This window comes from Macrotis lagotis, chromosome 4 (assembly GCF_037893015.1).
Source record: "Macrotis lagotis isolate mMagLag1 chromosome 4, bilby.v1.9.chrom.fasta, whole genome shotgun sequence".
Classification (NCBI taxonomy): domain Eukaryota; kingdom Metazoa; phylum Chordata; class Mammalia; order Peramelemorphia; family Peramelidae; genus Macrotis; species Macrotis lagotis.
The window spans coordinates 79210080-79474559 of NC_133661.1; the positions used below are offsets into that span (position 1 = coordinate 79210080).

Below are 264480 nucleotides of genomic sequence, written 5' to 3' on the forward strand. Positions count from 1 at the left end.
AGATTTACACCCCGTCTCAGTCTTGTCTAGGCAATATAGCCATCCCTACGGAGAACAAGACACACCGCTAATGTATTGCGTAGGCAAGAAGGCCGTCTGTATTTTGTCTGCAACATATATCACCTATTTATAGCTATCTTGTCTATGTAAGCTATCTATATATACATATATATCTATATACCTATATATTTATGTTACATATGTAATATAAATGAAATCTCTAGGTATTATAGAGCTGATTAGAAATTAGGTCTAATGATCTAATGTATATATGTATATATGTATATATACACACCTGTATACTATTTTTATGTTCTTCCCCCTCAACCCCCACCATCCTTGCTCTCCCTAAGGAAATCGAGATCTTTCTATCCACATTCAGGATCAAGTCTGACCTCTTGCAAAGGAGAGACTAGAAAAGGTCTGGACTCATGAGTTAGGGAATGAGTGGCTGTAGAAACGCAATGGTGCCAATGAAGGATAAATGATGCAAGCAGTAAGGCATTATAAATAGTCCAGCAAGCTTGGACCCCGAGAGCTAATTCCGACCCTTACTAGACCTGGGTCCTTAGCCAAGGTTAACTTCAGCTCTCCAAAATTTCCTTGGATCGCTTGTGGGATGAGGAGAGTATTTGCCAGGTTTACTCATAAAGTTGTTGTGAGGAAAGCATGATATAAATAATAAACTATAATTATGTTTTTTTTAATATTACCTAATCTTTTTCTTTCCTACATTATATCAGATGTGAAAAATAGTTGACCTCATTTTATCCATTACAAGTATTACTGAAAAAAATGTATGTAACAGATTTGATGTCTAATTAGTTTTCCTTGTCATTTCAAATATATGGACCAAGAAAGAGAGGAGGGAGGAAAGGAATTCTATGCTTATCCTAAAAAACAATTAACTAGGAATCTTAACTAATAACCTTCAAAAGTGTAGTTTTTTTCTGTTTAAATACCCCACACTAAAATGATTGCAAGAAATATTGAGCATATAAGCAAAAAAAATTGTGCTTAGTTATATACAAATACACTACTATATATTAAAAAATGATCAAAAAATAAAAAAGATATTGATCCATATTAAAAATATGCTGCCTTATTACATTCTTCCCACTAATTATAGGATCCTTGAATATTAAAGCAGTCAAACTTGCTCGACTATTGCTCCAGGTATTCTTCTGCAAAATTTACTATCTGGAAGAGTCACATAAAGATATGTTCTCAGATGTTGTCATTAGTTTAGAGACAGTGAATGAATTATTTTCTTTTGAAGTATATGGAAAGCCTGGGATTTCTATTATCAGTTTTACTGAGATGATTGTTGCCAGACTGACCAGTTGATAACAGAAAGGTACGGGATCTCTAGTAAATGGTTAGAAGACCATCTGTTAAACTAATCAATCCAACAAGAGTCTTTGAAGATTATTCTCCCCATCCCCCACCTACCCATCCACCCTACCTTAGGGCTATAACTATTTCTGTGGTTTAACCTGCAACTGATTCTTAGCCAAAAAGCTCTGAAATGTTGCTGTATATACTAATTAGATGGGAACAATAGATTGCTCTAATGAATTAGTTGAATAAAATCTAAATGACATTAAATCAATGTTATCCATTGCAATATTATCAACCCAATGTGTCTTACAACCCAAAGCATCTCACAGATTGGGTTAATGAATAATGCTGGATACAAAAAAGCAAAAATGTATCCAAATGCTGCTTCTCATCACTATTAATTAGTGTGACCTTAGCCAAGTCCCTTTATCCTGGGGCTTCCATTTTCTCATATGTTAAAAGGGGTTGATTGGACTAAATGACTTCCATAATCATTCCCAGTTCTAAAATCTATAACCTATAATATGAATGTTTTTCAGTCAATGTCTTATTTTACTTGAAGATGAAATAGTCATGATTAACTGTTGGGTACATTTAAATTTAAATATACCCTCTTTCTCAAAACATATTCATGAAAACAAAGGAATAGAGAATTGTTAGCTAAATATAAACAAAAAGATGTCCAGATATAAAAACAGTATACAATGCTTTAAATTTATAAAGTACTTTCTATAAGTTATTTCATTTGATATAAGCATTTATAAAAATGGATATATAAGTTAGAAGACCCTGAAAAATTAGAAAAACATCTATAGCAAAAAATCCTGAAAATGTGATTCATTTCTAAATCTAACTTGAATTGATTTGAGACCCATGAATGAAATGGGAGAAAAGAGGTTCTATCATGAGAGTGTGCTATAAAAGAGAATTATTATTCTGCTATCTGGAACTAAAACAAATTAGTGAGTCCCATGCAATTCAAACTACCATTTTTTAAAAAGTACACAGGATAGTGACAAATAGGTGGTGCAATGCATAGAACCCTGGAGTCAGGAGGACTAAGAGTTCAAATCTGTCCTGATACTTAATACTTAGCTGTGTGATCTTAGGCAAGTCACTCAACCCTATCACCTTACAAAAAATTTTTAAAAATCTAAGAAAGTATATAGTGTGTTCCAAGTAGTGCAAAGCAAACCATATTTGTAAGACAATACATAAAAAGGTGATTTAGGGTATAGAGTTGGCCTTCAGTTTTTCCTGAGATGAAATCTGGTCTCAGACACTTATTTGTATGACCCTAGACAAATCACTTAACCTTGTTTGCTTCAGTTCCTCAGTTCCTGGACAAGGAAATGGTAAAAATTGCCAAGAAAATTCCAAATGGGGTCAAAAAGACTCAGACATGACTGAAACAACTGAAAGACAAAAAATAAAAGGGAGGGGGGGAGGGGGAATATGAAAGGAAAGGACGGACCAAGAGCATGATGTGCCGTCCAAAAAATGAGGGTAAGTGGTCTAGACCTTTCCTCAAAATGTAGACTTTGGGAACGACTCACAATAGAAGTGAAGGACCAAGGACAGAGGGGAAGAAGTAAATAAGTCATGGTGGCAACAATAATAACAAAAATGAATAGATTTTAGTCTTGGCTATTATGCCAACCCTATATAACTTTGAACAAATCACTTAGAATTGTAGAATTTTTTTTTTAGCCAAAATGGATTAAATGGGTAATCTTTAGAGATTATCTTGTCTAACCACCTTATTTTACAAATGAAGAAAAGGAAACCTCAGAAGATGAAATGACTCACCCAAGGTTACACAATTAGTGGATGAAACAGAACTATTTATCTCGTGTTCTTTCTACTATACAACATCACTCACCTCTCAGGACCTCAATTTCCTCATCTATAAAATAGGAAGGTCTCTTCTAGATTTGAAATAGAAATAGATGCAATAGAAAAGACTGTTATAGAAAAGAAACTAGATGCAATAGAAAAGAATGTTATAGAAAAGAAACTATGGGCTAGTACCCTGAAATTAAATCAAATTTTTGCTATAGTATTTTGGAAGAATTCCTATTCAAATCTTTCTCTGGTGCTCACTTCAGCGGCACATATACTAAAATTGGAATGATACAGAGAAGATTAGCACGGCCCCTGCAAGGAGGACATGCAAATTCATGAAACATTCCATATTTTTTTAATACTTAACTATGTGATCTTGGGCAGGTCACTTAACCCCACTGCCTTGCAAAAACCAAAAAGAAAAAAGAAAAAGGAATATTAAAAATTGTTTTTAGATGTAAAGTTGGAAAAAAATAAACTGAAAAAGAAAAAAAATCTTTCTTTGATTCCCTGTCACTTTGCTAATCTTGGAGTTAACCTTGAGTCCTTGGATACTAACTTGGATAGTAACTCTGGTGAATTCTACTAAGTTAAAAAATGCTTCAAATGTAGATTCAATAACTTATTCTATGTCTATTATTAGAGGACCAGCCTAACTAAGATTAAAAGGCATCATCACAAAATGTTGACCAGCAAATAGTGAACTGTTTTTGCTTACAACAACTCATGGAAATATTTACTAAGGTACAGAAGGGATGCAACCAGGGTTCACTAAAGACACATGCATATATATCAGTCAGTCCCAGATCTTAAGTTATTAAATAATAACAAAAAAAACTAACTCTACCATGGTTCTATATGTCAGAAAAGAAAGATAATTTATTCCAAAACCATTTCCACTAGCACTTATATGGAAAAAATAAAAATAGTTCAAGCTTTTTAATAATATTTTGAAAACTATAAAGGACTTGTCTTATTTTATCAACAAAAAAGGTGGCATGGAAAGATGAGATTTGCAGGGTTTGGTAAGCATTATCCCATTTGATCCTGACTGCAAAGTATGATTATCCTTCCTTTACAGAAGAGTCTACTGAGGCCCAGAGAGATTTAATGATTTACCCAAACCAAAATAGAAAGTTAATGACAGAGTAAAGCCCAAAGAAAGTAGGTGTCTCTTTGTCCCTTGCTCTTTATTTTTTTTCTTAGTTGCCCTATATCCCTAATCATTACTACTTCAAGAGAGAGGAAAAAAAATTTTTTTCTTGTCTTGACAAACAAATACAATCAGGTCCTATGGCAATTCAAGGAGTAAGATTGAAAATAAGTCATTAGAATAGCAAAAGAACCAGAGTTTGTTTTTTTGTAAACGTTTCATTTTAAAATTCCTGTAATGGAAATGTATATTGCTATGTGACCCTTTGATTTTTCTTAGACTTCAATTTATATTCTGGGGTCCCTCTTGTAATTTTGACTCATGACAGTTTTAATTTTCTGTGGAAACGTAATAGCTGGCTTGATAAAACTCCTATACCTTGGTCTCCTCAACTGTGTGTACTGATAAGCAACCCTTTCCTACCTGGAATAAGATCATCACCCACAATGGGTCAATGTTGAGTTTTTTCACTAACCCTGCATCTGAAAATAAGATGGATTGTTGGGGGGAGGGGGGGAAGGACATCCTTGAAGGATCCTATAAAAGTCCCTCTCAGATCCCCAGTCCATGGAGAATCTAGAGGGATTAGAATTGGGACACTCAGCAGCTGTACCCTCCTAAGCAGGACTTCCTGCCTTCACAAAGAGAGCAAGGACTTGGGGACTGAACTCCAAGTCTCAGGGACAAGGTAATTCCTCTCCTCCTGCCTCTCCTAGATCCACGACTTCTAAAGATTCTTGGGTCTTGAATCCCATTAGAAGGGAGTTACTCTGCTCTGTGCTCAAGGTAAGGATTATACCTTTTCCAATACAATTCCCCTTAATTTGTAAATCATTAAGAAGCAATAACCATTGTTGACATTTTGTAGTATGCTTTATTGCAAAGTGTTTGTCTGCAAAGTCCTGATAATAGTCCTATTAAGGAATTATTACAGGTATTATTAATCACTCTTTTTACAAATAAACTCTGGCTTGGAAGGGTTCAATGACTTTTCTACCCACTAGTAATTCTTAGAGACAGGATCTGAATCAGAGTTTTGGCCATGCAAAGCCTACACTCTTCTACTCCACCTTGTTGCCCATCTCCCTCAGGTAAATTCTTCTGAGATTTGTTAACAATGACTGCATCTTCTGATAGAAGACCAAAAGAAGGGAGTTCTTTGTATTCTACCACCTCCAGCAGTCTTTTAAGGAAAGAAGAGTGGGGGAAAGGACCAGATTCAAACACTAGGAGACTCCGTGCAAAATAGAAAATTGATGCATTTTATGAGTCAGCTCAAATCCCAGGCTTTTCTCTATCATATCAGCCTCGACTCTGTCTCCCATTTATACAATATACAACTTGTAATTATTTAGTTGGTTCCCTTATTGTCTCTCCCACTCCATTCCATTTATCATTTCTTTGGTGTGTGGATAATAAGTCATCATCTGAACCATACTAATCTAGGAAAACATTTTCCCACTCCCCACATTAACCTAAGTTTTAAACAATTCATCTAAAAGGCACCAGGACACGGGTAAGAATTGACAAGGGGCAAAAAGACAGAATCCTCCCTCAAACTCCCATATTACCCTAACTGCTCACTCTACCACTATCACTCAGTTTCAGAGAAAAATGCAAAGACATATGCAGAAGGAAGGAAATAAACCTGGGATACAATCAATACAACAACTTTACAAAGAAACAACTTTGAAAGACTTAAAAACTGCAATCCACACAATGCACAACCATGATGCCAGAGTATCTATGATGAAACATGGTAACCACCAGATAGACAACTCATAGACTCCAATTGCTGATTGAGATTTACATTTTTGGACTCTTATCAGAGTGAGAATTTGGTTTGCTTAATCAGGCATATTGGCTACAAAGGGTTTAGTTTTCTTTTTTTTCCTTTTCTAATGGGTGAGGAAGTGAGGAGAAAAAAAATAGATTTTTTTTATTCATTCCAATTCTTTTTTTTTTCAGGTTTTTGCAAGGCAAATGGGGTTAAGTGGCTTGCCCAAGGCCATACAGCTAGGTAATTATTAAGTGCCTGAGACCAGATTTGAACTCAGGTACTCCTAACTCTTTTTCCATTATGCCACCTAGCCGCCCCTTTTTTTAACTTATTAAAAAATAAAATTAATTTTTTTAAAATGGGATCCTAAATTCCACATATTCTTATAAGGGATTCTCAATGATCAAAATCCTGTAAAGACTAAAAGGAATAAAATTTGAATGATGTGATTTCAGCACCAGGAAAGGAAACCTAGCTCAATCCATCTTCAAATTATATCATGAAAGTGGCTAGATAAAGTAGTAGGCAGGAGGCCTTGAAAAAGCTACTTAAGATTTATATCAGGTCATTAAGAGTCTAACTCTAGCCTTAAGGTAGGAATTAAAGGACAAAATTGGAGAATGAGAGTATGTAAGAAAGAGATTGATAGAGATATGCTGATAAAAAATTTAGTAACCAATTCTCTGAAGGAAAAAAATGCATTTGACAAACTTAATTTGCATTAAGATTTTCTCCTTCATTTTCTTAAGTCTGGATTATAAAACAGGAACAAAACAACAAATCAAGCATTTATTTGTAGCATTTGTCTTTTTCAAGATGTAAATGCCCACACTAAATATTTAATAATTGACTTCTTGGAGTCAGTAAGAGGTGACTCCAACACATACCTCTATAGATTCATTTTAGCATAAAAAGAATAAGAATGAATAGAACCACCAAAAAAATCCAAATATAATGTAGGAAAAACAATAAAGAAAAAGTCTCCAACCTGAAAAATTCATATCAAAGTAAACAGAAGGAAGACACCAGAAGTAGGGGGAAAATAATGAAATATCTTGGGATGGCTATAGGTCAAACTGATATTTCATCATCTGTATATATATATATATATATATATATATATAGACCTATACCCATCCCAAGATATTTCTTAGTGAATAGTCAAATCATTAAGAGAAATGACTGATCAAAATGAAACAACTTTAGTAAAGAAGAAACTGAAAAAAATTTGTATATATAGTCAGTTGGTATTTACATTAATCTTAACAAAATGGTAGATTCATGGAGCAATAGGACTTCCCTAATGTAGAACAAAGAATCAGGATAAATATTCCAATGCCCCAAAGATTCCATGACCTCATTTATATGGATATTCTCTCCTAGGATACAGGTAAGAAATTATCCATGCTTCTTCATCCTAAGGATTACTTATCTTTGGTTTTTTTCCATCCATAAATTCATTATAGGTAGGTCCACAGTTTGGAGTTTTCCTTAAGTTTGGACATCATGAGGATACCCAGAAAACACATAAAAGATACAGCTATTTTTTTTTTTGCTTCTTTTATTTCTTACCTGCTTTAATCACTGAGAAAACTGGAGGATTTTATCCTCCCAACTTCATTTTTTTAGTTCTCATTCTTGGTCTTTCTTTCCTCATCTCTCTCTTACCTAACCTTAATCACCTGATAGGCACTGTCTCAATCAATGATCTGGGAAAGACCTAGTTTCAAAAAGCCAAGGTCTCCCACTGCTTCCAGGGCCATCTCCAGTTGTCCTGATCCATATCTGGCCCCTGGACCTAAATGAATCTGGAGAAAGTCAGGGTAGAGACTTTTGCACAGCCCCCCCTCACTTAAATCCAACTCACTTGCATATCATGGCATCAGCCTCCCTGAAGTCATGGTCTTCTTTGAGAAGGACAAACATCATCAGTTCCCTCTCATCAAGTAACTAGTCCTATCTTCTTTTTCATTCATATATTTTATGATTGACATTATTTCCATGGTCTCATGTTCATAATTCTTAGTTTTAAAAAGAACATGCTGCAACCTGCTCACCCCCAAGATGGACAACAATTTTATCTTATGTCATTTATTGACAATTTTGATATATACATGGGACATATTGAAAAGACAGTAAAGTGATGTTTTACTCTACCAAATTCAATTCCTCTGCTCTCTAAATGAGTGTCTATATAATTGCCAAATAGTTCTTACTATCTCCCTCGTTTGCTCCAGAAACTTTAGTTGTTCCTTTATGTCTCTAAGATTAAACTCTGGACTAATCTTTTTAGACCAATATATACTCCATTACAACATATACCATTTTCTATATTTCTGTGCCTTTTCTTATTGCCCATTTCTCTTCACCTCTACCTTTTGAGATCCCTATTTCCTTTCTTTTTTTTTTTTTTGCAAGGCAAATAGGGTTAAGTGGCTTGCCCACGGCCACACAGCTAGGTAATTATTAAGTGTCTGAGACCGGATTTGAACCTAGGTACTACTGACTCCAGGGCCGATCCTTTATCCACTGAGCCACCTAGCTGCCCCTATCCCTATTTCCTTTCAAGACTGAGATAATATGTTTTTGTCCTCCAGTATATAAGACTTTTTCTGATTTCCCTTATTAGTCACTATGCTTGTCCTCTGACTTTTTATACATATTGCATTCATTTACCTGTGGATATATAGAGTATAAACTCCTCGAAGGATAAAAACTGTTTTAATTTTTGCCTTCATATCCTCAGCACCTAATACAATATCTGACACATTGTTGGTGCTTAATAAATGCTTATTAAATTAAATAGAATGCCTTTTTTGTAGTCAACAAACTATAAGCCTAGTGTTATTGCATTCTCAATAAATTTCAGTCAATTATATGGTGGTAAATGATGGGGTCTATTATGGACTTGTGATATTATCTTCATGTTCCCTTCTAATATTGTCAGTGCTCTCAATATTTATGAACATTTTAAAAAATATCATAGAGATGAGAAAATGAATATATAGATTAATATTTGTTATACTTTCAAAGATCCTTTTATGTAGTCATAAGGTCCAACATTGTTTTTTTCATGACTATCATCTTTTGCACTTAAAGAATCAATCCCTCAATACTTTTACAGTTAGGTTATCTCTAGCACAGTAACCTTCTTTATACTCTTGGTCTAGTTTAACTGTTTTTGGTTTTTGTTTTGTAAGAACCATTATCACTTCCTCTATTAGCATTCATGGGATAACAATATTAGGGTCTAACAAGGAAGGAAGGAAGGAAGGAAGGAAGGAAGGAAGGAAGGAAGGAAGGAAGGAAGGAAGGAAGAAAGGAAGTGGGGTGGCTAGACATAAAGGTTAGATAAGTTTGCACTCACCAATTTAGACAACAGCCCCAGGGCAGAGTTCCAAAACTCTGGAAAGACTTGATCTTTGGAGGTCTGGTCTGGAGGGTGCTGCTCTAAATGGGGGAAAGGGACACAACATTTAGACAGATGGCAAGAAAGTGAAAAGATTTTTTTATAACAATTATTGCAGACGTTTTCCATCTTTCATCTGTTGTCCTCTTTCCAGTTCTATCCTTAAATACCCTCAGCATGACTATGTATATAGTCAGACCTTTTACTAAGCTTTCTTTAAACTCGTTTTATCCTCCAGTGTTTTATGATGCATTACTGCTCATTATTTTTTCACCATCCTTCTGTATAAGACTTTATTATTAATATATATATATATGTATATATATTTTCTAAATTGGTGTTGCCCTTCACAGCTTGGAAAATAGGTCAGACATTTGAGGGGGTGGCTTTAAAGGTTTTTTGGTTTCCTCACTTTAGCAATTGATTTGTATCAATTAAATATTTGCAATTGTTAATGATCTTTTCCCTATTTCCCATTTTAAGTCATTAACAACTGGTTTCTGTCAATCATATCTGAGTTGTTTTAATTACATACAAAATAATTTCCCCTTTTTTATTGTTTCTTCTAGTTTTCTATTCATTTTAATCTTAGCTCTAACAAGTTGGTGGCCTGAATAGACAAACAGGTGATTTAAAAATGACTCCCATATCAGTCATTTTCTATTGGTTAAAATATAATGAAATTTTTTATGCTGTAACTTGGAGATTTTCACATACAACATTCTCATATTCTTTTCTGGAAGAAATTATTTATGATGTAAAAGCATGTGGTTTACATGTGTTTACACGTGGTCTATATGTATTTAAACTACATCCATCTAGTGTACAATTTACATTCCTTTGGCCTCTTTCATTGCCTTCACTCCAGTCATATTTTTCAAGGTGATGACTTATGTTCACCTTTACATGGAAGTCAATGAGTATTAGAGAACATTAGAGGACTGGTAAAGAGGAGTAGAATAAAGAAGTACAACCCAGTTCACTCCTCAACCACTCCAAAAAAAGATCTAAAAAGAGAATTAGACAAAGTGATGATTGGGAAATCTAAGGAGGAAAAAAAACCACACTGAGTAGGGATTTTTTCACCCCAGCTTAAGATCCTGAAGTCAGCCCAAGGGCAAGAGACTGGGGCAGAAACTTTGGAATTCAATGGGCCAATCACTTATTTATTCTGAATCTAAACAAGATCTCAGATTCAGCCCCTGGGCAGAGATTAGGTTAGCATACAGTGGTAGTGCTGATATCCCAATAAAATGGCAGATTGAACCATGGGTTCAGATCTGGGGAAGACCGCAACTCTAGCTGTTCTGCCCTAGAGCAGAATTGCTCTAATTGGTCTAATGTTTGTCCTTCATTTCCAAAGAAGATCAGGAAGGTGATATCATGGCAAGCTCCTGAATTGGATTTGTGTGAGGGGTAGATGTGCTGTCATCAGCCTCACTTTCTCCTTTGGGCCATATGTGGGTCTAGTGGCCAGATATGAATCAGGATGATTGGAAATAGCCTTGGACTCAAGGCAATTAGGGTTAAGTGACTTACCCAAGATCAAAGGACTAGTAAGTGTTTGAGGCTGGATTTGAACTCAGGTCCTCTTGACTTCAGGGCTGGTGCTCTTCCCACTGAGTTCATCCATCAGGATGTTAAGTCCAGTAGGACAGCAATCAGACCATGTCCTAGATCAGGGCACTTAGGAACTGCTAACAATTTTCATCTCTCTTGGCCAAGATGACCCTATGATCTTTGACATTAGATATTCAAGGAAGACAGCAGCAGAAAATAAAAATAAGTAAGAACTAAGGTCTGACATTTTCTCCAAAAGTGCCTGGGACTTGACCAAAACATAAAGTCTTAATCCAGGCAGAATAAACAAACAAAAAGATCTCCCATGATTAAAAAGCTTAGATGGTGACAGATTCCCAAAACACAAATCCAGAAGAGGAGAATAAGTCCAGAATACCTATAAGCAAAGCCCTCAAAAAGAAAAAAATAGAATTCCTAGAAGAAGTAAAGAATATTAAACAAAAAGATTTTAAAATGCCAACGTAAATTAAATGGAAATACTAAAGAAAAGGACTAGAAAAGAAATGAAATCTATGGAAGAAATAGAAGGAAAATGCTAATAATTTGATAACTAAAGTAATTTTAGGATGGAAAGAATGGGAATAATAGGAAGAAAATTTAAAATAACTGATCTAGAAAAAATAGATAAAAGAAAGGTAATTTAAAAACTACGGGACTGTCTGAAAGTCGTAACCAAAAAAAAAAAAGAGCCTATATATCTTATTTCAAGAAATTGTAAAAGAAAACTGCCCAGACCTGTTAGAACTAAAGGGCAAATTGAAAGTTGAAAGAAGTCAATGATCACCTTCTGAAAAGAACCCCAAAATAAAAACTTCTAGAAACAGGAGAGCCAAAATTCAGAGTTTTCAAGTGAAATGAAAAATATACCACAAGCAGCCAAAGAGAATTAAGGAACCATAGCTAGTTTCTTACAACCATAATTAGATAGCAACTACCTCTATAAAATAGAGGGCAGCTGAAGTGGTTTAGTGGAAAGAGCATTGGATCTGGAGTCAGGAAGACCTAAATTCAAATCCAGCCTCAGATACTTACTAGCTGTGTGATCCTGGGCAAGTTACTTGACTTCTGTGTGACTTAATTCACTGAAGAAGGAAATGGCAAGCCACTGAAGTATCTTTGCCAAGAAATCCCCATGAACAGTATGGTCCATGGGGTCATGAAGAGTCAGACATGATTGAACAATAACAAAACAAAATAAAAGAGCAGAAAATATGGAAAAAATACTCCAAAGGGCAAATAATATTGAGTTATACCCAAGAATAATCCCGCAAAAACCAAGGAGAATGAACCTCTAATGAGAAAGAGGACTTTTAAGCATTTCTGAGGAAAAGATAAGAATTGAACAGAAATGTAAAAATGTAAACCTAGGTGAAAAGAGAAACATAAAAAAGATAAGCAAAAGATAGGGACTATCCAAGGATATGGTGTTTATATTCTAATATGGAGAGATGATAGAAGTGTCCCTTAAAAATCACCAAATCATTAGGAGTCATGGAGTTCAATAAGAGGGTCTAGGAATAGTTTTGATAAACTTAAAAGGGAAGTCAAGAAAAAATACAATAAGAGATGGGTGGGGAAAGAGAGAGAGAGAGAGAGAGAGAGAGAGAGAGAGAGAGAGAGAGAGAAAGAGAGAGGGAAGAAGTTACTATCTCACCCAATGGTAGTATTCAAGTAGAAGCCTATAAAATCAGGGATAGAGGTGTCACTTTAATTTTAATTTCACTTTCATCTGAACTGGTCAAAGAAGGTGTAACACACACACACACACATATACAAACATGCATGAAAAAGTTTGGTATAGAAATATATTCTACTCAGACAGGGATAAAAACACAACAGTAAGAGGAAAAAAGAGTGGAATAGGAGAAAGGATTGATTCAGGGAAGGATCATAATCAAAAGAAAGTAACTTTGAAGCACAGAGATCATGTAGGAAGGATTAAAAGAATGGAGAAAAAAAGCTAAGAATATGTGATGGGTTCTGACCAAGAAAAAGAAAAGGGCAAGGGAGCAGAAACTGATTGCAACAATCATAGAGGACTGGGTGAAAAATATATTCTCACTAACTCCCCTTTTCTTTGTAATGAAGGGATGAAGAGGAAAGAAATGAAAAAGTATAAGATAATAGGATGGAGAGAAATACACAAATTATTCACTAGAAGTGTGATTATAAAAGCATCAAACTCAATTACAAAACAGAAGACAATAGTAGAAAGTATTAGCAACCAGAGTTTCAACAATATGTTGTCTATAAGAAATATACTGGAAACAAAATAAAAACATAGATTTAAAATGTGACCTGGAGCAAAATTTATTTATTATGCTACAGCTGAAGTAATAAAGACAAGAGTAGCAATCATGATCTCCAACAAGGCAATAGCAAAAATTAACTAATAAAGGAGATAAACAGGGAAACTATCTTGCTGAAAAGGACAAGATGATGATAGAAGTATTTAACTTATTTGCACCAAATAACATATCTAAACAGTTAAAAGAAAAGATAAATATATTACAAAGAGACATAGTAAAAAGTAAAATAGTGGAGGACCTTAATGCTTTCAGAACTAGACAAATCCAGCAGCAATAACAAACACAGAGAAAGAAGTTGAAAAGATGAATAGAATTTTTAAAAAGTTAAATATGATAACTCTCTGGCAATTATTATATATATTTTTATATATTATATATATATATTTCTCAGTTGTGCATGTCAAATTGCCTATGTATTAGGAAAGAAAAGCCTCACAAGCAAGTTCAGAAAAGCAGAAATATTAAACACATCCTCTACTGACCACAATGAAATAAAAATTATTTTCAATAAGGAGTCATGTAAGCAAGGATTAAAAATTAATGAGACTAAATAATTCAATCCTAATGACTAGTGGATCAGGGAAACTAATCATAGAAATAAAAGATAATTTCAGTAAAGTTATTAATATGATTTTTCATTTTCTTCAATAAAATAACATATCAAAATTTTTGAAATTCAGCCAAGACTGTTCTGAAGTGAAGATTTGTAACTCAAAAACTTTCATTAACAAAAGAGAGAAAATACAGATCTATAAAATGACTGTGCAATTAAAACAAACTAGAAAACCATGATCTTTTACTCTAAATATCAAAAGAGAAATTCTGGAAATGAATGATGGGGTTAACTTGAATGACTAATACATCAAATAATAAACTAGAAACTTTTTTTTCCAAATTGGAAAAAAAAATTAATCACAAATAAAATTTACATAATGTCTCATGTCAATAAAATCACAGAAAAGTTTCACAAAGTAAACTCCTGACCGCCAGGGACATCCAAGCAATCCACAAGAAATCCCACAGAACTGTTCTCAGATACTCCCCTCATCATGGACCATAGGGTGAGGACGTTCAGATACATTGGAGGGGAACATCATTGAACACTAGAAGCTTCTTTTAAAAAATAGCTAATGTGGTATGAAAAAGAAGGATGAAAACCATCAAAAATGAAAAAAAAAGAATTCATAAGTCAAGAAGTAAAAGCAATTACTACAAACTATTTTGTTCAACTATAGGCCAATAAAATCAACAACTTAAATGAAATGGATTATTTTTTACAAAAAAGATGAAAGGCCCAGGTTAAAAACATAAAAGATAGAGAATTCCAATAACTAATTCACAGATAAAGAAATTGAACAAGCCATAAATGAACTTCCCAAAGTAAAAACTCTGAAGCCAGTAGGTTTACGAAAGAATTCCATCAAATATTCAAAGAACAATTAATTCTACTTATGCACAAATTGTTTGCAATATAGGAAAAGATCATACTAAATTCCATCTATGACATAAATATCATCTTAATATTTGAAGAAGAATCAAAACAGAAAAGAAAAACTATTGATCAACATTCCTAATGAAAACATGCAAAATTTTTCAATCTAGTATTAGGAATGAAGCTATAGTAATATATTAAAAGGCTATTACTACCATGAGGTTGCAGGGTTGATTCACTATTATAAAAACTTAATAAAAACAATAGATCCATATTAATAAGAAATATAATCACATGTGATTTTAACAACAGATTCTGAAACTGCTTTTGAAAAAATACATGTATTTCTGTTAAAATCACTAGAAATTGGGGTAGCTAGGTGGCTCAGTGGATGGAGAACTGGCCCTGGAGTCAGGAGGACCTGAGTTCAAATATGTCGTCAACCACTTAATAATTGCCTGGCTGTGTGACCTTGCACAAGTCACTTAACTCCACTGCCTTAATAAAATAATTTAAAAAACATAAAATAAAATCACTAGGAATCATAGAAATAAGTGTACCTTACCATAAAGTACTATTGATTAAACTTTAAATTCATTATTATATGTAATGATAAAATAGAGGAATTTTTAACATAGCAAGAATAAATATTATTGACACTAATATTTGAAATAGTGTTATCAATGCTAGTCCTAGCAATAAGATAAAAAAATAATAATAGAGGGAATTTCCATAGGCAAAGAGGCAACAAAATTATTATTTTTGCAATTGATTTGGTTTATTTAAAGAACCTAAAGTATCTAATATACAGAAGCAAACAAACCTCATAACAATAGAAAGGAAATTAAGATAAGAATTTCAGTGAAGTTACAGGACACAAAATAAATCCAAAAAACCCCATAATTTATATTATCAACAAAATCCAGCAGGAAGTAATAGAAAAAAATTTCATTTAAAATAACTACAGACAGAGTCTGTAAAATACTTGAGAGCTCTGTGGTGGGTAAGAGTGCTAGACTTGGAATCAAGCTTAGTCTTTGAAGTCAACTTTCTGTGTGACCCTAGGCAAATCACTTAATCTCTTCAAGTACAATTTCTCATCTGGAAAATGGTGATGATGATGGCAATGTACCTCACAGAGTTATTTTGATGATCAAATGAATGAATATATGTCAAACATTTTGCAAATCTTAAAGCACTATAAAAATGTTAACTATAATTATCATATCTACTATTGCCTAAATTAATTTATGTATTTAGGACCATACCTGTCAACCTACAGGGTATTATTTTATGAAGCTGGGGGAAAAAAAGAATAAAATTCATCTGGAGGAACAAAAAAGTTGAGAATATCTAGAGATATAATTGGGAGTGAGGGAAGTGGAAAGGAAAGGGCATAGCAGTACCAAGCTATATTAAAAAGCTATAATCATCAAGACAAATTAGTGTGACTTAAAAGGACAGGTTTGAAGGTGGAACATGTCAGGTATCCAATATACATAAGCAAACAAATCTCATAACAATAGAAAGAAAACCCAAAGATTCTAGCTACTGTGGGAAAGACTCACTGTGTGACAAAAGTTTCTGGGAAAACAAGAAGGCAGTGGGGTAGAAATTACATTTAGACCAACATTCATACCATATACCAAGATCATCTCCAAATAACTTAGATATAGGGTCACATAAATTAATTAGAAGAGAAAGAAAGAAATTATCTTTTAGTTCTATGAATAGGGGAAAAATTCATGACTAATCAAAAGATAAAGAGAATCATTATAGATAAATTGGTCAATTTCCATCACATAAAATTAAAAAGTTTTTGCACAAAACAAAACTAATGCAGTAAAGATAAGAAAGGAAGTAGCTAACAAGGGACAAATTCTTTTCAGCAATTTGTTTTTTGCCAATTTTTTTTTCTTTGACCAAGTCACATTTTCAAGATACATAAAGAATTGATTAAAATTTATAAGAACAAAAGCCAGTATCTAAAAAATATATATTCATAGACATTTTTCAAGAAACATAATCTGAACAATTAGTAACCACATTTTAAAAGTTTAAATAATTAATAATTGAACAAATGCAAATTAAAACAAACTTTTTATTCCTTGAATGACAAAAAAAGGAAAATAACAAACACTGATGGAGCTGAGGGAAAATGGATACTTTAACACACTTTTGTGAAGTTTTTCATTGATCCAGACATTCTGAAAAATATTGTGAAACTATGTTCCAAAATTTAATAAAATGTACATGCTGTACCATAAATCCCACTACTTGGCTTATATTTCAAAGAAATCGAAGGAAGAAGTAAAGGAGATATGTATAAAAGTATTTAAAAACAACTTTCTTTTTTGTGACCAACTAGAAATTAGAAAAGCTCATTACAAATTAGGTAATGGCAACAGAATGTGGTATATAGATTAATGAATATGATTGTACCATAAGAAATGACAAAAGGGACAGTTAAAAAGAAATATGAGAAAACGTAAATTAACTGATGTATAATAAAGTGATTAGAATCTAAAAACCAATTACTATTGTCATACAATAGCACCATTGCAAAAATATGGTAACTTTGAAAGACTTAAGAACTCTGATTAACACTATAACCAGTCGTGATTACAGAAGACCAGTGTTCAAGAATGTTGGCCACCTCCTGACAAAGAGATGATGAGCAAAATATGCAGAAGGAGACATACATCTTTGGACATAACCAATGCAGTAATTTGTTTTATTTGACCACCAATATTTAATAGATTGGTTGTGTTTTACTTTTTCCCATTCCTAGTTGGTGAGAATAGTTTGAGGTGAGCAGGAGAGAAAATGTTTAAGTGAAAAGAATACAATAAATTTTTTATAAGTACATGTTTTTTTTGAGACTCCTAATTAAAATTTTAATAAGGATTCTCTACTTCTTCATCCTTTAAAAGAGAATTTAAGGTGTATGCTGCAATAACTTTCCTGATAGTTGCTTTGTAATTTCTTATCATAAGCCCTTTAATGTGAGATTAACACATATCCTAGAAATGATATTTCTTACTGTGTTTGAAGACTAGATAAAACCAACTGTGCTAACTTCTCCATGTGTCTTACCATGGAGAACCTAGGGTATTCTTCTTCCATGAAACTGTTATTTCTATTATCTTCTGATTACATTTTTAATTAATATCCAAATTGATATGACTGTTCTTCCATTCTTCACTCATTGGTTTTTGGATAAACACCTCACATTTCTAATACCAGCAGCTAAATTAAAAATAATAAATTGCATTAAATTATTGTTAATGTTAATATTTTTTCTGCCTCCCTATCATTGTTGATGCAAAAACAGAAGAAACAAAGAAGTATTTTGTATTTTTGTTTGGGTTTTCTTTATTTTCATCTTCAGTTGCCAAGGCCAAAGAAATAACATCATTGGACAGTCTATTTGCTGATGAGCACAGGTTATTTCTAGGACCATTCTTTTTTCTCCCCCCCCCTTTCCTTTTTTAAAGTATATTTACCAAACAACCATTTTTCAACATATTTAAACTCTTATGATATACCAGATATTAGGTCAACAAAGTCAAAAATGAAACAATCTCTGGCTTTAAGAAACTTTCATTCTACTTAACTTTGAATTATTGTTAGTGTTCTCTTCTGGGGCTTATCTAACTTTCTTTTATTTTGAATAACAGAAATCTATTTTCTTCCTCTCCCTCTTTTCTCCTTTCACTATTGAAGGGGGTGATCCTCTGCAACAGATGTGCATATAATATAAATATGTCCAATTACACACAGAATTTATACACATCAATATTCTATTTCACCAGTATAGGAATTTACATAAACACACACATATATATGTACTTACACATCTCTCATGAAGTATATAGCATTATTCAACAGTGCTTTGAAATTATGGTTAGTAATTACATTGATGTGAGTTCTTAAACTTTTTAAAGTCGTTTTATGAATTGTTCTCCCATTCTTTACATATTTGTTATAATGTTATCAATTATCACGTAAATTGTTCCCCTAGTTCTGGTTCTACTCACTTTACTATGCATCAGTTCTTACATTTCTTCCCATGTTTCTCTATCTTCTTTAACTGTTTTTATAGCACGAGTGTTCCATTATATTCATATATTTAATTTACTCAGTCATTACCCAGCTGATGTATGATCATTTAGTTTTTAATTCTTTGCAAGCACTAAAAGAACTGTTAAAAATAAATAGTTTTTTAAATATAAGACATGGATCTTTCTTTTATCTGGGGGGTGGGGTATAGGTTACTAGAGTGTTGGGTGTGGATCCATTCTTAAAACCTTTCCTGCACTATAAAACACACCAGTTTGTTCTGTTAACCTAAACTTTCAGCAGCTGAGTTGCTTAGTGGCTAGAACACTGGACTTGAAGTCATAAACTCATCTTCCTGAGTTCAGATCTGACCTCAGACACTTAACTATCCTGGGTAAATCACTTTAACTCTGCTTGCCTCAGTTTCTTCCTCTGTAAAATGAACTGGAGAAGGAAACAGGAAATCATCTTAGTATCTCTGCCAAGAAAACCCTAATTGTAGTCACAAAGAGTTGGACATAACTGAATAAGAACAGTAAACATATAATCTTAAAGCCCCCAAATCAAAATTTTTAGGCAATGTGTCAATTACCAAATTAATAAAAAATCAAAATGAACAACGAGGAATTTGAAAATTATTGGTATTCCAAGAAAAAAATGTGAGGGATAGTATAAGCATATTATATTTCGGTTAAGCTAATGAATAGATTTATCAGATATATAGGAGGAAGAGGGGAAGAGTGCAGATCAACAGTGTCTATAGCAGGAATTCTTAATCCAGGGTCTGTGAACTTAAAAAAATTGTTATACTGTAACCCAAGACAACACTGAAGGATTTATGAAGAAGAACACTAGCCATCCCCAGAGAAAGAGATGATGGTATCTGAATACAGATTGAGCATACTTTTTTTTTCTTTATTTTTCCTGAGGTTTCTTTTTTTGTGGGGGGAAACTATGTTTTCTTTCATGACATGACTATTATGGAAATATTTTGCATGACTACATATTTATAACCTATTTATAACTATATCTTTATTTTACATATTTATATTTATTTACAAGACTACATATAAAATTGCTTACTTTCTCAATGAGAGGGGGTAGGGCAATAGGAAGGGAGAGAATTTGAAACTCAAAAGCTTTAAAAATGAATGTTAAAAATTATTTTTAGATGTAACTGGGGAAAAGTGAAATTCTAAATAAATACAGTTTAAATATTTGTTTTTTGAGGTTTTATGTATATATGTATATGTGTGTATATATATATATATATTCATATTTCAGTATAATTGGTTTCCTTTCAAATCTTATGTATTTTATTACAAGCATTTAAAAACATTATGCTGGGTAGAGAGCAAAGGCTTCATCATACACTGCCAAAGGGGTACAAGGCACAAAGAAGGTTAAGAAATTCTGATCAATAGAATGCCAGTCAAATGAATCCCAAGTTCAATTCACTCAAAAATATTTACATCAGAGAGAAGAACTTTCAAGTAGACAGAAAGAAACCATCATATATTTAAAAACACCAATCATTATGATGTTCAATTTCTTCCCTGGGAAGAAAAGTGAAAAGGAAAGGTATTTTGTATACTGGAAATGAAATTAAATTGAATTTCATCTCAGATTTAGCCATTTTAATATTTCTTTTCCAGAGAAAAGAGAGACAGTTTTGGTTTGTTTTTTGTTTTGTTTTATTTTTCTAATTCAACAGGAAAAAAAAACCAGGCATTCCTAGAGTTGAAGTCAAACCTTTTAAGGGTCTTTGACCTGCATAAGGTAAAGCAATTTTAAAATGAATGCATAAGTGTTTTACTGTTGACTTAACTATATGCTGCTCAGAAAAAAAAAAATTGTTACTTCTTTGCTAAACTATTTTGCAAGAACATCAAGGAAACAGTAGTTGTGATCTAATTGGTAAATGCTGGCCTGTCTCAGACTGAAAAACAGGAAGAAGCAATCTTTCTGTTTCTCAGGAAAGACCTAGCCTTAATCACTGAATGGGCGTTACTTCAATCAAACTGTGGCCTAAGGGGACACCTTAGCTTAAGAAGGCCACGGGCTCCCACTGCATCTGGGGCTAACTCCAATGGTCCTGGATCTATATATCTTGTATCTGAACCCAGTTGGCTCCAAGGAGAGAATGAGGTTGGTGACTTTGCACAGCCCTGCCTCTCTTAACTTCAATTCATTTGCTAGTCAAGACATCACCTTCCTGAGTCTTCCTCCTCTTAGAGAAGGTACTAGCTGCCCCTGTGGGGCCCAACTGGCCTCTTCTAGTGCAGCATCTTCCTTCTTTCTTCCCTTCCTTTCCCTCTTCCCTTTACTTCTGTCCATTTAGGGAATCATACCCGTACCTGCAGGGAATCATACCCGTACCTGCGGGGACTCTGCTCAAAGGGATATAAATTTTGATCACTGAAACCTTGCCATATATCTTGAGGTTTACAGGCTAGATTTTTTTTTTGTAGTTTTAAATATTTTTTTTTTCCAACAGCACGTAAACGGTAGTTTTCACCAATCATTTTTTGGCAAAGTTTTGTAGATTATTTTTTATGGACTGTGCCTTAAGCCCAAATCACTCCAGCTCTAGTGAATTTGCTAACAATGGTGATGTTTGTTCTGACTGCTCAAAGAAGACTATGACTTCAGGGAGGAGATGCCATGACAAGCACATGGATTGGATTTGAGTGAGGGGGCTGTGCTTAATCCCCATCCTCACTTTCTCCTCCAGAACCAACTGGTCCAAGAGCTAGCCCTGGATGGGAGGCAATCAGAATAAAGTGATTTGCTCAAGGTCACACAGCTAGTAAGTATTAAGCGTCTGAGGTCACATTTGAACTGGGGTCCTTGTGACTCTAGAGCCCATGTACTATCCATTGCACCACCTAGTTATAATAAATAGACCAAGCCTAATTTGGTCATTGTTTGGGTTCTCCTTGACTCAAAGTCAATCCTGTTTTGTCAGGAAAGTCTGAGGGTCTTCTCCTCCCAGATCGATTTCCCCCCCTACTAGGGAACTTCAGTCTATCAGAGACGTGGGGAGGCCAAGATCTCCCACTGCATCAAGGGTCTTCTCCAGTTTCCCCCCCCTGGAACAAATGGCTAGAGACTGAGGCTAGTGACTTTGCACAGCCTTCCCTCAAGTCATTTGCAAGTCACTTCTACAAGGAACTAAAGAAGGAACATAAACACTTGAGGGGGAGTGTCACTAAAGAAGAAAGGAAGTGAGAGAGAAAGGGTGGGGCAGAGACTCCGGAAAAAAAAAGGCTCTGATTTGAGATAGCTAAGTGTAGGGAAGTAAAAATAAAAATGGTTCATTCAATATGTTTTGTAGGTAATAGCAGAAACTGCAATTAGTTTTTTGGGGGGAGAGAGAGAGAGTCAGACAGCCAGACACAGATACAAAGACAAAGGATTGTAAAAATAGAATAGCTCTTACCCCATACTGAAAAAACAATGAATATAACAAAGATTAAGGGGAAAAAAACAATTATAATTCAGAATATAAATAGATCAAATTCCTCTATATTACCTGTAGTGACATCTATTTTAGGTAGGCTAAATTATTCTGGTATTCATCACCGACCATCATTCGTCATTGACCATGGCATAAAAGGTCCATCCTAAATGGAGACTGTGTTGAAAGCCTTAGCACCATTAATTCTCTCTTGTGAAGATTATCTTATTTAGTATTGCTAACTGCTATGATAAATGTAAAAGTAAAGGGGGAGCAGTGTTTGTATTTTTTTTAAAAGCTTCAGGAATTAGATCCTTTTTAATTATTCTTAGAAAATTTGTTTTATGTATTTTATGGTATATGAGTACTTCTTTGCAGTCTAATCTTGAACCTGAATCACAAGGCCAACTTGAGCTAGGCGTGACCAGTATGGTAGAAAGTATAGCAGAAGGGAAGAGTCACGGAAGAAGAAATCAAGTCATGAGAGAGTGGATGACCCTGAGACCACAGTGTCCTTAGGAGTATATGAAGGTGGCCCTGATTCACCCTGCAACACAGTTGCTAGAGGACAGGGTCTCAAATTAGAAAGATCTACAGGGGCGGCTAGGTGGCCCAGTGGATAAAGCACCGGCCCTGGAGTCAGGAGTATTGGGTTCAAATCCGGCCTCAGACACTTAATAATTACCTAGCTGTGTGGCCTTGGGCAAGCCACTTAACTCCATTTACCTTACAAAAAAAAAACCTAAAAAAAAAAAAGAAAGAAAGATCCACACACAGCTCTTGGCTCAGACAATAACTTTGTGAAGCTGGGCAAGTCTTGTAATCATTTGCCCCTGTTTTCTCAATTATAAAAATTGGTGATATTAATATTTCCCAGTTTGTATAAAGTGTGGCACATAGTAGGACATATATGTCCTTGCTCTGTGGAATTAATTCAATGAATGTTTAAGTCCTTTGACAGGGAAAGTAGAAACCAGCAAAAATCAAATATTTCCTTTTGTGTTTGTGATTTTTAAGGATTATTCATCTACATCTTCCCAATAAGATGAGTTGTAAGGCACACAGTTGACAGGCAAGAGAGTCCTGAAGGAAGGTACAGACATGATTTCTATTTTTGGTCATAAGTTTGACTGTATGATCAGTTAAGAAAATTAAAGCCTTTTATTTCCTTTAAAGACAGGACCAATGGAAAAATTTTGCTCATGTCTCTCACCACCTACAGTTTTTTTGGTAGGATATATCCATTGATTACTCTGTTGAATTGAATAATCAGGTTAAAAGAACAGCAAATATTGAGAGACTGGTTTCATCATCAGTCCAGATAGGGGCTTGGAACCATTTAATCCCTTTAAATAAGGATGCTGTTCCACTGTGTTCTTCATGACAAGTGGAGCATTCATCTTTGAAATATGAGTAATATCATGAGGTTCTTAATCTGCCCATGATTGTCAAATTGTTTATATTGACTTTCCCTTCTATCCCAGATGAAGATTTGCTCTCAGAGCAGGTGATACTTATTCAGGATACAGAAATGAGAGTCAGTCCCTGGAGATAACATAAAAGCTCTTATGATCAAGACCCCTACTTTTCTTTAATAAATGCCCAAGATTGGACCTATTGCCATCACATTTGTTGTGTTTCCTATTCTCCACATCATTCACAAAAGGCCAGCATCATTGAATGCTGGAATGCATTTTTAAAACATAGTTTAATTATCTCATCACTGATGGTTGAGATTTGAGTATTCTGTGGGCTGGAATCAATTCAAACTGAGAGATGCTTGTTAAATTTTCAGTGTGGATTTACTGGGAAATCAGACAATTCTGCAGATCAGGGGAGAATTTTACTATATTGGTGATTGTCTGAACTTTGGAAATCAATGGAGAAATCATTAGTAATACAAATACAATTTAAAAGTGCATCATGCATTGATGTGGAGTGAGATGAACAGAACCAGAAGAAAACAGCAATAACCATGATGGACTTGTTAATTTCAACAGGACAATAATCAAAGACAATTTTAAGACTTATAATGTAAAATACCATCTGTATCAAGAGAAGGAACTGTGGAATTTAAATGAAGACCAAAGTTTATTACTTTCAAATTTTAAAAGTCATCTTATGCATATGTCATTTTTTCTCTGTTTTCTTTCTTCATTTGGATCTGAGCCTTCTCTCACAACATGTATGATTATAAATGTAGAGCCTATATCAGATTACTTTCTATGAGGGGGAAGAGGGACGGAAGGGAGGGTGAGAGAAAAATTTTAAACTCAAAACTTTGCAAAAAAAAAAATTGATAAAAATTACCATTGCCTATAGTTGAACAAACAATGTATACAATTTTTTTAAAAGTCCATAAAAAAGTCATGCATAGTCCCCCCCCCCCAAAAAAGAGCCAATTGTTAAATATTTACCAGCACATCCTGATGTCCTATCCAGAAGAGTTCACAAATCCATCTATTTTTTGGATATGGCTTCAGGAAGACTCACCTCATAAGGGTACACTATATTTGGACAAAATCCTAATTAGTTTACTTCACCCCTTCCTTATTCTATCCTCTTTGTAGAGTCACCTGGGGTTTGATGTTTTTATTCCTTTAGAAAATTTTATACCAACTTGGAGAAAATGTTCAATTCCTCCTTAATTTCCAGGTTTTCTTTTCTCAGAATGACTTGAACAATTCTTTCCTAGAAAGATTTTTTCTTTTTTTTAGTTTTTGCAAGGCAATGGGGTTAAGTGGCTTGCCCAAGGCCACACAGCTAAGTAATTATTAAGAATCTGAGGCTGAATTTGAACTCAGGTACTCCTGACTCCAGGGCCAGTGCTCTATCCACTGCCACCTAGCCAACCCTCCTAGAAAGATTATGAGAAGAGAGAAAAAGGTGACTTTTCTTTTTTACTTTTTAATAGTATAAGAAAATGAAGCTTATTTTTGCAATTATGATGAACAGAAATTCATCAGTGTCCTTTAACTGACTTGATGACTGTCTTTAGTTACAAGATGAAGGTATCCAATCTCAACAGAAGAAGATGACAGTGCTTCACAAGAGATATCTAAAGGGCTTCAAATTTAGCATTATTCCTTTGATGGGACTCCTAAGGGAGAAGGACATTTTAGCAGATAGACTGGAGAATATTGAATGAGTCACAGATTTCAAGCAAAAGTCACCTTAGTTACCATGCTACAGATGACCTAAATCTAACTACACTATGAATCTGAAGTTCCTGATGTTCCTCTGGTCATTGTTTTTACACCAGAAGACTTTCTCTCACCTGCTTCAAAACATGACTTCCTCTAGCATGAATTTAGAAGAAATTTATAATGTATTATAGTTTTATTTGAAAATTAATTTAGAAATGGAAATTCCCTTAGAAAATATTTAGAACTGGCTACCAAGAGGTGAGAAATGAAAGAAATGATACCTATTTAGCTGGGTTGATTTTCCTTGAAGAGGTTGGGAAACTATACTAAGGATTATCATTGGTTTTGCTCTCTTGTTGCCTGAGGCTTAAAAGATCCAGGTTATGAGGAGATGAATTTTAGCAAAATTCTTATTGGACTGAAGAAGCACTTTTTGTTGTTGTTGTTTTTAGTTTTTACAAGGCAGTGGGGTTAAGTGACTTGCCCAAGGTCACACAACTAGGCAATTATGATGTGTCTGAGACAGAATTTGAACTTAGGTCCTCCTGACTCCAGAGCCAGTGCTCTATCCACTGTGCCACCTCACTGCCCCAAAGAAGCACTTTTTAATCTAGCATGGCTGATCACTATGGAAAATGCATAAGTGGAAAGGAGTGCTATTTTATCTGGGTTGATATTTTTTTCAATTTTCTGATGTTTGTAATGCTAAGTAATGCTGAGTAAAAGTGTTTTTAATTGCATTTTATGGTGCATGATTTCCTCAATTTATATTAAATTTGAGCTAAAATAAATGGATTGGCCTACTGGGGTTTGGTAGAGAATCCATCAATAAATAAACATTTATTAAGCACCAACTATGTGCCATCATTGTGCTAAATTTTGGAATACTAAAAGAGGTCAGAGATAATCCCTGCCCTCAGTCAAAGAGCAAACAATTTAATGGAGGAGATAACATGAAAAAATACAGACAGAGCAAGCTAGATACAGGATGACTGGGGGAAAAATTAATAGAAAGAATTAAAAAAGAGTCTGGAAAGTTTTCTTGTAAAATAAAGAATTTTAGTTAGGAAGCCAGATAAGTCATATAGGCAAAGTTGAGAAAGTAGATCATTCCAGCAGAGAGAAGAGCCAGAGAAAATGCCTGGAGCTAAGAGATAATGGTGTTTTGTTTGTAATGTTACTGGATTGGCAGTCCCAGCTTCAGGAATTCTCAGACCTCAGTTCCTCAGGGTAGAGGTAGGTCTGATTGGAAGGAGATTGTAAAATACCCTTTGCTGGTTAGGTCCTGTTGTATTGCTCATATCCAGTTCCAGGGCCAAAAGGAGTGATAACACTTGGGGTCACAGGGAGAAGGGGCCCTGGTTGAGGAGTGCTTGTGGTCATTCAAGGGAGAGTAGGGACCCTGGTCTCAATTTCAAGACAGAGGGTAGTGCTAGCAATGGTGGCTGCAGGAGACTGGGGAACTCAGGGCCAGGAAGAATGCTAGGTCTGATGGGTACAAAAGGGAACAAGGTTCCCTCTTGGGGAGGGAGGAGCACAGGCAAGAGAGCCCCCCTCAGGGAAGAGAAGCCATGCTTCTTCTTAGATCATATCACTTTGAAAGTATGGAAACTTAGAAACTTCAAGAACTAACTCTGAAAACAACGGTATGAAAGACTGAAGCTTGAGAAAGTGACTCCTCCATCCTGGAAGCAGAACTCAATTTTAACGTAAAATTAAAAATCAAGAAATAGACTGGAAAAATGAGTGAAAAACAAACAAAATCCTGATAGAGTTATTGTGGAAAGATCAAGATACAAACTCAGAAGATAACAAACTCAAAGTAGCTATGGTACAACCCTAAATAAAAATGTGAATTAGTTACAAACCTAAAAAAATTACTAGAAGGGCTCAAAAGAGAATTTAAAAATTAAATAAGAGAGGTAGAACAAAAATTGGGAAAATAAATGAGAGTGATGCAAGAAAATTATATAAAGAGAGTAAAGAGTTTGATAAAGCACAGAAATTCCTGAAAAAAAAATAACACCTTAAAAAACAGAATTGGTTAAATAGTAATAAATGCACAAAAATTCATTGAAGAAAAGAATGCCTTAAGAAGCAGAATTGATCAAATGGAAAAGAGAAACAAAAGTTTATTGAAGAAAAGAATTTCTCAAGAAGTAGAATTAGCTAAATGGAAAAAGGAATATGCTCAGGAAAGACAATGATTTCTTACAAATTGAAATTGAGCAAGTGGAAGCTAATGACTCCATGAGATATCCAGAAACAATCAAACAGTCAAAATAATGAAAAAAATAGAAGAAAAAGTGAACTATATCCCTGGAAAAACAACTGACCTGGAAAGTAGATTAAGGAAAGATAATTTAAGAATCATTATCTAAAAGACATGATTTAAAAAAAGGCTAGACATCATATTTCAAATATTACCAAGGAAAACTGTCCAGCTATACTAGAACCAGAAGGTAAAAGAGAAACTGAAAAAATCCACCAATCACTTCCTCAAAGAGATCCCAAAATGAAAACTTCCAGGAATATTATAGCCAAATTTCAGAGCTCTCAGATCAAAGAGAAAATATTGCAGGCAATCAGAAAGAAACAACTTAGATATTGTACAGTCAGGGTCATACAAGATTTAGCAGCTTCCATAATAAAGACTCAGAAGGTTTGGAGCATGATATTTGTAGAAATCAGAGGAGCTGGCATCACAAGAATTACCTATCCAGCAAAACTTAGTGTAATCCTTCAAGGGGGGGAAAAAGTAGATATTTAATGAAATATAGGACTTTTAAGCATTCCTAATGAAAATATTAGAACTGAATTAAAAAAAAATCTGACTTTCATATACAAGACTCAACAGAAGCATACAAAGATAAACATAAAAGATAAATCATAAGAGATTCAACAAGGTTAAACTGTTTATGCTCCAATATGGGAAGATGATATTTGTTACCCCTAAGAACTTTAGCCTTATTAGGGTAGTTAGAAGGAATATACTTAGAAAGAGAATATAGGTGTAAGTTTTCTATATTGCGATGTTGTCAAAAAAAATAAAATTAAGGGGTGAGAAAAAATGTACTAGGAGAAATGAGAAAAGAGTTAACAATAGGAAAAATTACTTCACATAAATGAGGAACACAAGGAAGAATTTTTAGAATTGAGGGGAAGATTGACAAGGGTGGGGTGGGTGGGGAGAGAGTGACAGACAATTACTTAAACTTTATTCTCATTGGAATTCCCTCAAAGAGGAAACAACGTACATATTCAGATGGATATAGAAATCTATCCTACTCTTCAGGGAAGTAGGAAAGGAAGGGGATAAAAGCAGAGGAAGGAGGCTGATAGAAGGAAATAGATGCTTGAGGAGGGACAGGATAGAGAGAGAGAGAGAGAGAGAGAGAGAGAGAGAGAGAGAGAGAGAGAGAGAGAAATGCAAAGTTAGTAATTATAACTGTGAATGTGAATGGGATAAACACTCATAAAATGGGACAAGTGGATATCAGAATGGATTAGAAACCATAAATCAACAATGTATTTACAAGAAATACACTTGAAACAAAAAAAAAAAACATCAATAAGGTGAGGAAATCTATCTTGCCTTAGAGAAAAAACGAGAAGAAAGGGATAGGAAAAGGGGGAATGGGGGGGGAGGGAAGGGGGGGAATAGGTGCTGAGGGAGAGGGTACTCAGATACAACACACTTTTGGACAGGGCCAGGATGAAAGGAGAGAGAATAGAATAAATGAGAGTGGGGAGGAATAGAGTAGAGGGAAATACAGCTAGTAATAACAACTGTGGGAAAACTATTGAAGCAACTTCGCTGGTGAACTTAGGATAAAGAAAGCAACTCACCCCAGAGACAGAACCACTGGAATCTGAAAACAGACTGAAGTACATTTTTTCCCTCTTTTTCTGTTCAAGAGGTTTCTCATCTTGGGGGGGGGGGTATGTTTACTCTTATAACACATTCAATTTTTTTTTAGTTTTTTTTTTTGCAAGGCAATGGGGTTAAGTGGCTTGCCCAAGGGCTAACACATTCAATTTCAATCAATGCATAGCATGGTAACTATCAGACAGCCTGGGGGTGGGGGGGAGGGGGGAGGAGGGGAAATTGTAAAATCCAAAACCTTACAAAAAATGATAGGTAGATACTACTATTGTATATAATTGGAAAACAAATAAAACATTAAAAAAAAGAAACAAAAAAAACAGAGTAAATTAAGGGGCTGAAGCAGAATCTTTTATACTTCAACTTAAGCCAAAAAGACAGAAGTAGCAATCTGGATTCCAAACAAAGAAGAACTAAAGTAGACGTAATTAAAAGAGATGATCAGGGAAAACTACATTTTGCTAAAAGGTACTATTAGACAATGAAGCAATATTAATGTTAAATATAGATGCACAAAATGACACAGCATCTAAATTCTTAAAGTTAAATGAGTAGCAGGAAATAGTAAAGCTATATTAGTGGGGGATCTTAACTTTTTTCATTCAAAACAAGATAAATCTAATTGTAAAATAAATTTAAAAAGCAGTTAAGGAGATGAATAAAATTTTAGAAAAATTAGATATGATAGACCTTTAGAGAAAACTAAATGGGGGGGGGGGCAGCTAGGTGGCACAGTTGATAGAACACTGGCCCTGGAGTCAGGAGTACCTGAATTCAAATCCAGCCTCAGACACTTAATAATTACCTTGCCGTGTGGCCTTGGGCAAGCCACTTAACTCCATTTGCCTTGCAAAAACCTAAAAAAAAAAACAAATTAAAAAAAAGAGAAAATTAAATGGGAATAGAAAAGAATATAATGTTTTCTTAGCTTACCTGACATCCTTACAAAAACTGATTAGGGCATAAAAACCTCATAAACAAATGCAGAAAAGCAGAAGTATTGAATATACTCTTTTTAAACCATAATGAAATAAAAGTTACATTAAATAAGATCTATGGAAATAAATTAAAAATTAATTAGAAACTAAAGAATCTAACACTAAAGAATCAGTTGGTCAAACAACAAATCACAGCAATAATCAAAATTTCATTAAGAAGATTGACAGTAATGAGAAAACATTTCAAAATTTGTGGAATGCAGGCAAAGGATTGTATAATTCTAAATGTTTACATTAACAAAATAGAGGAAGAGCAGATCAACGAATTGGAAATGTAATATTAAAAAATAGAAAAAGGGCAAATTAAAAATTCTCAAGTAATCATCAAATTGAATAATAAAATTGAAAGTAAGAAAACCATTAACCTACTAAAACTAGGAAAAGGTTTTATTTGATTTTTTAAGAGAAGAAAACTAAATCATTAGTATCAAAAATGGAAGGGTGGATGTACTACTAGTGAAGATAAAATAAAAAATTATTAGGAACTATTTTGCCCAATTATAAGCCAATAAATCTGACAAAAATGTAAATTGCCCAGATTGACAGAAGAGAAAGTAGAATACTTAAATAATTCTATCTTAGAAAAAGAAATTGAACAAGTTATTAATGAACTTCCTAAATAAAAACCCCCAGGACCAGATAATTTTACAAGTGAATTCTACCAAACATTTCAGGAAAAATTCAAATACAATACAGTTCTAATACTATATAAAATATTTGGGAAATAGGCAAAGAAGAAATCCTACATTATTTATTTTTAAAAGAAATATATACATATATTATATTAATATATTAAAAAGAAAACCTACATTATGTATTTAAAAAAGAACTTCAAATCATTAATAATTGAATTAACTAACTCAATTATTAATAATTCTTTAATGTGAATTTTCTTTTGTAGCATAGCTAATATGAAAATGTTTTGCAATGTACAAGTATGATTGCCCTCTCAAGGAGAAGCATGGTGAGGAAGGGAGGGAATGAATATGGAAAACAGAAAGAAATTTAAGTGTTAAAATTTTTTGTTAACATGTAATTAAGGGGAAAAAATGATTAAATGGACATTAAGCTCACCAGAAAATGAAGCAACATTGCTATATTTGCACTAAGAAACATAGCAACAAAATGCTTAAGATAAAATAAACAAAGATGCAAAAATATTTAGACTAGTCAATAATAGGAGATTTAAATATTTCTCAAGTGATTTAGGAAGTCAAACAAAATTTACAAGGAGTTACAGAAGTGAACACAAAATTGAAGAAGTGGAACTCAGCTTTGTAGGAAAGAACTAACCAGAGGAATGCGTTATTGCTTACAATACATTTTTTTTTAAAAATTGTAATGACCACTTAGAGTAAAAAGAATGAATAAAGGAAAAAAGATATAATCATATATTTCCTTCTTAGATAATGCAAAAAATATACATTTGTTTAAAAGATAAAATAAATGTAGAACTAATTTTTTATACCAAATACTGAATGATTGGGCTAGATAGCAAATTTTAACAACAAAAATTATGTCAAGGATAATAACAATAAAGCTTTCAGAGTCAAATTTGTAGCAATTGTTAACAAAAGACAAAAACAGATAAGATTGATAAGCTGATCAGGGATTTAAGAAAATAATTTATTAATTAGCAAATCTCAAATAAGAAAGTAGGGATATTTTCTAATAGTAAATTTTGTTTGACTATTGTTTAGAACCCCTAATAAATTAAAAATTAAATGACCCAATCACTGAGTTTCCTGAAAACAGTTAAACAAAAAGTATAAAATAGTAGTACATGTATAGCAGTATAAATTGTCATTTGTTTAAAAAATTAAAGTTGTGTACTTTAACTTTTTTAAGTTAGCATAGGTATTATCTATTGAATTTGATCTGAGTTTTGTTATAATTTAAAGTTTTCTTTATTTATATGGTTGTAGTTATTATAGACTTTTATAGGAAGTTGAAACAAAGCCCTAAAATTGAGATTTATTCTCAAATAGGTAAGTAGTCAAATGATGGTTTTCAAAAAAAACAAGGAACTAAACTATTGAGAACCACCGACAAAAATGTTCATTGCTATCCATTCCCAAGATAAAGAGGTTTTAGTGTTTGAATACAGATTGAAGTATACTTTTTTAAAATTTTATTTTTCTTAAGCTTTCTTTGGGGGGGTATCTATGTTTTTGCTCATAACATGATTATATGGAAATGTTTTCCATAACATTCATAACAAGCATAACATTTCCATAACATCCCTATACACATTTATAATCTATATCAGATTGCTTGCTTTCTCAATGAGGTGGGTGGGACCGAAGGAATAGAGAGAATTTGGAACCTCTTCATCCTGTATCACCACCTACAAGTCTTCCCACTTTGATTTAAATTCTTCACATTCACCATTCATTCACTACAGTAAAATGAGAATCCATTACATTTATATACTTCACTTTGTTTATAAATACCACAATTGTTAAGACACTCACTTTGTTTCTGACTTTCTAATATCATATGAAGAATACTGCCTTTCTGTGTTATCAATAATCCTTTCAGATATAAACCCAGCAGAGTAATTGCTGAGTTAAATGTTATAATAATTTTATTAATGTTTTGCATAATTTCAAATTATTTTCCAACATGTTTAGACTACCTATCAACTCTACCAGGAATGAAACCCACTTTTTTGCTTTTCCTACAATCTGCCAACTTTTTATTTCCCACTATTTTACCATATTTATTAATTTGATGCATCTGAAGAAACACCTCAGAGTTTTTTTTATTTACATTTTAACTGGTTAATGATTTTGAACATTTTTCTCCCTTTTAAAAAAATTATTTATTTAGTATTCTATTTTTTCCCGGGTTATATATATAAAAAACAATTTTTACCATTCGTTTTTAAAACTTTGAGTCCCAAATTCTCTCCTTTCCTTCATTCCCACCCACCTCATTGAGAAAGCAAGCAGTTTGATATAGATTATAAATATGTAGTCATGGAAAACATTTCCATATAATCATGTTATGAACAAAAACATAGATGACCCCTCTGAAAAAAAAATCCTCAAGAAAAATAAAATTAAAAAAAGTATTCTTCAATCTGTATTCAGACACTATCAACTCTTTTTCCAGGGATGGATAGCAATTAACACTTTTTTCAATGGTTCTCAATAGTTTATGTCCTTTTTTTGGAAACTGTATCATTTGGCTACTTAGCTTTTTTTGAGAATAAATCTCAATCTTAGGGCTCTATTTCAACTTCCCATAATGTTAGATATAACAATGTTGTCATAGAGGTTCACTACAAAGATTTTTTCCACAGTTCATATATTTATTTGTATTTTACCAATATCAATTGTATTTTTGCTAAATATTTTTGTTTATATAATAAAAATGGCTATTTTTGTTTTCTATACTATTTCCTATGGCAAAGTCATAAGATAGTTTTCAACTAATCACCTCTCCACAGTTATGAAACCTCTGTAACCTTTTCCATCAGCTTCTATGCTCTAATAGGGAGTAAAACCAACCCACTGGCTTGTGCTACTAGACCCACTGGGGTCAGGCAGGACAGATTTCTACTAAAATCTCTGATGCCCTTGCCTTCCTGAAGTATTCTACTGCAGTGGACTTCAAGTCTACCCAACCAATGTATAAGAGGTAAAGATCATGCTTTCTTTCCCTTAGAGAATCCCCTAAATTGACAAAATCCAAGGAGGCTGGAATTCTGTTCATAATATCCATTCCACTCTCCCTCAAGTCTGAAAAAAGCTACAGAAACTGCATTAGGCGAGTCAAAGAAGTAAAGAATGGAGGAACCTATATTAGGGGGGTTTACCCTGAAGATTGAAATACAGTCAGGACCAGTCAAGACCCTCCAGAAGCTACTTGGTAGGGTAAAAACTGAGTCCAATGAAAAGTGAACTTCCTGACACAGAAATAGTTCTCACTGAGGCAGTTTTAAAGTCCAGCCTCAGGGATAAAGAAACCATCAAAAGGGAAAGGGTGAAGAGAGTGAGTAAAAATACCAAAATCACCAAAAATCTCAGGGGAAAGAAAATTCAGTTAAAATTCTAGAGCTTATGCAAATAAAATAATAGAGAAGATGTTAAAAGTAAAAAGGGGATGTGGAAGGGTGGAAGTAGGAAACTCTGGCCCAAAGGCCAAATCCAACCCACCACCTGTTTTTGTTATTTTGGAGGCAATAGGTTTAAGTGACTAGGGTCACAAAACTAGTAAGGGTCTGAGGCTAGATTTGTACTCAGTTCCTCCAGACTCTAGGAGGTCAATACTCTATTCACTGTCACCTAAGCTATCTCCCACCTATTTTCATGTTATAAATATGTAGTCATGGAAGCAAAGTAATGAGCAAAGAATGTTTTTGACATGTTTAAATACTATATTAAAACAGGTAGGCAGTGGGCCAGATTTGACCCATAGTTTGCCAACCTCTGAATTAGAAGGAAAGATATTCCATAGAACACTGTGGATCAAGAGAGCATAGAAACAATAAGATATTACAGGATGGTTCAAGATAGGAATCAGAATGTCAAGAAAAGATAGAAGGAGGAAATGGTCATTTTATGGTCTATATAGCAGAAATATTTAGCAGAATATATTGAAGTGAATGATAAGCTGAAGGAGGAAAAGAGAAAAACAACATTAAAATATATAGGAGTTCTATCAAATATAGAATGTGGAGACAAAATTAAGGAGTGAATACCTCCAAGAAGATTATGACAAGTCAAAAAATTTGAAAAACATTAGAAAATGGCTCAGAACTTTTGAATATGGAAAACAAAGCACTAAGTCAAAAAGAAATTCACAGATCACCTTTCAGGACAAAGGGAAGAGGGAGAAATCTATGCTTTACCTTTCAAGACAAAATCATAAAATTTAATAATTTCAATCATAAACAACAAAAAGAAAAATTTTCAAGTATAAAGGAAAGGAAAATTGAATATCAGAAGATTATTCTACATACAACAGGAACCATAGAAAGTTATGAAATAATGCATTAAAAAGAAAAAAGTAAAGAAGACTAAGATGAAGCCCCAAAATGACATACTTTGTAAACTTGAACATGGTCACTAGTGAAAATAACATTTGAAGCCCTTCTGCAACAACAACAAACAAGAAGAAGCCAGATATGAACGGATTATTCAACTTGAAAACATCTCCAAAACAGAAACACATGAAAAAGTAAATAAATATAACTACCAAGGAAAACACAAGTCAAAAATAACCTATCCCATATTTAGACTCTTATTAAAAAACAAACTACAAATAGAACGATTCTTGAGTTTTAAAAAAATAAGAGAAAACATTTCTTTTTTAAATGTTTTTGTTGATATCATTTGAGTTTTATATCTTTATGGTTATCCTCAGTATCCTTTCCCCTTCCTCTTCTATGGAGTCATCCCATATATATAGAGAGAGGAATAATATCAGTAAATTGATTGATACATTGGAAAAAGGTCTGAAAAAATATGAAAAGCATAAAACTTAAGAATTTCCAACCTCCATGAAAGAGCAGATTGGAAGGTATCTTCTTATATCTCTTCGTTTGAATCCTGCTTAATCTTTATAATTTTTATATTCACTTTTGATTTTTGGTGTATAATTGTTCTTTACAATTACAATATTGTAATTACTGTAAATATTGGGTTTTGGGGGATCTGCTTACTTCACTGAAATCAGTCTATATAGATATTTCTTTGCTTTATATTTGTCACATACTTCAATTCTTACATGGCAGTAACATTCTATTACATTCATGTACCAAAATTTCTTTAGCTATTCCCCAATTGATGGGCATCTACTTAGTTTCTAGTTCCTAACTATTACAAAAATGATGCTATAAATATTTTGGTATAGATGGAGACTTTCTTCTTATTGATATATGTTTTTATATATAAATGTGAGTGCTATATACAAATATACATGTATGCATGTGTGTTTATATCAAACCAACTCCATGTTGTGAAAAGTATCCATTGATTTAAAGTTTTGTATTTCTGTAAAAATTCTATTCATCATTTCCAATAAAATCAGGGGAGAAATAATGATGCTCATTATCACCAATATTATTTAAAATAGTATTAGAAATGCTAGCTAAAGCAATAAGAGAAGAAAATAAAATTGAAGGAATCAGAATTATCAATGAGGAGGTGAAGCTTTCAATCTTTGTAGATGATATGATGGTATACTTAGAGAACCAGAGAAAATCAACTAAAAAACTCCTTGTAACAATGAACAAATTCAGCAAAGTAGCAGGATATAAAAATAAATTCACATAAATCATCAGCATTTCCATATATGAACAACAAAGCCTAAGAGCATGAGATAGAAAGAAAAATTCCATTTAAATTAACTTTAGACAATATTAAATACTTGGGAATCTACCTCCCAAGACAAACCCAGAAACTGTATGAAGACAATTATAAAGCACTTCTCACCCAAATAAAGCCAGATCTAAATAATCGGAAACATGTCAATTGTTTATGGTTAGGCTGAGCTTATATATCAAAATGACAATTCTATCCAAATTAAATTACTTATTCAGTGCGATACCAATCAATCAAATAATTATTTTACCAAGCTAGGAAAAATAGTAACAAAATTCATTTGGAGCAACAAAAGGTCAAGAGTAGCAAGGGAACTGATGAAAAAAAAATATAAAGGAAGGTGGCCTAGCTCTACCAGATCTAAAACTATACTATAAAGCAGCAGTTATCAAAATTGCCTGGTACTAGTTAAGAGTAGAGTAATGGATCAGTGGATTAGGAGAGGTTCAAAAGTAAACACAGTAAATGACTACAGGAATCTACTGTTTAACAAACCCAAAGATATCAGCTTCTGAGATAAAAACTCACCATTTGACAAAAATTGTTGGAAAAACTGGAAAATAGTATGGGAAAAACTAGGCATAGACCCACATCACACATCCTACACCACCAAAATAAGGTCAAAATGGGTACCGGATTTATAGATAAAGGATGATACCATAGGTAAATGAATAGATCATGAAATAATCTATCAGATCTATGGAAAGGGAATAAATTTATGACCAAACAAGAATTAAAGTACATTATAAACTGATTTTGACTCTATTAAATTAAAAAAGTTTTGTATTAATGTTGTCAAAATTAGAAGAAAACAGAAAGCTGGGAAACAATCTTCACAACAAGGAGTTCTGATAAAGGTTGCATTTCTAAAAATATATAGAGAATTGCATCAAATTTATAAGGTTACAAGTCATTCCCCAATTGATAAATGGTCAAAGGATTTGAATAAGCAGTTTACAAATGAAGAAATAAAAGCTATATATAATCAAATGAAAGATATATATATATATATGTATATATATATATATATAATCATTATTGATTAGAGAAATGCAAATTAAAACAACTATGAGGTATCACCTCACACCTATCAGATTGGCCAAGATGAGAAAAAGAGAAAATGACCAATGTTGGAGAGGTTTTGAGAGGATTGGGACATGATGCATTGCTGGTGGAATTGTGTATGGATCCAATCATTCTGGAAGGCAATATGGAACTATGCCCAAAGAGCAATAAAATGTTCATTCCCTTTTACCCAGCAATTCCAATTCTAGGCCTATATCCAGAAGAAAGCATAAAAAAAAATGGGAAAGTCCTACATGTTCTAAAATATTCATAGCAGCTCTTTTTGTAGTGGCAAAGAATTAGAAATTGAGAGGTTGCCCATCAATTGAAGAATAGCTAAACAAGTTATAATATATGAATACTATGGAATATTATTGTTCTATAAGAAACCATAAATGGTTGGACTCTAGAGAAGTATGGAATGAGGTACAGGATCTGAAGCTGAACGAAAGGAGTAGAGCCAAGAGAGCAAGGCACACATTTAACAACCTTGGGAGATGATCAACCTTGATTGAAGCAACTCCCCTCAGCAGTTCAGAGAGCTAGAATAATTGTATTAGACTAACTATGGACAATGTTATCCCCATTCAGAGGAAGAAAAACAAAACAAAAAACCCTTCAAAATTTGATGAACACTTATTAAAAATTATCTCTTATTTTCTCTTTCTCTTAATCCCAATTCCTCATAACAAAAATGAAGTCTGTAAACATATTTATCAAAAATATGCATATACAATGTTAAGCTGATTGTTTGCTGCTGAGGAGGGTAGGGTGGAGGGACATTTTGTAACTTAAAAATATACATGTGCAAGCAGATAAAAAAAAGATGCTTCTCAAAAAAAAAAACCCAACTCCATTCAATCTCAATGAAATACCATAAAATGTTCTGGGACAACTTATGGTTAGTATCCTCTGTCTGGTTTTGTCAAGTTCTGGTCAATCAGAAGAAATTTCCTCATTATTCAAGATTATGTAATTTCATTTAGTTCTGATTATTGAGAATAAGAAAGCTTTGTTACCTATCATTTGGTGTTCTTGTGCTTCATGAGAAGCCTGGATCAATTTGTTGTTCAACTGCATATCTTGTTTATAAACCAATTTGCTCAGATAATATTTCTTCTTGCAAGTTTTTGTTTGTCTAGTCATTTCAGTCATGTCCAAATTCCCCTGATGCCTTTTGGGATTTTCTTGACAAATATTCTGGCATGGTTTGCAGTTTCCTTCTTCAGCTCATTTTACATATGATGAAATTAAGGCAAACAGGGTTAAGTGACTTGCCCAGGGTCACCTAGCTAGTGTCAGGTTAGATTTGAACTTAAGAAGATTAAGGCTTCTTGACTCCAGTTAAGCCCTCTATCCACTGTACTACATAGGTAAGACAGAAAAGGAACTAACAGGACAGAAAAGGAAAATGGCAAGTATTATAGAAGATGTGAAAAAATTGGTATGGGGGGGCAGCTAGGTGGCACAGTGGATAGAGCACCAGCCCTGGAGTCAGGAGAACCTGAGTTCAAATCCAGCCTCAGACATTTCATAATTGCCTAGCTGTGTGACCTTGGGCAAGTCACTCTTAACCCCAGTGCCTTAAATAAATCAAAAAATTTTTAAAGAAAAGAAAAAGTTGGATACTACTGCATTGTTGGTGGAGTTGTGGATTAGTTCAAACATTCTGAAGAGTAATTTGGAACTATGCCCCAAGGGTTATAAAACCGCACGCTCTTTGACCTAGCAACACCAATACTAGATCTATACAACATGGAGATCAAAGAAAAGGGAAAAGGATCTCTTTGTATAAGAAGATCCACAGCAGCACTTTTTGTGGTGGTGAAGAATTGGAAATGAAGGGGATGTCCAGCAATGGGAGAAACACTATTTGGTGTAGTATATGATTGCCCTGGAATACCATCATGATACAGGAAATAATGAAAACTATCATTTCAAAAAAACCAGTTCTGTGAAGACCAATATGAACTCATGTAAAATGAAGTGAACAGAACCAGGACATTGAAGTTTAGTAATAGCAATATTATAACAATGTTCAACTAGAAAATTGATCTACTTTGATCAAGACAAAGATCTAAGACAATTCCAAACTACCTAGATTGAAAAGTGTTAACCCGACTTCCGGCCAAGATGGCGGAGAGAAGACAGGCCTAGTTCTAAAGTCACCTTATCTTCCCCCATAAATAATATGAAACAAACCTCTTAACAGAAATCTGATGGAGAAAAAGCCAGGAGAAGAACATCCACCTCAGGATCTGTCTCCGGAGATCGTGTTGAGTCCAGGTGTAGAGGGCAGACTCTGCTGGGAGCCCGGGCCCAGGACAGCCCGGGCCCGGGAGAGCCTGGGAGCCAGGATCAGCCCTGGATTAGCCTGATTAGGAGGCAGGGCTGGAGCCTGGGAGCCGGAGGGCCTGAGAATCTGCCTGTCGGGCTTCAGGAGCAGGGCTGGAGGGAGAGTTCCTGAGCTGGAGAGTTGGTCAGGAGGAACTCGAGTCCACGCCTCCCATGCAGCTGAAGCCTCTTCCCAGAACAAACACAATTACAGACCTTAGGCCCCAGGCTAAGGCCTAGGAGCAGAACCAGCTCAACTGACAAGCAGAGAGTGATCACCTCACCCCAGGGTAGAGCCCATTATTGATCAAAGACAAAAGTATTTAACAGCTTCAATCATTCCCTGCAGGCCAAGGAGAGGACCTCAATCAAGGTCACAGACACTCCCCAGAAAGCAACCAGCACCCCTACTGGCCGGCTGGAGGTATTACACTCAGTGTGCAAAGCCTCTAGGGATCCTGACACTAAACCCCTGTGAACCAGCCCCTCCCCAACACAAGGTCTTAGGATAATGAAAAAAGGCCAGCGCAAAGGAGGGTCTATAGAAAAATTCTTGGAAGGAAAAGACACTAACTCAAGAGAGACCTAGAACCTCTGAGGAGAATATGACCTGCTCTCCAGCACAGACTTTCTTGAAGAAATAAAGGAAGGAGTTTAAAAATCAATTGGAAAATTTGGAAGAGAAAATTAACACCTTGCAACAATAAAACAATTCTCTCAAAACCTCAATTGGTCAAATGGAAAACTCTTACAAAAATAGAATTGATCAATTTGAAAAGGAGTTGCAAAAGGTAAATGAAGAAAATTCTTCTCAAAAAAAAGAATGGAGTCTGTGGAAACTAATGACTTCATGAGACAGTAAGAATCTGTTAAACAAAACCAAAAAATTGAAAAAATAGAAGAAAATGTAAACTATCTCATCAACAAAACCACTGACCTTGAGAATAATTCGAGAAGGGACAACCTGAGAATTATTAAATTTTATGTTAATTTTATTAGTCTTTTCAAGGATAAATTTTAGTTTCATTTGTCATTTTATTATGTTTTATGTTATCATTTATTTATTATACTATGATATATTATATTATAAATTTTATATTTATATTTTATATTATATCATTACTTTTTTCCTATTTATTTCCCTTTCTAATTATTAAAAAATGCCTATTCAGTTCATTAATCCTCCATTTTTAAATTTATGATTTTTGATCCTGCTTTAGTTGCATCCCAGAAATTTTAGCATGTTGTTTTATGATTATCATTTTCTTTTACAAATTTATTGCTTCTATTTTTCTTTGGTCCATTCATTATTTCGAATGTCATTACTAAATTTTCATTTAAGTCTTTATCTTTTGTTTATGATCCCTGAACAATTATTTTTATTTCATTATAGTTTATAAAGTATGTAGTCACTATTTCTACATTTTTACTTTTCCTTGAAATAACTTTGTGCTTAGTAAGTAGTCACCTTTTGTAAAAGTTCTATATGGTACTAAGAAATACATATATTCTTTTGTAGTTCCATTTAGAAGACATGTCTTTTAACTCTAATTTTTCCAGTAATCTATTCATTTTCCATACTTTTGTTCAGTTCTGTTTTTATTTATATTTCTATTAGACTTTTGCAAAACTGTGAGAGGGATATTGAAGTCTTCAACACTATCATGTTATTGTCTATGTTTTCTTAAAGTTCAGGTTATACTTCCTTTATGAATCTGAATGCTAACTCATTTGGAGCATATAAGGTAATATAAATTGATTGCCTATGGTTTCTTTCTACATAATGTAGTTTCCTTCTTTATACCTTATGATTTTTTCAGTGTTTGCTTTTGCCTTGTTAGACATCACAACTGCAATTTCTGCTCTCCTAGATTCACTTAATGAATAATTCCTTCCCCCCCATCTTTTCAGCTTTATTTCATTCATGTCTTTGTTTTTTAAATATATTTGCTATAAGCAATAGATTGGCTTTCTTATCCAGTCTGTTACTCTCTTTTTCGTTTGTTTTATTGAATTAATTAATACATTCATATTTTTTCTTTCATCTAGCTGATGTTGTCTGCTTTCAAGTCTACTGTAACAGAGACATATGTTTATATAATTGTATAATTAATCTGTTCCCTCTGATCATGTAACTTACATTTAACCTTGACCCAAGTTACTGAGATGAGATCAAGGAACTTTTTTTTGATCAATGAACTTTTAGTAAAGTACATTGCTCCTCCCTAGAAAGGACAAACACCTATCAACAAAAAAATGAACCCTGCCCTACCCTGAAAGGATTAAGTCTTTGGGCTACTGTCCCTCATCTACAAGTCCCTCATTACCTCCCATCTGTCTCTATCCCTGCTTTAAAAACTCTACCTCTACACAGTTAAGTGGCATGTCTTCCTTTGAGAATCTAGAAGTCTCATGGTAAGTAAGATCCCTCAGATAACCTTTCATGCTTCTTTACCTTTCCTTACTGCTTATTCTCCAATGGCAGCTGATATTGGGGCATTAGTGGCTTCCAACTGCCTTTACTCTTTCCCTCCCTTAGCTTCTGCTAATCCTAGCAATATTTAAATAAATGTTTTTTGTCCCTAAATACATGTAGGTCAGAGCTGGTACTTTTGTGACTTTTGTTATATTTGAACCCAAAACTAGATCACCCTAAAACATTTTTTAAATCTTATTTTTAAATTTCATTTGGTTGCCTCTTTATCTTAGTATATTTCTTCAGTTACTTTATCTTGATCTTTTATAAGGTAGCCCTTTTCCTAGTGACTCTATTTCCCTTATTCCTTAATCTCCTCTTTTATCCCTTTTCCTTTGGGATTTTAATTTCTAGTTCTCCCCCACCATCTAAATAAAATAACCCTCCTCTTTTTTTTACACTCAATTAGTCAAATTGATTCCTTTTTCCTCTTCTCTTCAATTAATTCTTTCATTCATTCATTCATTGTGTTTTTTGGGTTTTTTTTATTTTTTTTGCAAGGCAGTGGGGTTAAAGTGACTTGCCTAAGGTCACACAGCTAGGTAATTGTTAAGTGTCTGAGGTTGAATTTGAACTTAGGTTCTCCTGACTCCAGGGCCGGTGCTCTATCCACTTCACCACCCAGCTGCCTCTCATTCATTGTTTTTAAGTTTAATTTTTCAACCCTTTCCAAACACTATCTCACTTTTTGTTATCTGTCCTCTTTATCTCCTCTAGACCCTCACTCTCTCATTTATGACCTCAATAATTATTTGATCTCTCTCTTCTCTGTATTCATCATGCAAACAAAACTTCCAAGATATTCCTTCTAGGCTCTCCCTTGTAAGCAGTTTCTGCCACTGCTTTGCAGAGCTTACTGTAGGTTTCCTTTTTCCATTGCTTCAGAACAATGCTTATTATTTCAGATGTCAAAGAGGTCACTGCTTCATGGGTCTCTTCTATACCACATCCCTTATTAAGAAACCCATCCCTGTTCTATGATTTCACTTTTGTTAGCTTTTTCTTCAAACAATCCAACAAAACCAAACTTAGAATCTTTTCTTTGAGTCCCTGTTCTTCCATTTCCTCAATTGCTAGTTGCCCCAGGAATTCCAATCCCTCCTCCTCTTCTACGATGAAAAGAGTGGATTTTGCAAATACCAAATCTCCCAGATCACATCCAGCATCAGATTCTTTACTCATAGCAACATTCATCAGAGGAACTCTCTCTCTTACCACTAAAGCAAGGCCTCCTTTTCTCTCCTCTTTTTAACCCTTTCTTTCTCTTCCTCACCCACGTGCATGTAGATTCTTCTCTTTCTTCTTCTCTCATTGCTATTCCTAGATTTGACCCCACCACATCACACATTCCTCTCTATGCCCTTGCTCCCCTTCCTCTTTCAAACACCCTTCCATGTTGTAATGTAATCCAACAAAACAAGTTGTGATTCACTCTTAGGCAGAGAGTTGTTCCAGGTCTGCTTCCTCACTATTACTGGCATTAGATAGCCACTTATACCCCATCTCCTTATATACATTTAGAGAAAGATCTCTTAAAGTTGCATTTCCATTGCTTGGTGTGTTGGAGAAAGAAGTGATCTCTTTAGATCTTATTTTCTTTCTATACATTTCAAATGCCTTTTTATCACTGAACATCTATCTATTTTCATGTATGTTGGGCTGCATCCTGAGTTGCTTTGCTCTTCAGAACGTATTCCATTCCTTCCAACATTTTCTGCTGTGTATAGAATATATTTTCATTCTTCAAATTTCCTTTTCTTTGTAGTTGAAGGTGCTTTTCCTGGTGACTTACAGAACTTGTTTCTAAATTGAATTGTTTTTGTTTCCCACCCTCCCCCCACAAAGGTCAAAAGGTGGAGTCAGAAAAGTCAAGGTTTAAGGAGGAGAATGATAGAGGCAAATGGAATGTAAATCTACTTATTGAAGGAAGGAATGGCAGTCTAGGGCAGAACATACTCCAGTAGTGGATAGAGGAGATAGCATGCCTTTTATAAGGTATGGGATATAGGAAGCAGAGTGGTATGGTTTTCAACAGGATTGAAAGTCCTTTAGGGTCTCCACGGAGGATGTGTAATGTTTGAGGTCACCAAGATGAAAATGGGAATTGTTTGGAGTTTCTATGGAGGTTAAGATTCATTTTCTCAGGAAATGCTATTCAACCCAGCTTACCTGGGCAAGAATGAAATCCAGGTTTGTATCTAACATCTTTGGAGGTAATTTATAAATTCTTTCAATTGGTCTTTTATTTTCTGTGTTCGAAGTTCTGGGTAGTTCTCTTCTATTATTTCTTGCATTATAGTGGTAAGGTGTTCTAACCTGCTGTGTTATTTGGGAAGACCTATAACTCTTGCCTCTATTTTATCTTCTAGATCAGTATCATAGTAAGCATATTTTTTAAAGTATTGTTTTTTGCTTCTCTTCTACAGATTATCCTTCACTTCTGCATATTTGTATACCCAATACCCATATTTGTTCCCCTCTTTAGTGAGATTTTTCTTCAGGCATCTTAGAACACAAAATTTGAACTGTCTGTTCTTTCCCGAATTTCACTTCCTTGTGCTTGCTCAGTATTGGAAATTATAACATGTTCTTCTCAATTTTACCTAAGTATTTATTGTATCCTGATTTTGTACTGAAAATAAAAAGTCAAGGGTTGCTAAAAATACAGAAAATTTACATTAGAGTCTGAAAGGTCAAAAGATGAACCTGTTGTAAAAATGAAGGTAATGCTATAAATGGAAGTGAATGCAAAGCTGTTTATTGAAGGAAGTAATGGCAGGTTGAATCCAAACAGACAGTGGATGGTGGGGAGAGCAAGTCTTTATAGGGTATAGGATATAGGAGGCAGAGTCTTTCTATAAGCACTGGAGCCATTGGGGTCTCCATGGAGGATGCATTTTGTTTGGGGGTTCACTATGTGAGATTGGGCATTGTGTGGAGTTTCTATGGAGGTTAGGATTTGTGTCCTTAGGAAGGGATAATCAATGGGTCTCTACTGGGCAAGGATGAAACTCAGACCTGGATCCATTAGAGTAAGAACCAAATTTCTACCTGAAAGTCAGGAATTTTCCAAACTATAGACTCTGAAGTATTGTGATTGTAGTAATCATTTTTCTTCTGATATTAACTTCATAAAATAGCAGAAAAAGTGACCTCATGGACCTGAGGGCCATTATATTGCTCCTGGGCTAAAAATGAGTTTATGATTGAAACAAGGTGTGGCTGTTTAAATTTTCAAACTCCAAAGTGAGAAAGAAGGAATGGGGAGGGTAGCAATCAGTGAGGTGTAGTTGAGATTCAGCTCCACCTCTTTCAGGAAGAAAAGACCTTTCCTTGTACCACCAACCAGATATTTTATCAAGATTTCTAGTTTAACATCCACATGGGAAATGTTACACTCCTGGATGGAAATGTTATCTCAAGAAAGCAAACTCAAAAACCTCTTTTGTAATATTAAAAGGCAAAACATAGCATATGTTCTAGGACCTTCAGATTTGAATTTAAAATATTACAGATTTCTAAATAAATGATTTTATTTTATTCCTACTATCACAGGCCCACAGATGACAAGATGAAAACTGAATTAACCAATATCCTATTTTACTTCTGTTTCCAAGGAGAGTCATCTTCCAAATCTTTAATTAAGAAACTGAAGCTCAGGATAGGAGAGTTGAGAAAAGTAGAACACTTTTATGAGTTTCAGTTTCTTGGTCCAGATAAATTCTACCTAAGATAGTAAAAGAATTTAAAAAAGTAATCTCAGAATTGTTTTGACTTGAAAAGTCAAAGAATGAGAAAGGTACTATAAGGAAAAAAAAACAGGCAAAAACTCTTGATTAGAAAAGGTATGTTCAAGTAATGAATTCTCTTCCATTTTGTTAATGTGTTTTAGGAATTTATTTTTTCCCTAAGGACTTCTTTGATTGCATCCCAGAAATTTTGGTAGGTTGTTTCACTATAACTCAATTTCACATAATTATTGTTTCAACAATGTGTTCTTCATTCCACTTGTTCTTTATTCTGGTTTCCAAAAATCTGTCCCCTAATATATGATCATTTTTTAAAATAAAAGTCCCTGTGATATCAAGAAATACATATTTTCTTTAGCAGTCCCTGTTTAGAAGACATTATGAGTCTTTTGGCTTAATATCACTAGCTATTTGTTCAATTGTATATTTTCACCTAAAAACCCCCCCAACAACTTCCTGTTAGAATGTTCTGGGGTAGCTAGGTAGCGCAGGAGCAGGAGATAGAGCACTGGAGTCAGGAGAACCTGAGTTCAAATTTGACCTCATACACTTAATAATTCTATCTAGCTGTGTGACCTTAGGCAAGTCACTTAACCTCATTGCCTTGCAAAAAAAAAAAAGTAGATTGTTCCAAAAGTGAAAGAGAGATAGATTTCCACTATTGTATTATTGTCTGTATCTTCTTATAATTCAGTAAAATTTTCATTTATGAATTTTGATGCTGAGACCTTTGGAGCACCTAAGTTTAACATTACTATTTTTGTTGTCTATAGTTCTCTTTTTTTAAAATTTTGTCTTACAGGGGCGGCTAGGTGGCACACTGGATAAAGCACCGGCCTTGGAGTCAGGAGTACCTGGGTTCAAATTCGGTCTCAGACATTTAATAATTACCTAGCTGTGTGGCCTTGGGCAAGCCACTTAACCCTGTTTGCCTTGCAAAAAAAATCTAAAAAAAAATTTTGTCTTACAGCATGATTGTTTTTTAGGATTCACTTGAGAAATAATAAATTTTGTTCCAGCTCCTCATTTTTTTTTTTTAGGTTTTTGCAAGGCAAACGGGGTTAAGTAGCTTGCCCAAGCCCACACAGCTAGGTAATTATTAAATGTCTGAGACCGAATTTGAACCCAGGTACTCCTGACTCCAGGGCCGGTGTTTTATCCACTGTGCCACCTAGCCCCACTGGCTCCTCATTTTTAATCAGTGGATGTCTTCAGTTTTAAAATGCTTCTTGTAAGCAACATTCTTTTTCACTTTATTGGATTATTTAATCTATTTCTTTTAAAGTTTTGAGTTAGGTTTATATTGCTCCATTTTTCTGTAAATTTTTTTCTGCATTAAGATCTTTTTTGTTCCTCTTCCTCTGTAAAGGCAAATTTTGTTTCAGTTACTTTTGCTTAATCTAATTAGGTAACCTTATTCTCATGGGTTATTTTTTCCTTTATCACACTCATTTATTCCTCCCTCCCAATAAAATTTGTTATTCTTTTCCCTAATTTTGGTGCTTAACTTCTTAATTTCTTTTTCTTTCTGATCTAGTTAGCTATTTTTTCCTCTTATTTTTCTCTGGTAAGCAGCTTGTTTTGTTTTTTGGCTTTCTTCTTTCATCTTCTAAGTTACCTATTTTGGGTTCCTTCATGTTATGGCTCTGTAAATTTTGTTCTCTGACATCTTTTTTTTCCATTATGTTTCACCCATAGAAATATCAATTCCTGCCAGAGATAGAGGGGAATAAAGGCAGCAATTTTTCTGCATCCCTAGTTGTGTTTGTTATTGATTTTTACCCTTTCCATGATCATTTTTTCCTATTTGCCATGAAATCTCCATCCTCAGTCCATATGTTACCACTTTGGGTATCAGTTGCTTTAATTTCCTTTTTTCTTGAGAAAGAACGCTGTTCGTGGAGGCACAACCCTCTATCAGAGGTATTTATCTCTATGGACTGAATTCCTGCAATTTATATTTATAAAATCCTCATCTCTCATTTGAGATAGCTCTGCTCTCCAGGGGAACATTATTCAGTGAGACTCCTTTCTGTTGCACAATAGAGATTTCCCCTTCTTACCTCCTGTTTCAATTTACTTGTAAGTGGGTTGTTATGGGGCTTTTTGAATTTCTTTCTCCACCATCAGTTATTCCATTTAACTTCAACTTTTCTTCTTGTCCCCTTGTATACTTTTAGGAAGATATCTCTTTGTGGTCCTTCTGCTGTTACTTCATTGCCATGGGGTGGGTTTATTGTTGTTGGAAAGTGATGAAATGTAGATCCTGAATTAAAAAATAGGAAGGGTTTGATAATAAGGATGGAAAAGTAATGAGAAGAAGGCAGTGAATGGAATTGAGTCTCAAAATTTTGGTTACAAAACAATTCCTTCTGTATTGTTTCTGTAGTACCTCCTTCCTCTAATTCTAGGCTACCTTCCAGATATATATATATTCATAGGGTAAAGTCCCAGGAGATTGATACTCCCTGTTCAAAGTTTTCTGTAGTTATGTACTCTGTCCCCACCAGTGTATTCATCCTTAGTAATCAGCAAGTTGATATAATCAGTTCAAATCAAAGTCATTTGTTAAAATGGCTTAGCCTGAAAAAAAATTAATCAAATATTCCCCCCCCTTTCTAATAACTGGGGCACATTCTCACACAAATACACACAATATCAGCAGAAAGAGTACATATACAATTGTAGGTGGGCACACCCATTGTTAATCAGTTTTCAAGTATTTATTCTCTATCAGGCAATTAAACTGGTGGTATGAATAGAAGTCAAATGAGAGTCCTTCCTCTTTAGGGTTATGTTTTATTGGGAGAAAACAACATATATTCAAGAGTGGAGCATATCTACCAGGCATGCCATCCCACTAAAATCTCAAGATTTGTTCCCTTAATTGATCCAATTGCCTCTGCAGTTGGGCAACATCTCAATTGTTAGAACTCCTCATCCAACTGACTTAGAGAATGAGTGGTCCATCTGTAGAGTTTGCTTCTGCCTCAGTTGCCCAAAGGTTAGAAATTCCATCCTATGTTCCATCAAACTGATGAAAGAACTGAAATATTTCCTAAGGGAGCAACAATTCTGATCTAAAAAAACAACCAAAAAAACAAATAGTAGAAACTAATATCATTCTTACCTCACAAAATGTACAAAAGCAAGGAGCAGTTTGGATTTGACTTGCAAGGCAGTTTGCCAATCTTTAGTCTGGACTTAAGAAAATGATGCAGATTAAACTTTAAAATGTCTTGCATACTATTTCTTTGAAGAACAGATTTTTAACATTTACTAACACTCTATTGAGTATGGCAGACACTAGGGAAATGAGTCACTCAAGGTCTGAAATGGAAAAAGCAAAAAATGAGCTTTATGCTACATATTTCTATTTGATATATTATCCAATTAGACAATAATAATGTTTGTCCTTCATTTTTGAAGAAGACTATGATATCAGGGATGTGATGCCATGACAAACAAATGAAAAGGATTTGAGTAAGGGGAGGGTCTGTACTAAGTCAGCAATTTCACTTTCTCCTCTAGAGCTAACTGGGTCCAGTGGCCAGATATGATTCAGGATGACTGGAGATGGCCCTGGATACAAGGCAATCAGTGTGAAGTGACTTTCCCAAGGTCACACAGCTAGTAAGAATCAAGTGTCTAAGACCAGATTTGAACTCTTGTCCTCCTGACTTCAAGGCCATTGCTTTGTCCTCTGAGTCATCTAGTTGCCCTCAATTAGATAATGTGTAAAGTGCTTTTCAAAGCTTAAAATGCTATATAAATTCTAGACAGTTATTAGTGTTACTGTAACTTTTTATTTGATCTCAGAGTCATGTTTGTTATATGATCTATATATTTTGCTAGCCTGATTCCTAATTATATTAGTAGTATGATCTATAAAGGATATACTATTTTACTTAAGATTTCTTTGTCCTATTACATGTTTTTTTCCACAAGAACTACTGATAACTGCAAAATATTTCTTTAGTATTATAAATCAGTAATGTCATAGGTCTCAAATTTAATTTTTCCAATAGTCCTTTCAATTTTTTAGTTTTCTTTTTGTTATCTTCCTATAAAAGCTCTATACAAATTTTTCAATTTGGTTATCTTTAAATAATTTACACACACACACACACACATACACACATCTAAGAATACCATTTCTCTGGTGCCTGTAAACATGATGTCATAGTTTTACTGTTTATCTCTCTTGACATTGCATATTTTTACTGTTTATTTTTCTCAAATACTGAATACAACTCTTGGGTGGTTTTTAGAATCACATAAAATCACAATTTTCCATCTTCTTATCTTAACTTTATATGTATCTCTAGTTTTAAACGTGGTTTCCTGTATACACACAAGGTTGGGTCTTGTTTCCTTTTGCATTCTGCTATTCTTATTTATTTTTTGGGGGGGGATGTAATCCAGCTAAAGCTGTAACTGTTAAGTTTTATATTTTCCTTTATTTAATTATTTAGTATTTCTTTCCCCATTTCATCATTTAAGTCACTACTTGATTCCCATAATCAGTTTTCCTTATTTCTTTCCCCTTCTATTCTGGAACCTAGTTTTCAAATCATGGCCTCTAGATTTACATATTTTTTTATCCTATGTATCTCAAGGTAGGATGTCTGGGAGACATCTCTCCTCCTCTATCCCATTTATCTGTTTACAGATTTAAAACTGGAAGAGACTAGAGAAAACAGGTGGAGAGAGATTAAGTGACTTTTGCAAGATTATACAACTATTATATATATATATATATCAGAGTAAAGATTTGAACATAGGTTTTCCTGATTCCAAGTCCAATTCTACCTACCATGACAAGATGCTTCCATTATTCCTGTGATCACAGATAATGGTCACTTCTCCCTTCATCAGATATTGATACTGAGATAGATGAATGTATATAAATATATACATGTATACATTTTTAATGAACTTTTTCTGATGGACTTAATTTCTTGAGGTTATAGTTTTTATATGAAACAATGTATTGGGTGAAAGTCAATATTTCTCACAAGTGCTAAGTTTTATTTAACAGCCTCATATTTTTCAATTGCTTATTTTGAATTCAGAATTTCCTACATCAGGGCTAATGTCCCTCTGCCTAGTGTGCATTCTAGTTACTCCCTGTAGGCTCATATACCTCTTCTTGTGTGGGGGTATGCATACTGGGAAGCAATTTCCCAAAATGAAAGTCATATCCCTATGCCACTACTTTGTATGAATGGATTTTTACATACTCCTGTCATATCCCCATCTGGAGTGAGATTTTGGGGGCGGCTAGGTGGCACAGTGGATAGAGCATCGGCCCTGGAGTCAGGAGTGAGTACCTGAGTTCAAATCCGGCCTCAGATGCTTAATAATTACCTAGCTGTGTGACCTTGAGCAAGCCACTTAACCCCACTGCCTTGCAAAGATCTAAAAAAAAAAAAACCCAAAAAACTAGAGTGAGAGTTCTTTTCTAGATTCCTAGATCTTTTCCATGCACTGCTCTAGCTCAATTCTCCCTCCCTGCCCCCCCCATCCCAGTCCGAATAATGCTAGAGGTCAAATAAATTACTTTCCTCTCCCATCCAAGGTAAACAGGAATGCATTTCTGATTTTTCCCTATAAGCTGATTCTCTTCTTGTCTAAACAACTTCTATATTACCATAAGAATACCAGTATAAACAGAATATGAACATATTCACACATGTAGTTTGTTACATTTGTTTATCAGAGTAAATAGGTTTTACTCCAAAAATTGTTCATTCTATTCTTTCTTTTTCCTTTCACCTGGATTTTTAATTGTCAAACCCCAGCAATCCTTTCTCAATCCTCATCCTCTATCGCTCCGCTGATGACCTGCTTCTCCTTAATACTCTCCTCTCTTGGTTCTCAGGATAGCCCTGTCTCCTAGTTTTCCTCCTGCCTTATCTGACTGCTCTTCTGCTCTTTCTACTTTGCTGAGTCCTCCTCTAACTGTAGGTGTCCCTCAGAATTCTGTCCTATGGCTTTCTCTTCTTCTCTTTCTACACTATTTCACTTAGTGATGATTCTCAAATCTACCTTTCCTGACCCAATATTTCTACTGCTCTCTAATCTTGCATCTCCAACTGCCTTTCAGACATCTTGAACTGGATGTCTAGTAGACATTTTAAACCAATATGTCCAAAATAGAACTCTTTATCTTTCCCCTTCCCTCTTCCTACTCTCCTTATATTACACAGGACAACACAAATCCTCCCTGGCCCTCAGGTTAACCACCTAGGAGTTATCCTTTACTTTTTACCATCTCCAACCTTGCCACAGCACCATCAAAGACGTGATAATTTTGCCTTCGCAACATTTCTCAAACACAAGCTCCTTCTCTCTAACATTGTCACTATTCTAATGCAGAGGCCCTCAGCCCTTCATACCTGCTGCAATAGGCTGCTGATGGGTCCACCAGCCCCCAACACATCCTCCATTCAGCCACCAAAATGATTTTCTTGAAAAACAAGTTCAATCATGTCAACTTGCCCTCCCCAGCCCCCCCTTTCCCTCACTACCTCTCAAGAAACTCCAATGGCTCCTTCTTACTTCCAAAAGCAAATTCAAAATGTTCCGTTTCAAAGTCTTTCCCTTTCTGGTCTTCTTATACCTGAGATTCCAGCATATGATCCAGTGGCATTGGCCTCCTGGCTGGTTCACAAACAAAATACAAAACAACCATCTTTTGGCTTCAGGCATTCTCTTTGGTTATCTACCATATCTGGAATGGTCTCCCTTTTTCATTCCAACTATTGAGTTTCATGGCTTCCTTTAAGTTCCAACTAAATTTCCACTTTCTGCAGAAAATCTTCCCTCTTAATTCCAGTGCTTTCCCTCTAATTCTTTCTTTCTTTTTTCTTTTTTCTTTTTTAGATTTTTCAAGGCAATGGGGTTAAGTGGCTTGCCCAAGGCCACACGGCTAAGTGTCTGAGGTCAGATTTGAACCCAGGTACTCCTGACTCCAAGGCCAGTGTTCTATTCACTGCGCCACCTAGCTCCCCCCCTCTAATTATTTCTTATTTATTATACACACACACATATATTTATATATAAAAATATCTTTTTTTCTTGATTGATATATAGATTTGACCATTTGTATTATTCTGAGAGTGCATTCTGCTATCCTTTCGGGGTTTTTTTTTTATCATTTTAATTTCTTCTTTGATTTGGTTGCCTTGTTTGTAATATCTGTTGCTTAACATAGAAATTCCAGTGTTACCATCATGTTGGTGACTTAAATTTGGCATTTTTTCTGTTGCTAATCTGAGTTCTACCAAGCAATATACTTGATTCTTTTTCTTTAGCACCACTGAGAAATGTTTCTCTGACATTCAGATTTTTCAATTGCCATTTTTTTTTAGGTTTTTTCAAGGCAAATGGGGTTAAGTGGTTTGCCCAAGGCCACACAGCTAAGTAATTATTAAGTGTCTGAGGCCAGATTTGAACTCAGATACTTCTGACTCTAGGGCCGGTGCTCCATCTACTGCGCCACCTAGCCACCCCCAATTGACCATATTTTTCTGAAAGATTTATAATCCTCACATGACTTCTTCCCATCCAATCCTCAAGTTTTAAATTGTATGGAACTGATGTGTCCTTTCAGTGCTGCTGTCCTTTGACAGTTTTTTTTAAACCAAAGTTTCTTCCATAGGTATATTTTTGAGTTTTAAATCATAAATTCTCTTTTCCAGAACTAACTTGTCCTGTCTTGAAGAGATTGTTTTCACCATAGAATCACAACTTCTGTTCGCCTCCATTTTCTCAATTATGAAATAGGGATAACAACAGTACCCACATCACAAAGTTGAGAGGATGAGATTGATATACAAATGCTTATTCTTTTCTCTATCATACTATCTAAAGTGACTCTTTTCTCTTGAAAGGGACAGATTGCCTTTTGACTGACCAGAATGAGAATCATTCTTTTGTGATAGTATGTTAAAATTATCTAGGAATTGATAATTTTCAGTCCTAACTGTATATGGAATCAAAACAGTACAGAAAAAAGCCTAAGCTGTGTTAAACTATGTAAACTTATTCTGTAATTCTGACTGTGACCTGGTAGGATATAATTAGTGTCACCAAAGGAGTATACTTTTCATTTCTCCTTGCAGGCAGCAGTGGATAATAATTTCCTGATGAAGGATAGAAAGGTGGCTATATATCTTCCTGACACAGGTAATTGGGACTTTTGCTATGTCCATGAAGACTGCTTCTGGCATGTGAAAGGGATATTCTTGAAATTTATGATCACTTGATGATCATTACTCAGCCCTGGTGATGAAAGTGGAATGAATACTACTTGAAGAAACCAGAAAAGAACCTCTAGAAACTGCTAAGTCCTGAGTGGAAAATTAAATGACTTGAGGGCACAGAATTTAATGAAAAATTAATTGCTGGTTGAGAAGATATTATCAGAGAATGAGATTTTGATTTATGGAGCATAGCTAAAGTTAGAAGAGTTATGATAAGTTCTTGGCTAAGGTTGAAGAGCTTCTAATGAGGTCCATGAAGAATCACTGAGACCTAAAGATCATATCAAGAGGCTATTAAACTCAAAATGCACTTCAGGAGACAGGAAAAATAAAAACTTCTTTCATATAACTGGTAAGCTGAACACTATAAATATAACACAGAAAATTAGAAGAATTGACAAATACTTCATAGCCAAAATGATGAAAAGAAACAGAAACATTGATATTTTACCTCAGATATTTATATGCCAATGCAAATTAAAAATTATAACCAAAGTGTAGTTGAGACCTTAAGGCAAAGTGCTAAATGTTATGTTTGGGTTTTGCAAAATATCCTTAAGTATTAGGGGCGGCTCTGGACTGGGGCCCCCTGAGAGGAACGTTGAGAAGCCCAGAGGTCAGAACCTGCCTTTGGGTACTGGGATGGCCTCCGTATGGGCTGGCTCCACCCTCAGGGGGAACTCAGGAGGAGCAAGACCACCTACTAGGAGGAGTTAGGTCTGGGGATAAAAGGGATAGTTCAGAAAGGCTCGGGGGGGATTCTTAGTAACATCAATAAAGAAGTGAACCTCTCCTCGGGTGCTCTGCCTGGTTTGTTCTCCCCTCCCCCACCCCGGGTGGGGAGCCAGAGATGTCTGAAGACCTTGGGTTAAGGTAAGTAGAGGGCGGTGGCTGGAGGGTCAGACAGACCCCTCCCGCTACACTTAAGTAATTACACCATTGTCTCAGAGCAATGATTATATCAGAAATATGTTTGACCTATATCTGAATAACTTTATCATGAACAAATTAGACTAACTCTTTTGACACAGAGAAGGTACCAAATACAATCATAATAGACAAGTTACCTAGGGGAGGAAAACGTGAATCCAACATATTTGCTCTCCAGGCTGGTTTTCTTTTAGTTTTTATACCAGAGAAACATATAGTAAAGATAATGTAAGGGAAACTCTCCCACAATACTAGATTATCTCAAGTCTTTTCTTTTAATTATTTATTTTTACTATTCCTTTTTTTTAAACATTTCTAGTTCTAGTAATACTCTTTCTCCTTATCCCCAACCATGTCCATTAGGCCATGCTAGCTGAGAAATAGGTATACTCTTTTCTATTGCCATTGAGTATTCTTCAGAAGTCTATCAAATCTAATTTTTCTAAATTCTGTTCATTTCCCAAGCTACTTTTTTGTTTCATGGTTGTTTATCTAGTTCTGAAAGGGGTAAATTGAGATCTTTCATTAGTTTATTTTCCTCCTAGAATTCATTTAACTTTTTCTTTAAGAATTTGAATCCTACAATACATTTTCTTTGTTGTTTTTTTTTTTTTTTTTACAAGGTGGTGGGATTGGGTTGCCTGCAGCTGGGTGGTTGTTTGGTATCTTGGGTAGGATTATGTTTGGGTCCTCCTGGCCCAGGGCTTGTGTTCTATATGCTGCACTATTCTGCTTCCCCATAGCACATCTTTGAGGAGGGACAAAGTAAAAGGAGAAAGAAAATAGAATAAATGGGAATGAGGAGGAATGAATGGAGGGAAATACAATCAACAATAGCAACTTTGGGAAAAAATATGGAACTAACTTCTTGATGGACTTGTGATAAAGAATCAGCTCCACCCCAGAGACGGCAATGATGGTATCTGAACCCAGACTGAAGTACAATTTTTTTCCCCTCTTTCACTTTACTTGTTGTGAAGTTTTTCTATTTTTGTGGGGGAAAGGGGGGGGATTATATTTACTCTTACAACAAGACTATTTTTGTAATGTGTAAGTAAATAAAAAAATGTAAAAAAAAAAGAATTTGGATCCTATGCCAATTGGTACATATATGATTAGCATTGATAGTGCTTCATTGTGTATGGTACCTAGCAAAATGTAGTTTCTTTAATTATATATCTTAGGGCAATTTTGCTTTTGCTTTGTCTAAGATTATGATTGAGATTATGATTGCTACCCTGATTACTTCAGCTAAAGTAAAATAAATTTTGCTCCAGTCCCTTATTTTAATTCTGTTGTTTCAAGGTGTTTCTTAAAACTTTTTGTTGAATCCTGGATTCTTGTCTATTCTGCGATTCACTTTCATTTTTATGGGTGAATTCATCCCATTCACACTAACTATGAATTTTTCCTCCAATTTATTTTCTTGTTTATACTTTCTTTTTATTCTGCCCTTCCTCAAGTCTTGTATTTCTAAGCACTGTCTTCCTTTAATTCTCCCTCCCCTCCCCTTCTTTTAATCCCCTTTCTTGTAGGGTAAGAGAGATTCTAGATTAAGTGAAATATATATATATAATATATATATATATATATATATATATATATATATATATATATATATATATGTACACACACTTCTCTCTATGAACCAGTTCAGTTGAGAGTAAGTTTTAAGTATTATCTACTCCCCCCCACCTCCCTTTTTCTCTCTCTACTGTAAAAGGTCTTCCTTTTATGTGAGATAATTTTCTTCATTTGTTCCTCTCCATTCCTCCATCTCTCTGCACATCCTTTTTCTCACATTTCCATTTTTGGAGATCATCCCAACATAATTTACCCATGTTCTTTGGCTATATAGACTCCTAAATTCCCCCCAAATTTAATGTTTTTAGAAAATATATGTATCATCTTCCCCATAGGAAGTAAACAGTTTAACCTTGAGCCCTTTATGATTTCTTTCATTTTGTCTTTTTCTGCTTCTCTTGAGTCTTGTATTTAAGTCAAATTTTCTATTGTTTTTTTTGTTTTTTGCAAGGCAAATGGGGTTAAAGTGACTTGCCCAAGGCCACACAGCTAAGTAATTATTAAGTGTCTGAGGTGGGATTTGAACTCAGGTCCTCCTGACTCCAGGGCTGGTGCTTTATCCACTGTGCCACCTAGCCACCCTAGTTTTGGTTTTTTCCATCAGGAATGCTTGAAAATATTCTATTTCACTGTATGTTCATCTTTCCATCCCCCACCAAGAGATTATATTCAATTTTGTTGGGTAGATTATTCTTGGTTGTAATTCTACCTGCCTTGACTTTCAGAATATCATATTCCAAGTCCTCTGCTCCCTTAACATGGTAACTGCTAAATCTTGTGTGATCCTGACTCTTGGCCCTATGGTATTTAAATAGTTTATTTCTATCTGCTTAGAGTATTTTCTGTTTGACCTGGGTGCTCTGGAATTTGACTTTTATATTTAATTTGAGAATATCTTTCAATTTCTAATTTACCACCTGGTTCTAAGATATTAGGGAAATTTTACTTTGTAAATTATTGAAACATGACACATTCTTTTTTGATCATGACTTTTAGGAATACTTAAATAATTCTTAAATTATTTCTCCTCAATTTATTTTCCAGGTCAGTTGTTTTCCAAGAGAATTTCACATTTTTAACTATTTTTTTCCATTCTTCTGATGTTTAAAAAATTTCTTGGTGTCTCATGGAGTTATTAGCTTCTACTTGCCCAACTCGAATTTTTAATTCTAATTTTCTTCAGTGAGCTTTTGTACCTCCATTTCTATTTGATCAGTTCTGCTTTTTAAGTAGTTCTTTACAATAGTTTTCTACCTCTTTTACCATTTGCCCAATTCTAAAGAGCTTTTAATTTTTTTGTGCCTTTCTTATCAAGCTGTTGTCCTTTCACAATTGTCTTGCTTTTTGCTCTTCTTTCTTTTCCCAATTTTCCTCTACCACACCTATTGTTTTTTAAAATAGTTAGCTCTTCTAAAAAGTCTTGTTGGACTTTACACCTTTTCTCTGAAGCTTTGCTTGTAGATATTTTGACAATGTCTTCTGAGTTTGTGTCTTGATCATCCCTGTCACCATGCTAGCTTTTTTTTGGTCATGTAATCATTATCATTAATTTGTCATTTGCTCATTTTTCTAACCTATTTCTTGACTGAACTTTATGTTAAAGGGCTCAGATCATTGCAGGTGGGGAGGCATTGCCTCAAGCTTTGGGCTTTTTTATATGGCTGTTTTCTGGACTAATTCTGGGAATTTAGAAGTTTTTGGTGTTTCAAATTCCAGGGGGAATTGTGGCTGATCACTGCTCTTGAGTCTGTGCTTTAGTCCTTATCCAGGAAGGTCCCTGATCCATTGCACTACTGTTATTCAAAGCCTTGCTCTCTTGTGACCAAAAGTCGTCCTTTGTACTATCGAACTGCAACCTGGAATTGGTCCAGGGCAATGGAATTGCCAAACATGACCTTTGCTGGCATAAAGGGCCCCTGTATTTTCTTTCTGACCAATTATCCAATCCCCTTACCTGCTCCTGAAGCTGTTTCTGCTGCCACCACCTCTGCCATCAAATCCCACTACTGTCGATTGCTGCCATGAGGGCTAGAGGCAAGCTCTCATTCCAGTATTGCAGACCTCTTCTTGCAATCTAAATTGTCTGGGAAAATGTCTCACCCCACTTTTGTTGGCTTTACCACTCCAGGATTCAATGAGATGTTATTTAGGAGGAGTTCGGTTCCCTCTACTCCTGTAGGGATTCTTTCTGATTAGATGGTCCCTCCCAGACTCTTCATTTTAATAAGGGCACTCAAATCAACTACATCTCATTCCTTCCAGGATACACTATGCTCCAATCTTGCTCTACCAAGCTTCCATGCTATCCCTGTCTTACTTTCAAATTCCTTTTATGTATTATCTTCTTTCATTAGAATGTAAGCTCCTTTATTTCCTTCCTTTCCCTCTTCCCCTTTTGCCCTCAAAGGGAATCATACCCTTAACCAGTACGTGTTCTGCCCAAAGGAAAGTGAATTCTGGTGCTGAATACTCATTATCTATCTTAGGGTTTACAGTCTAGATTTCTTTTTAATAGACCACACCTCAAATCCAAATCACACTTGCTCTCATTGATGGCCAGCAATGGGTCCTAGCCCACTGATTATGGTTTGGATTCCAATGGCTGAGTGAGTATAAATAGTAACTGGTTCTGTTTTGAGCAGAAACCTGAGAGTGTTCCCCTCTCTGATTGATTTTATTTTTGACTAGTAAAAGACCATTCTTTGCCTCAGTTCTTACCTAGGCTTAATCACTGAAGGCCATTGCCTTAGTCAGAGACTCAGGAAGGACTTTAGCTTACTGCATCTGGGACCATCTCTGGTCAACATAATCTGTATCTTGCCACTGAACCCAGATGGCTCCAGAGGAGAGTGAGGTTGGTGACTTTGCACAGCTCTGCCTCACTTAAATTCAATTCACTTGCAAGTCATGACATCATTGTCCTGATGTCACAGTCCTCTTTGAGAGGATCTTTTCAAAGGAAAAATAACAAGAAGGGCAGCTAGGTGGCACAGTGGATAGAGCACCAGCCCTGGAGTCAGGAGTACCTGGGTTCAAATCTGGCCTCAGACAATTAATAATTACCTAGCTGTGTGGCCTTGGGCAAGCCACTTAACCCCACTACCTTGCAAAAAACCTAAAAAAATATAAAGCTCCTTGAGAGCAGGTACTGCCTTTTCTGCTTGTGCTTATATTTCCAGTAAAGTGCCTGACACATTGTTAGAATTTAATAAATGCTAGTTGATTATTTTTGGGAGATTGTTAGCATATTCTCTGTCATGTTTCTCATAGACCTGGACAATTTTATGATTTTTTGAAAATAGTATGTAGTAAATCCAATGATTTTTAAATTTTTTTCCTCCTTATTTTCCAGATTAACTTCTTTTTGATATCAGATTTCTTTAGATTTCCGTTTTCCAATTGTCATTTTTTTTGTTTGGTCTATTCTAGTATTTAGGGAGACCACTTCTTTAAAAAGGTTTACTATTTTCTCTTCTAAGCTATTCTATCCTTCCCTCCAAAGCTTTTATTTCATTTTCTCTAGGTATTAATGGAGTTCTGCATGGAGTTGCTCTGAAGTAAGATCTACTATTTTTTACACTCATCAATGATTTGCCAGAATGGCCCTCTTTCCTATAGTCAATGGGCTGACTTGTGAAGAGTTGGGGTGGATGAAGTCCATTTGGATAGAAGTCTCCTGGGAATTGGCATTCTAATTAGGAGAAGACAACACAAAAGGCGGGGCTGTAAAAAGGGTGGTATATGTACTCAGTGGCATATTGTGGAGGCTTGGACCTCTAGAAAGATAAGGCAATATCTCTCTTACAAAAGCCAAGGAAAGTAGAATTGAAATCTATGTTACTGGTGGGGGGAAGTAGAGATAATGGTATAAATAGAGAAGGCATGGAGCTGCAACTGTCACAGAAAGTAATTTATTCTTGAGATTGGGTTGGATCAGGGACTAGGGATCAAGCTCCTGATGTCTTCAGGCACCAAAGGCAAAAAAAGGGTAAGCCACAAGGAGTGAATACTTCCCAAACTTGCTGGGTTTCCCACTGCTATGCTAGTCACCACATCCATCTAATCTAATATAACCCTGTTGATAAGTGATCTAGTCAAATGACCATTTTCCTATGAGTATGGACATTTATTTTTCTCATTTTCATCCTTGGCCTAAAAATTTAGTTTGTGCTTGAGAAATAGCTGCTGAATGATCCATCATTCAGCTCAAACCTTTGATTAAGATGGACTGCCAATGTGGAATCAGGTAAGCTTTATTTTTCCCCTCTCCATTGCTTCTATGTTTTAGAGGTTGAAATGTTAGGGACATAAGACCCCACCAGAGCCATCACAGCTCTCAGATTTTTTGTTCAGGGTACAGTATTACTCTCCCATAAAGAATTGCAGCATATCACACAGGAAAATTAAAGAAATTCACTCATTCATTTTACAACTTCCATTCAATTCACAGGAAGCGTGCAGATGTAGCCGACCTAGGCAAGCTTCTTGGCTGCCTACTGTCCTGCTACATTATACAATACATTTAATAAATGCTTACTTGCTGATTTTCTAAAAATACTGCCCTTAAAATGGCCACACAATGCTATTAACATCCTTGAATATTAATATTTTGGAAGTGGAGTCGCTCTTGAGAAGACTAACATGTAAGACAAACCAAATTTCCTTTTGGGGGAGAAAACAAGCCATAAGATTTCCTTTGCCTAGTTAGTAAATTCTTCCATTAAAAATCCTCCTGGGGGTGGCTAGGTGGCACAGTGGATAGAGCACTGGCCCTGGAGTCAGGAGTACCTGAGTTCAAATCTGGCCTCAAACACTTAATAATTATCTAGCTGAGTGGCCTTGGGCAAGTCACTTAACCCTATTGCCTTGCCAAAAAAAAAACACCTAAAAAAATCCTCTTAAACTAGCTATATGATTTTGGGCAAATCACTTAAACCCACTGACTTGCAACCCCGCCGACCCCCCCCCCCCCAAATCCTCCTGTTTTATCATATCATAGTGTAGAGATGAACCCTGGGTTCTTGTTTGTTTTGTTTTTGTTTTTTTTGCAAGGCAATGGGGTTAAATGGCTTGCCCAAGGCCACACTGCTAGGTAATTATTAAGTGTCTGAGGCCGGATTTGAACCCTGGGTTCTTAAAGGCTAATAAATCCATGGAATACATATTGGGCAGATCTTACTAAACTGGGAAAGGACAAGAATGGACCCATGGATAAGACCAGTCTAACTAAATTCAGAGACCTATCACCAGGATTGGTCACAAAGGGATTCAGTCTCAACAGCTCCTGAAAACCATCTAAGACATAATAGGGTCAAGATCTCCACAAGTGAAGGGAATACCAAAATGTAGGAAGCCAGATCCTTAATTCTATCTTGTAAATAAGTATGAGGAAAAGTGAAATTAAGACACCAAAGGAAACTGAGAAATATAAAATACCAGTGACAAAGTCTTATGTTAACTTGTTAACTGCTTTTCTTCCTACTCCCTGTCTTATTCCTACTCTATTCAAACATACCCTCCCTCTTTACTTTCCTCTCCAGTCCTAAATCTTTTGGTTTTTCGATTTCCTACTTGCTTTCTCTTCACTTTTGGAAAGCAAAGATTTCACAATCATACTACTATTAAACATAAATTCACTGTCCTCTAAGCACTGAATATAGAATTACACCATAACAAACTTAATGAGGTGAAATGACTAAGACAAATGTGCACAATTACTGCAACATAATACACTTCTGGGCTGATTTCTTTTTATTATTTGTGAATATAACTAAATAAACAAGTCTGACTTATAGTTGAACAAGGTTAAATGAAATCACAAATATACATCAAGAGCTCATTTAAACGAATACCAAAGCCATTGTACTCAAAACTAGTTTTATTTTAAAATTCCAAGTGCATAGCACTCATCTAGATTCCATTGTTGTGGATTTTTGCATTATAAGCACTATTTGAAATTAATGCCATAATACATACATTTTGGTTTGCTGTCTGATCTTTAGTAGTGTATTCACTGGACTTTGGTAAAGCCCTTATATATAAAATTAATCTGTTCACAGTACATGTTTTTGATGGTCTTGTACTCAGAAACTCAGACTAAGCAATAAGTTAAACAAAACGACAAAACCACAAACAGCAATAATAAATTGCTTTTAAACTGAAACCTGAAGCTTTAAAATAGCCAAATAAAAAGGGGTATGCAGCAATAACCAATTATTTAATCACTTTGTAAAATCAATCCATTATTAATTGGCTGTATGAACAAAGACTGGAAATTATTCAATTTTTTTTAAAAAAAGTACTCTTCTGCAACAAGAATGACATTCAGACCAATAAAAGCATTTGACAAGACATTAAGTTACCATAGGCACCATCTGTTGTTTCACGTTGGGATCTCAATCCCAATACTTTACATTCATCACATATCGAGGTAGTTAAAATACTGAAAACTTGACTCAAGGTTGCAGTACGGTGAAATGTGAATATGATAGAAAGTTTCCTTTTCCATCAACTTTCTCCAAGTAATTCAAGTTTTCTCAAGACAAGAAACTTACAAAAAAGCAAATACAAATAAACAATGTCTTGGGAAAGAATTCTTAAAATGGCACTTTAAGAAAACAAGACTTTCATATTGAGTGTTTTTTAAAAGTCTTCCCTGGGTGTCAATTGCTATCAAATTTAAGTACTATTGGATGACCAAAGCATATTAAGCACAATTTTATTAAAGGAAAAAAAAGGAAATTATCTCATAAACACTATAATTCACTTTTGTAAAACTTCCACCTGAGTCAAGTACTGAAGTTTTCCTGGGAGAGTTTCCCTTCCTATGCTGAGTCCTTTTTCTATCAAGATAATACACACTTAGTTTGACTCCTGCTGCATACCCATATCTTGGCAATAATACTGATACCTGACTTTAGCATATAAGATGGCAGTCAAATATCAGCCAAGTGAATTCCTTTCTACTGAAGTGCTACTTAAAAAATTTCTCATTTTTAAGCCAGGAAGACTCCCTTCACCACACCCTCCCCCTCTTCCCACAAAAAACATAATATATAGCTAACCACATAGTTATTGTAATATATTTATCTTCCCCCTTTTCACTTTCTACACCCCCACCCCCAACACTCCTCACCCCCCAAATTGCTCTTGTGGTCATGATTACTGCTTCATTCACTGACTCACAATGCAGTGGAATTTCAGAGAATAAGCCAGTCCTGATACTGTACAAACCAGCTGCCATTAAAGCAATTTTGTATAAGCACCCTTAAATAATATGCATTAGTTGGAACCAAAAGTTAGTTATAAATCTGTCTCTTGAGAAATAAAGTGCCATCTTGGCACAACCTGAGAACCTTTCCTCACAAATACAATTTTTTTTAGGCTCTGCTACCCTTAAGGGAAAAAAAAAAGGAAATTGAAGTATCAAACTGGGGATGAATCACAAATTGCAATACCTACATAAAGACATATAAAAAAATGAACCACAGGTACAACCACTTTATAGGTCCTGTGCTAGAATCCTCTACTCTCATTTGAAAGCACATGGAAGTATTTTGGCCTAATTACAATTTATAAATATTTATAAATTCCCCTAGCTGTCAATACAATGTCTCCAAAGCATGATGCATTACAGTCAAGCATTAGTGCAAATTCCCTGAGTTTGTATGTGTTTTCATCTAAACTTCAGGCAAATACGTATGCAGATTAAAAACTATGATTTTTGTAAACTGAGAAATTTTGCCTTTCATCTCAATCTGTATATTCAAATACACATACTATTTGTAAGAGGAAGTAGGTAGGATAATTTCTACTAATGATTTTAGTATTGCTCTATAGCACAGACTAATACTGTAACACAGCACTGGATGAATTTGACTGTAGTCAAAGTTAAGCTGTAAGTCAAGTATATTATTCAAAAACATCAGAATATACAAAATGACCTCTTCAAAAAGTAATACTGCAAATTTCCTTCATACAAAAACTGTTCGGCAAGTCCACAGAAAAGTGGTTTTCCTTGAGATAAATGTCAGCAGGAAGCTTATCATAGGACAAAACCCCACTCCTAGGAACTGTCCAAATTATTTTTCTTTCTTTTTGGTACTGAATAACCTTGAAATAATTGGACCTTCACCTGGGGTTTGGAAATTTTTGCTATAAAAAATCTTTTTGTGGAAGTAACATGTAAAAGATCTGACATAGTCATAATTACTAGTTCAATTTTCCCATGTGTACATGATGCAATGAAAGGGATATTTTAAATTCAATTTTAGTAGGTTCAGTGTTTGAAATTTTGTTAGCAGTCAGCTCTGCTTTCCTTCTGAATGGAGCTTTTTCTCTTTATATTCATAGAAGTCATATGAGAAGAAAGTATAGATCAATGCTCACTTGGACAAATCATCACCTCTCAAAACATGGAGTGATGCAAGGATAGTGTTCATTTATTTGATAACTCCTGTTGTAAGAAACATTAAGACATGGCTTAACTTCTACTGGTATTGCCAAGGACATGCCAACACCAGTCTGCAGGTGCCCAAGGCCCTGAACGCTGGTTTGTAAGCCAGCGGGACAAGTCTGTAATGTGTAGGTTGAGGTGTGAGTGCTAGTTGATACTATCTGTGGACAGTTTTGTTGCTCTGACACTGGATGACGATACTGCAGTGAGGTCTGATGTGCTTGATGGAGATACTGAGGCTGCTGAATGTGGACTGGTCGTGTAGTTTGGGATGTAGGATGAAACCCACTCAGCTGACCTTGTTGGGGACCAGGTTGTCCTTTCTGTTTGTTTGCTTCTTTTACATCATTATCATGGGCACTAAAATACAAAGAAACAGCAAATTAGATCTTTTATATAATTATTCATTTCTGGGTACTATCTTACTATAATTCTCAAAAACTTTAAAAAAGATAAAAGTTGATAAAAGACTTATAGCATTAGCTGACCTCAAATAACTGATACTACAGTGTTCTCTTAGAGAACACACAGCATCTTAGAGTTTGTGACAGCCAAGAGAGGACAATGCAGCTTGTGGTCTAACACAGATTTAGATTTTTCCTAGATTTGGGAAAACAAATTTTTAAAAAGTCAAAGGAAAAAGATCACTGATCTTACAGCTTGAGACTACAAAATGAAGTCAGCTTAAGAGAAACTAAGAATTCTAAGGAATGAGTTACTAATGAAAATGAAAAGGAAGAGACCCTTACAGAGAACACAGCTGTACTACAGAAGCTCTTTGATGAATTCAGATTTTTATAAATGTACAAAAAAAAAAGGCACAGTACCAATCATAAATATGAAAAGTGGCAAATGACTAAACACAACAGGGAAATAAAGTATTCCTTTACATTCATGTAACATTTGTTCAGATACTCTCCAATCAATGAGCATTTATTTTGAGGCCTTTTGCTGCCACAAAAAGTGCTGATATAATGTAAATATTCTGGCATATATGGAGCTTTTCTGTCACTGATGGCACTTTCAGTCACTTTACTGACAAAATTCCAAATTGTTTTCCAGAATGGGCATGTTACTCTGTACTTCTCTTAACAACACATGGAAAAAAAGAGAAACATGGAAAGACTTCTATGAACCAATGTGGAGTTAGGGGTCAGGAAACCAATAATACAATGCCTACAATAATGCAAATGGAAAGGACAACAAAGTAAAATTGATTGTTGTAAAATGACCACAAAAGATTTTTGAAAGGAAAAATAACTGGAAGCCAGTGTGTTACAATAGAAATAATTGGGAAATTTGGGTCCAAATGCCACATACTATGTGGTCACATTCATGTAATTTATTGTATAATTTGGTTTTCTTGTCTATAAAAGGAGAGAAAGTAAATAAGGACTGGACTCTGTAATTTCACTGGTATAATGAATTTCTAAATTAGGAAGCTGCTTCCAAAAATGCAGAGCTATAAGCTAACATTTATATGAAGTATACTACGTGATGTTAGATGTTTAGATTTACCATTTATAATTTAATCTGCACAACTACCTTGGGAATTGCCAATATTAACCTCATTTTATAGTTGAGGAAACAGAAGTGACAGGTAAAGTGACTCACCTAAGGCAACACAGCTAATAAGTCTCTGAAATTGGATATGAACTCAAGACATATTAGATTTGCCTGGGACCATTAGAGTTCAAGTGACTTGTTCAGCATAATAGAAACAGTATGTATCTGAGGTGGGATTTGAATTCAGGCTTTTCTGATTCTGAGACCAGCTGTCTATTTGTTCAGTGACACTGACTTTCTGTTCTGTAAAATGAGGATAATATTAATATTATCCAACTCAAAGATCTGTTGTAAGGAAAGTTATTTAAAAATCTAAATGTAAGAAACCTAAATGGTTTTTCTGAGTTAGCATTTTGATTTTTAAAAATGTCATAAAGGTCAAAGACCAGAATATCCAGATTATATTCAATCCAAGCTTTTTCTTACTTTCTTATCTTCTAAAAGGCTTAAGAAAAAAATCTACATTGGGTTAATCACTTCATGTAGCTGAAAGCTTGATCAGTGACACAAAAGAAGCAGAATGACTAAACTACTTTCCTTCACTTTTTCTATCAAGGGGAACAATCTTCAGATTGAAATGGATAGAACAGCAATGGTCAAGATAAATAAGCTGATATTAAGAGAGTACCTGCTCTTAAGCTGTTCAAATGACCTGACTTGATTGTAGAGCACAACCTACAGTCCTGAAAATACTTGTAGATGTGATTGCTAAATGGCTAAGATATTAAATATACATTTGAAAGAGCTATACTGAAGATCAATGGTTCAAAATACTATGAAGGCTGATTCTGAAGACTACAGACTTTGATATCTCCTCTAGTAAATTTCATAAGCAGATTGCCTTCTGCATATTTAGAAAAGGAAGCAGTGATCAGTACAATCTGGCCTAAGGTCATTAGACTTGTAGAGTGGGAGAATTCTGTGAATCAAATATATACATGTGAATTTCAAAAAGGTATTAGACAAAGTCTTTATGTGGCCAAGATGAAGAAATGTAGGTTGGGTCACAGTACAGTTAAATAAAAAGATACAGGAAAAGAACACTGGCTGAAGATTCAGATTGAGTTTTTTTTTAGTTGGTATGTGGTCTATTAGATTGTCAATTTCGAGTTGTGGTCCAGAAATTCTGGAAGGAAATTTGGAAATCACAGCATGCAAAGATAGTGACTAAATATCCATATGCCTTGACACAGAGACTCCATTTCTCACATACTTTAATACCCCAAACAGCTCAGTGAGAAAAAGAAAGGCCCCCACAGACACCAAAATATTTGATTAAACTTTTTGTAGAACCAAAGAACAAGAAACCAAATATATACCTGTCAACTGGAGAAAGGCCAAACAAGTGGTAGGGCATGGAGGAAAAGAAATACTACTATGGATAAGAAACAAAAACTATGATGAATTCTGAGAAGCCTGGAAAGACATTGATGAACTGATATAAAGTGAAGTAGAAAATGACAAAAACAATGATTACTACAATGTTAAATGTAAAAAAGAACAACAAAGTAAATGTAGCTGAACACTGAGTAAATTTACTGACCAATCCTAGGTTCAAGCAAGTAATATGAGAAAACGTCTTCTACCCCTTCTTTGATGAGGTGGGAAACTATGGCTGTATTCCATTTTAATAGCTTTAAGAAAGGAGAACATGGGAAAGTTGTGAAAGGATCATATTGAGAATGAAAAGGCACAGAATTTATGATTTCTCACAACTGAGGTAAATAGAAAATAGTCATGGACTAAAAATTCAACTATTAAGAAATGTAACACATCACATTTTCTTCGACTGGAATAGAGTAATACTGAAAACACAGTGTGATGAGTGATACGTTAAACTCAACAAGCTAACAGAGAGGGCAGAATTGGGAAGAAATCATCACAACTCAAATTTCAACTTTTTTTTTTTTTTTAGATTTTTGCAAGGCAAATGGGGTTAAGTGGCTTGCCCAAGGCCACACAGCTAGGTAATTAGTGTCTGAGACTGGATTTGAACCCAGGTACTCCTGACTCCAAGGCCGGTGCTTTATCTACTATGCCACTTAGCCACCCAGATTTCAACTTCTAAGGGAATGTTATAAAGGGGGTGTAAAATCAATGTCAAAGTTTGGTCTAGAGGATAAAAGGAGGAACAACAGAATGGAAGCAGACTGATTCTATTATATATCACTAATATTAATCATTCTTTTTATCATCTTGGTTAAAGAGAATGGGATCGGGCAAAGAGAACAAAATACAGCAGGACATAATGAGGAAAATAATCACAGCTGTAAACATAAATAGGATGAACTGACCTAAAAGAGGACAGAATTAGATCAGAAAGAAAAACAACATACTATTTACAAGAAAGATTTACTGTTTACTTGAAAGATTCAAGTAAAATGAAGTACTAGAAGGGTATTATGCTTGAAGTGAACTAAGAAAGCAAGAGTAACAAATGGTCTTAGACAAGGCAACAGTAAAAGGAAAACTGCATTATCCTTAAAGGCAGCACAGACAATGAAACCAATAGTTAACATATTTAGCTTTACACACACACACACACACACACACACACACATTATATATATCAGATTATATAGCAGAATACTTATTGTCAAGGGGAGGAAATGGAGAGAAAATTATGCAGCTCAAAATCTCACTAAAATATGAATGTTGAAAATTGTCTTTGCATGTAGTTTGAAAGCTAAATTTATATTTTAATAATTGTTAACATAAAGTCACTAAATGGCATAGCATCAAAATAAAGGGAAAATTAATTCATTTCAAGGAGAAATAGTTAAGTAATAATAGCTAAAGATTTCAACATTACACCTCTTAGACCCAGACAAATCTAACAAAAAGATGAACAAGAAAGTAGTTAAGGATTTGAATGAAATTTTCAAAAAATCTGATGTAACAGATATCTGATGAGAGATCTATATTTACACATGCATACATAGCCACATACACACAGACATACCTCCCCCCCCCAAAGTTGTACACAGCACCTTCACAAAAAAGTGACCATATTCCAGGGCATAAAAACTTCATTAGTAAATGTAAAAAAAGCAAAAATACTAAACACACCCTTTATTGGCTACACAGCAAAGTAAACAGTTTAAACTTTAAGAATTGATGAGTCAAAGAATAAATCATAGAAACAACTTCATTAAAGAAAATTACAGTAATGATAAACAAGTCAAAATTTTGAGATGTAAAATGGACAGGGCAAATTTATATATATAAACACTTTCATCAACAAAAGAAGTAAAGAACAGATGATTTAGTATTGTAACTTAAAAACCCCCCAACAAATCCCAATAGGTCAACTAAATAGAAGAGATCAACAAAATGGAAAGAAAAAATGAAAATAATTCACAGCAAAAGAGGGAACAAAAGAAATGATCAGAAACTTTTGCCCAATATGACAATAAAACTAATAACTTAGATGAAAAGAGTATTTATAAAGCTGTAAAATCCTCAGAGTAAGAGGAGAAACAGAAAATTTGAACAAAACAATTTCCCTAAAAAACAAACAACAATCTAAAAGTTTAGTATTGGGACAGAGGAGTGGTAGTGAAGAGAGACAGGACCAAATGGATTTAAAAGTTACTTCTATCAAATACTATAAGAAAAATTAACTACAACTTAATATAAGCTATTGGAAAAAAAACAGGAAAAGAAGGGATCCTACCAAATTCCTTTTGATACAAATATGGTCTTGATACCTAAACCAGGGAGAGACAAAGAGGAGAAAAAAAACTAGATTCCAAAATCCCTAGTGAATATTGACACAAAAATATTAAATGAAATATTAGCCAAGTGACTACAGCAATATATTAAAAAAAGATTCTATAATATGACCAGGTTGGATTTATACTAGGAATATAGAGTTGCTTTAATATGTATGAAAACTATTAACATAATAGACCATATTAATGACTAAATTTTAAAAATCACAGAATTATAATCAATAGCTATAAAAAAAATCCTTTGAACAGAAACATCCTTTAATGTAAACAAAAGACTTCACTAGAAAACATAGGAATAAATGAATATTTCTTTGGCTGGTCATCAGTATTTCTAAAACCAAGATCTTAAGATATATAATGGAAAAATTCTGTAAGACTTTCAATTAAAATCAGGGGTCAAATCGTGGGTAACCATGGTCAATGCTATTATTTGGCATTGTCTAGAAATGCTAAGTATAGCAATAAGAAAAAGAAATTGAGGTAAAAGGAATAAAGATTTTTATCATTTTTTACAGATTATATGGTTTATATAGAGAATCCCAGAGATTCAACTAAAAATTGATATATAGAAAAGGTGATTTTTATGACTTTTATACCCTGCCACTTTACTGAAATTATTGTTTCAATTAATTTTCATGACATGGAACTAAATACTAAATTTAAAAATGTAAACAAAGCTCAACAGGAAGAAATAAAGAAATTCTATTCAAAATAATTACAGAATTTACAAAATAATTACAAGTCTACCATGTAAGACCAATTATGACTGGAGAAATATTCATTATTCATGGATGGACTGCAATATAATAAAAATGACAAGTCTACCTATATTAATTTATATTTCTCATCTATTAAAATAAGGACTTGTGGAGGTGGCTAGGTGGCGCAGTGGATAGAGCACCAGCCCTGGAGTCAGGAATACCTGAGTTCAAATCTAACCTCAGTCATATAATAATTACCTAGTTGTGTGGCCTTGGGCAAGCCACTTAACCCCTGCTGCCTTGCAAAAAAAAAAAAACCTTAAAAAAATAATAATGATAAAAAATACAATAAAATAAGGACTTGCTATTCAATGAAAACTGCTTGGAAAACTGAAAAGCAGTTGGCAAAAAATTAAATTTAGACCAACATTTCATATCATATATCAAAATAAGTTCCAAATGGATATATAACCCAGTTATATTTTATATGGACGACAAGTAATCCTTTAGGCTTTTTATTGCTTTTTCTTGGTATTAAGGTAAGCTTTCTTCATCTCTGTTGTCTTTAATACCATTACCACTTCCTCTAGAAAAAGGCTAAAATCTAAACTGTTAAAAATCTGAGTTCCATCATTCTTCTTTGTTAGAATTTACTAACAAGTTTATTTTTTTTATTTTTAGGTTTTTTGCAAGGCAAATGGGGTTAAGTGGCTTGTCCAAGGCCACACAGCTAGGTAATTAGTAAGTGTCTGAGACCAGATTTGAATCCAGGTACTTCTGACTCCAGGGCCGGTGCTTTATCCACTTTGCCACCTAGCCACCCCTAACAAGTTTATTTTAAATCAGTATTATGTTCATTTATAATTGCTCATCTTGGCAAATTAATGAAAGAACTTATTTAAATAGGTCAATATTGAGTCCTTTTAATTGTATAGCATATCTTTCTCACTTTCATTTTAAACCTAGCTTTTTATTATCTTTTACCTTTTTAACAAAAAAATAATTTATTTGGATTAAAGAGTACATCAATTGTACAAGCACAATGGATATACTTAAATAACAATTCATATTCAAAGACATGGTAATGTTAATGAGCTGCAAACAGCTGGCATTGACTTGACAGCCAAATCTAGATAAAATATAATACTCCTAACAAGATAGATGGAATTTCTACTGTACTCTTCCCCATTCAGACCACTGCTGGTATATGTTTAATCCTGGTTGTCACATTCAAAAATAAAATTTGAGCCTCAGACACTTAATAATTACCTAGCTGTGTGGCCTTGGGCAAGCCACTTAACACCCACTGTCTTGCAAAAAAAAAAAAAAAGGAAAGAAAATTTGACAAATTAGAACATGTCCATAAGGGCAACAGAATGGTATGAAGACCCAAATAACATGGCATATGAAGACTAGCTTAAAAACCTGTATATACTTAGGCTGCAGGGAATTTAAGAGGGAATCTGAAAGAAGTCTTATAAAATTTGCAGAGATATCATCAAAAAGGATTGGGACATAGTCTGCTTGTTTCCTGAGTACAGAACTATGACAAAAGTTTTAAAATTACAGGGAGACGAACAGTGTATTAAAGCAAAAATTTCCTTACAATTACATTAGCCCAGAATGGAATAGACTAGATTTCATTATCATACATGTTCAAATAGATGTCTGTTTGTAAATAAAGCTGTTATAAAGGAGATTCATCCAATTCAACAGGATGCCGGACTACATTATCTCTAAAGTCACTTTTAATTTCAGTATCTTACTACTAATTGCTCCTCAGAACAAAGTCACTATACTATTATATATAAGTGCTGATGTTTAGAGCAATTTCCTAACTGACCTGATCTCCCAGTTCTGATCCAAAAAGAATTCCTCTCCTTGTTGCCTTTCATAGGAATTCTCTATGTCAACTCTGAGGACTGTCAGATTGCAATTACACACAGGCATATAACTGCTGAAACTATATGAAAATTTCCGTAAAGTCCCTAAAATTTTCCAGAAGGTATTGTATGGCAGCCCCCCCCCAAAATCTCTCAATGAAGATTAGAGATATGGAGGAAAAACAAGAATGCAAAACTTGCTCTCTGACTCTATCATCTACTATTTAAATCAGTCTTTGGCTGATGTTAGGCCTGGATCCCGGCTTATAATTTTATAATCTTAACATCTTAACATTATGTTCTTGGAACCTGCCTGGCTGCTAGAAGCAAGGTTTTTCCTAAAGCCCTTCATGAAAATCCATATACTTAAACTGGTTGTTTAATAAAGCAACTTTACATTCAGAAAAATATTAGAAAATGTTGAGATTAAAATACTAATACAAGGAATTAAAATTAAAGCTGTAAATACAAATGAGAGGCTTACATCAATAATCGTTCAATGCACTGTACCAGGAAATCCCAAGAGTAGGCAGTCAGGCGGTGCAGTCTAGTAGGCCATGTTGGGGAAAGACGAAGAATAATTCTTGAAGAAGCCACACAAGCAGCAGCTACTAGAGAAGGTGCATAATTTAGAAAGGCATAATCTGTAAAGAGATCAAGAATGAATTTAAGTAGCAGAACACACACACAAACACACACACACACACACACAATCACCAACTCACAAATCTTTCTTTAGTAGAAACAGAAGCATACCCTGCAATGACACTTCCAAAAAATAATCAGCATATTTTGCCATGTACAATTTGGTTTTTTCAAGACAAACCATTGGCCAGCCATCATGTAGATCCGTTTCATGGACTGCTTCAGAAAGATAATACTCAATAAAATGGGCAGCTGTTGGAAGGCAGAGGTTCCACTGAAATGTTTCCAACAGCAATAGCTCCATGTGTAGTAAATTTTGTTTTGTTAATACTAGATTCATGTTAGTCATACAGCCAAGGCTGTTCAGCTGCTCTAGTTTGGGCACACTATCTTCCTTTTCTTCAAATTTACCTTGGAGAAGAAAAACACAAAGGAGATGATTAGGCAATAGAAAATTTTAAGCCAGTCAATTAAACACCTGATTCAAAGAAAATGGCCCTTCCTCCTAAAGCTTATAAAACAGGAACTATCCTATTTTTGTTGTCCCCCTTTTGGTTCTACAGATTAACTTAGGTAATTGAGCATTTTCCCTTCAGAATTCAGAACTGTGGAATATAGTAAACATTTGATTATATATTCTAATGCATAATCTTACCAGTTAAATCTCAGTTTGATTTAAAATTTCAAAATAATTGATTGATAAGACTTTTAAAGCCTTTTTTTTAAGAACAAAAAAGTCCCTTTTTACTCCCCACCCCCCACCCCAGGCAGGATGTCATTCTGTGCTTTTATCTAACTTTTTAAAAAACTTTATTTAAAAAAAAACTTTATCATTGGAAACAGTTCAAAAATCTTATACATCACAACTATTCTAATACCTAAAGAAACTGGATTCTGCTTCCTTTTCCCATTCTGAAAAATACAGAAATAAAAAAAGTTTGAAGTGGAAGGTAATTCAGGTACTATTCTGTCTAACCTCTTCAGAGATTACAAAACAGATTGAGAGATGTCAAGTGATTTGTCTGAAATAAGGGTTCTTAACTTTTGGGGGATCATGGAATTCTGACAATCCAGTGAAACTTCAGGACCCCTTATCAGGGTTCTGTTTTAACTGTAAAAATAAGCATAGGATTAAGAAAGAAACCTATTACAGTTACCAAATTAATAAGAGATCTTCTGAAACCTATCCACAAATCCTTAGATTAAGACACCCAAATTTTAAAGTTCTCTATATCTCATTAAAAGTAGAACCAGGACTCCCTACTCTTCTTACTATACCAGCCATCACTCCCTTGCTCCTTTAGTTAGGTAAATTAAAACAAGTTTTAAAGATTTCACAATTTCACAGAACCAACAAAATCCCAAAGGGGTCTCACTTCCTCTTAAGAAAAAATGGTTCAAATATCTGTAATGCAAAAATTAACATTAACTTGATTTTTTTTGTTGTGAATTTCTCATCATCATTCATTAATTATTCCTCTCTAGGAGACAGTTAAACTTACTTCAGTTTTCTTTTTTAAAAAATGTTATTTATTTAAGGCAATGGGGTTAAGTGACTTGCCCAAGGTCACACAGCTAGGCAATTATTAAATGTCTGAGGTCGAATTTGAACTCAGGTTCTCCTGACTTCAGGACCAGTGCTCTAACCACTGAGTCCCTAGCTGCCCCTCTACTTCAGTTTTCAATCATCCAAGGCATTATCTTTATGTAACCATAAAATCTGAGAAATAACCTCAAGAACTCATCTGATCCAATGCTATAACTATATTCAACTAAGATCATCATCCCGACTTTAGGGAAGTAACTAAGTCTGATTTGCTACCACTAGTAAGTGAGAGAAAAGCAACCAGTCTTGTTTCACTGAAGCAGGTCTTATCTCCTGATAAAGTGCCTTCACTGCCACAAAATGTGACTTTATGTTCAGGGGGAAAAAAGAAGAGTGTAACAACACCTGCATCAATAGTCTCTCCATGGCTTTTACTGTGCACATTTACTAAAATTTCTCCCTCTGTCAGCTCACTTCCATGCTTATAAGATAGTTGGTGAAACCCAATTGCATCAACAAGTCATGAACTCACTTTAGATAAAATTCATATATTATTGTTGGTAGGAAATTTGAGACCAAATAATCCAGAATTTTTAGATATAGTTTATAAATAATTAGTCCAAATTATCATGCTTAAATTTTCTAAGCTTTGAACTATCAACTCTTATTTCTATACAGGGAGCTGCTGCTCTAAAATAGCCTTAACCTATAAGATAATTATTCCAAATTATTATAATGTAAAGATTTAGAAGATTCTTTTATTGGTCTGACACTAACAAAATGAAATTCTTCAGAATGAGTAAGGAATTAGAAATGCAAACCAAAACTTTGCCCTGCCAATTACAAAGTGGCAATAATACTTACCATGCACTTCAAAGGATAGCTGTACACACTAATTAATGAGAGGTTTGTGTTTGAAGTTACTTAGAAGAAAGACACTCATTATTACCAGACAGTGTTAAACTGAAATTCTGGTACTCTTCTGCATAATTCAAAGAGTCAGAATGTTTTATATTACCTCATTCATACTTGGACCACCTAAACAAATGACAAGGTTATTAATTTTACAGATGAAGCAGAGAAGGTAGGTGCTTCGGTGCTTCGCCCAAGGTCACAAAAGCTAGGCATCCTTGAGAACAGAAGCTGGAAAAGCTGATCTTCCCAACCCCACATCTGGACTTGTAGATCAAAGCATAACAACTTAATACTTTGCATGCGATAGTATTACTGAGTAGGCAGGGATTTGTTATGAAATCTTTATTAATAGCATTTATAGGAATTTTTTATTTACCAAATAGCTATTAAATAAATTAATATTTCATAACTCATTGACTTTAGAAATGCAATGTATCTTTAAGGGAACACATTTGGGATTTTTTCTTTGCTACAGATGAAAATTCAGGGAAATTCCCCCCCCCATTCAGAGTTGGTCAGGAATCTAATTAGCTAAAAAAAAATACATGTGCAAAATAAAAAAAAAATTCTGGGCCAAAAGTTAGCATTGTGTTTTCTTGAGGTTCTACATCAAGGTACAAGGTCATTGAGTAACAATAACTGCAAATTAATGAGTTTTGAAAAAGATTTACTTCTCTGATCATAAATCCTCTTAACAGAACCATACAGTTAAGGGCACTTACATACTAATATCTTTTGAAAGGCCTCTCTTGACTTTTGGCTTCATCTAAACTCTGAGGAACACTAAAATAGTATATAAATATGAACTGAAGCTAACTCTTGAAGCAAATGAGAGAAAAGAAAGACAAGAGCCAATCTTTAAATGTTCTGGACAAAAAAAAAAAAACAACCCATTTTTTTCGGCCCAACTCAAATGCCTGCCATGATAAGAGAAAGCTAAATATGGGAAATAATTTTATCTACACTGGGGTCTACTTGTCATCCCAGGAGACCAGGTCCACACAAAGACTAAAAAAGGATTTGGCTACTTTCTATTATAAGTCAAGAGGGATATTACTGAATCTGGAATTAACTAAAAATTATAGAATAGATCAGAATTCATGAGGATTAAATGATAGGCAAATGGTATATGGCTGTCCAGCCAGAAAGACAGAAATCAGATATAATAAGCATTTATTAAGCACCTACATACAATCCAAATACAGAGAACACAAAGATAAAACAAAAAAATTCCCTCAAAGATGTCATCAACAGATAAGTAATGATGTCCTGATTTGAGGAGGAAGCAAACACTAACAATAAGAAGATCAGAAAAGGCTTACAAAATTGAAGCACAAATGAAGGTACCCTCTTCCAGATGGCAGAGTTATTGTCTACAATTCCAGGGTCTTTCTATCAATTCTACACAGCCAGTCTACTACTCCAACTGATGCTATACTTCAACAATTCACAGTGTTATGTCTTGGATTGCCTTCTGCAGACTCAGGAGAGCTTAAGGTGGAAAACCAAGGTCTCAAACATCATCTTCTAGGGTAATGGTTCTTAAAATGGGGTCCACTCATATTGAAGATCCATGAAGAAATATCTTTGAAATTGGCTGGGGAAAATAGGACTGGTTTCTAATTCTCTAGGGTTTTTTGTATTTATTTAAAAAATGATTATGGATCCATGGACTTCAGCCTACTATAGAAATCAATGACACAAAAAAATCTCTGCTCTAGGGCTACATCTCAAGAATGGTAGTTTCTACTTCAAACATTCCTTCTAAAAGCTTGAGGGGGATAATTCTTTATCAACTAACAGGTCAAAATTTATGATTTTACATGCAGAATGGTTGGTGCCTGTCATTTATTACTCTAAGATACCCACAAGGGACTCCTGTCCTATCCCCAATGAACAGATGGCTGTTGAATTATTTGAGGGAGGGGAAGTGGCCTTGGCACTTGAGTAGCTTCAATCCTGTTTCAATCTGGTATTAACAATTCACATTTCTGTAGTACTTACTTTACAGTTCAGAAAAGTTATCTTTTGACTTAAGTGACTAACAACTGCAACAAAAACAATACTATTTTGTGTGTGTCCTGATAAGTTCAACTTTGATGATCTGTAAAATATTAACCCATAAAGAGCTACCAATGCACAAAACTACCAGTCTAGCTGAAGTCCCTAGAAAAGCAAGCTGTAGTCTGAACAATGACAGCAACAACCAAAAGAGATGGAGGGGTTTACCTTAAAGAAAGGAAGAATGGTCTAACACTCATTTAATTCTGCCTAGGTTGCCAGGAAACCTAGGGCCAACCCCGGGGCTTGTGAAAAATTGCTTTCTCCTCCTACAAATGCTTATCTCTGAGATGATCTCTTGTCTAAGTTAAGTAATTATAACTTATTTGAAGATTGTTAGTAGATTAAAACAAGAACTTTTTCTTTGGCTCCTCTGGAGACATAAAGGCTCTGGGAACCACAAATTAAAGGTGTCTGGGTGAGTGACAGAAAGCACTTTGTATATGGAATGGGGAAATGGGGGAAGAGTTTGATTCCACAGAAGATAGACCCGGAAGAAATCTATTGATTTCATGGGTATTAAGTGTCTGAAATTGCAGAGCTCTGAGGTGACTAATATAGAGGAATTTAGTAACAGGACCAGAAATATAAATATGGAATATTAAAGACTAAAGGGGCTAAGCAGAGGATCTGGGTGCCAGACAGAAGTGCTTAGGAAGATTTTAGCTCATAATTTAGGAGATAACAGCAAGGTAACAGAGACTCTATTAGAAGTGGGAGTTCAATCACAGTGACTGGGAAGGAAAGGCCCAAGTCCTAACTTTGGACTTTATGCAGAAAAAGAACTACAATGTTGCTATGAAGCTCACATCCCTACTTATAATCATCACCCATATTTAAGCAGTTTTGGTAGTTCTAAAAATGCTGGGCCTGAGATTAATTATATTGTTGTCATCACACTTACCAAGAGGGGAACCAGTGAGGCCAAACAGGATGGCTCCCAGATCTTGAGCCCCAAAAGAAGCTAAGCCTTCTCTCTGGTGGTGGTGTGATGAAAGGCAACACCAACTATACTCTGTCTCCATAACAATGAGAAACGGATTGTAGGAATCCAGGCTGCTTAAAAGCTTTAATTTATTCTTCCAACCTAATCTTCTAAAACAGATAAGTGGCAGAATTAAGTAAAATTTCCTTTTCCTGACAAGTCTTTTGGTATGAGAGCCAACACAAGCACTGAAATAGCTCAAGGATAGGCATTTGGACAGAGATGTAAACAGGCATCCAACAGTATGGATTATCTATTGTTAACACAAAACTGAGGAGGCCATCTGTCATTCACCTATCACACAGCTAGGCAAAGCTAAGCAGATGAGCATCTCTACAGAGATGTAACTGTCGGCACGTGAAAGTCCTGATCATAGTGGTCCATGATAAGGTTCTCCAATACTTATCCAAATAAATATTCTTACAGAACAAATCTGAAGGAATGTTTCCCAGAACCTCTTGGTCTTTATACCAATACAAAACTGTTTCCAATCTTGTCATAGAGTACAAACTTACTTGCTAGAAGCAAACAGGAAAGTGCAACTAAATGCAGCTGTTGGATAGAGATGTCATATCGATCCATAAAGAGATCGAGCAAGTAGACAGCCAGATGTCGTGCTGCTGGGCAAAGAGTGAATCGATTGCTCACAATAGCAATCAGGTCTGCAAAATACCGCCTGAGATTTAGCTGAGGAGACTGGCCTTTATAGGTGGGCAACTTCAGCTCCTAAAATAAAAGCAAGAACATCTACTATTAAACAAATCCCAGATAATTTGCCCATGTGATTGTTTTATTCCAATTTGGTTTTAAAAGATTAAATGTTATTTCTAATGAAAGAAACATTTTGAATAAAATAGGAAATAAATTGAGAACATATTTAACTAATGGTCAAAGGAAAAAGATTAATTTTAAAAATTATATTTTTAATTCTTTAGTGTCCCTTTGCTACCTCTTCTGCGATCTAGAAGTGCCTTGGTGGCACAGTCAATTCAAATTCAAAGTGATTAGAAGGGTGCTCTAGAAATTTGTTCTTATGTAATTTTATCCAAATAAAGATTTCTTATGCTTTATGAAAAGGTTGTATTCCAGAGTAAGGGTTTTTTTCTTTGAAAATGATTCTTATTTTCTTCTTGATTTCCATAAATCAGTGACATTCCCAGAAGAAAAAAAAATTTCAGAAGAGTCAAAACACTTTCAGATTGGAAGAAATTGCAAACATATCCATCTGAAGTCACTGTTATGTAAAAATACAATTTATAAAACAATGTGTAAGGGACAATTATTTCCTTAGGAACTCCATTATAAGCATGCAACCAGTCAAAAAATGTTACATCAGATTAAACTATATTAAAACCACTGGTTATGACAATATTAGGTTGAGTACATGTCTGTTGATGTCAGCCAGTTTCATCCTAAATTGGTCACTACAATATTCCAATAACAATGTCTTCTAGAAGTCCATCTTAGTAGTCTTTGTCCTCTTTTTATCTCTCCCTTGTTATTAGATGAATAGGAAAAAAGTTTGCTTAACTCGTATTGAAAACATCCAGCTCCTTGGCAGCATTTATAACATGTGCCAATGCTATATTGTAATATATGATGCAGTGGATTGGCTTTGGAGTCAGGAGGGTGGGAGTTCAAATCTAGCCTTAGACACTTGCCATTTACTAGCTTTGTAACCTTGGGCAAGTCACTTCACCCTGATTGCCTTGCATCCAGGACCATCTCCAGTCATCCTGAGTCATAGCTGGTCCCTGGATCCAGATGGCTCTGGAGGAGAAAGTGAGGCTGTTCACAGAACCCCCTCACTCAAATCCAATTCAAGTGCTTGTCATGGCATCACTTCCCTGATGTCATGGTCTTCTTCGAGAACAAAGCACAAAACAAAAATTACATCTACCAGGTAAGACATGCTTGCCAGAAAGCATGCTAAGTATATATATATTCAGGTTCTGCAAAGTAAACAAGTTTCTTCTTTGACCAATTCTCTATAATCTAGAGGTTATATTTCCTTAAGACAAAGAAGACTTGTTTTAATCACCTAATACCCAAGTATTATGGTTAGAGAAACAAAAAAACAAAAGATTTTAACACTTTATCAGATACATTACCTAAAGAAAAAGTAAATGTAGAGTAGCACAAGCTACATCAGACAGCCTGACATAGCAAAGGAATATAGCAAACTATATTTCTTCAAGTTTGCAGGCTTCTCCTCTACTATTCAATAATAAACTTCCTTCTCAAATCCCTGAAGAATCCAAATTCCAAGCAAAACTTGATCATGCCAGCACCCTTCATCCCATTTATCAATTCCCTATCAGATAATTCCAAACTCCATTCTCCTCAAGTGATTTAATTATTTGAATAGGATTAAAGTGCAAGCAGGTGACAGCTTTAAAGCATGGGAACAGCTGATAAATCTTGCAAACTAAGAATTTTCTTAAACTTATCACCCAAATGATGGAATGTTCCTTTTTCATCTTCTTAAAAGATTACTATATATATATATATACACACACACACACACATATATATATATATATATATATATGTATATATATATATATATTTAGATTTCACTAAAAAGTCTTCAAAATCCTTCTAGGACCTTAGGATGAGGGCTCATGAAAGAAGAGGAAAGGACAGAAAAGAACCCTACTGTCACAGTTTTGATCTTAAAGAAATATATGTTCACAAACCCCACTGGGAAAGCAAAAAAAGTAAATCAATTTCCTGAAACTCTCAGAAGACTTTAACTTTGGTGAAAAAAAAGTATTTAAGTGCCTGTTATATGCAAGATGTTCAGGATACAAAAATAAAAATAAAACCAACAAATTGCAGATCTATTCAAATAAAATTGGAAAGTTACAAAAATAGTATGATTTATTTATACTCTAAAAAAATCTATCAAAGTTAATATGAAATAAACTTGTATTCATTCTCACTCTTCACCATTTTGTACATAGTGGAAGCACTATTCAGAAGAGAAGAAAGAATTCAAACTGAAAATGAAATCTGCATAAAAAAGAAATATTTCATAAAAATCTTATCAATTTTCAAAGTTGGAAAAGTCAGCAGCATCATTCACAACTTTTCCTGAGGCACAGAATAGGTATTATTACAACCAAGCTCTTATAGAATCGATAGAGCTAAAATATTAATTTAAACAGACCTCTATCTCCTGATGGATAAAGACTTTAACAAGTAATCCTTCAGAAATTTAAGATCTGCTGATAGACTACTCGGTTGAGATAAATGAATAAATACAGAAACTTGATACCAAGGACAGCTGCTCATATATTCTAAATCAAAATTAAGCTTCACCGTTCAATCAGTTCACTCTTCTGAGAAATTACCATCTTCCTAAATCCAAGATTCTTTCTAAAGAGGATTCAAACTACAGTGTTTTCCCTTGTTCTTCCATTTAAGTGATATCCCTAAAACTGAATGGGATTTAAAAGCAAATAGATAAGAAAAAATATCTTTTTAATTGTTATGGAGAAAATGGAGTAAGAGATGGTTAACTGGTAGGCATAAGGATCTAAAGACACCCTTCCCCCAAATCCTATTTCCAACTACATCAGTAAATACATATTTTTGAAAAGATGACAACAATAACTCCATCAGGTCTAATTTTACACTTCCTGCAATACATCTATGGATTTAGAATTCAATGGTTAGCATAATTCTCAGGATCTGCATGAAGTGTCTGCTCTTTCCACCCTTTAAGGCTGCCTTTATAATAGAATTTGGTCTCCAAGGAGCAAAGCAAGAACAATGAGAGTCGCTAAGGAATTCTTGCAGGTACTAAAGCCTCCAAAATTGTATGTACCTAAAAGAAGCGAAAGGCGCTGAACTAGTTAATTCTCCGAGAAATTAAGATCTGTTCCCTGTCCCTACTCACAAGGGTTGCTCGCATCCTAGGAACAGAGTGAGAAGGATTTTTTTTTTAGGTTTTTTGCCAGCAACGGGGTCGGAGCGGCTGGCCCAGGGTCACTACTAAGTGTCCGGGGTCCTCCTGACTCCGAGGCTGGACCCGCCGCCCCCAAGAAGAAGGGTCTTGCCGTGGTGTTTGGTGCGTGGCTTTGAAGTTTTGGGTCTTGCCGTGGTGTTTGGTGCGCGGCTTTGAAGTTTTGGGTCTTGCCGTGGTGTTTGGTGCGTGGCTCTGAAGTTTTGGGCCCCTGGGCGGGGCGCTCGGCCGGGCACGGGCTCCGGCCTGGGCCGCGGGCTCACCTTGTACCTCAGCGCCTGATGGATGTCGGCAGCCAGCTGTCCTTTCCACCACTGCCCCTCCAGCTCCATGGGACGGCACGGGAAGCCTGGCCCCGGCGGCAGCTTCAGTCTGGGGGCACAGAAACACAGCGCGCCGCCGGCGTTTACGGGAGGAAGGCGCCGGGTTAGTCCGCGGGGGCTCGGCAGGTCAAGGCGGAGCGGCCCCCGCCAGGGGCGCCCGGCCCCGGCCCGCGCCCGCCCTCAGCCGCCTCCGGCCCGCGGGGCGCCGCCGGACAAAGGGCCCGGCCCGGGCGGGGGCCCCCGGCGCCGCCCGCCCCCTTCCCCGGGCACTCACCCAGAATCCCCGCGCGCGGTGCCGCGGCCGGCGCCCGGCTCATCCTGCGCGGCGCCCCCGGGCCCCAGGCTCGGCCTCAGCCCCGGCACCCGCCCCTCGGGCCGCTCATTGTTAAAGGGCCGAGAGAGCGGCCGTGTGTACAAAGCCAGCGCCGGGGCACATGCCGGGCCCGCCTCCGCCAATCGCGTGTCGCCTTACAGCGGGGTCGCCGCGGCTCGTCCAATCCAGAGGCGCGGCCTGGAGGTCCCGGCGCTGGCTGCCCGCGTCCGCTTGGTAACTGGCAGAGCGCTTTCAGCCCCGCGCATGCTCAGTGGAGCCGGCGGGGGGGCTCCGCCGCCGCCGCCGCCCAGGCTGACTTCGTGCCGGGGTCCAGGAGGGCAGGGCGGGGCGGGCCGGGGAGCAACACTTGCTGCCAACCTGGAGGGACGTTCTGCCTCGGTTTTCACGCGCACGCACGCACCATCTCGTTCCCCGCCTCGCACCCGAATGAAAGCCCCTTCTAATAGTACGAACCTCCCAAACGGGAATCAAATGCGGAGCGGGAAGCAAGCACAGCGCCTGTCACACGGGGCAGGAAAAGACGGAGAACTGGCGCTGCGGGGCAGGACGACGCTGATTTTTTTTTTTTTTAAAACTGAACGATCAGGGAAAGATTCTCCGGGGAGCTTTATCATGGACATTTATATAGTTTTTTGGTTTTCTATTTTCAAAAAGATATTTTGAATTCCAAATTCTCTGCCCCCCCCCCACTCACACATTGGGGCAAGCCATTCCGTATCGATTAGACAGACGTGTGAAGTCATTCCAAACGTGGTTTTATAGTGTTCAAAGGGCCCTACGTTTGCTAGTCGAGGCGGCTTCTCCTGCTAAGTACTACCATTCATCAGAAACCCATTTTACAGATGAGGAATTCTATCTGTGATCAGATTTAGGGTCAGAGAGATGGGATTCCCCCCGAAGTATCTTCTAGCCACAGGGGGGTGCATGCTACAGTCTGAAGCAAAGGCCGAGGCAGCAGAGAGCCGCTTGAGTTATTTGGATGACACTTTAAGGATCGTAATGGGAAATCAAGCTGGAAAGGTAGATTGGAGCCAGATTAGAGAAGACCGTAAATGCCTCTCTGACTTTATGTCATCTCGGACGTATTTTGATTAGGGGAAAGACTTGGTCAGTCTTAGGAAAATAATTTTTAGTAGGCTGGGGAGGAAAGAGATTGAAAACAGGAACATCAGTCAAGAGACTATTGCCATGCCCAAGCCAAGTGGTGATGAGAGCCTGACTCACAATGAGACAGGAAGAAGTTGGGAGGAGACGGTGAAGGTAGAACCGACAGAACTTGTAGGGAGGTGTCAGGGCATGAGGGAAGACAATAAAAAATAACTCAGTTTTGTGTTTCAGATATGATTTGGGAAGATGGTAGTGCCATAAACAGAAATAAGGTAGTTTGAGGTAGTATTGAGGACGACCAAGGTCTTCTTATTCTAATGATTCTTCCATTGCTCAAAGGAGTGAAGGACCAAAAGAATTCTCTGGGAATCGCCTTCAGAACCTATGACACATTCTTAGAATCAAGGATTTAGGAGGAGACCTTAAAGGTTATGGGTGCAACCTCCTTTTACAGATTGAACAAACCAAGAGTTGAAATTATTTTCTCAAGCTCAAAAAGTGGTAAATAGAAAACCTAAGGATTGAATCCAGGTCCTGTAACTGTAAATGATACTGCACTCTTCTGGATCTGTTTGGTGGCAAAGTGTCATCCTTTGCTGATAGTTCCAAGTTCTGAAAATATCCAAGAGTTATTTGGGACCGACTGTGATAAGTAAACTGAGTGATCAAGTTGAGTAATATTACTTTTGGTCCCACAGCTAAGGTGTAACTCTAAGGTGGCAAGCTGTACTTTAAAACAAATTCTAGAAATGTTTTTATTAGTGATGATATCATTGGGATGAGGGTTTAATCTCCCAAGATAACAATTTTGAAGGATAACACTTGACTATATAGGTTGAATGTGAGAAACAATACATTTTTACATGATGCAAATATTTCAATATAGATACATTTGTGGGTAGATTTCTATGGTACACTGGGAAATAAGTCTGTACATTTCCCTTAATTTAACCTCTGGCAAAACACTAAACATACATAGGAAAATTCTTTTTTGGCAATAGTAAATGTTTGTACTGCGTTTTTTTACCCTGGTAATATGAGAAGTTTGAGAATTTTGTATCAACTTACCCAAATATAGTAACCATAATTATAACTTTGTAATTAAGGAATTGTTTTTAAAATTTAGTATTTTATAAGTTACATGTAAAATTTTTAATATTTGTTTTTATAACTGAGTTCCAAATACTCTCCCTGTTTCATCTCTCCTCCACTGAAAAAGCATGCAATTTGATGTGTAGTTATACAAAAATATTAACAAAATAGCCATGTTTTAAGCAAAAACAGCTTCCTGACAAAAAAGAAACCTCAAGAAAAATAAAGTACAAAAAAAAAAAGGTTGCTTCAATCTGTATTGAGCCATCAGCTTTTCCTCTGGGGATGGATAGCATTCTTTATCATTAAGTCCTTCAGAGTTGTACTGAATCATTGTATTGCTCAGAAAAGCTAAGTCATTAACAGTTTATCATGCTACAATATTGCTGATACTTTGTACACTGTAGATTTTACTTTGTGACAGCTCATGTCTTTCTAGATGGATAAGATGGAATGTTATTACATATCACAATTTTAATTATTTCCTGATGGGCGTCCCCTCAGTTTGATTCTGTGCCACCAGAAAAAAAGTTAGAAATTTCCTTATATGTGGTCTTTTTCCTTCTCATTTTTCATCTTTTGGAATATAGACCTAGTAGTGGCATTGCTAGGTTAAAGAGTAGTTTTTTAGCCCCTAAGGCATAGTTCCAAATTGCTCTAACAGAATGATTGAATCAGGTCATAACTTTACCAGTGCATTGATGTCTCATTTTCCCTGCATCTCAACATTGGTCATTTTCCTTTTCTATGCTACTATTAGCCATCTACTAAGTGTAAGGCAGTACATCAGAATTGAATTTTCCAAGTTATGACTTTTTAAACATTTTTTAAAATATGGCTATAGATAGCATTGATAACCATGTTAGAGAATTTCAATTCAACACTTTAGTCCCTAGTTCAACAATCTTCAATTGGAAAGTAAATTACATTCTACCATGGGAAACAAGATGCAAAACTACAAGGCTATCATCAGTAGGAGAGGATATTAACAATTGCTGGAATCAGGAAAGGCTTTACAAAATTTTGGGGGTGTTTTGTGGAGTATGGGTGAGGTGTGTGTAATACTTTAGTTTTTACATTCTTAAGGGCATACCAATAGTCAATGAATTAACAATTCTGAGAGAATTATCAGGTCTTACCTTATATTCCATTTCCCATTTTCCTACCCATCCTTACCTTCAGACATGGGAGAGAAAAGAGATGTGCTGAAATTGTATTTTCATAATAGCAGATGGGCAACCTTAGTGTTAATGCTAGCAACTTTGAAAAAGTGAAAGAAAAAAACTTTGGGCAAAATATGATTTAAAAAACAAAACTAGTATCAAGTGTGAGAGTGGATCAGAATTATAACAATTTTGATACCCAAGTTGTCACCCGAGTTATCTTCCCTCCTTTAAATTTGTATTCTATCCTACCCCAACAACTCACACTCTCATCCCCAGTAGAAGTTTCCTGAGGTTTTTCCCTGTGTCTTGGCATCCCTATTATCGAATACATTCCCTTATACATGGGTGCTTAATGCTTATTGAATGTATAAAAGGTCTTTCATAGGGTCCAAACTGTCCTTGGTTATACTTGTTCAGATTAGCAAGGTTGAGGTTTTTTCCCTAACCAAGGACCATCTTTTTTATCTTCTTTGGGGGCAAGAGTGGCAAAATCCTATTTAAAAAAGTCACTATACTCTGTATAATTTCACCCCCCCCCCCCAACAGGGTTTTGCTTCTAAGTTTAATCTATTTTACTGACAGTTGCTCTATTTCTTGTATGGAAAGCAACAGCAAGTCAGAATTTTTTAGCATTTGAAAATTTAATGGCTTTCCAGCACCTTTCAATCTAGCTCCTAACCGCACAACTCACCTGAAACTATTCTCTTCAAGATTACCAATAGTCTGGTTACAAATGAAAAGACTAGATCAGATTGCTTTCTGTCAGGGGCTGGGAGGAGTGAAGAGTAAAAGTTGAGGCAAGGGAGGAAGAAAAATTATTGGTAAAAATTATTGCATGGGGGCAGCTAAGTGGCGCAGTAGATAGTGCACCAGCCCTGGAGTCAGGAGAGACACTTAATTACTTAGCTGTGTGGCCTTAGGCAAGCCACCTGACCCCATCGCCTTGCAAAAAAAAAAATAACTATTATGTAGTTGAAAATATAAAATTAAAAAATTCTCAACAGCTAAACTCACTTCACTCTACAGCTTTTGGCACTGTTGACCACTTCTTGGGCATGCCTTGAGTCTCAAGGCTTCCACTGATTCTTTTCCTGTTTTGACTTATCTCCTTCACTGTGTCAGGCTCCATTTGTCATCCTCTTATACTTTTTCCTGGGCCCCCTCCTTTATTTTCATTGATTTCATATGCTCCATGGATTCAAATATCTTCTGTATACTCTCCATTGGTGATCTCTATATCCACTAGATCCATGTGTCATCTCTAACCTATGTAGCTCCCAAATTTAAATATCCAGTCTGAATCATCCTTTTGAATTCTAGGCTCATCTCACCATCTGTTGTGTTAACCCATTGCTATCTCAAATTCAGCATATTCAAAACAGTTCTGGGTCTGAAATCAACAAGATGGGATTTCAAATCTATCCTTTGTAATCCTGGGCAAATTGCTTCATTTCTGTTTGCCTCAGTTATAAAGTGGCAATCCTAAGAGCTAGAACCTACATTCCAAGGTTGCTATAATAGTGATAGAAATATTTGTAAAGATACTTAGTACAGTATCTGGAATATAGGCATTTAATGATTACTTTGCTTTCCCCCTTCCCCCTTCTCATCCCTCTGGAACTTTTGTTCTAATCACCTACATTTTCCTCTATATCCTTCCCCCATTACAAACATCCCATCCCATATTTACAAATAACCATTAAAACACATCAAATCCAACATTCAATGAAGTGTTCTGATATCCTCTAAGATGTATCCTCTACAAAGGGAATATTCATTTGCCTTTCTCTTCTAAGGTCAAGTTGGGCCATTTAAAGGACAAACCCTTTCCTCTGCTCTGGGGGTCTTATTGGTCTGATATGTGCCTCTCAGAGCCTATTTTAGATGGGCTCTTGGAATACTTTACTATATCCTCCAGATATCTTGAGAATTGCTTAACTTGCCCTCTTCCCACCTATCTTTTCAGTTTCAATCAAATAAGGTTACTAGAGTATCAGTCTATTTTCCTATTGCTCCACTCAACCTAGAAACCATGAAACCAACACCCAAGAACAGCATATTACTTGCCATTTTTCATTCATTTATTTTTTTCTGTTCTTATTCTTCATTTATAGTGTTTTCCTGGTTTACTTTTACTTTGCATCGTTCATATAAATCTCCCCATTTGACCAAATTTGTCATTTGTGGTTTCCCTATTCCTCAGTGGATGGACATTTGGTTTCCAGTTTTTTCTAATACTAAGTCTTATGGGTTGCCTTGAATATACTTTTATAATACCATCTCTGGTCAGTGGGTATGGTTTTTTCTTCAGAAACTAATTTCAAATACCTTTCCAGAATGAGTGGACCAATTCATATCTCCAGCAATTTGCTGGGTGTGAGGTTTGGTCATTAAAATTTTCTATCTTCATTGACCATCTTTTCTCCAGCAGCTTTGTCACCAGGACAAGAATTATTTTGATTTGCATTTCTCTTAATTTGGAGTAATCTTTCACAAGTTATTTTCTTTTTAAAGTGTTTTTTTCCAATTAAATTCAGAGTTTTCAACATCTTTAAGCTTTTGAGTTTGAGTTTTCTACAATGGTTCTTTTGAGATCTGCTTTTTCACAACTTTTGATGTTGAGAAAAATGCTCAGAAAGTGACTTGACCAATTTACTAAATTGCTCTTTGTTACTTGCCCCTGTATCTTAGATAACCAGCCTTGACCTTAAACTGGTCTTTTTATCTGAGTTGTATATTAGTTTTTCAATTTCATGTAGCAAAAATCTGTCCTATCTTTTGGTTAAGAATTTTCTCCCTATCCATAGATGTTCCCTATTTCCATGGAGGTCAGCAGTATACTTCCAAGTTATCCTGGTTTACAGTCATTTTTGTCCCTCTCTCTCATCCACATCTTGCTTCTTCATGTCAGTCACCCTTGTTCCTTGGGCATATACTATTTTATTTAGTTTCACAATACCTCGTATTTCATAATTCATGTTTAAATTTTCTTTTCCATGTACTAGACAGATCCTGATGTATTCCAATGCCTTCCTGTAAATCTTCAATAGCTTTTTGAAGTAATTTCTGCCATGATGGTGTTGAATCCTTCTCCTTAAGGGTATTTAGATAATATCAAATCTTTCTAGTGGAAGTAGCTGCTTCATATACTACTGTGTGCAGATTCTGAAATATTCTTATAATTTGTCAAATACTATTAGGGAATGTGTTAATTCATGAATTTTAAGCCTTTTACTATGTCTGATTTGGTATTTGTATCTACTTGGATTCACACTGCGAAATTTTAGGTCAACTATCCTTTATTAGATATTAGTGCTGTTTTGCTATTCATTTATTTTATGTAATTTCTGGAGTTTGAAAATCTGGAGGTTTTCAATGAGCTCAGGATTCACAGCTTTCCTCTTAGTAGCACTGTTAGCAGAACCTTGAGTTCATCTGTTATTTTGCCTAATCTAGATTTAGAAATAGTTATTTGTGTGTAAATGACTGCTCTCTATAATTGGCAATATTTTCTTGTATAACATGGGAATTTTTAGAGTACTATTTTTTTTTGCAAGGCAAATGGAGTTAAGTGGCTTGCCCAAGGCCACACAGCTAGGTAATTATTAAGTATCTGAGGTCGGATTTGAACTCAGGTACTCCTGACTCCAAGGCCAGTGCTCTATCCACTGTGCCACCTAGGTGTCCCCCTAGAGTACTATTTCAAAAATGTTTCCTGTAACTAGTGAGAACTGTTTTCCATTTTGTTAGGTTATACTGCTGCATAACGGGAAAGTATTCATGTCCATTTAGTTTGCCTGCTTTAGTGGTCTGTACTGAAACATTTCTAGCAGGTGTGGTATTGATATTTTTTGTTTTAATTCATTTTGGCTTCCTATGGCACCAGAACAAACATTCTGCTCCCTTTATCACATTGATTTTTCAGGAGGATAATCCTACAATCCTTTGTTACCAATATTTCTTAGATTTATGAGAGCAGTTTCACCACTCTTAAATTCTTCCAATGCCCACTTGGCTAGCATTTCAGGTTATCAGGCCTTCATAGCTAGTTGATTGTTCTCAGAGCAGACTCCTTGCTATGCGGCACCCTTGTCTGTTTTCTTTTGTTTCCTTCTATGTAAATGAAAGGATTAGATTAGATTGTCTCTAAAAAAAAAAAAAGTTCCGTGATTCCTTACTCATTAGAAGGAAGAGATTAAGAAGAATTGATGAGACACACATTTAAATGTTTTTAATGAAAACTCAATGCTTCTGATTTACTCATTTTGATATTTTTCAAATATTTTATGACTTACATTTTAAATTATGTATATATTGTCTTTTGTGAAGACATAATTTTAACATTCAAAAATAAAATTAAAATAAATTTCACCACTGAATATTGCAATTTACTTTAAGGAGAAAGTAAGAACCTAAGAAAATCTAAACCAAGAATCTTTTAAACACTTTTACTTTTTAAGAGCTTTTAATAATTTAATTTAGTTTCAAACATGCAATAAATTGCATTAATGGAGTCACCAACTCTCTTCATCAGTCTAATCTTGCTGTGGGCATCATTTTGTATTATCTCTATCAAAGTGGAAAAATTACTTCATTAAGAAATTATATGGAGATGTTAATGTAAACATAGTGGGTTCTAGATGTATTAAAAATTCTAACCAGTTCTCTGTGGCACAGCAAATACAATTTCCAAGTTCAAAGTAGGGAATAAAACACTTTAAAACACTTTTCCCACCTCTCCACTCCTAGAATGTGCTCAAGTCTAGATCAAGACTGAATTCCAAGAATCTTGAGATAGGGCCCCATGTCTATTATCTTTCTAAGCAGCACATATTCACAATATTTACACATATTCATAATTTTCTTCCAGAAGACCCCAGGGGAACATTTGGAGTGCCTTCCCTCTCTGAGTTTGTTTGAGAGATTTTTCCCATAAAATTGATCAGAGTTCCTTCCATTGCACATCAACAAAATCTTATTCTACTAAGCAAACAACATTTCAGCAAATGGTGGTATTTTCTTCTGTGGCATGTGAAATTCAAGACGTTATATATCTATATCTATATTTGTATAGATATAGATAAAAATGATTTACTTCATAAACCTCTTTGCACCAGACATGCCTTCAGTGTGAAGGGTAGAATTTTGATGGGATAAAAAATGAGTGGAACCCTTCCACTGAAGAAAGTAGACTTGAGATTTAAAGATTACATCTTCATCTCCACTGAATCTTAAGAACAGGTCCAGATTCATGAGACTTCTTCCTGAATTTTGAAACTTCCTGCTCTAATCACCAAAATGTTCTGCCACAGTCTGAACAAGTATTTGAACATTTACAGTGGAAAGATAAATTGTGAGTATTTAGTCCTGCTAAAGAAATATATTTCTAAGGCAAGTTATCCTTGTCCCCTTGGGTCCTTATCCCATCTTTCAGCATCTTTCAGCTGACAGGGCAGTTAAGCCAGTGGCCCCAATCTCAGCAAAGTGAAGGCTTCCCTATCCAGAGTTGTTCAAAGTTACCTCTTTACTGGAGAGTTTTTCCTGCCTTAGGGACCTCCCCCTCCCAAGGGACTTTTCAACAACTCCTAAGGGTACTTCAGGATGTTCCCTATAGTCTTCCTCAAAGAACACAGTGTGAATTACTTCTGGAGGAAGTCACCGACTGGGCTATAAATACATTTGCTGATTTGAATTTCAGCACCACTCCTAGAACATTAAAGCTCAGAAGAGGGAAGCTTCTTTTTCTTCCCTTGGGGAATCCAGGATGTTGCCTTTGCAACTTCTTGCAAAGAATTTAATTAATTTAATTTAATTTAATCTTGCACCATGCAAGAATTTAACATTTTAGATATTGGTTTCATTTGCTGCTTTTCATTGATGACGAACCAAGGAAGCCAAATAGATCCAAATAGATAATATATTATTTGGATATGTATGAATGTAAACTGCTAGGGCAAATTCTGTTTGGGGAAATTCAGAAGAATGAATACCAGTTTGATACACAGCATTGGTTATTGACTGTAAATCAGTGTATGGCAGCTGGATAGGAAATCCTGAAACCTGGAAAAAATAATAACCATGAAGACAATTTGGAAATATGTAAAAGATCAGGTGCTACATTTCACAGAATTATAGAACCTCAGAGTTGAGTTGAAAGGTACCTTAATGATCATTCAGTCTAACCCATACATCAGTAATGTATCTTGATCTGTTATTTTCCAACCTTTTCTTGGAGGTGGAACTTGTTATATTCCCAAAGCAGGCCAATTTTACTAAATTGTTACAAAGTTTTCTTTTTTGAGTTCCCTCTTTACCACATTTACTTATGGCTCTTATTTCTTTCTCTGGCACCAAACAACAATTCTCTCTTCCCAATGACAGCCTTTCAAATATGTGAACACATCTATCTTTCAAACCTATTCTAGAAGAGTACCTAAATCTCTCTTTCTTCAACCAATCCTTACCTGGCGTAAATCATTCTAGAAGCCCTCCTCAGGATGCTCCCTAACTCATTCAATTCCTTCCTAAAATGCAGCTCCAAAATTACACATTCCTGATGTGATCTGACCAGGCCTCTAAAACTGCCAAATCTTTTTCTCAGCCAAATTGCTATCTAGCATATCTTTCTCCATTTATCTTTGGGAAGTTGGCTTTTTGAACTCAAATGGAAGACTTTACAATAGATTCTATTAAATGATATTAGATTCGACCCAATGGTTCCTGGGAATTAAAAAAAATATATTCTTGGATAACTGTATTTCAGCATAATTGGTTCCTTTTGTAATCTAATCTATTTTATTTTTGCCCTTAAATACATTATTCTAAGAACAGGGTCCACAGGTTTCACCAGATTACCAAAGGAATCTACAGCATAGAAAAAATTAAGCACTCTAGCTTGGACCTATCAAGATCTAGAGCTGAAAGGGAGCTCATGAGTTATCTAATTCACTTTGGATCCTATGTTACCAAGTTTTATGCCATCTGAAAATTTGACAACAATTCTGTTTTTATACAAATCACTGATAAATATAAAGTTAAAACAACACAGAGCCAAGTCCAGATTTTTTGGGGAACTCCACTGGAGACTTTCTACCAAGACAAGCTGGAATCAATAACTATTCATTAGGCCCAGCCATTTAATCAATTCCAAATGCATGGCCCTATACTGTTATTTAACCTAAATCTCTCCATCTTTCTTATAAAAAAAATGAGAAACTTTGCCAAATGTTTGCTAAAATGTATGTATGTAAACTCTACAGCATTCCAGTAATCCTGTGAAAAAAGGGAAATGAAGTTCTGGCATGACCTATTCTTCTTGAGGACATACTGCCTCTTTGTGATCACTGATACAGTTTCTAGATAGTCATTAATCACTCCAAATAATTTTCTATCTAATCAATTCCCTGGTCATTTTTATTGACTCAAAAGAAATAAAATTATGGGGGCAGCTAGGTGGCCTAGTGGATAAAGCACTGGCCCTGGAGTCAGGAGTACCTGGGTTCAAATCTGGTCTCAGACACTTAATAATTACCTAGCTGTGTGGCCTTGGACAAGCCACTTAACCCCATTTGCTTTGCAAAAACCTAAAAAAAAATTAAAAAAAATAAAATTATGCACATCTGAAATACTTGGTGCTTTGAGAAGCATTTAGGATGAGGCTGGTTTGCCAACACTATATGTAATGCCATATGCTACTTCAGGAATAATAATTACAATAGACCTATTAGAATTTCATCTGACAGACATCAAATACAATTATATTTGTTATAGTTACATTCGGTTATTATATATATATATATTTAATATACATATATGTTATATATGTTTATTATATATATATATATATACATATATGTATAATGACAGACAGACAACACCAGGCAACTGAGTTAAATCCTCAGTTAACAAATACAAAAAAGGCAGTTCCTGCTCTCAAGGAATGAGGAATGAAGAAAACAGAAGGACAGGAATATGAGGGGTGGAAGTGTTGTGGGGGCCCAGGACTAAGCAAAACAAGGTAAAAGCTTCCCTATGTCAAGGCATCCAGGGAAGTAAATTTCTGAAAGGAAGACTATGTCGGGAGAAAACGACCATGTTGAGTAGAGTTTGACATTGACATGGTGCTTTATGTTGTATAATGAATTTTATAGATGTAAAATCACCTATGGATTGGATGATATAGGTATTATAGTATTTTACAGATAAAGAAACCATGGTCCAGAGCAGTTACATGACTTGTTCACAGAGCTGTCAAACTCAAGATATGAACCCAGAGCTCTCCAGACTACAAATCCAGCACAATTTCCACTACCAAATGTGATATAGTGAATAGAGCTGGCTTCACAATCAAGAAGACCCAAGTCAAATACTGTCTCTGAAAGCTCAAACTAACTCTCTCAGACCATAAAATTGCAGAGGAGATATCCACCGAGTGTCCAATAGGGGAAGCTTGATAGAAGGCTAAACCTGAAGTCAAGACCTGAGTTTAAATCTGGCCTGACACTTGCTGGTTGTATGACTACAAACAAGTCATTTCACCCTATTTGCCTCAATTTCCTTATCTATAAACAAGCTGCAGAAGGAAATGGCAAACCACTCCATTATCTTTGTCAGTAAAACCCAAAAATAGAGCCAGGAAAAGTCAGACACAATTGAAATGACTAAGTATCAAATGGGAAAGTTCCTTGGGGATGGAACATCTTCCCTACATTGATAAAATGGCAAGCCTGGTTAAAAACAAATAAGCAAATAAATAATGACAATAGAAGACAGTAAAAATTACTCATGAAATATGGAAAATGTTTTGAAGGGGAAAAATAAAACTTAAAATAGGATAAAGTCAAGGCAAAGAAGACACAACCGACCAGTTGCTTCCTTTTTTCTTTTCCCATAGCAGCAAATGCTACCCAAGGAGTCTTTAAATTTTATTTTGAAGTTCAGAGATCTCTTTATTTTTCAGTTAACAAAAGTTAAACATGCCTTTTTCTGATATTTCTCTCCCTGTAGACATGTGGACTTTTTTTCCTCATAGAAAATCCTCTCCCATTCACTGGGCACACCTTTTGTAGTTCCTGTGAATACTATACTATTCTGTGCAGACTCCTCTTCAACAGGATTGACAAGGATTGACAAGGACTGAGTATTTGGGGGCAGCTAGGTAGCTGGACTTGGAATCAGCTGTGTAACCCTGGGCAAGTCACTTAATCCTGTTTGCCTCAGTTTCCTCATCTGTAAAATGAACTGGAGAAGGAAATGGCAAACTACTCCAGTATTGTTGCTAAGAAAATTCCATAACATGGAAAGTTGTAGTACATGATTTTTGATGCACTGGGACACCCAGCTTCGTAAGTTATATTAACAGATATTTAAGGATTATTTAGAATTTCTTTTAGTAACAAAGTAAATAAAATTAGTTTTTATAAATTAAACCTATACTTACCCAATAAAATTGTAGTAGTCTTTCAAATTCACTTTCTTCTTCGGTTGAAACAAGGCTCCCAGTTCCAAATTCTAACTTTGGAAGAATTTGCCTCAAAATAGCAGTGCATTGTCGATTCCAACGAGTAGGCTGCATGGGTCTCCATTCCATCATTTTACGCTTTAAGGTTCTTTCAATTCTGAATCAACAGTAGAAGGATTGGTTATTATGAGAAATCTACACTGGATTTAAAGGACCTCAGTTTGAATTCTGGATCACCGTAATAATTTTGAAAGCATTTAGTTATTTTATTTAGACTAGATAATCTCTGATTTAAAGTTCTACAAAACTATAATTGATACATATTAAAATTTTTATAATGAAATAATGATAAGAAGGTACAAGAATCTTCATTATTATTTCCTGAGTCACCCTCACCCTTCACTGCCCCGCCCCCCCATATTAGCTGTAGTGGGGATAATCAGGTTCATTTCTGAAAGTGTTATTCTGAATTAGGTAAAAATAACAAAATGTATATAAATATTCTCAATTCAGGCCTGTCTTCTGTGACCATTGACCAGCAGCCATTTATCCTAGAACAGTTGCTGAAGCATTCTCTCTCTCTCTCTCTCTTGCCAGATGCACTTAATCTCACTGGGATCAGCCATTTAGCCCAAGGGTCACTTGAGTCCAACACAACAGCTGTTAGGTTTTTTCCTATGTGTCTATGGATGTCCAGGGTGTGGGTAGAAAAACTTTTTATTTAGCTGGTCATCAAACTCACAAGACTTTTAAAAATATAAGTTAAAGAAATTAACTTCAGTTTTCTTAAGAGCAGTAAGAAATACTTATTTTACTCATATTATTAAAACCCTAATCATGATAATAAAATATTTCAGTTTTATTATGATTATTGTATTATAATAATAAAGTCCTGTATTATGATGAGTTAAAGGAATCAAATGGAAGAGAAAGATAAAGATTAGAGGCAGAGAGATAGAATGGAAGAAATCATCAACACATCTTCATGACCTCATTTGGAGATTTCTTGGCAAGAACACTGCAGTGGTTTGCCATTTTCTTCTCCAGTTCATTTTACAGATGAGAAAACCGAGGCAAACAAGGCTAAATGATTTGCCCAGGATCACATAGCTAGTCAGTGTCTGAGGCTGACCTCTATTCACAGCACCATCTAGATCTCACATTTACAAAGAGATAAAACTGCTTTTCCTCCTTTATTCATCTGAATTGAATTCAGTAACTATTACTAAAGACCTACCTTGTGTAAGGAACTATATTAGGATTGAGATTAAAAATTAAATGTCAGAATTATAGAATCACAGAATTTCTTATTTAGAATTAGAAGACAACCAATCCTTATTTCCATGTTTATGGTAAGAGGGAACCTTAATGATTATTAATAAGGAATAAACATGTTAAAGTAAGTCAGAATATGATAAAGGTAAAACAATTAGTCTGAAAGAAAATGTGAGGAGGAAGAACTTTTTTTTTTACAGGTCTTTGCAAGGCAAATGGGGTTAAGTGGCTTGACCAAGACCACACAGCTAGGTAATTATTAAGTGAGAGCGGATTTGAACCCAGGTACTCCTGACTCCAAGGCCGGTGCTTTATCCACTATGCCACCTAGCCACCCCGGAGGAAGAACTTTTAACTGAGATAGTAAAGAAAATCTTCATAGAGAGGTTGGCACCTGAGTAGCAAAGTGAAAGGAGAGGAGTGGAGATAGAGAAGAAGGGCATCTCTTGCAATTTACCTCTGTGTATTCAGGAAGGTGGGAGAAGGCAGGTCCAGATTGAGAATTTATTGGGCAGTTGTGTTGGATATAATACAGCGTACACAAAGGGGAATAGAGTAAAGCAAGGCTGTATAGGAAGCTATAGCCAGACAATAGAAGCTGATATGACAACTGGCAATGGAAAAACCAAAGGTTTTTGAGAAGGGCAGTGACAGGTCAAATCTTTGCAATAGGAAATATGACCACTGGTGGAAGCCAAGACTGGAAAGAGGAGAGCCTGGAGGCAGACAAATCACAGAATTACAGAATTCAGAGTTAAAAGACCATCTAGTTTCAAATCACACCAGAAATTAATGTGATAAGTATTTATCCAACTGAAACTAAAACAATGAAAACAAATCCACTAAAAACAGATCCCTCAAAAGTGAATTTTGTGAAGTATAAAGAGATATGAGAAGACATTCTCACCCTACCCTTTTGCAGAGTATTGCACATAGTACATATTTTCAGTCTTTGTTGATGTTTTGAGTAGTCATACTGCTTTGTCCCTCTTTTTTGTCTTTAAAAAATATTTGGGATGGCTCAGGGGAAGAGAGAAGAGGGAGGAGGAAAATGGAGGAAACTGGTGATGTAAAATAAATTACCATAAAACCAAAATTTATCAATAAAACTTATTTTAAAAATATTTTTGTGTTAATCATAAATAAATTGCTTACATCATATCCTATTTACTTGCAATCAGTCACCCCCATAGTAGTTCATATTATTAGAATTAGTTTTTGGCAAAGAAAAGGATCCCTGCATGTTGCCTGATTATGAAAAGGCATTACCATATTTGTAAAAACCTGATAAAGTAATAATAGCAAGAACAGGAAATAGCCTCTGAATAATTTAAGAACATGACTCAGTGCTTTCAAAATTTTTACATGAAAAATTAAAAAAGTCACATTTGAGTTTTCAGTCATTTATCCTTAGTTAATTTAGTATTTGTTAAGGCCCAAGAGGAACCAATAGCAAACTGTGATAGTAGAAAGACAAATACCAAATAATCCCTATCTCTAAGGAACATGTACATAGATAAGATGCTCCTAACTCTATTATCTATGTGTATATATGTGTTTATATATGTGTGTGTTTGTATAATGTAGCATTTTGAAAATACTTTGCTCTAAAAACACTAGCAAGCAGAGAGGCCCAGAATAGGCTTTGTTCAGGAAGGAAGCTTAGTGGCCAACATTATAGGCTTGGAGAAGAGCCTATAGCAAGCTATGAAGGTGGGTGATGGAATGCCAGCAGAAAGAGAACATTCTATATTTGGTTTCCAGCGGGAGGCAAAAGTCTGAAATGGGACCCCCTAAGCAGCATATCCTAGAAAACATGTTTAGAGAAAGAACTAATTGATAGTGGAACTAATCAGAATTGTAAGATTTCCTCTATCATTGTTTAGCAGCCCAAGGACAAGAATGGAAAAAAATGGGAATAATCCAGGGTTGGAGTTTGGAAAGAGTTTAGCTCTTTAGTTTTTTAGGACAAGGGGGCCAAGGATTCATGGGTAGAAGACAGTGTAAAACAAATTTAAAAGACTCTGAAAAGAGAAAAAAGAAGTCAAAGAAGACATGATAGTATGAGAAAACAGAGACCAATGATGTTATACCTATTTAACCACATTCTGAGAATTTCATAGCCATAGTTTAATCCTAGATTCTCCCTCATACAGGCTAACCCAACCCATTCCTCAATCCTAATTCTACCCTATTCTACCCTTGTATCCTCAGTTACATTGCTAATAAAATGCCTTTCCCGATAGAATTCTTCCTTTTATATCTTGTATTCATATTTCTTGTCTTTCATACTTTCTTAAATAAAGTCATGGAAATCTTGCTTCCCTTAAAATACATTGCTTCCCTGACATAGTCTACTCTTATCTCCTCTTCTCCTTCCTTACTACTTCTTGCTCCTCATTGGCATTTCTAGATTAATTCTTTATTACCAGCACTAGCAACCTCACCTGTTTTGGGAAACATCCTTTCTTATATTATACTCAGATATATGACCTTATCTAGATCTGGTAGATGTTATATAACTATGCTCCCACTTCCCACCTTCCCATCCCATCAAAGCATTTCCTTCTATTTCAATGATTTCAGTATTTGGCTTACAGTCTCCTTTTCCATCCCAATCCTCTGCCCTTAAACTTGGGTACTTATATTTATAAATTGTCTCCTTAAATTTCAGTTTCTCAAATTCTTCATCTTCCATTATCTGCACCTTGATTCTACTCAGTCACACCCAGGGATGGTCATACTCTTGATCTCATCATAAACCACTCAACTTTATTTCCACAACCCCTAACTGGAATTCCTCTAATTCATCATTATTGTTCATCTCTGAATTTATCACAATCCTCTTCTCTCCCTGATTTCTCAAGCCATTATTCCTGTTTCTTTCAAAGTTTATTGTTAATCCTGTGCAGTTCTAACAAAGTCCAAGGACTATTACCTTTAATTTAGGGAAAAAACTGATAACTTATTGTTTGATCTTGCTATCTCTTATACTTTATGTTTCTTCCTTAAGGATATGATTTCTCTCTCATCACATTCAATTTGGATCAATGTACAAACAATGTACATACTGGCAAATTGCCTTTTGTGGGGTGGGGTGGGGGGAAAAAAGTAAAATTAGGGGAAAAATTGTAAAACTCAAAATAAATAACATCTTAAAAAAAGTTTGTTAATCATTTCAATTTTATACTGCTCTCATCAGTCCTTTGACACATTATTCTATTATTGCTAGCTCCCTTCTAATCTTAACTTTAAGAGTATTCCTACTACCTTATTCCTATTGTGCTGCTGAATAGTGGCTAATGGTTACATTAACATTTTTAGGTCCCAATTTCAAATGGTCACTACTACTATATGCCAAATCCCTTATTTTTCCCTGACTCTCCATCCCACTCCCCCACAAAATCAGCTTTAAAACTTCAAAGCATCTATATCCTCTCATCTGAGTCTTATCTCCAATTTTACATTTCAAATCACTGAACAACATCACCCTTTTTCTCCTTCCTTGCTCCAGTATCAGAGTATATTATGGCCTTTCTTGCCAAAATCATCTCAACTTATTCATTTTTATCCCATTTCCCATCTTCTTCAGGATTTTTAATCATACCTTCCTTCTTTAATTTTCATTCTCTCATCCACTGATTCCTTCTCTGCTCCTTGCAAATATACCTAAATCTTCCTTCCTTGTAATAAAAAAAAATCCTTCACTTTATCTTCATTCCCTTAAGCTAACAGCCTAAATCTTTCTTCCCTTCCACAAATTCCTAGAAAAAGTTTATATTCATTGCCTCTTTTTCACTTTCTACTCATTTCTCAACTTTTTGCAACTAAGCTTCTGTCCCTAGTACTCAAGTCTTTTTATTTCTAAATTCAATTCCATTTTCTCAGTTTTCATCCTTAAACTTTGCAGTGCTGATCACTGCTGACCAACTCCTGTTTTCCTGATGTGACTCTGTAATAGTTCTAATTGTCTGATGACCTTTTACAATCTTTTTTGCAACATCATCTTCCATGTGCATACTTCCTTTCCTTTTCTATTCTTTTCCTTTCTCCTTTCCTTTCCTTTTTTCATATCTTATCTTCACTTTTCTCATATTTTTTTTTTCTTAGTCCAAGGGCAGGGAAGCTCTCTCAGGGAAGCCAGAGTGTAAAAAGAAAAGAATGTTGCTAAATCTAGTAGTTTAGGGGTGAATTAAAACATTTAACCAAATATAGCTTGCAAATGATGTTATAAATATCCAAATAGCCCTTGGCAGAAAAAAAAGGTTCTCTACCCACGTTCTAGCCCTAGTAATCTTATCAGTATCCAAGAATTTAACATCGATATTGGTGGCATCCATCCTTCCGATCTCTCTGAAGTTCCTACTATATATATATACACATATATATGTTATATATAATATATAATATATTATATATTATATATTGTTACATATTATATATTATATTATATATTCCATATTATATATACTACTATATATATCTCTCAAGTTCCTGCTATACAAATTGAACTCAAATTCTCCTTAAATCTACCCCATTCTATTTTTCTATTTCTAATTAGATTTTCATTCTCCTACTTCGCACTCTATAAGTCATCCTTAGTTCTTCAAATTTTGTTAATATTGATTCTATTGCTAAAGAATTTGTATTTATCTCCTCTCTAATACCATAACTTCCTTAGTTCAGGCCCTCATCATTTCATGACTATACAATTGCATTAGCCTCTTAAGTGTTCTTGTTTCCATTCTCTCCTCTCTGCTCTATTTTCCACATGGCTGACATATAAATTTTCCTAAATGACAGTTCTGATCATGTCATTCTTCAGCTCTCAAAACTTCAGTAGATTTCTATTGCCTCTAAGTTAAAAATGAAAACTCTTCTATTTTACATGTAAAGTCCTTCATGGTATGGTTCCAGCCATTCTTTCCAGAATAATTTACCCATCATTCCAAGTCATGACTCTTTGTTCCAATTAAACTCATTTGCTGATTCCCCAAATTTTCATTCCAGGTCATATTCTGCTGTCTACATTTATATTTAAAAATAAATAATCATTACTATCTGTAATCTTTATCATCTTATTTTACAAATCTAAGATGTGTAGGCATACCTATTTTTTGTTTGTTTTTCTGGGGCATGGAGTTGATACTTACTAGCTGTGTGATCTTGGGCATGATACTTATCAAATGTTTGGGGGTGGATTTGAATTCAGGTCCTCCTGACTGCAGGGCCAGTGCTCTGTTCACTGGGCCACCTAGCTGCCACTTGCATATCTATTTTTTGTTCAAATTATGTTTATACCCCTTTTAATGATCTCTTCAGAGTATAGACCCAGTAGTGGTATTGCTATATCAAAGGGTATGCACATTTTGTTGCCCTTTGGGCATAATTCTAAATTGCTCTCCAGAAGGGTTGGATGAGTTCACAGCTCCACTAACAATGTATTAGTGTCCCAGATTTCCCACATCCCTTCCAACATTGATCATTGTCCTTTCTGGTCAAATTGCCCAGTCTGAGAGGTGTGAGATTACCTCAGAGATTACATATCTATTTTTAAAAAGATTTATGACCTTCTTAAAAAATATCAATATTTAGAATGACTCATCATCTTCATGAGAAATTGTCAGGTGTTGTCATTAGGAGTATTTTCATTCAAATTGGCCTTTATATATAAATTGCATTAATAGGTAGATATTATATTAATACATACATGTTATTATATATGTAATACTTGTACATACATGAATATAGCTTTATTTCATACTTCTTCCATTCATAACCTCTATATGCCAACAACTACTGTGCAATGATGACTGATCTATTCCTGTCCTTTTCCATCTAAAATGTTATGTAGGTAATTTTCTATACCTGGAATCATAAGCGGTAAGTGCCTTATATATAATAGATACTTAACAAGAATTTGATGATTTTAATTTAATTGATTATGTACATGTACATGGAGGAATACATGGTTGGACAGAACATAGATCATCCCAGGTTTGTCAAAATGCCATTACTTAAAAGTGAGTGATAAAGTCATCTAATCAATAACTTTAGAAAATAACAAATGGCAGTTTGTAACATTCTAAAAGGCACTTACCTGTTTTTTAAATCTTCCACCATACTTTTGTTAGTATCAAAATACAGTATCTCTTCCTTAGGCTAAAACAGAGAAAACTGAAGAGATTAGATGACTACAGGACAACTTTTATATCACAAACATTTTAAGTGTATTCCACCCCACAAAGTGATTGTACATATGGCAAAAAATGCAGAGGTCAAAATAGTTAGTCATATATAGAATTTAGATGAAAAAATTATCTTTAACTTCCATATTGTTTATCTCCCTTAATCGGAAATGGAATAACTTGAGTGATCTGGTTTTTGACATACTTCATGACTTTCACCAAAGGACTTAAAACTGACCTCAAGTTTTAGTCTGTGTTATATGTGCATTTATATTCTATACTTATGAAGTCATATTGTTCTGTACTACAGGCCACCTGGAGAAGGAACCACAAATTCAGCAAACCTATTAAAACCTGGCAGGGGAAACATGATATAATACTAATGCGAGGCTTTGATCATCTGGATACCAATTAAAAGTTCCTTCTCTGTTAATTTTATTCATTTAAAAGAAGGGAACAGTGGTGGCTAGGTGGCGCAGTGGATAAAGCACCAGCCCTGGAGTCAGGAGTACCTGGGTTCAAATCCGGTCTCAGACACTTAATAATTACCTAGCTGTGTGGCCTTGGGCAAGCCACACCATTTGCCTTGCAAAAACATCAAAAAAAAAAAAAAAAGGGAACAGCAGTTGGAGACTTGCTTCTTCTCAAAAGAGAATTGTTTGCTAAAGGAAACTATGTATAATTTGAAGTAATTCTTTCAACTTGGAATTCTTGATGGCAGAGAGGAAAGCTTGATGTTGATATACATCATACACCCTAGAATTGGAGTGAGCTGATGTTTTAATAATGATATTTGAAAGATCATGGGGAACAAGAGAGGAATTACAGGACCAGGGAAAAGTACATGTCTGGATTTTCAAAAAAAAGAAAAAGATTATATCAAGATGTTGTAAACATAACTTCAATTCCTTGCAAAAATCTACCAATTAGGGGCAGCTAGGTGGTGTAGTGGATAAAGCACCAGCCTTGGAGTCAGGAGTACCTGGGTTCAAATCTGGTCTCAGACACTTAATAATTACCTAGCTGTGTGGCCTTGGGCAAGCCACTTAACCCAATTTGCCTTGCAAAAAAACCTACCAATTATTATTAAATAAATGCTAAGAGAACATTATTTTTTTTAAAAAAAGGAAGCACTGATCACAAATTGCCAGCATGAATTTATGAAAAACAGATCATTCCACACAAACATCATGATCCTTTTTTTTCATGGAGTTGTTTGATTGATAGATGATAAAATTATAAATATATATATATATATATATATATATATATATATATATATATATATAGTTAACCTAGAGTTCAGCATTTTGTTATTGTTCAGTTGTTTCAATTGTGTGTCCTATTTGGGGTTTTCTTGGCAAAGATACTAGCATGGCTTGCCATTTCTTTCTCCAGCTCATTTTATAGATGAGGAGATCACCCAGCTGGAAGAGTGAATGGGGAAGGCTGGATTTGAACTAAAGGATTTGAAACTAAAGATGACTTGCTAATTGTACCACCTAAGTTTCCCATGCTATTTTTGTTAGATGGAGGCAGAACTTGTTAATGTCTTAAGTGACCACATGGAAGTTTCAATTGTAGTGCTATAAGGATCTGTCCTTAGACTGTGCAGGTGAACATTTTTATCACTGATATGGTTTTATCTCTGATATGGCTAACAAGAGTGTAAAAATTATGGAGGACACAAAGGTAGGAACAATGGCTAGTATATTAGATGACAGACTGGCTAGAATTTTAAAATGATGGAATTGAGTAGGCATAATGTCAAATAAAAAATCTGACCTACAAATTAAAATAATTAATTAATAATTAATAAATCACTAAATAATTAATGAATTAATAAATTCAGTATGGGGGAAATGTTGCAGTTCTTGAGGTACTTTATTTTATTTTATCTGGTATTTTAGTGGTCAAAAAGTTCTCAGAGTAAAATATCAATTGCTACTTTCAATTACAATACAATGTCCAGAATGAGAGAAATTCCCTTTTAGAGAAAACTACATCTAGAATACTAAGGTCAGCTTTGAGAATCATGTTGAGAAAGGAAATTAGCAAGCTAATGACCAGAAGAGGATGATTAGTATTATTATGCCATATGAAGATCAGTTGAAGGAAAAGGGGATATTTTTGTTTGAAAAGAGAAAACTCAGTAGGGACATGAGAGTGTTTTTCAAGTACATGTTGGGGAGAGATTTGACTCCTGCTTGGCCCCAGAGATCAGAACCAGGTGGCAAGTATTTTTCTCCAGGGGGCCTGTAGTATAGAACAATATGACTTCATAAGTATAGAATATAAATGCACATATAACACAGCCTAAAACTTGAGGTCAGTTTTAAGTCCTTTGGTGAAAGTCATGAAGTATGTCAAAAAGAAGTTGGGAAGAAGTGCACTTCATCACCATGTAAGGGAAAAAAACCTCCTCCTAGAATAAGCAATTAAATTAAATTTGAATGCTGGGCAATGTGTTCCCCTTTGTCTTTAACAACTACTTGTCAGGCATTTTTTTAGTGCAGATTCTTTTTGTATAGGGATTGGTTGGCTGGCTTCTATTGCAACTCTTGATACTTTCTGAATGTTTATTTTATATACTTCATGAATTACATTTATTATGTGAATAATAAATTTTAATAACTCAATATGCCTAAGAGTAGAGGAGAAGGAAGAGTGAAAGGTAATGCCAATGTGGGACACCTAGTGAATGGTGATGCCAAAAAATAGAAATAGTGAAAGAAAGTTATGTAGAGGTTTAAGGGGTAAGATGGTAAGAATTCAAGATAGGTATGTTGACTTTGAGGATAGCAGGATAATCAGCATTATATTGCAAAGGATTGTAGACAAAAGTGGGTATTGAGGAAATAGAATAATCAGGAATAGACAACTTTTTCAAGGAATGAAGAGGAGCAAGATGGACTGGAGATTGGATAGATCAGAAGGATCAATAATTGGGGAGACTTTAAGAATTCATTCAAATGCATTCTAATGATTCTGCCTGATATTTTTTTGAAAATGTCCCACTGTGTATACTTTCTTTTGGAAGATTTGTTATGATCTTTGGATCACATGATAAAGTATACAAATTCTATTATCATACTGTGGTAAAAGTTATTGTAATTAGAGGAACCAAATTTCCTTGGGGAATGAATTATTAGTAAAACATTCCTACTTCTACAACATCTGTAAAATGCAGTTTGATTTAAAGTCCTAGCATAATTTCCTTATGGGTCAATACTCCATACTTCCCTTATTTCCCCTAATCTCCCCAATCTTATCTTTCCTATTCAAATCATAAACATGCCTATTCAAAAATCTTTTCTATTTCCTTTTTATTCTTAACTTTTAGCAGCCTTTTACACCACTAATATTTTCCTTCACAAAGTATTTTTTCTCACAATTAGGATAACTCCTCAAAGTCAGTCATTCTCTTCCTCTCTCCCATGAAGTTTATCAATTTTATGAACCCTGATTGTTTTTCTCACCTTACTTAAGTCCATCTCTTGACCTAGAGTATACTCTTATCTATTTATGACAAAAATACTTTGTTATGCATTTATATTTTTTCAATGTTTTTATTCCATTTTTCTATTTATGTGAGTGCATGTTAATGTGTAATTTCTTGAAAAAAGTATTAAGTCATATATAATTTTATTCTACAGAAATACAAATTACATCAATCATTTTTTTGAGACAAGTGAAAAATGCTTCTGAGTTAGTTTTTCAGTTTTCTGTTAAAAGGTTATAATTTGGGGCGGCTAGGTGGCGCAGTGGATAGAGTACCGGCCCTGGAGTCAAGAATACCTGAGTTCAAGTCTGACCTCAGACACTTAAGAATTACCTAGCTGTGTGGCCTTGGGCAAGCCACTTAACCCCATTTGCCTTGCAAGAACCTTAAAAAAAAAGATGGTATAATTTAAATTATTAATCTAAATTAAATTATTCATTAAATGATTTTTATACCAATAGATAAGAATGACAAGTTATAATAATATACTATTTTAAGCTTTACAAAGCATTTTTGCCACAACAATTCTGTAGTGGATTATAAAGGGGGTAGGATTGTAAATAGATTTGCTGTACTAATTATTTTTATTTTAGCTATTAGGTTGAAGACATTTTAGCTGTGCTGAAATGTTTCCTCCTATCTTTCCCCTTTTGTGGAAGAGGTAGGTGATAAAGGAGGCCAACAGTATGTTTAATGGCAGAAGAAAAGAACTATTGAGTATAATTTATCACATGCAGCAGATCATGTAAATTATTCACAATAACAAATATTAGTATTTTAACAATTCTCATATAGGTATATTTTGGCTTTTTAGGTTTTTGCAAGGCAAATGGGGTTAAGTGGCTTGCCCAAGGCCACACAGCTAGGTAATTCTTAAGTGTCTGAGGCCAGACTTGAACTCAGGTATTCTTGACTCCAGGGCCGGTACTCTATCCACTGTGCCACCTAGCCGTCCCTCATAGGTATAATTTGGAAAATGTGTCTTACCTGTGTAGTTTCTGCTTTCATCCATTGCATTTGAATATTTTTGGGAAGCAGTTGTTTCCAGGAGCTTTCTCTTGAAATGTCAAACTGTACAGACATTGGTGTAGTATTATGTTGAATGTTAAACCAGACCTATTAAAATATTAATATAAAAGTCAAAATAGGCCCCCATAAGAGCAGTCAGGTGCTGGTAGCAATGGAGGAAACAATATAAGGGAATTCTCAAGATAAGGTTTTTACAAATCTAAGGTTTTGCCTTTATCTTATTATGTAATTTTGCTATCATATTTTTCTTCCTTAAGGATATGATTTCTCTCTCATCACATTCAACTGAGATCAACGTATACCATGGAAATAATGTAAAGACTAACAGAATGCCTTTTGTGGGGAGTGGGGGGAGGGAAGCAAGAATCTGGGAAAAACTGTGAAACTCAAATTAAATCTTTCTTAAAAAAACTGAGGTTTTGGAGATTGTTAAGGCAAAGCATCAAGTGGGTCCTCTTGTGTTTACATTTGAACATTTTAAACAGACTTACATTTTCATTATCAAACAAACAGTCAGCACTTTGCAAGGGACAAAATGGATCAAACTGCTTATGGGATTGTCCAGTCAGTGGATTCCAAAGTAAATATTCATCTTTTTCTCGAGTTAGCACATAAGCCACTTGTCCCTATGTAATAAAAAAAGGGAAATCCCACCCCCAACAATATACTTTATTAGTGATTATTTGAGTTCATTGTAGATACTAGATTTATAAACATCACATGATATCTTTTTGTGTTAAAGACTTAAGGATATGTTATTTTTTTAAAGAGGGGAAGAAAAAACTACATTATTGATAGGGGAGCAGTCAAATTAGAAAAACTTTGGTCAAAATAGGGTTATGAGACTCAGAGAAAATCAAGTTTGGTATATATTATAAAAGAGGAGAAAAGGCCAGGCTATCAGTTCTAAGGAAAAGAAATGAGGTTTCCTCTGTATTCTGTCTTGATCAAACTATTTACAGCAATGGGATGATGATGATGATGATGATGTTTGTCTTTTGTTCTTGAAGATGACCACAATATCAGGAGGTGATGTCATGAGAAGCACATGAATTGGATTTGAGTGAGAATGGCTGTACTAAGTTGCCAACCTCACTTTCTCCTCCAGAGCCATCTGGGTTTAGTGGCCAGATATGAATCAGGATCACTGGGAATGGCCCTGGATGTGAGGCAATCAAGTAGTAAGTGTCAGTTGTCTGAAGCCGGATTCAAATTCCTATCCTCCTAACTCCAACTATCCAGGATAGTAAAGGGTTGTGAGTATATACATGCCAGATGAGGGCTGGTTCAAAGAACTTTGGAGAACAGAATTTGAAGCTTGTTACCTGACCCCAGAAGGAAGAACCAAGAACAGAAATTAGAAAGAGGTAATTTTAGCTTTATGTCATAAAAACTTTATAATTAGAGTTATCAAAAAGTAACTTGGGTTTCCTAGGGAGTTTATTCTTATTAGAGGCCTTCAAGAAGAGGATGGATTTATTTATATCAGAAATATAATAGTGAGGATTCTTTTCCAGGTATAAATTAGTTGAGATGGGCCTTAATGTCCCTTCCAATGCTAAAATATTGTAACTGAATAAGTAATCAATCAATAAACATTTGTTGAGTTCTTACTATATGTTATACACTGTTCCAGATGCTACGGATACAAAGTAAGGAGAAACTATGGAATAGAATTTTATTTTATTTTTTACACTGAAGAAATTTTATTATAGTGATAAGTAATACATATATATATACATATATGTACATATATATATATACATATAAAATAATCAAGTTCCATAGAATTTATGGTTAAGAAAAGGATTGGGGGCATGATGCTAATTTTTTTCTCTCAAAACATTATCTGGGGACCGCTAGGTGGCGCAGTGGCTATAGCACGGGCCCTGGAGTCAGGAGGACCTGCCTCAGACACTTATATGTATGATCTTGGGAAAATCACTAAATCCCATTGCCTTAAATAAATAAAACTTAAAAAGGTAATCAAAAAAAAAAAAACCCATGATCTTCTGGAGTGGAGCCAAGATGGTGGAGGGAAAGCCAGGAACTTTCTCAAAGCTCTTCCCGGTTTCCCTCAGACACAACATTAATTAAGCCTCTAAATGGAATTTTGGAGTGACAATATCCAAAAAAGAACAGAGTAGAGCATCTTCCAGCAAGGTCTGTCTCCGGTGAGTGTATTCAGGGCAGAGAATGGAAAGCCAGGCCCAGGGGCCAGGCTCAGCAACTCAAGGGCCCAACATATCTGCCTTCTTGTATCTGCTGCCATCTGGTGGCAGCTAAAATATAGGCAGGAAAATAAAATTAGAAAACTGATCTTGGGTAATAGCTCATTCATTTTTACTATCAGGACCACCAGACGACAAACTGTGACACCCTGAATTAATAAGATGTAGAAAAATATAATAATGATGTCCCGTGTGCTGATGCCATTGTGTTGATTTCCTTAAGTTTCAAAGTTTTCTAAATGAAATCCATAATCAATTGGGTTCAGCACAATTGTCTACAGAGGAAAACAGAAGAGAATGAAGAATGCCTATTGGCAAGTAGAGCTTGTCCATGATCTGTGGAGGGGCAGAACTAAAATAGAAAGTGGCCTTGACTGTCATTTTATTTTTAGTGCTGTGTTTTAATGAACGCCACAGTCTCAACATTAGTATTCCTCAGATGATGAATTCTCCTAGTCATGGAATACTACAGATTTTACAATTAGTTGAGGATCAGCCAAGGATGCATGATGAGCAAGAACAAGCTGTAGTATTAGTTAAAAAGAAAGAAGTCTCAAAGAATATTTTCAGAGAGAAATGGTCAGAAAAGGGAGTGAGCCAATCACATAGTAAGAATAAGTGCCAATGGATGAATAGCACAGTTGTTACTGAGCCAAAGAAAAGAGATTTCCAGCATATCATTTATAAGAGATGAAAGATTTACAAAGGGTGTTGGACAAGATTTATATACAACACACATAGATGTGTTGTGATCTAGCTGGTTGAAGGGAATACTTATATCAATAAGATCACAAATACATTGAAGTATGGAAGGAGGCAATGAATTATGATGTAGAATTTTTAAATAGAATTTTTAAAAAGGCTAAGTCAACAATTGACAACTTGACTTCAGAAGAAGCATAAGAGATAGCAAGTAGTAAAGCCAGAATTTGAACCCAGATTATGAGTTCAATACTTTTTCTACTATAACATGTTACCTCAGAGGATGATAACTAAAACTAACTTTGGTCTTGGAAAGATGAAAGCTGGATATGACTGAAATTATGGCATACATAGCTAGACATAGTATCACCCTCATGTTTTATAATACTGGAACTAGGCAGTGCTTGAAAGTAGTAGTACATATAAATAAATAACAACATTAAATTTAAGAAGCGCTAGTGAATCAAAAATAGGTACCAAACAGCCATGGAGACAATGAAGTATGGCTGATACAGAGCTGGCCTTGGATCAGGGATACCTCTGAGACCTCCTAATTCCCCAATGTCCTGGTTAATTCTCTGAGTCTTAATCATAGAATAGTTTCCAGTCTTCATTGATAGAGAGATTTTCTCTCCAGGACTTCCTCATATAATGAAATCCTGACTTTGGACAAAAAAAAAATAACCAAGAACTGTTTGCCCATGAAATTAGTTAAAATGAAATGGGGGGTTGGGGAGAAAGAAGAGATATGTCTACACCAAAAATTGGAAATAGACTTGATAAGGTTTTGGTACTATCTGTAATCTATACTACTAATAATCTATACTATTTAAAAATTAATAGTTAAAACTTACTTCTAATGTAGATGTTCCCAACAGCACCCAGGCTTTCTTTCCAAAATATAGAAAGTAGTTACACAAAAGTATTGCATGTTCCTCTTTGTTTCCAATAGTTAAATTGATACAACTCTAAGGTACATTAAAATGAAGAACAGAAGCATGTAGTCAGGAAAATACCAATTTCCTCACTCATCACATTTATTAAAGTTATTATTTTTACAAGTGTTAAATATGAAAATTACTTCTAACTTCCACTTGTTTTTTACCAAACTCCCTCTTTATGTCTACCTCTTAGACTTTTCATAAAAGCTGTCCCCCCAATTTGTTTTTAAACAAAAATAACTTATTACCATGTACTGAGCCCTCTACACAAATAACTTTCTCAATTTGTAGTTTATTCAAATAAAATTTACTAAATTTTAAAACACAAATCTGAGACATTCAACATGATAATGAAATTTCAAATATTTACCAATAAAATTTTTAATTTTTATAATTTTTACAAATAATCAAAATAAAAGTTAATAAAATATCAAAGGTGAACTTTTTGACTTAAAGTAGTATCTATAATGATATCGCTATTTATATTTCAATTTTAATCAAGATTGAGATTTTTTTATAGCAGCTTCAAAATAAAACTTTCACACAAATGCTTTGAACAGTATTTAGTAGTAAAATTTTGCATCACTTTGATAAACCATATTCATAGCCAAAACATATTATTTTCAGGTTCAATTGTATGTTTTGAACTTTCTATTCCCTCTTATTCAGATGAAATAAGACCAAATGTATCATACTTGTCCATAGCAAAATTCCTTATCAGTTGATAACCATTCATAATTAGAAATATATTGCTCTTTAAACTATATCTAAAGAAGTGATTCACATTATATCTAATAGGTGCTTTAAATTTATATAGGTTTACTTTTCTTTTGGTGTTTTACTTTTTTTTATTTCTCGAAGTTTTTGGTCTCAAGATCCTTTTACTTTCTTAGAGGACCCCCAAAAACTCTTGTTTATGTGAGTTATATCCATATTTACTGTTTTAGAAATCAAAACTGATTAAGTTTAAAATATTAATTCATTTAAAAATAACTCATCACATATTTATGAAAAATAACTAAAGCAAAAAATGTAGTGAGAAGACTGACATTTTATTTTTACAGATTTTTTTTTTGCAAGGCAAATGGGGTTAAGTGGCTTGCCCAAGGCCACATAGCTAGGTAATTATTAAGTGTTTGAGACTGGATTTGAACCCAGGTATTCCTGACTCCAAGGCCGGTGCTTTATCCACTATGCTACCTAGCTGCCCCTTTACAGATCTTTTTTTATCTTTTTAATGTCTAGCTAAATAGAACACAGCAGTATTTTCCTATATGCCTCTACATTCAGTTGATTTTGACATGTTTATTGGTTAAAGTATACAAAGAAAACAGGACTTTACAGAGAATAGAGGAGGAATAAATAAGCATCTCAGTTTTGATCAATATTTTATAAATGAAGTCATTTTATTTTTCAGGGGGCAGAGGATAAATTTGAGAACCTTACATTGATGTAAATAATCCACCAGATTTCATTTTATAACAAAAATTCCTCTTGACATCTTTAATATTATCACTTTGAGCTCAAATCCTTTTGAAGTCTTTGGGGACATGGAAGTCAAAGAGTTTCCTGTGCTATCTAGTTTATGACTTCCATCACTAAATTGAAACTATTATTTCAAAAGTAACCAAATTCATGGTACTAACCTCATTTTTGTTAATTTTGATATGGGCATTGTTTTCATTTAAAAAGGTGAGTGTATTTATATAGGAATTATCCTTGAAAATTTTGACCCTTAAAGACCTCCATGGAAGGGCCATTGATCCTCCAGAGGGTTCCACACCCCTCACAGTTTGGTAATTTTCTGCTCCCTCAAATTGTTTATAAACTTGAAGCAGCTAGGTGGAATTCTGTTACTTCTGTTAGCCTTATTGTTAACAGTACTTGACTTCATTCTACAGGATATCTGGCTTTAGATCAGTAACCACATACTAACTGTGGTTATCAGTGATGTTAAGATTTTTGTTGTGTGCCATTTCTTCTTAATCTCTTCTACTGTTCAAGTACTTACCATTTTTTATCATGTCCATTTTTTTTGTCTTTCCCATTCTACTGTTTTCTATTTCTTTGCATTGCTCATATAAGAAAATCTTCTCTCCTTGCTATTCTCTTTTCCTTTTGCTTTTCTTCTTTCTTATGCTATTTGTAAAGTCTCATCACATAGCCATTTTACTTTTCTTTGCTCTTTTTCTTTAGACTACTTTTTGTTGCTGCCGCCTATCAATATTGTGAAATCTGTCAATAGTTCTCCAGGAGTTCTATCTACTTGATCTAATCCCTTAAATCTATTAAGCACCTCTACTTCATATTCATAAGGGGGTGATATTTAAGTTATACCTAAATGGTCTTATGGTTTTCTTACTTTCCTCAATTTAAGCCTGAATTCTGCAATAAAAAACCAATGATCAGAATCACAGTCAGAATCAGGTCTTGTTTAAACTGACTGTATAGAGCTTCTCCACTTTTGACTGAAGAGTATATAATAAATCTGATTTCGATATTGATCATTTGGTAATGTCCACGTGTGGAATCATTTTTGTACTCCAAACTTGCCTTTATTCCAATTAGCTCTTTTACTCTCTTTTTGCATTTTAATCCACTTTGATGAATGTGGCTTTCTTTTTAAAAATAATGTTATTTGTGGAAGATGTAGGTCTTTGTAGTTTTGATCTCTTTGGTATCAGTGGTTGAAGCATAGACTTGTATTATAGTGATACTGAATGGTTTGGTTTTTGCAAGATCACACAGTATAATATGTCTGAGGCTTAATTTGAACTGCCCCATTCTTTCATTTTTGACATTATACTCCAATACTGCTTCCTCCACCATTTTTACAGTAGTATATGTTGTGATGACCTACATTTAATTCAGTGTTCCAGTTCATTTAAGTTCACTGACACTCAAGATGTTGATGTTTAATCTTTCAATCTCTTGTTTGATCACATCCAGCTTACCTTGGTTCATATATCTTACTTTTGGTTTTTGTCACCAGACCCAACTGCAGCTGAGCCTTCTTTCAGCTTTGGTTCAGCTGTTTCATTAGTACTGGAGCTTCCTGTAATTGCTCTATACTTTCTTCTGGTAGTGTACTAAAGACCCTCGACTCATTTTCTCATGTCATCTCTTTTATCATTTTATTACTGACCATAGAATTTTCCTGACAGAGATACTAAAGTGGTTTGGAATTTTGTTCTCCAGTCAGAATGCTATTCTTTTGACCTAATTTGGTATAGCTCATACTATGTTTCATTGTGCTATGTAAGCTCCTCTACCAAGACAATGCAGTGATCCAGGTGTGCTTAATTTGTGCATAATGGATGCCTGACAAATGTTAGTTTGAAATGGCAGCAAGTCTGAAAGATTTGGAGCGAGGAGAGTTCAGTCAAGTCATCATGTAGAGGGGCAGATCCAAGATGGAAGTTTCCTGAACTTTTCCCAGTTTCCTTCTGAAACAAATGAAGCCTCTAAACAGTCTCTGAAATGACAGAGGCTACAAAAAGATGGAGTGAAATAATGTTTCAGTTCAAGAACTTGGAAGGACTTCATGATAAAGGCCTGTTTCACTTGGGGAAAAGGGGAGTGGAGCTCAGCACTGGCAACGTGTGGGGCTCTTAGCCACAGAGCAGATCCGTAAACAAGGCCCCTGGGTCCCAGCGTGGCAGCCGGGTGGTACAGGAAGCCAGAAGAAGGTCCAGCCTCAGTGGAGAAGGCATTATGCAAGTCCCAGAATGGAACAGCTGGGACTAGGTTGGACTACCTCTCCAGAGGAGGGAGCAAGCTGCCAACGCCTGAGCAAGCAAAAAGTCAGTAACTCCTGGCCCTCTAACACAAGAAGTTTGGGACAGTGCTACCCTGTGTTCTAGGAGCAGAGCTCAACTTTACAAAAAAAAAAAAAAAAAAAAAAAAAAAGCCCTAATTAGAGAAAGCTACTATGGCGACAGGTAAGATCAAAATACCTCAGAAATAGCTATATGTGAAATCTCAAAGGGGATTATGGAAGTCCAAAAAGTTCTCTTGGAGTAGCTAAAAAAAAGGGTTAAATCAAATTAAGAGGAAAATTAAGGAAAAATAGGAAAAGAAATGAGAAATGCAGAGGAATTATGAAGACAGTCAACAGTTTGGCAAGGGAAGCACAAAAATTGACTAAAGAAGGTAAGATAATTGACCAAAGAGATAATTTAAATATTATTGGACTACCTGAAAGCCATGATCAATAAAAGAGCCTGGATAATATCTTTCAGGAAATCAAGAAAAATTGCCCCAATATCCTAGAACAAGAAGGTTAAATACTCCTTGCAAGAATCCACTGATTACTTTCTAAAAGAGATTCCAAAATAAAAAATTCCCAAGGAATATTATAGTAAAATTCCAGAATTTATCACTCTGAATCAGTTTAGGTTTCCCTAAAACTGTTATTTTTATCATTTCTCATAGCATAATATTATATTACATTCCCATATCATAATTTGCTCAATATTTTCTCAATTGATGGACATGCCCTTAATTTCTAATTTTTTTGCCATCATATACACTTTTATATAGATAGGATCTTTTCATCTTTCTTTGGAGTAGTCCTTTGAGTAGACTTTGTGTTTATATTTTCCATTTCATAAAGAAATTCTTTGATAGTTTATTAGTATGACACTGAATAATACATTTATTTAGGTATTTTTTTATTTCTATAAAGGGAGTTTAGTAGTTATATACATGTATATTTCTTGTGCATGTCTTGGCAGGTTTTAAGTCTTTAATATATTATAGTTATTTTAAATGGAATTTCTCTTTATTTTTCTCCTGGATTTTGCTTGTAATACACAAAATGCTGCTAATATTTATGTATTGCTAAAGTTATTTAATTTTTATTTGATTTTCTAGAGTTCTTTAAATAAATCATCTGAAAAAATCAGTAATTTTATTTCTCTTTTTTCCCCATTTTATTGTCTTATTACTGTAATTAGCATTTCAAGTGCTGTGTCAAATATTAATAGTTATAATGGACATCTTAGCTTTACCCTTGATCAAACTAGAAAGGCTTCTAGTTTATCTTCATTATATATATATATATATATGCATATATATATATATATATATACATACACATGCTATCTATTGACTTAAGATATATCCTATTTACCATATTATGGAAGAATCAATTTATTCCTATATTTCTAGCATTTTTAATTGAAAGTTTTTTCTGCAACTAGTGATATAATCATGTTTTTTATTGTCCTTTTTATTAATATGGTCTATTTTGCTGATGATAGTCCTTTGAATTATCTCTATTACTTTTACAAATGAAACAGTCATATTGTGTAATCTTTGTGATATTAGCAAAGACAATACATAATTTTGCATCAATGTTAAGAGAAAGTAGTCCTCTGCTTTGGTTTGACCTGGTTTAGATTCCATGACCATATTTGTAATATAGAGGAAATGTGATCTGATTCCTTTTTCTATTTTTCAGTTTATATAACATCACAGTTATTCTTTGAATGTTTGATATTATTAATTTATAAATCCTATTTTCCCCCCTTGGGAAATAATTTATGGCTTCTTCAATTTCTTTTTCTGTGATTGGGTTATTTAAATTCTCTATTTCTTATTTAGTTATTCTGAGTATTTTATAGTTTGTAAATATTTATCCATTTCATTAAAGTTGTTATATTATCATATAAATGGATGAAATAGTTTATTAATTGCTGTTCTTCATTTGTTGTGAATTATCTCTTAATTTTTATAACAGCAACCTGGTTTTTATCTTTTCATTTTAAAAAATAAAATTAAGGATTTTGCTTTTTTTTTTGAAAAAAGCTACTTTTGTACATTAATTCAATAGTATTTCACTTACAATTTTGTTGATATCTTATTTTTCAGAATTTCTAATTTGATGTTTAAATTTTTGAAAGATTTGTTTCTTTTCTAGCTTAGTTGATAATTCTAATGCATCATAATACTTCTCTCTTAGTTAACTTGGAAGGGCTTGGGAACAATTATACTGAACCAGACCTATTTGGAACACATTAAATCTGGACTCCTAGAGCTTGGATCCATACTACATGCCACTCAGGTCCAAGGGAGACTTTCTAGATTACTGAGACATTTATATCTATCTTAATGCAAAACTCATTCTCTCAATAAATTGTGATCTGCTTTGGTAGAGGGAATTCCTCTGTTGAAAGAAATACTAGCTGTGTGGCCTTGGGCAAGGCACTTAACCCCATTGCCTTGCAAAAACTTAAAAAAAAAAGAAACAAATTCTTAACATACATTCATATGAAATATATAAAAATCATATACTTTCATTTAAATTATGAAATGTACTGCTTATTACCTCTGGTGACATCCAAATATCAAAACTATCATTTTCATTCAGTGTATCCGGTAAACAAGGAATTAAAGATACAAAACGAGCAATGATTTCCTGCAAATATAATTTTACAAATATTACATGTGAATATATAATCGCAATTACACATATTTTAAATAGATCTGCTACAAAATCTTATATAATCTTAAACATGTCTTATAAAAAGTATGAAAAATTTTAAATTTTCATTTAATATGCTATAAAAATATTAAATATGCCTTTTTCATGAGTTAAAAAATGTGATTATTATTAGCATAGATATTTTTACCCATAAAGGAATGTTCTCTGGGTTTTTAAATGAGAAATGGGAAAGGGTAGTATATCTCCCCTTCCCATTATGCTAATAAAGAGAAATGCTATATGAAACTGCTTCATTTTCATATTTTCTGCATGTACAATACCATTTTTCAAGAATTATCTGTCAATAAATTGACTTTAGGGACTAGCCCTTAGTTTAGTACTTAGAGGGAAATTTTCTATGTATCTTTAAAGTAGTGTAGAGGCATTTAGAACCTGCGGCCTACCAGTTGTCACTGCAAGAAGATAATTCTTAGTTCCAATTAGGAATAAATAAAAATTCAAAGGGAAAAATATTTTCTGCTCCCCGATTTTCTGGAAGACATATGCTCTATATTCACTGTAATTTCAGAAAGGGAAGAGAAATTCTAGAAAACTTCTATACCATCTATATGATTCCTTCTCTTCCTCTTTTTTAATTTATTTCTCATTCATTCATTCATTCATTTATTTCATTTATTTATTTTTTATAATTTCAAGCCTTCTCATTCAACTGAAACTGCTCTCTCAAAGTTACCAATGATTTCTCAATTGTCAGGTCTAATAATCTTTTCTGAAGCCTTTGACCACTCTCTTCTCCTTTATGTTCTTTCTTCTGTGGGTTTTTGTAATGCTATTCTTGGTTTTCATCTTAGATATGTGAGCTCCCCAGTCTCCTTAGCTGGCTCATCCATCCATATCCTTTCCTCTATCTCAGAGTGTACTCCCAACCCTCAGTCCTCCTTACACTCTTTCGTGATGACCTCCTCAGCTCACAGGTGTCCTTATCTGAGCTCACAGTTCAGAATTTTAAATGTACTCATATGTGACACTCTCTTGAGCTCTAGTCCCATCATAGTCTTATTTAGACGTCTTTCTACCAAAATGAAGCCCATTTCTGAACTTCTCTGTTTCCTATCTAGGGCACCAATAAGCTGGTTATCCAGGTTATCCAGTCTGGAATTATCCTTGATTCTTCATTCTCCTTTACCCTATGTATCCTTGGACTTACAAAAAATCTGTCCAATTCATCCATCCATCTCTTTCTACACACTTGGCCATCAAACTCATTAAGGCCCTCATCTTCCCTCAAGTACACTACTGCCAATAGCCCTCCACTGGTGCCCCTGCTTAAGTTTCTTCTCTGCCTTCTGACATAGTAAACTTGCCTGACTCTGTTGTTTCTATGACAGATATAAACTCTTCTCTTAGCATTTAAGGTCCTTTGCAACTTGGTTCCAAACTACATTTTGGAGGATTTTACTCAGTCTTTCTTACTGCTTCCAACACATGCCATTCCATCTTCCATCCTCTTCAAGATTGTTCCTTATTCCTCAAAACTACTCTTTCCTCACTAATTTCTCTTACACTCCCTTAGTTCAAGCACCATTTCATACATGAAATCTTGCTACCAGCACCCTCTGCCCTTCTTTGCTTTTTATATAATTTACATATAATTAAAGATACACAGTACAAATAGTGCTCAGCACATAGTGAGCATTTAATAATCTTTTATTGCTTGTTGTTTGCAATCAAACATAGCTATTATAAAAAGAACTGCAATTGTAGTAATAACTAAAACTATAAAAGTATCTTAAAAATATAACTTACAAGTGATGTACTAGAATCCGTGAGAAAGAAATCCTGGAGTTGTTTAGGTGGATTTAGTGCCCTGATATATCTTGTTACTAAGATATTTGTCCCTTCATCATTGAAAACAGTTGTAATAATTCTTCTGTTTGGAAACATCGTCTCACAATTTTTTCTGAAAATCTGTGCTCTCTGCAAAAGTGTTATATCTGGTTCATCTGTAAACTATAATAATATTCATAATATAAGTATAATTTAAATTTTCATGCCATATATTACATATTCATCACTTCCAAGATTATTCCCAGAAGAAAATGTCAATAGAAATAAGTTTAAGCTAAGGTATTTGTATGATATAAGATTAAATGATCTATTTTAATCATCATCATAATTTTGTTTATAAACAATTTGCTTATCTCTTCTTCCTCTTTCAAGATACATATAAAATAATTCTTTGAAAAACCAACCTTATCAGATTCTGTATTACTGATGACAGATGATATTTGAGGCTCAATAGTAGCAAAAATGTTTAAAAAGGTACATTCTTTTAAATTCTGCCCATTGTAATCTTCTTTAGGTGAGACATATGTCTTACTCCAAGTGTATCCAAGCAAAAGTGGTGGAATATTTACTTGAAAAGTTCCACTGATCTGAAAGAATATCAAATATACCTCTTATGCATGATGTGACTAATTATGGTCCAAGGCCAATTCTGTTCTCTGCATGAGGAGGAGGAGGAGGCAAGGCTTAAACATTTACATGGCAGCCCCAATAATCTGTGCTCTTTCCACGTTTGTAAAATTGCTTTCTCCCTCCTCACATAAGAACAACTTCTTAGAGCTGCTCCTCTCATATGCTCTCTTGACTGCTGGCCTCATAATGGCCTAGAGTACAGCAAAAGTTTAAAAAAAATAAAAAGGGAGAGATGGGAAGTCTATGTAGTGGAAAGAGAACTGGGTATGAATCCTGGCTATAGTTCTCTGAGCTTTTCCTTATTTGTTTTGACACTCTCAATGTTGTTTTGAGAAACAAATAAAAGAATGCATGTGGAGGTTTGAAAATGTTAAGGTACAGTACAGAAACAAATTGTGTTAGTATTGTTAGAATCCACAATAACACTCTTTGACTTAATAATCAGCTCCCTCTAAGAAATAATTTTGCTAGTTGGCACAGTGGTTACTGTTTTGGGCCTCATCTTCACGAGTTCAAATCCAGCCTCTGACACTACCTGTGTGACCCTGGACAAGTCACTTAACCTTGTTTGTCTTAGTTTCTTCATTTGTAATGATATTTGCCCTTCCTTTTCAAGGAGGACCATGACATCAGGGAGGTGATGCCATGACAAGCACATGAATTGGATTTGAGTGAGGGGGAGCTGTGCTAAGTTACCAACCATACTTTCTCCTCTAAAGCCATCTGGGTTCAGTGACTCAGGTGACATAGTGGATAGAGCACTGGCCTTCAAGTCAGGAGGATGGGAGTTTAAATCCAGCCTCAGACAACTTACTAGTTCTGTGACCTTGGGCAAGTCACTTAACCTGAGTACCTTGAGTCCAGGGCCAACTCCAGTTTTCCCAGTTCATATCTGACCACTGGATCCAGATGGCTTTGGAGGAGATTGTGAGGCTGGTGACTTAGCACAGCACCCCTTCACTCAGAATCCACTTTATGTGCTTGTCATGGTACCACCTTCCTGATGTCATGGTCTTCCTCATTTGTAAAATGAGCTGGTGAAAGATGGTACGCCACTCCAGTATTACCAAGAAAATCTCAAACAGGGTCATGAAGAGTGAGTTGAACTTGACTGAACATCAGTGGGTTTTTCCTCAACAATTTCACAACTAAGACCTTGTCACAATGCAAAATTCGTAAACTTTTAGTCAGACAAAGGAGAATCAACTGCTCCTGCTCAATGCACTGCTCCTCAGGTCCTCACCTTTTGGTGCTAGGCACTGTGGTAGAAGCTCCAGGGAATAGTTGCAGACAAGAGCCACCATCTACATTTTGTGTTACATTGGTAACTCTCAAAGACTTGACATTCCAGGTCCTTCTGTGACTCCATTAGTGTTTTTTTTAGTTTTTACAAGGCAGTGGGGTTAAGTGACTTGCCCAAGGTCACATAGCTAGGCAATTATTATGTGTCTGAGACCACATTTGAACTCAGGTACTCCTGACTCCAGGGCCAGTTCTCTATCCACTGCACCACCTAGCTGCCCTTTAAATTTCTAATATAGCCCTGAAATATATCCTTCAAAGAGTCACAGAGGAGAAAATTCTTCATTGATGACTTTTATCTGTAAAAGAACTAAATGCTTCAAACTATGTGTCCATCTCCTTAAATCTATCTCTGAAGAAAAAATAAGGAAAAAGGAAGATATATATTTTTTTCAAGTAAAATTTGACATTTTTCATCTAAAAATTCCTAATTTTCATCTAATAATACCTTTGGTTGTTGCAGAAGAGCAGAGAAAGGGAAAATAACTGATCCAAGCCAATTTTTTCTTATATATGAGTGACCACTGCAGCCCTTGAGACAATGATGCTAATAAAAAAATAAAAAATAAATAATTATGATCATACATTCATTTATATAATATTTAAATTATAATTCACCAGCCCTGCCATTAATTACAAACAATTTTATCATCCTACATACACACACACACACACACAGACATATATAAAACTTTTAGTTATGGTATATATCTTTCAGAGGATTGTTTAATTATGTGGTCTGTTGTTGAATATGTGAAACCTTGCTCATTCTCTACTATTATCATTATCGATGATGTGCTCAATTTGTTTAGGGATAATTTCCACAAAGATTTCATACAGTTGGAAGTAAAGTATATAACAACATTGCTTTTAATATTAAGTCTAGAATGATTAAGATGTATAAGCCTACAGAATCTTGCTTTCTTTTTCTTTTTTTTTTTTAAAGGTTTTTGCAACGCAGTGAGGTTATGTGGCTTGCCCAAGGCCACACAATCAGGTAATTACTAAGTGTCTGAGGTCACATTTGAACCCAGGTACTCCTGACTCCAGGGCCAGTGCTCTATCCACTGCACCACCTAGCCACCCCATCTTGCTTTCTTGATAGCGTCTTTATCTCCTGAATCTTTGCCATGTGAATATTGAACCCAGAGCTGGAGATGGGCTTGCTTCCTTACCTCCAAAGACATACAACAATCCTGGGAGCCTGCTTTCAGGTGAACTAGCTATAGGTCTTTTGCTAGGAAGTAGTCAATAAAGAGGAGGAAGTAAACACCAGAGATATCAGGTAAAAAATTGTTGGGGTGGATAGGCACTAGGAAGAAAGGCTCAGAGAGGAAATAACAGGGAAAGAGATGCTTTAGGAAAGATAGAGAGCTTATGATACACCAAACTAATCTCCTGCTGATCAGTTTTTGTTCATATTGCTTTCCTTGGAAATTATTTTAAAATTTATTAATTGTATTAGTATTACACCTTACCTCATGTTTTTCAATCACAGTTTCATCAAAGATGTTGACATATATATTATCTTTTATTTTAGATAAGTTTGAGAAGCTGTAATCATGTCCTGGTGAACTAAAAGAAAGAATGGAATATTTCAATTGTTTCTTCCTCTTAGAAATATCTTTTTTTTTGGTTCTTTTTTTTGTTTTTGCAAGGCAAATGGAGTTAAGTAGCTTGGCCAAGGTCACACAGCTAGGTAATTATTAAGTGTCTGAGGCCGGATTTGAACTCAGGTACTCCTGACTCCAGGGCTGGTGCTCTATCCACTGCACCACCTAGCTGCCCCCTGTTAGAAATAGCTTAAGAAAAAAAGAACCATTCATAATGTACTATGCAAATATCCATGTCCCTTTATTACTGGGAATGTGATAGTGGAGTAAACTACTGGGTGCTTTAAGCTGAACAGGAAATTGGACAGAAGTTGTGTCATTTGCAATCTGGCATCTTCCTTTATGTCATGTAACATTATATGAAAAAAGTAACTGGATTTAAAAATGCTAAGCAGAAGAGCTATGACCATGTATATGTACTGCAACTATTTATCTATCATCTATCTATCTATCTACCTATCTACCTATCTATCTATAGTATATTGCCATTTTCCCTTTACCAAGCCTATACTTTGCTGCCTCTGGGCCCTGGTTCTAGGATGTCATCCTCTTTTCCACATACTCTTCTCAATCTTTGCCTGTTGACATTCATTCTTCAAGTTCAAATGTCACCTCCCCCACTAGCCTTTTCAGATCCCCCCCCCCCCCCCCGCTAGAAAGGATTTCTACCTCATCTGAACTCATGGCATATTTACTCATCTAATAAACATCCTTTATAAGCATCCATACATCACCCTTTTAACTATCTGAATCACTATTTTCCCCAGAATCTAGGAGTATGATGCTGACTTGGAAAAGGAGAATTCATTGAATAAGATCCTGGTATTTGATATCTACTAACTTTTCTGACATTATCCTTCCTTCCCCAATTAATTCAGTGTTTGGCTCACATAGCCTTCCAATCTCTTCCCTACAGTTTCAAATCCCCTCACTAGTATTTTGGCTTCCAGTTTTTTACACCCTTGGGGAGACTGGGAGAGTGAATGTCAATAGGAGAGGACAGGGATGGACATAATCTTCATTAATGTGCACTTGCCTCAAGTTCTCTGTTTCCTCAGGAAAAAAAAAAGTCAAACCATCCATTTGGGAGTGGAGAAAGGGACATGAAGCGCTGAATTTTATACTTCCCTGCCAGCCATGTGGGAGTCAGATACAGAGTTATTAGCTAAGCAGCAGCAGTAGCAGTCCCAAACAGTGTGTGAAAAGTTAAAATGACTGAGAATCATCATGGGCAGGAGGAGAACTAGAATAGGGTACTGTTATGGAAATCTATATAAAAAAAGAGTTATTGAGAAGAAAAGGGTGATCAACAGTGCCAAAGTCAGGAAGGATAAGAATTGACAAAAGACCATTAGATTTTACAACAAAGAGATCATTTGAGGAGCTGGGAATAGGGTTTTTTGAGAGAGTTTTAATATGCACGTTGAAAGTCACCTTTAATATGCAAGTTAAAAGAACAGGAGTTAGAGAGTGGAAGACTGATCCAGCCACTGAATTGAGGAAGGAGAGTGTCATAGAAGTTGGTAGATATCAATTACCAGAAACTTGAATTGAATGAACCCTCAAAGAAGGAGAGGTTATTGAGTGATGGTGGTAGAAGAAAAGCCTGGAAGTGACCGGGGTGGGGGAGTATTTTAACTCTTAATTCATTTTCCATGTAGCTGACAAAACTATGACCCCAAGAATGTCTTATTCACCCACTCTCTACCCAAACTTTCAGTGGTTTCTTTCTGCTTCTGTCCTGCCAGATATTTAGAGCTCTCCAGTCTGGGTCCCACCTACCTTTCCTGGCCTACTTTATTTTGGTCTTTTTTTTAGGTTTTTTTAGGTTTTTTTTTTTTAAGGCAAATGGGGTTAAGTGGCTTGCCCAAGGCCACACAGCTAGGTAATTATTAAGTGTCTGAGACCAGATTTGAACCCAGGTACTCCTGATTCCAGGGCCAGTGCTTTATCCACCTAGCCGCCCCTCCTGGCCAACTTTGGATTACTCCTTTTCAGGTACTCATGCTACTGTTTCCTAAACTCAGTATTCCATCTCTCCTTTCCATGCTATCCCACATCCCCATGCTAACCCTACCCTCTTACTTCCTGCCCTTTCCTCCTCAAATTCATTTCTCAAGTATTTTTCTTAAAGGTTTAACTCAAATACCATTTTCATAATATATCTCTCTCATTTCCCTGGACGTTTATGCACATTCCCTCCTTGCATATACTTAATTTGAAAGTAGAGAGTTATATTATAGGAGGTCTTGTATTATACCTTAAGTAGGAAGGAAAGGGGAAGAAATACAATGTGTATTTTTTTTTAGGTTTTTGCAAGGCAAATGGGGTTAAGTGGCTTGCCCAAGGCCACACAGCTAGGTAATTATTAAGTGTCTGAGACTGAATTTGAACCCGGGTACTCCTGACTCCAAGGCTGGTGCTTTATCTACTACGCCACCTAGCCGCCCCAGAAATACACATTTATTAATGTGCCAGTCAATGTGGTAAGCACTTTACAAATAATGTCTTGGTCATGGGTAAGTAGTTAGGGGGGTATGTTTCTTTGTAAAGCTCATTCTACTAACTGCATTTTTAAATTAATGGTACTTTCTTCTATCATAGCTTTATACTTAGAAAATAGTGAAAGTCCTATTGAAAGTAACTCAAAGTTCAAACAATCTAAAAACTTGAAGTATGGCAATTTATAAAAATATTAAACCTAATCTATTGAAATATTTTTTATTTTCAACAAATAGCATTCATTTTTGTTTTGATTTTGACTAAGGTGTGAGGGTGAGGATAGTGGGCCTGATATAAGGAAAGATGGATTCTAACTTACGTAAAATCTACTATAATTTCTTCATTCCAACATGGATGAGATCCATTGGCAGTATCAGTTTGATAAACAGTGTGTTGAAAAGAAACTTCTACAAAAGGGCGTACAGCATCTTAAAATACATAACAAACATTGACTAGATTTTGTAAGATTTTTAAGGAAGTTATTTTGGGTTATATAATTGCAAAGGCAACAAGGCAAGTAGTCACTTGGTTACCACTGGCAACTTGATAATATGTTTTGCTAGGACTGCCTCATCGCCTCCACTTCACCACCCACTTTTCAACCCTTTGTTAATTGTTGGGCTTCTAATTCTATTACTTTAGTAAGTTTATCAAAAATTTACCTAGATTTCTTAACTTATAAATCTGTTATTACTTGTTCATTTGACCTCCTTGTATTTTCTGATACTATCAATCACATCTCCCTCCCCAACCTTCCATGTCTTTTTTAAAAAAGTTGACCATCCTTTATTCCTTGCCAGATCATCATTCAAAACCTAACCTCTTAGAATAAGCTATTATTTGCTGAGCTCTTTCCCAGGTCCACATCTTTCAACCACACATTCATTCACTGATCTCTTCTACTCCCTTGAGTTCAAAAATCAATTTTACACCAATGACTCAAAGTTAATTTATCTAGCCCCAGGATCTTTTCTGAACTCCAGTTCAGCCTCACTAAATTATGAATATCTCTACATTGATATGCTTTAAGTAATCCAAATTCAATGTCCAACATCTTCCCTTGCTTAAATCCAACTCTTCTCTAAACTGCAGTCTTCTAGGTTCTTTCAGTGATCTAAATTCATATTTGATTTTTTTTCCTCTCCCTCATTTCCAATTAGTTGCCAAAATTTTTATTGTATCTCATCTTATATTTGACTCATTCTAGCACAACAATATTTCAGGTCCTTATCACCTTTTTCCAGATGTCTTTTTTTTTTTTTAGTTTTTACAAGGCAATGGGGTTAAGTGGCTTGCCCAAGGCCACCCAGCTAGGTAATTATTAAGTGTCTGAGACTGGATTTGAACCTAGGTACTTCTGACTCCAGGGCTGGTGCTCTATCCACTGCAATACCTAGCCACCCCTCCAGGTGTCTTCTAATGATCTCCTAATTACTCTTTCCTCCCTCCAGTCTCTATCCTGTCAAAAAATAATCAAGGTACTAGGTCTTTCTAAGGTACTAAAATCTTCCTACTCAAAGAGTGGCTCCCTGCTGCCTATAGGATAAACTAAAAATCCCTCAATCTGACATTTAAATCAGTCTTCATCCCAACTTTCCAGCCTTACCTCATATTATTTAACTTTCTAATCTCTATGTTCTGGCTAAATTGAACCACTAGTTATTTCCTGAAATCAATATTCCTTCTCCTATATTTGAACATCTTCCATATAGAATGTATTTCCATCTCGTCCTTTCATAAATCTTGATTTTCCTTCAAGATGACTCATTTATCTCCTATGCAAAACATTTTTCTGATTTCTGCCTTCTCAAAGACCTTATTTATGTTTGTACATATTTTATTCCCTTCTTCCCCTCTCCCCATTTAAAAAGACTATCTTGTTTTTATCTTTATATCTCTAAAATCTAGTGCAATGTCTTGCACATAGATGTCCGATAAATGCTTATTGAACTTGCTAATCACTTAAACAATTAATATTTTTCTATAGTAATGTTTTCTATATTATCTGTTCCTGAAATATTCAGTACTTATCTCATTTAAGAGCTCCACTGTGGCAAATGACTTGTTTGATTCTTTATGTCTGACCCGAGATATGGAAGACAATAAATATGTGGGTAAATCCAAAGTCCTTTAGGAGAAAAAAAAAGTGAATATAGATATGTTTTGAGGAATTCTAGCATCAACAAATCATTGGGTTTCTGTTTTGGCTTTCAAAGATATAGTAGCAAGTTAACTAGTTGATCACACATGATCAAGGAGCCAGAAAGTACAGTGGAGAGAGGACAGGACCATAGTCAGGAAAATCTACTTTTAGATACTCACTAGCTATGTACCAAGTTACTTAACCTCTCTGTATCTGTGTTCTTATCTAGTCTTGCCTATATCCTAGGGTGACAAAAGATAACCTTTTTGTACTTCTCTTCCAATATTAAACCAATCTCAGGTCTAACTGTGCATTGCTCAAGAGATAAACAAGATGATCTGCTACTCATCTCTTTGAGGATTTGACATATTTTGTTGTGATCCATACATCTAAAGGCTTTAGTGAGGTCAATGAAGCAGAAGCAGATGGAATTCCCTTGTTTTCTCCATAATCCAGCAAATATTGGCAAATTGGTCTCTAATTCCCTGGCTCTTTGAAAACCAGCCTGATCTTCTGTTACTTCTTGGATCACATTTTGCTGAAGTTTAACTTGCAGAATCTTAAGCATAACATTGCTGGTTATGAAACAGGTGTAATTGACCTTTGGTAATTTAGTGACCACTGTGTGTTTTCCAAAGGTGCTGGCACAATGAGTGCAGCACTTTAACATTATCATCTTTTAGGATTTTAAATAGCTCAACTGGAATTATCTAGGGCAAATGTTAATCAAGAATTTTGCAGGGATGACCTTGTGCATATGATCAAAATGGTTAGCTTAGTTTATTGGTATAACTCCTAAGTCAGGCATGGGGAACCTTTTTTCTTCAAAGGGCCATTTGGATATTCATAGCCTCATTTGTGGGTTATACAAAATAATCAACTTAAAAATTAGCCTGCTATATTCAATTAATTTACCTCTTTAAAGCTCCTAGCCTGCAGTTGCTGTAGCAATGCCAGACCAAATCGTTTTTTGGGTCTTATACAGCCTACTGGCTGTCCCTGTCTGTGTCCTAGGTTATAGCATATCAAGGAGAAAGACTGTTGAACAGGGCAAGTGGGGTTATTTGTGTAATCTATTTGCTAGCATTTTCACTCACACAAAAAAGGCTTCAGGCAGTCAATTTAAATAGGAGGGACCTGTAGTCTTTTACAATATATATGCACTACATACATGGTATTTATTTGAGCCTGTTGTTTTTTTAACATTTACAATTTAGGAATGAGAAGAAAATCCCAGTAAGATTGCAGGGCCCAGAAGAAAAATGAGACTGTGATTGTCTTGGTGACTGCTGCCAACCTAAGTTTTCTTATACATAGATCTGATCACATCAATCATCACCAGCTCTTTATTGTCTACAAAGTAAAATTTAAACTTCTTTGGCTGACATTCAAGGCCTTCACAATTTGGTGATGTGCTACCTCTCCAACGTCATGAAATACAACTCATTGCCATGTACTTCTGTCAAACTAGACTAATCTCTGCCCTCCATCTCCATCCTACTCCTAACCAAGTCAATGCAGGACACCTTCTACAATCTCACCGGCTCACGGTGGGCTTCCTCGAGGGGATATTATAAGCTCTCAGGATTCTGACCAGAAGGTGGATGTCCCCATCACCAATCGTTTGTGCTGCTACTTTCTTTCTTTCCCTCCTCTGAGGCTTTAAACTTCTTCGTCGTTCCACAAACTTGCAAATGGCGTGTTTCAGCTGGCTAAGGAATTCACAACAATCAGCCATGGGTGCAACATTTACCACAGTTTTGAACACTAAACTCATTTTTATTTTTTCATTCATCATAATTATTTATATATATTTATTTAATTATAATTTCATTCATTTATTTCATTTATTTTGACCTCACTTCTCCCTACCATGGAAAAAATTATATTCTCAACCCAATGATGATGTCCTTTGGTGGGTAAGTCTATATGACAGGACAATATATCTCCACAATGGATTGAAGAACAGTTTTACATGAAGTTTCTCCATGTTTCTTTGGACATATTTCCTTTTATGCAAAGTGAAAATGTAAGGGCAGGGGTCATTTAAGCAAACCATTATGTTACTTTTATATGTGGTAAGAATTAATCTAGTTAAGAATGCTGGATGTTAATTAGAGCACAAATCCTTACTCTATCACTTACCTGTGTGACCCTGGGTAAATCACAAGTCTATCTGACTTTAGTAAAATGAAGGAAGAGGGCATAGAATTCCCCTAAAATCTAAATGATTCAATCTATGAAGTTGTTATATATGTATCTCTTAAAGCAGAAATTGTTAATCATTTGTGCTGCTATAGAAAATTAGAAATTATAATAAACTTCTGTATTAGCAAAACTGATTAAAAATAATACCCCAAAAGGTATCTAGATAAATTTGAGGAATATTTTTCTTAGCCATATTTCTAAATTTACTTTCAGAACAATTGAAAACTAGGGTTAATTATAACCAAAGGGAACTGAGTACTCTTGTTCACTCTAATAAAATTAAGATTTCATGGGGGGGGGAGACATGGAAATCATGAGGTATATATAATTATTAATGCCATTGTCTAACATTGGGAACTTTTAAAATAGTGCTTCAGGGGGCGGCTAGGTGGCGCAGTAAATAGAGCACCGGCCTTGGAGTCAGAAGTACCTGGGTTCAAATACGACCTCAGACACTTAATAATTACCCAGCTGTGTGGCCTTGGGCAAGCCACTTAACCCCATTGCCTTGAAAAAAAAATCTAAAAAAAATATTAAGTGTTTCAAAGTCAGGATTGTTTTCAGGCCCAAATATTTCTACCTATTTTTAAAAATCTGTCAAATAGATTGGCAAGTTAAGACATGTTTAGCCTGAAAACATGGTTTAGATGAAATCAGGTATAATATAGACATGTCCATGAAATAAAAAAAAAAAGAATAAAAAAACCACTTTAAGTTTTTGCTAGGCAATGGGGTTAAGTGGCTTGCCCAAGGCCACACAGCTGGGTAATTATTAAGTGTCTGAGGCTGGATTTGAACTCAGGTACTCCTGACTCCAGGGCCAGTGCTCTATCCCACTGCGCCACCTAGCCACTTAGCCACAAAGCATATTCTTTAATCATCAGAACTTGACTAATCGTTAACATTATGAAACTGTACATTTTGAAATTTGATTCAAAATGTCTATAAAGTTGAGGTCTATTTAGGGTTTTCTAAAAATGCTCACACATTTGAATTAGTTTTAGTGCATACCTTGCAGATACAATTTCTTCATAATCAGTTACAACATCTGATAAGTTAAATTTTTTAACTTTGACAATTTTTTTCATTACTAGTTTCCTCATCTGAAAAAGAGATGTTTTTATTTTAGGTTTTATTGAAACTGCTATATGACATATTTTAAATAAGACCTATAGATGCATAGTTACACTGACACCTTTCTTTTTCCTTTAAATTTTATATAGGTAGTGGTGAGGTCTTTGAATATTAAGGAACAACTTTGGTTGGCAACAACACATATTGTTATTGGCAATTCTCAAAGACTACAGAGAAAGTACATTAGTAGGATTTTTTTTTAAACTGAGAGTTCTAAAAACCATCACAGGTCCTGGCCATATCTATTCCTGTTATAAAAATAAATTCCTAGATACTCCCAAAATATTTATCAGGACAATATTCTCTTTCCCCCATACAATCTACTCTTTTACTGATTCACTTTGGAATCAATTTCAAAATTATCTTTTCTCATTATTAAATTTTTCTTTAATTTTTTTAATATAAAAAGTAGTGATTTAGATCATACAAGATTACTTTTTGAGCTCAAAAAATAAAGAAATTCCTAGAATATGGAAATTGAAAGAATCAAGAGAAACAAAGTAAACATGAAAGAGAAATCATAAGGGACTCGATTAAAGTTAAATTTTGCATTCCTATATGGGAAGATGATCATTAAGTAGATATGTCAATTATATTGGGATTATCTCCAAAGGAAAAGAATGAAGGGATGAGAAAGACACTTGGAGAAGAAACAAGGGAAAAGTAGAATGAGAAAAATAATCTCACATAAAGTACGCAAGAAAGAGCTTTTACAGAAAGGGGAAAATGGAGGGGATTATTCTCATTGAATAATTATTATTATTGAAATTGGTTCAAAGTACACACACACACACACACACACACACACACACCCTTTGGATATAGAAATCTATCTTACCCAAGAGGGAAATAGGAGAGGAAGAGGATAAAAGAAAGAAGTGGGAGATGATAAAAGGGTGGAATAAGAAAGGCAGTCATAAGAAACAAAACAGACTTTTGAGGGAGAGAAGGACAAAGAATGGAAGAAAATTTACAATTATTTACATAATTACGAATATGAATTGGATAAGTTCACTCATATAAAGAAGGTAGGTAGCAGAATGTATTAGAAAATAGAATCCAATAATAAATTGTTTATAAGAGAAACACCTGAAACAGAAAGACACACATACACACAGTTAAAATAAGGGGCTGGAACAGAATCTATTATGCTGAAGCTGAAGTAAAAATGTACCATGATCTCAGACAAAATAGAAGGAAAGATAGCTTTAATGAAAAGTGAGATTTCCAAGGAAACTACATTTTGATAAATGGTGCCATAGACTACAAAGTAATATCAAAAATTCTCATAGTAAGTTTCTCTGATAAAGGCCTCATTTCTCAACTAAATAGTGAACTCTATCAAATTTATTTAAGAGCCATTCCCCAACTGATAAAGAATATGAATAAACTGCTATCTATAGTCATGAAAAAATGATGTAAATCTACCAATTTAGAGAAAGAAAGACAAAAACAAATCTGAGGTACCACCTCTCACTTATCTGAAATGACAAATTCTCGAAGGAATATGGGAAAACAGGGACACTAACCATTGTAAGAGCCGTGAACTGGTCCAACCATTCTGAAGAATAAATTTGGAAGTATGCTTAAAGGGCTATAGAACTGTGCATATCCTTAGATCCAGCAGTACACTACTAGATAGACACCCCAAAGAGATCAAGAAAAAAGAAAAATGTACAGGGAATATATGTATTAGTTCTTTTGGGGGGGGCAAAAATTGGAAATTGAGATTTCTATCAAGTAGAGAATAGTTAAACAAGTTGTGGCAGAATATTGTGATGAAATACTATTGTGATGAAGAAATGACAAATGGCATAGTTTCAGAAAAACATGGGAAGACTTGTATGAACTGATACAGAGTTGAAGTGGGCAGAATCAGAAGATTGTTGTACACAACAAATAGCAATAATGGTGATCAACTATAAAAGACTTAGGTACTCTGATCAATGCAATGATCCAAATAATACAAGAACAAAAATCACACAGTCCTAGCTAGCTTTCAAAGAACTTACATTTTGTTTAGAGACACTACGTATAACAACATAAGACAATAAAATATATGGAAAATGTGGGAATGGGAAGTTAATCTTTGATTTCATTGATGGAGGCAATTCATAATAAAATATTCTACTTATGTAAATTGTCATATTCTCTACAATTTGCAGGCTTAGACAGTTGTAAGGGTCGACAGGAGACTGAAAGGTAAAATATTCGTTCTCTATCCACTATGCCAAATTATTCTTATGTACAAAATAAAGACTAAGTAGATATAAGGTAACTGATGAATGGGGAAAAGCACTAGCAATGCCAGGTAAGGTCTGGAGTTGAAATTTTACATGAGTTGTGGATTCTAAGAGGCAGCAATGAGAGGGGGAGCATATTCTGAGTAGGGTGGTGTTAGTGGGAAGAACAGTCTATGTATAGGTATATGTGGAAGATGGAATGTATTGTGTGAGGAACATAAAAACCTGCCACACTGTCCTGGATTACAGTGTGTGGTGAGTAGTAGTATATAATCAGCAGGTAGGTTAGAGCCAGATTGTAAAATTTCTTAAATACCAAAAGAGGGCCATAGTCTTATTCTTTTAGAAAAATCACACAGCTGTGTTGAGTAAGGACTGGAGAGGAGAGAGAAAAAAGGTAGGAAGAGTAATTAGAAATCTATTAGAAGTTGTTCAAGTAGGTGGTGATGATGGTAAAGGCTTCAACTAACAACTGTGTTCTTTAGAGCATGGTTTCTTCAGTCAACTCTTTTTTTTTTTGCAAGGCAAGTGGGGTTAAGTGGCTTGCCCAAGGCCACACAGCTAGGTAATTATTAACTGTCTGAGACTGGATTTGAACCCAGGTACTCCTGACTCCAGGGCCAGTGCTTTATCCACTGCGCCACCTAGCCACCCCTAGTCAATTCTTCTTAACCATGTAAGGATTGATAGCAGCAAACTTGTTTAATATGACAGACTAGTCTTAGCTCCTTCTGGTTTGCTCCTGAGGGGCAACAAGATAGGATGAAGGTCTATCCATCCTTTAACTTAGAGTGCACAAATAATTCCTGGGTGTTTTATCAGGGTGTTGTAAGAGGAGACTCATGACTACCTTCCAACTTCAGACTAATGCACTGCCCCAAACAACCATCTCTCTTCCTCATGCTCCCACCCCCATGTACAGAGGATATGTAAATTGGGCCCAGAATAATCCTAGGTTAAACTTAAGAATTTTCTATGTGTGTGAGGAGAGGTTTTATTATATGTTTATGTCTGTACATGTGTATGTATGTGTTTATGTATATAGATATAAAATCTTATAAAAAGCTCAATTTCCTTCAATTATATATAAAGTTATGAATATGTTTTAAGAACCAATGTGAATGATTTAGCTATTCTCAGCAATAAAATAATCTAAGACAATTCTGAAGGACTTGTGATGAATAATGTTCTCCACCTTCAGAGAATGAAATGATGGAATCTGAATGCAGATGGAAAAAAATATTTTTTTAAACTTCATTTTAATTGTTTTCCTGGTCTGTGTTAGGAAATATATTTTGCATGGCTGCACATATCAAAACCTATTATCACATTGTTTGCTTTCTCAAAAAGGGAAGAGGGAAAGGAGAGAAAGAGAATTTAGAGCTCAAAATTAAAAAAAGAAATTTTAACTTGTTTTTACATGTAATTGGAAAAAATAAAATAAAAAAACAAAAATACATTGCCAATACCTTTTTCATAAAGTTGATAGAATAAATCCTTTGTGAAGTAATAGAATTTACATCTGAAATTTGTATGTCCTTCTCTATCTGGCTTTCATATTCCTAAAAACAGAATCGTTTGTTTTACTTTTTTGAACATGACATATGCAATAATAAAATATTATTCAACTCATTTTCTCCCATACTATTTAGGGAGGGGCACTAGCATGAAAGGTAGTAGTATTCCCTTCTGGGAGTTTTTTTCCCCTAATAGCTTATAGTTTCTCTGGTTTATATTTCATAATCATAGGAACTTAGGGAATAGTAAAATATTAAAAATTCTTAGCCCCACATATCCTAGTAAAAAATCATTTGGAAAAATTTATTTACTGGAAGAAAATGTATAAAAACCCATACTAGCCTAGATCAGAATCTGTTATTAGTTTAATATTTCTTATCTTGCAGTGATAAGTCTGCCCTTGCCAAGTATTGCTTATACATGAAAACAAAGTTAATGTCATTTAGGGGAATTGTCAGGGAATTCGTAAAACAAATGGGCTTAGTAACCCTTAGTAACCTTTTTCTCCTGAACTAGGTCTCAGAAAATCAGGGCAAGGATTAGAGAAGCAATTCAAATTCTCAGTTGGAAGGAACTTTAGAAGTCATCTATTTTTATCTATACCTATATAGTTTTTTCCACATGTGCTAAAATTGAGAAACAGTTATTAATCCAAATGATTTTAAATAAATTGTGTCCCATAACCCTAGAGTTGGACTTAATAAAATATGTAGGGCAGCATTTTGGCCTTTTTTCATTTTTTATTAAAGAAATAACTCAAAACAGGTATAAACAATTTTTGGAGCTCTCTAAGTTTTCTTAGATACGTTATTGATTTTTGCACTGATGTTCTAACCCCTTATGATTTATTCAATGACCTTTGAGAGATACTGTGACAAAAATCAGCACATGGCTAACTTGGTCATAAATCCTTTCCACTTAGTCAACATATAGCAACAGAATAGGTCTTCTGTTGGAGAATCTGCATTATTACAGGTAGCTCAGGTGGAGGTAAATGTAATGAAAAATATATTTTATTGTAGTGTAAAATAAAAAAATTCATCCTATTAGCCATCAAAGAAAACATATGTGCATAGAAAGTTAAATACCTGGAAAACTAAATCTGGTATCTCTCTGTCATAGAGAGGCATTTGCTGAAGAACAAAAACATCTAATTGGCCTGCATTTCTAAGCTGAAGTAGTTGGAAACGTTTACTTTTTTTAATTTCCTCTTCAGAAACAAAATTAAATTCTTCTTGCAGCTGTTCAAGACGAAAATATTTTGGAATAGCTTGCCCTTTATGTCTTGTATACTGGAAAAGACAAGATAGATTTTAAATTCACATTTCAATTATTTTAAAACATTTCATAAGATTGTAGATCTGCCTACTCACCCTGCTCCAATCCAGCCTACACACAAAAGTGATTTTCCTAAAGTGCAGGTCCAGTCATGTCTATCTCCTACTCAGTAACCTTCAGTGACTTCTGATTGTCTTCAGGATCTAACGCAAAACACTGTTTCACGTGTAAAACCTTTCACCTAGTCCCCTCCTACCTTTCCAATCTTTGCACATCTTACTCCCTAGCACATACTCTCTGGTCTAGGGACACTGACCTCTTGACTGTTCCACAAACAAGATACTTCCTATCTCTCAGCTTTGGGCATTGTCTTCAGCTGTGCTTTATCCTGAAATGTTCTCCTTACTCCACTATAACCAATAACCTTCCTGGCTTCCTTTTAAGTTCCAGCTAAAATCCTTTTTTAACTGGAAGCTTCTCCCTCTTAATTCCTGTGCCTTCCCTCTATTATCTCCTATTTATCTTGTACATAGCTCTTTGTGTGTGTGTGTGTGTGTGTGTGTGTGTGTGTGTGTGTGTGTGTGTGTATGTGTTGTGTGTGTGTGTGTGTACACAGCTATTTTTTGTAAAATCTGCTTGCAATGTTGCTTCCCCCCAATTAGATTCCAAGCTCCTTGGGGCCAGGGACTTTTTCTCTGTTTGCACTCTTAGTGCTTAATACATTGTCTGGAACCTAGTAGACACTTAATATGTGTTTATCAGTTGTTTGATTGATATTGAGAGGACAGGTAGTGCAACATTTCAGTACATGAAACTGAAAAGCTGTGCAAACAAAATTAATGCATCTAAGGTAATAAGGGAAGCAAACAGGAAAAAAAATCTTTTTATCTCAGATAAGAGTTTGGTATCTAGGATATAAAAACTATATACATTTATAAATATGTATTTTGAATATATGTTATGTCAGGATTATGTGACTAAAAAGTCATTTTCCAAAAAATAAGTGATTAAATCAAAGATTATGAATAAATGGTTCTAATAGCCACATGAATGTCCCAATCACTAATAATAAAAATTTAAATAAACTCATATTTACCTCACATCCTGCAAACTGGCAGATGACAAAAGATAGACTAGTCAGGGTTGGTAGGATTATGAGAATATAGGCACCATTGATGGAACTGTGAATCAGTATAATAATTTTCTAAAACAATTAGTAATTATGTTAATCAAGTGACTAATTTTCATATCCTGAAATTCCATTGCTAATTTATGCCTATTTGATAAGTTTGCATAGCAAAACTTTTTGTGAAAGCAAAGAATTGATTGGGGAATGATTAAATAAATTGTGGTATTGCATATTTGAATTTTATTGTTTTGTAAGAAGTGATGTTATGTGATGAATATAGAGAAACATTGGAAAATCTACATGAAGTGATGCAAAAGTGAAGTATGCAGAGCCTATAAAACATGCATAATGGTTATGACAATGTAAATACAAAGGCAGAAGTGAATGCTGCAAAACCACAAAGAACAAACAAGGTTCAGAAGATAGGATCCTTTGCACATGTGAAAGTCTATGAGAGCGGTATATTGGATCAATTTACAGATTTTTTTTCAATGTATCAACAAATTCCCTCCCCCCCTTTTTTTGTCTTTAAAAATATTTTTTCTTACATGGGATGGCTCTCTGGGAAGGGAGAGATATTAGAGCATTTTAGTGATAAAGACATCAATCACTTGATGTCTTTTACTTATTTATATCATTTATTTAAAATAAGTATTATTATTATTATTATTATTATTATTATTATTATTATTATTATGAGCTGAACAGTCTGAATATGAATTAACATAGAAATCCAACAAGGGCTTTGTTCAGGATTGCATGTTAAGGATCAATTATTAAGATAGTTTAATATATCTGTAATTTTGTCAATATGAGTGCTCCTTTCACCAGTGAAGGGACCCAAGTTTCCTCAATTGTAAAAGGAAGGGGTTGGTCTGGGTGCCCTTCATCTGTGCCCTAAATCAATAAACTTGCCCTATGCTCAAATCTCGCACTCTAGCTACTCTGCCATGCTAGCGGTTGTTTTTCTGAGATTCTGGCCCAGAATTTGATTTAAGTCAAATGCTTTTTAGTAATTATGGATCTCATTTGAGAAACTTGGCAATGTTCTGGGGCTTAACACAATACAGACAGTCATAAATGGGTACAATGTCATAAACACATTAAGGTCTCTATAGGATCCCCTTCCATCTGGACTCGGTAGCCACCTACCTGAGGGGACAGGGACACTTTCGGCACAGATACCCCTTTATCATATGCCTCATTGGATACTAAGAATTAAAAGGTAACAATTCTCTCTCATTACAATAAGAATGCTTGTCCATTTTCTTTTCCTTTTTGAAGGAATGAGCAGTCTTTGTCTAGGGTGCCCGGTGCCCCTTCTTTTGGGGCTGGGGTCGCGCTTCAGGCTGAGCCCCTCCTACAAGATACAACACATACTGCAGGTGGCGCAGAGCGCTCAGTTGGTCGGAGCCCAGCTTCAGGCCCCCCTCCAGGCTGCGGCCCCAGTCCTGGCCAGGCAGGCTTCGGCGCAGCTCGGAGGCGGCCCCGGCCCCGGCCCCGGTTCTGGAGCCGCAGGCGGCCTTTGGCGCCCTGGCGTTTCTACTTTGCGAGCTCCCGGAAAAAATGCGACCCCCTGGGCAGGGCGACACCCCCGGTCGGAATAGAAACCCAGGGAGGGACAGGTAGGGGTGGAAAGCCTGCAGGGGGAGGTTGGCCAGGCGGTTGACTGAAGCCTCGGCCCGGGGCGGCTGGCGGGCTGCAGAGACGTGAGGGGAGCTGGGGACCCCCGAAATGTTCCATCCAAACTGTTGAAGCAAGAACCAGAGCTGGGCAAAGCGGTACCTGTCCTTCATTCTTTTTTTTTCCATTTTTCCATTTTTTTTTTAGGTTTTTGCAAGGCAAATGGGGTTAAGAGGCTTGCCCAAGGCCACACAGCTAGGTAATTATTAAGTGTCTGAGACCGGATTTGAACCCAGGTACTCCTGACTCCAGGGCCGGTGCTTTATCCACTATGCCACCTAGCCGCCCCTTGTCCATCATTTTCAAAGAAGACCGTGACATCTGGGAGGTGACACTATGACAGCACATGAATCCGATTTGAGTGAGGGGGAAACTGTGCTAATAAGTCCCCAGCCTCACTTTCTCCTCCAGAGCCATCTGGGTCCAGTGAGTAGATATGAATCAGAACGACTGGAGATGGCTCTGGATGTGAGACAAGCAGGGTTAAGTGACCTGCCCAAGGTCACACAGCCAGTAAGTGTTAAATGTCTGAGATCAGATTTGAACTCATCTCCTGACTCCAAGGCCAATGCACTATCCACTGTGCCACCCAGTTGCCCATATACTCCTTATAGGAAAGACAGAGATGGAAAAGTAAGGATAGTATTTATTATATCTGGGACTCTCAAACACAGGCCATAATCTTAGAAAATAGCTGTATCAGAAATGTCCTGTGGGCTCTATTGGAAGGCCTTCAGATTTCTCCCTGATTTGGGAAATGACTTGTGCCAGAACAAGTCAGTTTTCTAATCAGGGATGAATCCACTGGATTCTACTGGAGAAGAATGGTGGTGAGAATCAAATGCAGTTGTAGAATACAGGACACCAAGGAAAGAACTACAGACCTGCAAAATGTATCCTCCCTTTACCTATTTCTTTGTCAGTGCCCTAGGAAAATCCTGAGAAATGCAACCACATCAGAGAAAACATCTCAAAACACCAGCTGTGCTTTTTCTGAGACCCAGAAGTTTACCTGGATTTCCCTGAGCTTCATTTTCCAAAAACAACTTAATCACCATTGTTACAGCACTTTATAATCATCTATCACAAGGTGGTAACTGTTTTCTTATTAAGAGCCAGTTAATGACACCACACATGCTCCTATGATGATCGTGGCATTTTTTGCATTGCAGGTTAGGGGAGCAGCTATTTTATTTATCTTAGCAAAATAACTGACAGCTGTTACAATATCCCTTGACAAACAGTTTTGCTCTAAGTACTGTGGGAAGGTTAATCTGTCCCTTCACAGCTTTCTTGATTTAAGTTCAACTTTTAATCACCCGTGGCTCCAACAATTCTATCTCTGTCACCAGAACCTCATGATCCAAAGACAGTGAAGTCACCTTTCTCATCTTTATGTGAATCAAGGCTATTGGACCTTCTGCTGCCATGTTATTTAGGTTCCAGGTAACAGGAAGTTGGGTGAGGGAGGTAATTTCGTGAAAGGGATCCTTACTCCATATAGTCAAATGGGGTTAAACGGTTTGCCCGAGGCCACACAGCTAGGTAATTATTATGTCGGAGGCCGGATTTGAACTCAGGTATTCCTGACTCCAGAGCCAGTGCTCTATCCACTGTGCCACCTAGCTGCGCCACCTAGCGCCGCCCCCCCCCATATTTGTCTTTTAAACCTTGTATCTCTCCCTAGTCCAGTCAATCTTTCACTTTGGTACAAAGTAAACTTCCTGAAGTGAGAACAGGTCTGATCAGGTCACTTCTATTCAATCAACTTTAGTGGCTCCTTATTGCTACCAGGATGAAATATAAGATTCTGTGTTTTTTTTTAAACTTTTTATCACCTGGCCCCTTCCTATCACCCCTTCTTATACTTTACTCCCTTCTACATGCTCTAGGATCTATTGTCTCTGGTCTGCATGCTAGTCCTCATATAAAACCTGTCCTACAGATACGGAATTTTCTTTTTTACCTCTACCTTCCTGATTTCCCTGATTGAAAAAAAGTTGCAGCTGAAAAAAAAAATAAAGTCCTAACCACCTTTTGCAAGAAGCCTTTCTCAGGCCTCCTGAGATTAACTCCAGTTGATATATTTTTCTTTGTACATAGTTGTTTGCATGTTATTTCCCCTTATTAGATTGTAAGCTTCTTGAGACCCAAACTATTTTTGCTTTTCTTTGTATCACACTACCATCTGGAACATAAAAAGAACTTAATAATGCTTACTGACAGTTTGACTTAAAAAAACTCACAAATTAATAACCATATCAGATACATTCCTCATTATACAGGTTTATCAAATAATTCAATCACCACTGGCAACTGGTAGTCATCCTCCCTGTTACTTAAGTGGTCCAGCTATAGCTCTTCCTGCAGGCTAAAAGCTTTTATTCTACTCCTAGTCCCCAAGAATGAGGATAGGCAAGGTGCATATTGCCACAGATCACATTTTTACAATTGATTCTTCATATCCATCCACAAGAAACATCTTGAAATATCTTGTCACTTTTCTTGTGATGATAAGATCTTGATCTGGGAAGAATAATCACATCACTATTTACCACTGTCTTTGGAAGGGGCAAAGGTATGACAATTGACTGTCCTTTGTCAATTGATTGTCCACCATTATTCTGGTAGCTTCCCAGACAAATTCCTTAGTTACCTCTCCTCTGCATGTGTTCTCTTTTGAGGTGAAGGATGCCTTTTTAGTCTTTGTAACCCTAAGCTTAGTATATGGTAGGAGATTAATAAATGCATAATTCATTCTATCATGGGGTTCATAAAGTTCATGAAGGGTCCTTAGAAGTCATTCTATCTAGTTTGATCGCTTCATTTTATCAATAAGGAAACAGATTCACTGAGGTGATGTGACTTGGTTAAAGCTAGATAGTTTTTAGGAATTAGGAGCAGGAATTAGAATTAAAATTTCTGGTTTTAAGTCAAGTGTAAGTTACTATTATATATTATTTGACATGGTGATAGATGGGTTTACTTTAAAATTCAGGAATATATACTATTCCCGGACAGGCCACTGGAATATTTCCATATAGCTTTATATTTGCTAAGACTTACCATTATGAATTCCATCAAATCTGAGTAGTCTGGGTCATTTGGATCAATTCTGACTTCATCTGCCCATTCAAAGAGCTTCTGAGTATTAATGAGCCATGGAATTCCAGGAACACCTCTTGCATCCACATTTCTTAACACGCTACCATATAGGAGAAACATAATATGCATCACGTTTGTTTCCTGTAATTTTGTCACATATATGTAGTGCTAATAATATAATTAGTTTATTATTTTATATCAATATTTTATATCAATACCCTACATTAACTACCTTAAAGTCTATAAAATTACAGATACACACATATACACATCTTTGATTCTCACAACAACCTTCTGAAGGTGGTGCTACAGGCATCATTATACCTATTTTACAGATGAGGAAACTAAGTCTCAGAAAGAGTGTCTCACCCATGATCAAAATGTTAATAATCATCATCAGAGATGGGATATTCTTTCCACCCTACCACACAGACTCAAAACATATAGTTGAGTACTCTATTCGAGATCTTGGGATAGGTACAGGGGGAAGTCATCTAGGTCACATTTCTAGAGCACATTTATTTTTTGTTTTCCTCCCAATGTACCAGTGTTGTAGTCATTATAGGAATGATACCTATATTTCAGGTTCAAAGAGGTTAAGGGGTTTGTCCAGGGTCACTGAGTTAGTGAACGTCCAAGTTAGATTAGAAACCTAGGCCACTGGTTCCAAGTTCAGATAACTTCCACAATAGAATATTACTACTTTAAATAGACTTTCTCAAAATATTTACTTAAACATAATTAAGGTGCACTAAAATAGACTTGATAAATATACAAAGCTATGTTTTCATTGGATCTTGATAAAAATATGAAGAAGAATAAGACCAAAGACAGAGCCCAGCAGCATGCTAGCTAGAGATTTTCCTCTCCCATGCCCCTTGGCATCAAATGAAAAGACAAGAACAAAAAGGATCTAATTTAACAAGGGAACATCTCCATCTTGTGGATACTGCCACCAAAGCACAGTAAAGCCACTTGTTTTCAGAGATTTTCTTTTTCATTATTTAATGAGAGAATTTACTATCTCTCATATTATATTTGTAAACTCTGATAGGAATTATAACTATGGGAACCTGAGTAACAGGAAGAATAGTGATACCTTTAATAGTCACAGGGATAGGTATCACTATCCCCATGAGAAAATTGGGATTTGATGAGATTACATGATTTGCCCATGGATTCAAACCCAGGTTGTCTCACCCCAAAATCCTATTATCTTTACCACTGCTCAAAGTACCATGGGCATTCCTCTGACAGTTTAGCCTGTCCCAAATGATAACTGCTAACACAATGAATGCATCTTTGTGCATTCCCAAAACACTTCTTTTATGTAACAATTTGCAGAAATCATTGCCCTATTATCTACATATAACCATGTAAAAGGATCCATCATCTTCACTTAGAATACCCATTTCTTCTTTCTTCTAAATATAGCTTTTACTCAATACTGTTTGAAGTTCAGACTGGAAAAAAGATCTTGTCAGTATAAAGTAAGGCATGAGAGATGATAGATGCCTCAATAAATTTCATGGCTACCATTTGAGAATAATTCATGCTTTGAGTTGTTCCAGAGAGGCTGGAAGGGATTCCTTACTGAAGATTAGAAAACCAAGCAATCTGTTCCTGCCTGAGATGAAGTGTTGCCTGAATACAGACACAAGTTTTATGAAATCACAATTGAAAAGTGATGTTACTTTTCTAACATAAAATCTTATAACCTGTGGCAGACAGAACTTAGTGACTGAGACACAGGTGTTAAAGGGATGCCATTTTCATCTAATGCCCATGATAAAGAATAGCTTAGTTTTCCAGATGTCAGTAGGCAAAGTTCTTCTTTTCCATTCACATCAAGAAGAAAAGGCACATCTGTATGTCAAAAAAAGGAGAGCAAAGTGGGAAAAAAGTTATTTCTCAATTAAAAATTTCTACAGTTTAAAATAACAAAAGAAAGGCATTTAGTGCTTACATTTGGGAATGAAAACTTTACACATCTAGAATTAAGGAACTGAACTAAGGACATGCTTCTCTGCTGTGAGGGTTTCACACTGGGAGCATGAAGGAGAGGGAAACACTTGGACACAGGTTAGAAAAGTTGCTCTGCAGTTTCATTGGTACCAATACTCCCTCCATCAACACATATCACAATACCTCAAGAATTTAGCAGAGGATCTTAAAAAGTTATGGCCACAGCAGCTTAAAAATACGAAATGAAAATGCAATTTGCAAATAACTCACTGCTTCCTACTTCTCCACATGCAGGTACGACTAGCTTATCACAGCTAAACTCTGCCTGCTCCAAAACAGCTTTGCTTTTCAGTTCAGTGTTGCTGGGTATAGGCAGATATATTTTGGTCAATAAGCTTGTCCTTTTACTTATTTCATAAATCTAAATATAAGACAAATGAAATCACACTGGAAACAAGTAATTTATAGCTGGAATCCTAACAAAGAACTGGACAAAACTTCAGATCTTCTAGACCAGAGGTTCTCAAACTTTTTGGCCTTGGGAACCTTTACACTTTTAAAAATTCACATTGAATTTATGACCAAGGAAGAGAGGGAGAACATCATTGAAAAAAAACCTAGACAATTTTGATTACATTAAATCAAAAGGCTTTTACATGGACAAAACCACTGTAATCAAGATCAAAAGAAATGGTGTAAATTGGTAAATAATTTTTACAACTAGTATTTCTGACAAAGGACTCATTTCTAAAATATACGGAGAACTGAGTCAAATTTAAAAAAAAAACAAGCCATTCCCCAATTGAAAAATGGTCAAAGGATATGCAAAGGCATTTTAAAGCTGAAGAAATCAAAGTGATCCATAGTTATAGGAAAAATTACTCTAATCACTTATTGGAGAAATGCAAATTAAAGCATCTCTGAGGTACCACCTCACATCTCTCAGACTGGCCAATATGACCAGAAAAGACAATGATCAATGTTGGAAGGGATGTGAGAAATCTAGGACAGTAATGCATTGTTGGTGGACCTTTCTGGAAAGCAATTTGGAATTACACCCAAAGGACAACAAAAATGTGTATAACCTTTGATCCAGCAATACCACTACTGGGTCTATATCCTGCAGAGATGACAAAAAAGGGTAAAAACATCACTTGTACAAAAATATTCATTGCAGCCCTGTTTGTGGTAGCAAAGAATTGGAAATTAAGTGAATGTCCTTCAATGGGGGAATGGCTGAACAAATTGTAGTACATCTATGTTATGGAACACCATTGTACTATTAAAAACCAGGAGGGATGGGAATGCAGGAAACCCTGGAAGGATTTGCATGAACTTATGCTGAGTGAGATGAGCATTGTACACCCTAACAGAAACATGGGGGTGATGATCAATCTTAATGGACTTGCTCATTTCATCAGTGCAACAATCAGGCATGACTTTGGGATATCTGGGATGGAGAATACCATCTATATCCAGAGAAAGAATTGTGGAGTTTGAACAAAGACTGAAGACTATTACCTTTAATTTAAAAAAAAAAATCCATTATCTTATTATGTAATTTTGCTATCTCTTGTACTTTATTTTTCTTCCTTAAGGATATGATTTCTCTCTCAAGTCATTCAACTTAGATCAGTGTATACTATGGAAACAATGTAAAGAACAGACTTTCTGTGGGGGGTGGGGGAGGGAAAGCAAGATATGGGGAAAAACTATAAAATCCAAAATAAAAGCTTTCTAAAAAAAATTCACATTGAAGACCCAAAGAGTTTTCGTTTGTGTGAGTTATAGCTATGGCTATTTACTGTATTTTAAATTAAAATACTGTGATAATAGTTTTGACCTCATTGATCTCTTGAAAAGGACCCCATGCTCCACTCTGAGAACAAGTGGTCAAGACCAAACCCTAATAAGTAAGGAAACTGAGATCCCCAAAAGGTAAAGTGAGTTGGTCAAGGTCTCACAGCTAGTTTTTGACAGTACTGCAATCAGAACTCTGGTATCCTGGTTCCTAGTCAAGGGCTCTTTCTACAATGCCTTATGATCATACACAAAAAAAAGAGAGAGTATAAGAAGAGTATTGCTTCAGAACACTCTAAATGTTTACAAAAGCAGTATACTATTACATTTATTTACCTGAAGCTGAAATAATTTCTGTATGGTACATAGAAAAAAATAAACACCACTGGACTTGTGTTAAGGGTGTAATCCCACCTGGAGTCCTGGGGGTGTTGCGGGCTATTTGCATGAGACACCTGGGTGTGGACGATCTAAATGAGATATCTCGAGGAGTGGTATCGAGGCTGCACCTTAAACAGGATTGGCTCCGCAACGGGCTCACCCATGCAGTAGGAGGACTTAGGGAGTGTATATAAGAGCGACACGGGTGGAAGTAGGAGATGTAGCAAGCAGCGGGGTCATATTTGCTGCAAATGTAACCAATAAAGACCTGCTTGTTAGACTGCAACCAGGTGTTCTGTCCAGTTTATTGCCCTCCGTCCCCAAAGAGGGTCCAGATGTCCAGGAAGAGGTATGTATGTATCCAGGCGATGGCTCGGGATACGTCCCTGAGAAGCTGGCACCCAAATAGGGACCCAGGGAATCTCCGCCTGGCCTCCCTTAAAAGGGGGAAGAGCTGGACAGCCTCAGAACAATCTGAGACATAGAAATAGGGCAAGGGCATGGTTTTCCCCTGATCAAACCCAAAGAAAAGGCAGTTCTAGCTTGTCAGTTATATAAATTAGGCAAGCGGCATCAATTTAAGCCACATCTGAAGCAGTGTCGTGAATTTGTAAATAAGGTATGGGAGGTCTCCCTGTTGTTAGAACATTCAGGGATTACAAGAGAAAATTGGGAGGTAGTTGTGTGGCAGATGGCTTCTTTCCATGAGACATGTCCTGGAATCAGTGACCAGGCCTTCTTTTATGCTACAGGGGGCTTCTCGTCCCTGTGGGAGAGAAGCAATTGGCACTCAAGTGGGAGAATCCTTAGGAGAATCTTCTGAGGATGAGAATTGTGATTTCCCTACTCCACCTCCTTCTCCGATTTACCCTTGGGCAGAACTTATAAGAAAGTTATAAGAAGTTATAAGAAACACACTAAATATGGAGACGGGGAAGGAGGAAGTAGCCACATGGAGGGTGGAGCAAGAGCAGGGAGGGGAAGGGAGAGATGGTAGAGATTTGTTACATCAGTTAACAATTGTATCTTCCCACCCTGAACATCCTAGGGGCTACTGTGATGGTGAGCAAGATTACTTGGAGGGGTGATAACCCTGTGTGGGTGGAACGGAGGCCCCTTTCTACAGAGAAGCTCACCGAATTAAAAGATATAGTTAAGGAATTATTGTTACAACACAGAATTGAGCCTACCACCAGCCCATATAATTCTCCTGTATTTGTAATAAAAAAGGAAGCCGGCACTTGGAGAATGCTTATTGACTTATGGGCAGTGGTTCCTATGGGCCCGCTACAGACGGGTCTTCCTTCTCCTGCCTTTATCATAAAGATAATAGATATCCAAGATTGTTTTTATAGTATTCCCCTTCACCCACCCTGAGGATAGAGATAAATTTGCTTTCACGATACCATCACAAAATTTTCAAAGCCCATCAACCAGGTATCAATTTACTGTATTACCTCAGGGAATGGCCAACAGCCCAACAATGTGCCAGGCATATGTTGCAGCCATCATTCAGCCACTGCGCAGTAAATATCCCAAGGCTATCATAATCCATTATATGGACGATATTCTCATGGCTACTAAACACCCCTCGGAGCTAGAGGAGTTAACAAAAGAAATGCTCCTTTCTTTGAGTAAATTATGGGCTTCAAGTAGCTCCTCATAAGATACAAGAAACCAGCCCTTATCAATACCTTAGTCACACCCTTAGTGAAGGACAGGCATCTAGAACACCCCCAGAGGTGAATTTAGAGAAATGTAGGACCCTTAATGACTTCCAAAAACTGCTTGGCTCTATACAATGGATACACTCTACAATTCCTATTCCTGATGATCTGATGTATCCTCTTTATGATATCCTGAAAGGAGATTCCACATTAACCTCCCTCCATATTGGACCTCACAAGCAAAGGAGGCAATGGCACAGATCCTCTCCAGATGTCATAAGTCTATAGTTCAATTTGATCCTGAGCAACCCATATTCACCACCATTTTAAATCAAAGGTCGCATATTGGTTGTCTCTACCAAAAGCAAGGTGTCATAGAATGGCAATATTTCCAGAAGAGTAAAAGAAGCATTCCTTGTAAATTCACAATGCTGGCAAAATTATTCCTAGCCATGTCTGATCATTTTTCTTTGTATGTTCGGAAGATATCCTGTCTTAAATATTAGTGCTTCTGAAGATGCTCCCTGCTACTTTGCTGATTCTATCCCCGAGTGGGCTGCCCTACTCCATGTGATGTTGCTAATCTTCCCCTACCCCCAACGCTTCGTGGATGAGACAGCCTTCCGTTACATCCCCCACCACGAATTATCTCCTCTACCCCTGTTAACGACCAAATGTGTTCATGGATGCCACTAAAAATAAATGGGTGGCCTTCTAAGTCCCACAAAAACAAGTATGAGTTTTTACAACTGAGTATACCTCTGCCCAGAAAAATGAACTCCTTGCTTTTGCTCATGCTCTTGCTTTATCTTGCTAATGTGCCTGTTAATCTTATCACCAACAGTCTCTATAGGACTTCAAGAACTCCCTACTGCTTTTATCAATCCTTGCTTCTCTGTTGGCGGACCTCCAAAATCATCTCCTCTCTCCTCATTGTCCTGTGTGTGTGTGTGTGTGTGTGTGTGTGTGTTGCATGTCCATTCCCATGTTTCTGCTGTTGGTCCCATCTATAGTGGCAATAATACAGTAGATTAAGCATTGCTATGCCCTTTACTTTCGGAAGCCCATCATGCACATACTAAGTACCATCTCTCAGCTCATTCTCTTTGTCATCTTTATGGTATTACTAAAGATCAAGCCAGGGACATAGTGAAACGATGCCTTGGCTATGCTCCATTTCGTCCCCCACCTATTGATCATGCGATCAATCCTTGAGGAAACTGTCCTAATGCTTAATGGCAGATGGATGTTACCCACTATGGAAAAACTCTTATTCACAGCTCCGTAGAAACTTTCTCCAATTTTGTCATGGTGCCAATTCAACCTGGTGAGGAAGCTCTCCATGTTATAGCACATCTTTTATCCTGTTTTTCCACTTGTGGAGTTCCTACAGCCATTAAAATAGACAATGGCCCTGCATATTCTTCTAAGGCCTTTGCAGTTTTTTGTCAGTATATTTCCATGTTATGTAGTACTGGCATTTTATACAATCCCACCGGCCAGACCATAGTTGAAAATGCCAACCATACACTCAAGACCCTCCTCATTAAACAAAAAGGGGGAGTCAGTTGTCATGGCTGCCTTACACATACACAATTAGCACAGGTTGTATATATCATGAATTTTCTTCAATTGAGAGATGGTACCTCCCCAGCTTTATGCTATTTTGTAGGAACTTCACACATACTCCATACACATGCAACTAGCCCTCCCGTTCCCTGTCCAATAGGTAACTGAGTACTTTGGAGGAGCCCAGACAGCCAGTGGCATGGCCCGGGCTCGGTAATTATAAAGTGACAAGGGTATCTTTGTATTCAACCAGATCTAGGTCTGGATGTAAGGAAAAGGAAGAACCAGTTTGGGCACCAACCAAATGGGTCAGAGACCTCAGAGAAGAAGAAAATAAGGAAAAGATGGGGACAGAGAGGACAGTGACCCCCAAGGAAAGAAAAGAAAATGAAGGCCCTAGCTCTTGCCCTCCTTGTCCTGAGTCTGCTACCTGGGACACAAGCTCTCAACAGTAGATGGTACAACCTTACTGAGTCACAAAGAGTGCAGGAAGATCAGCAAGGTGCATGCTTTTGGGGGCTGGTGGTAGACCTGCCAGCTCTTAAAGCTTTAGGATGGCATGACACAACACCTATAATAGGGAATGCCACCAAGTTAGTAGGGGAAACTTAAGAAGACATTCAGAACATACAGGAAACTGACAACTAAAACTTTACAATATATGCTTCCAATCCACCGATATGCCTTTATACAGACACCACACTCCCAGACAATACAAGCTTGGATAAGGCATGTATCAAATTAGCAAAATTTTTCTCATTCCTTTTTCATCATACACCAGACCTAAAGAAACACTTGCCTAAACATAACTATGTTATCCATCCCACATTCCCTAAATTGCAGCCAAGATACATCACAGATGTACACAGTTTGCCTCTTATCATAATGGTAGTGTCCTTCTCTGCCTGACCCGAAGGAGATGGGGATACCTGGGTTCCGGTGCATGCTTGTTCTACTGGGGTTCCAACATGTGGCCCTACAATATATGATTCCTCTGTGCACCTGCGATTTTGGGATCATATCTCCTCCATGAAAAAATACAAACAAATAGCAGCTCCTGCACCAGTTACTTTTCCCCTGGTCACTGCTCATCCACATTTGTGGTGATTGGGTCTGCTGTTTGCACCAATAAATGCTTCCATCCATATATTCCCCTGTAATCAAAGTACATCCTGCTCAGACTTTACATTTGTGACATGGCAAGCTATTTTTGGCAATTTGAATTCGACCTGCCATGACACTCAAGGAGGTAATGATAAGTTGTTATCAATTCGCAGCTGAGACTCGTGCACCTCCCAACTATGCTTTCCTCCTTTGTCATCCCCAAAACAAATCTATTGAAAAAACATGATCAACAACATGCAAGTCTTCAACCTTACCACATTTCTTGTCCTAATGCCACACTCAGCAACACTTTGACTCTTCGGTATCGTGATTGTGTAATATTTATCCTGAAATGCCAAAAATATCAACTTGTACTGGTGAAAGCTAAACAACCATGGGCACAACATCCTATGGACAAGTTGTGGGTTGAACTTAGTGGGAATCTTCCCCCATTACTATTGCAAAAGAAGTGGCTGATCTTGCTTTCAATATTGTGAACTTTGCCTTCTCAGTTTATGAAGAATTCCAAATTCAGGATCTTTACCAACAACAGGGACATCTGACATCTGTATTGTAAAACTTTTTGGTCCAGCAGTCATCCATGTGGACCACCCAAAATCGTATAAACTGGTCACTTCAAAAGGAAATAGATGCTTTGGCTCCTGTAGTAATTCACATCGGGGATGAGCTTGCTTACCATGAGTTGATAACCCAAATTCCTTGTCATTACAGATATAAACCATTATGTGTCACTCTATTACAGGTGAATCTCACCAACCCCACCTTTGTTGGTTCATGGCTTCAGATACAGGTTGCATTACAAGGTGCACTGTTATCTTATAATGCTTCATCAGACATTCATCAATTGGCTTTACTACTTCAAGAACTGAGAAATACTTCGACCGATTTTTCGAGTCATCAGACTGCTGCCTTTAACGTTGCTCATTATCTCAAGCATTTACAATTCTTGCAATGGTTATTCAGTTTACTAGGTCCTTTTGTCATATTATTTCTTCTTTGTATTTTTGGCCCCTGCTTGCTATGGCTTTTGGTGTCCCTACTGAAGGCTGATCAACATCAAGGCAGATACCATGTCCCTTGTACATTGTACCCCTCATGACCCTCCTGTTTAAAACAAGGAAGGGGACTGGTTAAGGGTGTAAATCCCACCTGGAGTGCTGGGGGTGGAGCTGGCGGTTAGTGTGAGACGCCTGGGTGTGGACTCTGCCACGTAATCTAAGCGAGATATTGCGAGGAATGGTATCGAATCACCTTAAACAGGACTGGCCCTGCAAAGGGCTCGCCCACGAAGGAGGAGGACTTAGGGAGAGTATATAAGAGGGACGTGGACCGAAGTAGGAGATTCGAGATGTAGCAAGCAGCGGGGCCATATTCGCTGCAAATGTAACCAATAAAGACCTGCTTGTTAGACTGCAACCGGGTGTTCTGTCCAGTTTATTGCCCTCCGTCCCCAAGGAGGGTCCGTGACTTCCGAAGACCGGGAAAAGGTATGTATCCAGGTGATGGCTCGGGATAGTTCTCCGAGCAGACTTGGTTTTAGGCATTACTGATTAGTGACTTGGGGCAAATCACTTTATTTTTTATGCCTCAGTTTCCTCTTCTTTAAAATGAAGATACTATATGAAATGAACCACATAATATTATCAAGAAAATAAAGTGAGCAATTATGTAAGGTGCTATTTTAGTGTACATTGTTGTTACTGGCTTCAAAGTGCAAAAAAATGAATTTTGGAAAATATGTCTGTTCAATAACTATCTATCTATCTATCTATCTATCTATCTATCTATCTATCTATCTATCTACCTTACACCTATACTAAATGGAACTTATTAAAATTCATTGTTTTTTTAAACCTATACTAGCCATTTATATATATTTGCATCCAGATACTGTTTCTAGTTTCCCTCTCCCTTTAAGAGAAATCGTACTTGCCATTCAATCACTTCAGTCATTCATTTAATAAAGATTTACTAACAGCCTCCTCAGGCTATGTGCTATATATCAGAGAGATACAGTCAACTTTCTCCTCTATCCTCAACCCCTCAAGGATCTTTCATTCTATGTAAGTGAAGAGATGCTTGATATAATGTTGGCTGAAGAATGAATAAGCATCCATCATGCCTACCTTCCTACCACAAATTGTGTCATTAAAAAACTGCTTAACAAGTTGAGGTTTAAAAAAAATGGTTTGCATGCCACTGCATACATTATACTCTTTACAGAAAAGATTTGGATTATCAACAATCCTGGGATTATTAATGATTAGCGGGATCTTCTGGGATAATGAGAGAAAGTTATAATAAGGAAAATAAAGCTAGTATCTGATTTAATAGAGTGATTGAAACTTTAAAAGCAAAGTAGAGGGATTCAAAGAAATATTTTTATTTCTGTTTATGATAAGTTCCTTGAATCTTTTATTCTTCCTTCTCCTTCTGGCCCAATTTAAGGTCTGATCCCAGTCTAATCATCAGTCCTTCCCATTCAACCTCCATTCTTACCCATTCCTTGCTTATTTTCTTACCCTGGCAAAAACTGAAGTTTGCAGCCATGGTTGGGGTAGACTTTACTTCATTTATAATTGTTATAGTATTTGCCTTCACACATTAAACAATATCCTTCCTCCTCAGTTGTGACTGAATGATAACTGAATCATAGCATAAATGAAGTGGTTTACAGGTAGTATGAGGAATTATTTCCAACTGCTGATCAGATCAGTTTTTTCATATACAATAGTTTCATATTCAATAGTTTTTTTCATATACAACTAAAATATAGTTAACATTTATATATTGTTTTACATATATTATCTCATTTTATAAAAGACTTAATAAATCTTTTATACCACAGTTATATTCACTGATCAAAATCAAATTGCATTTTTAAAAATTAACATTATACAAGATTATCAAGAGTAAGAATAGGGAATTATTTTAAAAATATATTTGTAAAAAGTAAAGTGTTGAAGAAATTGTAATGGCTTACCTCTAAGCGAATAGTTTCAGGCCAGTTTATTAGTTGAATATTGAAAATCTGCTGAAACATGATTTTAAAATCCTGCTGTAGGGGAGATGCTGAAGTACAAGAAACCTGTTTATCATTGTAAAATATTTTAATAAAATATTTAAGCTTTTGAACTCTGGTTCTCCTCCTTTGTTCATGCCTAAGAATTTAAAAGTAAACAAACATTTAAATCACCCTAGGAAAACAAAATGAATGCAAAAAAGATTTAGGTTATGTCCCAGTCTCTGGGACATACATTCTACCTAATGCATATTTCAATCTTCCTACTATGGTACATAAAACTTCATTTCAATCAAATCAAAAGGAGGCTGATCTCAATTTATGTTATAAAAGTAAATCAGGTTTTATTGATTCCTATCGCCTACATCCTCCTGCTCCGTGTTCCCTTTCTCTCATCCCTTTCCTCTTCTATTTTCCTCTAGGACAATACAGATTTCTATACTCAGTTGATGTTATTTCCTCTCATCACTTCTGATGAGAATGAAGGCTCACTCACTCCCCCACTTTCCCCACTTTCACTCCAGTGCAAAAGCTTTTTCTTGCCTCTTATGTGAAATAATTTGGCCCATTTCAACTCTCTCTTCTTCCCACTACATTTCTTTTTTCACATATTGACTCCATCTTTATACTATATTATGCCATTATATTCAGCTCCTTCCTGTGTCTTGTCTATATATGCCTCTTCTAACTGCACTAATAAATGAGACTGTTCATATGAGTTATTAGTATCTTCTTCCCATGTTGGAATACAAGCAATTCAACATCATTAAATCCCTCAATTTACCCTTCTTGTTCACACACTCTGTTTTGCCCGAGTCCTAAACTTGAAGATAAAACTTTGTCAAGCTCTGGTCATTTCAACAGTGAATTTTGAAAGTTTCTTATTTCATTGAATATCCCTCTTTTCCCCTGAAAGATGTTGTTCAGTTTTGCTGGGTAGTTGATTCTTGGTTGTAATCCAAGTTCTTTTGCCTATGAGCCCTTAATGTAGATGCTACTAAATCTTGGATAATCCTGACTGTGGCTTCATGATATTTGAATTGTGGGGTTAAGTGGCTTGCCCAAGGCCACATGGCTAGGTAATTATTGTCTGAGACCAGATTTGAACCCAGGTACTCCTGACTCCAAGGCCAGTGCTTTATCCACTACGCCACCTAGCCGCCCCGCTGGGAGTTTTTATTTTTGAGATCTCTTTCAGGAGGTGATTGATGGATTCCCTCAATTTCTATTTTACCCTTTGCTTCTAGGATAGCAGGGAAATTTTCCTGGAGAATTTCTTGAAAGATGAAGTCTAGACTCTTTTTTGGTCATGACTTTCAGGTAGCCTCATAATTCTTAGATTATTTCTCCTGGATTTATTTTTGCAGGTCAGTTTTTTCATATTTTTTTTTGGTTTTGTTTATAGTTTGATTTCTCACAAAGTTATCAACTTCCCTTAGCTCCATTCTATACAGTGTTTTTTAAAGTCCTTTTCCAGCTGGCCAATTCTACTTTTTAAGGTATTCTCCTCAGTGATCTTTTGGACTGCTTTTTCCATTTGACCTAAATCAAATTTTAAGATTTAATCTCCTTCAATAATTCTAGCTGTGTGGCCTTGGGCAAGCCACTTAACCCCATTTACCTTTCAAAAACCTAAAAAAAATTACTGTTTGGTTTCTTTGGTGACACTTACTATGGCAAATGCTAACTTTTCTATTCTATTTTTGTCATCCAAGTCCTAAACTATGCTTTCATAATTCTCATTTCTCTTTTGAAACATGTCCTCCTCACATTCCACAGGGTCTTCTGTCTCACTAAATGTTTGGTTTGCAGTATTCATTAACAGAAACCTGAACTGGTTTACTAGATTTGGAGGATATATTTTCTTGTGGTGTTATATATTTTACATTGTATATTTTCTTTTTTCTGTTGATTTATCTGCTTATGTTCAAAGGTCTTTCAGTTCCTTCTTGAGATCTTTGGTAATATTCTTCTATACCCCACATCACCTTGATTTCCCCTATTGTTCACTTCCTAGCTCTCTCCCCTCTAATGGTAGTTTCCTTGAGGATTAGATCTCAGTATCTCAGCCTCCTCTCATCTGTGACTTTTGGGTAGACAGAACTAGCCCTGGCTGGAATCTACACAGACATCTCCATCCTCCCCACCCTCATCCCCTGCCCCATGCAGTGTCCTTTCCCAATATCCTGTCCTGATTTTTGTCCCTTAGTTCTCTGGCAATGCAAAGAAATGCTGCACAGAGTTACAGGTTTGTCAGCCCTGTCCCAGAATTCAGAGTTTTGCCATGCTGGTGCTATGGAGCCGCTTGCTGTGACTCTTCTTCAGTCTAGAGCTGTGGTCTCCCTGGCACTGGAAAGAGGTCAGATCAAAGAGGAGGGGGGAAGTCACTTATGCAGCATCTCTGCTCTCAGTATCTGCTACTTTCTACTTTCATCAGTGTCAGCTAAAGGTATTACTTTTCTCTCAATTCTTCTTAGTTTGTTCTTGGCAACCAGTAAGTTTATTGAGTTTCTATTACATTTTTTGGTCAGACCAAGTACCACCACAGTCATTTGTCCAAATAGTGTCTTTGTTTTTCCAGTCTTAAGTTTTTAATCCCTGGCAATGTTCCCCCACCCCCACCCCGTCCTGTGCTACTTGGGATAGTACTATGTGGAAATCCAAAATCTTGGCTTACCCAGGCCTGTTTCCTGGGACCCAAAGTCTGTCTCAAGATAAATGTAGTTTCTAATTGGTTAAGTTTACACTTGCTGCCCTAGGAATTATCAGTTGTCCCTATTATGTTTCTTGTTCAATATAAAAACAGGGGCAATAGAAAATTGGATAGAAAGTTGGATAGAAGAGAAACCACAGAATGTGATTTGCCACACGTTTTGATTTACCTCAATCTTCTCTTAGCCTTATTATACTCAGTTATCATGGTGTGAATAAGAAAGAAAGTTCAGTTCTAGAGTCCCCCTCATGCTTAGGTTTAACCTCTTCTCTGTTTATTGTTTGCCATCAACTCAACTATGAGGGTAAAGTGAATGGAAAAGGGGAAAAGACCAGAAATCAGAAAGGAATGAATTAAAGAAAGCATAATTATACTTTCATAACTACTGAAAACCACAAGGGCAATGACTTCAATTTGCTTTGTCCTCTTTAGGCTTTTTTTTTGCAAGGCAAATGGGGTTAAGTGGCTTGCCCAAGGTCACACAGCTAGGCAGTTATCATCAAGTGTCTGAGACTGGATTTGAACCCAGGTACTCCTGACTCCAAGGCTGGTGCTTTATCCAGTACGCCACCTAGCCACCCAGCTTTGTCCTCTTTAAAACATTAGGTAAGTAGAGTGTTAAGTAGATGAACCTTATGTAAATTTACAGTTGAAGAGTTAGGAAGGGAAAGTTATCATAGACTAAAAACTTCTATGAGAGATCTTTTTTAGAAGAGCTAGGGAGTTTTTAACTAGAATATTTAGTGCCATTTTTTCTTTTTTTCTTTTATTCTTCGATAGTCTGAACATAAAAAAAACATATAAAAGTGTAGATAAGATATGGAAAAATAACCTAAATATAGAGAATAAAAGAAATGTTGAAAATAATCAAAAATTAGCTTACACAGAACACTTGTACAAGTTTGTTACTTCTGCAGTCATAGAAAGTTGTGGTATTAAAGTGGGTTGTTTTATTCTTTCTAATTCTGTTTCTTCAAATTGTGATGTTAAATATGAAAGGTTCTGAAAATCAGTAAACAAATTTTTCATAATTTATATAGTTTTTCTATCATTATGATTTTTGACTTTAATTTCCTAGATTCAAGAATGAAGTATTTAAAATCACATTTCTTACAATCTACAATATTTATTTTAAGAATAATTATTTTCCTCTACTAGCTAAGAATGAATCATTTTGACTGGTGAAACAAAATTTTAAATCATGAGTACCTCCTCTTCCCCATTCTTAGAGCTTTCTTCTTTGGACTTTGCCTCTGTTTCAGACACTTCTGATGTATTTTCTTGTTCATGTTCATCAACTATATTTACTTTTAACCTAGTTGAGCATAAATAATAATGTTTTTAGAGACTTACAAATCTTTTATAAAAATAATTTATAAAATAATTATAAGAAAAATTATGAATAAGATTTGCAAGGTTCTTCAATATACAATCTTAGTGGAATTTTACAAAAAACTGTATCCTTGTAGACAAAAAGAAAGCTTAGATTTAGTGAAAATTCATGTCCTAAGGCTAGTAAAAGTCAAGAGTCAGGATTCATATTCAAATCTCTCTGGCCAGTCCTCTTTGCACTGTGCCACAATGAATATGGACAAAGTCTGGATAAGGTGACTCTTGGCTGCTTCTTACTATTTAGACCTTTTAACATCAGAGTTATGAGAAGAGTACTTAGAATCAAATGAGAACTGGGGCCTGTCTCTAACAGTTATGAACTGTCTGTGATCAATTTCCCAGAAGCTCAGTTTTTTCATTCTCAAAATGAGGATACTAATATCTATAATACTGACCTCACAGGTTTATTATGAAGGTCAATGTACACGAAGCTTTTTGCTAACCTTAAATTGCTATGTAAATTCTAAGTTATTGTTAATAATGCTCCTAATGTAAGGAGTAGATAAACTTTGCTATTGAAGGTTAATAATCCAAAAAAAAAGTTAAATATAAACAATGTCCCCTCCTAAAGTTTTTAAATTTGGGGCAGGCAGCTGTGTTAATGTGAGAAAAAAAACTATGAAGATGAAGTCTTTAGTATTGACATATAATTAATGATGTGCATAATTATTATGGAATTGCATAAAAACTAGGTATAATAAAAGTTTGTATAATAATATTAGACAGGAAACAATATTTAATGGCATGGCTTCCTTAGTCTGGTAATTCACTAGATGGATTAATTTGAATTTCTTAGCATAGCTTTGGTTTACATTGTTGCCAGGAGTTTCACCTCACCATTAAGCTTAAGTCATCAAAACATCAATAGATGTTTGATTAGTTTGAAAATACCTTAAAATTGAGATTTGTAGAGATAAGTGTGTCTAGAATGATCCTCCCACCTTATCTACCCGGAGCTATTCACTTGATACTTAGATATGACTGCTTGCTTGGAGTGGTCAAAGGCCCAAAGAGGGCTGAACAACTCTGTCTATACCACTTGGAGATTTAACAAGTTGTTCAGGACAATGAACATAATGAATAGCCATCCTACATGTGAGTGAGCTTCTCCCCTCTCACATCAGCTCTGACTTAACCTCTATACACCTTGCTTGTACATAGTGGCAGCGAGGTCCTTGGGAGCAGACAGTCTTTTGCTTCTTTTTGCCTACTTTAGGGCTCAGCACAGTGACTGGTATATAACAGATACTTCATTAAGGCTTTTGGACTCACTGGTGCCTTGACTGAACACCCTCATTCTAGAACAGCCATAGACAAGTTTTTTTTTTTTTTTTTAGATTTTTCAAGGCAATGGGGTTAAGTGGCTTGCCCAAGGCCACATGGCTAGGTAAGTATTAAGTGTCTGAGGTTGGATTTGAACCCAGGTACTCCTGACTCCAAGGCTGGTGCTCTATCCACTGCGCTACCTAGCCACCCCATAGACAAATTCTAAAGGAAATGTCATTCCTCTTAAAAGTTCTTAATGAGGACAGATGGAAAATTGTTGAGAGATCCAACTATGCCTCCATCACTGTAAAGAGTATGCCAAGGGTTTTTCTCTCCACTGCCTTCAGTGACATCGTGAGTACATCTAACCTGAGTAGATCTTCTGTCACTTCTGTGTACTTATTGGAACTATGAAAGCAAATGGGATATGGTCACTCACCTTTGAAACTGCAACTTTAGAGGTGTGCTTGTAAATCCTTGTTGTTGGCGAAGAACCTTAATTTGTTTCCATGTCCTCAGCATATTATGTAGTAAAGAAATATCCTTTTTTTGTTCCAAGTCATAGAGCTGCTTTGTATTACTATAATGATATTAATAAGAATAATTAATCATATTTATCAACTCAGCAGCAATCTCCCAGAAGGGAAGGATGTCAGAAGGGAAGAAGGAACACTTATAGAAGCCTCAAATCAACTTCCCCCATCCTATTATCCTTAAAAATTATCATCTATTGAGACAAACTCAAAAACCACAACATTTTCCCCATGATTTTCCCTCCAGGCTCACTCTGCCTCACCTCTACACAGTTACTTGTTCCCATGACTTCCAGCCCTTTCCTGGAAATGCCATGTCAACAGAAATCTCAGCCATGCTGCTCCCTTCTCTAGTGGCTCACTCTCTGGGTTAACTTATGCTTGATCAGGTACCTCCCCCCGCCATGCTTTCCAATTCCTCATTAGACATTAAACTCAAGTAGAGACTATTTTTTTTTTGTTTTTGTTAGCCTGTTTATTAAACTCTTACACTTTATCTACTTAGTTCTCTATCTTCCTCTCCTTTCACTTTAACCCCTTGCCAGCTCAATCCCCCATACCTCACATCTCCTCTGCAACTGCAACCCTGACTATCCTTTCCAGAGTTGAATGGCTCTTACTCTCATGTCCTCAAATATAATTGCTCACCCCTTCAACTTCCAGATCCTTCCTGTACTATCATCATTTTTCAGCCTCTTCTGCTTTGAGGTTCATCTACTCCATGTATCACTTTGAATAATTTTTACCTGGTAAACCTCAAAGTTTCTTATAAATGCAGTTATATAACTAATATGTATACTTATTATATACTAATAAGTATCTTTAACATGATAGTACATGTATAACCTTTATCAGATTTCTCATTGTCATGGGGAAGGAGGAGAGAGAGCAGGGAGGTAGAAAAAGGCAGAACACAAAAACTTACAAAAAGATGAATATTGAAAACTATTTTTACATGTAACTTAAAAAGTAAAATATCAAAAAATAATTCCTGATATCATGAAGCAAAGGACAGTACAAGATATATACAGGATTAATTGGTGGTGATCTCAATGATGTTTTCAAATATATAAAATAACACCTAGTATTACAAAGGGAAAAAAGTCATGATTTTGGATCCCAAATATTTTTTAAATAACCCCCCCCAGGCTTTATTTTTGTGTAGTTATTATAATTAAGACTTGGTTACCGAAAGCATACCTTATTTGCCAATTATAGTCTTGCAGAGATTTTTTGGTCAGCTGGTTAATATTCACATTATCCCTTGCTACTTTTGTTAGTGCTTTAAGCTATAATAAAAAGAAAAACTGTTTTGAGTATATTTCATATATAGACATGTCTAGTAACTTCACTTCAAACTGTATGACAACATGGTTAGAAGTAGTAAGCATAAAGATGTACATTTTACATGTATTTATGGGAGTCCTAACAATAGAATCCTAAATCTTGAGCTAGAAGGGCCCTTGAAGATCATCTAGTCCAAATTTCCCATTTTAGACATGAGAATTGGCTTGTCCAATATCAAACATACAGAAGGGTAAGTAGCAAAATTGGGATCTGCAGTTCAAGTTCAATGTTCTTCCAAGTTCACTATGGTTGGTCACTCACTCACTCAATAGGCATGTATCAAGCACTACCTGTATGTCAATAAACATATATTAAGCACCACCTATATGTCAAGCATTGTGCTGACAACAACAACAATATGAAAAGAGGGGAAGCTGCTGCTAAGATGGCTTGGGGAAGTCTTTCCATCAAAGAAGGGACTTTTGTTGGGACATGAAGGAAGATGAGGGTTAAGTAGATGAGCAGAGGGAAATCATTACAGAATGGCCACAGCTAGAAAACATGTTCCAAACAGAGCTGGAATATCTTGTTGATGGGATGGCTAAGAGGTTGGTGTTACTGAAGAGCATATGTCAAAAAGTAAAGTGTAAGAAGCCTACAAATGTAAGAGGGGGAATAGATTAAGAAGGGCTTTGAATGCCGACCAATACACTGTGTCTTTGATTCTGAAGGGATATGGGGCTGTTGGAGTTAATGAGGAGGGGTGGGTGATGTGTAAATGTATATACAGGAAAAGCAGTAATATATGTGCAACAAGCTATGCATGTAGAGAGAGCATTTCCTAGAAATTTTCCTAGCACATTTTCCTAGAAAATCGAAAGGATCCAGAACACAAAGTACTATCAGCAAATAATTTGCCTAACCTTTGAAACAACAGAATTTTAGAATTTTAGCTGGATGGGAATGATCTAGTCCAAACTACTTATTTTATACATTCAAAAAGAGAGAAGAGACTAATCCAAAATCACACATAATATTAGAACTGGGTCTTGACTGTAGGATCAGTATTCTGTTTTACCTTCTTCTTGGTTTTCTTTCTAATACTCCTTAACTCTAGCGTAGACTTCATCTTTTTTCCTTGACTGGTTTATATTGTCTCACTTTGACTCATTTCTTCTTGGCAGCATAACAAATACTATAACCTCATAATACCCTGACTGTTGGAACTGACTCCATTTAACAACCAGAAAATCAACAGCCATTCAGGTTCGGTCAAGATGTTTTCCTTTGATGACCATGACAAAAGCATACCTAAAAGTCCCTTTAGCCCTTTAGCCTCACCCAAAAGAAAAACATTTCTTTTTTGTCCTGACTTCACTATTTTTAATTATCTTTGTCCCTTTTATCTTACTAATATTTTATATTAGTCAACTTTCTCATTTGTCAATTTTTTTTAGGTTTTTTTTTTGCAAGGCAAATGGGGTTAAGTGGCTTGCCCGAGGTCACACAGCTAGGTAATTATTAAGTGTCTGAGACTAGATTTGAACCCAGGTACTCCTGACTCCAGGGCCAGTGCTTTATCCACTGCACCACCTAGCCACCCCTCATTTGTCAATTTTTAAGCATACCATCTTCCTGGCATACTTTTCCTATTATTAAATTTTTAATATCTTCCCTCTTTAATACAAACTCCTTCAAACCAAGAAATTATAGAAGTGGTAATGGCATATTAAGTAGCTTAGATAGATCCTGGAGTTAGGGTCACTGATACTCTGACATTTCCATAGTCACATTGGATCACTGCAACCTCAGACTGCTATCTGGAACTATTGTTGAATCTGTATTTATCATCTTCACATATTTCTGTGTCCCCTGTGGCTCCCTTATCAATTAGCATGAAGCTAGCAACTGACTTAATGGTGATTGTCAGCTATCCAATCCTTCTGAAGGGAAGTTGTCTCTTAAAATTTTTCTTTCACAGTTATGAAACTTTTACATTTCTTTTACATTTATGAAACTATCCCAGGGTATTTGCCCACAGTTTGTGCAAAGGGCCCTGCCTTCATATGTCTTCCTCATTCTAATTTCCTTTAAACAAAATTAATTTCTATCCTAAGTGCCAATTCAAAATCAGAAAAAAATCTTAAGTGGTAACTATTTGTTTATAAAGCACATATATAATGTGCTTTTCAAAATCTTAAAGTACTACATAAGTATTATATAATAGCCATTTTCTTGAGTATTATAGGAAGGCTTTTGGCAGTGGAAATAATTTGAAGTTTATAGAAACTTACAGAAACTTAAAGTTACTTATTTAGCTGCAATGATTACTAAATTATTATTTAGCCACAACTTATTAGTTTTGTGACTGTGGGCAAGTTACAACCTCTGCTCGCCTCAGTATCCCCACTGGCAAAATGGAGATATAAGAACAAGGTTGTTGTGAGGATAAGATAAAATAATAATGTAAAGCTGCTGTTATATTACTACTAGAGAAATCAGGAAAATTTTCCTCTCTTCTTTCTGTGGTACTTCTTTCTTTGGAGGTATATTCTGTTTTATTTTTTTCCCATTACCCACATTTTCCATGAGAACCTGACAGATTTAAAAGACATGATGCTACAAGTGACCATGTGATTAATGCCTGGCACATTTAGTTGCATATCATAAGCACTTGAATGATTATAGTTGAAAAAACTCAACTGAATAATGTAATTATAATAATTATAATTATTATAATAAACTTAGCCCTGGAGAAGAATTAGATAAAGCACTTCTTTTTACAGAGTTAGATGACTATGTTTTTGTCAGGCACAAAGATTAGTTTTACTGAACTTTTTTTTTTTATGTTTCTTTTACATAGATCTTAAAGAGGATGACTTGCTAGGCTGGGAAAATGGGATTGGGGAAGAGAAATATATTCAGATATTAAAGGGAGGTAAAAATAAAAGATATTTTTTTAAAAAAAGATTTTAAAAAAGATTCTTTTAAAAAGTTGCTGAATCTGGCACTTCATATCTAAATTTTCCTTCATGGAGGAAGTGAAAGGAGAATTGACTACATGGGCCTACAGGGAGATGTGATATTCCTGCTTCCAGAAATGTACTATGGTGGAGAGCATAGTTAAGTTATCTGTGGACATTAAAGAAGACTGAAACAAGTAAGATCTCATTCCTCATAACTTTCAATTGAAGAAAAAAATGCTGTAAAAGTCTGCAGTAGTAGTAGTAGTGATGATAGCTATCAGCAGCAGCCTCCTTTCATCAACCTTAGAATCCTGAAGGAAGAAAGATGACAAACTCTAGGGACCCTACCTACTAGGTAGGGTGCAGGCAGTGACATTCAACTTATAGCTTATTTGTTTGACTTCTTCTGCTGTTATAAATTTCAGAATGTAGCCCCTGATGTCTTAATTTCTTAGAGGCATTTCCTTCCCAACATCCTTTCTCCCTAAATCTACAGAAATCAACACTTTCTCTAAGTTCCTAGACTTTTCCATTATAAAAATTTCTTATCATTTAAACCAAATTTTTAAGAATTCAAAATTACTGAAATTTCAGTTATTTAGGTTATTCACAGTATGTTAAGATCCTTTAAAAATGCTGATCAGTCAAATAAACACCATATTAAGTGACTACTGTGAACCAGGGACAAAGGATTGAATTGAAGGTACTTCTATTTTATCAGAAAATGAGTTTAACAATTCATCTGTAACTTGTAACATCTATAAAAAACAATTTCCGGGTGGCTAGGTGGTGCAGTGGATAGCACCAGCCCTTGAGTCAGGAATACCCGAGTTCAAATAAAACCTCAGACACTTAATAATTACCTAGCTGTGTGGCCTTGGGCAAATCCATTTAACCCCACTGCCTTGCAAAAAAAAAAAAAAAACCCTAAAAACCCAATTTCACACTTTCCTTTTGGTGATTTAAAGAATTTTATTTATGGTCAGCAAAAATCACTTCCTTGTTCTTTGTCAAGAGTCCAGCTATTGAAAGACTGACTGAAAGTACTTTTTTTCTAGCAATAAGGAATTCAGAAAATACACCCTTGGGTATAAGAATGCATTTCCAAGACTTTGTCACAGCCACTCAGAGAAAAATCAGAGTTAATGTCCCTCTAGTTAAGAGATTTTAAGTTTGTTGAAATGTACAATTTAGACATAGGCAATTATTTTTACATTAGAACTCATCTGAACAAAATAGGTATCTGCTACAAAACTGTTCCTCACCTGAAAATTGCATTCTGTTACTCAGTTTTAATTCTCTCATATACATTTTTAAAATTGAATTTTTATTTTATTTTCAGTTCTTAGTTCTATTCTTCCTTTCCCACCCATTGAGAAGGCAAGAACAATGAAACCCATTAAAATATGTTTCTATATGCAAAACAAATTCCAGCATTTAGTCCTGTCTAAAAGAAAGGACAAAGAGAGTGAAAGGAAAGAAAGACAAGAGAAAAAGAGGAGGTAGAGGAGGAAGGGGAGGGGGAAAAAGGAAGAAGGGGAATAAACTATGTTTCAATTTGCTGAGTCCTTCAACTTTATCTGAAGGTGGATGGTATGTTTCAAAAAAAAATCCTTTTGTCATTGGTAATTGTGTGAAGAGTAAGTCTTTCAATATTGTTATAGTATAAATTGTTCTACTGGTCTTCTCATTTAATTTTTCATCAGTTTATATGTCTTCCTTATATATGTCTTTTCTGAAACCATTTCTTATAGCAGGTTATATACTACAACTTATTCATTCCCCAATTTATGAACATCCCCTCACTTTACAATTCTTTTCTACCTCCCCCAAAAGTCTCCTTTTGTGTATATGGATCCTTTTCCTACTTTGAATCTCTTTAGGATATAGACCTAATAATGGAATATAGAGACATGATATTTGGGAACATAGTTCTAAATTGTTTTCAAGAAAGACTGGACCACTTCACAACTCTTCTAACAGTATATTAATGTGCCTATGTTCCTACAACCCCTTCAGAATTTGTCATTTTTTTTATCATCTTGGCCAATCTGATGGTTATGAAATGGTATTTTATGATTTAATCTATTAGTGATTTTTTCACATTTTTAATTTTTAGAATAAAATGAGCATTTCTATAACATAGTATAATGAAAAAATGATTGCCCATGAAACTGCAAATCTGTTATATATTTAAAAGGAATATCAAGTTGTACATAATAAAGTTATGATGCAAGTTTCTTTTCTCCCCTTCTCTCCCCCACCACCCCAGAGATGGCTATACAAATAGGTATAGACACATACATATATATGTATGTGTGTATATATACACATATAAATAAAAATTATTCTTCTATAAATATTTTAGAACATATAGGTTCTTTTTCATTTTCCCTAATCATCTTTGGATATAGACCTAGTATTGGCAGTTTACTCTTTGAGAATAATTCCAGATTGCTCTCCAAAATGGTTGGATCAGTTCACAATTCCACCAACAATCAATAAATGTCCCAATTTTTCCATATCCCTTTCAACATTTGTCCCTTTCCCCCCAATCATCTGGTCAATCTAGTAGGTATAAAATGATAGCTCATGATTGTTTTATTTTGCATTTGTCTAATCAATGATTTAAAAAATTTAAAAAAAATATTTCTTAGTCATGTTATGAAAAGAAACAAAAGGAAAAAAGCATGGGTGAAAAAAACAAAAAAGGGAAAACAGAATACTTTGATTTGTATTCAGATCCCAGCAGCTCTTTCTTAGATGTGACTAACATTTTCCATCAGGAGGCTTTTGGAATTGTCTTGGATCACTGTATTGCTGCGAAGAGCTAAATCAATTAGAATTGATTGTTATATAACTGTTACTCTGACTATGTAAAATGTTTTACTGCTTTAAAGCAATTTTTTCAGATGACTATAAAAGTTTTGATTTTTTTCATTAGAAAATACCCTGTTCATAGGGAATGACTCATAATATTATAGATTTGACCAAGTTCTTTATGTATAAAAATCGTTCACCTCAATTTTTTACTTTACTTCTGATCTTGGCAACATTTATTTACACAAAATCTTTTTAAATTTACTGTAACTGAAATTACTCATCTCACACTTTGCTCTCTCTCATTTATTCATATATTTATTCATCTATTTATGTCTGATAATCAAATGTTCTTTTAATTTTCTTGCAATCTCTTTATCTAGATCATGTAAGCATTTTGACCTTATTTTGATAAACGTTTTTAAGATATTGGTGATGCCCAATTTCTGCAATACAGCTTTTCTTCACATGAAGAACATGGCTTGTTTATCTTTCTCAAATAATGGTAAATTATTATATTTTCTGTTTTGTTTGTCTGCACAATTTTATATTTTTGTAAATAATTATTTGTAAATAGGTGTCAGTTTTATTGGCATGTAATTAGACAAACTAATTCCTAACAATTGCTTTTATTTCCTTTTTTTGTGAATTTACCCATTTTTTTTTTTTTTTAGATTTTTCAAGGCAATGGGGTTAATTGGCTTGCCCAAGGCCACACGGCTAGGTAATTATTAAGTGTCCAAGGTCGGATTTGAACCCAGGTACTCCTGACTCCAAGCCTGGTGCTCTATCCAATGCGCCACCTAGCTGCCCCCCATTTAATTTTTTATACTGTAAATTTGGTTTTCTATTTTTAATCAAATTTTTGTTGCTGTCCAGTTGTTTCAGTGTGTCCAGTGCTTTATGACCCCCATTTGGCCTTTCCTTGGCAAAGATATTGAAGTGGTTTGTCATTTTATTTTCTAGCTCATTTTCAAGTTATAAAAACTGAGGCAAACAGGGTTAAGTTACTTGTTCTGGGTCATACAGCTGCGAAGTGTCTAAGGCCAGATTTAAATCCAGGTCTTCTTGATTTATTTTGCTTGGAGTTCAAGCCACTGTATAACCTAGCTACTCTAATCAAATTAACTAATACTTTGAACTACTATTTTTAAATTTAGTTAAAATAGAAATCCTGAAAATCAAAGGACAGATTAACATTTCATTGAAGGTTTTAAATTTGATGGGTTTCTAGTTTTTGATCAACTTACTTGCTCTCTTTTATTGATACAGTAAAAGTACTGCTGCATCTCACTAATTTTGGCATGTTGTCATGTTATTTTTTTAAATTACTACTTCTATGATTTGTTCTTTGACAAATCAATTCCTTAAGATTAGTTTCCAATTAATTTTTTTGCAAGGTAATGGGATTAAGTGACTGCCCAAGCTCACACAGTTAGGTAATTATTAAGTGTCATTCTGGATTTGAACTCAGGTCCTCTTAAGTCCTGGGCTGGTGCTCTAACCACTTTGCCACCTAGCTTCCCCCTCGAATTAATTTTTAATCAATTCTTTAAAAGTTCCTTGTTTTAACTCTATGTAACTTTCCATTTCAAGTGAGTTTCTTGTCTGATTTTTTATCCTTTCATCCATTCTCTTCTGTTTTATTGTTGAGTTCATCCCATTCACATTCATAGTTAACTTTTTCTCTATCCTATTCTCTTATGTTTTATTTGATTCCTGCCCCCTCTTTCAGAGTTTGTTTGCTTCTAATGATTCCCTTTAACCTATTCTCCCTCTTATTTCCTCCTTTTCCCTTAATACTCTTCCTTCCTACTTGTCTAAAGAGTTTTTATATATGAGTAGTCCTGTCTCATTTAGCCAGGTCAAATGAGAAAGAGATTCAAGTGTCATCTATTTGCCCTGCCACTGTTTCTTCCCATTTGTAAAAACTCATTTTTGTCCCATTTATATAAGAAAATTTTTCCCCTTCTCATTTCCCCACTCTCTCAAAGTAAGCCTTGGGGTAGTGTTCTCTTTTCTTTGTGAAGAATGGGTTCTCCAAAGAGAGAGGCCTGCACCTTTAGAAAGCATATGATGACGGGATCAAGCACAGGGAGTGTACCAACAGCTGAGCAGTATAGACCTATGTGTGGCAAGCTGACATTGTCCTAGTGTTAAAGCTGTTACTAATTGTTATCCTACTGATGAGTAGGCTCATAAGTCAAAGCTCTGAGAGGAAAGGCCATACTGACAGTCCATCAAGATATCAGTGCTTGTTTGGCATTGGTGGTACACTATGGTTTATTGTTGATACGGGAGGAAGAGAAATAAGGAAAGCCTGAGCAGAAAGGCCTTATTGATGATCAGTCCTTCAAGAAACAAGTTAGGTTTTATCAGCTTGCTGTTTTCTATCACTAGATGTCACATGATGGCATCTGCCTTGAGTTGATGACATGCCATGTTGTCTTGCTGATACACAAGAAGTAAAACCAATTTAAGACCAAGAAATTCCTGCAGCAGCCAGAACATCTTCAACAATCCCATTTTCTATTAATCAGGCCATGTGGTGGAACAATCTGGTAAAGGTTAAGTGAGAGGGATCCCCCTCACTATTATAAACATAATTGTTCAACTCACACCACCACTTACTTGGTTGGGTGTGGTCCTCTTTGATCCCAAAGAATTACTAATAATTTATCTTCCTCTGCCATTCCATTCTTCTTCTTCTGAGATCATTTAATGACAACAGAATCATATCTATTCCATTAATCCCAGGATGAAGAGTTACAGGTATATGTTTTCTTATTCATATTTATTTTTTATGTTTCTCTTGAGGGATTAATTTGTAAGCCATATTTTCTATACAACTATGGTCTTCTTCATCACAAATGCTTGTAAGTACTCTATATATATATAATTTTTCTCTCCTGTTGTTTTGCTGGGTAGATTATACTTTGTCATAAGTCTAAGATACTTTGCCTTCTGTAATTTCTTTTTCCAAGTGAAGCTTCTTGGTATTTGAATTTTTTGTCTGTCTGTAGTATTTTTTTTTTTTTTTGCATTAACTCTTCTAGTATTCTTGTTGGACTTGTGGATAACTTGTGTGTCTAAGGTTTTGCTTGTAGATGATATTTTCTTCTTCTGTGTTTGTATTCTGAGCCTCTCTGGCACCACAATAGCTCTTCACAGTTGAGTTCTTTTGTTGTTATTCTTAACTTTGTGTTAGTGCTGAGCTCCATGCACTTCTGGGGGGAAGGGGAAGAATGTTTCTGTTACTTTCACAACTCTGCTGAGTATCTTCAATCTTTCATTTCTCCCAAACTGGTGTAATCCAGACAGAATTATTCACTACCCTCCTGTTCTGAGTTCTGTAACTTTCTGACCTAAGTTTGAGTCTATTGGTTTATTTCTGATTTGAAGTTTGGACTTAGTTCACTGGAAGACTTTCCAATTTTAGAGCAACTGCACTTCTGGATCCATTTTGATCTTTGGTCTTGGCCTAAGAGACAACCCTGCTTTTGGAAACTTGTTCTGGGGTCAGGGCACTTCTAGGGCTAATGCTTTTAACTATTCTTTTTCCTGGATCTGTGACCCAGCACATGCCTTCATTTTTTTATGTCACTGCATCAAAATAAAATTTTATATTATTAATATATACATACATATTAATGTATTATAATGTCCCCATGAAGGGATATAACAATTTAGTCTTATGAACAATATGTTGTCTTCTTTCACATTTACCTTGTTATATATCTCTTCAGTCATATTTGAAGATCACATTTTCTATTCAGTTCTGGTCTTTTCATCAGGAAAATTTAAAGTCCCTTATTTCATTGAATGTCCTCCTCTCCCCTGTGAAAGATTCTGCTAAATTTGTCTGTTTAGTTTATGTTTATTTATAATCCAAGCTCCTTTGTTTTTCTGAGTGTCATAGTCTAGGTTCTCCAATTCTTTAATATTGAAGCTGCAAAGTTCTATGCAATTCTGACTGTTGACTCTTTGGTATATGAATTATTTCTTTCTGGCTGTTGGCAGTATTTTCTCCTTGACCTGATTGTTCTGGAATTTGACTACAATATTCCTTGGAGTTTTCATTTTGAGTTCTATTTAAGGTGATCAATGAATTCTTTCATTGACTATTTTAGAATATCAGAACATGTTTTCTTTTTTCTTGGGGTTAAGTGACTTGCCCACAGTCACTTAGCTAGGTAATTATTAAGTATCTAAGGTTGGATTTGATTAGGTTCCTAACTCCAGGGTCAGTGCTCTATTCACTGTGCCTCCTAACTGCCCCCTACTTTTTCTTTTTCTTTTTAAAAATTTTTGTTTCTTTTCCCAATTACATGCAAAGATAGTTTTCAACATTCAGCTTTTTGTAAGATTTTGAGTTCCACATTTTTCTCCCTCCTCTCCCTCCCTTCCTTCTCCACTTCCCAAAACAGCAAGTAATTTGATACAGGTTATACGTGTATAATCATATTTAGTGTATTCCCATACCAATCATTAAGAAGAATCAGAACTTAAGAGGGAAAAAACACAAGGAAGAAAAAGCATTTCTTCAGGCAGTTCAATAATTCTTAAAGTATCTCTCCTGGATCTATTTTCCAGGTCAGTTGCTTTTTTCAATGATGTATTTTACATTCATTTTTTCATTCGTTTGATTTTTTTGACTGACTCTTAATCTCCCATAGTCAATAGCTTCCATTTGCCCAATTATAATTTTTAAGGAATTATTTTCTTTAGTTAGCTTTTGTATCCTTTTTCCATTTGGCTTTTTTAAGTCTACTTTTAAAGGAATTTTTTTTTTAATGATTTTTTCCCAGATTTGGTCAATTCCATTTTTTAAAGGAGGTGTTTTCATCAGTTAATTTTTGTGCTTCCTTTTCCAAGCTGTTGATTTTTCCATAATTCTCCTGCATATTTCTTTTCTCAATTTTTCTTCTAACTCTTGACTTTTAAAATCCTTTTTTGAGTGGCAAGAACTACCAGATGTCACTTGTTCCCATACCCAGCACTGGCTAGGAAGAGAGCAACCTTTTAGCTCTCTGACTGCATAGCCCAATAAAAATCCCTCAGGGTCACATACAGAAATCAATCCCCATTCATGAATATAATGCCACACTACCAACAAATGCAATGGGCCAATTTCACATTTCTTTCTTTTTTTTAGTTTTTTTGCAAGGCAAATGGGGTTAAGTGACTTGCCCAAGACCACACATCTAGGTAATTATTAAATGTCTGAAGCCAGATTTGAATTCAGGTACTCCAGGGCCAGTGCTCTATCTACTGTGCCACTTAGCTGCCCCGCCCCCCCCCCCTTCACTGAAGGTGCCTTCCTATTCTATTTCATAATGCTATGAAAAATATCCTATTAACAAGATTGAATCCTACTGGTATAGACCATACCAAACTCTAATGGAAGAGTAATGAAAATTGCCTAATCTTATTTTATTTTCTGTTCATCCTACTCTTCCCCGCCCCACTTATTACTAAGACTGTCTTAATTAGTTTAATTTCATTTCCTCATCATAGGTAGGATCAATTACTATTCTGATTTAAAGTACTAAATAAATGACAAATTTAAAGGAACATGTCCTAAGAGTCAACTTCTCTTAAAAGTCAGTTTATCTTACTTATTCAACATTGATCATTTTGTTATATAAACAAAAAAGTATGTCCTTACTTTTTCATACAGAAAATGAGGAATATTTTGCTGCTGTCTGTTTTGAAAACATTCATAAAGTTGGAGCAGCCTAGAGCATAGAACTTGTTCTTGATTGAAGAGAGGATGGTGGCTGAACTGTAATGTTGATATGTTGAGATCTAATTGATACATTTCCCTCTGGCCTTCTATTTTGCTTCTGGAACAGCTTTCTACATCTGATTTTATTGCCTTTTGAAAGAAAAATATTTATGACACAATCCATAATCAAATGAATTTTCTAAAATTGATTTTCACTAATTTTATAAGTTAGAATTATTTTACAAATAGAATTTCAAGCACCAAATTTCCCTTTTTTTTCAACAACTCTTAATCACTACTAAAAATTCCACACTATCGTTGCCAAAGTTCAGGTGTGGAGACACACACTAGAATCTGAAACACGTTTCCCCCCCAAAAAATTCTAAGAAATTGACCAGATTCTTTAATATTGTTGCTAATACTACCTGGTTCATCTTACATTTTGAGATAATAAGACTTTCGTGGAATAGCCCAGGATCTTATTTATTTATTTTTGTAAGGCAAACGGGGTTAAGTGGCTTGCCCAAGGCCACACAGCTAGGTAGTTATTAGGTATCTGAGATTGGATTTGAACCCAGGTACTCCTGACTCCAAGGCCAGTGCTTTATCCAATGCACCACCTAGCCGCCACTGAGGATCTTATTTTGTATTAGAGAAGGATTACTACTCCTAAAATGAAAAGATTATTCCTGTAAACTGTTTCATTCCATATGAATTGGTTTAAGTCATCATAAGATAACAAGGGGTGATGCCCCTTTGAAGAAATTGTCCTATTGCTAAGTATCTGGAGCTTTCCACTTTTCCCATTTTCCTACATGAGAGGTAGGATAAGGAAAATAAACAGGCAAGTAAATAACTTCCTGTATACTGTGATAATTTTTTCATCTTTTTTTTTGCAAGTGACTTGCTCAAGGTCACACAGTTAATAATTAACTAAGTGTGAGGTCAAATTTGAACTCCAGTCCTCCTGACTCCAGGGCTGGTGCTCTATCCACTGCACCATCTAGCTGCTACTGTGATAATCTTTATAATTCTTCAAGTCAATGTTTTTACTTCTCCACTAAAATTCTATTCCAATGTATGGTGTAGGGCTGATTGTGGATTCTTGACAGATATGCCAAGTGAGCACAAGTTCTGGCAGAATAAACAAAACCAGTAAAGCTTTGGACTCACTGAGAGATTATATGCATGTTGAGCAAAGATCAGACTAGCTAAAGAAGCTCCAGCATCAGTAGAAGGAATACTTCCATTGTTGAAATTAAAGATCTTAGAAATATAAAAATATTTTTAACCATCTACTTTTGCCATGTCAGACCTGTCCCAAATTGGTCCCTTATATATTATTGTAACTACAATGATGATTTTGGAAGAGTTCACAGAGAAATATCAATGATTAGAGGCTAGAAAGATTCTAGAATTACAAAAATATTTTGATGATTAGCTTTTTTGATTTTTTTGATTACCTTCTTATAAATTGTTTTTAATCCTGGATTTAAGGTTTCAACAGCAATGAATTTTCTGAAATTCCATGATGGCTTAATTGGAGAAGGTAATGAAATTATTTCACCACTTTCTTCAAACCAGCATTTTCCCTATTAGAAATATTTCAGAAACAACAATGAAAAAGTTATATTAAAACAGCTTTCTTGTTATAAAAAGTTTTAACTTGATGCTTAAGTACTCTATAAACTATCAATTATTTTTATTATTTTAATCAATTGGTATACTTACCTCTTCCAGTATAAGTAGGCGATTTTCCATTTTGTTACAGCTCCTTTTGTATGTTTCTGGTTTTTTTTTAATATAAAATCCTTCATCTTCTAAGATACGTGGTGTCATGTCTTTAGGCAGCTTATCTTGGTTGATCACTTAAAACAATATAATATATATTATTATTATGATATGCAAAGTGTATTTCTGACAGTCCAAAATAGTAAATCAGTACTTATAAAATGTAGGGGGGTGGTAAATGAACCATCATCTAACCCATTACTTAAGTCTAACAAAACATTTTTAAAACCAAAACAACTTGAAGAATTCTAAAAGGCATGGAGAAAGCTGACAACTTTCTAGCTCTTCCTGAAATAAAGGTTTTGTTTGCAAAGGGCTGCCCACTTAAACATTTTGGGCATAAATCTTAAGATATCAAAAGAGAAATGCTTACAAGGATTAAAAAAAAATTAGGGAGGATCTTTACATGTTATAAAAACACTATTTGGTGGTTCTACCTTCCTAGGCACTGATTAATTTGTTTGATCATGGTACTTATTAAACATAAGCTCTTAGTAGATAAATTATTTTTATAGCCATTAATTGTAAATGTTAGGGAAGTTGCACTGAATTTTCATTCATGTGGCATAGAGAAGAGCAGATCTTTGAGTTAAGAAGACAGATTCAAATTCCATTTTTCAAAGTGGAATCAAACTTATTAAATCAAATAGACCCCAGACAAGTCCCCTTCAACTCTCCGTACTCTGACAACAAACTGGAGAGCTGGTGCTAATCCTCATTGATAGAGAAAGTTTTCTTATGGAGAATTCCCTATATCATATCTCCTACTTTTTGATCTCAGGACCTCTTTACAGTCTTAAAAATTGAGGGCCCCCTCCAAGGACTTTTATGTTTACTTGGATGATGTCCACTGATATTCATTAGTATTAGAAAGTAATTAGAAAGTAATTATCTTTAAATTATTAAAATAATTTTGACTTTATAGATCCCTTGAAAAAGTTTTGGGGACCCCTAGAGGTCTCTAGTTCATAGTATGAAAACTGCCTTTTTACCAAGGAAGCCACAGGTCTGATCCAAAACTAAACTAGACAAACAGTAAATCAGCTTCAGTCAGGAGCCAACTAGACAGAAAGCTTGGAGTACAGGTCTGAAAAAAGAGAAAATGAACAAAATAATTTTTTTGTTTCTGTTTTTTTTTTTTGTGGGACAATGGGGTTAAGTGACATGCCCAAGATCACTCTGAAAATAAATATCAAGTGTTCAGATTTTTCAGTCTTCCTGACTTCATCCAAGGTTGGTATTCTATCCATTATACCACCTAGCTGCCCCCACAAAGCAGTCTTAATAATGAAAATTAAGTATATTCAGAAACTAAAAAAGAAGATTTTGGCTATTTTCATGCCCAGTGAATCAATTCCACTACTCTTACACTTTCAAGATACTTGTTTGCTTCTATATGTACAAAATCATAGTTTGGATTCGGTGACTTTCTAAGACATCAAATCCATGTATATCAATTATACATTTCAAAACTAAATCCTTTGGGATTATTTATGCTTTCTTCTACTAAATCGATTAGGGGAACCAATTATATATTCATGTTAGCCATGCTTTTGGAGAATTGATAACCCCACTAGCTTTTATTCTGTATTCTTCCTCCCTTTTGTAACTAAACTCCTCAAGGCCATCTACAGTAGGTTACATTTATGTCCTCATTCTCTCTAATTCTCTCTAGACTGGTTTCCAATGTCAATATTCAACTAAAATTACTCTCTCCAAAGATTCTTTTTTTTATTAGGTTTTTCTGTAAAGGCAAGCGGGGTTAAATGGCTTGCCCAAGGCCACACAACTGGGTAATTATTAAGTGTCTGAGACCGGATTTGAACCCAGGTTCTCCTGACTCCAGGGCCAGTGCTTTTATCCACTATGCCACCTAGCCGCCCCCAAAGATTCTTAACTGATAGATCTAATGCCCCTTTCTCAGTTTGCATCCTTCTTGAGCTCTCTGAAATCTTTGGCATTGTTGGATCACTCCCTTCAAATTGTGAGGCTGTTCTCTCCTGGCTCTCTTTCTGTCTGACCACTCCTCCTCCTGTCTTCCTTACTGGATCTTCATCCATATCATGCTAATAGTGGGAAATCCTCAGCAATAGTCTTGAGGCCTCTTCTCTTTCCCTTCTATTCTATTCCACTTGCTGCTTTCATCATATTCCACAATTTCAATTAACAATGCGTAGATCTATTTGTCCAGCTCCTATCTCCAGCTAACTTTTTGACATCCCATAAACATTCTAAACTCCATGTGTTCAAACTCAGAAACTTTCCTATCTTTTTCTTTCTCCACTACTGAAGAGACCACCATCCTCCCTGTTACTCAGGATTGCAAAGTTAGGTGTCACCCTTAAACTTTACTCTCTTTCACCCTGCTCCTTACACATCCAACCTGTTTCTATTTCTTGCATATGCTCTCTTCGTTTTTGGACAATGTCATCACCCTGGTGCAAACTTTTACCACCTGTTGAATGATGTCCCTGTTTCAAATTTTTCCCGTAATCTCCACTCCCTTATCAAGTGATTTTCCTACAATATAGATCTAACCTTACCACAAATACACCTTCCCCATTCTCATTCAATGAAACGCAGTAGTTCCCTATTACCTCCATGTAAAATTCTCTATTTGTTCCACAAAGTACTTCATAATTCATCTCCTTCCTATCTTTCCTGTATTACCTTACCGCCCCCCCCATATACTCTGCAATCCAGTGACACCAACCTCCTCCAACTCCTACCTCTGAACATTCTTAGTAGCCATCCTCCATACTTTGAATGCTTTCCTCCTCATCTCCATCTCCTCCTCCATCTGGTTTCCTTCAAAGTCTTAGCTAAACTCTTACCCAGTCCTTAATTTTAGTGCTTCTTTTTTTTAGGTTTTTGCAAGGCAAAATGGGGTTAAGTGGCTTGCCCAAGGCCACACAACTAGGTCATTATTAAGTGTCTGAGACCAGATTTGAACCCAGGTACTCCTGACTCCAAGGCCAGTGCTTTATCCACTATGCCACCTAGCCGCCCTGGCAATATATTTTCTAAGAATTTATTTTATGAACATATATTCATTAGTAATTTAAATTTATTTTGTTCCCTGTCTGCACCTAAGATCATCCATATTTCATTAGTTTCTATCCTGTTTGGACATAGCCATGCACATGTTATCTTCTCCAAGAGATTGAATTTTTAAGAGCAGGGACTGGTTTAGCTTTTGTTTTCTTGGTTTCATTTTTTTGTTTGATTTTTTGCCTTTCTTTGTAACTTCATGGCTCAAACACAGTGCCTGGCACATAGTAGGTGATTTAAAAATGCTACTTGACTGAATTCAAATAAAAAAATTCAAATACCAAGAAGCTTCACTTGGAAAAAGAAATTACAGAAGGCAAAGTATATATAATCATCTACCATGGAATGGTGTAGTGAACATTATGGTATGCCTTTAAAAGTGAGTTCCTCACCAAGTATGTAGAACCAGGCTGGTGCTGATGAGATAATGGAAAGGTAGGCCTCTTTAGGACATAACACATGGTCCAAAAATATATAATATAAAATATTCATAAAATGGAAATGCATTTTGTTCCCAAAAAATAAATTCTAGGAGAATTTCACAAAAATCCTTTTAAAACATTCAAGTATTTCATTTTCACTATGGTTTTTAACTATATACAAAGCATCCTTGATTTATTAAATACATTAGTATTTTATTTGAAAAACAAAGTACCTGGAGAACTGCTTGGCACAAACATGTATTCCTGCTCTTTTTCAATGCGTGTTTGATCATCTTCATATTCAGAAGACAGTATTTCAAGTAAATTTGGAAAATTGACTTCTAAGATTTTTTCATGATCCATATCTGTTAAGTTTTGTGAACTATTTAACGCAGCCTCTTTCTCATAACTATCACTCTGTTTAATGCCAAAAAAGAAAGTTCAGTTCTATATGCCTTTACCAAATGAAATATTGTCATAAAAGTAGGTTCTTGGTCTCAAACTCCTTTCTTTGGTTTGAGACCCTCCACAATATTAATGTCATTCTACTTATTTTATGTATCATTCCATGTCAAAAATTCTGTACTGATTTATTCTCTTTCATGTTTGTCTGATATGCTTATATTTCCATGCCTTTGCTCAGCCCCTTCCCTAAGCATGAAATATCTTTTCACCTTTTACCTGTTGAATTACTGATTTATTAAAGCTGATTTATTAAGACTGATTTATTAAAACTCAATGCTAATGAGAATTGGGATGATGAATGGCTATTGAAAATGGAAACTTTTTGGAAAACCTTTCTATTGACTTGAGCTATTCAAAAGTAGTATGGACCCCCCATCTCCCTTGAGGTCTTTGAGCAAAGCTTAGCTACTTCCATTTTTAAATTGCCTTTTTCCTTTTACTTGAAGCAAGGTAGCCTTTTAATTAAAGCTCACAGAAATATTAAATGGCAGAGACAAGATCTGAACTCAGGTCCTCTTGCCTCTAAATCTAGCTAGCCTTCCACTAATCATTGATGAATTTGAGTGGCAATATATTTTCTTTTTTTTTTTAGGTTTTTTTTTTTGCAAGGCAAATGGGGTTAAGTGGCTTGCCCAAGGCCACACAGCTAGATAATTTAAGTGTCTGAGACTGGATTTGAACCCAGTTACTCCTGACTCCAAGGTTGGTGCTTTATCCACTATGCCACCTAGCCACCCTGGCAATATATTTTCGAAGAATTTATTTTATGAACATATATTCATTAGTAATTTAAAATTATTTTGTTCCCTGTCTGTACCTACATTCTAAGTAATCTTTGTTAAGTTTATCTCTATTGTTTCACTAGTAAGATATACCAAATGTGGCATTATAGAATGCTTTGGTACCTTTAAAGAAGCTATTTTCTGTGCTCTTTTAAGGAAAAGTTTCCCTCAACAATCTGCTTCAAATTTTTTTTAATTTGTTTTTTTTTTTTTGCAAGGGAAAGGGGTTAAGTGACTTGCACAAGGCCACATAGCTAGTTAATTATTAAGTGTCTGAGGCTGGATTTGAACTCAGGTACTTCTGACTTCAAGGCCAGTGGTTTATCTACTGTACCACCTAGCTGTCCCTGCTTCAAGTTCTTTAATAAAAAATTAAGAGGGAAAAAAAGATAAGCGTCCTTTTTTCCTGGACAGGTATTGGGCTTGTCTTTAAGAGAATAGTTAGATTCATCCAGCATAAACCAACTGGCAAAAACTGGAAAACTGGCAAAGGACAAAAAATAATTTTCTTTGTTCCACTTCCTAGAAGGTTCCCTACTAACAGCTTCCCAGAAGCAGAGATGAGAACAAAACTTAGTAATAAAAATTGGCTCTCTTCCATATGTTTCTCAATTTGTTCTGCTATATTAAAGTAAATTTTCTTGGAAGAATAAAATACTTAACCTGGTCTATTTTTTGGTTCAAAGCTTGGAAATCTGAGCATTCTTCACCACTCATAATAAAAAATATAAGACCTTCATCTGGTAGGACTTCTTCCTGTGAATTAAAGTAAAATAACCCAAATGCAATATTAAAGCAAATTCATTCACCAACTTTTACTCAATAAATCTTTTAAGTGCCTCCTATGTGACATGGCCAGGGAAGATATAAATATAAAAGATGTTTTATCTACTGTCATGATATTGGCAAACAGACTACATTGCAAATTGCTTTAGCAGAAAACATTATTTAAATGTAAGAAGAGGACAAAAATCCAAGGTGGCAGAGGGGGAAGAGATAGGAAGAATTTGTGGAAAAAGTCCATTTGAGATGAACTTTAAAGAATGGGTAGGTTTTTGAACAGGTCTGAGGCAATGAAGAGAGGAGAGCTTTCTGAGCAATGGAAAGAAAGATATGAAGGTTGAAAATATGAAGACTAAGAAAGCAGACACTCATTTGTGAACTGAAGCACTGACAGAAAAATAAAAAGTGCAACAGTCTGTACCCTCAAGGAGGGGTCTTCTCCTGGGAGAATGAGGCCTAAACAAATCACATATATCATTCCATTCAAAGCCCATATAAACAGGTAAGGGGGAGGTGCTAGTTACTGACAGAAACTAGGAAAGAAGGTCTCATGCATAAAGAACTTGAGCTGAGTCTGGAATAAAGTCAGGTATTCCAAGAGGTCAAGATGAAGTGAGAGAATAGTACAACAGCATGGAAATGTGTGGAATAAATTAAGATGACACTTTGCTAATGAGATAATCTCTTCAGGTTTTCATGACACTGCTCTTTCTTGATCCTCCTTCCATCCATTTGACCTCAAAAGACCTCTCCCTTTGGCTGGATTTTCATTTATGTTACACTCATCAACTATGGATATCTTCTAAGACTGTCCTGGGCCACCTTCCCCCCCCCCCCCCAACCTGGTGATCTTATGTAGTTCCCATAAGTTCAATTATCATCTCTGTGAAGTTGATTCCTAAATCTATATAGTCAGTCCTAATCTCTCCTAAATTCCAATCTCACATAAACTGCTTCTTCTTATCTGGATATTCCATAGATAACACATCATGTTCAAAATAGAACTCATCTTTCCTCCCAAACCCTTTCCTCTTCCCAACTTCCTATATTACTATTGTTAGTGAGTCACCCAAGTTTGCAACTAAGTGGAGCAGTAGATGCAGTGCTGGGTCAGAGTCAAGAAGACCTGAGTTCAAGTCCAATCTCAGATATTTACTAGCTATGTTTGCTTCTGTAAAATAAGGGGTATTGTGAAGATCTAATGAAATAATTATAAAGTACTTCACACAGTGCCTGGCCCATAATCCTGACTCACATTCACCCCACATATCCTCTCTCAAACATCACATTCTCCCCATTCACACAGCTGCTCCTCTGGCACCGTGTGTCATCACCAGGCACCTAGATGACTTCAGTAAATTCTAACTTCTCTCTCCTTACTCCAATTCATTTTCCCTTCACCTGCCAGAAGTGTTTCCTAAAGTACAGCTCTGATTATGTTACCCTCTATTCAACCTTCAAGATCAAAAGTACAAGCCTCTATGGGAATTGTCATATTTGAACCTGCTGACCCAAATAGCCTGTCTGAATTTTCCTACCATCTGTGTACACTAGGACACAGTCATAATGACCTTTTTGTTGCTCCTCCCCCATGACATTCCCTCTCTCACCCAAGTGCTTTTTCACTGGCTATGTACTCTCCCACCTCACCTCAAACTCATGACTTCTTTCCTAATTCAGTTTAAATCCCACATTCGGCAATTATAATGGCAAGGCTTGGTCCTAGTTAAGAATGGAGAAAATGCATCTCCTCTTCCCCTCTTTGCAGAAATGGTGTATTGTGGGTACAGAGTCAGACAAAATGTATGGGACTAGTTTTGCTCACCTGTTTCTTTTCTTTTTTAATCTTTGCTACAAGGAATAGCACATTGATCTGCCACTTTCCATTCTAATCCATTCTGTACACAGCTTCCAAAGTGATTTTTCTAAAGCACAGGTCTTACCAACATTGGTACCCTACTCAATTAATTTCAGAAACTTCTATTGCCTCTTAAAAAAATAGAAGGTTCACTCTTGGGTTTTTAAACCCCTTCACAACCTGGTTACAACCTACATCTGAAGCTCTACATTACTTTCTTTCCCATACTCTATGGGAAGAATATATCCCCAATTTCACCTCTTAACTTACAAAATACCTAACTTTCTTTAAGTCACTCAAGCATTACTTTTTTTTAAGGTTTTTGCAAGACTAATGGGATTAAGTGGCTTGCCCAAGGCCACACAGCTAATAATTATTAAGTGTCTGAGACCAGATTTGAACTCAGGTACTCCTGACTCTAGCTCCAGTGCTCTATCCACTGTGTCACCTAGCCACCCCAAGCATTACTTTCTTCATGAAGCCTTTTTTTCTGATTCCTCTGTCCATGATATTCTTAAAATATACACAGAAACACAAAAAGTATATAAATTTTTGTCTCTCCTATATAGTAGACGCTTTTTAAGAGCAGGGAATAGAATATTTTCTTTTTAAAAAAATTCTTGTATACTTAGTGCTTAGCACAGTAGCCTGTAATCTTTCAAGCCTTCAATAAATCATATGACTATAAATGTGCAAGTTGTCAGAATTTCATTTGTGAAAGCCTGCCTATTTTCTTCTCATGATCTTGGTGTGCAAAATTATTCTCAAAAATTTTACAGATAAGACAATAGGCCTAAGGTTTACTAATTAGCATTCTCAATCTCTTTTTTTAAAAATTCCTGAGTTTTTGGTATCCTTCTGTCTTTCTCAAAGGTCCCCAAATAGCGTCACATCTAGCACAGACCAGCTGTTTTCCACATCTTGGTTTTCTTTATTTATATTTCTTCTCTGGGGACTATGTCATTATCGTTCAAATATGGTGGTTCCTCTTGTCACTTACTGTAAAAATCTTTGTTATAAAATTGTTTGTCTCTCTTCTTTGTAGTCCTTTTCCTAGTTTCTTCCTTTAACACTATAGGAATGACTTTACTTAATTAAATGTCACAGGAAGATTTCTTTAAAAGTATTTTTCTTCCACTGATTCTCACTGTTTTATGAGGCAATATTGCTAATGAGTTGTCATAGACATAGAATTCATCACCAGGTGGTCAGCCTACTAGTGATTATTTTCCTTGTACTCAACACTAGATTCAAAGTCTTTCCAAAGTGATTAGAATTTGGCATAGTGGGTTTTCTCCCTTTCTTTGCATATCCAGCTCTTAGCATATAGTAGTCATTTACTAACTCAGTGTTGTCTCTCCAGTCATAAACTTCAAAAAGCCTCAGAAAATCAGTTCTCTGTCATAATGGGACATTGGAGAAGGGTTTTGTGGAGGTGGTTGTCCATGCTTTCGTTTAATTGGTGCAAGTAAGCCTTTTCCTGTATTCCTCTTGGCTGTCCTTGATGTTTCATTACTAAACTATCCCTTTCAGTCTTAGCATGCCTCTTGCCTTAGACTTTGGAGTCCACCAGGGCCAGGATAGAGAACACCCAACCCTAGAAGAATGAATGTTGATAGGCAAGAACAAGTTAGTTTAAATTTTATGTTGGCTGACACCCTAGAAAAAAGGGTGAAAAAACTAGAAAAAAAAAGAAAAAAGAAAAAACCCTAGGGAAAAAACCTAGAAAAAACCCCTCACATGCAAGAATTTTTCCATTTCTTCCTATCTACTGACCTAAAACAATATTTACCAGTGTGGTGACTTGTGAGACAGCCTTTAGTATATTCTTTTTTTTAAAGGTCTATGAGGATAAAGATTGTATAAACTTAAGGCTATGATTACTAACAGACATTTTTCACTTCAAACTTAGAAAGCACGTAAGTCAAAAAGGTCGATAACTCACAAATTTTGGAAGTTCTTTACTAGTGTTCTCAAGATGCTTTCCTTAAGCAATGGTATAGTTTCCTATTGGGTTTTTTGAAGACTTCTGAATCTGTGTCCAATCTGCCTTTGGTTCCTGATGCTGACACTATAATCAACTCTTCCAGGAATGCTGCTATTATGTCATTGAGAAGATAGAAAGTCCAAATCAACCCTTCAAAGCTTCTAAGGTTGAGGGTGAAGTACTCTCCCTTCCAGTCTATGTCTTCCCCACCCCCCAAGGCCTCATCAAAGGATTTCTTGCTCTCTCCTCTTCCCAAACAGATATTCTAATATCTAGAGTCCAAACTTATCTTCTGTTTTGCAGAAGACCTACAGTTTTTCTATGGAACATGATCAAATCTTTCAGCCAGGCTTCTTGTCATTCCTAGGAAGATATCTAGCCCTTGTTCACACAAAGTGAACAATGAAGATATATTCTCTGTTTAAGATAAGGGTGTAACATCTTGTTAGTCACTTTAAGTAGAGTGGGATAATTGTCTAGCATTGTCCCCAACTTTATTCATAAAAAAAAAAAGCAAGAAAGTAGTAGAGGAGAAAACATTTTTAAAGTTTAGTGAACAGATCTAAGTAAACAAAATCATTCTGAGGGCGTTTAAAATGAAACTGGAAGGAAGACAACAAGCTGAAGGTTTGTTTCTTTTTAAACAAACTTTCTAATAACAGAGGAACCATCACATTTGGTTATCATGGTCCCAGGTAGATATGGCTCTAAACAAAACTTAAGATGGGAAGAATGCTAAACTAGATCAAGTATGCATAAAGGGGGTTAATAATGGAAAAGACAAACTTCCGAAGGAATTGGAGTGGTTTTCAAGTCATCAGGAAGAGGTAAGGGAACTAATTGGACCCCCAAAAAGAGATCAAGAGAATATCAATAACAAAAGACCCCCATTTCTACTTTCCCATCTCTATAAAAATTTTGTGAATGTAATTGATACATATACCAAGAGCATCCTTGATAAAAATGGAAGATTACAGGCAAGTTTTTTACACAGCTCATCTTTACAGTTACAGAGCTAACTGAAAAGGTATAAAGAAAGCAAATTACCACCAACAGGTTGCCACCTTGTTTGTTGACTATTGGAATACATTTGATTCAGCAAAGCAAAAAAATTACTTCAAAGTTCCCCTTTGTTCACAGGAAGTTCACAGGAAGATATCATAATCATGAGATTCTTTCAAAGATTTTAACAGTAGCAATAATTTTGTTCCATGATCCTTTGATTGTTAATGTCAAGTGAGACATCAAACAAGGAAGTTCATGCTTACTATGGTATTAGAGGACATTCAAACCAGAGACAAAAATCAAAGATGGATTCCTTAAGAATTTGAGAAAGGTCTTTGGAGAAGTTGAAGACCATCTAAAGCAGGGACTGGGAACATTCAGCCTATATAAGGGCCATTAAAATCATTTAGTCTGATATTGCCACGGTAACCACAGGCAGGACTGGAGAGTCAATAAATCCAGGAGCTTTTTATGGGTGATAAATTATGGCTGATTCAAATTAAATAGTTTAACAAATAAAGCAGGCTGGGGCAGCTAGGTGGCACAGTGGATAGAGCACCAACCCTGGAGTCAGGAGTACCTGAGTTCAAATCCGGCCTCAGATACTTAGTAATGACCTAGCTGTGTGGCCTTGGGCAAAAGCCACTTAACCCCACTGCCTTGCAAAAATCTACCCCCCCCAAAAAAAAAACCAAATAAAGCAGGCTAATTTTTAAGTTGATAATTTTGAATGACCCTTATGTTATAATGATGTTATAAAGTATCCAAATAGCCCTTGGCAGAAAAAAAGGTTCCCCACCCTGAATTTAAAAAAATATGAAGAGATTATAATATACAAGAAAAGAACCCTTCAGGACAAATGACAGAAAGCATATAGATCAATTATATAATAAACATGAGAACTCATCAGGTACTCTTTTTATCCTTCAGATCCTTAGTTCACTAGATGACTTAAGATTTAAGGGAGAACCTGGACAAGATTTATACAAGATGGGAAAGCACAGATAGGCTGCAATCTAAAACTTTGGCAATAGTGTCCATATCATGAACCTCCTAAATGTAAATTATAGAACCTGGTATATAAAAATTATTTGTCACTTTTCACATAAAAACATCAAAATGAACAGTCATATTTCAGAAAACATCCATTAATTTAATCTCAAACAAAAATCTTACTTATCAAGAATGTCAGATTATTTCATATATATCCAATATAACATTTTGTTAACTTTTTTACATTTATAAAAAAATTTCACCTTTGTTGAAGACTTTTCAACTTGAACATTCTGAAACAAAAATGATTATTAAGATTAATCTCTGCATAAAATTGTTTTCATAAAACTTTAACAAAAAATGTAAAATATAAGATCTTTGTGCCTGTGTCCAAATCACTTAAAAGTTCACTGGGTTTCACTGTTTTTCCCATCACAGTGCATTATGAAAAGAAAGGAAATTATATAAACATGTGAAAGTCCTTTGATTTTTTTGGAATTAAGAATATATATATATATATATATATATATATATATATATATATATATTCATGGTATAATTTGTTCCTTGAAGTACAGTGACAGTGGATAGAGCACTGAACTTGGAATCAGGAAATATTAAATTCAAATCCTGCCTGACACATATTAGCTGAGTGAACCTGGGTAAATCACAATCTCTGCCTGCTTCAGTTTTCTCAATTGTAAAATGGGGATAATCTTACACACATCACAAGGTTATTGTGAGGGTTAAATGAGATTTAGCACAATGCATGAACATAGTAAGCACTATTCAAATATTAACTATTGTTGGTCATTTCAATCTAGTGGTCTTTTTAGTATCTAAAATTCAGCATTTTCAAATTAGGATTCATTATTTCCCTCACAGAAATTTGTCCTTTCCCTAAACTTACCTTTTTTTTTTCTGTTGAAGATATTCAATAATCTGCCCCCTCTTATAGATCCTCGGCTCCTTCAATTTCCAAATACTGTTGATCACTTCAACAACATTTTTTATATACACCTCTCTCTAGTTCATGTCTTTTTTTTTTAATCATTCTAGCCTACTTTACTGAAATTACCTGCTAGTCTCCTGGTTTCTTGTTTCTTCTTATATAGACAACCTTTCTAATCCTCTATCCTATACTCCTTTTTATATTCTCAAAAACCATCTTCCATTTCTAGAATTATTCTTTCTTCATCTCCTCCTAACAAAATGCCTATTCTCCTTCAAGGATTATCTCTAATACATCTCCTAATGAAACTTTCTCTTATTTTCCCAGTTGTTGCTCTCTACATCCCCAAATTGTAGTTGCACTTATGTAGTATTATCTAAAGAGAATGTAGGCTCCTGAAGAGCAAACACTATTTTTATTTTTGTATTTTGTTTGTTTGTTTTAGTTTTTGCAAGGCAAATGGGATTAAATGGCTTGCCCAAGGCCACACAGCTAGGTAATTATTAAGTGTCTGAGGTCGAATTTGAACTCAGGTCCTCCTGACTCCAGGGCCGGTGCTCTATCCACTGCACCATCTAGCCACCTATATCTTGGTATTTCTAATGCTGCATGTAAGACCTTACACAAGTTGGGACAATTAAGGAATATTCACTGAATTGAATTTCTATGCTCAAAGAACTGTTCTAAATGCTAGGCTACAATAGGGAGGCCACAGGTCAAGGAATTTACAATAATAGTGTAAGGGGAAAGGCAGGAAAAAGACTCAGACTTCACTAGTGCTAAAGGACCTGGGATCTCAAAAATTTTTTTGACAGTTTTGGATCTCATTTAAGAAGTTAAAATATAAAAATATATTACCTTTGCATTTTTCAGCTTTCCTCTTACTTTGCCTCGCAGGGATTCAATTATATTTTGGTTTTCTCCTGTTGCCAACTCTACCACATTAATATATAATCAATCAGCAATGGAAAAATATTAAATATCTAACTGCATGTTAATACTGAGCACAAGTATAGTTACATATGCCTGGTCCCTGGCTTGTAAAAATTTAAAAATCAATATTCAAATATGTTCATTGTCTAGTTCAAATTTGATGACCTTCATGAAGCATTCAGTCCACAATAATGCTTAGATTTTAAATTTCAAATTAAATCTTAATTTCGGTGAGAGCTCAGATAAATATTTTTGGGCAAGAATGTCAGTAGTTTCTGTGGAAGATCCTTTTATGAATGGTAATGGGTTGAAATTCACAAGACAAATTATCTATAGATGCTTGGGGGGTTGCTGAAAGATATACAAGTTAAGGCAGAATTTAAGTAATGGGGTGATTGATGAACTTGCTCATTCCATCAGTGCAACAATTGGGGACAATTCTGGGCTATCTGTGATGGAGAATACCATCTATAGACAGAGAAAGACTTGTAGAGTTTGAACAAAGACCAAAGACTGTCACCTTTAACTTAGGGGAAAAAACTTATCTTTTTATGTAATTTTTCTCTTATACTTTTTCTTCCTTAAGGATATTATTTCTCTCTCATCACATTCAACTTAGATCAATGTACACCATGGAAACAATGTAAAGACAAACTGCCTTCTGTGGGGGTGGGGGGAGGAAAGCAAGGGAAAAATTAAGGGAAAAATTGTAAAACTCAAAATAAATAAAATCTTTCTTTAATGACAAAAAAAAAGAATTATAGTAATGGTCAAGATAGCATTACGAAAGGGAAGAGAAGTCCAGCTCTCTCATGTAAACTCTAGGAAATGCTGTAAATGACCCCAGAAATACTAATGGTATAAAAAATCAAAAGGAAGCATAAGTTCCTCCTAATCTAGATCCATTCCAGAGGATAACCAGAAACTGGTAGAAATGGATAGAGTGACCTAAGGAAGACAGAGTCAGCTCAGATAAAATTGAAAGTAAGGATGAGTCTGAGGAACCCAGTATGAACTACTGCTTCTTCTAGTTTCTGATCCAGGAAAAAAGGGGAGCTAGCTCGGGTCCACCTGGCTCTGAAAGCAGACAATAATCTAAACAAGGTCATAACAAATTTGTTTTAATTCCAATAAATCAGATGCTTGAAGCCAGATCCTAGTCCTGCCTGTTGGGAGACAAAACTCCTCCCCCCCCAAATAGGTAAAGAGAACCTAGAAGTGTACTTTTCAGAGAAGACAGCCAACTTAACACTAGAATATTAGTGTTCAGGGAGCCATGTATGATATCCAATCTCTCACTGGGGTTAGTTAAGGCTGAGGATGGAAACAAAAGAAGAGATAGAGACTGAGCTCAAGACACCAACAAGGAGTCTAAAACAAAAGCCAGGGACTAGGACTAGGAAAGAGGACAGGGTACAATACCATCTACCAATTAGTAGTGGCAAATATAAAGATAACAGTGTTACCCTTATTATAATAGAGATTCAACCAAACAACTCTACTCTGATCCATCCAAGATTACAAGAAAGACTGAACTGAGCAAAAAATCCTAAAAAAAAAAAGTGAGGCTGAAAATATGACTAAAACAAAGGGGTAGAATCAAGGCAAGAGAAAGCCAGTATTTTCTTTTTTTTTCTTTTATTAAAGATTTTATTAGTGTTTTACAATTCTTCCCCCAATTTTACTCCCCCCCCCCCGGAAAGCAATCTGTTTCCATGTTGTACATTGATCCAAATTGAGTGTGTTGAGAAATCATATCCTTAAAGAAGAAACAAAAAAGTATAAGATAACAAGATCAGATAAGATTCCCCCCCCCTAAATTAAAGGGAATAGTCCTTGAACTTTGTTCAAACACCACAGCTCTTTATTTGGATACAGATGGTATTCTCCATTGCAGACAGCCCTAAATTGTCCCTGATTGTTGCACAGATGGTATGAGCAAGTCCATCAAGGTTGATCATAGCCCCCATGTTGCTGTTAGGGTATACAGTGTTTTTCTGGTTCTGCTCATCTTACTCAACATCACTTCATGCAAATCCCTCCAGGCTTCCCTGAATTCCCATCCCTCCTGGTTTCTAATAGAACAAGTGTTCCATTATATATATCTATATCTATATCTATATATCTATATCTATATATATACCATAGTTTGCTAAGCCATTCCCCAATTGAAGGATATTTACTTGATTTCCAATTCTTTGCCACCACAAACAGGGCTGCTATGAATATTTTTGTACAAGTGATGTTTTTACCCTTTTTCATCATCTCTTCAGGGTATAGACCCAGTAGTGGTATTGCTGGATCAAAGGGTATGTTCATTTTTGTTGCCCTTTGGGCATAGTTCCAAATTTCTCTCCAGAAAGGTTGGATGAGTTCACAGCTCCACCAAGAATGTAATAGTGTCCCAGATTTCCCACAACCCTTCCAACAATGATCATTATCCTTTCTGGTCATATTGGCCAGTCTGAGAGGTGTGAGGTGGTACCTCAGAGAAACTTTAATTTGCATTTCTCTAATAATGATTTAGAGCAATTTTTCATATGGCTATGGATTGCTTTGATTTCCTCATCTGTAAATTGCCTTTGCATATCCTTTGACCATTTGTCATTTGGGGAATGGTAAAGCCAGCATTTTAGCTAATGCACTCTTCCATGCACTCCACCTCAAACAACTTTAAAAATGAGCCAAACTGAATTCTGGGTGGGGAAAGCCAGCATCAGTGACACAGTCATTTTCCCAATCTAGGGTAGTTTAGGAAGACAAAGATATGTGGTTACAGCGGTGGGCTTGACTGGAAGCACTTGCTGTATGCTGTGATAAAGGCATAACTGGGAGCCTGGAGCCCCTGGGGCACAAAGGGACTGCACTTTTTTTTTTGTTTTTTGCAAGGTAATCTAGTTAAGTGACTTGCCCAAGGTCATACAGCTAGGCAATTATTAAGTGTCTAAGGCTGGATTTGAACTCGGCTTGTCTTGACTCCAGGGTAGGTGCACTATCCACTGTGCCACCTAGCTGCCCCAGGACTACACATTTAGTATGAAAAAGATCCCAGAGGATCCCTTCACTAGAATTGGGTGCCATTTGGCAGAGTCCCAGGTCAGAGTTAACAAAAGGAGTAGGGGGCCTACTTGAATAAGGACAAGACTGCAGACCAGGAAGGAAGTGAACAGGATTCTCCCTAAATCATGCCACATCGGAAGCACAGAAAATTTACAGGCCCATAGTGAGCTGTGAAAGTAAAAGAAGAGCATAAAAGACTGAAGATCACCCCCAGAGGCAAGCACAGCCCCAAAGCATCATAAAATTCAAAGTCAGGAAATAGGCTGGGGAAAAAAATGAGCAAACAGGATATAAGGAATCTCAATTTCAGAAGAAAACAATGCTCTGAAAATATCTTAAGTAAAGCTTCAAAGAAAAAATTTCAGATTGGACACAAATCTAAGAACAATTCCTAGAAAAGCTAAAAGACATTACAAAATAAAATTTTAAATCAATTAAGAGAGGTAGAGGGAAAACTGAGAAATGAAAACTGCATGTAATGCTGAGTACAAGGATAGTTACATATGCCTTGTTCCTGGTAAAAGAGGTACCAAAAAATACTTAAGAAAATGATTCCTTAAGAATCAGAATTGATCAAATGTAAAAAAGATACAAAACCGCACTGAAAACATCTTAAAAATTAGAATTGGATAGTAGTTGAGTAAGAGTTGAAAAAGAAGGGATAATATCTAAAAATAAATTAAGGGTTGAGAGAGGAACATACTGGAAGAAAGGGAAAAGGAGAGATAGAATTGGGTAAATTGACTCATATTAAAAAGAAAAGATTTTACAATGAAGGGAAAGAGGAAGGAGGTGGAGGGGGGCTGAATGAACCTTACTTTCATCAGAAATGGCTCAAAGAGGGAATGATATACTCACTCAATTGGGTATAGAAATCTATCTTGCCCTACAGGAAAATAGGAGAGGAAGGGAATAAGAAAAAGGGGGGTGGTGATCAAAAAGAGCTCAGATTGGGGAAAGGGGAGTCAGAAGCAAAACACTTTTTGAGAAGGGACAAGGTGAAAGGAGAGAGAGAGAGAGAGAGAGAGAGAGAGAGAGAGAGAGAGAGAGAGAGAGAGAGAGAGAGATTTAACAATTTTTTTCTTATTAAGACCGTATTTCTCAAACATGTAGAGAACTAAGTCAAATTTCTAAAAACAAGAGGTATTCCCCAATAAATAAGTGATCAAAAATTATCAATAGTTTTTAGATGAAGTATCATCAAAAGCTAACCATAGTCATATCAGAAAACACTACTGATCACTAAAACAATACTGAGATTTCTCAAAGGGTGATGTGGGAAAAAATGAGAAATTAATGCATTGTTGGAGTTGTAAACTGATACAACTATGTCCAATATAAAATATAAATTTGACCTAGTAACACCACCCACTACTAAGGTCTATATTCCAAAGGAGACAAATACAAAAATGAAAAGCACCTATATGTACAAAAATATTTATAGCAACTCTTCTCTGGTGGCAAAGAATTGAAAATTGAGGGAATGCTCAATTGGGGAACAGCTGAACAAACTATGGTATGCGATAATGATGAAATGCTATTGCACTGTAAGAAATGATAAGTAGGATGCTCTCATAAAAACCTGATTAGTAATGGTGACATAAGTCTAGAGAGATGGAATGAACACTTCCACAGTGTTCTTTTTAAAATTTTATTTTCATATTACAAGTCTTGTAAAAGTAAACATAGTCCCCCCTCCTCCACAAAGATAAACTCAAGAAAAATAAAAGATATAAAAATGTACCTCAGATCACATTATCATGAGAAAAGTTGCTTCAATATTTTTCCCCACAATTGCTATTGCTATTTCCCTCCATTCTATTCCTCCCCACTTCCATTTATTCTATTCTCTCTTTTTCACTTTGTACTTCCTCAAAAATGTCTTTGGGGTAACTAGATAGCAAAGTGGACATAGCACAGACCCTGGAATCAGGAGGACCCGAGCCCAAATCTGGCCCCAGACACCCAACCCTACTGCCTTGTAAAAAAAAAAATTATATATATAAAATCACCTATTCCCCCCTTCCCTCCTCTCATTCCCCCTTATCTCATCCCTTCTCATTTTTCTCTAGGGTAAGATAGATGCCTATATCCTATTGGGTCCTATTTCCTCTCTGAGCCATTTCCAATGAGAATGAAGGCTCATCGTTCCCTCTCACTTCCCCCCTTCCAATCCATTGCAAAAATATTTTCTTGACTCTTTTACATGAAATATCTTAACCCATTATACCTCTTTTCCTTTCTCCCAGTTTCTTTTTCATTCATTAACTCCATCTTTATAATATACTTCAAATAGATCTCTCCTGTGCATTGTCTATATATGCTCCTTCTAATTGCTCTAATAAATAAGAAGGTTCATAGGAGTATTATCATCATCTTCCCATGCAGGAATACAAGCAGTTCAATATCATTAATTCCCTTATAATTTTCCCTTCCCATCCACCCTCTCTAGGTTTTACCCGAGTTCTGTACTTGGGGATCAAACTTTCTGTTCAATTTTGTCATTTGAACAGAAGTTTGAAAGTCCCCTATTTCATTGAATGTCTTTTCCCCTGAAAGAGGATGTTTACTTTTGCTGGGTAGTTTACTCTTGATTGTAATCCAAGCTCTTTTGCCTTCCAGAAGTATCATATTCAAGTCCTATGAGCCCTTAATGTAGATGCTGCTAAATCCTGGGTAATCCTGACTGTGACTTCACGATATTTGAATAGTTTCTTTCTGGCTGCTTGTACTAAATTTTGACTTGGGAGTTCTGGAATTTGGGATCTCTTTTAGGAGTTGATTGATGGATTCCTTCAATTTCTATTTTACCCTCTGCTTCTAGGATATCAGGGCAATTTTGCTGGAGAATTTCTTGAAAAATGAAGACTGCCCTCTTTTTCTGGTCATGACTTTCAGGTAGCACAATAATTTTTGTTATTTTTTTGAATTTTATAATTTTCCCCCCAATATCGCTTCCCCCTACCCCCCCCACAGAAGGCAGTCTGATAGTCTTTATATTGTTTCCATGCTATACATTGATCAAAATTGAATATGTTGAGAGAGAAATCATATCATTAAGGAAAAAAATAAATTATAAGAGATAGCAAAATTATGATACCTTTTTTTAAAAATTAAAGGTAATAGTCTTTGTTCAAACTCCACAGTTCTTTCCTTAAAGATGGTATTCTCCATCACAGATACCCCAAAATTGTCCCTGATTGTTGCACTGATGAAATGAGCAAGTCTATTAAAATTGATCATCAACCTCCATGTTGCTGTTAGGGTGTTCAGTGTTCTTTGGCTCTGCTCATCTTGATAAGCATCAGTTCATAAAAATCCTTTCAGCTTCTCTGAATTCCCATCCTTCCTGGTTTCTAATAGAACAATAGTATTCCAAAACATACATATACCACAATATGTTCAGCCATTCCCCAAATGATGGACATTCACTTAGTTTACATTTTTTTTTTGCCACCACAAACAGGGCTGCTATAAATATTTTTGTACAAGTGATGTTTTTACTCTTTTTCGTGATCTCTTCAGGGTAGGGACCCAGTAAGCCTAGTAATTTTTAAATGATCTCTCCTGGATCTGTTTTCCAGGTTAGGTGTTTTTCCCAATGAGATATTTCCCATTTTTCTTTAAGTTTTTATTCTTTTGATTTTTATTATTTCTTGATTTCTCACAAAGTCATCAACTTCCCTTAACTCCATTCTACAGAGTTTTTTTATGTCCTGGGCAATTCTGCTTTTTAAGGCATTCTCCTCACTGCCCTTTTGGACTGCTTTTTCCATTTGACCCAAAGATGTTATTTTCCTCATTAATTTTTGGTACCTCTTTCACCAAGCTATACTTGGTTTTCATGATTTTCTGGCATTGCTCTTATTTCTTTCTCCAATTTTTCCTCTACCTCCCTTACTTGATTTTCAAAATCTTTTTTGACTCTTCCATAGCCTGTTCAGATCAATTCCTATTTTTCTTGGAGGATTTGAATACAGAAGCTTTGATTTTTTTTATCTTCTGAGTGTTTTGGTCCTCCATGGGACCAAATTAGTTATCTATGGTCAGATTCTTTTTCTTCTGTTGTTTACTCATTTTCACAGCCTATGGCCTGGTTTTAAAACACTTCCGCAAGCTCCCATCTCCCCAGGGACCTTAATTCCTTCAAGGCCTTATGAAAGACTCTGACTCCTCTCCTAGTCTGTGCTCTGGGTCTATGGATGAACACATGCAATCTCTTGGAGCTGTAAGGACAGTCCCTGCTCTGCCATGACAGTAGGGGACCCCAGACTGTGACCAGGGTCTGAGTATGGATAAAGCATGAGTCCAGTTCCCAGGGATAGCGAGGAGATTTCAACAGTCTCCCCTGTCCCTTACCATTCATCTGTCCATGGGCTGAGCACTCTGGAGGCAGTTGCCAGGAAGTTCCCTGCTGGGTGGCTCTGCAGGCCTGCTTCCTGTTCTGAGCCAGTTCTGCACTGAGGCCTGAACTGCACTGGGCTCTATGCTCACTCTGCTGCAGCAGAGTTTTCCCACTTACAAATTGTTGGGTGATCCTGGGGCTGAGAGGTCTAGAAACCACTCCCACTACCATGAACCCAAGCACCCCATGGACTGTTCCAACTGAATAAGTTTTGAATGCCATTAGGCTCCTTTCATGTGGCAAAGCACCTGGTGCTGATTCTATTCTAGCTGAGATCTGTAAGATCTGGAGGGGGGGCATGGCTCATACAAAAATTGACTGAAATTTTCCAGATTATATGGCATGAGGAGAGTATCCCTTCAAGAGTTCAAGGATACCTCCATTTCACATCTCTAATAAGGGTAAAGGAATAGACTTTCCTGTGACGATTACAGGGATGGTTTCTCTCTTAGTCATTGTTGTTAAACATTCTTGCCAGAATTCTCCTCAATAAGTTGATCCTTCACCTTGAAGATGGTCATCTTCCTGGAAGGGAGTGTGGCTTCAGAAAGGGTTGAGGAACAGATGAGGTATTTGCTGCCCAAAAGTTCCAGGAAAAATGCCATGAGTGGTTCTGACCAAGGCCTCTAATCCCATCAGTTGTGAGGGTTGATGGAAAATGTCAGAATTTGGTTACCCGAAGAAGTCCATCACTATCATATATTAATGTTATAATGGCATATTTACCTGGGTTCTGGATAGTGGACAACACTTTCCAGGTCATGGGGCGGTTAGGTGGTGCAGTGGATAAAGCACCAGCTCTGAAGTGAGGAGTATCTGGGTTCAAATCTGGTCTCAGACCTAGCTGTGTGGCCTTGGGCAAGCCACTTAACCACATTTGCCTTGCAAAAAAAAAAACAATTTCCAGGTCATCATTGGAGTAAATAAGGCTATGTTCCTTGCTCCTATGCTTTTTAGCATGCTGTTTTCAGTCATGTTGTCAAACACCTTAATTGAGAATGAACACAGCATCAAGGTCAACTACTGTACTGATGGTAAATTCTTCAACTTGAAAAGGGAGTGTTGGTGCATGATCTTCAGTTTGCAGATGATTGTGTACTCAATACAGTCTCTGAAGCCAAGATACAACAGAGTTTGGATCAATTCTCTGGTGCTTATGCTAATTTTGGTCTAACAATGCCCAGAAAACCCAGGTACTCCACCAGTCAGCATCACACCATCCTATTTGGAACTATCTATTACAGCAAATGGCAAAGTTCTGAGTACTGTGATCAAGTTCACTTACCTTGGCAGTGTTCTTTATAGGGAGGTACACATTAGTAATGAGGTTGATACTTGCGCTGCCAGAGCTAGCTTAGTAGAAAGTGTGGGAGAGAAGAGGTATTAGACTGATTACCAAGCTGAAGGTCTACAGAATCATTCTGCTGACCTCATTGCTATATGCCTGTGAAACCTGGACAGTCTACCAGCTCCATGACAGGAAACTCAAACACTTCCATTTAAATTGTAAGATTCTGAAGATCACCTGGCAGAAGAAAATACCAAACACTGAGGTGCTTTCTCAAACTAAATTGCCAAGTATTCAAACTGTACTACAGAGAATGCAACTATGATAGGCTGGCCATGTTGTTTGAATGTTAAATATATGGTTGTCAAAAAAAATTATTTTATGGAGAACTCACACAGGGCAAGCACTTATAAAAAGTTCAGAAGCAGCAATATTAGAATACCAGGAAGGCCTCTCCTAAGATCTCTGGAACTGATTATGTCTGATTATATATATCAGGGAGGGTGCTGGGCTCTATGTGCAAGGCAGAATTGAAGTAGCTAAAAGGAAAGGTTTAGGTCCCTACCTGAGGTATTCACATGGACTCTTTGTGCCCAACCTGTGGCAGAGCATTCTGAGCTTGTATTAGTCTGATTGGTCATGGTCGGGCACATTGTAACTTGTCTCTAACAATGATGCCATTTTTGGTCTTTCTTCAATAATGAAGGACAAAAACCAACCAATGTACTGAGTATAAGGTAAAAGCAATATTATAAGAAGCTCAGGGGAGGCTAGATAGCACATTGGATAGAGCACTGGCCCTGGAGTAAGGAGTACCTGAGTTCAAATCCGGCCTCAGACACTTAATAATTACCCAGTTGTGTGACGTTGGGCAAGCAACTTAACCCCATTGCCTTGCAAAAATCCCTAAAAAAATATTATAAGCAGTTCAGCTGTGAATGACAGCAATCCTTTGCAATAAATCATCAAAGACAAGTCTGAAGGATTTATGGTGAAAAATGGTATCCATCCCTAGATTAAAAACTGTTGATGTCTGAATAAAGATTGAAGCATACTTTTTCTACTTTATTTTTCTTGAAGATTTTTTTCCCCTTCACAACATGATTGTTATGGAAAAGTTTCACATAAATATAGACTGTATCAAATTCTTTGCCTTCTCCATGGGGTAGAAAAAGGGGAAAAGGAGAGAATTTAAAACTCAAAGTTTGTTTTTACATATACCTGAGCAAAAATAACAAACCAAACTAAAAAAATTAAAAAATTTAGAATTGGTTAAGTTGAAGCTAATGACATGAGATGTCAAAAAAGAAAATAAAAAAAGTTAAAAGGACTGAAAAAATCATAGAAAATGTGAAATCTTTCATAGGAAAAATAACTGACCTTTTGGAAAGCACATTAAGGAAATAAATTTAAGAATTATTGAACTATCATGAAGTCTAATTTAAAAAAAAGAGCCTACACATCACATTTCAAGAAATTATAAAGGAAAATTGTCCAATATCTTACATAGTAGAAATTTAAAGAATTTTTATCTCCTGAAAGAGACCCAAAATGAAAACTTTCAGGAATATGATAACCAAATTCCAGTGCTCCCAACCAGGCAAGGAGAAAATTCTGTAAAACCAACTAGAAAGACAAAAATTCAAAAATTTTGTGAAGTCACAGTCAAAGTGATACAAAATGTAGTAGCTACTACTTAAAAAGGAGAAAAGCTTGGGCCAAAGAGTTAGGATTACAACCAAGAATAACCTACCCAGCAAAAGTGAGTATAAACCTACAGAGAAAAGAATGGATGTTTCATGAAAGAGGACTTTCAAAAGTATTCCTGATGAAAAAACCAGGGCATAAATAGAAAATTTGATATTCAAACATAAGACTCAAGACAATCATAAAAAAGTAAGAAAGCACATGGGACTTAAACTGTTTAATACTCCTATATGAGAATATATTTATATACCCAAGAACTTTATCATCATTAGGCCAGTTAAGAGTCTACTTAGATGGAGAACATGAGTTGACTCTATTGTGTTGGGATGATATCAAAAGAACAATGGAAGGATGAGAAAAAGGGATGCAGTGGGAGAAGGGGGAAGAGAAAGAAAGAATGGGGAAAATAATCTCACATAAAAGATATGCACAAAGAGGAGGTTTTTTACAATATAGGAGGAAATGAGAGAAGGTAGCATGTAGCACTTGAAGTTCATTCTTGTCTAAAGTGGTTCCAGATGAGAAAAATGTATATTCACACACAATTGGATAAATAACTTCATCTTACTCAACAGGAAAGTAGGAGGCTAAGGGGCTAAGAGAAAAAAGAAGTAGACACTTCCAAGGATAATGGATTGAAGAAGACAGTTCTTAGAAGGAAAACAGACTTTTAAGAAGAAGATAGGATAAAAAAATAATAGAAAAGAATAGGATGGAGGTAAAATACACAGCATTCATAATTGTAAATGTGAATTAGATGTATCCATAAAATAGAAAAGAATAGCAACATGGATTAGAAACCTGAAGCCAACAATATATTGTTTACAATGAAACACATCTGAAACAGGAGGATACACAGAGTTAAAAGAAGGGGCCAGAACAAAATCTATCATGCTATAGCTGAAATTAAAAGGGTAGGGACAACCATCATGATATTAGATAAAAGCAAAAATAGATCTAATTAAAAGGGATAATCAGGAAAACCACATTTTTGCTTAAAAGTATCACATATAATGAATAGCAATTCCTTTTTTTTAATTTAATTTAATTTTTTTTTTTTAGTTTTTGCAAGGCAATGGGGGTTAAGTGGCTTGCCCAAGGCCACACAGCTAGGTAATTATTAAATGAATGAGGCCAGATTTGAACTCAGGTACTCCTGAACTCCAGGGCCAGTGCTCTATCCACTGCACCACCTAGCCACCTCATAATTAATTGCAATTCTAAACAAAAAGAATAGCAATACTAAACATACCTGAAGGAAAAGTTAAATGAATTACAAGAGGAAATAGAAAATAAAACTATATTAGTAGAGGATTTCAATTTACTACTCTCAGACCTACAGAAGCTTAATGTTAAAATAAACAAAGGAATTAAGGAGATGAACAGACTTCAGAAAAATCGATAGAATAGACCTCTGGGGAATATTGAATGGTAATAGAAAGTTGGGGCAGATAGGTGGCACAGTGGATAGAATATCAGTCCTGGAGTCAGGAGGACCTGAGTTCAAATCCAACCTCAGACAATAATTACTGAGCTGTATGACCTTGGCCAAGTCACTTAACCCCATTGCCATGCAAAAAAACAAGAAAAAAAGGAGTATACCTATTACCCAGCTTCTTGATGCCTTCACAAAAATTGAGCATTAGGATATCTAAACAGCACAAATGCAAAAGAGCAGATAAATTGAATGCACCCTTTCCAGACTACAATACAACACAAATTCAAAAAAAGTTTTTTTTTATATCTTATAGCTATTTTAAACCTATTAACTGGAAATTAAATAATTTAATCCTAAAAACTGAATGGTCTAGGGGTGGCTAGGTGGTGCAATGGATAGAGCACTGGCCCTAGAGTCAGGAATACCCAAATTCAAATCTGGCCTCAGACACTTAATTATTACCTAGCTATCTGGCCTTGGGCAAGCCACTTAACCCCATTGCCTTGCAAAAACTAAAAAAAAAAAAGAATGGTCAAAGGACAAATCATAAAACTAATAATTACGTTAAAGACAATAACATCAATGAAACAACACACTAAAATTTGTGGGATACAGTTAAAGAAAAAAATTGGATAAAAAATTTTTTACATCAATGAAAGAAAAAAAAGAACAAATTGGGCATTCAACTAAAAAAATACAACAGAAAATTAACAAACAAAAAATCCCTAATTAAATACTAAAATAGAAATCCTAAAAATCAAAAGGAGAGAATAATAAGATTAAAAGTTAAAAAATTTAACTAATAAATAAAACTAGGAGCTGCTTTTTATTATTAAAGAAGCCACTGTCTGATTTGAATTAAAAAGAAAAATTTAAATTATGAAAAATGAAAAAGATAAATGCATAACCAATGAAGGTGAAATTAAAGCAATTGTTAAGATATTTCATTCAGCTCTATGCCAATAAAAGTGATGATCTAAATGAAATGAGTAACGTAGCTGTGTGGCCTTGGGCAAGCTACTTAACCCCATTTGCTTTGCAAAAATCTACAAACAAAAAACAAAAAATAAACCATAAATGAAATGAGTATTTACAAAAAAACCCCAAATTGTTCAGATGAATAGAAGCGGAAATGGAATATCTAATACCATCTTTACTATAAATGAATTTCCTTAGGAAAAACCCCTAGGACCAGATGGACTTAAAAGCAAATTCTACCAAACATTTAAAGAATAATAAGTTCCAATACTATATAAATTGTTTGAAAAAAATAGAGTATTATCAAATTTCTTCTATAATACTGATCTTAAACCAGAGAGAGCAAAAACATCAATAGAAAATGAGTGAATGTTGATACAAAAATTAAATGAAGCATTAGAAAGCATCTTAGTTTAAAGCAATATGTAACAGAGATTATATACTATGTTTAGAATGGATTTCTAGTAGGAAAGGAGGACTGGTTCTTATTATGAAAACTATAAGCATAATTGATCATATCAACAATAAAAACAACAAAAGCATGTAATTATATAAATAGTTGCTGAAAAGGCTTTTGTCAAAACAATGAAACTTGTGTTGAAATAAGCACTATAACAAAAAAGCATAATAATTATTATTATCTATAGTGAGAAAATGAAAGCCTTTCCAATAAGATCGGGGGGAAACAAGGATGACCATTTTCACCACTATTATTCAACATTTCACTAGAAATGCTAGTTACAACAATAAGAAAATTGAAAGAATAAGTATAGGCCATGAGGGGAAAAATTATAATTTTTTTGCTAAGATATAATGTGTACACACTTAGAGAACTCAAGAGAATATCAAATAAACTCGTCAAAACAATTAACAATTTTAACAAAGCTGCAGGATATAAACTAAACCCACATAATCATCAACATTTCCATGTGTTATTAAACATATATTACTAGCAGGAAGAGAGAGAATTTTCATCTAATATAATTGCAGAGAGTATGCCAAGTCATTTGCAGAACTATATGACTATATTACAAAACACTCTTCACACTAATACACATCTAAATAAATAGTGAAATAGTATTTGTTCATCGGTGGACAAGCCTATATAACAAAAATGTTTCCTTAATTTACTTTTTTCCTTAATTAATTTCCTTATTCAGTGAAATAAAAATCAACAAATTATTTTAAATATAATAATTGTATAGCTAGAAAAATATTAAAATTAATATTAAATAATATTAAATAAATAATATTACTATTATAATAACTACAATAATTATAATGATAATTAATAATTATAATTCTAGTAATCATGATAATTATGATATTACTAATAATAAGTATTAATATTAATATTAAAATTCATATAGGAGAACAAAAGATCAAGAATAAAAAGGAACAACAGATTCTCTGCTATATTATATTTCAAATTCAAATATATAAATACAAAGCAGTAATCAGCAAAACAATTTGATACTAAGAAATAGAGAGGTTGCATCTGATCAATGGAACAGATTAGTAATACAATGTACAAAAGCAAATGTGTACAGAAACTTATTGTTTAATAAACCAAAGATCCCAGCAAGAACTCATTATTTGACAAAAACTACTGGAAAAGTTGGAAAGTAGCCTGGTAGAAATTGGGCATTGATTAACAAACATATCATACCATATACCAAGATAAGTGAAAAGTGAATATATGACTTAGATATAAAGGGTATATCATAAGAGGAGTGTGGAAGAAATATCAGATAGATATATATAAGGGTAGAAAAATTCATGACCAAATAAGAGATGGAAAAGTTCAATGGAGGTAAAATGGATAATTTTGATTACATTAGATTAAAAAGTTTTCATACAAACAAAACCAATGTAGTCAAAATTAGAAGGGAAGGGGAAATTTATCAAAGAAAGCAAGTTTCTCTGATAAAGATTTCATTTCTCAAAATTTAGAAAAATAATAGGAATTCCCTATAAATGATCAAAGGATATGAACGTTTCCAGAAGAAGAAATGGCAGTTTCTAGAAGTAGTAGTCAAAGCTATCAATAATCATATAAGAAAACATTTCAATTCACTAATTAGAGGAATTAAAGGGGCAGCTAGGTGGCGCAGTGGATAGAGCACCGGACCTGGAATCAGGAGGACCTGAGTTCAAATTTGACCTCAGACACTTATTACCTAGCTGTGTGACCCTGGGCAAATCATTTAACCCCATTGCCTTATTAAAGAAAGACGGAAGTTAAAACAACTCTGAGGTATTACCTCATATCCACCAGATTGACTAAGATGACAGAAAAGGAAAATGACAGATACTGGAGGGGATATAGGAAAATGGGTATATTAACAATTCATTATTGATAGAATTGTTAACTAGTCCAGTCTTTCTGGATAACAATTTGGACCTATACCCAAAGGATTATACAGTTGTGCCCATCTGGAAACATTTTGCATAACTTTCTATATATAATGAGTATTGTATTTCTTGCTCAACTGGGTGTGAGAGTGGTGGAGAAAGGGATAGAATTTGGAAATTAAGATAAAAATAAATTTTTAAAAGTTAAAATTAAACAGACTATTCAAATATACAATGACAATTTAAAAATTCTATCACTTGGGGTAAAGTCCAAAGGGGAAATCCAGAAGACAAATTGAGCTTGCAACTACTACAAGCAGAGCCTCAGAGAAAAAAATATCTTGGCTACAAAAGAAGAACAGCTAAAATAAATGAAGCCAAGAGATAAAATATAAAATGAGAACTGAAATGAGAGCTTGTGAGAAAAATAAATGAAAGGATAATAAACTTAGAAGAGAAGGTAGAAAAACCTCACTCAATTAGTGGACTCTCTGAAAAATACAATGGAGTATGCAGAATTTACTATTTCCATAAAAAAGATAAAGGGAATATTATAACAGGATCAAGAGAATGAAGAAATAGAAGAGTAAGTGAGAAATTTACTTATCAAAAGAATTGACCTGTCATCAGGGTAATAATGTAGGACAGATTAAGTTGTATAATATTAAAAAAAAAACATGAACCAAGTAGATTAATTATTTAGTAAACTCAAAGACTCCAGTTTGGGGGATAAAACCTTTTTACTGAAAGGATTGATTTTGTATTTTTTTTAATTGATTTTACTCACAGTTAATTGATCTAGTCCTGTAACTAAGTTATTTATGATTATCCATCTTAGAATTGAGTTCAGAATTCAGTTGGCCAAGCTTAAATTTAAAAATCCAGTTCTCTTGATAATCACTGTTCTATTCTTCTGTTAACTTTGGGGAATGTGTCTTTTCACAAGGGAATCAGGCCTATCATCCTCACACTACCAAGCTATTCTTCAATGTTTGTCTGCTTTGCTGTCCAAAGTCTGAGACCTTACATTTGGCCTTGCAAGTTGGAAAGGGGGGGTTGCTACTATTCCCTCAAAATTGCAGCCAATCATGTTGTTCTCCCATGCCTCAGCTATGTAACCAATCATATTGCCCTTAATCACATGATATCACCTTTCTTCTGTACTCTCCAAAACCTATAAAACCCCCCCAAAAAAACTTTTGCTTAAGGTTTTTTGGCTGGAAACTCAGGTAGCTACCAATATGTATTATATATATACATGGCAAATGGATGCATAACTTGAAAATAAAAGGTCAAATCATATTAGACAAATTAGAAGACCAAGGAAAAAATTTTCTTTTGCATATGTGGATAGAGAGCATTCATAGACAAACAAGATTTACAGAGGATCAGAGAGGACAAAATGGAGCTCAGGCATCTGACCTAATTCATTTATCATGGGGCTGTGGGATATTACGTCAGAGTTTGGAGGGGTCTTAAAAACTTATTGCAAAATAGTTATTTTAGTCAGTGCTATAGAGTAGAAAAAATGTCACAGACAAGAGAGCTGACCTCAGGACCAAAACTCTTGGGGAGGGTCAATCCCTGCCCTTGACACCCTTGGGGGCAAATAACTCAACATCTCAACTTTCTAAGAATATAGGGAATTCCTCACAGGGAGCTCCTATATAATAATTCTATGATTACATCCTTAGGTAATCATAGGTCTGATAAAAAAATGAAGATTATGCCTGTTCCAAAACTTTTAAGAGCATTCCACTCTGTCAAGTCATCATAACTCTTTATCTCAGCTGGGGCTAATTTCTAAAGAACTGTGTCCTAACTGAAGCCTCAGGGAAGATGTCTGATCATGTGTCTTCCTTAGAACCAATACTACACAAATCATATTATCAATTATTACCTTTCAGAAAATTCTGGTCAGCATTTTCATCCTCCACAAAGGGTTCTGTCTCTTCAGACATCTGTGAAGAATATATTTAATTCTTTAAATTGATTGTTATTTTGAAACAAAAGATCATCTTGGATTTGGGTGAATTGGTTTAATAAAAATTATAAAAGGATTTTTTTTTAGATTTTTCAAGGCAATGGGGTTAAGTGGCTTGCCCAAGGCCACACGGCTAGGTAATTATTAAGTGTCTGAGGTCAGATTTGAACCTAGGTACTCCTGACTCCAAGGCTGGTGCTCTATCCACTGCACCACCTAGCCGCCCCTATAAAAGGATTTTAAAAAAATTCATCTTATTCCAAAATGGCCTTAATGCCTAGATAAAGTAAAAAACATTATCACTATTCATTTTGTTACACATCTGAAAATGTCTTTTTTAAAACCCTTTGCCATCTTCATGCTAAATACTTGTAGTTTGTTCCGCCTTTTATCACTAGAAATAAAATTAATCAAGTCTTCTTCAGTTTCCAAAATACATAACTTTACTTTTTTTGGAGTCAGTTATTCCAGGATCTCCATTATTTAGCTACACAATTAAAAATCAGGATGGGGGGTGAGGGCAGGGGTGAAGGAATCACAGACTCTTGAGTAGGCAAGAGCTGCCATGATATTTTGAGCACTCTGCAAGCCCTCATTCCAGGTCTAGTTACTCTCCTCACTGATGTGATTCTGGGTCCTGTAGTTATCAACCCAATACTGCCAGCAAAGATGTTGTGGGAGCAGTCTGTGTGGAAGCTACCCTGGGGACAACAATAATAATCCCAGCTGGCAGGCTAAGTGAGAAAAAAAAAATCACAAGAAGCAGACACAAGCAATTAAAAAAACCCAGAGTAATATGGGATCATTTACTGTCAAATGGCCAACCTCAAGAGCTCACTATTTCAGCATAAAAACTGAAATTTCAAATACCAGGTCTTAAACACTTCCCTGTGGTCTGTCCCTCCTAAGAGCAATTCTGTGACATCTCATTGGAATGCAGAAGGCTTAAGGAAATGCCAGAGGACTGCGAGCTTTGGCATATTTGGCCAAGCTAGAAAAACCCTGAGCTCAATCCTTGGGAGAAATGGTGTCTTCTGAAGATCAGCTGAGATATGTATGAAAGGTTCATCATTAGATGGTTGCCCATTTATTAATTGGCTTAATCTTTACAATTCATGAGATAAACTAACAAATCATAAAAGCCCTTTGTTCCACATAATGTCACTGATCCCCTTATCCTTCTTGGTGACTGTTAAAAGATCTATTTTTCTTTATGTTTTTGTGTTCTCACTCAGAATTTACTATGGGAAATATCTGAGTAATAAATATAGGTAACACAGTTCCATGCTCTGACACAAACACCCAAGGTGAGATAAGAAATGTATTGTCTAGGGGACAATTTTTATTTTCCCCACAGAAAATGCTGATGGTGCTTAGTACTCAATAGGAGCCTCCACATACAGTAGCCCATAACCAATCCTAGCTTTCTGATGGTTTCTACTTTTTCACCATTGTCCTAAACTGCTTCTACTTCAGACTGTCCTAAAAGAGCTATTAATGGCTGTTCCAGAAGCACATGGGAACTTCTTTCTGGCCAGAGGGTAGACTTTCCCAGCCCAAGCAGTTGTCAAGACATTTGTGGAGATATGCCCATGAGAGCAACTCAATCATATGGCAAACTGAGAAATAATGACAATGATAAGAGCCAGCATCTAAATAGTGCTTTAAGGTTTGAGAAGCATTTTACATTATCTATTTCATTTGAGCCAAGTCTACAGATAATGTCCTTGAACCCCAGTTTCTTGTACAGGAGTGAGAGCATTTGGATCTCCTGGGCATCATGATCCTAGAATCTAGTCTTCTAGACAAGAGAAGAGAGATTCTAGGGCAACACATCTAAGTGGTTGCTTCAAGAGTTGTTTATCCTTAGTTCTAAAAAAGGACCCCCATGAAATACAAATGAATTGGATGTGAGGGGGGCCTGTGCTAAGTCACCAGCCTCATTTTCCCCTCCAAAGCCATCTAGGTCCAGTAGCCAGATATGGATCAGGATGACTGGAAATGGCTCTGGATGCAGTGGGAGACCTTGACCTAAGACCTTTCCCAATTCTTTTTGATTGGAGGCAAAGCCAATTCAGTGACTAGGTTAGGTTTAAAAAAGGAAGCAAAGAGTGGCCTAATGGTAGGTGAACCCTCAGGAATTTTGGCCAAAACTGCAACAACTGCTATTTACATTCACTGTGAGCCAATGAGGGCCCAAAAAGTGACAAGAAGGACTTGCTCTGTGACCAATTGTTGGTCAATCAATGAAAGGCAGAGTGTAGAGTGATTCAAGATTTATAAACCTCAGATTTTCTGCCAGATTTCAGCTATCAAAATTTATCTTTCTTTGGACAGAGTACCCACAGGTAGGGGTAGAAAGACAGAAAAAAAGAGATATATTTAATGATTATGTAAATTGCATCAATTTTAGGCGTAGCCCGAATGAATTATTGTTCTAATTGGCAAGAAAAATATTGACATATAAAATACCATTTTTTTAACAAACCTTTTTAAGATCTTCTCTTCTCTTAGAGACTTTTTTCATAACTCCTTCTTGAGATTTCATTTTCTGCACATTTAAAATATATTCATATGAATAGATTGTGCAATAGAAGAATACTTACTGAGCTATATTGATTTCTATGTGAATATCAGTTACTTGTCATATAATTTAATTCACCCATATACTACTCTTAAAATCTTGGAAAATTATAAACTTGAGAGCATATGAGCAGATGTGATCAAATGTGAAAATGAGCCTGATGAAAATGAGTGTGTCCTAAATCAGAAGAAAGTCAAACAAGTCATTTTTTAGAACACTATGACATAGATTTAGAACTATTGACCATATTTGATAACCCAAACTTCATGTAATATTTTAACTTTATAATGCTTAAATCAGTTCAATTTGACCTTTATTTTTATTTTTTATGGATTTTTTTGGCAAGGCAATGGGGTTAAGTGGCTTGCCCAAGGCCATACAGCTAGGCAATTATTAAGTGAGGCTGGATTTGAACTCAGGTCCTCCTGACTCCAGGGCCAGTGCTCTATCTATTGTGCCACCAAGTCACCCCACTGACCTTAATTTATTAAGTAAGCATCTACCGTGTACAAAGCACTTAGACAAGATATCAAATGAGACTTTAAATTATGAATTGTTGCCTAAATTCATTTTTTAGAATCTTCAGGATGGATAAAATGAAAATTTAGGCAGATTTTATTTTTTTTAGTTTTAGTTTTAGTGACTAGATGCCAGCTAGATGCCCCAGATTTTATCTTCTTGTAAAAAAAATCCACACCCTGTGTTTTTAAGATGTCTGACACTGCAAATTGAAGCCTTTCATCAAGGATATTATTCATTTCCCAAAAGTCAAGGAAATATCAGATTAACTATATTAGTCTTAAAAGTCAATATCCTTCGGGGTAGCTAGGTGGCGTAGTGGATAAAGCACTGGCCTTGGAGTCAGGAGGACCTGAGTTCAAATTCGGTCTCAGACACTTTATAATTACCTAGCTGTGTGGCCTTGGGCAAGCCACTTAACCCCATTTGCCTTGCAAAAACCTAAAAAAAAAACAAGTCAATATTCTAACCCCCCAAAATTATTTCTGATTTTTCCAGCCCATTTGAAGCAACAAGTAAACACTAACTGATGCTATTTGTAGAACATTGCTTCCTGCTTAACACACCAATAAATTTTATCTTCTGACACTTGTGTTACATGGAAATTTTAATAACAGAATGGAATGGGGATACTAATATCAACTAACAATTTCTATTAAACAAGCTGAGACAGTTCTTAGGCTGCCAGATAGATAAAAGGACTATGGCATAACTTCATTTATATTCAATATAAATTATTTTAAAATCTATAACAATTAAAATCAATCACTTTTCTGTGCCCTTTCATATGAAATTTGTTGTTTGGAACCCAACCTGAAAGAAAACCTTATGGTCAATTCATTTTTATCCTTTTATCACCCAATTTGCATTTTAAGTGTTTCTACCAAGAATTTTTGAAAATCATCAAAGCCTTTTTTTCCTTTTTCAATTTATTTATTTATGGCAACGGGGTTAAGTGACTTGCTCAAGGTCACACAGCTAGGCAATTTAAGTGTCTGAGACCGAATTTGAACTCAGGTCCTCCTGACTTCAGGGCTGGTGCTCTATCCACTGTGCCATCTAGCTGCCCCACTACAACAAAAATCTTTTTGAATCTAATTAAATTGTATCATCACTTAGCATCTTGAATCAATGTTAGTTCATGATGAGTATAAAGGGTTTGACAGGTGAGTGATGTAGCAAAGGGGCAACTGAGAGGAAAGCAACCTCTGTTAAGATAAAAAATAAATGTTTTCTCCTTCATTTTTGAAGACGACCATGATATCAGGGAAGTGATGCCATGACAAACACATGACTTAGGTTTAAGTGAGGGGGGGGCTGTACTAAGTCACCAGGCTCATTTTCTTTTCCAGAGCCATCTGGGTTTAGTAGCCAGATATGAAACAGGATGATTGGGGATAGCTCTGGACACAAGGCAATCAGGGCAATGACCCATCCAAGGACACACAGCTAGTGAGAGTCAAGTGTCTAAGTTTGGATTTGAACCCAGAAGCAGCCCATCCTCCTGACTTGTAGACTAGTGCTCTATTCATGGTGCCACTTAGCGCCTATTAAAATGTTACAACAGGTGAGGACTGACTTCCAGCCAAGATGGCGGAGAGAAGACAGGCACAGTTCTACAGTCTCCTGATCTCTTCCCCATCTGTCACATGAAACAAACCTCTTAGAGGAAGTCAGACTCACGGAACCCAGAGAGAAAAGCCAAGAGAAAGAGCATCTACCTCAGGATTTGTCTCCTGCTGCAGCTTTGGTAGAATTCGGGCGGGTGAGTATCAGACCCGGATCAGCCAGAGTAACAGCTGAATTGGAACCGGGAGTCTGAGGGCTGGAGAGTGGGACCTGCTGGATCAGCGGTGGGGCTGGACAAAGGGGGCTTGGGTCCTCGGGGAAGCAGAGGCGCTGGTGTTGGTGCTGTCCTCCTGGAGCTCGGGGACGGGGCTGCGGGGAGAGGTCTGGTGCAGGACAGCTGTGGACACCATCCCTGGGCTCCTCCGGTCTGAGAAACTCTGAGCCCACGCCTCCATTGCACTGAGGCCTCCTCCAAAACAAACAATTGCAAACTACTTCTGCCTCAGACCCAGGTGTGTGAGCCTAAGAACCAGCCCAGCTGAGGAATCACCTCAGGCCAGGGTAAAGCCCACCATTGATTGAAGGCAAAAGAATTCAATACATCCAATTCCTGCCTTCCAGCAAAGGGAGAAGGCCTCTCAACCAAGGTCACAGACACTCCAGAGAGGGCAACCAGCACCTCCTACTAGCCAGCCAGAGAAACTGCACTCAGTAAAGCCTTCAGCGATCCCAAGCCTAGGTGAACCAGCCCCCACCCAACTCAAGGTCTTAGCATAATGAAGAAGGGTCAGCGGAAAGGTGGATGCATAGAAAAATTCCTGGAAGGGAAAGACCCCAACTCAGAGAGACCTGGAACCTCTGAGGAGAATACAATCTGGTCTCCAGCACAGAAAGACTTCCTCGAAGAAATAAGGAAGGAGCTTAAAAATTTGGGAGAGACAATACCTTGCAACAAGAAAACAAAACCTTACAAAGTACAATTGGACAAACACAAAAGGAGAATAAATCTCTCAGATCATCAATTGCACAATTACAAAATGAGAATAATTGTCTCAGATCCTCAAATGAGCAAATGCAAAAAGAAATTAATTCTCTCAAAACCTCAATTGGTCAAATGGAAAGCTCTTTCAAAAGTATAACTGACCAATTGGAAAAGGAGTTGCAAAAGGTTAATGAAGAAAACTCCTCCCCCCAAAAAAGAATGGAGTCTACAGAAACTAATGACTCCACGAGACAGCCAAGAGTCAGTTAAACAAAATCAATAGAAAATAGAAAAAATAGAAGCAAATGTAAAATACCTCATCAACAAAACCACTGACCTTGAGAATAGATCGAGGTGGGGCAACCTGAAAATTATAGGACTTCCTGAAAACATTGAAGAGAAAAAAAGCCTGGACTTAATATTACAGGATCTAGTGATGGAAAACTGCCCTGATATCATGGAATTGGAGGGCAAAGTAGTTATTGAAAGAGTACATCGATCCCCACCAGAAAAAGATCCTAAAATGAAAACACCAAGGAATGTTGTGGCCAAACTGCAGAATTATCAGATAAAAGAAAATCCTGCAAGCAGACATGAAAGAAACAATTTAAATATCAAGGAGCCACAGTAAGGATCATACAAGACCTGGCTGCATCAACATTAAGGGATCCAAGGGCCTGGAACGAGATATTTTGAAGAGCATGGGAGCTTGGAATGCAGCCAAGAATCTACTTTCCTGCAAAGCTGAGCCTTCTCTTCCAGGGAAAAAGATGGGCATTTAACAAAATGGAAGAATTCCAAAAATTTCTGATGAAAAGATCAGAGCTAAACAGAAAATTTGGACATCAAACAGGAGGTTTAAGAGACACATGAAAAGGTAAAAAAAAAGGGGGGCGGTAAAAGAAAAAAAATGCAATCCAGTAAGTTAGTTGAAACTGGCTATATCCCAGCATGGGGGTAAAAAAAAAGATCCTCATAAACCTTGAGAAATGTTACTCTAACAGAGAGGATACACCTTGCCAGAAATGATGGACATTCATGACCTATCCATGAGACTACTATCTAATGGGATGTAACTGGCTTTAACCCCATTTGGGAGAAAGACTAATAACTCTCAGGAATTTAGACTGTATTTGGTAGAATATACAGAACTAGAAGGGTCAGAAACTCAGATTTTTCTATGACTTAGATATATCTAAAAAAACCCCACTACTTCCCTAAAAAGGGGGACAGGAAAGAGATGGGAAGAGGGAGGGGATTGAATGGGGTAAATCTCATTACACTAAGAGGTATAAAAAACCTATGGTAATAGTGGGGAAGAAGGGAGCAGAGGAGAAACACCTGAATCTTCTTCTCATCAGACTTGGCTTAAAGTCAACCTACACATACTGAGTTAATTTATAAAACATCTAACCTTTCAAGTATTAAAAGGGGAAAGGGGGAGAGGGGATGGAGAAAGGGAAGGGGAGTGGGTGAAACAAGGGGAAATAATAAAAAGGAAGGGGAAAGGGGAAAGAAAGGGGAGGGTGTGATATAGGAGGGCAAACACACTGAAGGGGGTGGTTTTCAGAAAAAAAGACTGGGGAATATGGATAAAAGGGGGGGGAAAGGGGGAAAATACAAACAGAGGGAAGATAGCACAGAGGGCAATAAAGAATTAGTAATCATAACCTTAAATGTGAATGGGATGACCTCTCCCTTAAAGCGTAAGCAAATAGCAGAGTGGATTAAACACCAGAATCCAATATGCTGCTTACAAGAAACTCATTTGAAGCAGAGAGATACATATAAAGGTAAAAGGTTGGAGCAAAATATATTTTGCTTCAGCTGAAGTAAAAAAAAGCAGGGGTAGCAATCCTTATCTCAGACAAAGCAGCAGCAAAAATAGATAGCTTAAAAGAGATAAGGAAGGAAACGATATCCTCCTAAAAGGTACCATAGACAATAAAGTCATTTCAATATTGAATATATATGCACCCAGTGGGACAGCATCCAAATTCTTAGAGGAGAAGCTGAAAGAATTACAGGAAGACATAGATAGCAAAACTCTACTAGTGGGAGACCTCAACTTCCCGCTATCAGATCTAGATAAATTGAATCATAAAACAAACAAGAAAGAAATTAGGGAGGTAAATAGATTGTTAGAAAAATTAGATATGGTAGATTTATGGAGGAAACTGAATGGGGATAGAAAGGAATATACCTTTTTCTCTGAAGTACATGGAACTTATACAAAAATTGACCATGTACTAGGACATAAAAACCTAATGCTCAACTGCAGAAAGGCAGAAATAGTGAATACATGTTTCTCAGATCACAATGCAATAAAAGTCATATGCAATACTGGGCCAAGGAGATATAGACCCAGAACAAATTGGTCACTGAATAACCTCATTTTAAAAAATGAGTGGACCAAACAAATTATAGAAAGAATTAACCATTTTATCATAGATAATGATAATAATGAAACAACATACCAAAACCTATGGGATTCATTCAAAGCAACTCTCAGGGGATATATTATAGCTCTAAATGCTTATATGAATAAATTGGAGAAAGAGGAAATCAATGAACTAAACATGCAACTAAAAAAATTCGAGAAAGAACAAATCAAAAATCCCCAATTAAGTACTAAATTAGAAATTCTAAAAATTAAAGGAGAAATTAATAAAATCAAAAGCAAAAAAACTATTGAATTAATAAATAAAACCAAAAGTTTGTATTATGAAAAAACCAATAAAATTGATAAACCTCTGGTCAATTTGATTAAAAAAAAGAAAGAAGAAAACCAAATAGCTAGTATCATAAATGAAAAATTGAACTCACCACCAATGAGGAGGAAATTAAAGTAATAATTTGAAATTATTTTGGCCAACTCTATGCCAAGAAATATGATAATCTAAGTGAAATGGATGAATATTTACAAAATATAAGTTGCCCAGGTTAAATGAAGAAGAGATTAAATACCTAAATAACCCTATCTCAGAAAAAGAAATTCAACAAGCCATTACTGAACTCCCTAAAAAAAATCTCCAGGGCCTGATGGATTCACAAGTGAATTCTACCAAACATTTAAGGAACAATTGGTTCTAATCCTATATAAATTCTTTGGAAAAATAGGGAAAGATGGAACTCTGCCTAACTCTTTCTATGAAACCAGGAAGAGTTAAAACAGAGAAAGAAAATTATAGACCTATCTCCCTGATGAATATAGATGCAAAAATCCTAAATAAAATCTTAGCAAAATGATTACAACAAAAGTCATCACTAGGATAATACATTATGATCAAGTAGGATTTATTCCAGGAATACAGGGTTGGTTCAATATTAGGAAAACTGTTAGTATACTCAATTATATCAACAACAAACCTATCAGAAATCATATGATCATATCAATAGATGATGAAAAAGTTTTTGACAAAATACAGCATCCATTCCTATTAAAAATACTAGAGAGTGTAGGAATAAATGGACTGTTCCTTAAAATAATTAGCAGTATCTATCTGAAACCATCAACTAGCATTATACTCAATGGGGAGAGGCTAGAGGTATTCCCAATAAGATCAGGGGTGAAACAAGGATGCCCATTATCACCACTACTATTCAATACTGTATTAGAAATGTTAGCATCAGCAATTAGAGAAGAAAAAGAAATTAAAGGAATTAGAATTGGGAAGGAAGAGACAAAACTCTCACTCTTTGCAGATGACATGATGATCTACCTAGAGAATCCCAAGAAATTATCTAAAAAAAACTACTGGAAACAATTAGCAATTTTAGCAAAGTTGCAGGTTATAAAATAAACCCTCATAAATCCTCAACTTTTCTATATATGTCTAGCAAGAAACAGCAGGAAGAGCTAGAAAGAGAAATCCCATTCAAAGTAACTTGAGACAATACAAAATATTTGGGAGTCTATTTGCCAAGACAGACTCAGAATCTTTTTGAAAACAATTATAAAACACTTCTCACAAAAATTAAATTAGATTTAAATAACTGGGCAAATATCAACTGCTCATGGATAGATAGAGCTAACATAATAAAAATGACAATTCTACCAAAACTAAACTATCTGTTTAGTGCCCTACCAATCAAAATTCCAAAAAATTACTTTAATGAGTTAGAAAAAATTGTTAAGTAAATTCATATGGAGAAATAAAAAGTCAAGAATTGCCAGGAGCTTAATGAAAAAAAGTACAAAAGAAGGTGGCTTAGCCCTACCCGATCTAAAATTATATTATAAAGCATCAGTCATGAAAGCTGTTTGGTATTGGCTAAGAAATAGAGTGGTAGACCAGTGGAATAGACTAGATGTAAAAACAGGAGATGATTATAGTAATCTGCTGTTTGATAAACCCAAAGAGTCTGGCCATTGGGATAAAAACTCCCTCTTTGATAAAAATTGCTGGGAAAATTAGAAGTTAGTATGGAAGAAACTTAGCTTAGACCAACACCTCACACCCTTTACCAAGATAAGATCCAAATGGTTACAGGACACAGACATAAAAAACAATACTATAAGCAAATTAGAAAATCAAGGACTAGTCTACCTGTCAGATCTATGGAAAAGGGAACAGTTTATGACTAAGGAAGAGTTGGAGAATATCACCAAAAAACAATTAGATGATTTCGATTACATTAAATTAAAAAGCTTTTGCACAGATAAAACCAATGTAACCAAGATCAAAAGAAATGTGGTAAATTGGGAAACAATCTTTACAACTAATGATTCTGACAAAGGACTCATTTCTAAAATATACAGAGAACTGAGTCATATTTTTAAAACAAAAAGCCATTCCCCAATTGACAAATGGTCAAAGGATGTGCAAAGGCAATTTATAGATGAGATCAAAGCAATCCATAGCCATATGAAAAAATGCTCTAAATCATTAATTATTAGAGAAATGCAAATTAAAGCTTCTCTGAGGTACCACCTCACACCTCTCAGACTGGCCAATATGACCAGGAAGGATAATGATCATTGTTGGAAGGGTTGTGGGAAATCTGGGACACTATTACACTGTTGGTGGAGCTGTGAACTCATCCAACCCTTTTGGAGAGCTATTTGGAACTATGCCCAAAGGGCAACAAAAATGTGCATACCCTTTGACCCAGCAATACCACTACTGGATCTATACCCTGAAGAGATGAGGAAAAAGGGTAAAAACATTACTTGTACAAAAATATTTATAGCAGCCCTGTTTGTGGTGGCAAAGAATTGGAAATCCAGTAAATGTCCTTCAACTGGGGAATGGCTTAGCAAACTGTGGTATATGTATGTCATGGAACACTCTTGTTCTATTAGAAACCAGGAGGGATGGGATTTCAGGGAAACCTGGAGGGATTTGCATGAACTGATGCTGAGTGAGATGAGCAGAACCAGAAAAACACTGTACACCCTAACAGCAACATGGGAGTGATGTTCAACCTTGAAGGACTTGCTCATTCCATCAGTGCAACAATTGGGAACAATTTTGGGCTGTCTGCAAAAGAGAGTACCATCTGTATCCAGATAAGGAGCTGTGGAGTTTGAACAAAGTTCAAGGACTATTCCCTTTAATTTAGAAAAAACAGATATCTTATTGTCTGATCTTGTTACCTCTTAGACTCCTCTTTAAGGATATGATTTCTCTCTCATCACACCCAATTTGTAACAAGGTACAACATGGAAACAAAGTAAAGACTGACAGAGTGCTTTCTGTGGGGGGGAGGGGGGAGGGAAGCAAGATTGGGGGAAAAATGTAAAACTCAAATAATATCTTTAATAAAAATAAATTAAAAAAAAAGAAAGTGTGAGGACTAGGGGCAGCTAGATGGTGAGGTGGATAGAGCACCAGCCCAGGAGTCAGGAGACCTAAGTTCAAATCCAGCCTCAGACATTACCTAGATGTGTGACCTTGGGCACTTAACTCAATTGCTTTGTAAAAAAATAAAGAACACAAAACAAAAAAAATATGTTACAACAGAGACAGAGTACTTACTGGATGTTTATTGTCTCAATGTTATAAGATCCTTGTAAGGAAAAAAATTTTCCACAGAATGAGAAGGATATTTATTTCTAGTAATAAGAACTCATATTCATGTATCAGTAACAGTTGGAAAAAACCTTCCTCCCAACCACCCAGTACATAATTACTGTTGAGGAAAGTAAAGAACAAGGAAGATATCTAATTTATCCATTCAGCCAGTAAACATTGGCATCCAAACTAGAATTTAAGTTGTCTAATTGAAACCTGTATAATCTTGTCTAAAGAAGGAGGGCTGCAAAGGGCTGGTATGATCCGAGGGATTTGGGATAGGAATAGGTCATGTCTTCAAGCTCTAGTTAACATTTTCTAGTAGACTTAATAAATCTGCCCCACTGAATGTCCCTTTTTATCAGTTAACTACCTGTTCTCCCCAGAGACAGACAGATTCTGGTTTGGCAGACATCAATTTCATCATGCATCTTTTCACGCAAGTTAGTGTACAGGAGTTTTTTCTTCTGGTAGAAAGAGAATACTATGCTGCTTTCCCCATATTTAAAAAAGTCTAATGAATAGTACGTAGGTAATTTTGCCTATCGAGTCTCTAAATTTTAAATTAAAGAACTATTGAAGAAGTTAGAAGTCATAAATCAAAAGTTATTTGTTCTGAAAAGCAAATATTAAGATCAATTTTGAAAAAATGTATGATGCTTACTAAGTAATATAGACATATTTGTACTGAAACTTAAGAGTCTTTTTTATAAATGACTTGTAAGGAAAGTAGGCAGTGCTGGGGAGACAGAACTGGAGTCAGAAAGACCTAAATTTAACCCAGTTGCAGACACTTTGTGACTTGGGTAAGTCATTCAAACTGTGTTTCTTCAACTATAAAAGGATAACAAAAGCACCTACCTCCTAGAGTTGCTGTTAAGAATCAAATGAGATATTTGTAAAGTGCTTTGCACCTAGTAGAGGTGATGTCAGCTACTTTGTCAGAACAATTGTATTAGTTACAACAATGAACACAAGTCTGATAATTTCTTCTATAAAGTCAGCATTGAGATGATGAAATGAAACTCAGTGCAGCTTTATTCTGTTATTTACTTTGTAGCTCATTCTGACCATCACACTGTTAAATCTGAGCATTAGGTGTCTGAAAATAGTATTTGGCCAAAATCACTAATTCTTTTTCCAATTAAACTGCTTAGATCTTTGCTTTGGAAAACAAGGTTTTGTGCTTTTTGCAGATATAACAACAAATACAACAACAATTCTTAAACTGAGGTTTCTGAGCTTACTTTTAAAATATTTTGATAACCATATTTCGATATAACCATTTTCCTTTGTCATATTATATATTTTATTATATGCCCTCAAAAATATTATTCTGTCAAGGACTACACAGACTTCATCAGACTTTCAAAGGATAATTTTTTTTTTTAGATTTTTGCAAGGCAATGGGGTCAAGTGGCTTGCCCAAGGCCACACAGCTGGGTAATTATTAAGTGTTTGAGGTCAAATTTGAACACAAGTACTACTCCTGACTCCAGGGTCGGTTCTCTATCCGCTGCGCCACTGAGCTGCCCCAAAGGATAAATTTTACGAAAAGAGGTTAAGAAAAAAGTTTAAGAACAATATCATTATGTATTTTCAAAAGGTAATGGTGTGGTGGTGAGAGTACTGGTCTTGGAGGAGTTTATTTTTATTAGTGGTGTGTCTCTGAACAAATCACTTAACCTGTTTCAGTCTTAGTTTAATTATCTATTAATTGAAGGTAGTGCCAACAGCTACCTTACAGATTATTATGAGCATCAAATGAGATGAGAAAAAATGTTTTGTCAATTTTGGAACTCTTCATAAAATTTGACTAGTTTTTATTGTTATATTTCCTAGGGTCCTTGAGGTGAAATGTTGGTAAGGAATCTGGAGACAGTTTTTTTCTGAATCTACCTCAATCTGTTCTCAAATTTTCCAATTAAGTTTTAAGAAAAATGTGTTTGGAATATTTTTTTATAGTGAGCAGCTAAATTCCAGTCTGGTGGTTTGGTTAGCTGTCAATATTTATTTCTTAAAACTGTTCAAATAACTAAAATTCAATAAATACTCCAGAAAAACTTGTTGGCTGATTGAAAAGTGCATGAATTTTCAGGATTGAATGATTTTCTATTTCCAAAAAAAATTCTGTGGTCAAAATCAGAATTAAATGTACTTTAACTCATATGAGAGCATTAAGTTCATTTCCATTCAAAATATGACATTGCTTTTGTAATTAATTTTAAAACATTACTTTCCTTAACTGTGTCAACTGACATCTCCTTTGCTTCCTCCATAATTCTGTAATATCACAAACATACATACAGATAAAAAAGATCACTGGTTAGCATGTAAAATAACAAGTTGACTCAGCTGATTACTGTTTATAAGAAAATAATTTCAAATTTAATCATTTAATATTTCCAAAAACTTAAACATGAAACTGTACATGCATAATTTTAAAAATAATATAATAATAAGTAATGGTAGAAAGGGTCAGGAAAGGGGACAATTAAGGATCCTTTTCCCTCCATTTGAGGAAAAGTTGAAATGAATTACTATAATATGGCTTGTCTTATTCTAAATAAGTATTAGCATTATCTAATAATGAGTTAAGAAAATATTCCAAGGGACCCAATTCTACATCTTTAATTTCAACTAATTTATCCACTCAACCAGTAAGCATTGGCATCCAAACTAGAATTTAAGTTGTCTGATTGCAACCTGTATAATCTTGTCTAAAGAAGGAGGGCTGCAAAGTGCTGGTATGATTTGAGGGATTTGGGCCCTTTCCTGGCCCTTTAATTTCACCTAATTTAAAACAATTTATCCCAGTATTCAATTACCCCCAGAATGCCTGTAACTAAATGGCAGTGTATATTTTCCATTACCTTTGAGACCTGTCTAAAAGGTGATTTTATTTTAGTAGTGTTGGCAGATTTAAATTCAAATTACAGTAGTACTTTGCTTAAAATTGTGTAGGAAATGCAATTGTTCTGGTTAACTAAAAATCATTTTTGATTTCACTTAGCTTTTCAGTTTTGTTGGGAATTTTACTAAATGTATTAGTTCACTTTTGCACTCTAAATGTATTTACTAAATGTATTAGCTTAATAAATACTAAATGTATTAGTTTACTTTTGTACAAACACAACATGTCCCACGTCTCCTCTTCTCCACTCACATTGTCACCATCCTAGATCCACCTAGGGGATCATTCAGTCTAGTTTCACATCACTCCCACAATAATCTTGTTCAAAGCCAGGGTCTGACCAGTGCTTTTAGGGTGGGGTTCCAGTGGCTTTCTCTTGCCTCCAAGGTAAGTCAAAACTCTTTAGTCTAATTTTCTTTAAGTCCCTCCACAGCATTTCCTATTACTCTCTTTTATTCATTCTCAGTTTCAACCAGGTTGGATTTTTGACCACGTTGTTATCCTGTCTCTAGGCCTTCACAGAAGTTCTCTAGGACAGCATCTCATGCCAATCCCTTTCCTGCTTCAAAATTTTGTTCAAGTGCCACCTTCTCTAGGAAGCTTCCTATTCTTTCTTCTCCCTTTACAGCTAGAGAAACAGACCCCAAAAGGTTAAATGACTTGAACACAAGTGGAGCCATGGGATTTATTACTGAATGGGGAACTCCGTTTTATCCCTACCATCTGCAAATTACTTTTCTTACCCGTTGCTCCACCCTGCCCCTTTGGAGCACCTGGCCTGCTGTGGGTGGTCATGTCTAGATATCTAGACAGACAGCTAGGTAGCACAGTGTGACTGTAGGGCCTGAGTTAAAATTCATCCTCAAGCCAATTAATGGTTGGTGGACTTTGGGCAAGTCATTTAACCACTGCCTGCTTCAGGTTCCTCATCTGTAAAAGGAGGATGATCATTAATAGCTCTCCTCAGGGCTTTCCTGAGTTTAAAATATTTGTAAAGCACTAAACTATGCTGATTCTCTAGATATGGCTCCAGAAACCCCTTGGGGTATGAGCTGTTTTAAAATTCTTTTGTATCAACAGGGCATGTATAGGAGGACGGTCCCATGTCCATGCAGGAAATGGATTCCCTATCAACATGGAGTTCTCCAAAAATAACATGGTACCAATAGGATTGATTGAAAGAAGACACCACATATCCTTTTTGTGGAACTTCATGACTCTGAAGAGATCTTTTAAACTGCTCCCTCAGGAAAAGCATTTCTCAGTTGACAACTGAGTCAGTTCCTGGACAGAGGGAACTCTTTCGAGCAGGATCTGCATCTGTATCTCTTAGAAGCTCTGTTCTACAGCTTGGACCTTGGGCATCATCTAGCCCAAGCCCTTCATCTGAACAAGGCAGGATTAAAGATCTGTGGCCCACCCTCTCTGCCCTTCCCTGGATGGGAGCCCCTGCCAGCCCTAGCTCTGCGGTCCTGGGATGGAAGAACTTCAGCTGGTCACCCATTCACCCTCACGAATCTGCGCGTGTCCAAGGTGACCAGGAAAGAGGGCGCCAGGGGTGACCCGGGCGGTGGCAAGGATTGGTTCCCTGGGCCGCCCCCAGTGAAAGAGAGAGGGACAAGGCCCGGGGGCTCTGCTGCCCGTCCGCAGGAGGAGCCGTTGGGATTCCATAGTGTCCAGGGGCCTCCGGCTTCCGAACCCGGCCTTCTGCCCGAGCCCCGCGTGGGCACACGGGCACTTGTGGCAAACGAACTGTTTTGGGACAAATAATTAATAACAACAACAACAATAATAATGGAATCTTTCAACCTAATAATAATGATGGAAACTTTCAACATAATAACAATAACAACGATAATGATATGATGATGATAATATGATAATAATAATAATGGAAACTTTCAACATAATAATAACAACAACAATGATAATAATAATAATAATAATGACGGAAACTTTCAACCTAAGAAAGGCTCCCGGGACGCGGGGGGGCGGCGGTTGGGAGCGCCAGCAGCGCCCGGGACTACATTTCCCAGCAGCCTCCGCGGCTCCCTACCTAGGGCGGGCTATGCACCCTGGCAGACCCGGCCGACGCGGGCTCAGACGCCGTGTTGGGGAGGGCTCAGCTCTCTTCCTGAGGGGAAGACGCGCCTTCAAAAGGCTCCCTAACGTCCGCGGCTCGCCACCCCACCGGTCGCAGGGGTAACGACTTAGACGGGCTCTTGTGAAGTCAGCCCTGGAATGTGGGCGCCGCGGCCCGCTCTAGAGCATGCGCAGTTGAGGTGCCTTCGGGGCGCGGGTCCGGCTCGCGCGCCAGAGGCTGGAACTGCGCAAGCGCGGGAGTCTAGGGGGCGTCATCGAGGAAGAGGAAGGGCGGAGCCAAGGAGGGGCCCGCCCGCGAGCCGCTCCAACGGCAGCCGCGGCGGGAGAACTTCCCTATAGGGACGCGTGGCCCGCTCTCGCCGGGGTCAAGGTCAGAACTGTGAGTGTCGGCGGCGAGCGCGCCCACCTGCTGCGGGCCACGCGAGTGCGCCTGCGCAGCTCCTGGAGGGCCCGCGGGACCGCCCCGCCCCTTGACGGGAAAACCGAAGATGGCTCTAATTCATCCTCTTAACAAAATGACATCGGAGCCTTTGGTTCTGCAGGTGCGACAGTTTTTGTTTCCACAATGTATCTTGGAGTCTTGGACTTTCAGGAAACGACGGTTGATTTCCATCCAGATGATGTTTTAGTAAAATAAATAGGATCTGAGTTTAGTTGTCCAAATCGTCAGCGGTTTAATAAAAAAAAAATAGCTTAAGTTTGGTTCCTTTCACGGTGTGACGCCTAAAAAAATATCATTTTTATTAGGAAACTACTTTCGTGGAATTGATATCAGAAATCTTGCCTGGGAGGGAAGTAATAGTTTACATTCATTTTAATAAATATTAAATACGGCGGTTAGGTGGCGCCGTGGATAGAGCACCAGCCCTGGAACCAAGAGGACCTGAGTTCAAATGTGACCTCAGACACTTAATAATTACCTAATTGTGTGGCCTTGGGCGGGCCATTTAACCCCATTGTCTTGCAAAAACCGGAAAAAAGGGGAAAGAAATATTAAATAGTAAATGAACATTTATTAACTGCCAGATATTATACTAAGCCAGGGGAACAAAAACAGCCAAAAAGATGACAGTCCCTGCTCTCAGAAGAAACAAGAAAACTGTGGGCCAAGTGATACATAAGGGTTGAGTTGGAGCCAATCAATAGAAGGAAGGTGGTAGCATTGGGGTGATTGGAAGAGACTTCCTTTAGAAGGTGGGATTTTAGCCGTAACTTGAGGGAACCAGATCGTGGAGAAGGAGGGAAGAAAAGAAAGAGTATAGTAGATACAGGGCACAGCCAGAGGAAATTTCTGGAGTCTCTGAGTGTCACTGAATTGAGGCTCTGTAGTGATAAGATCCAAGAAGGATGGAAAGATCAGTATTGGATAACTAGTATCTGAAGCTGAATTGGAATTCAGGTCTTCCTGAAACCAAGTCTGACACTCTATCCACTGAACCACCTAGCTCCCTCTTTACAGGCCCTCAGATTCACATCATTATTGAAAGTCCCTGGGTGGCTAGGTGACGCAGCACCAACCCTGGAGTCAGGAGTACCTGAGTTCAAATCCGACCTTAGACACTTAATAATTACCTAGCTGTGTGGCCTTGGGCAAGCCACTTAACCCCATTGCCTTGCAAAAAAAAGTCCCAAATACACAAACTTATGGATAAATAATACTCACTTATTTTGATTCCTTAGTTTTTGTCAAATTCCATTTCTTTCTACTTTTGATTTTCTTTCTCCAAGATTTTGATTTGCTCCACTAATGAAATAGTTACTCTAGTAAGATTCTGAAACTCACCTGAAAGGATAAGGTACCAGACACTGAGGTCCCTTCTTGAACTAAACTACCAAACATTTAAATTCTATTGCAGAGAACAAGACTCCAATGGGCTGATGACTCATTTGAATGCCAGTTGTATGCTGGTCAAAATAACTTTTATGAAAAACTGAAGCAAGGTAAGTGATTGTCAGAAAAAATCAATACTAGAATACTCTAATGGTCATACTGAAGAACTTTGGAATTGATTGCATGACATGGGAGACATTGGCACAATACCACCCAGCATGGTGGGCCCTCATCAGGGAAGATGCCATGAGCAAATAGAATGCCATTGAGCAAAATAGAACCAAGGTAGCACCAAAGAAATGCAAGATGCCCAAATTTAGAGAATCCACATGAAATGTTCATATGGGTTATTTTTGCTGGACTTAGGGTAGAGCATTCTGAGTTCATACTCATTTGAACAACAACAGTTGGACATACTATAACTCAACTCTTAACACAATGTTGTCATTTTGGTCTTCTTTGATAACAAAGGACAACCAACCAACTAACCAACAGTTTTTCTTTAAAGGTTACCTGTGATATCTTAGATGCCCTATCCAGTGTAGTTGTAGGCCTTAATAAATACCTGTAAAATTGACTGTGGGACAAGGGCCCTTTGCATTTGCTTGCTAAAAGAAATTACAATTTTTGTCTTGGTGCTTTGCAACACCTTCAAACATTTGTTTTTTAGAGAGACCAGATATAAAGATTGAAGAATGATTGGGGATCTGGTTTTGCCAGTACTTATGGGACTAAAGGCAAAATCTTTTAACTTCAGTGAATAAGTGACTCTTGGATTAAGTTATACCTAAGGTCTTTCCAAAGACCTATCATCTCTCTACTTTTATCTCATTCCCTTTATGGCAGCTTGCAGAACATCTGAGAGGATTAGGCATCTAGTCTGTGTCTGAAATACTGTTTTCTCTTGGTAAATCTTGAGCATGGCATTTTAACTCTATTACCCTTCCTAATTACTTTTTTACAAAAACCAAAAAAAAAATTAACTAGTGAAATTAATTACTAAATTTGAAAAAATGACGGAGGAATTTTTTTTTTTGTAAATAGATTAATGAAAGGCATTTATTAATTGCTTCCTATGTGCCAAGCAAATACAAATGAGATCATTTCTGTCTTCAAGAAGTTTATAATCTAATATAATGGACATAAGTCAGACAAAAGAAGGTTAGCTAGGGGTGGCTAGGTGGCACAGTGGATAGAGCAACGACCCTGGAGTCAGGAGTACCTGGGTTCAAATCCAGTCTCAGACACTTAATAATTACCTAGCTGTGTGGCCTTGGGCAAGCCACTTAACCCCATTGCCTTGCAAAATCTTTAAAAAAAAAAAGGTTAGCTAGAGAAAAGCACTTTGGTCAGGGAAATCATGGGGATATGAAGAGAAACCAGAAGGGAGTCAATTGAATTGACATTCCCTGTCCTTAAGCAATAATTGTATTGATATCTTTTTGGTTTCTGAATTGAGTGGGGCAAGATAGGTGGGAAGCAGAACATCTGCTCATGACCTAAGAATAGAGGGGATACCAAGAAGATGGCTGAGAATGGGATATGAAGCAGAATCTGGATGATCTATTCTGGACCCATTTGGTATGGTGGGGGTTATATGTGAGTTTTATTCACCAATTTTGTCAATTTCTTATCCATACCTTTGGCTTTTCATAATTTTATTCACTTAACTTTCTTGCATCAGAATAGGAATTAAAGGACTTTGAATTAATATATTTAGAATACTTAGTATTTTTTAAATCTACCAACTGTGCAAATTTTAGGAAGAAATTTCTGATATAAATGAATTAATACTTTATTATGAGCCCTTAAAATTATTTCATCTTTAGTTTACACAGATGTGAACTTAATTTCACAATAGCATAAAAATGTTTATACTCTACCTTAACACATTTTTTAGTATTACACAATTTTGCAAAAGTTTTCCTTTTAGTGAGTTTCATTTTGTAAAACTGATGATTTTAGTTATGGCTTGAAAAATGGGTAGGACCTAATTCACATTTTTCAATAATAGTGACTGTGAAGAATTTGATATGTTCAACTTGCATGATAAGAATGGGGTTGGGGGTGGGGAGAGCAGCAATATGGGTAGCATACTTTTAACTAGAGATTGTTCAACTGCATTTTGTCCCAACAGTGATGAATTTATGTGGCTGAATGTGAAAAACTTCATTAAGGCTTTCTAGATAACTGATTATATATAAAGAAATGAAAGGAAAAATGCTAATTATTTCCAAAGTACCTGATTAACATTTAAGTTTTCCTTTCAGATGTCAATTTTGAGACCCCTTTTAGATTCATAGAAAGAACTAGGTACAAATATAGCCCAATATACAACTAAATTTCCCCACCACTACATGTGAATTAAACTGGATGGAGCTACAGCATTTTATCCCAAGGAAAAGAAACTAGCTCCTTAAGTCAAGCTGACTCTTATCTGTGCCAAATAAATGAATACCCCTTTCTAAATGATTGACACATATCATTAACTCACTAAAGATTTCTAGAAATCATATATATCAGCCTCAGAATGGAGTAGAGCTAGGGTGGAGCCAAGATGGTGAAAACAAGCCAGGAACTTCCCTAAACTTTCCAGGACTTCCCTCAGAAACAATGTTCATCAACCCTCTAAACAGATTATGGTGTGACAGCCCACAAAAGAAGAGAGTAGAGTATTTTCCAGCTTTTAGATAAAGAACTTCAGAAAAAGTTTGGTCTCACACACAGAGAGCTGTGACCAGTGTGAGTAGAGTACAGAGGAGACCAACCTGAGGCTCTCAGCCAAAGTAGAGACCTCTGGTGGAGGCCCCTGGATCTTGGTACAGCAGGCCAAGTGGGTGGACTTCCACATAAGTATCCCAGACCTCCTATTCAGCCATAGCAACTGGGTTGGATGACCCCAATTGCAAGTCTGTGGCATTCTCACCTTGGAAAGTCTGCAAGCAAACTACTTCCCTGTTCCTGTGGTATAGAAGCAGAGCCCAAAATGGGTAAGAAGAGTCATAGAAAAGCCCCTGCTGATAGAAAATTACTTTGAAGGTAAGGAAGAGCCCAACACCATCTCTGAAAAGGGTGACTGAAAAAAATATTGCATGTGAAGCTCTAGAGGGGAATATGAATTACTCTCTAGCCTAGAATGATTTCTTGGAAGAGCTGAAAAAGGATTTTTAAAAATCAAGTAGAAAAATTGGGGAAAGAAAGGCAAGAGAAATTAAACATCTTGCAAAAGGAAGCACAAAACCCCCCCAAATCTTTTAAAAATATAATTGTGCAAATGGACAAAGAAAATAACTCATTTAAAATAATAGAAATGACCAAATGAAAAAGGAGATGCAAAAATGAACTGAAGAAAATAATTCCTTGAAAGATAGAAATGGCCAAGTAGAAACTAATGAGATATATTATGAGATATAAAGAATCAGTCAAAACAAAATTTTAAAAAATGAAAAAATAGAAGAAAATGTTAAATACCTCCGGAAAAACAACTGATATGGAAAATGGATCCAGGAGAGAGAGAGAGAGATATTTTAAGAATTATTGGACTACTAAAAAAACCATGTTCAAAAAAAGAACCTGGACAATATCCTTCAAGAAATCAAGAAATCTTTCAAGTAAAACTGTCCTCATAACATGGAACCAGAGGAAAAAATAAGCATTAAAAGAATCTATTGATCACCTCCTGAAAGAGATCCCAAAATGAAAATACAAAAAAATATTGAAGCCAAATACAGAATTATCAGGTCAATGGGAAAATGCTGCAGGCAGGTAGGAAAAAAGTCAAATAACAAGGAGCCACAGTCAGGATTAGGCAGGACTTGGCAACATCAAAGGATCAAAGAGCCTGCATTATGATATTCTGGAGGGTAAAGGAACTTGGATTACAACCAAGAATCAACTACCCAGCAAAATTGAGCATTCTCTTTCAGGGAAAAAGATGGCTATTTAACAAAATAGGTGACTTTCAATTTTTCCTGCTAAAACAGGAAACAACAGAAAAGTCAATCTTCAAACATGAAACTCTAAAAGATAAACAGGGGAAAGATAAAAATATCCAATAATATTACACTAGTTACATATTTACACGGAAGGAGGATACTTATAACTTGTGAATTGGGCAACTAGGTGGCACAGTGGATAGAGCAGTGGCCTGGCAGTCAGGAAGACCTGAGTTTGAGTCCAGTATCAGACACTTGATACCAACTGTATGACCTTGGGCAAATCACTTAACCCCAATTGTCTTGCATCCAGGGTCATCTGCAGTAATCCTGATTCATATCTGGCCACTAGAGCAGATGACTGCAGAGGAGAAAGTGAGGCTAATGACTTAGGACATCACCCCTCACTCCAATTCATGTTCTTGTCTTGGCATCACCTTCCTGATATGATGGTCTTCTTAGAGAATGAAGGACAAAATCATCATCATCATCATCATGGACAGAAGTTGATTTTGATGGTATGATATAAAAAATTAAGACATTAAAAAGGGATTGTACTGGGATGGGAGGAAAGAGAAGGCAGAGTGGGATAAATTAAATCACATGAAGAAGCACAAAGGACCTATTAAAGTAAATGGAAAGAAAGAATAGCATAGAATTGCTTAAATCTTTCTTTCATTGGATTTGGAACAAAGAGGGAATAACATATACATTTGGTTGGGTTTAGAAACTTATCTTACCATACAGGGGATTAGGAGGGTTTTGGGGGAGGGAGAATGTTGGGTTGATGGAGGGGAGGGAGAAAAAAGGGAAATAAAAGGGAGGGGGTATTGATAGAAAGGAGGGCAGATTGAGGGAGGTGGTGGTCAGAAGCAAAACATTGGTGAGGGAAGGATAGGGTAAAAGAAGAGAGAATGTACAAACAGGGAAGATAGGATGGAGCGTAATATAGAGTTAGTAATCATAACTGTGATTGTGAATGGAATGAACTCTCCTACAAAACATAAAAGTATAGTAGAGTGAATTTAAAATCAGAGTTCTACAGTACATTGTTTTCCTAGAAACACATTTGAATCAGAGAGATAGATACAGAGCAAAGGTAACAGGCTGGATCATAGTATATTATGCTTCAGTTGAAGGGGAAAAAAGTAATCCTTAATCTGAGACAAAGCAAAAAGCAAAAATAGATCTCATTAAAAAGAATAAAAAAGGAAACTATCTAAAAGGCTTCATAGACAATGAAATAATATAAATGCTAAACATATATGCACCAAGTGGTATAGCATCCAGATTCTTAGAGGAGAAGTTAAATGAGTTACAGGAAGACATAGTCAGCAAATCTATACTAGTCTCTATGGGGTGTCCCCAAAACCTTGGAAGTGTGGTAAATCAGCCACAGGCTGAGAAAATGAGCAAACAACAAAAAGAATATGGCCATAGAAAATTACTTTGGTCCTATAGAGGATCAAAATACATACTCAAAAGATGACAAGTGGAAGCTTCTGTATACTCCCAAGAGAAATAGCCTCCAAGAGAAATAGAAAATGGGTTCAGGCAATGGATGAGCTCAAAAAAGTCTTTGAAAACCAACTAAGGGAGATAGAGGAAAACTTGGAAGGAAAAATGAGAGTGATGCAAATAAATTATGAAACCAATTCAGCATCTTGGTGAAAGAAATTCAAAAAAATACTGAAGAAAAATAACATTTTAAAAATCAATTTAGGCCAAATGGAAAAAGGAACCTAAAAGGCAAATGAGAAGAATGCCTTAAAAAAGGTATTCTTGAAAAGAATTGGCCAGATGGAAAAAAAGAGATAAAAAAGCTCTCTGAAGAAAATAACTTCTTCAAACGTAGAATGGAACTAAAGGAAGCTGATGACTTTGCAAGAAATCAGGAAGAAATGAAACAATACCAAAAGAACCAAAAATTAGAAGAAAATGTGAAATATCTTATTGGAAATACTACTGACCTTGAAAACAGATCCAGGAAAGATAATTTAAAAACTATTAGAAAAGAGCCTAGACTTCATTTTTCTAATACAAACAATACAGCAAAATCACCCAGAGATCCTAGAAGCAGAGGGTAAAATAGAAATTGAGGGAATTTACCAATCACCTCCTGAAAGAGATTCCAAAAGAAAAACTCCCAGGAATATTATAGCCAAATTCCAAAACTCCCAAGTCAAAGGAGAAAAATGCTAAAAGCCGCCAGAAACAAACAATTCAGCTACCATGGCTCTATAGTCAGGATTACACAGGATCTTAATCTACATTAAGGGCTTGTAGTGCTTGGAATATGATATTCTGGAAGGCAAAAGGGCTTGGATTATAACCAAGAATCAGCTACCCAGCAAAACTGAGCATCCTCTTTCAAGGGAAAAGATGGACTTTCAGTGAAACAAGACTTTCAAACTTTCCTATTGAAACAACCAGAGCTGAACAGAAAGTTATGATTTCCAAGTACAGGACTCAGGTGAAGCATAAGAGAGTGGATGAGAAGGACTAATTATGAGGAACTTAATGATGTTAAACTTTGTTTTCCTGCATGGGAAGAAGATACTGATAACATGTGAATGTTCTCATTTATAAGAGCAGTTAGAAGAGGCATATATCGACAAGGCACAGGAGGGAGCTGAATATGATGGTATAATATAGTAAAAAAGATGGGTGATAAAGGAAAGTACTGGGAGGAAGGAAAAAGAGAGGAAGAAGGGGCTAAGATATTTCACATAAAAGTCAAAAAGCTTTTGCAATGGAATGGAATGGGGAAAGGCAAGGGGGAATGACTGAGCCTTCATTCTCATCAGAAATGGCTCAGAGAGGAAATAATACACACACTTAATAGGGTATAGAAATCTATCTTGCCCTAGAAAAAAAGGAGAAGAGAGGGATGGGATAAGGGGAAATGGGGGGGAGGAAAGGTGATGTAGGTGATAAGAAGAGAGGGAAGATCGTAGGAGAGGGTACTCAGATACAAAACACTTCTGAACAGGGACAGGGTGAAAGGAGAGAGATAATAGAATAAATCAGAGTGGGGAATAATAGAGTGGAGGGAAATACAGCTAGTAATAGCAACTGTGGAGAAAATATCGAAGCTACTTCTGGTAGACTTATAAAGAAGGCAACTCATCCCAGAGACAGAGCCATTGGAATCTGAAAACAGACACTTTTTTCTTTCACACTGTTCTTGAGGTTTTGCCATCTTTTTTGGGGGGGGAGGGGGGTTTATGTTTACTTTCACAAGATTATTGTGATAATATAAAATAAATAAACCAAAAAAAGATAGCATTGTTGTACAGAATGAATGACTGAACAAATGAATCTCTTGGAGAAAGGGGACTAGCAATCCAGAGGTAAGTAAATTATGATCTGAAGGTGAGGATGGAAAGGTAGGGACAAATATTAGATACCTATTTAAAGGTAAGATAAGAAAGCAAAACCTGGTAAATGATTAGATATTAGAAACCAAAGAAAGAATAATCAGAGATGAAGGAAGGAATCAGTGGCTCATCCTGAGAGGCTGGGAGACTAATTATGCCATTCAAAGAAATTGGAAATTTGGGAGAAAAGTAAGACTAGAAAAATGAGTAAATGAATTCTTCAAACATATTGATGAGATATTCAGGTGAAAACATTTAGTAGTTAGTGATAATAAAATTTGGATTTACCTAAAAGACCAAGATTGAATATTTGGGAGTAGAGGTTTCAGAGCCATGAAAATGCTCCAAATTTAGTTTTTTAAGGGTGAGAAGGATAAAAAATGTAAGAATAATAGTAATTGTCAGTGAGACTTAGATTTACATGGTATGTTGATGTGAATTAAGTGCTACAGACATCTCCCATTTATAGAGAAACTGAGACTCAGAAATATTAAGTAATTTTCCTAGCATCTCTCAGGTACCAAGTTTATAGAAATAATTTGAACCCTTACTGACTTTTCCATTGACCAAACAATGGAAGACTACTGACATAGAGCTTCAGAGACTGTCCACAGTTAGAGGAAAGACTAGTTAATGGTATAGAAGGAGCAATCACTAAGATAGGAACAGATATCAAACCTATAATGTAGGAATCAGAGGGAAAGAATATTTTTATTTTTTTATTTTAATTTTTATTTATTTAAAAAATTTTTCCCCCAGCCACATGTAAAAGTAAATTTCTACATTTATTTCCAAAACCACGAGTTCCAAATTCTCTCCCTTCCTCCCACCCCACTCCCTCTCATTGTGAAAGCAAATTACTTGGTGTAGGTTAAAAATGTGTAGCCATGAAAAATGTTACTACAATAGTCATGATGTAAAAGTAATCATAAACCCCCTCCCCCATATACAAACCCACACACACAAAGGAGAAACCTCAAAGAAAATAAAGTTAAGAGGGGGGGCGGAGCCAAGATGGTGACATGAAGGGATCGAGTCTTAGGAGTTCTCTGATAAAAAACTCATAAGCTAAGGACTCTAACTAAACTTTCTAGAGACAGAACCCACAAAGGGATCCAGTGAGGCAGTTCTCCTACTCAAGGTAACCTGGAAAAGAGCAGAAAGGCTCTGCTCCCTGGGGTCAGAGGGGCGGCCCACCGGAGGGGTGGCCCCCTAGAGCGAAAGAACTTCAGCCTCCCAGAGGCAGCCCCAGGGCGCTGGGAGTCTCAGCTCACAGCAGTGGGGGAGTCTCCTGAGCTGCACCCCAGGGAGCACCGGGCACAAAGTGGGGGAACAGGGGGGCACCTCTGCCAGAGCGAGCACGTGTAGCCCAGCCCTCAGGGCACACAGTGAGCAGCTTGGTCTTTCGGCAGCCCAGATCCAGGAAACAGAAGCAGGGGGAGCCGGTAAGCAGGAGCCCCCAGGGCATGAGCCCATTGAGCTGAGGGGGGGAGTGAAGAGAGAGAGACTTCTGAGCTCTGTCCTCTGCCCCCTGAACAGGACTCTGGGGCTCTGACCACATTCAGATCCTGATCCCAGTCTAGGCCCCCCCATAGAACAGCAGGGGCCCCCCTCCTCGGCCCTGTGGCAGAGGGGGGCGCTTATGGTCATTCACAGACCAGGAGGGAGGACAGCCTCACACACTGAGACCCTTGTGGGAGTGTCCCAAAAGCTCAGGAAGCACCCCAAAAAACAGGCTTAGGCTGGAAAATGAGCAAGTAAAGAAACAAGAGGAAGACCATTGAGAAATATTTTGCAAATGAACCCAAGAAGGATCAAAATACTCAGTCTGAAGATGAAGAAGCACAAGCTCCTGCATCTAAAGACTCCAAGAAAAACAGAAATTGGGCTCAGGCTATGACAGAGCTCAAAAAAGACTTTGAAAATCAAATGAGGGAGTTGGAAGAAAAACTGGGTAAAGAAAGGAGAGAGATGCAGGAAAAACATGAAAATGAAGTCAGCAGCTTAGTCAAGGAAATCCAAAAAAATGCTGAAGAAAATAGCATGCTAAAAACCAGCTTAGGTCAAATGGATAAAACAGTTCAAAAAGTTATTGAGGAGAGGAATGCTTTAAAAAGCAAAATTGGCCAGATGGAAAAAGAGATAAGAAAACTCTCTGAGGAGAACAAATCCTTCAGAGAAAGAATAGAATTCAGGGAGATTGATGAATTTAACAGAAATCAGGAATCAATACTTCAAAACCAAAAAAAATGAAAAATTAGAAGAAAATGTGAAATATCTCATTGAAAAAACAACTGATATGGAAAACAGACTTAGGAAAGATAATTTAAAAATTATTGGAATGCCTGAAAGTCATGATCAGGAAAAGAGCCTTGACATCATTTTCAAAGAATTACTACAGGAAAATTGCCCTGATATTCTAGAAGCAGAGGGCAAAATAGAAATGGAGAGAATCCACCGATCCCCCAGAGAAAGAGATCCCAAAACACCAATAGGAATATTATAGCCAAGTTCCAGAACTCCCAAGTCAAAGAGAAAATATTGCAAGCAGCCAGAAGGACACAGTTCAAATATCGTGGAGCTGCAGTCAGGATCACACAGGACTTAGCAGCAACTACATTGGAAGCTCGTAGGGTTTGGAATACAATATACCGGAAGCCAAAAGAGCTTAGAATGCAGCCAAGAATGAACTACCCAGCAAGGCTGAATGTCCTCTTCCAGGGAAAAAAGATAGACTTTCAATGAACCAGGGGAATTTCAAATGTTCCTTTTGGAATGGCCAGGGCTGAACAGAAGGTTTAATCTTCAGATACAAGACTCAGGTGAAGCATAGAGAGTGGAGGAGAAGGGGAAAATATGAGGGACTTAGGATAAACTGCATGTAAAGAAAAATGAGACTGATAATATTCATATGAACCTTCTCAGTTAATAGAGCAGATAGAGGGAGCTTTTATAGTTGAAGCACAGGAGAAAGCTGAATTCGAAGATAAAATATGGTGTAAAAATGGAGTCAATAGGAAAAAAAGGGAAATGGAATAGGAGAAAGAAAAAGGAGAGGGGGAATAGTCCCAGATATTTCACATAATAAGATTTTTTTTATTACAATGAGCTATTGCAATGATATGGAAGGGGGGAGGCAAGGGGGGAATGAGGGAACCTTTGCTCTCATCAGAGATGGCTAGGAGAGAAAACAGCAAATATACTCAATGGGGTATAGACATCTGGAGTAAGAAGGAGGGGGGAGCAGGGGGAAGGGGTGGGGATGTGAATAAAGGAGGAGAGGATGGACCATGGGGGGAGAGTGGTCAGATATAACACATTTTCTTTTTTACTTCTTGCAAGGGGCTGGGATTGGAAGGCTTGCCCAGGACCATAGGGCCAGGTGGATTCTGGGCCTAAAGGGTTGTATGGGACACAGGGCTTCTTGGCCCCAGGACCAGGGATCTGTCTACTGCACCACTCAGCGACCCTACAGCAGAGTCAGAGTGAAAGGAGAGAGAAAATATAGTACATGGTAGTGGAGAAATAAGAAAGGAGGGAGTTGTGATCAGCAATGGCAACGTTGGAAAAATATGGAAGTAACTTTTGTGATGGACTTAACATAAAGAATGTGATCCACCCATGACAGAGTTGTTGGTGTTGGAACAAAGACTGAAGCACATTTTTTGTTATTATTATTTGGGGGAGGGTGCAGGGCAAGTGGGGCTGTGTGGCCTTCCTGGGGCCACATAGCAGGGTGATTTTTGGGTGTCTGGGACTGGATTTGGACCCAGGTGCTCCTGGCTCAAGGGCCAATGCTCTGTCTGCCAGCCAGCCACCCCTACTATTATTACTATTTTAGGTCTTTTTTTTTCTTCTTTTTTGGTTTTTGCAGGACAGTGGGGATCGGGTAGCTTGCATGTCACATGGCTGGGTGATTATTGGGTTTACAAGGCTGGATATGGACTTGGGTGCTCGTGGCTCCAGGGCTGGTGCTTTGTCCATTGCGCCACCTGGCCATACCTAGAATTATTACTATTATTTTTTTAATTTTATTTTTTTTCCCTCCCCTTTACTTTTTTCGCCCAAGCAAGTCTATCTATACTCATGGGGGGAGGGGTATTTTGTTTACTGGTAAACAAGAATATTTTATTAATGTAAAAAAACATTTATACAAAATGAGAATAAAAAATAAATTAAAAAAAATAAAAAATAAAAAATAAAATAAAGTTAAAAAAGTATGCTTCAGTCTATATTCAGACACCATTATTTCTGACTTTGAGATGGATACCATTCTTTATCATAAGCCCTTCAGAATTCTCTTGGGTCACAGTACTGCTGATAAAAGATAGGCTATTTACAACTGATCAGACTGCAATATTGTTGTTATTTTGTATAAGGTACATTTCCCATTGCATCTATTTGTGTAAGTTTTTTACTGAGAGCATCCTGTTAATCATTTCCCATAACAGAACAGCATTTCATTTCAATCACATACCACAGTTTGTTCAGTCATTCCCTAACCAATCGGCATCCCCTCAGTTCCTTGGCACCAGAAGAGAGCTGCTTTAAATCCCTATAGATTCTTTTCTTCCTGTAATTTATCTCTTTTGTAATATAGACATACTCCTAGGCCAAAAGCTAGGTATGGTTTTATAATCCTTTAGGCACAGTTCCAAATTGCTCAACATAATTGTTGAATCATTTCACAACTCATCCAACAATGCATCAATGTCTCAGTTTCCCTACATCATTTCCAACATTTGTCATTTTCTCCTCTATTAACCAATCTAATATGTATAAGGTACTACCTCAGAATTGTCCCAACCACATTTCTCCTATAAATAGTGAGTTAGGACATTTAAAAAATATATTTAAATAGATTACATTGATAACCTCATCTGTAAGCTATTCATATCTCTTAATCATTTAACAATTGGAAAATGGCTCTCATTTTTTTTAGGTTTTTTTGCAAGGCAAATGGAGTTAAGTGGCTTGCCCAAGGCCACACAGCTAGGTAATTATTAAGTGTCTGAGACTGTATTTGAACCCGGGTACTCCTGACTCCAGGGCCAGTGCTTTATCCACTGCACCACCTAGCTGCCCCATTGGCTCTCATTTTTTATAAATTTGATTTTGTTCTCTATGTTTGAGAAATGAAGTCTTTATCAGAGAAATTGTTTCAATATTTCTCCCACAGTTGCTATTGCTAACTATATTTCCCTCCGTCTTATTTGCCCCACTCCCATTTATTCTATTCTCTCTTTTCTTTCACCCTGTCCCTCCTCAAAAGTGTGTTTCATCTGACTGTCCTCTCTCATTATCTTCCCTCTCTTCTGTCACCTAAACCCCTGCTCCCTTCCTCCTCTTGTCCTTTCTCCCATCCCTTTCCTCTCTTGTTTTCCTCTAGGGTAAGAGAGATTTCTATGCTCAATTGAGTTTATATGTTATTTCCTCTCTGAGTCAATTCCAATGAGAATAAGGCTCACTACCCCTTTACCTTTCCCCTCTTCCACTCCACTGCAAAAACTTTTTCTTGCCTCTTTTATGTGAAATAACTGAGCACATTCTACCTCTCCTTTCTTGTCCTCCCTGTTCTTTTCTCACCCATTCACTCTTTCTTTTTAATATATTTTATCTTCAAATTAAATTCCTTCCTGTGTCTTGTCTATATATGCTTCTTCTAAATTCATTAATAAATGAGAATGTTCATGTGAGTTATTAGTATCATCTTGCCATGTGGGAATGCAAGTAGTTCAATATCATTTAAGTTCCCTCTCAATAATTTACCCTTCTGTCTACTCTCTATGTTTCAATGAAGTCTTGTACTTGAAGATCAAATTTTCTGTTCTGCTCTGGTCTTTTCATCAGGAAAATTTGGAAGTCCCCTATTTCATTGAATGTCCATCTTTTCCCCCTGAAAGAGTTTATTCATTTTTGCTGGGTAGTTTATTCTTGGATGTAATCCAAGCTCGTTTGCCTTCCAGAATATCATATTTTTAAGCCCTTACAAGCCCTTAATATAGAAGTTGCTAAATCTTGTATAGCTCCATGATATCTAAATTGTTTCTTTCTGTCCAGTTGTAATCTTTTCTCCTTGGGAGTTCTGAAATTTGGCTATGACATTCTTGGCAATTTTCATTTTGGAATCTCTTTCAGGAGGTGATTGGTGGATTCTTTCAAATTCTATTTTATTCTCTGCTTCTAGGATAGGGTAATTTTCCTGGAGAATTTCTTGAAAAATGAAGTCTAGGTTTTTTTCCTAGTCATTTCCTACTCTTTTTAGGTAGCCTACTAGTTTTTAAATTATCTCTCCTGTATCTCTTTTCTAGATTAGTTGTTTTTTCCAATAAGTTGTTTCATGTTTTCCTCCAGTTTTTATTATTTTGGCTTAGTTTTATTGTTTCTTGATTTCTCTCAAAGTCCTCAGCTTCCCTTAGCTCTATTCTATATTTTAAGGAACTATTTTCTTCAGAGAGCTTTGGTATATACTTTTCCATCTGACCAATTCTGATTTTAAAGCATTTTTCTCCTCCTTGGCCTTATGGACTGCTTTTTTTCCATTTGATTCAAACTGGTTTTAAGACTGTTATTTTCTTTAATAATTTTTTGTATCTCCTTCACCAAGTTGCTGACTTGATTTTCATGATTTTCCCACATCACTCTCAGTTCTTTCCCAATTTTTCCTCTACCTTCCTTTATTGATTTTCAAAATCTTTTTTGAGCTCTTTCATAGCCTGAGACCAGTCCATATTTTTCTTAGAAGCTTTGGATACAGAAACTTTATTAACTTCTGAGTCTGCATTTTGATCCTCCATGGGATCAAAGTATTTATGGTCAGATTCTTTTCTTCTGTTGTTTGCTCATTTGACTCTTAAGGTGAGGCTCTGCTTCTAAGATGGAGGGCATATTATCTCAAGCTTTTGAGGGTTTTTGCAGCTGTTTTCAGGGACACCCCTCAGGGACCTCAATTCTGCCAAGGTTTTATGAGAAGCTTTGATTGTTCTCCTGACCTGTGCTCTGGTCTGTAGATGACCACAAGCATCTTTCTGTCCTGGAAGGAAGGCCCTTGTTCCACTGTGGCAATATGGGGCCCCAGACTTTGACTTGAATCTGGGTATGGACAAAGCCACAAAGTCCTGCCTCAGGGATAGCAGAGAGACCTCTGCAATTTCTCTTAATCCCCTACAGTCTGTGGGTTGAGTACCCTGGGAGCACCTGCTGGGTGGTTCTCCAAGGCTGCTTCTGGGTCCTGGGATGGGGCTGCACTGAGACATTTGCTAGACTGGACTCCACTCTCACTGTGGTGCATTGGAGCTTTCCTGCTGATCTTCCAAGTTGTCCTTGGCAGCCCCTGGGCTGAGAGGTCTGGAAACTGCCACTGCTGCCAAGGACCCAGATGGCCCCCCAGGATCCAGGTAACCCTTGGTCTGTTTCTGAAAGGATGGAATCAGTTTGCTCTGGTGTTGCCAGGCTGTCTGTGGTTCTTTCTAACTCTGGTGCAAAAGACCCTTCCCTTTGATCTTTTTTTTTTTTAGGTTTTTTTTGCAAGGCAAATGGGGTTAAGTGGCTTGTCCAAGGCCACACAGCTGGGTAATTATTAAGTGTCTGAGACTGGATTTGAACCCAGGTACTCCTGACTTCAGGGCTGGTGCTTTATCCACTGTGCCACCTAGCTGCCCCATACCTCTGATCTTCCAAGTTGTCTTGAGCTAGAAATTGTTTCACTCAGTCATTTAGTGTGTTGCGCCATTCTAGAATTTGACTAGAGTCATTATTTAAAGGTATTTGAAGTGGTTTGGGGGAGAGCTTGTAGGAGTCCCTGCCTTTACTCTGCCATCTTGGTTCTGCCCTCCAGGAGAGAAGAATCTTAAGTAAAAGATGTTAGATTCCACAGAAAGATCAAAAGAGAATAACAGATGAGAATATTGGTTGTGAAGGTAATTGGAGATTTTTTTTGAGTTTAATGTGGGATAATAGAGAATTGAGGGAACATCTTTTTATCATGGATAGAAATGAGAAGCAAAGGATAAGAAGGAATGAAGATGTCTAGTTAAAATGATAATAGAGGGATCAGTCAGAATTTCTGGAATCAATTTGATACAAAATCTTCTAAGGCATCAAGACAGAAGCACATATTTAAATTTACAAATTCTTCTAGGAAATGAAAAATCAAATTGATCAGCATAACTTAAAGAAACACAAAACTGAGTGGGCAAGGTAATGAATTTGTTGGAAAATAATCAAAAGTATAGTGATCATAGACTCTGAGCTATTACTTATTGAGAAAATAAGAGTTAAAGGCATAGGTCATTTAGTAAAATATTATCTGAAGATGAATTAAAAAAACTAAGAAAGTGCAGTCATTAGAAAAATATTGCACTTTTAGATTTGGGAGGATATCAGTGACCTGATAAAAAAATTTATTCAAGAATTCCTTTGACATTTTACCCAAAGATGATCAACTTGAAGATTTTAAGAGAAGGATATTTTATTGTGAAGTAATTCTAATTGTGAGGTATCTAGATGGCACAGAGAGATAGAGTGCCAAGCCTGGAGTCAGGAAGGCTCTTCTTTGTGAGCACAAATCCAGCCTCAGACATTTACTGTGTAACCCTGGGCAAGTCATACAGCCCAGTTTACCTCAGCTCCTCAACTGTAAAATGATTTGGATAAGGAAATGGGAAACCATTCCAATATCTTTGCCAACAAAACCCCAAATGGGATAACAGAGTCAGAAATAACTCAACAACAACAAAGTTCATATTATAGGAAGGAATTGTCTGTTTATTCTAATACTATTCTCTGGAACCAAGAAAAGCAATTTAACCTCTCTCCTATGGGATAATCCTTAATTCAATATTTAAAGGTAACTATTTTTCCTCTTCTAAGACTTCTCCAAGCTAAAAACAGCATCAGTCCTTCCAATGGGATAACATGGCATGATACCTTCACTGGCTTGGTTATCTTTTTCTAGACACATTTGCCAACATTCCTATATGGCACTTAGAACTTATATTGAAACTCTGGATAAGGTTTAACCAGGATAGAATACATCTAATTTTTTTTTACTAATTTAAAAGCCTTATTCAAAAAGAATCATTTTTTTTTCTTAAAGAATGTGTTGATTAATAGTGTTCATTACTTTTCAGGTTTTACAAAATACTGAATTATTCTAGGAATGAAAAATTTATTCTGGTTGACACTAAGCTTATTTACTCATAATTTGAAATCTATATACTTTCTTCCTCTCTCTTAACAATCAAGTCAATTTTTATCTATTTAGTCCTATTTCTTTCATTACTGTTCCTCAAATATCATTGGAAAGAGTTCAGGAATTATAACTAAAAGTTCTTTTGGTTCACTGGCAATGACTTGGTTCGGATAGGTAACTTGAATTCTCTGTAACCTCTTAATATATCCTTATTGGATATATTTAGATTTCAATTTCCACTAATCATTTTTGTTCTGTCCTTCCCAGTCTGAAGGTCATAATGGGAAATAATATCCAAAAGGAGAAGAAATGATGCTCATGTTTACATACCAAGTTACAGAATACCAGTAATAAAGGGAAAAGTATGGTACAACTGAAGGAATTATAGGTATGCTACCATTCCTTAACTGTATCCTTACTTTGGCAAGGCAGTTTTTTATACCTCTAACTCACTATCCTACTTACCACAACAGCTTCTCCAAAACTTCTCATTCATCCTCAAAGTTCTCATGAATTCCTCTTCCAAGCTTCTCAGCTGAGTACCATACCTCAAATTTTACTGAGAAATGGAGACCATTCACTGAGAGCTACAGATTCTATTTTCTGCATTTCACATTACCCAAATGCTTCCTGCCACTATCCTCCTTTGATTATCTCCTTAGCAGTAGTGATTCTGTTCCATCCCCATTTCTCCAGCAGGTTGTCTCTTTTATCATCTCCATTCTCTCACTTATCTTCAAGTCTTTCTTTGTCCATTGACTGCTTCCCTACTGCCTACAAGCATGTCCATCAAAAAATACTCATTTGCTCCTTCCATCTTCCATTAGCTATTGACCCATATCTTTCTCTTCCTCTTAAACCCCTTGAAAAGGCTATTTATAATAGGTGCCTCTATTTTCTCTCCTCTCACTCTCTTTTTAACTCTCTACAGTGGACTTCTACTTTCATCATTCAATCAGTTTTCAGTCTCCTAAATCACCAATTCAAATACAGTTTTGTAATCCTCATTCTTCTGAAACCACTGACACTGCTGGTCACCTCTTTTCTTGGTTTTTGGGTCATGGCTATCTCTTGATTCTCCTCCTACTTATCTTTCTGGGATACACTTCTCTTCTGGTATTCATCCTTCTGAGATTTCTTTTTCAGTCTCTTATGCTTGATTATTATCACTTTGGCCCCTTTGTCTGGGGCGGGGGTGTCCCCATGGCACTCATCTTTTTAAATACTGTTTCTCAAAGATCTCATCAGATCCCATGGATTGAATTATGCTCTCCATTCTGATGATTCCTGGATCTAAACCTAATCATACTAATATTTTCTAATATGGCATTATTACCAACCTACTGGAGTTCTCAACTTGTCTCAGGCATCTGGGATAAAGTAAAACTCTTTGGCTTGATATTTCAGGCCTTTCACTTTCTAACCTTATTTCTTGTGACTCTTCTTCCTTAAATTCTGTGTGGACTACTGGATATTCCTGTGCTCAACACACCATCAGTGCATTTATACAGTCTGTCTCCTATGACTTGAATAAATTTTTTTCTCATTTCCACCTCTCAAAATTACTATTTTCTTTTAAGGTTTATCTCAGGTGCCACCTGTTCAGAGAAGCCTTCCTTCTTTTCTTACTCAGGAACTCCAGGATATAAATATCCAAAGAGCTATTCCCTTAATAGACACTCCATATCCTGTCTCTTTGAATTCATTCAGGCTAGCCTTCATACCTAGAATGCATTTCCTTTTCCCCTCTTCTTAGAATCCTTTTTTTCCTTCAGGTTTCACTTCAGTTAAATAACTTGGCAAACAAATCAAACTCCTAGTGAGTGCAAGCATAGTGTTTCACAAAGAATACAAAAACAAAAAAGAAAGCCTCTGGCACATGGTAGATATTTAATAAATGTTTATTGAATAAATAAATGAATGGTTATGCTGTTTGGTTTAGCAAATGCATATGCTGGTTTTCCTCGCCCTCTTCATTTTCAGCTTAAGACCATTTTAAATAGCTTGATGAGCATTCAGGGAATTAATTTTTCAGACTCTGTCTCTGGCTATATCTATACCCTTCCAGTATTTTAAGCAATAGTTCAGAAATTCCAATCTCTTTTTTCTGACCAGCTTAGACAACTGTTTCTATGGTCTTCTTTTCCTCTTAAGTCCTTAAATTAAAAAAAAAATCAGCAGCTAATCACCAAAATTAACTAGTAATTTGCCAGTTTGAAGTGTCCTTAAGCTCTCCATTACATTGCAGATATTCATCATGGGAAGACAGCAATTTTCCTCACTCTCAGAGTTGGTTCATCTAGAACAAGTCTTCCTGAATAGAAATTCTCACCATATCTCCAACAATTGGTCATATAGACCCCATTTGAATTTGTTCCAGTGACCAGACTATTTCCTAAAGCATATCATTCTATTTTTTAGATGTAAAATGATTTTTCTTTATATCAAACCTCCTTCTAGCTACTATCTCCACAAAGATCTTAGGACTTTGGTAGGATTTGAACTTAGGTCCTCCTGACTCCAGGGCAAATGCTCTATCCACTGTGCCCCCTAGCTGTTCCTAAACTCCATTTTTAACTTAGGGTTTGGAATTAGTTGAATGATCAAACCCAGAGAATAGTCATTAATGAGTAAATGCCAGTTTGTCCCTGTATTACTTTTTTTTAGGTTTTTGCAAGGCAAATGGGGTTAAGTAGCTTGCCCAAGGCCACACAGGTAATTATTAAGTGTCTGAGACCGGATTTGAACCCAGGTACACCTGACTCCAGGGCTGGTGCTTTATCCACTACACCACCTAGCTGACCCACTTTTTTTTTTTAGAAAGGAAAAACAAGAGAAAATTTTAAAAAAGTGAACATAGTATTCATTCAGATTCTGTGGTGGGTTTTTTTGTTTGTTTTGCTTTGTTTTGTTTTTCTTGGTCTAGATGTGGATGGCATTGTCCATAACAGGTCTCCCAGGGTTGTCCTAGGTCTCTAAACTACTCAGAGCAGCTGCATCCATTAAAGTTGATCAACTCTCAATATTGTTGTTAATGTGTACAATGTTCTCTTGGTTCTGTTCCCTTCACTCAGCATCAGTTCCTATAATTCCTTCCATGTTTCTCTCAAGTTCAACAATTCATGGTTTCTTATAGAACATTAGTATTCCATAATATCCATATACCATGACTTGTTTATCCATTCACCAATTGATGGATATCCCCTCAATTTCCAATTCTTTGCTACCACAAAAAGAGCTGCTATGAATATTTTGGAACACGTCAGACTTTTCTCATTTTTATTATTTCTTCTGGATATAGGCCTAGTATTAGTATTGCTGGATCAAAGGGTATGATCACTTTTATTACTCTTTGGGCATAGTTCCAAATTGCTCTCAAGAATGGTTGAACTAGTTCACAGCTCCACCAACAATGCATTAATGTCCCAATCCTCCCACAACCTCTCCAATATTGATCATTTTCCCTTTTTGTCATCTTAGCCAATCTGATAGGTGCAAAGTAGTACCTCGTAGTTATTTTAATTTGCATTTCCTCTAGCAAGTAATTTGGAGCATTTATTCATATGATATTATATATATATATATATATATATATATATATATATATATGAATATAGCTTTAATTTCTTCATTTGAAAACTGCCTGTTCATATCCTTTGACCAATTATCAACTGGGGAATGACTTGTAACCTCTTAAATTTGATTTTATTCTCTCTATATTTTAGAAATGTGACTTTTATCAGGACCCTTGGCTGTGAAAATTGTTTCCCAATTTTCTGTTTTCTTTTTAATCTTGGCAGCATTAGTTTTACAAGTGCAAACTTTTTGCTTATTATAGTCAAAATCATCCATTTTGTAATTTATAATGTACTCCATTTTTTGTTTGGTCATAAACTTCTCCCCTTTCCATAGGTCTGATAGATAATTTCTTGATCTGTTATTTGGTCTATGGTGTAGCCCTATATATCTAAATCTTGTACATATTTTGACCCTATTTTGGTATAGGGTGTGAGATGTGGGTCTATTGTTTTCCAGTTTTCCCAACAATTTTTGTTGAATAATGACTTCTTATCCTGGAAATTAATATCTTTGAGTTTGTCAAGCAATAGATTGCTATAATCATTTAATACTGTTTCTTTTGTGTCTATCATAATTCACTGGTCCATTACTCTATTTCTTAGCCAGTACCAGGAATTTGATGGATGACACTTTATAGTATAGTTCTAGATCTGATGCAGTAGGCCATCTTCCTTCATATTTTTTTTCCATCAGTTCCCTTGATAGTCTTGACTTTATGTTGCTCCAGATAAATTTGGTTACTACTTTTTTAGGTCAATAAAAGTTATTTGGTAGTTTGGTTGGTATGTCCCTGAGTAAGTAATTTAATTTGTGTAGAATTATCATTTTTGCAATTGACATTTTCCAGTTATTTAGAGCTGACTTTATTTGTGTGAAAAGTGTTTGTAATTGTGTTCATAAAGTTTGTAAGTTTTTCTTGGGAAGTAGATTCCCAAGTATTTTATGATGTCTGCAGTTATTTTAAATGGAATTTTTCTTTCTATCTGTTGACTTTTGATTTTTTGTTCATATTTTGAAATTCTGATGATTTATGTGAGTTTATTTTATGTCCTGTTACTTTGCTAAATTTGTTGTTTCAATTAATTTTTAGATGATTTTCTCCAGTTTTCTAAGTATACCTGATATCATCTACAGAGAGTAAAAGTTTTGCTTCCTCATTGCCCATTCTAATTCCTTCAATTTCTTTTTCTTCTCTTACTGCTTAAGATAACGTTTCTAATACTATATTGAATGGTAATGGTGATAATGGACACCCTTGTTTCACCTCTGATCTTATTGGAAATGCTCCTAGTTTATCCCCAATACATATACTATTTGTTGATGGCTTTAGAAAGATACTGCTTATTATTTTAAGGAAAACTCCATTTATTCCTATACGCTCTAGTGTTCTTTTTTTAAAATAGGAATGGATGTTGTATTTTTGTCAAAGACTTTTTTAGCATCTTTTGAGTTGATCAGATACTTTATGTTGGTTTTTGTTGTTGATATGTTCAATTTTGTTGAGTGTTTTTCTAATATTGAATGTCCTCATATTTATTAAAAATTTTATCATAGATGATGGCAAATATGGCATGTTTATCAAATTAGCAGATAATGGGAGTGGATGAATTTAGGGGATGAAAAATTTAGGATTTTGTAAGATCTTGACAGGTTAGGCCAATTCTACCAAGATATTTAATAACCATAAATATCAAGTCCTATATGTGAGTTTCAGATTTCATCTCTAAATATACAAAATTGCGGAGATGTGCTAGTTTTTGAAAAAGAAGTGGGAATTTTAATGTCCATATGATGACAGAATGAGGGCAATATTAGCTTCCAATGTGTCTTGTCTGGAGCCAGTAATGGTTCCAGAGACCAGGTAATTAAGATTAAATTGATTATGTATCATTTTTATTGATCCTATTTATGATTGGTTGATTTTATTTTATTTTGTAACTGCCTAGGTCATGGTTCTTTGTCTCTAAATTTAGTGGAGAAATTCAGCTGTAATGAATTAAATTAGATATCCAGTTCTCTTGCTTGTCACTATTTTATCCTTGCCTCAAGAAATTTTGCTATTCTTGTGGGAACGAGGGAGTCTTTACACCACCAAGTTATTCTTCAAGTATTTCTGATGTGCTATATAAATAAATCTAGACTTCGCTCTTTTAACCTTGCAGGTGAACTCAATGAACACTTCTTAGTCACAAGAGGCAAGTTGCCTGCCCATCATTCCAGCTTCCAATTAATCAGATTGTTCCCCATGTTGAATCTGTATAGCCAATCATATTGCTTTTACCTCCTGATATCATCTATCCTATTAACCATATAAAAATGAATTAAGTCTTTATCTTGATGTCTTTAGCTTAAATCAAAGCAAGTTATTGACCTTTTTATTAATAAGTTCTCACCCTATTAATAAACTGTAATCTTGCTCAGAGAGAACATGCTTCAGTCCACATTTGTTGAACATTACTCATGACACAATATGGCATATTTCTATCCACTCACTAGAAAATGTGGAGAGCTACTAGGGCAGAATGTTGCATACATTTTCAAAAACAATAGTGTCAGTTGTTTTTCTTTAACTTTATTTTAATTATTACTAGAAACTTCAATTTGGAATGGTTAAGGACTTCACTGTAAAGAAAGAGCTTTTTTTTTGTTTTTAAATAAGTCATGTCAGACCAACCTAATTTCTATTGTTTTAGACAGAATTGGACTGATGGATCAGGAGAGTGCTATAGATAGAATACTTTGCGATTTCAGTAAGGCATTTTTTAATCCTTGAGGTTAAAAGGAAAGATGTGAGCCCTTTCATACTATAGTCATACAAATTTTGGATTGCTTGGTTTACCAGACCAAAGAGTAGTTATTCCTATGGGGGGAAGGGGAGAAGGTGGAAGAGGAAGAGGAGAAGTAGATCAAAGAGCAGCAGGAGGAACCTGGGTGGAACAGTAAATAGAGCAAAGACCTTGGAGTCAGGAAGACACATGTTCTAATTCAGCCCAAATATTTACTAGCAAAGTGATTCTATGTAAGTCATTTAACCTCTGCCTGCCGCAGTTTCATTCTCTGTAAAATAGGGATAATAATTACACCTATTGTCCAGGATTTTTAACAGATAAAATGTGATATCTGTTAAGTACTTTGTACATCTTAAAACACTAAAGAAATACTAGCTATTACTATTATTATTGGCTTAATACAAGCCTGGAGAAATGTAACATCTCCATACTTGGACCTTCACCCTGTGCTGTTTAAAATTTTAAGGAGTGACTTATATGAAAATATTACTGGCATGCAAAATATCAAATAAACAAATGTTACCAAGTTGGAGGAATTAACTTCTATGTATAATCATGACTAGAAAATATCTTACTGTGTCAACTCTAAAAATAAATGTAAATAGAAATCAGGATAAAGACCTACACTTGTCTTTGAAAAAGAAATGAGTTGTACACATGAGAGATGAGGGAGCAGAGACTTGATAGTAGGTATGTGAATGATCAAAGTCTTCCATGCATTCAGGGCCATCTTCAGGCATCCTGATTCAAATCTGGCTACTGGAACTAGATGGCTTTGGAGGAGAAAGTGAGACTAGCGATTTTGCACAGTACCTTCTCTCTCAAATATAATTCACTTGCATGTCATGTCATCACCTCCCTGATATCATGGGCTTCTTCAAGAACAAAGGACAAACATCAATCATCTTCAGTTTTGTGAAAATATGTTAAACCTTATTGTGCTAGAACATAGAAAGGACAACTGGAAGCAAGGGTAAAAACAACAGAGAGGTAGAGTTGGGTTCCCTGAATGGAATGGCCTCTGAAGAATTAGAGTTTTTCAAAAGGGGAAGGGGTTACTTTGGGAGTTAGGGGCTTCCTTCATACTGAAGGTATTCAAGCTTAGACTAGATAAATGCTTCTCAGGGATGTGGCAGTGTTGATACCAGTTGAGATATGAGCTTAGTGACAGTTTGGTAATTTGAATTCTCCTTCACTAGTGCCTATTTAGTTGCTGTGACTTGCTACTTCTGCCTCCAAATTCTTCTCATTTTCCACCTCCTCTCTCCCCTCGTAACAAATACTACCTAAGTTCAGTCTTCCAGCATATTTCATCTGGATCATCTTAGTGACCTTCCTGCCTCAAATCCAGTCCAATCCATCTTCCACATAGCTGCCAAAGTGATTTTCCTTGGATGTAGATCTAACCATGTCACTGCTCTACTCAACTAATTCAAGCTGCTCTCTAAGAGCAAATTGTAAATTTCTCTGGCTTTGCACAGTCCAGCCACACCCCATCTTTCCAACCTAAACATATTATTCCCCTTTCTAATTTTTACTGTCCAGCCAAACTGATTTTTTTTTACCTGCTCCTCACTCATGGTACTCCATCTCCTATTTCCATGTCTTTGCATTGGTCATCCCCCAATGCCTGGAATACCTTCTATCCTTACCTTAACCTAAACCTCTACTTTCAAGAGGTAGTCCAAGCACCACTTTCTTTTTTTTTTAAGAAAGATTTTAGTTATTTTGAATTTTGCAATGTTTCCTTTAATCTTGCTTCCCTCCCCCCACCCCCCACAGAAAGCAGTCTGTTAGTCTTTACATTGTTTCCATGGTATACATTGATCTAAGTTGAATACCAAGCACCACTTTTTTTTTTTTTTTTGCAAGGCAGTGGGGTTAAGTAGCTCGCCCAAGGCCACACAGCTAGGTAATTATTAAGTATCTGAGACCGGATTTGAACCCAGGGACTCCTGACTCCAGGGCCGGTGCTTTATCCACTACGCCACCTAGACGCCCCAAAGCACCACTTTCAATAAAAGTTTTTTCTGATCTCCTCAACTACTGTTCTCTATTCTCCCTAAACACCTTGTATTTAACTTTCTTGCATTTATTTTATTTTTCATATATATATATATATATACACAAATGTGTATGTCATATAGATATATATTGAATATATATGTATATACATTTCCATATACATATCTATATCTATCTATCTATCTACCTGACTATTCTCTATTCTCCCTAAACATATTGTATTTAACTTTCTTGCATTTATTTTATTTTTCTTTTGTCTATCTTTTATCTATCTATCTTTTATCTATTATTCTTTTATCATCTTTGCCATTAGACTGGGAGGTCTTTTAGAGGAGGAATTGTCTTTTGTCTCTTTCTGTATTCTGGAGCTTATCATAGTGCTTGGCAGTACCAGGCATTTAATAAAAGTTCATTGATATGATGTAAGTTCTTTGTGGGTAGGGATTACTATTTTCTGTTTTTATATCTGAATACTAAGCCCCTCTAGCATAGTTCCTGGGACATAGCCTACTATTAAGATCTTGAGAATTGATTGATAGAAGATTAGATTGTTTCTAAATCTGAAATTCTATAATTCTGGGAGAATTCTAAGTTGGAAGTTGGAAGAGGTTAGAATAAAACCAATTCTCATGGAGGAAGAAGTTGAAAGTTAAGCAGTAGGGGCGGCTAGGTGGCGTAGTGGATAAAGCACCGGCCCTGGAGTCAGGAGTCCCTGGGTTCAAATCCGGTCTCAGACACTCAATAATTACCTAGCTGTGTGGCCTTGGGCGAGCCACTTAATCACGTTTGCCTTGCAAAAACCTAAAAAAAAAGTTAAGCAGTATACCCAAGGTCATGTAGGTAGTAAGATATAGAATTTGAATTTGAGCGCAGACCCTTTGACTCTAGATCCCACATTTTTTCACTTCACTGTGTTGCCTCTCTGATAGAGTAGTGAACAAAGTACTTATAGATTTTTTGGTTTACTTTTTACTCATAATGATATCTTGGCAAGAATTCATATTCTACAAAAGTGACACTGTAGCATTAGTTATGCCTTTTTTCTTTTTCATAAATTAAGAAATAAAGATTAAATACATCCAGAAGTTATGGCTGAAGTTATACGTATTCCTGTATTTGGAATTATAAGATTAGAACTGAAAATTAGTTTTATCTTTAATTTGAAGAGGTTGATAATATTTGAAGACAGTAAATCTTAAGAAATTTGGAAATGATAAGATTGTGTTTTAAACAATCATTTTTTAAAATTATTTGAAAGTTGTAAATTGTAAGTAGATTTCCACAAAAAACTATCCATTATATAATGTAGCTACATTAAAAAGTTGTTGAAAGTCCTATTTGTTGAAGTAAAATCAATTAATTAAAGCAGAAAAAAAATTTCAAAGTTTACTTATATTTTTAGCATTTGAAGGGCAGAAAAGGCTATCATTAGAGAAAAATTGTAAAAGTATGTAGAAGTTGTCTAAAAGATACTTCTTGGAGCTTTGTAAGGTTATAGAGGTTAAGGTCAATGTTTACACTGAGCTATTTGCAGCATGCTGATGCCTTCCTACTATATACACAGCCTTCCCTTAGAAAAAAATTCAAGACCAGCTATGTCTAATAAAGATAATAATGCCATAGCTATGGTTTGACATAGTTCTTTTTCTTTGATATTAGGGAATTCATTATTTTGTTATACATTTATCATCTTAATTATGCTTTGCTTAGGCTAAAGTTACATATTGCTGACCTGTGATAATCTTTTAAAATTGTTTTTCTAAGCAGAATTCAAGAAGCTATAAATAAGGAACTTTGTAGAGTAAAGACAGAGGCAGTAATCATTTGGGCAGCTGCAGATGGATAATTGGTTTGTATAAATGAACTTGCATTTAGGGTAAATACCACCATCAGAAATATTTACTTATGAAGAATGATAAGAAAACAAGATTCCATTTACAACTTCATGTAAACATCTTGCTAGTGTTATTTACGTAAGACTCTGTCTGTTTATTTCCTTTTAATAATTTGTTTTACCTGTCCCCCTTTAATTGTTTTTTATCTAAGGTGTTTGTAGACCATAGTCTTTTCCTTTATCATTCCAGGCAGAGACTGGTTGCAACCCAGAAATTTTTACAAAAAGACTTACTATAGTAGAAGCACTAAATGTTGAGTTTGGATTAATTCTCAATTTAACATATTCCACAAGATGTTATGAAGTTATCTTTTCACTTGTATCTTTTCCCATTGTTTAAGACTTGTAATATGCAAGATTTTTAAACTGTGTTGGCAAAGTCATGCAAAATATTCCTTTACTTTAACACAAACATTTGAAATTTCATGGCAAAGTTCAGTTAAATCTAGTATCAGATGTAATGTTAGGTATGAGGTACTCTTTCTTTGTACTTTCTAAGATTAACTCTTTTTAAAACTCCATTGTGATCTCTATCATATTCTGATCTCTTTAATAATTGATATTTGCCAAAGGAATTTGTATCACATAAAAATCTTCACTCTCAGAATTTTCAGCTGGTTGGTGTATTTATTAATGCTTTAAACCTTAGGAGTCTTAATAGTTCAAAGTTAGAACCTTTTGGGAAGGTCCTGAAGCTATTTTTCACAAACTATTAGTAACCACTATGGTTATAATTCCAAAGCAGAATTTCACATTCAAGACCAGACAAATAAAAAGTGAAATCTTTTTCAAGTTAGTAGAATTTAATTGGGACTGTTGGGACTTGATTTAAATAAATTACTTTTATTTGTCTCATATACAAAACATTATGGAGAAATTTGGCTTCTTAGAACACTTGCAAAAGCTTCCAAAGTCATAGACTGGGGAAATGAGCAAACAACAGAAGAAAAAGAATCTGACCATAGACAATTACTTTGGTCCCATGGAGTATCAAAACACATGCTCAGAAGATAAAGTCAAAGCTTCTGTATCCAAAACCTCCAAGAAAAATATGAATTGATATCAGGCTATGGAAGAGCTCAAATAAGAGTTTTAAAATCAAGTAAGGGAAGTAGAGGAAAAATTGGGAAGAGAGATGAAAGTGATGTGAGAAAATCATGAAAACCAAGTCAGCAGCTTGGAGAAGGAGATACAAAAAATACTGAAGAAAATAACATTTTAAAAATCAGTTTAGTTCAAATGGGAAAAAAAGCAGTCTAAAGGGTTGATGAGGAGAAGAATATCTTTTAAAAAAGTAGAATTGGCCAGATGAAAAAGGAGATAATTAAGCTCTCTGAAGAAAATAATTCCTTAAAAATGTAGAATGGAGCTAAGGAAAGTTGATTACTTTGTGAGAAATAAAGAAACAATAAAACAAAACCAAAAGAATAAAAAACTAGATGAAAATGTGAACTACCTCATTGGAAAAACAACTGACCTGTAACAGATCCAGGAGAAATAAATGAAAAATCATTGGACTACCTGAAGGTCATGACCAGGAAAAGAGCCTAGACTTAATTTTTCAAGAAATTCTCCAGGAAAATTATGCTGATTCCTAAAGGAAGAGGACAAAATAGAATTGAGGGAATCTGCCAATCACCTCCTAAAAGAGATCCCAAAATAAAAGCTCCCAGGCATATTAAAACCAAATTCCAGAGCTCCCAATTCAAGGAGAAAATATTAAAAGCAGCTAGAAAGAAACAATTCAAATATCATGGAGCCCAAGTCAGGATTTTAGCAGTGTGTACATTAAGGGCTCATAAGGTTTGGAATATGATATTCCTGAAGGCAAAAGAGCTTGGATTACAACTGAGAATCAGTTACCCAACAAAACTGAATATCCCCTTTCAGGGGACAAGATGGACTTTCAAAGAAATAGGGGACTTTCAAACTTTCCTGTTGAAAGAACCAGAGATGAACAGATAGTTTGATCTTCAAGTAAAGGACTCAGGGGAAGCAGAGGGAGGGTGGATGGGAGGACAAATCATGAGGGAACTTAATGATGGTGAACTGCTTGTATTTCTGCATGGGAAGATGATAGTGACAACTCAAATGAACCATCTCATTTACTAGAGAAGGTAGAAGGAAAATATATAGAAAAGGCACAGGAAGGAGCTGAATATGAAGGTGTAATATCTTATAAAAATGGAGTTAATGGGTGACAAAGAAATGTACTGGCAGAAAGGGAAAGGAGAGGTAGAATGGGCTAAGATATTTCATATAAAAGAGGCAAGAAAAAGCTTTTGCAGTGGAGTACAAGAGGGGGAAGATGAGGGGGGAGTGAGTAAGCCTTCATTCTCATTGGAAGTGGCTCAGAAAGGAAATAACTCAATAGAGTATAGAAATCTATCTTACCCTATAGAAAAACAGAAGAGGAAAATGACGGGATAAAGGGGACGGGGGGAAGGGAGGGGGGGTATAGATGACAAAAGAGAGGGAAGATAGGAAGATGGGAGAGGGTAAGTCAGCTACAATATACCTTTGAAGAGAGACAGGGTGAAAAGAGAGAAAGAATAGAATAAATGAGGGTGGGGAGGAATAGGATAGAGGGAAATACAGCTAGCAAGAGAAACTGTGAGAAGAAATATTAAAGCAACTTCTCTGATAGATGTATGATAAAGAATGTGATCCATCCTGGAGACAGAGCTATGGTATCTGCACACAGACTTAAGTATGCTTTCCCTCCCCCTCACCTTAATTTTCTTGAGGTTTTTCTATCACTGTGGGGAGGAGGGGATGGATTATATTTACTTTTGCAACAAGGCTATTGTAGTAATGTGGAAATAAAAATATTCACTGCAACTATTTCTTATAGTAACAATGAACTGGAAACTAAGTGCCCATTATTTGAGGAATGGTTGAACAAATTGTGGTTTATGAATATAATGGAATCTTTTGAATATATGTCATAAGAAATGATAAAGAAGATAGTTTCAAAGAAACCTGGTAAGACTTATATGAACTAATGAAGAGTAAAATGAGTGGAACTAGGAGAACAATTTATAAAATAAAACCGTTAAGAAAAACAACTCTGAAAAACTGAGGAATTCTGATCAGTGAAACCATGATTCCAAGGGACTGAAGATGACAGAGAAATGATAGCCTCAAGATGCAGAATGAGGCATTTTTGAATACTTGAATATTTTTGAATATGCCCAGTGTGAGAATTTATTTTTATATACTATGCATATTTGTTTCAAGTGGAAGTGGAAGAGAGAAAATAAATACTTGTTAATTGAAAAAATAAACACTAAAATTTAAAAAAATTAAAGACAAACAACAAACAATGAACAAACAGTAACTATTAATGTAAATGATGTAGGACAATGATGTTAAACTCAAACTGAATCAGATTTCTGTGATATTCACTTAGGAAACAAATTAATATCTATGTTGCATTGCATTTTTAATTTAGTTTATTAAACATTTTACAACTTTATTTAATCTGGTTCAAGTTTGACACTGACTGACATGGAATATAGGGTGGAAAAGACAGAAATTGTCCTTTAAGTTGTTTTCTTTTAAAATTTTTTTTCAATTATATGTAAAGATAATTTTCAACCTTCATTTTTGGTAAGATTTTGAGTTCCGTGTTTTTCTACCCATGACAAAGGGTAACTGATATAGGTTATACATGTACAATCATGTTTAACATTTCATATTAGTCATATTGTGAAAGAAGAACTGTAAGGTTTTATTAAAAAAAACATGAGAAAGAAAAAACCATAAAACAAGTTTAAAAAGTGAAAATAGTATGCTTTGGTCTGCATTCAGACTCCATAGTTTTTCCTTTGGATGTGAATGGTATTTTCCATCACAAGTCTTTTAGACTTGTCTTTGATCATTGAATTGCTGAGAGGAACTAATAAATCTACTATGGTTGATCATCATACTATGTTGCTGTTAATATGTACAATGATATTCTGATTCTGTTCATTTCATTCTACATAAGTTCATAAGTCATTCTAGGTTTTCCTAAAATTCCCCTGCTCATGATTTCTTTTTTTCCTGTTTTATTGAAATTTTAAATAATTTTTCCAATTACATGCAAAGGTAGTTTCAACATTCATCCATTTATAAGCTTATGAGTTCCACAAATTTTCTACCATACTTCTTTCCCTTCCCCTGCTCCATGGAAGTTAACAATTTCACAAAAGTTGTATATGTACAATCATGTTTAACATAATTCCATAGTCATGTTGCAAAAGAGGAATTAGAACTAAGGTGGGAAAAAAACATGAGAAAGAAAGGAAAAACAAAAAAAAAGTTTTTAAAAAATGAACATAATATGCTTTACTCTGCATTCAGAAAGCTTTTTCTCTGGATATGGATAGGATTTTTCTTAATAGGGCTTTCAGGATTGTCCTTGACACTGAACTGCTGGGAAGAGTTCTATTCATCATTGGTGATCATCTCACAATATTGTCACTAATGCATACAATGTTCTTTTGGTTCTGCTCATTTCACTCAGCATCAAACTCTTGCAAGTTTTCCAGACTTCTCTAAAGTTCTTATAGAACAATCTTCCATAACATTCATAACTTGGTCAACCACTCCCAATTGATGGGCATTCTCTCAATTTCCAATCCTTTGCTACTACAAAAAAAGAGCTGCTATGAATATTTTTGCACTTGTGGATCTTTTCCCACTTTTTATGATTTCTTTGTGATACAGACCTAGTGGTGGTATTACTGGATCAAAGGATAGGCACAACTTACTCTTTGGGCATAGCTCCAGATTGTTCTCCAGAATGGTTGGGTCAGTTCAGAACTCCACCAGTAATGCATAAGTGTCACAGTTTTCCCACATTTCATCTACCATTTATCATTTTCCTTTTTTTTTGTCATATGAACCAATATGATAGGTGTGAGGTGGTACTTCAGAGTTGTTTTAATTTGCATTTCTCTAATCAATAATAATTTTAGTATTTTTTCATAGATAGTTTTAATTTCTTCACCTGAAAACTGACTGTTCATATCCTTTGACCATTTGTCAATTGGGGATTTTTTAGAAATGAGTCAGAAATCCTAGCTGTAAAAATGATTTCCCAGTTTTCTGCATTCCTTCTAATCTTGGTTGCATTGATTTTATTTGTGCTGAAACTTTTTAAGTTTTATAATGTTCTCAATCCCTTGTTTGGTCTCTAACTTGTTTTCTTTTTTTTTTTGCAAGGCAAATGGGGTTAAGTGGCTTGCCCAAGGCCACACAGCTAGGTAATTATTAAGTGTCTGAGACCCGATTTGAACCCAGGTACTCCTGACTCCAAGGCCGGTGCTTTATCCACTACGCCACCTAGCCGCCCTCTAACTTGTTTTCTAAGGGAAAAAAACCCCAAAGCAAAAACCCTCTTGTTAATATTCCTTAACTTATTGACAGCATTTAAAATAGTTTCTGTTATTTCTAATTCATTTATATGGTAATGTATGGATAGTTCCTTCTTAGAAGATATCTTAGACCCACCCCTAAAATTCCTTTTTGTGGTTTGTTCATGGGCAATGTAAAGGTGGAGGGAGCATCAGTCTTTATTTTCAGTAGTCCTTCAGGTATTCTAGGGTTCCCAATCTATAGATTCTGTCTTCAGATGAAGAGTTCTCCAAGATATTGCCTTCTCCAAGGTCTCTTTATTTTAAGTTAAAGTTTTAAGTTAAATAGTATTTTTAATAAAAACACTAAAAATATTTATCTTTAGTATTATAACAAGGTTAAAAGTCATCAATCATCTGAGGCTACTGGAATTCCTTAGCACCTGCAAGAATCCAAGTTGCCATATTTGGCTTCAGCAGAATTGTAAAAGCCCTGAGACGATATCCTGCTCTTTGGAATCATATGATATCCATGAAACAATGGATTATCTTTCGTAGAATCATATTTGGCTATTGTCACCAGCTACATATAGATTTCTAGAGCTTTGTCTCTCACTTTGTCATGTCTAAACTACCCTTCTGGGAATATGATTGACTCAGTGAGCTGCTTTTGCTTATGTGAATAGTTTGCTTTTTCTTTGGGATTAGGGTCAAAGAAGCACCAGGCATCTTTTAACTTGGAGTCCTTCACTTAAAAATAAGATAATTTGATTGTTCTACAATGCTCAGAAACCTTGGTGGACTCAAACTCTTAAAAATATAACTAACTTGCTTTTTTGAGCTTTGATAATATATAACTTCAATAAAACAGTATTGCTCTGAACCTTCTCTATGTTTGTTCTTTGCTTTTCACAAGAGGATCTTTTTTGTTTGTTTGTTTGTTTGTTTTTAGGTTTTTGCAAGGCAAATGGGGTTAAGTGGCTTGCCCAAGGCCACACAGCTAGGTAATTATTAAGTGTCTGAGACCGGATTTGAACCCAGGTATTCCTGACTCCAGGGCTGGTGCTTTATCCACTGTGCCACCTAGCCGCCCCTCACAAGAGGATCTTGCCTGTCCTCCCCTTCTCCAGCTGCTACTGCCTTCCCCACTCCTATTCTCCCCAACTTTATATAAATGGTTTTATGGTTGTTGGTTTTTTCTAATTCACGTATGCACAAACATATATACAGTGTTTTATATATGTGTGTGTGTGTGTGTGTGTGTGTGTGTGTGTGTGTGTATGCATATTAGAATTCTCCCATTAGAATAGAAGTTCTTTAAGGCAAGGACTGTTTCAGATTTGTCTTTATCTCCCTAGAACCTAACATAGTGTCTGTCACATTTTGTTGTTTTTCACTCATACAGTTGTGTCCAATTCTTTGTGAGCCCATTTGGAATTTTCTTGGCAACTTTGCACTAAAGTGACTTGTCATTTCCTTTTCTAGTAGATTAAGGCAAACAAACTTAAGTGACTTGCCCAGGGACACAAAGGTAGTGAGTGTCAGAGGCCAGATTTGAACTTAAATCTTCTTGGGTGTAATCCTGGTGCTTTATCCTCTCTGCTACCTAGATGCCTATAGATTAACATAGAAGGTGCTTAATAAATGTTTGCTTGTTTGGTAATTTCAAGTAATTAATGTAAGAGATATCAAGGGGGAAGTTTGATTTTTATTGCAAGTAAATGATGATGATAATCATTGTACCACCCACTTCATATAGTTATAGGAAATCACTATAATCCTTAAACCACTCTAAACTATTATTGCTACTCTTGCCATGTTTATATTTAGCTTGTGTCTGCCTTCAGTTATGGCAAACTGGCACACCTGAGCATCTTTTTCCTCCCTTTTTTCTTCCTCATCCCCCCCCAAATTTCAAAGCTATATTTATTATTATTATTTTTTAATCTCTTAGTCACCCTCTCTCTATCTGACCCCTTCATCTGCTTTTGTAAGAGAAGGGTGTTATTTTAGTAGCATGCTTAACCAAACAAAATGTTCCTTTCCTTTTAGCTAGCAAACCATTGGATCCCAATATAGGAGCTTACGTCTTTAGCTCATCCTAAGGAGTTCCTAGTGCTGTGTACTGCTCCATATGCTTTGCTTCCAGCTTCCAGGGCATTCTGAGAGTACAAGAAAATTGTCTCCTAACTAACTACAGTCTTAATGTACAGCCAACTTATTTAGACCAGGAGTTCTTAAGATGAGGTCTATGAACTTTTTAAAAAATTTGAAAATTATTTTTTCAAGATAAATGGTTTTCTTTGTAATCCTATATATTTTAAAAATCCATTTAAAGGCATTATTCTTTTTTGAAAGATTTTATTTATTTTGAATTTTACAGTTCCCCCCTAATCTTGCTTCTCTCCCCCCCAACCCCACAGAAGGCAGTTTGTTAGTCTTTACATTGTTTCCATGGTAGCATTGATTTAAGTTGAATGTGATGAGAGAGAAATCATATCCTTAAGAAGCATAGAGTATGAGATATAGCAGAATTACATAATAAGATAACTTTTTTTTTTTTACTGTGGTATATGCATGTGATGGAACACTGTTGTTCAAATAGAAACCAAGAGGGATGGGAATTCAGGGAAACCTGGAAGGATTTGCACCAACTGATGCTGAGCAGATGAGCAGAACCAGAAGAATATTGCACACCCTAACAGCAACATGGGAGTGATGATAAACCTTAATGGACTTGCTCATATCAACAGGGCAACAATCAGGCATAAATTTGGGATATCTGTGATGGAGAATGCTATCTGTATCCTGAGAAAGAATTGTGGAGTTTGAAGAAAGACCAAAGACTATTATTCTTTAGAAAGAGTCCATTCAGACTTCCAGGTGAGGTCTATAACACACACACACACACACACACAAACACACAAACAAGTTAAGAATTTCCTATTTACATTTGTAGTGCTTTCTTACAGGCAGACCTAATAAAAAAAATTCTTGTTCTTTGTATCAACAGAACCTAGTACAGAGCTTGGAAACACAATAGACACAATAAAGGCTCAATAAGATACTAAATAAATGCTCACTGATGCATTCCAGAGAAGACATTATTCCAAATAATAGCTTCTATTATTTTCAATCTGTTCAATTAAAAGTCATTTCTCAGAAACTTTAAAAACTTTTCTTACATCATACTTTTTTGTCTTTATCTATAGAAATTGTAATTTAGGATAAAAGTTTATTTTCCCTCAATTTTTATTATTTTGCCTTATTTATCCTGCAATCTGAAATGCTATATTTTCTGTCTGTTTACTCATTCTGTTGTTACTCCTGCTTGTTTTTCAAGAGCTCTTCATTGTCCTTCCAAACTTTTTTTTATCGGGGCAAGGCTATTTTCCTGTTTCTCTCCTTTCACATCAAACTTCTGGAATTTGAAGCTTGTATCTACTCTCTTCCAAACTTTCTTCTTAAACTTTTGCAATGTGATTGGCCATCACTCAATGAAAACTGACCTCTTAAAGAAACCTAACGGAATCCAAGGACCATTGACTCCATTGCAGAGTTTGGTTTATATCCTTGTTCTACCTTTCTAATGTCTCCTGTCTGCATTTCTGCTCCCTTTCTGTTTTTCAAGTACATTCCTCTCATTATACATTTCCTTTCTCAGAGACACATCTCTTTATGACTTGAATCACCATCTTTACAGGAACAATCCCTAATCTTCATTTGTTGTCCTGACTTCTCAACTGCACTGTAGTTCCACATTTTTAATAGTCTATAAGAAGTCACCTCTTGAAATCTTAATTATCTAAGGTTTTTTCATAACAATAAAACTTATTCAATTTTTGAAAAGTTAAGAATTTTTCATTTCACAATATTATTGCATTCAGTCCAGTGTTTTAATCTGTCAGTATCACCGGAGATCCTACTTTTTCATTTGATGTGTTAGCTATCCTTCCCAGCTTTGTGTCATCTGTAAATGTGATAAATTACCTCTTTCTGTTTTTATTCAAGTCACTGACAAAGATGTTATAACAGGATGATCAAGGCCAGACCCCTGGATATTCTGATGGAGATACTCCTCCAAGATGGCATCAAAACATTAAAGACTGGTAGAAAACGTGATAGAAATACTTACATAGATTGCCAGATATCTGTGTAGTGATACATATGTCTATATAAAAACTTTTACTGATTCCAAATACACTTTCTATTATTTTATTTGTTCTTTTATCCCTAAAATTGTATTATTATTCAGTGGTTGGAACTAAAAACTCATTGATTGTTAAGAATTTTGTGTCTCATATTCTTTTCTCATAGCAATGTTAAAAATGGACCTCTAGATTCTGATGAACTACAAATGAATTGTCTAGTTTTATGGAGGAATTCAGAGATTTAGCCTCAAATGAAGACTTTTATGGTGTTATTAGTAGGAATATAATTTACTTCAAGCAGATGACTATTACAACAAATTTAGGGAAGTCCAACCTTTGTTAACTAACAGTATCTACAGATATTAGAATTCAATTTTTCCACATAGTCAAATCAAATCTTAAAGTATATACACATTATATAGACTTGTTTTGGGTGAAATTAAGATACATACATTTAAATAACTTTTTCAAAAATTAGTCATTTCAGAAAAGAGCTTTAATTTAAGAAATTAAAATAAATGTCATTTAGAAGGATTTTTTCATCTTCATTGAGAAAATATTTGTTTTCTTGTCACTGTCCTTATGGTCATTATATGTGCATTTAATGCTGTGAATTTGCTGATAAGAAAAATGATTTCTTTTGTTTAATTTTTTTAAGTTTTTGCAAAGCAATAGGGTTAAGTGACTTGCCCAAGGTCGCACAGTGAGGTAATTATTAAGTGTCCCAGGCTGGATTTGAACTCAAGTCCTCCTGACTCCAGGGCTGGTGCTCTATCCACTGCACCACTGAGTTGCCCCCTTTTGTTTAATTTTTAAAGAAGAAAATTTAATTAAACTGTTCATTGTATTATAATGAGAGCTTATGAAATACCAATCTGGTCAATTCTTCCATACTTTTTCTTTGGCTAGAACTCACCTAAATTAATTTTAGTAACTTATGAACTTTACAGGCTTAATGGATTTTTAAGAAGGAATGTTTTTATCTGACCCTTTGTTCAGGACGTTTCCTCCTCTTAGCTCTAGAAGATGAAGCCAAGCACCAGACCCTATACGGCATCCACAGTAAAAGTCACAAAATGTGCTAAAGGAACAATTCTGCAACTCAACCCTATTTCTATCTAGTATCCTTATTCTCCTCTATATCAAAGGCATGTATCCAAATATGGCAGTGGTGTAAGAACCCAACATTGTTTTCACCCAGATAAACAGAGGAGATAGGAAGATTATTTTTGTGGCAGAACCAATCATCTATAATAATCTGGCAAAGATTTATTGAATGAAAAAATAATCATCATGGCAAAAACTTACTTGAATTTCAGGGATAAATATATGGTGAAGACTCAGTGATTCTTTAGCTTAATGGGTCAAATGAATTTTGGTGAAGTTGCCTGTATAGCTATAGTTTAGGCCTCTAAGTGGAGCTTAAAAAAATGAAAAATAAAAAAATAACCTAAAACTAAAACTGTTCTAGTTATCTAAGAAAACAACAGGATAAATGCTAGTAAGTAGACTGCCTTTGTGAACAATAAAGGCACAGATTTTACAGGACATACTAAATATAGCTGAAAATCTCTATCTTCTGTTAAAGCATAACAATTATACTTTGATAGTTGACTGAACACATAGGTGTGAATATTTTCTCCAGTGATGATGATAGTAGACTCTCTACTATCTTATGTCTTATGAAATGTTTTTATACAATGGCTTCTTTTAGGAATTCTTCATAAAGAAGCTGCTTAAGAAACTGGAGGTTTCCCTTGGTCCTTTTAATAGTTAATGGCAGTGTAACTTGGGTTTTCCCTTCATTATTCCTTATTCTTGATAAATGTATATCCCACCACTTTAAATTCTTTAATGCTACTTTGTTTTCAACATGCATTGTCAAATGCATCATTATAATTTAGCATAATGTGTAAAGACTAGAACTTATATTATTCATTTATTTTTTCAACATTTGAAAGATTTCTTAAATTTAAGGAATGTTGTGTAAAAGTATTGGCATTTTTTAAACCTAGGTTTTACATTGAACATTTTACATGGCATAGGTCACATTTACATAAATTTTGTGGAAAGACACTATCTTTTCTTCCAATTGGCTTAGTATTTAAAAGAAGCAAAAGCAATTCATGCTCATAAGGATCTTAGTTACAAAGGAGAAGGACTTATTCATCTGGATGCTTTTTGTTCTAATTCCAAAACATGCCTCAGGAGCCTCAAGTTCCAAGCAGGAGTTGGACAGTTCTGTCCTGCATAGCTTCTGAACACCTTTTACACCTCAACACCTTAATGGGGTAAGAAAATTCCATATCCCTGTGAAAACATCAGTAGTAGGTAAATTAGGTAAGAATGCACAACTAGCAGGGTATGGTTACTGAGGCTCCTTTTGAATATATCAGATCTCTTCTTAAACAAACTACCAACTCCCATCAATAAGCGCAAACCAGATAAGCACAATGACTCCTAGCCAAAGCCAAAATAGAGGAAGCAACTTAGTATCTGTATAGGTACTCACAGAGTCTAATAGAATTGTTCCCATTAAGAATGCATCCACTAGATTCATCATGGTCTGGTCTCATTGGACACAATTCTGTTTCTTTCCACTGTAATAAGTATTCTAAGTTGTCTGTAGATGTGTAATAATATTATTTAAGGGAGGGGCAGCTAGGTGGCATAGTGGATAAAGCACCGGCCCTGGAGTCAGGAGTACCTGAGTTCAAATCCGGTCTCAGACACTTAATAATTACCTAGCTGTGTGGCCTTGGGCAAGCCACTTAACCCCAATTTGCCTTGCAAAAACCTGAAAAAAAATATTATTTAAGGGAAAGGGGTTTATCCATTAGACTACTTCATTAGGAAATGAATATTTGATGTCCATTCATTCAGTATTTTTGCATTTGGGGAAGTGAAGATAAATGGATAATACATAGATATGTTTGCTGCACATCACCTTTCCTTAATATAGAAAAAAATTGGAACTTTTCCTCCCAATCTGATGTGTCCAGAGGAATTCAGATTTTGAACATTTAGGGTGAACATGCCCTGTATCAGCCTTCCTTCATACCCTGGAACAGGGGCAGGAATGTCCAGCCCAAGGGCTATATAAGGCTTGGGATCTGGCACTGTCATAGCAACCACAGCTGGGGGCTCAAAATTCAATAAATCTAGAACTTTTTGGTGATGAATTAATTGAATATTTGATCAAATATAGCAGGAGAATGATGTTTTATATATCCAAATGACCCTTAGCAGAAAAAAAGTTTCCTTATCCCTGCCCTAGAGGATAGAAGGGGAATGTACAGTAGACTAGGTCATTGAAGAATACATGGATATACTATATGAAGTGAATCTACGTAATTGAACATGCAAGATTGAGACCTCTTTGCTAATTATTTATCCAATTTAATAGGCCCTTTCTGATTGTTCCTAAGGCTTCCCCTCCCTTTGCTTCTTCTTTCTGGGTCTAGA

The 264480-nt window shown here is 35.7% G+C and overlaps 2 protein-coding genes and 1 non-coding gene across 9 annotated transcripts; 1 reads left to right on the plus strand and 2 right to left on the minus strand.

Moving 5' to 3' along the window:
* The first annotated feature begins 3436 nt into the window (after positions 1–3436).
* LOC141523254 (U6 spliceosomal RNA) lies at positions 3437–3541 on the plus strand. Its single transcript, XR_012478437.1, has one exon. It is a non-coding gene; the product is annotated as a U6 spliceosomal RNA (small nuclear RNA).
* A 60743-nt stretch (positions 3542–64284) lies between these two features.
* Positions 64285–84365, minus strand: CCNJ (cyclin J). Of its 2 annotated transcripts, XM_074233259.1 has the most exons (6): positions 84201–84365; positions 83867–83975; positions 80149–80359; positions 74238–74537; positions 73966–74125; positions 64285–65957 (listed from the first exon to the last, which is right to left on the minus strand). In XM_074233259.1, the coding sequence occupies exons 2-6, from the start codon at positions 83933–83935 to the stop codon at positions 65543–65545; spliced, it is 1155 nt and encodes a 384-aa protein (XP_074089360.1). In that variant the 5' UTR covers positions 83936–83975; positions 84201–84365; the 3' UTR covers positions 64285–65542. The 2 variants fall into 2 exon arrangements, with proteins under 2 accessions (XP_074089360.1, XP_074089359.1); XM_074233258.1 differs by lacking the exons at positions 80149–80359; positions 83867–83975; positions 84201–84365 and adding an exon at positions 79553–80141.
* Positions 84366–91977: 7612 nt separating this feature from the next.
* On the minus strand, positions 91978–223158 carry CC2D2B (coiled-coil and C2 domain containing 2B). Of its 6 annotated transcripts, none has more exons than XM_074233260.1 (36): positions 222850–223157; positions 220120–220162; positions 208697–208759; positions 206125–206185; positions 188919–188995; positions 187372–187401; positions 181146–181238; positions 179469–179652; positions 175703–175839; positions 175435–175563; positions 173912–174121; positions 162371–162459; positions 161077–161217; positions 159189–159294; positions 158863–158981; positions 155228–155405; positions 145973–146123; positions 145456–145603; positions 143699–143837; positions 137631–137834; positions 136494–136586; positions 132659–132750; positions 130981–131151; positions 129328–129424; positions 127616–127725; positions 124660–124756; positions 123630–123728; positions 121654–121836; positions 121208–121411; positions 119285–119374; positions 112867–112980; positions 109571–109705; positions 109038–109166; positions 104461–104522; positions 97065–97242; positions 91978–93685 (listed from the first exon to the last, which is right to left on the minus strand). In XM_074233260.1, exons 2-36 carry the CDS (start codon positions 220156–220158, stop codon positions 93497–93499), a joined length of 4341 nt encoding a protein of 1446 aa, XP_074089361.1. In that variant the 5' UTR covers positions 220159–220162; positions 222850–223157; the 3' UTR covers positions 91978–93496. The 6 variants fall into 6 exon arrangements, with proteins under 6 accessions (XP_074089361.1, XP_074089362.1, XP_074089364.1 ...); XM_074233261.1 differs by lacking the exon at positions 222850–223157 and adding an exon at positions 222757–222842; XM_074233262.1 differs by lacking the exon at positions 91978–93685 and adding an exon at positions 95499–96865.
* Positions 223159–264480: the final 41322 nt, after the last annotated feature.

Bases quoted from the DNA above. Each gene is read 5' to 3' on its own strand.
- CCNJ (XM_074233259.1), bottom strand. From the start codon at position 83,935: ATGGAGCTGGAGGGGCAGTGGTGGAAAGGACAGCTGGCTGCCGACATC. The intron at 74,538-80,148 runs GTAAGTTTGTAC...TTCTTCTCCAAG, and splicing joins TTCCTGTTTGCTTCTAGCAA to GTAAATTTGAAGAAAAGGAA. The intron at 74,126-74,237 runs GTATGCTTCTGT...ATCTCTTTACAG, and splicing joins TTTGGAAGTGTCATTGCAGG to ATTATGCCTTTCTAAATTAT.
- CC2D2B (XM_074233260.1), bottom strand. From the start codon at position 220,158: ATGGAGGAAGCAAAGGAGATGTCAGTTGACACAGTTAAG. The intron at 112,981-119,284 runs GTAATAAGCAGT...AATGTACCTTAG, and splicing joins ATATTTGGATGTCACCAGAG to AGTTGTATCAATTTAACTAT. The intron at 93,686-97,064 runs GTAAGTATAGGT...TATTTTTTCCAG, and splicing joins GACTACTACAATTTTATTGG to GTTTCAGGATTTCCTATCCA.